General features: G+C 39.8%; 17 protein-coding genes, 5 long non-coding RNA genes and 11 pseudogenes across 36 annotated transcripts; 20 read left to right on the forward strand and 13 right to left on the reverse strand.

The window, feature by feature from the left end:
- Positions 1-1,064: 1,064 nt before the first annotated feature.
- On the reverse strand, positions 1,065-11,767 carry LOC111335204 (uncharacterized). Of its 3 annotated transcripts, none has more exons than XM_022941058.2 (5): positions 11,599-11,767; positions 4,455-4,641; positions 3,197-3,361; positions 2,191-2,947; positions 1,065-1,612 (listed from the first exon to the last, which is right to left on the reverse strand). In XM_022941058.2, the coding sequence occupies exons 2-5, from the start codon at positions 4,618-4,620 to the stop codon at positions 1,345-1,347; spliced, it is 1,356 nt and encodes a 451-aa protein (XP_022796793.2). In that variant the 5' UTR covers positions 4,621-4,641; positions 11,599-11,767; the 3' UTR covers positions 1,065-1,344. The 3 variants fall into 3 exon arrangements, with proteins under 3 accessions (XP_022796793.2, XP_088612815.1, XP_022796792.2); XM_088756689.1 differs by lacking the exon at positions 11,599-11,767 and adding an exon at positions 9,700-9,841; XM_022941057.2 differs by lacking the exon at positions 11,599-11,767 and adding an exon at positions 7,486-7,644.
- Positions 10,672-11,823, forward strand: LOC148732946 (uncharacterized). Its single transcript, XR_015999896.1, has 2 exons — positions 10,672-10,938; positions 11,239-11,823. It is a non-coding gene; the product is annotated as an uncharacterized LOC148732946 (long non-coding RNA).
- A 2,941-nt stretch (positions 11,824-14,764) lies between these two features.
- On the reverse strand, positions 14,765-22,815 carry LOC111335203 (caspase-8). 2 transcript variants are annotated; one of them, XM_022941056.2, is made up of 4 exons: positions 22,318-22,815; positions 19,305-19,463; positions 17,514-18,338; positions 14,765-17,115 (listed from the first exon to the last, which is right to left on the reverse strand). In XM_022941056.2, the coding sequence occupies exons 1-4, from the start codon at positions 22,712-22,714 to the stop codon at positions 16,904-16,906; spliced, it is 1,593 nt and encodes a 530-aa protein (XP_022796791.2). In that variant the 5' UTR covers positions 22,715-22,815; the 3' UTR covers positions 14,765-16,903. The 2 variants fall into 2 exon arrangements, with proteins under 2 accessions (XP_022796791.2, XP_022796790.2); XM_022941055.2 differs by having other exon boundaries at positions 17,514-18,341; positions 22,318-22,814.
- Positions 22,816-23,095: 280 nt separating this feature from the next.
- LOC111335180 (large ribosomal subunit protein uL18) lies at positions 23,096-27,732 on the forward strand. The gene is made up of 8 exons (XM_088756693.1): positions 23,096-23,171; positions 23,335-23,404; positions 23,527-23,642; positions 24,246-24,380; positions 25,277-25,479; positions 26,256-26,433; positions 27,035-27,123; positions 27,584-27,732. The coding sequence occupies exons 1-8, from the start codon at positions 23,169-23,171 to the stop codon at positions 27,693-27,695; spliced, it is 906 nt and encodes a 301-aa protein (XP_088612819.1). The 5' UTR covers positions 23,096-23,168; the 3' UTR covers positions 27,696-27,732.
- A 1,557-nt stretch (positions 27,733-29,289) lies between these two features.
- LOC148732947 (uncharacterized) lies at positions 29,290-38,159 on the forward strand. 3 transcript variants are annotated; one of them, XM_088756691.1, is made up of 5 exons: positions 29,290-29,393; positions 33,155-34,500; positions 34,925-35,056; positions 35,363-36,590; positions 36,877-38,159. In XM_088756691.1, the coding sequence occupies exons 4-5, from the start codon at positions 36,480-36,482 to the stop codon at positions 37,969-37,971; spliced, it is 1,206 nt and encodes a 401-aa protein (XP_088612817.1). In that variant the 5' UTR covers positions 29,290-29,393; positions 33,155-34,500; positions 34,925-35,056; positions 35,363-36,479; the 3' UTR covers positions 37,972-38,159. The 3 variants fall into 3 exon arrangements, with proteins under 3 accessions (XP_088612817.1, XP_088612816.1, XP_088612818.1); XM_088756690.1 differs by lacking the exon at positions 29,290-29,393 and having other exon boundaries at positions 33,035-34,500; XM_088756692.1 differs by lacking the exons at positions 29,290-29,393; positions 33,155-34,500; positions 34,925-35,056 and having other exon boundaries at positions 36,512-36,590; positions 36,881-38,159.
- LOC148732948 (uncharacterized) lies at positions 38,024-41,467 on the reverse strand (annotated as a pseudogene). The gene is made up of 3 exons (XR_016000359.1): positions 41,236-41,467; positions 40,638-41,090; positions 38,024-40,164 (listed from the first exon to the last, which is right to left on the reverse strand). The product of XR_016000359.1 is annotated as an uncharacterized LOC148732948 (transcript).
- A 4,181-nt stretch (positions 41,468-45,648) lies between these two features.
- LOC148732949 (uncharacterized) lies at positions 45,649-48,053 on the forward strand. The gene is made up of 3 exons (XR_016000766.1): positions 45,649-45,869; positions 46,295-46,490; positions 46,620-48,053. It is a non-coding gene; the product is annotated as an uncharacterized LOC148732949 (long non-coding RNA).
- A 2,758-nt stretch (positions 48,054-50,811) lies between these two features.
- Positions 50,812-52,631, reverse strand: LOC148732950 (beta-1,3-galactosyltransferase 5-like; annotated as a pseudogene).
- Positions 52,632-61,170: 8,539 nt separating this feature from the next.
- On the forward strand, positions 61,171-62,428 carry LOC148732951 (uncharacterized). Its single transcript, XM_088756762.1, has one exon. It carries the CDS (start codon positions 61,721-61,723, stop codon positions 62,426-62,428), a length of 708 nt encoding a protein of 235 aa, XP_088612888.1. The 5' UTR covers positions 61,171-61,720.
- A 194-nt stretch (positions 62,429-62,622) lies between these two features.
- On the reverse strand, positions 62,623-64,699 carry LOC148732952 (uncharacterized; annotated as a pseudogene). Its single transcript, XR_015999936.1, has 4 exons — positions 64,445-64,699; positions 64,226-64,381; positions 64,010-64,139; positions 62,623-63,918 (listed from the first exon to the last, which is right to left on the reverse strand). The product of XR_015999936.1 is annotated as an uncharacterized LOC148732952 (transcript).
- Positions 64,700-66,161: 1,462 nt separating this feature from the next.
- LOC148732953 (uncharacterized) lies at positions 66,162-68,179 on the forward strand. Its single transcript, XM_088756203.1, has 5 exons — positions 66,162-66,257; positions 66,839-67,059; positions 67,150-67,199; positions 67,725-67,806; positions 67,997-68,179. The coding sequence occupies exons 2-5, from the start codon at positions 66,961-66,963 to the stop codon at positions 68,177-68,179; spliced, it is 414 nt and encodes a 137-aa protein (XP_088612329.1). The 5' UTR covers positions 66,162-66,257; positions 66,839-66,960.
- A 5,355-nt stretch (positions 68,180-73,534) lies between these two features.
- On the reverse strand, positions 73,535-76,028 carry LOC148732954 (beta-1,3-galactosyltransferase 5-like; annotated as a pseudogene).
- A 2,984-nt stretch (positions 76,029-79,012) lies between these two features.
- On the forward strand, positions 79,013-81,634 carry LOC148732955 (ATP-dependent DNA helicase Q1-like). The gene is made up of 2 exons (XM_088758122.1): positions 79,013-79,602; positions 80,278-81,634. The coding sequence occupies exons 1-2, from the start codon at positions 79,043-79,045 to the stop codon at positions 81,407-81,409; spliced, it is 1,692 nt and encodes a 563-aa protein (XP_088614248.1). The 5' UTR covers positions 79,013-79,042; the 3' UTR covers positions 81,410-81,634.
- LOC111331545 (uncharacterized) lies at positions 81,451-86,673 on the reverse strand. Its single transcript, XM_022936672.2, has 2 exons — positions 85,429-86,673; positions 81,451-84,717 (listed from the first exon to the last, which is right to left on the reverse strand). Exons 1-2 carry the CDS (start codon positions 86,638-86,640, stop codon positions 82,894-82,896), a joined length of 3,036 nt encoding a protein of 1,011 aa, XP_022792407.2. The 5' UTR covers positions 86,641-86,673; the 3' UTR covers positions 81,451-82,893.
- Positions 86,674-99,258: 12,585 nt separating this feature from the next.
- On the forward strand, positions 99,259-100,012 carry LOC148732956 (uncharacterized). The gene has a single exon (XM_088758688.1). It carries the CDS (start codon positions 99,305-99,307, stop codon positions 100,010-100,012), a length of 708 nt encoding a protein of 235 aa, XP_088614814.1. The 5' UTR covers positions 99,259-99,304.
- A 109-nt stretch (positions 100,013-100,121) lies between these two features.
- Positions 100,122-102,278, reverse strand: LOC148732957 (uncharacterized; annotated as a pseudogene). The gene is made up of 4 exons (XR_015999935.1): positions 102,029-102,278; positions 101,810-101,965; positions 101,594-101,723; positions 100,122-101,502 (listed from the first exon to the last, which is right to left on the reverse strand). The product of XR_015999935.1 is annotated as an uncharacterized LOC148732957 (transcript).
- Positions 102,279-103,156: 878 nt separating this feature from the next.
- Positions 103,157-113,309, forward strand: LOC148732958 (uncharacterized; annotated as a pseudogene). The gene is made up of 17 exons (XR_015999932.1): positions 103,157-103,631; positions 103,737-103,841; positions 104,423-104,643; positions 104,734-104,783; positions 105,297-105,378; positions 105,569-105,739; positions 105,850-105,995; positions 106,313-106,424; positions 107,990-108,061; positions 108,717-108,897; positions 109,130-109,219; positions 109,333-109,400; positions 109,491-109,552; positions 110,129-110,197; positions 110,330-110,517; positions 110,786-112,698; positions 113,161-113,309. The product of XR_015999932.1 is annotated as an uncharacterized LOC148732958 (transcript).
- A 311-nt stretch (positions 113,310-113,620) lies between these two features.
- On the forward strand, positions 113,621-120,616 carry LOC148732959 (uncharacterized). Its single transcript, XM_088756739.1, has 5 exons — positions 113,621-114,975; positions 117,320-117,440; positions 117,865-117,996; positions 118,303-118,540; positions 119,442-120,616. The coding sequence occupies exons 1-5, from the start codon at positions 114,547-114,549 to the stop codon at positions 119,821-119,823; spliced, it is 1,302 nt and encodes a 433-aa protein (XP_088612865.1). The 5' UTR covers positions 113,621-114,546; the 3' UTR covers positions 119,824-120,616.
- Positions 120,617-135,290: 14,674 nt separating this feature from the next.
- LOC111327679 (uncharacterized) lies at positions 135,291-145,924 on the reverse strand. 4 transcript variants are annotated; one of them, XR_015999931.1, is made up of 6 exons: positions 145,693-145,924; positions 145,515-145,601; positions 137,708-139,905; positions 137,061-137,110; positions 136,745-136,860; positions 135,291-135,513 (listed from the first exon to the last, which is right to left on the reverse strand). It is a non-coding gene; the product is annotated as an uncharacterized LOC111327679 (long non-coding RNA). The 4 variants fall into 4 exon arrangements; XR_015999928.1 differs by lacking the exon at positions 137,061-137,110; XR_015999929.1 differs by having other exon boundaries at positions 136,745-137,110.
- Positions 140,289-144,587, forward strand: LOC148732960 (uncharacterized). Its single transcript, XM_088757939.1, has 3 exons — positions 140,289-141,119; positions 141,236-141,391; positions 143,077-144,587. Exons 1-3 carry the CDS (start codon positions 140,289-140,291, stop codon positions 144,271-144,273), a joined length of 2,184 nt encoding a protein of 727 aa, XP_088614065.1. The 3' UTR covers positions 144,274-144,587.
- Positions 145,925-150,199: 4,275 nt separating the features above from the next.
- Positions 150,200-153,373, reverse strand: LOC148732961 (beta-1,3-galactosyltransferase 5-like). Its single transcript, XM_088756767.1, has one exon. The coding sequence runs from the start codon at positions 152,291-152,293 to the stop codon at positions 151,280-151,282; it is 1,014 nt and encodes a 337-aa protein (XP_088612893.1). The 5' UTR covers positions 152,294-153,373; the 3' UTR covers positions 150,200-151,279.
- A 497-nt stretch (positions 153,374-153,870) lies between these two features.
- On the forward strand, positions 153,871-155,101 carry LOC148732962 (uncharacterized). The gene is made up of 2 exons (XM_088757940.1): positions 153,871-153,992; positions 154,624-155,101. The coding sequence occupies exons 1-2, from the start codon at positions 153,871-153,873 to the stop codon at positions 155,099-155,101; spliced, it is 600 nt and encodes a 199-aa protein (XP_088614066.1).
- A 282-nt stretch (positions 155,102-155,383) lies between these two features.
- On the forward strand, positions 155,384-156,142 carry LOC148732963 (uncharacterized). The gene has a single exon (XM_088757941.1). It carries the CDS (start codon positions 155,384-155,386, stop codon positions 156,140-156,142), a length of 759 nt encoding a protein of 252 aa, XP_088614067.1.
- A 601-nt stretch (positions 156,143-156,743) lies between these two features.
- On the forward strand, positions 156,744-157,457 carry LOC148732964 (uncharacterized). Its single transcript, XM_088757942.1, has one exon. The coding sequence runs from the start codon at positions 156,744-156,746 to the stop codon at positions 157,455-157,457; it is 714 nt and encodes a 237-aa protein (XP_088614068.1).
- Positions 157,458-186,712: 29,255 nt separating this feature from the next.
- On the forward strand, positions 186,713-187,992 carry LOC148732965 (uncharacterized; annotated as a pseudogene).
- Positions 187,993-191,077: 3,085 nt separating this feature from the next.
- LOC148732966 (uncharacterized) lies at positions 191,078-192,587 on the forward strand. Its single transcript, XM_088756804.1, has 2 exons — positions 191,078-191,748; positions 191,936-192,587. The coding sequence occupies exons 1-2, from the start codon at positions 191,442-191,444 to the stop codon at positions 191,962-191,964; spliced, it is 336 nt and encodes a 111-aa protein (XP_088612930.1). The 5' UTR covers positions 191,078-191,441; the 3' UTR covers positions 191,965-192,587.
- Positions 192,588-213,059: 20,472 nt separating this feature from the next.
- LOC111346477 (neuronal pentraxin-1-like) lies at positions 213,060-215,222 on the forward strand (annotated as a pseudogene). The gene is made up of 3 exons (XR_016000361.1): positions 213,060-213,252; positions 213,969-214,209; positions 214,607-215,222. The product of XR_016000361.1 is annotated as a neuronal pentraxin-1-like (transcript).
- Positions 215,223-219,881: 4,659 nt separating this feature from the next.
- On the forward strand, positions 219,882-221,137 carry LOC148732967 (uncharacterized; annotated as a pseudogene).
- A 226-nt stretch (positions 221,138-221,363) lies between these two features.
- LOC148732968 (uncharacterized) lies at positions 221,364-228,534 on the reverse strand. Its single transcript, XR_015999940.1, has 2 exons — positions 222,781-228,534; positions 221,364-221,828 (listed from the first exon to the last, which is right to left on the reverse strand). It is a non-coding gene; the product is annotated as an uncharacterized LOC148732968 (long non-coding RNA).
- A 2,393-nt stretch (positions 228,535-230,927) lies between these two features.
- LOC148732969 (uncharacterized) lies at positions 230,928-236,979 on the reverse strand. Its single transcript, XR_015999939.1, has 4 exons — positions 236,407-236,979; positions 236,170-236,325; positions 235,953-236,083; positions 230,928-233,211 (listed from the first exon to the last, which is right to left on the reverse strand). It is a non-coding gene; the product is annotated as an uncharacterized LOC148732969 (long non-coding RNA).
- A 556-nt stretch (positions 236,980-237,535) lies between these two features.
- On the forward strand, positions 237,536-259,873 carry LOC148732970 (uncharacterized; annotated as a pseudogene). Its single transcript, XR_015999933.1, has 19 exons — positions 237,536-237,767; positions 239,170-239,403; positions 239,511-239,615; positions 240,196-240,416; positions 240,507-240,556; positions 241,079-241,160; positions 241,351-241,521; positions 241,632-241,777; positions 242,095-242,206; positions 242,728-242,799; positions 243,457-243,640; positions 243,873-243,959; positions 244,073-244,145; positions 244,231-244,291; positions 244,868-244,936; positions 245,069-245,258; positions 245,527-246,777; positions 257,194-257,321; positions 257,481-259,873. The product of XR_015999933.1 is annotated as an uncharacterized LOC148732970 (transcript).
- On the forward strand, positions 250,083-251,747 carry LOC111335890 (uncharacterized; annotated as a pseudogene).
- Positions 253,824-255,781, reverse strand: LOC148732971 (uncharacterized). Its single transcript, XM_088756795.1, has 2 exons — positions 254,919-255,781; positions 253,824-254,215 (listed from the first exon to the last, which is right to left on the reverse strand). Exons 1-2 carry the CDS (start codon positions 255,055-255,057, stop codon positions 253,824-253,826), a joined length of 531 nt encoding a protein of 176 aa, XP_088612921.1. The 5' UTR covers positions 255,058-255,781.
- Positions 259,874-265,000: the final 5,127 nt, after the last annotated feature.

Raw genomic sequence — 265,000 nt, forward strand, 5'->3', positions numbered from 1 at the left:
GATTGGACGGTGTAACAACGGGCTGAGATGTTACGAGCTTTGATTGCTACTACTGAACTACTGAACCACTAGGGCCGTCAGACCCTCAGCGGAGAAATATAGAAGAGGCATCAGCCACGAACTTGCGAGTTACTTCTCAAATTTTTCTCTGTGTTCTCTCGACATCATGACTCGTAGGTTAATACGCCGGTTAACCAAAAGAAAGCGTGGTCTAATTCCGGAATTATGTCGTCATGGACAGAGGCCCTTTTTCCATACATCACATTTATCCTAGTTGCCTATGACTAAACTTTTTTACATTCCTAAACGGTTAACCAATATAAGGCGTGGTCTATTCCCGGAATTTTGTCGTCGTGGATGCAAGCCCTTTTGTCTTTTATCGTATTTATCCTACTTGCTTTGGACTTAGACTTCTTGATATTCCTAAACTTGATTAATTAAAATGACTACACTTGACTTGAACCTTTTCAAAGGAAAATTTTGATCGATAAGTAAATACCCGTCCATGAAAGTATCTCTGCATCCCAGTCCTTCTTAATGTACTTTTTCATTCCGTTTCGTCACCGGCAAACGGACACCAAATTAATTCCCGATAAAGAAACTTTTTCCGTCGGATTGGCTTTTTGAGGGTTTATTGTCAGAACGTGCAAAATGGATACTAAACGTGTCTATCGTCAGTTTTGAACTGTGTGCCACTTCAAGTGATAACCGAGGAGTTTGAATTTATCACCATACAGTCAAAAAAATGTTCACTATCTTTTTATAGATAGTAAAACAGGACGACCCTACCTAGGCTGGCTTGAAAGTGAAGATCTAACGCATCAATTCGTCCGTAACTGTCTGACCCTCTATCAAAATTCTTGACAATGATAGAAAGATGGCTAAGCATCTCTCTACAGGAAAACAGAGATAACTTTCGGGAAACAATGAAGTTGGTCATAACCGGTTTGGTCATTACGGTTTTTTCTTCGTACTCTCTCCTTTTTTGTTGGGAGTTGTCGAGTCTAAGCCCCTTACCTTGCAGGAAGTGAACAAGGACATATAATTGACATTCTTCTCAACAATGATTTTCACTTCACTTTATTGTATCATTTAACTATTCAACGATTGAAGATATCTATCAAATCCTACCGCTTTAAGCTTGAAATTGAAATATTCAATAACGTAGAATCTTTAAGATTTGTTTTAATCAGAAAAAGTAATTCCCTACTGACAACACCTGTTTCAAGAATGGAATTTGTTTTCATCACGACATAATCTTTTCCTCACAGTTCTACAACCCTTGGCGCTTTTAAAACTCGCCTCAGTCACCTATAACTTTATTTGCTCCTAGCAAGTGCTATTTCAGGCTTTGGTGTTCAGAAAGGTAGCCATGGAGTCATCAAGCGCCTTCATAAATGTAGAGTGGTGAATTGGGGACTGCGTTCCGGTAAACTTGCTTGCGTGGCTTCGATCTCTGTAAGTGAGGATGTCCTCATGTTTGTGATGTTCCCAGTCATGGAACTGTTGGGCGGTGTCCAGGTCATATCCGTAGTTTGCATTCTTGGCGATGTCGACCAAGTATTCGGTCTGGAAATTTATATCATCGTGACAGTCCTTCAGTTCATTCATTCTGAAATGATGAAGAAAAACAAATGGTGAACTTCCACCTTAGTATACTGCGTGACATGTTTTGTGACTGATCCGTTATGAGGTCACTTTTCGTCCAATGAATTGTTTTGCTGCGCTCATTTGACGTTTACAGCTCGTAACGAAAGGAAAGAAATACTTTCAATAGCGTGAACAAGGATTATCAAATATCTTCACTTTTTGGTTTCCCATTCGACAGCAACGAAGCTGTTTTTAACAAATGGAGATAGGGTCCCGGTGAGTGCATTTTGATCGAGTGTGTTTGTCGTAAGGTTAGAATAGGAGTATCAAAGGAACGATTAGGGAATGAAAACTCCGATTAAAAAAAAAAAAAACCAACTGGGCCAAAGACAACAAAACACGAGTGACCGATGAACGATTGTGGTTAAATAGTTCAATCTGATTGGTCGAGTCGCGCTTTATTGAAGTCTCTCTCTGATCGGTTGAGAGGGAGACGCCTTTTTCCAATAACAGTCACGGAGCGCAGGGGAGCAAAACTAGCAAGGAAATCTAGAGATGCCATTCGATACCATAGGAAAAATATTCTCTATGACTTATTACTTTGCGATCCATTTCTCTATGTCCTTCCTCATGGCTTCCTTTTCAGGGAGTTTCAGCTCCCCTGTGATGCAATTCACAGTCCACTTGGCTTGTGCGTCAAACATGGTGTAGGTGTAGTACTGGTCCTGCATTCCGATGTAAAAAAACTTGTTGTTGCCAGCCTCGGTCCAAAGTACATTCTTGTACATGCCAGCAGGATACAAGATATTCTTGGCCTTCAGTCGAAGACGCTCCTCAAGGAATGGAAAGTGGAAGTAGTAGCCGGTGCACAAAATGATGGCGTCCACATCGGCAGTCGTACCATCCTTGAAGTGGACGGTTTTGCCCTCGATCCTGGTTAGCAGGGGTCTCTCAGTGATCTCAGGGGGCCACTTGAATCCCATCGGCCTGGTCTTGTAGGAACAAATTATCTTCTTTGCGCCATATTTGAGGTTTTGTAAGGCGATATCCTCAGCGGAATAGCTGGAGCCGACTACAAGTAGCGTCTGACCTTGGAACTGATAAGCATTTCGGAAGTCGTGCGAGTGCATCACGCGACCAGGAAACTCCTCTATTCCTGGAAAAGAGGGAACGCTCGGCACAGAAAAGTGTCCACTCGCTACAATAAGGTAGTCAAACTTCTGAACAGGAAGGTCTTTGTCCTCGGCAAGGCTTTTGACAACCACTGAAAAGTCGTCAGTATCGTCGTTGTAGGTCACCTGACGGACGACATGGTTGAAACGGACCCAATGTCGAAGATCGCCTTTGGTCCAACGACCTGATTAGGGATTTAAGAGGAACATTGCCCAGTTACGTGCCAATAGTTGTTTGTCAATTTGTTATGCTATACGTAGTACGTCCACAGCTACTTTTGCCCCTAGGAACCTTAAGAAATAGGCCTGTTTCGTTTTCTTTTCATCACGATTTGAGAAAACCAGTCACAATAGTAGAAGCACGTGATTCATGAAAGCAGGAGGAACGCTAACTAGCAGGTTATAGTTGTTGAGATGTGAATATTTTTTTTTACCTTTCAGATAGTCAAAGAGAACCTCTCTAGGTGGGAAGGATGGAATTGCCTTTTTGAAATGATCTTCAAAGGTGTAGTCCGGATACTCTAAAGCTTCCTTCGGACCATTAGACCAGAGGCCTCGGTACATACTTCCATGGACGGGTTCGCCGAACTGATCGATGCCTTTAAAAAGAATCAAATAATTACATCGTGTGTGTAATTTTTTCTAGTTCAAATCATTGTTTTCTTGAACATTTTTTTTCCTAAAATGCAGACGTAAAAATCATGGAAAAAATGATGGTTTCTTGTACTCTGTGTTCCCCTTTGCTTAGATGCATCGCTCTTTCCCACGGTTATTTTTCTCGCTCCCTTCTAGGTGCGATCTCCAAACGCCAAGAGCAGAGTACACAGTTGGCTCCTTCTCCAAGCAGCTACGCGTTATTGACACCATTAATAAAATTCAACTCCTCATGTGACCACAGGTGGACTAAGCGTACTCTGTGTGATCTTGGGGTCTAGAGGCCATTAACGGGAATACGTATATCAATTAAGATCGAGTTTTAAGCGTAAGTGTGGGCCGTTAAAAAAAGGAAAAATTATAAAAAAAAAAATTAAGAAAAAATTAAAAAGTATGATGAAAGCGAGAAATATAACATATAAAGTCTCCTTACTTTTTTCCGAAGCCGCTTTGTCGTTTATGGTCCTTCAGTAACGCTGTTTTGGCGACTTTTTTTGTGACGCATGTGGTGCTGCCAGTCAATCGTATATAGAAAAACACGCGGGTGGAAATTTGAGGGAAATCGGTCGACTTTCGTAGAATTTATCAGCTTTCGAGTGGCGATGGTTGGTGTTTAAAACCGGTTGAAGTTTCCAGCCTTCTGTTTTTCTATATACAGTTAACTGGTAGCACCACAGGCGTTACAAAGAAAGTCGCCAAAACAGCTTTGAAAGGACCATTGGCGACGAAGCGGCTTAGGAGAAAAGGTAAGGAGACTTCATACGTTATACTCCTCACTTTTATTATCCTTTTAAAATTTTTTCTTAGTTTTTTCATAATGTTTCCTTTTTTAACGGCCCACACTTACGTTTAAAATCCGATCTTAATCTGTTAAAGTATTACCGTTAATGACCTTTAGACCCCAAAATCACACAAGCACGCTTGGGCCGCCTGTGGTGTGACAGACAACACGAGGTCGGATGACTCGAAGAGTGTGACAACGCATCACCAGAGAAAATAACAATAGCTATTCACTTGGTGGCCCTGAAAACTACTTACCAGTTTCCCAAGAGTATTTCCAGAGCCCTCCCCAGTCCGACTGCTTGTCGAAGCACGTAATTTCAGGAATTTCTTTACCTTGTTCTTTCAGTTTATTGAAGTGATACAGCACTGACATACCACTGGGACCTGCACCAATCACACAGACACGCTTTGCTTTGGACATCTTTACGTTTGTTGGTTTCAACTGTCGGATAAAATATAGCATAAGTGGTATTTTCAATTTGATCACAATGACTGTATTGATCTTATTTGATTTAATTATGAGCAGATCCCTTCCTGCTAAAAGAATTTCTCATCCAATTTTGCGTCACTTTCAACATCTGGCGTCGTAAATCAGTTGGTCGTGACGCCCAACCTGGGAAGGCAGCTAGTATCTGGGTAAGAATTCTGTGGAAGTTTGAATTTTCTCAGGCGGGCCGTCTTTCCCGAAGTTTCTTAAATCATAGCTAATCTGCGAGGATCATTCCTTTACTTGCATTTCAACTCAAGTTTCTTTTTTTAATGAAAAAAGGATAAACAGGATGACCTTTTAAGAAAAGCCCAATCACTTGGCATTTTGAAGGTACAGAATACGAATAAAGCAAAAATTACAAGTTTTAAACATAAAAAAGATTTACTCAAACCACTGAAAGACCGAGTCTTGGCGGACGAGGGGTCTCATAGAAAGGGCGGGTTAATAAATTTTCAGTGTTCAAGTGAGGAGGTGTTCCGAGAAGGTGCATTCTAACGCGAAGAGAGGTTTAATCTCGCCATTACGATGTTATTTCATAATTGTAACGTCTACGCGTTCATTCACAGGTCATTCCTAACCCTCTGAACACAGGTAGCCCAAGCTCACTCAGTAGAAAAGCGGACGTGACTCTTACCGTGTTGCGCAACGTTTTATATTTATAAAGGTTTGTATGGGATGTTATCGGTTTGCCTGAAAAGAGGGAAAATAATGTCTTGTTTTGAAATGAAATGGACTTAACTTATTGCCTTGTTGTTTTCTTTGTTGATTCCTCGCGTCTCAGGCCATTTAGAAGCGTGTTCGGCGAGTTAGCGCTATGTTGGTGTTAGCAGTTGAACACCAACATAGCGCTAACTCGCCCAAAACGCTTCAAAATGGCCTGAGACGCTAGGAATCAACAAAGAAAACAACAAGGCAATAAGGTAAGTCCATTTTATTTCAAAACAAGAGTCACTTCCGCTTTTCTAGTAGTGAGCTTGGGCTACTTGTGCTCTGAATTGTTCAGTGTAACTTAAACTTGAATGACAGAAACGAGAAATTTCATATCTTGATCCTTCGTTGAGCGACACTGGCTCTGTTTGTAAAGCGGATTGTTTTTATTTCAACATAACTTGTATTTGCACAACATTGTTTTCATTTCAATTTGACTCATAATGACGCAAACTCTTGAGTTGACCTAAGCAGCACTGACGATTTGGCCACACAACGTTGAAAAAAATCACCTCAATTTTCAAGGGTAAATTGTAAACTCGATGCTTCCCTTCAAACGCAACCCTATTGTATTTACAGTAAAGGAAATCCTTGTTATCAAAGTATCTGACGGAGACTCTGGAAGAGCTTGGCATTTCAGAGTCAACACAGGATGTGTCGCTGCGGAGATTTAGTTACGCTCGGGCTGATAACCCCTGAAATATTAAATTTCACCATGAAAAATTGAATGGATAAAAATACATCAAAAGAAAACGACAACAATCGAGTAGAATTATTAACTCAAAGTCGGAATTCGTCAATCTACCACAAACATCCGTGTGATTTAATCCATGTTTGGTTTTAACAGAAATACGGAGCCCAGTTACAGTAGTGTATTTCTGAGGAACTTAAGTTAGGCACATCTAGTATCTTATTGCTGGGGAAACGACTCGCTATTTTAAGATCTTAAGAACACGTGAGTGTCCTTGCCTTCAGTGTTGTGAGCTTCGCTTTCATTCCATACAGGATGTAAGGTATCTTGGTGTCAATCATATTCACTGAGACAAAAATAATAAGTAAACCTGAAAAGATCGCCAGGGTGTGCTCAAGTCTGGCAATAGTCTCGTGTCTTCGGCACAACAAATCTCGATCGCTTCGTACCCCTTACTGATCGACAATTTCCATTCCAGTAAAACTGACCTCGAACGTAATATTCCACTTTAAAAAATCATTAATATTCTGAATAATACTTCCTGTTGCAATGTGATGTTACCTTAGTGCTTCTTATCGTTTTTCCAATCTTTTGCCTTCATTCCTAACATAACTTGTGGAACTAAATTGTTTTGTCATTCTCTGGTTGCTATGAGGAACTTAAAGAAAACCACGGCGGCGAAGGTAACGAAAAGGCGGCGAAACAAATTTGCAAAGAACTAAACAATAGCTCAACGAGTACGTCCTATGGAATGAAAAGCGTGAAATCGGCTAAATTTGCACAATCTCTGAACAAGAAGCGCAACAGTATATTATTCGATTTTTCTCGAACTCTACGCCGCATTCCCTTGTTGGGCCGGAAGAGAAATCCGGCGCCATTACAGACAGTAAACAAATTGAGCATTTTGTAAAATATTCAGGAGAAACAAATTTTCAAATTTTAAGCGATGTTTTCACAGGCGTCGCCGCCTTGACAACTCTTACCCTCTATCAAGCTAACGAGCGACATCCTTCATTAAAAAGTCGCGTGACTTTCACAGTTCGAATTAAATGGTTCCTGTTGGAGGCCGTAGACTTTTCATTACACATGATAAACATAGCTTTAGGGTTCCAGACAGATTTAGATATTCGATTGCGTACAAGAAAGAAAAATTCCTTTACTTCGCATTCTAAGAGGGAGGAAAACTCAAACGACACCTCTTAGATGTAATAGAAATAAATCGAATCCGCATGAAATGAAATCTTTCTCAAAGCTCGCGTGATACATACATGGTGGGCAGGTGGAAAGTGCAGGTGGAAAGTGTAGGTCTTTAACCTGTATTTATTACTCTCACTGTTCGAGATCGAAACGAGCTGGTCAAAAATGAGATTCCTAAGAACGCTCAGGCGAAAACTTACCTAAAAAAGTCTCTTATAATTCCAATTCAGAACTGCTCGAGGACAACACCCGCTCCGCACTTGAGACTGTCGCCGAAAAGAGGGATATTTCAGAATGGGTTCTCTTATTAATAGCCACTTCGCTGGCAGTTTGGGGGGAGGGGTGGGGAAATTGGCAGCTTGTGCCTTGAGGGTCAACTTCCCGGCTAGACTTCTAGGGAGTCGGACAAGAGTTTTTTAAAAAAAGTTTCTTTGGATCATATCTGTGAGAATCCAGATGACATTCAGATATGACATCTGCAAACTCTGTATCTCTTTTCCTTTTTGTTTTTGTGTTTGTTTTTGTTTTTTCCGGTTGCGTGTAGCCGCACCCTCCTCCCCCCCCAGGAGAAACGGAAGGGAGGAGTGGGGAGGGTACGGCTACATGTATGCTATTTTTTTTTTCGTGTCTATCACCTACTACAGTGCTGAGACCCTTTCGTCCCCCGCACTAGCAACTCACCCTCTTGGGATAATCTTTTAAAGTTTTTGACAAGTGTCAGCTTAAGATAATGTTAATCTAAGAAGGTTATGTTTCGTTATTTCAGTTTCTTAATTTCGCAATTTTTCTTGGATGAAGCGTCGTCCTATTCAAAACAATAGTGACCTTTGTTGACCTTTGTACACTTTTCGACCCGAATTTTTAAGCTCTGAACAATAGGTGGATGATGTTTCTGTAAATAAGAGCATGTTGAATAAATACATACTCTCTCGGCGGCGGCTTTTGCATGTTAGATCGCTGGATTGTGACGCTACTCTAGGTTATCAAGTTTGATAATTGTGTCTCCCTTTTTTCTTTCTTCTTGGCTTTCTCTGCTAAATTCAGTCTTAAATATTCAGGGTTACAGGACAAGTAATTTCCTACAGGGAATTGTTTTGTCTCGGTTCGTTTTCAACAGTAGACGACTCAGAGAAAGCTCTCTATAAAGGGGTGGAGCTGTGACGATTGAGGTAAATTTTGATTTTGACTGTTGACAGGTCAATTGTAAGGTCTTTGACGGCTTACGGTTGTTGTGAATTTAAGTCAACAATAAGATATTTTTATCTTTTAATTATGAATTGTGAATTATATTCAGACCGAACGAAATGAAGTGAAGTTAGAATGATCGATCATTGGCAGGCCCGTAGAAATAGTGGTAGCCCTCAAACAGGCCTTATTTTTTATTAATTTTTTTTTTTTTTCATTTTTCAGTCACAAGGGGGCTAGCACGGAGTGAGCATTAAGTGCTAGTCACGCGCTCGCCTAGTGCTTGTCTCCGTTCTCTAGTGACACGCAAAAAATCACGTTGGTTCTGCAGGCTAAACTCAGCCCGCACCCTTCTACTTCTTGGGCAAAAAGTAAGAAAAGATGACAAATGCCTTGGCAATTATCTTACAATTAGTTTATAAGACAAGTAAATCTAAAAACAATTGGCTTCCAGATTTCTTGAAGGCGCCGTATGACAATAGAGTGAGTTTAAATTTCAAAATTTTTCCGGGAAAGGATGCCCCGGACCTTCCCACAGCTTACTAGAACACACCACAATCACTGTTGTCATTACAGGCCCCTTCCCTTCAAACTATTTTCCTACGGGCCTTATTAGCTTCAACAAACATAGAGGTGCTAATAACATCAACAGAACTTTGCAGACCTGACTTTTCCACGGGGAACCCAAGCTCTCTATGAGTGGATATTATTATAAAACTTTGTATAGGAGGTTAGGCTCCGCTCTGTAACTCCGCTCTCAAACTAAGAAAACTCTCAAACTAACAGCAGTAGTGGGATGAGGGCCCAGCTAAATCTGAACGAAATGGCCTGAAATCGCTACCAGAGAACAGAAATAACACAAGCAACGCTATCCGCAGGTAAGAGTTTATTTGCTTTATTACTTAAGGAGTTACAGAGCGGAGCCTAAACTCGCAAACAAAGCTTTATAATATCCTCTCATAGAGAGCCTGGGCTCCCTGTGGATTTGTGAGCGAACGAAATTAGTTCCGCGGGGGACTACTGAAAGTGAACAAGCGCTTGCTTTGCACTTCCTCTTTAAAAAAGAAAAAAAAAATTTGAAACTAAAACAGCTTGAGTATTACACGACATTCACTATATTCATTATATTACACTATTTTCAACTCATGCTGCGAGCTCTATCTTCAACAAATAAATACTTATTCTTGACATTCATTAGCATATTTCCAATATTTTAGAACACGTCTCACCGTTTTGCCTGCTCTCTTCGTCTCCGAACAACAGCTGTAGTACTGCTCCAAATCGAGTTATTGTTGGGTTGTTCCAATGACATTTTTGTTTTAATTAACTTTCAGTAATTTCACCAGCCGGTACAGCTGGAACTCAAATGCACTTAGCTAAAAACTAAAATCGAGTCGTTGATACCAAGGAAATCAATGTCTCTTGGCCAAAACTTCCAATGTGCATTTGATTTTCCCCGAGAGAAGCTCGTTTCTTGTATTGCTCAGTTGCTTTTTCGTCCGTTTTTGATATAGATAACGGGTTTCAGGAAATGATCCCACTTTGCCGTTACTTTTGAATTTGTCGGATGGCGAACATCAACGTGGCATGAGTTGAAAATAGTGTAATATAATGAATATGGTGAATGTCGTGTAATACTCAAGCTGTTTTAGTTTCAAATTTTTTTTTTCTTTTTTAAAGAGGAAGTGCAAAGCAAGCGCTTGTTCACTTTCAGTAGTCCCCCGCGGAACTAATTTCGTTCGCTCACAAATCCACAGGGAGCCCAGGCTCTCTATGAGAGGATATTATAAAGCTTTGTTTGCGAGTTTAGGCTCCGCTCTGTAACTCCTTAAGTAATAAAGCAAATAAACTCTTACCTGCGGATAGCGTTGCTTGTGTTATTTCTGTTCTATTTTTGATATTTGATTATTCCGATGAATATTGATATTTTCAAACTGTAACCTTCAAGGAAAAAATTTCTAAAAATGAATGAAAGAGAATATATTTGTAAACCTGGAGACTGTCTGATGGCGTACGATTTAAAAAACTCATTGAGACCCTTTCAAAGGCACCGAAATGCCCCCTAAAATATTTATCAGTCTTCTGAGGTGAAAAATTCCGTTCGTTAGAGTTCCGTTTATCGCGGCGAAAGAACTTTAGAACCGTATTAGCAGCGCTCCAGGCTCATTACGTTAGCGCCTGTTAAGAAAGCCGCACAAATATTGACTGACTGTTATTGCGGATATTGTAACAAATATCACGCTTCCTTTTTCGACATATTTTTGTTTTTTTTTGGCATTTTTGAAATAGTTGACCATATGAACGAAGCAGATTAATCTCCTGAGAGTGCTAAAGCAAGTCTCAAACATTTTGCTAATTTTCGTCAGTATGCTGTGTATGTTCAGTTAGCGACCAGGTAAACTCAGCTGTGGTATGTTGCCTTATACTTATCTCTCTGGAAAAGATGCTCGAACCAGGCGTAACGACTTGTAAGCGGAAAATTTGCCACCACACAGACCACTTTCATAAATGGCTGCTGGATTAATATTCTTTTGTTTAAATTTGAATTAGTCCTACTGGCCTCCTTCTCCAGTACAAAATTCAAAAGAATACATTATCTCAAGCGAGGCCAGAACGGCTAATTTAAATTTAAACAAAAGAATATTTATACGGCAGCCATTTATGAAAGTGGTCTATATCAGGAGGAAAGAAGTCTCAATTTCGGTCCGTAAACAATGATGGAATGGTCGCATTCATTGGTTCTTTTTCGTTATATTTCTTTTATTCAGCGCATGTTGCCTTGTTCCAAACAATTTCCAGCTACTATGAACTATGTGAAGATTTCTACGTGACAGATTGGTAAGACTGCAAACGCGTCTTGCGAGTAACAGTTATGACAAGCTTGGTCACCTTATATTAACTCTTAAAAGTTTGACTCATTCCTTGAAGCTGATGATCTTTCGGTCGGTGGCATCATCGCATCGTCAAAAGAATAATAAAATAACACACTTAAGGAGCGTGACTAATGCCCAAAGCCAAAATGTTACGTTGCAATTGTAGCCTCAGGGCTTTAGGCACACTCTGCATTTATAGTTGTAAGTTTCATGGCCGACTTGAGAGTCATTGTAATCAAAAATAACATTGCATACCTCGCTACAGTTGACTGCAATCAAGGAAACGTCGTTCTGGTTTAATAGAGACCAATTCAATGATCTGTGATAAGAACCACTGTAACTGACCGACAAAGCACCAGTTTTCAGTAAGATGATCGCTGTCTTATTTTTAGACCTTCTGAGCCATGCGCGCTATGCCTATAAATCAGATGGCTTTCTTTTCCGCAATAAAAAACAAATGCAAATAAACCATCAAAGTGATTTGCATCAAGTTGTCACGACATCCTCAATAAATCTCACGCAATCGTTTCATAAACGACTTTTTCTTCCTATTTTTTATCGATTGAACAATCAAGTAAAAGTTTTCATTTCAAACGTGATTTGAAAATAAAATTCTTCAGACAGGTCTTTTTGTAATTGGGGTCAGTATTCGAGAAACGATTGACAATCTCACAAAACTCTCACAATGACGTAGGTTAAGATCTTCACAAACGATCAAAACACGTGACGTCATAAATCTAAGATTGAAACCAGGTAAGATAAGATTAGGATTAGTTTGTACCCGCACTTTGATACTCTAGAACACCATAGGAGAAAGCTAAGTAAAACCTAAATCCCTTTTGGGGATTTTTTATTTCGACGGACCCCGGAGCGAATGTAAGAAACAAGGAGTGGCACCAGGACGGGGATGGGCGAGGATAGTTTGTTATTGGACTGGCCCCGGTTGTTCGAAGGATGGATAACGCTATGCACTGGATAAATCTCTATTCGGTGGATAGCACAGTACGTTTTGGTAACACTTATCCGCTGGATAGCGATTTATCCGTTGGATAGCGTTATCCGCCCTTTGAACAACTGGGGCCAGTTCAATAAGCCAGTTTTATTCAAAGTCGTAGTGTAAATCAACTGAACACATTCAAATTTTGATTGTTGTCAATTTCAAGGCGAAATTTACGCCTCCTTTGTCAGTCTTTTTGAGTAAATTTTGCCTTTCTATTCTTCTTACTTGACTATTCGTCTTCTTCTCTCGGAAATTGTAAGTTTTTGATTAATTGGTAATAAGACTTCGTGTCGGTTTGTAATCATACTCGTGTCATTTTACCATTCACAATCCTCTCCTCGTGTTTACGTACCTCGTTGAATTTCCTCGGATCAGTAAAAGTACTTATTTCTGATGTACACTCCAAATCAAATAGAAGTTGCTCAAGTGACAAACATATCAAGGTAATCCAGTTATCAGAGACTGACTGGAAGCAGTCCTATGACCATCATTACATGATTATTGAGGATATTAAGAAAAGGAAATTGCATTAACGCGAACGTATCTCGTGATAAAGAAGTTGACCCGGATGCGCTTTTAAACCAAAACATCACGAGTGAACATACATCAAAAATTGTGTACTAATTTACCACTCTAACAAATAAATTTCTAACCCTTGCAAGCTCTGAGGTTCATAAATCTCCAAAGTGTAGAGATTTTGAGAGATCGAGTGCAACGTGGAAATCTTTCCACGTTCCTTAATGTAAAGCAGATATGCCAAACCTTCATTCACCTTCTTAGACTTTGTTCGCGGCTTACGACATAATAACATCCGGGGCTTTACAACCTTCAGTTAATGCAAAGTTCAGGCCTGCTAAAACTCCATCTCACTGATTTACTTGAATGTTGAAAGTGGAGTTGTGTGTTGAATGATAGGACCATTAGTTTCTCTTGATGTTGTCGTAAATGTTAAAAAGTCTTCTTAAAAATCAAACGTTACCCGGGGTTTTGAATGCCGGGATACGAATCATCAGTGACGATTTTCAAAATGAGGTAAAACAAATTGATGCCAAAATGATGCTTCAAGCAAAGAATATTTCGAATGAAAATTTTCCAGAATTGCGCACCGTACTTGAAAATCTACCACACCCTTAAGTTTCGGTCCACAAATGATAAAAGAATGATAACATTTATTTGTTCTCTTTCGTCATACTTTTTTTTGTTGTTGTTAAACTCAGCGCATGTTGCCTAGTGCCAAATGGTATCCTTTTAGCTTTGTAAGGAGTTCCACATGACTAATAGCTAAAATTGTTAACGCGTTTTCCAATGCGTTTGAAAGTTTGTCCAGCGAGGGGAACAAACTGAAACCTAAACTTCACCGAACTTAAAAAACTAGTGATCTTTGTCGGTAAGAGATCATCGCATCGTCAGAAAATGAGTAATCATGACGGTCTGGGGAACGAATTACTCCAAAAGTAAGTTCATGACGTTGGCATTGGAGCCTCAAATCTGTTCGCTTATATAGTTATTAGTTTCACACCCGCCTTGAGAACGCAAGATTGAAAATAAAATTACAGCCTGACACCTGGCTACAATTGACCGCAATCAAGAAGACGTTCTAGAAAGTAGAGTTTATCAGTGACCAGTTAAACGACCTGCGAGAGTACCACTTTGACACGGACTCCCTAATGACGAAGCACCAGTTTACTGTAAGATGATCGTTGAATCATTTTATGGACCTTTGGGGTCCTTTGTGCTACCAAAGTGACTCCTCTTTCAGAAGAGACAAATACAAATATGGTGGTTGATTAGGCGTCAATGAGCTTTGCGTCAACTTGTCACGAAATCCTAAATAGATTGTCACAATCATCCTTCAAATTATTTTTCTCTCTTCTCTCCATCTCTTGAACACTCTCCTGGAAATTATCATTTGAAACGTGATTTAAAAATAAAAACGTTCCACGGTCTTTATTCGATTAGGATGTTGGTAAAACCATTGACGATCTCACACCAAAAAGTTAGAAACACGATGTCATTTAACCAAACTTAACTTTTATTTTGTTGGTCTTTAGCCACACATTCAGGACCTGGAGCGAATGTAAAAAACGTGAGATAATTCTTAGCATTATTTGGAACATTGTTGACGAATTCCTGTAGTTTTCGCACTTCACTGAAGTTTCACATAGTCTTGTTTTAATGGCACTGTGCACCCGGAGAAACTTATGAAACTGAAACTCTTTATTCGCACTATTTCAAGAGGTTACTATAGATTATAAAAGTCAGAATATATAAGAAACAGTAAATTACATCAATAATCAAAAGTAAAATGTGCACAGTGACCAAAGTAGCATAGCTTTCGAGTTGGCCAATGATTATCACCCAATGCCTTCATCGCACAAATTTTGCTGAGAACATGACTATCAAAATGTCAAGAGAAACCACTTCTTGTTTTACTAACATTTTATTCGACTACTAATTGCATCGAAGCATGAGTCAGAACTACATGATTCTTACTGATAATCAGAGAGGGAAATTGCATGAACGCGCAAGTATCTTGTGATTTTTATGGGCCTAAGCCGCTGGCGAATGTGCTTTGGAAAACCCTTTTAAAACATCAAGCATGAACATACATCACAAAATAACAAGCAGTTTATGCAATTTTCCTTAACTCTATTCACTACGAAATAACTTTCTAACGCTCCGTTGCAAGTGTTGGGTTTTATAAGTCTTAAAAACTCGACGGAAACCTTCCCAAGCTTCCTCATGTAAAGCACATATACTGTACAAGGAAAAGCTAAACCTCCATTCATATCCTTAAACTTTGTCTATTCTCGGCTTGAGTAATAACACCCAGGGGTTTAAAACCCTCATTTATAATGGTATTAGGACCGAGTAGAGTCCAATTTGGTCGGTCTATAATCAAACGAGCGATTAACAAAATCCAACGACCACGAAGCGGAAGGCCGATTTTTTTATCACGAGTATGATTACAGACAGAATTGGACGACACGAGGTCCTGTTACCAGTTAATCAAAACTATGACAAAACTCGAGAAAGAAACTAGACATCGGTTCTACGTTTCCTTAAAAAAAAAACAAAAAAAACAAAAGCAGTCAACTCGGCAAAATGCGCGACTGCAGCGGGCGCGCATGACGCGTTCTGTCCACTTACACAAGCATGACGTGTTACCTGTCCCTTTAACTGTCCTATTTCACTGTCAATTTACAAGCATGACGTTTACACTGTCCTAATTAAGTATTTAATCAAAACTCTGTTAGAGTTTTGATTAAGTATTTAATCAAAACTCTGTTAGAGTTTTGATTAAATACAAAATTCAGGCCTACGCTGAAACGTAACCTCACCGATAAATACTTGCCAAAAATGAAATCTTTAAGTTTTATAAATTTAAACAACTGAGGGTCAATTGAAGGTAGTCTTAAGCTGGGTTAAAACTTGTGTTTTCGCGTTTTCGTGATTTACATAAAAAAAAAAAAGTGCCATCTTTTTAACCACACGGAAACAAAAACGACTTACAGCAATCACCGCTGAGAAGTGATATCGCACTTCCACTTTTCACTAGGTTGCTGCATTCTTTTCCACAAATTACTGCGTGGTAAACCAAGCAAAATAAAAATACGGTTCATTACACGCATTTAAACATTACAAAACTCAGATCAAAGAGTACAGTTGTTCATTTACGTTCCATGCCACCACCTAGTGTAGAGGATCTAGTCAACCCTTAAACGCACTGAAGTGGCGTTTTATGCTGTGGCACGGGTCTACTGTCTTCACAATGTTAGTGAAATTGGAGGAATTTTAAGGAAGAAAAACAATGCAAACACTCCACATGAAACCCTTCAACCTCTAAGAGTGATGGGCGTCTAATTTCTTGCAACATTATCACCCCTGAATCACACATTAAGGTGATAAGAAAACAGGAAAATGATTGTGAACTCCAGAGGCTTGAGATCGTTAGACAAAGTACCCAATTATGTAGGTACCTTAGGAAAAGTCTAGAGAACAGTGCAGAGAGTTTCATACTGACGTTAGGGTGTGAAGAGTTAATGACATTTTCAGAGTCAACTTTTAAATGCAGGTTCTTGCGTTTTAAACAGTGTACACGTATAAAAAGAAGCAAAGTGAAACCTTTCAAGGTCGACCTGCAGGCTCAATCACGTTTGTACCCCCCCCCCCCCCCCCCAAACTGGAGTTAACATGCAGTACCACCGATAATCCTTTAGTTCTCTTGAATGAAAATGGAAATGAAACTTTACTTATTGCCTGAAGGCACAGAAAAAACTGCACCGGATAGGCAGTTGCTACCTACTTTCACAGCTCAATTAAACCTTTCACTCTTTCAATCTCATTAGTAATTCTGCTTTCTCCTCCCATACAATTCTTATGACGTTTAAATCGTTAGTTTGGAGAATTTGCTATTGGATTAAGTACTAGTTCCTTAATTGCTATTTTTCTTTACTCTCATCACCTGTCTGATCTAAATTGTTAAGGACAAATACTCTCTTCATCACACATGGCAGTTTTTTTTTTGAAGGAGTAATTTTTGTGGAAAGACTGTACCAATCAGTTGTTGTTGAGGTAGATTCTCTTCCTGAGTGTAACAACAGGAGCTGGGCACTGTTTGTATCCCCTCTTGGTGAACGCATCTGAAACTTCATCATTGACCTTTACCATCATCGTTGTCACATCATAATTCTCGCAATACTTTCGGAACACTTCACAGAGCTTGGAAATATACCAGGAGCCATGGACTTGACTTCTCCAGCTGACATAACCTGTCAGAATGAATTCGAAATCAAAAGAAATATCACACATACATTTAATTAATCAAAGTAAAAATTCGACATCCAAACTGACAGTATTGTACAGTATTAGGTCAATAGATAATCAAATTATTTATCAAATTGTCTTTCATCCCATTGTCTTTTTCCCTTGTGGCAAATAAGATTTGACACTTCAAAAAATATTCCTTTAAAAAACATTGCTAAAAAGTGGTCAATGTTATGTTTGTGATAAGAGGAGAAACCTTTCAAAACACCAAACTTGTAACACAGTGAGTGAATTCTCTGACAAAATATTTATGACATAAAACATTCAGATGTAGAATAGCTTAAATAACGGGGTACTTGACTGTAAATCACCTTTCAGCATAATGATTTCACTGAGAATTTACCTGGAGGAGTGGCATAACCTAGGAGAAAATGGCTTTCATTTGGCTCTGCATTATTCCTCATGGCATCTTCAGGATTGCTTTCTACTGCATCAGCTTCAATCCGAGCTCCTCGATCAAAGTCTTGTCCTCTGCAAGCTTGGATGAAGAACAATTTAGGTTTGTTGGCAAGTGATGGACAGGCCACACCTTTGAACATGGCTGTTATATACTTGATCTCCACCAATACACTATCTGTGCCATAGATCCCTCCATTGGCTCCATGGCTTAGCAAGCAACAAACAAAACAGTCAAAGTTTGAGTGATCCATGGTTGAGATCCGTCTTATAACATTATACATTTCATGTGACTCTAGCTGTGATTCCACAATTACATCAAAATTCAAGAATTGCCATAGTTCACGGAGCTGATTCACATCTTTTTGATTTCCCTGGCGGTCTCTCAAATCAGGGTTTCCTTCAAAGCGTTCATTACTTATAATCAGTGCAATACCACGTGGCCGGTTTCTCATGGGATAGGAAGGCATTGCTTCTTCCTCATCAACCCCTAATTGTTGCATGGGAGCAACAATTTCTGCTGGACTAGCTCCTGCCTGGACAGGGAATCGAGGTTCCACGTTATCTGAACTTCCACCCTGCCCTCTCAAGAAATATGCAGGAGAAAGTAAAGGTGCACTTGGTGGTCTTGGTTCACCCATCTGATGCATTGTTGGCTGCTTCCCAGTAACTAAAGGTCTGAGTGGTGGAGCTTGTGTTGGTGCAAATGGGCGTTGGCCATTGATTGGTGATTGAGCAGGCCACTCAGTTTTGGCAGCACTAGGACTTACAGCTTCTAGAGTAAAAAAAAAAAAAAAAATGAAACACACAAGCTATCAAAAAAACATAAAATCAACCAGAAAATTAGCAAAATAACTTTCCGTCAGCTCTAGTGTTATTATTATTAAACCAAAAGTCCCTATCACCCATCATAAGTCTAACATGTTTTTCTTAAATGAAGAAAACAATCAGACAAGAAAAAGCCAAAAAAAAGGATGTGATATATTTTTTTTCAATTTTTAAAATGCCAGAGAAATTGCAGCAGGCTCAGTAAGAACCAAGCATCAGGTATGACACCGGCAAGGGTCGTGACATCAAATCAGAATCTTCACCTGCACATTCATGACTCTGCAACCTGGCCCTACATTTGTGAAGTCCAAATATTCAACTCACTGGCAAAGAGCTACTGTTCTAGTTACTTGCAGAGAGGATTGCCAGAAGTTGGAAGAAAAAAAATGGTACGAGTTTTCAGTCTCAGCAAGATTCAAAATGGTGCTATCCATATCAGATTCCTAGTTCATTTGAAGACAGATTTCTGAAGGTTTGCCTTTTGGAATCCCAAATGTGACCAGTGACATGATTACAGATATGCCATTTAATTTTTGTCATACATATAGTAAAAATTCCTTACTTGTAATTTCTAAAAGTAGTTTAGGAGGTGATAACCAATTGTATTTAAGTACTTTAAGTAGTCACATTGTATTGACCAAATATTCTTCTTTGAAAGGGCATTTATCTCACAATTTTTCCATTAAAAACTAAAAAAAAAATAAAACACTTAACATAATAAGATAGAGCTAACAACTGCAGAGTCTCTTATAGTGCACTAAGAGGAAACTTCCATTATATATTACATGTGAAGAGGACACTTCCATTTAGCCAATATTAGTGATGGTAATACAATGTCTAGATCAGTGTTTGCCTGCACCTGGTTTCACTCAAAGACAAAAACAGGAACTCAAAAACAAAAGGAACATACCATCTGACTGAAATTTTCTGACTCTCTCTGCCAAGTCTCTACGATGTATTTCTTGGAGCATGTCAGCGAGGTGGTCCAAATTACAAGGTCCAATTCTGCCACATTGAATCATATATTTAAAAAGGTCTTTTCCACTCCGCACATTTTCATCAATGCCATCTGAAAAAGACAACATTTAAAATTATGTCCAGTACCCCTTAAACCTATTCATGGTTTGACACTAACTTTTCAACTTACTAGCAAAGTCCGTAGTGACAGCTTAATGTTACAACAATTTCAGTTTGTTTACTAGCCAAACTGGCCAGTGGAAATTGAAAACTAATGGCCAAAACTGAATTTCTATTAGTCTGTGGCTACTGGGCTACCGTTGGTGTCGAGCCCTGCTTGTAGTGTAACTACCCAGAAATCTTTATTCACTTGCAAAGATTAAACTCTATGGTCATTAACATTTCACAAATTTGCTGCTTTTTGTAACTAATTAGCACCTGTATGGAGCTCAGATCAAATAAATGGCAATTAAAACATGACAAAATTTAACCCCACTTTTCTTAACCCATTGACACTTACGTGTAACACGTGCCGACGAAAAGTCAAAATTTTGGAGAAACCAAGAAGGAAAACACAATGCGCAGTATATTTTTAAAAATCAGCTTTTCCAGAAAACAAGCTCCAGTGAAAGAGGACTAATTAAAGAACTTATTACCGGCGAAAAAAGTGATAGGTGCATATTACGTTTTAACTCAAAAATCAAGATGAAAGATAAAAATTGCTAAATATTTTCGCATGTGTGAAAATGGGCATGTGGATCATGTTTCAAAAGGGAATGTGCAAATTTGTCTGTGAGTGAAGAGATCTCAAGTTCCATGGAATCTATCAATAGGCCATTTTACAGTTGTGTACTTAGTTGCCAAGCCTTTGATTCAGAGTGAGGCTAAAGATGACCTTGTTGTGATAGAGACCTGTATCTAGTTAGCATGATAACAAAGAGATTTATATTTGAAAGGCAGCAAGGTTTGTATCATAACAAGGTCATCTCTAGCCTCACTCCCATTCAAAGGCTTGGCAACCAAGCACACAACTGTAAAATGGACTATAGGAAGCAAGACTAAAATGACCAAGAAATATTTTGGGACGTCAGATTTATTCAAAACAGTTTTTGATTTGCTGTTATAAGTGAAAAACGTACGAATTTCTTACGTGTACAAAGCCCACGCGGTAAAATTCATCGTGCTTAGATCGTTGTTTACTTGCCTTCATGGCCAGAAATTGCGCAGCGTTATGTTGAAAATTCTGAAAAAACTTCGATTTGAGGCAAAATCTTCTATTAAACTATACTTTTTGAACACATTGTTACTTGAGCATAATATTTACCGGGCCATCGAATCGTCAAATTGTCGCCAGGCCCTGCTTGAAGTCCGAAAGTTCGGTTTTCACTTTACGTCCATAATTCGCATCGCCTTAGAGAATCGTAGTGTCGTTGACTTGAGAGCTTATTCTGTCACTTTTAAGACCTGGATATCCATTCTTTTCCAAGCAGAGTATTCTTACATTGATACTTTACATTCTGAATTCCACAAGGTCTAACTCGATCGCAAATGAACGAAAAATCCAACCTGAAAGTTTCGAGGGTCGGCCGCGTGGATGCCATATTTTCAAATTTGATCATTTAGTGAAGACGCAAAGAGTTATACCCCTCTAGTACCCCTGAAAATCGAAAAAATATATGCGCAAACAACCGATTCTGATTGGCTTATTGATCTGCAAACTAAAGAGGAAGTTTGGGGACAAAACTCCACTTAGTATGGGAGGTAGGATGGAAAGCGTTCTCGCGCGAGGCGATCGCGAGGTTCGGGCGGTTACGGGCAGTTTAGGTGTCAATGTTGTTTCACAAAAAAAGAGCCTTTGACAACAATTGTTTCTTGACAAAAAAATAAGGCATTTTGAAAAAGTGACCTCTTAAGCAAATAGTCCTTATGAAAGATGGCTGTACAGGAAGGATCATACTGTCAAGAGGTGGGTGTGACCTTATTTAACATAAGGGTTCTTTTCTTCCACAGGAGGCTTTCCCTATTCACTTACAACTAAAACCTCAAGTGGTCAGCGTGTCAGACCTGCGATCCGCCGCTCCCGGGTTCAAGTCCCACCCTGGCCACTACCTGGATTTGTTTCACGGTAGCCCCGAGTTTCAAATCCTCGGCCATGCTTGTAATATAGCCAGCTGGTTTGCCTTCGGCCAGTTGGGATTCTTAATAATTTTCTTTTCAATTTGAATTATTTGTTTCAGTTGTTTGGTGGAAAACCTGTAAACTAGCTTCTAGTTAAGTGGTTTTCCACATTAAAAACTGTTTATTATTATTATTTTTTTATTAATTTTTATAACATCAAGAAATGGTTGGATATTCTAGTCTTCTCGGATAGGGACGAATAAATGGATGTCCCGTCTCCTGCAGGGTTAGGGGCAGGAGATGTTAATTTCCCACGCACGAGATTACTGTGTGATGGATGTCCTCCCCTGGGGTAGGATGGGTGGGTATTTCTTGCTATGAATCATCGCATAGATGGAGAGCAAGTATTAGGAAAATAAATAAATAAATAAAAATGACTAGGGGCAATTGGTTGGGAGAGGAAAATTGGTTGCTCATAGCAGAATGTTACTATTGTGTGAGCATGGGTCTTAATTTCAGATACAGTATCATTCCCTCACCGTACAGATACATAAAAAATAAATTCAAGTTCAGTTTCACTTTGAACATTGAAGGGTATGATAAATGAGGTTCTACAAGGTAAAGAGATGAGAACAATTGTTAAAAAAAGAAACTTCATGGCTCATAGAAGTATGTTGTTCTGTGAGTATGTTGTTCTACTGAGTAAACTGTACGACTGCGTTAGCATATACCTATAGTTCCCGACCTCCGGGCATTCTTATGTGGTAGTCCCCCCGGATTCTCGCCTATCTGTTTGCTTTCTTTTTTGGACGGTTTGATGGAGCAGAATATAAAAGCAAGTTAATTACCTGGTAAATCAGCAACAAACTTCAACGAGTCGACGTTATCTCTCGTTAATTCATCACTGAGTTTCATGAGGAAAGCTCGATAACTCTTGTCGGCTGGATTGCTAGACACAGCGCTCTCTGTTTCCATCGTGGTGTCGTTTCCGCTAGTTTGAATCTTGCGTGCTAAATCTGCTCTACCAATCTGATCCAATAAGCGATCTAAATAACTCAAATTACCAGGACTTATCAATCTCCTCTGAAGCATGATCTGGAACAAGGCACTTGGACTAGTCGATTTTTCGAGATCACCCAATGGTATCTGTCCGTGACACAAATGTTTCATATTTTGAAGATCCTGACCTCTCATCTCGTTAGAAATCCTGTACAGGATACTGTTAGTCTCAGAGGAACTATTCATTTTGTTCAGGAGCAAATAGTTTCGAAATTACCCTTAACACTCAAACGTCGTCTCTTCCAAAACTGAGGCCATATTGATTTTATTCAGAAGCATGAGAGGGACTGGGTTACGGGACTTTCCCTACCATGACGTCATCGTCAAAGCACATCAAATTCAGCTACTGCATACTGTATTTCACCTTAGGCAAAAGCAGTTTCGGATAAATTTTCACGAATTTCAAATTTATTGGAAGTCTCATTTTGATATGTACTGTAACTAAGTAAACAATCCTTTAGCCATATTATTTTAAGACTCGTTTTATAATGCTACTCCATCAACTTCCGGTATGACATCATGAAGCTTTCAATCCCTACAAACACCGCGCGCTACCATTGGTGATTCCTCTTTTTTTTTTGTCAACCTCCAGCCGAAGCTACCTGAGGTGTCCTAAATTTTCCCTCATTTAATCCTAGAAATGGTAAGATTTAAATGAAAAGAACGCTATAATTAATTGAATTGATGATATTTTGTTCCTTTGATGACTTTTCTTACATTTGGGATGGTGTGATGGTAGAGATATCTCCAGATGGATTTTATGAAAGTGGGACTTCCATCTTAAAACGTTTTAATTTTCCAAATAGGGATTTGTCAAAGTAATCAAGAACAAAGCGTACTTCAAGCGTTTCCAGGTCAAATTCAAGAGACGACGAGGTCAGTTTTACCTGAAGTACATAACTACAGACTGCCCTTAAGTTCGCAGTTGCATTTTAAGTCGAATCTTCCTATGCTACAGGAACTCACTGTCACATGGTTGTGTTTCGTTCTTATAATAGAGGGTAAAACCGATTATTATGCCCGCAAACGTCTGGTGACCCAGGATAAGAACAAGTATAACACGCCTAAGTATCGATTTGTCGTTCGGTTTACTAACAAGGACATCACATGCCAGGTTGGTACTAAGCTTGTAACTTACCTTAGTACTAAGCTTGTGAAGTATCGTGTGTAGGTTATTTCTTAAAAAAAAATCGTGCAACCCCACATTTCTAATGTATGTGTTAACCAGATCGAGAATTCGGTTGATTTCAAAGAATCGTCTCCCAGCTGATCTTTTTATGACTCTCGTAGCCCGTTAACTTGATATTGCTATGAAATTGTTAGGAGAGAAGATAGATTTCGAGGAAAACTGAGGTTCTGGATCACATTAATGCAGTATGAACAGGGTTTAAGTGGTAGATCCGCTGGCCTTATTGTTAGTGTGCTGAGCTCTGGGTGTTTAGACTTGTCCAGCTCATCCTGTGGTGTGTTCTTGGTCAAATACTTATTCAATACAAATTTTCTTTTCTCTCTACTCAGCCATGGGATGGTTGATTTGAGCTATGCAGTTTTTGTCTTTGGTGTAAACCAACTTTTTCCAGTGTTGTGTAGATCTATTTTGTTTTTTTGTCGTCTGTATTCTGTAAAACATTGCTTTGTCAGAGGTTTTAACTCAGAAAAAATACAAATGTTATTTGAACTATGCAAAGTTTTACTTCACTCACTTATTGTGTTGCAGATAGCGTATGCCAAACTGGAAGGGGATGTAATTGTCAGTGCTGCTTATGCACATGAGCTTCCCCGTTATGGCATCAAGGTCGGGTTGACCAATTATGCTGCAGCTTATTGCACTGGTCTTTTACTAGCACGTCGTGTAAGTACTATTGCTCTGAACAATTGTTTTCTATCTTGTTTTTAGCTTTCTTCTTTCGGGATTAGTTTGTGTATTTCAATTAGGAAAGGTGTGATGGTATGTTTGGGCTACATTTTCATAACTAAGAGGAACAAGTAACTCAATCAGTCTCTACAAAGTTGAGGTTCCCAACTTATAGCAGGAGTTCCCCCCCTCCCCTCCCCCTTATATCTATATAAATGTCATCCCTTCTTATCTTCATGTACTACCAAAGTCATGCTACAGTACGAAATTTCTGTTCTCTGATATTTCATGTAGTCAACTGCAACTTCTTTTAAGGCCTGTTTCTGCCTTCTGTTAAGAGTTTTTGTCTGGGTTTGGTTGGGTCCCTTTTGAGGTGTCTCTTTCCCATTCAACCAGTAGCAACCACTGATCAATATAATTATGTAAACCCCAGACATATGAATAAATGAATGACTAGAATGAATGACTAGTTTATTAAACTCTTGCAGTAAAGGACCTGAATTATCAAGTGTATTTTACAATCTCAAGACAACTATGATCTAAAAACTAAAATTTGCGACTAAAGCAATGATAATAACAATTGATCCTTTTAAAATATTTGTAAAAAAGTCCTCCGTTCTCTTTGTCCTACATATCTGAATGTTTCTGAATGACCAGGGTATGCAACTGCCATTGTACTTGTAACTTACCCTTTTCCACTTTGGTAAGAGTAAAAACCCCAGTGTGACTTTTGAGTTTCTTTCTTCAGCTAATAGGAGCAAGGAAGTTGTTGTCATTTACAATTTTCAGCTGCTGCAAATTGTTGTCAAGCCTAGGAGAAAATTGTATGTTCAAGTTGGCAGTTTTGAGTAGCAGTTGTTTACCTACCTTATTTTCTGTACTTTTTGTGACAGCTGCTCACCAAGCTGAACCTGCATGAGATCTACACGGGAACAGATGAGGTCAATGGAGAAGAGTACAATGTGGAGAGTGTTGATGGATCTCCAGGAGCATTCAGGGCTTTCTTGGATGTAGGACTGGCAAGAACCACCACTGGAGCAAGGGTGTTTGGTGCTCTGAAAGGAGCTGTAGATGGGGGCCTTGACATCCCTCATAGGTAATGCAGAATACAGTTTAGACGCGAAACCTGCTGTGAAATGAAAAATATCCAATGATCCCAGAACCTGGCATATTGATTTGAAATTATGAGATTGACTTGTATCTTTTCATGCCAAGGATTGATCTCACTTCCAAGAATGACCAAGGAATAATATCTGTTTATCATATACAAATATTAATAAGGGTTATTGTTTTATTTAACATGGAATTTTCCAAGATAAAATTGTAAGAAATGTATCACAGACAATGCACAGAATTGTCTCTTTGTGCTGGGAGTGAAGGGGTTAAATTCCCCTTGCCTCTTTCACATACTGTCAAGCACAAATGTAGTGAGGAAGGAAATTGTCAAGCAGTATGTTTTTATTTGGGTTTGCTTGTATTTGCTTTTTTTCCTTTATTTTTCATTTACATGTGGTAAAATTTACAACAGGAATGAGACAGAAAAAGAATCAGTTCCTGGATACTCATGACCTGGTGCTGTCTCATAATTCATTCCCAAGTTTTGCAGTTAATAGTCTTTGTGATTCAATTTGTTGCTCAGTAATGTTGTCTTCTATTTAAAGTGCTTTCACCTTAAAGATTGATTTATTTAGCTTCGCCAACTGGAAGGGACACCGCAACAGCTTGCACCAATTACTGCGGGCTCAATAAACCCACCCCTCCCACCCCAGGGGAGGACATCCATCACACTGTAATCTCGTGTGTGGGAAATTAACATCCCCTACCAAGTATTGATGAAAAATGCAGTTACATCTGTGTTGTCATTTTCCGCAGCATGAAGCGTTTCCCAGGTTATGATAGCGAGTCCAAAGATTTCAATGCTGAAATACATCGTAATCACATCTTTGGTCAGCACGTGGCAAATTACATGACAGAGTTGAGAGACCAAGATGAAGAGGCCTACAAGAAACAGTTCTCTCAGTACATTAAGAACGGCATTGCACCAGATCAGGTAAGGACTTCATCTTCTGTTGGATGAATGTTATTTTTTTGTGGACCAAAATGATACTATGTACATGCTTTAATAATGATCTTAGTATTCCTGGGTGCAAAATTCAGTTTTGGTTATGGCTGGTTAACAGGTCAATCTACTGATTAGGTGGGCAGACCAACCTATTCCTATCCATCAATCTGATTCAATGGAAGAGTATCATTATGACAAGTCAGTGAATTCAAACCAAAAATATAGTTTGATACACTCTGAATAAATTTATGTGCCACGATCTCATGGATTTTGTACTAAAGTGCTCCAAGCACAACTTTTTATTGTCAAAATCTGGCAAGCTAAATCCTTAAAATGGTTGCCAGAAATAAAGCTTTGGTTACTAGAAAAAGAAGGGGCCTTAGTTTTAAATTTCAAGACCTACTAAACTGGTGATCATACCTTTTTTTTATAAAGCCATGGTAACCAATTTGGTTGCAATGTAGCAACAAAAAACAGTCTTAAATACTGACCATCAAGTCCTTCAATTTGAATAGACTTGTCATGAAACCTTTCAGTTCTTGAAATTCTTGGTGAACTTTAATGACTCTTGATTCCATGGTGTTGACAGATGGAGGAGCTCTACAAGAAAGCCCACGCAGCCATTCGCCAGGATCCTGAGGCCAAGCCTGCACAGAAGAAGGAAGTCACACCAAAGAGGTTAGCTTTGTTAAACTGATTGTTTTTATGTATTAGTTGGTTGGTCGCTATGGCAGCATTACAATGTGGAGCTCTCTGATTCAGGTCCTCTTCTGTGCTTATCAAGCGCAGCTCGTGGTAAGGAGTTTATCAAGAAGTAGAGTGCTGTTGATTATTTCTTTGGGGTTTATTTTTGAGTTGACTGCTTATAAACTGGGTAATTTAGCCAGATGCCCTTGACCTTAAACATATACTAGATTACTTTATAGAAGACACATATTCTTTCAAGTTTTTATTTCTGTTTTGATTTGTTTATCTTTTTTGTGTGTGTGCCTTTTAAAGTCTTTGAAACAACTGTCAATCAGTTTAATACACAAAGTTAAACTCGTTTGGTTCTCCGACTGTGGACTTGGGTTACAATTGTTGCCCTGGCAAGGAAATTTTGAACATACAAAAAAAGTCATATTTTTTGCTTGTCTAGGCATAACCGTAAGAAGATGTCACTCCAACAGCGCAAGGCTCGTGTTGCACAAAAGAAAGCTTACTTCCTGAAGCAGCAGGGTGCAGATGAAGAAGAGGAGGACGATGAATGAGCCAGTTGATTGAAATAAACTCCCTTTAAAGAGCTGATTTTTTTTTGTCATGGTCACTGTACTATGTGTTAATTTTAATTTCCCTTTCCTTTATGTATTTGCTAGTGTGTGTTCCATTACCACTGTTGTTGTGTTTTATGGTACCTCTTATGCATATTATCCTTTTGGCCTTGTTGTATGACTATCATAATTCCAATGCTTGCTGATACCAAACACAAGGTATCAGACCCGCGAAAATCTTTTGAACATGAGTTATTATCATGGCTCAACAAGTTACTGTGGGAATTCAATTTTTAGATTCCCGTCTCTAGCCTGGAACAAAAAAAAAAAAAAAAAAAAAATAATCAAAAGAATACTCCACGAGGATTCACACCTTACATTTGTGATTATATACCAATTTCCCTTCCGTGTTATAGACTCCCAGCTGCCGAGCAACAGGGAATTTTTTCGAGCAGGAGTGGGCTTTGATTAAAGAAAAGAGAAAAAAACAGCCCTAATACCATCGAACAAAACGAAAATGAATTGATAAAGCAGTGCATTTATTAAAAGTTTTCCTTGACATGTCAAACGCTCTTAGTAGAAATGGTGAAACAAGAGAAGTTACACCCGATAATTTAAACCAGAACATCCAAAAATATCTACTTCCCCGCAAGAAACGAGTCATGAATTTATGTAGTATGGAACTGCATGGTGGGAATGAACATCGCTCGGTGATAATTTCACCTGTGTAATTTCCGGCTAAAAGATAGCATATTGACAGAAATAATGGTGTCTTTTTTGTTTGCATTTCACGAAGTTTGTAGTGTAGGTGTGCTTGAAAAGAGGTGTGGCCTGTGGAATACGAGCTCACTTGTTAAAAGCTTTTTCTCTAATTTCGTTCATAGCAAGGATATTCGTGCTTTTTGGCGTAAACGTTTGACCCCCGGTTGATAATTTGGATACGTGGATTATCTTAATCAAGTTAACACGAAGCCGATTTGTATCGTCCGTCGTTAATTTGCAAATAGCTCTAACAAAAAAAGTTATGTTTGGACTTTTTAGTGTTCTTGTTTGTTTAGACGTCTTAACTTTCCTTTACCATTCTACTGGTTTATGCGTATATATGAATCATTTCATTTGGAATTTGAAATGCGTATGATAACTTCAAACCACACCGGCCCGAGTTGCGTTAATATTATTCAACAGTTGTGTACAGTGTCTTTCGTTAGGCATAAGAGTACAATTGCTTACATAAATTACGCTGAAGTCGACCAATCGAAATTCGTATGCTATGGGTCCATCTCTGAAGACAGTTGGAAGGACACTAAACGGGCTCATTCTGAAACGACTGTTTTTCGCTATGGGACTTGGAAACACGCATATTTTTTTCCTCTTTGGAGGAATTATGGTACTCTGCGCAGTTTTCCTCACCGAAGTAGAGTCGTCCGCTCTTTCTCGATCAGCGTACTTCCCCACTTTAACAAATAAGAAGCTTAAAGGTTTCGTTGTAAAACGGTTTGGGTCTCCTGGTCTAATCTGGTGTAGTCAGTCGTGTCTACAAAACGCCTGGTGTACCTCGACAAACTTCAAAAGTGCTCCTCAAACTTAAAGTCTGATGGCGGAGGAATTTGTGAGCTAAACAAGCACGATAGCTCTGTTATCAAAGAAAACGAACATTTACAGTTCGAACAAGGAGCCATTTTCTCAACTATTCTTCAGGTAATTAATTGCAAGGTTTGGATCAATATTAATGTTTTAAGCGATACCAAGACGAATCACCTGCAGGTAATCAATTCGTAATTTTAAGTGCAAATTTTCATTAATTTTTACAGTTTTTAAAACTCTTTCCTTTCTTCAGGAGAAAAATCCTGGTAATTGGGCTGATGTCTTCAGTGCAATCTTTCGTTTTTTTCGGAGAGCTCCAGGATTGATGAAGGGAATGTCGTAAATCATGGTTATTAAAAAAACAAATTTAATATTAAAAACTGAATTTTTGCGTAGATAGTTATAGTGCCAGACACGCAACCTTTATAACGACTAAAGAGTACGCGTTAGAAGGGGTAGCCGGTTTTATTCAATAGCCCTTTTTACAGTTCCCGGCGCCATATTGGATGTGTAACCGCGCAAACATGATAGCGAGGTTAGTGTTGAGTCGCGTTGCGAGTTCTAGTGAGAGTTTAGTGAAATGTGGTGGTGCTCTGTCCTTTTCATCGAGATATTTCGACAATGAACGATACTTTCCCTACGCAGGATATTCCTCCTTCTTCTTCGAAAGGAAGAGGAAGACACTGTGCCGCTTTTTGGTTGTGCTAATAGCTATTATGACACAACAGGCAATCCAACAGGTCTGCATTTCTTCTCGTTTGCGAATGACGTCCAGCAGCGAATCAGATGGTGCAATCTCCTTAAGCGCCAGCATGGAAAGGACGGATTCTTCATCACAAAATCAACTTCTTTGTGCTCAGAACATTTCAAAACAGAAGACATGCGAAAAAACGTGGGCAGGTCGCTGGAAATTGGTGAAAGGTTTATAATGTTTGTACGGTTGTTTTGTTGCTTGGATACCAAAAGAAAATGGAGCTTTGATTTTCGGTATTGTAGTGTTTATGCTGGGATTTTTTTCTTCTTATTAAAAAGTGACATTTATATCTCTTTGTGCACTGTGGTCTTATACGATATCTGTGAACTGAATGTAAAATTATAAAATTATAATGTAAAATTAAAATGTAAAATTAAAAATTTAATAAAATCATGAGTTTATTATTATATATATGGGCAAAACCATCTCGATTAAACTAGTCAGTACCGAAAAAACCACGGAAAATGCTTGCTTAAAGGGTCCCAGTAGTAACTGTGACAACTCAAGAAGAGTCATTTGAAGTTGAACAGGAATCATTTCACCAAGAAGTTGAAGCAGCTGTGTCAACTGTCAATGCTGCTTCATCTTCACCAGCCCTGCAACAATCAGGTGTTCTTAAGCTGCAACGAGAAATAGAGCTACTGCAAGTACAATTAGCTGACTTGAAAGAAAAACTAAGTGAAGTTGAAAACGAGGGGGATATTTATTGGCGTGCCAATTTTCAATTGACAAAATTAAAGATGATGAGTCTGCGGTTCTATTTTATACTGGATTCCCAAACTATGGAGCACTCATAAGCTTCTATAATTTTATTGAACCAATGCTGGCAAAGATGCAGTACTGAAGAGGAGAGAAATTGTCGAAAGAGAGTCAGCATACCAAACAGATGATAACAGAGGTAAGCCGGGGCCTTCAAGAAACTGTCATTCTTGGATGAATTTTTACTCATACTTATGAGACTAAAGGCTAGGTTATTTGTACAAGATCTTGCTGATAGATTTGGGATCAGCAAGAGCCTGGTGTCCAGAATCTGCATTACATGGATTAATCTTAACTATGTGGAACCGAAAGAACCTTTCCCATCTCCAGCACAAAAACTTGTTTACAAGAATATGCTGCAAGAGTTTGCTCAATATGCAACAACTAGGATTATTTTAGACAGTACAGAACTGTTTATTTTTTCTTCTGTGAATAATAATGTTAATTATTGTCAATAGGCTCTTCGAAATGTTATGTTTGAAGAATAGAATTTTGAAGCTCCTTCCCATAAAATATAGTTTAACTCGTGTTTTATTGTCATGCCAATCACTTCTCTTATTTACACAATGTACAATGGTACCTTATCTTGATTTTACAAGCCCAACATCATCTTTTTTCCCTGAGTACTATCAACATTAATATTAATATTTCTTAATGTAAGGAAAGATTACACCGAAATCAATTTGAGCATTAAATTTGAGCTGGTGAAGGTGAAGCAGCATTGACAGTTGACACAGGTGCTTCAACTTCTTGTTGAAATAATTCCTGTTCAACTTCAAATGACTCTCCTTCAGTTTTCACAGTTGCTACTGGGACCCTTTTAGCAGGCATTTTCCATAGATTTTTCGTTACTGACCAGTTAAATCGAGATGGTTCTGCCCATATATATAATAATTAAACTCATCATTTTATAAGTTTAAAATTTTACATTTTAATTCTACATTACAATTTTATAATTTTACATTCAGTTTACAGATATCGTATAAGACCACAGTACACAAAGAAATATAAATATCACCTTTTTAATGAGGAGAAAAAAAATCCCTCCCCAAAACAAAAATCCCAGCATAAACACTTCAATACCGAAAATCAAAGCAGGCATTTTCTTTCGGTATCCAAGCAACAAAACAACCGTACAAACATTATAAACCTTTCACCAATTTCCAGCGACCTGCCCACGTTTTTTCGCATGTCTTCTGTTTTGAAATGTTCTGAGCACAAAAAAAATTGATTTTGTGATGAAGAATCCGTCCTTTCCATGCTGGCGCTTAAGGAGATTGCACCATCTGACTCCTGCTGGAAGTCATTCGGAAACTAGAAGAAATGCAGACCTGTTGAATTGCCTGCTGTGTCATAATAGCTATTAGCACAACCAAAAAGCGGCACAGTGTCTTCCTCTTCCTTTCGAAGAAGAAGGAGGAATATCCTGCGTAGGGAAAGTATCGTTCATTGTCGAAATATCTCGATGAAAAGGACAGTGCAAAACCACATTTCACTAAACTCTCACTAGAACTCGCAACGCGACTCAACACTAACCTCGCTATCATGTTTGCGCGGTTACACATTCAATATGGCGCCGGGAACTGTAAAAAGGACTATTTTGAACCTTCTTTTTTTCCTAGTCCATTAACTCCCCTTTCCGTGAAAAGATCTCCACTCTGGTGCAATAAGTGAGCCCTAAAAACAAGCTGGAGGCACCGAACAAATATTTGTAACCTCGCCAGCCTTTAAGACCTTTTCGTGATAGCATCTGATAACATTTGTAAATTGCCAGTTTAGTATGAACGTTTCAAATTATTTTTCGCGAAAACGGAATGAATACTTTTCCCTCTAGCTAGCCCAGGATAATAACAAAAAGTAGAAGGAAAAATATCTCCTCGGATTTTGGTGATTGGTAAAATCGATTATCCAATTATGCAAATTTTTGTGAAGAATGTATAGTAAGAACCTGAGAACTGATGTTTGCCAGGAGAAGAACTGCTTTTTGAAAAAAGTTAAAAAGGTAAAATTTATCGAGATATTAGTTACATGTTGTCCCTAACGAAGGATACGAGATGGAGATTTTTTCGGAGCCATTAATGACTAATGGGTTTTTGCTTTTCTTTCATTTACATCAAAACAAAAAACAAAAACCAAGGCTGCAAATAACTAACGGGCAGGCGCCGGTCACGTTGTCCGGCCAAACATGTTTTAATTGCTCAGACACTACCCGTTTGTGGCCGGTCAAATTTTAACAGTCCGAACTCTTGCGAGAGTAGACCCAGATTGCACAGTAATCCTTTTACAACTAAAAAACAACTGAATCCAAGTCGGTCTGGCAATAAAAATTACAAGTCAATAATTTTACTACTCTTTACTGCAGAAGCAGCCTCACATTGAGTACGTGGAACGGTTACGCAAGATACAACCGCAATTGTCCGTTTTACTTTACATCTGGCAAAATCACTTATAATTAAATATTACACTCAGAGCCCTTTTTTTTTAAAGTTACAGTTGTGAATTTTTGTTTGAGTAAAAGAGTGGTCGGATTCTCCCGGATTTGGGCCTTTTGCTCGCTTTTTGCAATTTGCAACGAATGCCACTTGGAGTATTCTCGATGCAACAAGATTATTCTTCGTGAGGGTGCTTTCCGATCATTCAATCGATCAAACAATGAGTCATTTTATTTAAGAGTAAATGATGGTATCTAGCCAAAGGTAAAATCCTCTACTAACTGGGAACACTTAAATAAAGTAAATAAAATAACGGAAGACACGATGATTTGCGGTCGCGACAGGACTTGATGACATCGCGGAAATTTGCGACTGCCGGGAATTTCTCGACCACTACTTTGTCTACGTTTATATTGTTTTTTTATTCTTTTGGAAACATGACTGTGTTTCTTGTGATTAGCAAACAGTTAAAAATTAAGATTTCTTTGAACGAGTCGGTAAAGGACTGGACAAGATGTGCGGCAAACCAAGGATTTGTCCGGTCAGTACCCAATTTTGACCGGACATTGTCCGTTGACCGGCCGTTATTTGCAGCCCTGCAAACAAAAACAAACAAAAAAAAAACGCAGCACTGAACAGCTTGAGGTTTTATTGAATTGCATGTTATTGCATATGAGTAGGACAGGTTTGGACTCAGTGAAGTTTATAGAAGCCAGACCATTAATAAAATAACATACCTTATGATACCTTAATTTCGTTTGAAATTCCGCCACTACATGACATGTAGATGTTGACTATGTGCGTTCGCATCGAAACAAATTTTCATGCAGCCAGTGTTTGTTTTCGTCGCTGTTGCCAGTAAACGTGTAATCGAATGATCTTGTCTGAGCGTTATCACTTGGAGCTTCTAGAAGTTTTCTTTCAATAATTGGCAGGGACGAATGTAATGTTCAATTAAATTTGGCAATGGGGTAGGCTTGATATCCGCTGGTTGTTAGAGCTAGAGCTGGAGCGCAAACTCAAAAACACCGTAGTTGAGTAATGAAATTCCAGCGAATTATTTTTATCCACAGCGACAACAGAGACAAAATTTTGAAGCATGTTCATGTTCATCATATTCTTCTCATTTTTCAACCGCCTACTCCTTCTATTTAGGACTGCCGTCTAGCAGCCAGCACCTGTTTAAATGGTGGTGTGTGTTTTTATGACGAAAAAAGGGAAACCTATTCGTGCCAGTGCAAGGCCCCTTGGACTGGAGAAACATGTGCTGATCTGTGTAAGAAACAACTTAGAACAGTAGAATGAGGTCGTAATGTACTACCGTAACGGTAGAGCCGAAACTCGAGAGGTTTTCGGATTCTGTTGGATGTATACGCAAAAAGTGTAATGAACTTCGTTGGATGCTTAAAGAGATTTATTTCGATTCAAAACTGTCATTAGTTAGGCCATCTTAATTATATGTGATTAAAGGGGTGAGTTTCTAAAGAAACTGTGGTGACGCGTAGCTGGGAGTAACGAGGTAAATTTGGTTTTATCAACTGAGTTGATAAAGTAAATTGACCACCGTATAGAGTTCAAAGCTGACTTTTCGAGCGTTAGCCCTTCGTTAGAGGGGTTTGAGGATCGGTGGGTCATCGCTCTATGATGTACTGACTCCTTTTAACTTACGACCACTTGTGTTATCTTATACTCCCAAAAAGTTACTTGTGACAGCCATCCCTGCAAAAACAATGGAACTTGCACTGACGGAGTCAACGAATATAACTGTAGCTGTACGCCAGGATTTTACGGTACACAGTGTGAAAAGATCGAAGGCCTGTCTTGTTCAACAGGTTTGTAGAGACGTGTATCGTAGTTTTGATGATACATATGTCAGTATCAAACTGTGGAATTCAGAGTGCAAGCTTCCTTCTCCCAAAGAGAACTCCTCCTGGAAATGGAGGCTTCCGCATCAAAATTTTAGAGAGTTTTAGAAGAGACATTCTAGAACCGACTTATTAGCGAAAGGACGCTCTAAATTTGTTGTTTCAATGTCAATAATCCGGAAATTTCGCCGTAAGATCCATCCAATTTAAGGGTAGCTTTGCTATTTCAGTCAAACCGGAGTTGAGAAAAATCTGTTTTTTTGTTTCCTACAGCTTACCGAATGGTCTTTGGACAGCCTACCATTAGCAGTTACGCCAGCATGGCAAACGCCATCTTGTCTAATCTCTCGGAATTTACCTTGTGCCTTTTTGTCAAAATGAAGGATACAAATTTGGATGGTTACCAGTGCCTCTACAGTTACGCAACTAATGATGCACCTTATGGGAACGCCTTCTATGTTTTTCTGCATTCCCCAGGAATTACAATCGGTATAGATACCCCGGGAGACGAGTAAGTGATATAACAAACACGACAAAAACAAAAGAGTCTGTATTCGAGCTAAGTGGCCCATCCTGCCGGACTGTATCCGGGTTTTCTTAAAATAAAGCGACAAAGAATATTACTACTCCTCCCTGGATGGAATGCTAATCCCTGGAAAGGTTGTTCCCCCCCGCATTTAATTTGGTTTCCCTGACAACGCGCCAGTACCTGTTTATACGGTGGGTGGGGAGGGACAGTGTGAGACCAGACAAAGTGTTTCGCCCAAGGGGGCTACCTGCTGGAATAGACTCCCCAAAGACCTTAAAGAAATAGTGAATTATGGTAATTTTAAGAAGAGACTTGTAAATATGCTTTTAACGTAAAATTGATTTATCTTTATTTCCCTTGTAGTTAATTTCATTAGTTATTACATTTCATTCCTTTGTCTTATCTTGTAATTTTAGTATATCGTGGCTGAAAAGCCCTGTAAAGGGAGCTTCACTAAATGTATGTATGTATGTATGTATGTATGTATGTATGTAACACAGCACAATGACCCTATAGAACTTCACAGATAGAAGAGAACCGAAAATAACCGAAATGAATGGCGAATTACAAAAGAAGAAAACATGCAATTTACGTTAAGTGATCTTAAAGTGCTACTGAAACGAAATTTTCGTATCTGAAATATTTGTTCTAACCTGTAGTTTTGAATATGCTGATCATCATGCGATAATTTGCTTTGGCCAAAATGGAGCGAAAGATATCTTTTTTAACCGTTCAAATCATAGTTAGTAGAGGGGACTGGTTAGGAAACCCGGAAAACTTCAAAGGATAGGCCTATTGTTTGAGTTTTGATGTTGAACCATACCATCACGTGACCCTGACCGTACACACATTTCAAACAAAATGGCGGACGACCATAACAATTTTGTATTTGGAGGAGATTTAGAAGCAATCCTTGATGCTTTAGAGGCCGACGAAGACATAGAAGAGGAATTTATGGAAGCTGTAGATGATGTGAGTATAGAACATGTATTCTATCGTTCCTATGAACTTGTTTGAGTCAATTCAAGACGCTTAAACTTCGGGTCTAGCTGCTTTCGAGTGTAATCGAATATCTTTAGTATATCATGTAGCAGATGAGGTATTTATTCTCCCTTCTAGATTCACTGCCTTTTTTAATAGTAAATTTCATTATTTAATTGTTAGATAGTGGCAAGTTTCATAGAATGATCACAATATTTCAGAACTTGGGTGAACGCACTGACTTGACTCTAACCATGATGTTGTTGTTTTTGTTCAGGTAGAAAAGATCGAAGTTGTTTGCGAACTTTGTGGTAAAAAGTGCAAAAGCAAGCGTGGTCTGAAACGACATAAGACAATGAAACACAAGGAATTAATCGAGGAACCAGTTGTCCAAAACTCAGTGGAAACTTCCGTCGGAGAAACAATCAGAGCTGCAGACAAATCGCTAACAACAGATGACCTGGTAGTTATGGTTGAACAAGTGAAGTTAAAACTCTCTAATACCATGGTCTATCAAGAAAATATTAGAGAAGAGTTAAGGGCATATACTTTCGTAAGGCCTAGAGAAGATTCGAAAGAACTTGGAGTTTTAAAAGAAGCCTACGATGGATTGCTGAAAAATGGGAATCATGAAAAGTTTTACAGCAAGTACTACTCACAAATTCCCTTACATGCTGTCAAGTATTTTCCAGGGCTGTCAAGAAATGCAGCAACATTGCTGTGCACTAAGCTTGCTGATAGAATGGTGTCATTCAGTAGAGAAAAGTTATTGTCTACTGTAAAGGGAAATCAGGTTAAGTTATCTTTACCTGAGAAAGAATTGGCTGGTCTGCAATGTCTAGGAGGCTATGTTTTACATAATCTGCACAACAAAATAGCAAAATCAAAGAAAAGTGAACTTTCTGAGAGCCAGCAAGCCATGTCCTTTTTAAAAGCAGGAAAAGCAGTCAACCAAACTGAAAAAATCTCTCTAACTTTGACAGCATCTTTGGATCGTGGAGGTTTATGGACTATTTCAGGTGATGCTCAGAAAATTTTCTTGAGAACAGAGCATTATTTTAGAGTTAATACTTCGAATACTGGATTACAAAGCATCAACATAGCTGAAATAGTGGATAAATGTTTTCATGATGAGGAAATCCTATCTAGTTGTGACTCATTATTATACAACTCTCGACTGAAAGTAGATAAGAAGGTTGTAAAGGATGTTCTCCATAGCATTTTAGGCTTATATTTAAGGGTTCGATCATTCTCTTTTGCTAAAGACATAATTCAAAAACATGAGATAAAGACAAAGCAGAACAAGGCAAAAGGCCTCAGAAAGGAAATTAAGAGGAGTACCCAAGAACAGGACATGCCAAGAGGTCCTTGAGAATATACAAAATACTCCCCACCCTTGTTTAGATTAGAAAGATTAGAAATGGTTTTTCATTTAAGAAAACTATTTAATGTTATTTTCAAATACTTCTGATACTTACATTTTCACATTGCCAATGACAAGTAATTCATAGCACAATTTCAATTCTAAATTGATATTAAATATTTCATTCTTGAACAAAACTATACCTGTTTTGTAATGTCTCTTAAGAATCTTGTCTATGTTATATTTCTGAATTATTATTCCTAAGATAAGACAGTTTTCAATTTAACCTATGAAAGAAAAAGAACTTTTCTTGCCCTGATGCAACATAACCGAATGAATTTTCACAGGATTACTAGAATCCAGGTGATCTTTCTAGTGCTGGTATTTTTGTTTAGTTTTCACAATTTGCAAAATAATTTTTTTCAGGCTCAAGAGCACAGAACATGGCAACTGAGAATAAAAGTCATTCAAGGAAATGACATAATTTTTCCCTTATTTCATTTTAAATAGACACTGGACAGGAATAGTGCTAGAAGATTCTGTGTTCTATACTTTTGAACTTGAAATTTTTTTGAAATTGATTGTATCTGGCATTGGTGAATGATAGTGAACCAATGGAAATCAGTCATGTGATTTAAAGTACTCTATTATGTTACTGTTTCTGCGATCATAGTTAGTAGAGGGGGTTCCCTCTACTAACTATGCTGCAATAAACAACAACAAAACAATCCAGTGATATAATCCTGACGTTTATACCTTATATAAAATATTGATTGAATACTGTAGAGTTCATTCTTCCTTTTTATCTTTCTGCTGGGTAATGGGTCATGTGTCACTTGCTCCCATGCTCTTTTCTTTTCCTTTCTTCCTCTGGTATTGCCACTCTGAACTGCAACTGCCCTTTGGATTCTAATTGTGTTGGCATTGTAACCAAAGGTCTTGATATCAGGGTTGTCATTTCTTCTGCCAAGTTTTCTCTGGTTGCCAAAGTACTCCTCTATTGGATCTTGGCAAAACCTTTCATATATCTGCTACAACTTCCAGAACCAGAGTAGTGCAAACAGTTTCTGGTTGTCTTTATTAGATGAGGTGCATCTGAAAAGAAGTAGACAAACCGATGGGGAGCAAATAAATTAATAGTGCGATAACACACATCTTTACCTGCATCCCCATCCAATGGTTCATGCAGGCGATAAAATCTTCTGTTAGGAGATGCCCCATCAGATGTTGCTGCAATCACCCACAAATTGCAGGTAGTCTCTAATATGAAAACAGCATCCCAGAAGAGAGGCATCAACTGCACAGCTGTCACACCAGAGGTTGAAAAATGTGCAAGGCAGAACTTTAGCTCTGTACAGACACCTCATACCAAGAAGGCCAAAGCATGAGTTACAATCTGGTCAACCTTTTGCAGGGTGGCAAAGTTAACATCTGGATCACCAAGATCTGTGTATCCAATAAGGTCTCCAGAAACTTTGTCGAAAACCAGGTTGGCCATCACCTTCATCTCATCAAACATGAGTACTACGTATCTTTGAACATCAAAATATGATGAAGTCATACTTATTAGTTCCTTTACCACTTCTTCCTGGAAGCCCCTTTCTGGCTTAATACAGTTTCTGTAGTCTCTTAGTCTGCGTTGGCTTGGAAGAACAAGTACTTTGCTGTTGCACAATTCCTCATAGCAAGATGGAGACTTGGCAGCAAGTGATAGGCAAAACCGAATCAACACGGGGTGATATCTCACACCAGATGGGCTACTAGAAAACAGTTTTTGCTGCTGTTGCCAAAATAATCTCATGAATGGTGTCATTTTATCACTGGATTGTCCAAGAATTGTGGTGAAGTCATTACTTAAAGCATGATCTATTTCAATGCTGCACTTAGAGATTTCTTTCCTCATACTGTTCAGTTCTTGCTCCAGCTCTGCACATTTCAATCGCTGCTGTTGAAGAGATAATTTTAATCTCTCTGGTGCTGTTTTACTTACAGGGGCATTGAGCTTTGCAGGTACAGATAGTCTTCTTGTCTTGATTTCTTTTTGCTTCTGGTATGAAGAAAGATAACTTTCACATTGGTTGCATCTTTCTGTTTCTTTACACATCAATAAACACTCATTAGATCTCCAATATTCTTCGTGTGGAAACATCTGATGATTGTCCATTGCTAAAGGGTCTACTTGTATAGGTATCACATGGTGAACTGGAATACTTGACATCTGACTTCCACTACAAGGTAATTTGGATATATCAACAAAGTTGAAATGGTAAATTGGCCACCGTAATGATTACAAAAGCTGACGTTTCGAGCGTTAGCCCTTCGTCGGAGCGAATAGAGGAATTGTGGGTTGTGTGTGCTTTTAAAGGCAGAAAATGGAGCTATGTTATTGGTGGGTGCATGGCAACGAGAAAAATTCCACTAATTTATTCATGTTTTTCTCGTTGCCATGCACCCACCAATAACGTAGCTCCATTTTCTGCCTTTAAAAGCACACACAACCCACAATTCCTCTATTCGCTCCGACGAAGGGCTAACGCTCGAAACGTCAGCTTTTGTAATCATTACGGTGGCCAATTTACCATTTCAACTTTGTTGATATATCCAAATTATTTCGTTACTCCCACCGACGCAGCCCCAAACAGTTTCTTTCGAAACTAGCAGCCTTTTTCCACTACAAGGGCTTCCTATTCCAGCACAAAGAGAGTAGCTGTCCATTTCCTTCACAATGTTACTGACTGGGACATTCAGCGATCTTAGATGCTTGATGTAAATATCGTGAGTTTCTGGAAGAAAGCACCCAAATACCTTGATTGTGAACCCCAGGCTGTCGTCAACAATAAGTTCCTATTCTGGGAGAAGAAGGTTGTCTTTCATCTTTGTAATGACCAGTCTATCCTTGGATGTCTGAATATTCCACTCGTTGAGGCTCTTTAAACTTGGTACTCTCTTGCACAAATCGGCAAAGGTTTTATAAAAAGCTGATTTCACAGGTTTCGCGCTTTCTGTAGTTACCACGCTTCGAGCAGGTCGAGGTACAGGTTTATTCGTTTCGTGGCTTCGCTTCGGCATGTTTAATAATGGCAGCGCTCCAAATCGTGGTTTTTTCTTGATCATCTTTTCGGATTGAACTATAGAGAAAGACAGAAGGTCATTTTAGTTATTCCACGTTGGAAAAATATAACATAAATGAGGGTACAAGTGAATATGCCCACTTCAAAGTGACATAGTTCGACACTCAAGGAACGTAAAAAAAAAAAAATCAACTTTACTTACATATTTCAACATCTTGAGGGTGAAAGTGCTTTTCGCAGGTGTATATAGTATCGTTTTGGATCTTTTTTCGGAATACTGCATCAACTGTTCATGTCTTGGTAATCTCGCTGAGCCAAGCATCTCTCCATTTACGATGGCCCTCGTCTTTCGGTGCAGGCAGTTTCCAGATACCAACACCTTTCGTCCTTCTTGAGGTTCCACAACCAAAAACCGAACAGTTATCTCCCGGTATGATGATTTATAAATAGTCAAACTACATATCTCTTGGAAATTCTTGATTAAACTACGTTTGAAGCATAAAATACTTTAAAATTTGTCCTTGATAAAGTCACGCTTCTCGAGAGACAGCCGCCATCTTGAAAGCGTGTGCACGGTCATAACCACGTGATCACACTAAAACCATAACAATAAGTTACCCCTTTGAAGTTTTCCGGTTTTCCTAACCTTTCCCCTCTACTAACTATGTTCAAATCAAAAATTTTACACAAAACCATGTCCGGGCCCTGGTACCGAGCGAAATGGGTTGATGACGTCCCTGGTTGTGTTCACTCCGATAGCGTGGTTTATTTCACTCACTGTTTGTTTCTATGCGTGGGCGAAGGAGATGGCAGATATTGAAGTTTTGTCAAGTGAATCTTCTTCTGAACGAAGCGAAGTTGTCTCCAGTAGCGAAGACGAAGATGGTGGCGTAAAATGGGGTTGACAGGCTTACACGACTCCCAAGCGTGTGTTTAGAGTAGCCTATTCAAAGTTTAGCCCTCACGAGTATGTCTTTGAGCGACCGCCCTCTTTTGTAAGATACGAGCGGCGGATTTTTGTATAGTTCGCTCAGTAGTGGTTGTGTTTCTATTAAATGCCAGTTTTTTATGAGAATTTGCGTTATGTGTGGCACTGAGTACGCACATCAGGGATTGCGTCTTTTTCGAATCGTTCGCCTTAGTAGATGTACAGCTATTTTTTTGACTGTTTCGATCGTTAAGTTGTCTTGATTGCTTTCAGCTTGCGTCACGCGCGCTGATTCGATCGTACTACAGTTCTTAGTGTTCAGTGTTCCAGCCGTTTTGGTTCGTTTTCTTTTCTTTATTTCGGTATTAAAACAACCGATTTCACGTTCATAGAAGCACATGATCGCCTTTAGTGTTTCTTGCTCCGCGTTGTTAAGGATTTGCTTTATCTCATTTTTGAAATCCTCGTCTGCTCTTATTTTAGCCCTCGCCCTATATTGTAGGGATTCTGGGCATGTTCTGCGAGGCATTTGGTACAGAGGGATTTGGGTTCTGTCCTGGTGTACCGGTTCACAGGGGAATTACCATTGTTCTTTCTTTGTTTAGGAGTCATTGGTTAGCTGTTGTGTATTATTAGGTCTTTTGTATCGGCTCTTGTGAACCGGTACACGAGGACAGAACCGGGATTTGTTCGTTATCCTCAGACTTGCCGAGTAGATCATCTTCAGTGGCGGTGTCGTATGAGGCTTCCATGTTTTCTTTATTCTCTGAATGCCATTGCTTTGGCTCGGGGCGTTTAGTAGCCCATCTACCGTTACAATGTCTTTCCACATTTTCTGTAGATGGTCAAGCAAGACCACGGTTTCGATCCTAATCTTGTGGATCTCGTCAGTTTCCGATTAACTAAATAGACTGGTAGAGATTCGTTCTCGGTATCAGTCGGGAATTTTGCTCCCTATCCGGGCGAACCTCTCGCAGATAGCCAAGATGCTGATGTGGCCGCCGATGAATAAGACGAGGATGGCATTTTTCCCGAAATCCTCTTTATCGGCCTCCCAACATGCAAGCCACACTCCATGCTTTTTACCCTTCTTTCACAGAAGTACACAACCAGTGACGTCACAGGGCTGTTTTGGCCGCGCCAAGATGGCTGCCAATTTTGATCTCAGCCGGTCAACTTCGAATGGTTAAAAATGTACTTTCCGCTATGCGTTGGCCCAAAAAAAGTACACAGCGTTTGCAAATAACGTTCAAACTCTATTATATTGCAAAAATCTCGGATATGAAAATTACGTTTCAGTAGCACTTTAACATTCACCATCTCCCATTCCAGCATCTCACACGACGTTAGCAACATGTACATGTATTGTCGATACCGGTTCTATATCTGGCACTATATGAAACTAATTGTATACCCACGGCCGGCCATCAGTTACCTATGGCTAGGTGGAGTCAACCAGTATATTGAATATAGCTGAACCCCCAATCTTGATACCACATTAAATTCGACAGCAATCGGTCAAGAAACGAGTTTCTAACTAAAGATGTTTTTTAACATTGTTTTGTTTATGTTCATTCCATGTCTAAGTGAGATAGACACCGGATTCAGGATTAATGACACTAGGTGGCATCACATTTGTGTAACCTGGAAAAACACAAAAGGCTACTGGCAGTTTTATTTGGATGGACAACTCCGAAGCAATGGAACAGGCTTGAAGGAAAATCATCACATTCCAGCCGGTGGAACAGTTGTCATTGGACAAGACCAAGATAACGTCGGAGGAGGCTTTAGTTCAAAGGATAGCTTTGGGCCGGGTGAGGTAACAGAAGTCAATCTTTGGAGCAGGGTCCTTTCAGGGGGTGAGATTGCAGCCCAGAAGGCAAACTGTCACATAACACAAGCGGGCCTTAATCTCTGGTGAGAACAGTTTAAAGACAAGGTTTATGGTGTGAAAATAGTCGAGTCTTGAGAGTGATAGGATTTTCGACACCGTCAACTTGTTGTCAAAGAATTATCTATCACAGAAAAAGACCCATCATCTAAGAAGGAACACCTAACCACTAAGCAACATGCACAATACAAGTACAACAGCTTTGAATATATGTAAGACGGAGTACAAGAATTGTTATTATACAGATAACAGCCCTTTTTTAACCAGTTCCGTAGAATGTTCGATAGATTTCGCTGTTCTATTTTCACTTGCTACAGAGTATTACTGACTGGTATTTCAGCCCCACCCTTATGAATGATTTGAATTTATTTAAGTTTAATCTCACCAGAGAAACCTGAAAGATAAAGAAGCACCAAATTCATAAGTTGTGCTATGTCACAAATAAAAGTAATAACAATAATAATAATAATGACTTTATTACTGTGTCAATTACATCTAGCAGTAGGGAATCCCTAATGCTAATCGGGGACTCCTAATAAGAACTATCTAAAATGAATATAAAATCGAAATAGAAACAAAAGATAAATAAGTAAACATTGTTCTGAGTGAAATTTACAAATGATATACTGAAAAATCCGGTAGGAAAAATTGTAATTATGAATTGCAAAGATTGCAGCCACTACATCCATCTAAGATGTTACTCAAAGCAAGCCTGCTCATTTGGAGTCTTGACCTGCTTGAGACTGCAGGGGCGGATCCAGTAATTTTTGATTGGGGGGGGGGGGGGCAAACGTTGGTTTAGAAATTAAGGACTGTTTGACTCTTTTGAGGCAAATTACTTCTCCCCACATCCCCCACACCCCCTCCCACCAGTCGCGGTTGCACGTTATAATTCCTTGGCCGCTTACCGTTTACTTGGATTCATTAAAAAGATCAGCCAGTTAAAAAGTGATACACGATCCTGTCGATGTAAGAATTTCAGTTTCAAAGTTGTAAGTGTCAGGTCTGTTAGGGGGGGATCCGGATCACCGGACCCTCCCCCTGGATCTGCCACTGGACTGACGGCCGATCGATCTTTCTATATTTGATAACTTGCTCCAGAGTCTTGGGCTCAGATATTGAATTGGATGTTTTCCATACCTAACAATGTTAAATCTGGGTAGATAAAAATCTCTCTGTCTTAAACTGTAAGTGTGGCTGTTAGTCAAAAACTTGTTACAAATAGTCCGCGAGCCCAAATAATGTTTAACCTTAGCTTGTACGCTCTCCCTAAACGGTTGCACGGGTAACTGCGCAGAAAATCCAGTGCTCTGTCCTGGAAACCGTAAGCTTTTAATTTGCGCAGCATAAGCGGTGGATGTAGGCTATCGAAAGTCTTGGACATATCTGTTGATATTATTCCCACTAAGCAGACGATTGTCCCTAGCCAATTTCCAATCTTCCACTAGGCCAATCAATGTTGTTTCATAGCTATTGTGCTTTCGATAAGCCGTAAGGCCGTCACCAAGACGATTACACCTGGTTCTCCCCGGCATTCTTTTTCCTCTTTTTTATAGACTGTAAAATTTAAAACCCTGTTCGGTTTCAAGAAACAATAATATTTACCCTAACGCTTGTCCGGTCTTAATCTGTCCAAGTTCAGATCATCGATTATCACGACAGAAGTTGCTTTGGAGGCTTGCCCGGTTGCAAACCTGACTGAGCTCATTCTCAAGTAATTACTGGTAGTCACCACATAGATTTCTCGGCGAGCGATAAATTCCAATAATTTACATATTCCTAGCAGTTCGTCGTAATTTCCAATGCAATTAATTCCAGCGTCTTGTAGTTCTTGATGGGTTTACGGTCGTTTGTTAGTAAGGGAGGATGATACTAAAGCCATAATGCCTCCACCACCTTTTTTCCTGTCATTCCAATAAAGTGAGTGGCCAGAAATTGAGAATTGAGCTTTCGGACAACTGGAGTCAAACTTGGTTTCACTAACATTGCATGAGCGCCAATGGTCTTGATAGTTGCGGTAAGTTCCTCGAATTTATTTTGGATAACATTAATGTTTATGCGACCCATTCGTAAATCCTTGTTGAAGTGTTTCCTTAAGGATTCCAGCTTAGCATTTTCAGAAATACTGTGCTCGTACTCCATCGAGAACTTTTCCTCGGTGTTTTGTAATTCCCTTCTTCCTTGCAAAACCTTGCAGCATGAAACTTCACCCCCCCCCCCCCTCCAAACTCCTTGATAATTATGCCTACCTTGTACTCTATATTTGAGGGTTGTCCAATACCATTAAATGCGTAAATCAGTCCCAGGACAAAATTCAGAAAACCTTTAGCAACTATTTGTGAGACAAATTTGACCTTTAATCCATATTCTTATCGATCTTCTATACGTGGCCGCTTTTTGCCTCTGAACTGCTACGTGAAGTGTATCCTACTTATGAAACAGGAATTCCCCAGCGAACCGACTCAGACTGACTACGAACCTGGTAAAAGATCACCTGTTATAGTTATCTACATTTCGTAGCTGAAGTTGATCAATAGAAAGCAACTACCAAATTGACATTCATCAAAAACTTCCGAGCATTTTGAAGGGTAACCCGCGAAGACAAGGCAAAAACTGATAGCCAACATTCGTTAAAGAGGCATGTATACTTTTCTTTTATGTTTAATTCATTGCTGATGAATTGAGTTCGGTTTTATTTTCAAGAGTACTTCATTTTATAAGTGAAGTGTTATAAGTGAACTGCACAAGCCGCATGGTTCTTTTTCAGGCGAGAAAACTAAAGCCTCAAGATGATCCAGTAAAACAATGTTCGACTACTGACAGCCCAATGTGTTCAGGAGGGACACTGCTGAAACTTTTCTAAGGATTTGCTTGCGACCAGAGGTTCGCTCCAGGTAAACATGTTCTCCTGACTCGAGACGAAGAAAGAGAAGAGGCTGGGGAACATCTTAACTAACACAAGACTCTCAGATGAAAAAAAAAACCTAGCCCAGATAGCTAAAGGATATAAACACCATTTTTACCTACCCAAATATTAGTTGTAGTATTTTCTGGTTCGGACAATTCTCAAATCGTTTTCACAAAGTTGTTTTATTTGTGTCATTGTGTTTACCACCTATCTCGTGGATAACTAAAACTGCTAAAAATTACTAAGACCTATCCTTTGAATTACACACCTGTGTCACTAAAACCCAATGCCAATCTGATTGCAAAGAAAATATTTAGGATAAATGGGCAAGTTGTAGTCCCAATCTTGCTTAAAGCTAAAGAAATTATACTTTCGAAAATACGTGGCGGCTTAGTTTAAACAATGTGTAAAACACAACAGCTCTCAGTGCAGTTGTTATTTATCAATTTTCCATTTACTTAATACCAAAACAGGTGCAATAAAATTGTTTTGAGAAATAATACAAATTACAGCATACTATGGTAATCTTTATGGTTAAATTAAGATCAGAGTCGGCACGCACATGACTTGTTAACATTAACTAACTTGCGCGCATTTATTTTTCTTCAGAATGAAACTTTCCTGTGCCATCAATACCCAATTCCCATCTGATTCCAGACACAATACTAAGGATAACAGGGAAAGTTTAGAATCCAAAATTGAGAGAAGTTGAAGAACTCACTCTTGTGGAAATATTTGGCGGCACAAAATACCACAACCCTGAGCATAGTTAATATTTATTTATTTTATCTTTAAATAAGAGGAGTTATCGGTAACATTAAAACAGGTGTACTAAAATTGTTTTGAGAAGGAATGCAAATTACAGCATATTATGATAACCTTCATAGAACAGATAGGCGCTATCCAGTGTCCCGATACTTGGCTTATGTACATTGTGTTGTGATGGAAATGTTTTTTTTTTTCCCTCAAGTTGATTTAAAATACAATTTCAATGTTATGCGTGCACCAAGTTTCCTTTAGATTTCAGGGGGCTGAATCAATAAGGACACTGGCGTAATCAACTCGCGATCTTCGCACTTTGTCGTGTGATATATTTTGTTTTCCTAACCCCTATTAAATTATTTATCAAAGGAGGTTTTCCTGAAGTGAATTCAAATTATCGTGTTTACTCATAGGAGTAAGCGCCTCTGCATGAGCGCATCAATAATCAGTTTAAGGTGACTCTATATAGTATTTTACAAGGCTTTGGATATTGCATATGCATAAATGATTTCTCCTTTCGCAAATGTTTATCACAGAGCATTCGGTAGAAGGTCAATAATAAAAACCTACAGCCTTAGACTATTTATGGAAGACTCCTTCAGAACCTTAATGTTGTTGCTATGGCAACTACTGATAGAAATGCTTGGCTTTTTTTTTTGACCTACCTGACTTCCAGATGGTGTTTCTAGATTTCTACGCGGTGAATTTTCTTTTTTTGGGGGGAAACAGAGTTAACATCCAAGGAGTTTCAACTGATAAAGCTACAAGAAAATCTGTACATAATTCTCGGGGTAATTCGCAATTTTCGTTTTTGACGCGCATATATTAATGCATATTAATGCAAAATTTGATGATTTTGTTCTGAGAGCGAGAAAATGAAAAATCCTACCCATGTGCCAATTTTAAAAAAATACACCGTCTGGAACGCGCCCAATATGCGCTTTTGGATCACTCTAAAACCCTTGTTTCTCGTGACGTCATCAAAATAGGAATTCTTCAAGTCACGGGAATGCGCATGCTCATGTTTCGCTTTCTTCGCACTTGCTAGTTGAAAATTAGCCGAGAGGTAGAAGCTTACTTTTCTCCACTGCGGCGAAAGATATACCTACTTGTTGAAAACGATATGGAAATGGGTATTTTTAAGCACATTTCTAGGCGTTTTTTGGTGAACAATACTCCATGAATCAATCTATGAAAAAGAGAGGCAGCTAAGTGACCAGTTACAACAAAACTCAAGAATGCCGAGAGAGCGAATTTCATACTAAAATTTCCATCAGAAAACGAAAAGGTACTTACCTAAAATTTACATAGTACTTTGGAGGAGATCCTCCCATGATAGAGGACGAGAGCCACCTGGATGAAACTCCAAAGACACGCGAAACTGTTACGGACACAACATGACTTTGTCGATTGAAGATTAGTGAATCGCAATCGAGGAGTTTTCCACAATAACAGCATGCTGTGGAGAGAGTGTTTCAAAAATAAAAAACAAAGAATACAGAGTTCGCAGAGCTCCCTCGCTGCAGAGATATTTTGGGTCGTTCTCTGCTGAAGGCGCAGTAATCTACATTCTTTGTGGCGTATGTTCTGCATGTGGAGGAGAAATTGGAGAAACAGGATCAGAGAAAGGCAAAGAAATATACGAAGATGGAGTGGAAGACGCTGAAGGAAATAAAACCGTGTAGTAGATGGTGAGGAAACAAGAAAGGGGTCCGGACTAGCTGTACTTCTATTTGATGATAAACTCCGTTGGATCGACGTCAGTCCTTTCCTCTCCATTTTCTCCTCAAAAGCTGACAGAAGAGCCTCCATCAGATCCGCAATCTGTGTAGTTGAGGTCGCTTTTGTTGGATTCAGTTTAACGCGCCTTTTGCCATCTTGATGCGGTCTTTGATGCCAAGAGGTCTGCTCTATTGAGTTCGAGGAAGCTCTATGTTGAAAGAGAAATGAAGACCTCGATCTATTGGACGCTTTTTCTTTGGCATAGATGGGTTATTTCCGTCAGCTATAACGCACAAATTCCACAATAAATATCTTTCGAGCAGCGACAGCTAAGAATGTTGCCGAACAACCACTAGAGTTGTGAGATTCTGGCTGCTAATCGTACTTACTTGCGAAATTATTCATTCTTTAGATGTATTGTTACAGATAAAATTGTGCATAGCGCATGCGGTATATTATGACGCCGCTAGTTTCAATGGGAATAATCTGAACGCTCAGCCAACCGATGTGTATAAGGGGCTTGGCGATATACGGCGCGAATTTTGAAAAGACAACTGTACGACTGATTAGTCGACCGCAGATCGCACTTTGAACGGCCGAACAATGCGTTAGTGCCAAATAAAATCAAAGTAAGCTAAATCATGGGAATGAGAGTCAACAAGATTCAATATCTTCTAATTTTTGACCCAAAATAATACTTTTACTGCGTCCTCTATACACACCGTTTCACTTATGGTCGGACCGTTGGTCGCCACATTGGATGATTCCTTCATTTGAGCTGAAATCAAGAGGCGGAGCCAACCAATTAGGTTCGCGTTTGACCTAGTCTGTAAACAAAAAGAAGGTTCACCATATGCAGATCATCTATTGAATTTATTTCTGCAAGGAAAACTTTTGAATTAAGTTACGCGTCGGTAGACGCCAGTGTGAAGTTTTTAGATCAAATGTGAATCGAGCACGATTGTCAAACTAAATTAAAAAGATGCTCCGAAAAAAAAAAAATTAAAAAATAAGCACCGGGTGACATCGGGTCCAATTTTGGTCAAGGCCTTCTTTAGGAAGCAGTAGCCACAAAAACTCGATGGTAATGTCGAGTATGCGGCAAATGCTCCGGGCACGAGTTTTGTCTTCACTGGATTCATGAGCAGCATCAATGAGCGACACGCTTCAGCCTGCTGCTACCTGCGACAGACCGTTCTCGATGTCTTTTGCTTATTTTGACAGATAAAATTTCCAGAAACGTGAAAAAAATATAGTTTACTTTCGCTTGTGTTCCGCTTTAAAAGCTCAATGTTGCTCCTCTGGCGTCGCTTAAATTCAAACGAGCTAACTGCCAGTTTAACGTTTACGCGGAAAGGTAAACAACTATGAAACTCTCAGTTTATCCTGATATTTTTTTTGATACTTAGCCTGATTATTAAACAATAGTGACTGGGTATGATAACTTATACCGGTAAATATTGTAGCATCAAATACCCTAATACCCTAACATCTCGAGTTGGACAGAGATTCGTGGGGAGAGAGCGCGAGTGGCAACAATGGGCGACACGCTTGAGATACTCTCTCACAAACTGCGGCAGATGCTTCTCGATATCTCCGCTGCTATTATCGGTAAATGTTGTAGCATCCAATACGTGGAAAAGTACTTGTCCTAACACTCAGCTTTATTATCGGTAAATGTTGTTGCATCCAATACGCGGTAAGATGAGTTTACCTGGATATATTTTTTAAAGTAATTTTTTTTAAGTGTTAAAATGCTTGACCTGATTATTAAACATAGGAGAGGGCGTTGAGGTCTATTAGGAACCCCAAAACCGTAGAAAAAAATCGATCAAAACCCAAATCGCATGCAAAACCGTCAAAACTGATAAATATTTGCAGGAGTAGCATTAATGAGCAACACGCTTGAGATAATCTGCGGCAAACGTTTCTCGATGTCTCTGCTTCGGACATTGACAGATGTACGACTTGTTGTAACAGTCAGCCCTATCATTGGTAAATGTTGTAGAATCCAATAACCTAAATTTGACTCAGTATTGGAGCAACGCACATTCATAATAAGAAAGCTTTAAAGAGCTGTACTCAAATGAATAATGGATATTAAACAAGTAAACATCATTGCTCTGACACTCAACCTGATATCGGTAAATGTACGTCAGGTTGTAACATCCAATACCCTAATTTTGATTTTCGAGCAACTCACTGTTCGGAATGAGAAGGCTTTAGATGGCTCAAATGAATGACGAGTTTTTAATAAGGAAACATTAATGAAGTAGTTATTTAAATATACGCATGTGCTAACTACGCCATTGAACTACTCAGGGAAATTGGCTAAATTAAACATTTTCATTTGGCACTCTTCTCCTACATCATGCCTGACTAAAGTATCAGTTGTTGGAACACAAACGTATTGAGGTGGATGCCATACTTCAAAACCTCTGTTGTGCGTGATACTGAATCCGTTCTTACTCGCTTGCCTGCCAACGTAAACATCGTCTAATCTAAAGTACGGAAAGGAAGATAACGTGCCGACAAATGCAGTTACAACGTCGTGAGATAAAATATATCCAAACCTTAGGCAAAAAATCCGGATAAGTTGTTCCATTATATTCTTCGTAAGACACCTTCCATTTTCCTTCTCGAGCGACGTGATTGTTCCTATAATGGTTGCCAGCGTAAAGCTTTTTCTTCGGCGTGGTGGGTGCGCTTAAGAAGGAGAGAATTCTTGGAATATGCACGAAAACGTCGTCATCCAATTTCAAAAGAAACTAGAAATTGCAATACCTTATCGCCCATTCGAAGCCAATTTTGATCTTGTGCGTTTGATTGTAGTAGTAGTCATAATAGATAGCTCGCACAAGGTCTTTAAGAGCTTCGTCTTCCTCCAACAGCAAGTTCGACACTCCTTCATTCCGTGTTTGAGCGACCAGAAAAGCTGACGTCCATCTTGGTTTTGCGGATCTTTCGAATGCCCATGTCTTACGAATGTTGTTCCTTCTTTCGAAATTACCTGGAGCGGATGAGATAATCAACAGAAGATCGTAATGTTACGTACAAGATCTCCTGGTCATAAGAAATGTTTTGTGCTTAATTTGCGGGGTAGAAGTCGTTGTGAAGCTTAATGAGGATTCCGTGGTTGAGTTTAGTTGATTTATTTTCGGTTCTTGCAGTTGTATCCACTGCATATGTTTTGCGACATCTAGTTCTTCGTGAGCGATGTAAGAAAAGGAGGAACGAATACTCCACTTAAGTCCTAGCTGAAAAGATATACAAAGTGCCACCACAAAAGCTAAAACAATTAAAATCTTTATCCTCTGTTTTCTGATCATTGTTGATAACCAGTGCAATAGCGCGGAAGGCACAAAAGCGGAGCTCTACAGCACATTAAGCAGGAGCACCAGGTGTGCGCAAATTAATATTTATTCATACAACAGTGGTTTCTCTACTACGCCCTAGAAGGCCACAATAGTACTAGTGACAACAATATACATGCAAAAATTTCACGAAAGCGCAACAAAATGACAAAGGACAGATGAAGAGAAGTTTAGAAGGTTACAGCGTGGTGTATTGCAATGTTTATCATCCAAATGTGCTTCGTAGAGTAGAAATAACGCCCGAGACGAGTACAAATATCACGCGATCTTTGTACTCTAAAAATACCTGCGAAATTCGCCACCAAATCTTTAAATAGCGCTGCACGCCAGGTCTAAAAATAGATATGTCATCTTTGGATCCCCCGCTGGTTTAGGACAAACACTCGGAGTCTTTACAAGGACTTGTATGCGAAACGTGTCAGAAGCAAGACTATTTTCGCTCAAAAAATGCTCTAACTTTCTAAAATGGTTGCAACTAGGCATTGCTGTTGGGTACATGTAAAAATGACTCAAGATATCCAGAAAGATTGCCAGATTCACTTAATCCGCCTAAAGAAATGCTTAAAAACGGTCGCAAAGCCTTCATACCGTTCCCAAAGCCGAAGGATGCATGACTTGGAACTTTGTCAACGCCGGGTAAATGCGTGTTCTAGAAAGAATTTCTCAGTTGATAGTGTTAACTACAATACTTATCTTTGTGCTGTACACTGAAATCCTTGAAAAAAGCCTTTTCTGAAACCGCTTGTTTGGAAACGTTACATAGACGATGATCTTCTCGCTCTGGAGTACAAACAAAGCGACTATAGAACGTTTCATTGAAAAAGCAAACAATCGTCATCCAACAATGAAATTTACGGCTGAAATTTCCGATAAGGAAACAACATTCCTGGACACCTACATCTATAATTATAAAGGCGAACGATTCAAAAAAGACGCAATCCTTGATGTGCGTACTCATTTTAAACAGACTGAGACATTTCAGTATACACACTATAGTTCCTGTCACCCACAAGGAGTTAAGAAAGGCTTAATAAAAGGAGAAGCCCTTAGACTTCTCAGAACAAACTCCTCTCAAACAATATTCAAGGAGAAAATTGCAAATTTCAAAGCGCATTTGCGAAAGAGAGGCTACCCAGAGGCCCTCATTAACACAACCCTTTCAGAGGTGAATTTCAAAAACAGGAAACTAGCTCTTCAACGGAAACCGAAGACGAACCAATGAATCTTGCCTTTTATTACACAATTTCAACCATCAGTGCCAAACCTAAAGCAAATTCTCATGAGACACTGGCATTTTATAGAAACAACCAGTACTAAGCGAACTATACAAAAATCCGCCACTCGTGTCTTAAAAATGAGGGCGATCGCTCAAAGACATACTCGTGAGGGCCAAAATTTGAATAGGCTATTCTAAACACGCGATGGGGAGTCGTGTAGGCCTGTCAACCCCCTTTTTACATTGAACTGTTAGATCCTTAAGTTTCACGCGATCGAATTTACTTTCCTTTAGTATCTTCGCCTGAAGCTATTTCCCATCATCTATACATGAATCAACTACATAATATTTTCTCGACTTGAGGCAGTCACGAACACGTGCGATGAGGTCTGCTCAATTTCAGCTCAATTTGAAGCCTCTAAACTTTAACCAACGCTTCAATTGTGTGTTTGTAGAGTTCTCTTGGTCTTGCTCGAACTTTGAGCCAAATACACCGTCGTTCCGATTTAAAATACGAGCTTTAGAGGCGTTTGAACTAGAGATGGGCGCATCATCGCCCATATTCATTTACTCGAGAAGCCTGTTTGTTTGTCCTAATCGCTCTAGGGGGTCAAAATTTCGTGACGTCACAAACGCCCCACGCCATTACGCACGCACGTGCGAAAATAAGATGACGTGAGCTTCTTTTTTTACCGGGCAGCAGAGTTACCGTCCTGTTAAGCTGCAGTGCAATTTTCCTTCTCTTTAAAATATGGAAGAAACCAGCAAAGAATTGCCCAATTTTTCTATCGGCATTGACCTTTTAGGTCCTGATCCAACAATCAGCAAAAACAAAGCCGAACAAAACTCGCAAGTTGCGCGTTTGGCTTTGAAAACATTTTATAGCCGGTTACACTTGAGTTCATGTAGCTTTGATTTTCTCCACTTTCCCCGTTAATTTTGAGCTTTTCATTCACAGTTCTCAGTTAACTGGATCAAATGTTTTCGCTCAAACTAAAGTATAAAATGTGGCTTGTTTTTGACCCGCTGATAGGGACGTTTGTTTACTTTGTTGTGCGTTGCGAGAATTTTGCACACTATCACAATAAAAGTGTCTTCTTCCTCGTCGTTGCTCTATTATGAAAGAACTTGTTCATGCTTTTAGCTGTACGTAAATCGAGTTATCAAGTTAGATCGAAAAGCTATCGGCTACGCCTCGAGCTACTCTTACGCATTTTTCGTGCTCTCCACACTTCCCGCGTACATCCATAACTCGATGTACGCATGCTCAGCATGGACGCATTCTTAGTTCAAGTTATGCGTCGGTGGATGTTACTGTGGAATCATTTTAAGATGTTTACGGTCTTTTGTGATGTCATGGCAAAAACTGGGAAGAACATGGCAAGAAACTATTACATCTTCGGATTTGCATAATTTGTTGATATAAACGGTAAAACTCTCTCTCTTTATAGCAAAAAAATTCCTCTATGTCAATGAATAAATAGATAAATATCTTTTGCCAGGAGGCAACCTCACCCTTTGGTGGTTTTCAGGCTGGTCCTGAGCAGAAATTATAAACATACAGTAGCTCAAAATTTGTTAAAAGTTAAAAGAGCATACAGTAACAGTGAAGTCCTTAAATAGAGTTGACAAAATATTAAATAGATAAAATAGTTTATATAAGCTTCTTAAACAAATCAAGGATATTTGAGTTCCTTGTATATATTGGAAGAGCATTACATTCCTGTATCGCTTGTTAAGTTAGTCTTTGTTGCCCCCACTGGCACCGAAATTTGGGCATTTTAAAGTTGTCGTTGTGCCTAGTGTTATAAGGGCCGGGGTATCTCTTAAGTGCATTAAATTAAGTTCCCAGTCAATCAGCCCATGCATGCATTTAACTACAAAAGAAAGATGGTGTTGCCGTCACCTTTCTGATAAAACTAGCCAGTCGAGTTCTTTAATTGCCTTTGCTGCGGAGGAATGTTTAGCTTTGTCAAGGATTGATTTCGAAGCTTTGTTTTGCAATAACTGGACTTTAGCTATTGGAGTTTTGTTGTGTTTGTCTCCCCACACAATTTTACTATAATCCAAGAGATGTAAGGTCATTGATTTGAAATAAAGTTCTCTGGCGTGTATTGGCAATAAATTTTTGATCCTTCTGAGAATGCCAAGTCGTTGATTACTTTGGTTGAAATGTAATCAACATGATCACTCCAAGTAAGGGTTTCATTTATAAGAGCCCCTAAGTATTTGTAAAAATTTGCCTTGTGAAGGAACTCGTCACAGATTTGTAGGCTAATTTTCCCGTGGGAACTCAGCCTTTGTGAGCTCCCAATTATCATAAAAATAGACTTAGCTACATTGAGTGTACGTCAATAGTCATTAAGCCATTGTGCTACACTAGTAAGGTCCTCAATCAGCATTTGTTGTAAATTTGTAGAGGATTTCGCGAAACAGCATAATTAAGGCAGTATCATCTGCAAATAGCGTAACAGACGTGTGCTTTAGGCATTTAGGCAAATCATTGATATAAATAGAGAAAAGGAGTGGACCAAGAATGGATCCTTGTGGTACTCCAACAGAGATACGTCTGTTGCAGGACATTGCTTGACCAATAACTGTCATTTGAAAACGAGATGTCAAAAAGGATTGAAACCAGGCAAGGCTAACCCCAGAAACTCCCAGAGCTTTAAGTTTATAAATTAAAATTGTATGGTCTACCATGTCAAAGGCCTTTTATAGGTCTAAAAAGATGACTCCATTTACGAGACCATTGTCCTTATTTGTAAGCATTTCATCAGTTAATTGTGTCAAGGCAAGGGGTGTTGATCAACCTCGGCGGAAACCAAATTGATTCTTTTACAAGTAATTGATGAGACTCCAGGAAGGTGTATAGCTGCATATACGTTGCTCTTTCAGTCACTTTACTTACAGTTGGAAGTACGAATATTGGTCTATAGTTACCCATATTCGTTCTGTCACCTTGTTTGAAGAGGGAAGTTACCTTCGCACACCGTTCCAAGGAGAGGAAAATTTTCCAATCTCAAAGGAATCATTAATGATATAAGTTAATGAAGGGGCAATGAAACAGGCTGTACCACGTAAAATTCGAGCACTGATCTTGTCTAGACCAATAGCTTTGCTTGTTTTCATCTTGATTAATTCTTTATGGTCAAACATTTCTGATACTGGATTCAGTTTGAAGTTATAAGCTCTGATAGCATCTTTCGATAGCGTGGGCGATGTATTGTGGAACGTCTTAGCAAGATATCTTCCAATGTTCGTGAAATGCTGATTAAGATGCTCTGCAATACCAATAGGACTAGTGTGGAGTTTTCCATTGCATTATGCGGCGATCATGATAACATCAATTAAAATATTTCTGCAGGGAAAACTGATGTTGTTAATGGCGCGTAATTCTAAAATGACTGTGGGATGTTTATCGTCTTCTGCTGTCTTCCGTAGTGTCGCGGTAAGAACTGAAAACGCAGTGAGCTTGTAGCTATAAGCCAGAAATCACAAAAGGAGAAAGCTCAACTGTGTATCGAGTGCGAATGTCGATCTATCAAAATACTTGAAAACAAACAACAAGCAGCACCGGGAAACATCGGGTCAAAGTCAAGATCGAAATTCTACAGTTTTACTCACTCACTCGTCGCGACGATATTCAGTTGATGATTTTCACGTGGCGTTTTCAAATTCCAAAATAAAAAAATAAAGAGCCACGAAAATCTTTATCCTCATCAGGCATGAGAGGGTCTAAATTCGTATCTGTTTTCAAATTTTCAGCTCAATGGCGTGCTTGGCTTGGAAACCAGCAGAGATTTTGAAATTCAGAGTTATGGCGGCTGCGCCTCACAGTTCCAATCGCGTTTGTCGAAAAATATAGACTTGTCTAGTAATATTTAGCCTTTTTAGGAAATAGAGTGTTTTAAGAAGTGGGTTTTTTTTGGACACGTTTGTTGGTTTTATTTTAGACAATCATAGGGCTAGATAGCCAAAGTAAGTCCAAGATCTTTTACACCATTTTTTGGTCCCTAAAGATGCCCACCAACATGGCATAAATCTGCGCAAATATTTCGATGGATACTTATGTTTGGAAAAACAAAGAGACCTGAAACTTGAAAAAGCTTTCCCTTAACCTATATTTTAGAACTGGTTAAAACGGTCAAACTAGCTCAAATGCCTTAACATGGAAAAAATGCAGAAACTATTTGAAGTACTTCAACTGGTTAAAATGGTCAAACTAGCTCAAACGCTTCAACTGGAAAAAAGGAAAGACTACCTGAAATGGCCCAACTGAATAAGATGGTTAAGCTAGCTCCAGTGCTTCAATTAGACAAAATGCACAAACTAACTGAAGTGATTCAATGGTTTAAAATGGTGAAATGGTTAAAATTTCCTCAACTGGACAAAATGCACAAATAAGCTAAAATGTTTCAACTGGTTGAAATGGTCAAACTATCTGAATTGATTCAACTGGGAAAAATGCAAAAACTAGCTGGAACGGTTCAGCGTAAACTGGTTAAAGTGGTCAAACTATCTCAAATGCTTCAACTGGATTAAACGCACAAAGTAGCTGAAATGGTTCAATTGCTTAAAATGGTAAATCTAGCGTAACTAGTTCCTCTGGAAAAAATGCAAAAACTAGTTGAAATAGTTCAATTGGTTAAAAGTTTCTTATGTGTTTATTAACGGACTGACTAGGATCCAAAACTATCTCCTGGTCAGCGCATGTCGGGGAAAAATGTCTGGCTGGTAATGTTGGGTACGATGCGAAAGCTTCGGGGCACTCCAAACAGCACGATTTTGTCTTCACTGGATTCATGAGCAGCATCATGGATCGACACCCTAGGTCGCCTAATCATAAAGTCACGTTAAGTCGCCTTAAGTTACCTAAAGCCGCTATTGGTTACATAATATTATAAGGGTTCCACCCCTCCCAACTGACCCCATTCACCCCACCCAAATCCGGCATATTGTGTTTATTGTAAGGGATTCTGTAATTATTTTTAAGGTTTATGGAGAGACTGTTTCTAAATTTGATTTTATCACTTCAGTCAAATAAAATCGCTTTAAGTCGCCTTAAGTCGCCTTAAATCGCCTAAAAGTCGCAATGTTTTTTCTGCCAATTTTGCTTAAGTCGCCTTAAATCGCCCAAAGTCGCCCAAAGTTACGGCGACCTAAGGCCCCAGAGTAGGCCTTGAATAACGAATATTAAACAGGGAAACATCATTGCTCTGACACTCCACCTGATATCAGTAAATGTTGTAACATCCAATACCCTAATTCTGATATTCGAGCAACGCACTGTTCAGAATGAGAAAGCTTTAGATAGCTACCCCTAATGAATAACGAATTTTTGACAAGGAAACATCAATGAAATAGTTATCTAAATATACGCATGTACCAGCCACGCCATACATACATACATACACACACACACACACACACACACACACACACACGCACACACACACACACACACACACACACACATACACATACATACATACATACATACATACATACATACATACATGCATACATACATATATATATATATATATATATATATATATATATACACATGTTTATTGTAACTCCCAACTTGGGCTTTTCGGTTACAATGTCTAACTAAAATATTTAAGATACATATAAGTTAAAAGGAGAAGGATAACAGCAAGCAAATAATACATTTTATAGCTAGAATCAATTACAAAAGACCTAAAAATATACTTTAAAAATTAAGTTTCAAGTTACTCAACGCAAATGTTCTCCGCTTAATAGCTTCTGTGCTAAACGACGCCTGAAGTTATTTTCATTGTGCGCAACTTTCAACTCATTAAAAATGCAGCTCCAAAGTTTGCGCCCACGACATGTGAATGAACTTTGTCCACATGACAGACGGTAACAAGAGATGAGATGTGTAAAAGTTTGCATGAACGCGTAGTCCTGGTGTGAATATGAGAACGAGGTACAAATATACTGGCCAGATATATTTTGGGACTAAATCATTAAGACATTTAAATACCATTACAGCATGGTTAAGAAGGAGTCTATCTTTAACAGTAAGCCAGTTAAGGGATCTTGTGCCTTCTGAGATGTGGTCATATTTCCTAAGACCCAACACGATACGCACAGCACAATTCTGTACGAGTTAGAGTTTCTTTACATTGCCTTGAGAAGTGTTAGCCCATACAGTTGAGCAATAAAATAGTTTGCTAAAAACGAAAGCGTTTATCAACAATATATGAGACTTTCTGTCCAGAGGGTGCTTTATCCTGCTAATCTGTATTGATATAAATAGACAATTAGAGGTATCTATGCAGCACACCAGGGGTGTGCAAATCAAGTCAACATTTAGATTTACTTGTTGGCGTCATATAACTGAGAGAACTTTTCACCCGTTACACACTCACATTAGTATGTGTATTGTCTATACTGTTCTCCGTATATATCCTAGGGTGCTGACAGGAAGAAGTTAGGAATCAAAGGATTGAACTAGTTTATTAGCTTCGCCGACAGGCAGGGACAACTTCCGTAAAAATTATTTTAAGACCTTGAGTGTTGGTCCGGCCGGGACTCGAACCCTCGACCTCCCGCACAACAGTCCAGTGCTCTATCGATTAAGCTAACCGGGAGGCGGTCAATCATTTCACTAGAGGCCTAAGGGTCCCTCAGTTTGACGGCTAATAGTAGTTGGTGGAAGTGACATAAGCAGCCATTTCTTTTCCATACCGAACCCTAAAAAACAACGCCTATATTAATAATATAGCTGTACATGTAAACAATTGAGCATGCTCATTGGCTGAGAACTCGTCAATACGTCAATGAATCGCAAACAGTAAGGAAAGTTGAAATTAAATTGATTAACAGGTAAGTCGAGAGAGCACATGGAAACAAAATGGCTGAGTTTGAGGAAGAATTCTTCAAACCAAAACACCTAACGAAGGAAAAGGAACTGGCAAAAAGTCTAGAGGTCTTCGGCTTCCAAAAGCAATTGACAGTATGAACCTGAATAGAATTGTCGAGGAGTTTTAAGCATCAATCCATGTAAAGGACGGGGAAGGTTACGAGAGCGTTACCTTTAGTGTAATAGTTACTACCGTCTACGTATACCTAACAGAGAATGAGTACAAATGCTGAATCTGTCAACAAAGTGGCTTTTAACCGATGGTGGTTAAAGGGTCGATCTTGGGGCCGGCCCTATTTAATATCTATATTAACGATCTCCCAGCTGTCCCTAACCTGTGCTCGCTAAAGAGTTGGTCTTTCAAAATGGTCTTTTAACCGATGTTAAAACCGGTGTCAGGTCCGCGCCATGTAGCTTATGGTGTACCTCAAGGGTCGATCTTGGGGCCGGCCCAAGGAGACACCGGCGAAGGAGACTTGAACTACATGTAAGTGAAGTTACAACTAGATCCTTGATTTGACACAAGCTTATTTGTTGTCTATAACTCAAGTGTAAGCATATGACTAAAATGCAAAATAGCTAATACTTTGTATTCTTGTTGTTATAATTTTAGGTAACTGAACCAAGAGGGAGACCACAACAAGACCAGTTTACTATGGAAGGCCACAAAATCTGGGGAAGCTGCTTACCTTCAAGCCACAACTTGAAGGAACACGACTACTGCAAGCTTCAAGTTGATCCTGAATCTCTCAAAGTGGATCTATCTTCGCAGCAAATGTCTTATCCTTGAGAATATCAAGCTGGATGATAAGAGGTTTCAGTTTTGGACTGGCTTTCCAAATTATGCCACCTTCAAAGCCCTCTTTGATTACTTAGATCATGTGGCCCTTCAGAAAAAGAAAAATTGGAGAGGATCTGAGATGAAATCCAAAATTCTGACATCAGAAAAAAATGCCCAAGATCCAAACTTACTTTAGAAGAGGAGTTTTTTATGGTGCTGGTCCTGGGTATTACATTAACAGACCTGGCCCTTAGATTTAGCTTAAGTGAATCAAGTGTGAGTAAAATACTCACCACTTGGGTAAATTTACTAAATTTTTATTTGAAGGACCTGTGCCAGATGCCCAGTTACTGTGAAGATCATGGCAAGGCAAAGCAGTTCTCAAAATTCCCTCATTTGAATGTTATTATTGACTGTACAGAAAGTTTTGCACAAAAGCTATCTTCGCTACAGGCTAACAAGGAAATGTATTCAAATTATAAGAGCCACAGCACTTTTAAGTTTTTAGTATCCATTAATACTTGCGTTGCTATTGTTTATTTTTCCAGGGCCTGGGGTGGGAGAACATCTGACAAGCACATTACAGAAAATAGTGCTGACTTTTTAGCAACATTGGAGCAGGGAGATGAGGTTATGGCTGATAGGGGGGTTGATATTAGTGATACAATGCGTGAAAGTGGGGTTAAGGTTACTATTCCGGATTTTAAAGGGCAAGGGAGGTCACAAATGAAAAAAGAAGAGGGGGAAAGGTCTGAAAAAATAGCAGAAGCCAGGATTCATGTAGAAAGGGCAATTCAAAGGATCAAAACTTATCACATTCTTGATAATGAAGTCCGACTGAGTATGGCTCACTTGGCAGAACAGATTTTTACTGTATGTGCATATTTATTGAATTTTCATACACCAATTTTAAAGTGAGCACAAACAGTTTTGAAACAGGAACTGGCTATTTTTATTGATTTCTTATAAATATATTTTCATGTTTATAATATATTACCAAGTAAAAATGTTAGCAACACCTAGAGTCTTGGCTGTGAAGCAAGTAAATTATTATTAAAGTTTGTAAATAGAATTATTTGCATATTATTCCATTGAAATCTATTTAAGCAAAAAAGCTATACATGTCACCTGTATTAGAGTGATTTTCATTATGGTTAATCTTAATCTTCATTTCAATTTTGATTATCCCTTGATAAAGTAGGAAAAAACAATGCATAGTTCACCCATACTTCCAAAGCAGATTGAAATATCATTACTCTTGCCTTAAGGTAGATAAAGTGGAGAAATCAATGCCTAATTTACCTATCCTTTCCAAACCATCCTTCACTCTCGGGTACGCGAGCTCCAGTAGCAGTACATTATAATAAAATTGCTCAATTCTTGACAACTTAGTGTTCCAAAACTCAGGGTTGTATACTACTCGTTTAATAAATAACTTGATGCCATCTGAAGCAATAAAATCTGTCCACTTTCTTCCAGTGCAAAACAACCGCTGTTGAATTTGATAATAGTATTGATGGTTTTCATTTATGCTATCAGTAGCTTTCACAATGTTCAGCCTCAAGAGAGCAGTTTCTAGTGTTTCACTGTCCTGGGGATGAATTTTCTTGACTTCAATGGAACAGTTATCACCAACAAGTCCATCTGGGGACGCACCCAAGAATGGATGGGACTTGGATACAAAAAATCCACATGGCTGTACTTCATTCCCTGTGCATTTAGAATATTGATTAATAATTTCCAGTCCTGATTTGATTCCATCCTTCATGTATTGTGATTGATAAGCTTTGTTGTAACAGAGAATTTCTTGCATGGCTTTGGTGGGGCTTGTTGTTTTTTTATAAGAGCACGCTTACACTTGGACGCAGTGATTCTAGGGGAGCGCTACGCATGCCACTGGGAGCTCCTGGACTGTTCTCTTGTGGTATTTTCTGTTTCATTAATTCTGTCATCATCCACGCTAATCTTCTCAATGATTGACTCTGCTTTCCTAAGAATATCGGATAAGGATGCTGGATGATCCTTTATAGGGCTTATAATGTTCTCTTGTTTGGTTCTTTCATTATCTTCAAAATTAACTTGTATTTCATGACAAAAAACAAGATTTATGTCATCAGCCGTCATAACATCAGGAAGATCATGAACTACAGTTTCAGAAATAATGTAATTTTCTTTACTACCAAGAATGTGGTAGATTGGTGGCAATGGACTACCTTGATTTGCATCATAAATATTTCTTTTCAAGTTAATTTTGTGTTCCTCCATTTTTTGTTTTTCCAGATCATCAATACCATAATATTTTCCTGTTATGGTTGGAGTAGGCTTCAATTTCTTTACAGGGGGCTCCTTTCCAAACTTGGCTTTATAAAAATTTATATCTTCCACAAGGACTGGTTCAACCTTGACACCTGCCAAATGAAAAAATATATATATATTACAAAAATGTTTCCACTAAAAGGAAAATTAAAAATGTTTGAACAATAAGTGAAATGCTATTACCTTTAGGATCAGACCGTGAACATGGCAAATCGGTGCAAGTGAGATCTGGTGGAAGCTGCTGTTTCCCCTCTGCCACAACATCATAGAGCATAAAAGAAGTGTTCCAATATGGCTGCAGTCACCTCTCAATCTATAAATAAATAATTAATACTACATCAGAAAAATCATTCACAGCTACGTGTATTAGCTGTTTTATAAATGGCAGAACAAACATACCCAACAGTATATGTGCAGTGGGAAAACACTGGCTAGCTTGTAGACCTTTGTAATACCAAGTACATCAGTTTACTTTCTTCACGGTCAGTACAAAACTAGGGATTACAACTGCTTCTTAGAGCCCAAAAGTTCTTGTATTCAGGAAGCAAATGAACTCTGAAGAAACAAGGCAAATAAAATATCAATTTAACAACTTTTAAAACAGGTCAATATTGCTACTTTCAATTGTAAACTTATTAGACTGAATGAATTCCTTGCTTGTGCTCCCAAGCACGTAGTGTTTTGTATTTTCTCACTGCTTTCTTGTCGTATCCAGCTCCGATCAAGTACTCTTTTACTATGGATTCTTCCATCAGTAATGGTACTCCATTTAAATTTATCTGCCAGTCTTTTAGTTTTTGAAGGTACATAATTGTTGGAGTGTTGGTGCACGAAGTAGAAGATTGTTTGGTAGCATTGCTTCCAGGACCCAAAGTAGATTTTTAAAGCGTTACATACGACGTTGACAAGCGCCTTTCTACCGATTGATTTTTCAAAATCAGTAAATAATAAAGGCTGATAGTTTCGAGAGAAACTGTTTGGGGCTGCGTCGGTGGGAGTAACGAAATAATTTGGATATATCAACAAAGTTGAAATGGTAAATTGGCCACCGTAACGATTACAAAAGCTGACGTTTCGAGCGTTAGCCCCTCGTCGGAGCCAACATGGCGCTAACTCGCCGAAAACGCTTCAAAATGGTCTGAGACGCTAGGAATCAACAAAGAAAACAACAAGGCAATAAGGTAAGCCCATTTTATTTCAAAACAAGACATTTTTTTCTCTCTTTTAAGGAAAATCGATAACATCCCATACAAACCTTTATAAATATAAAACGTTGCGCAACAAGGTAAGAGTCACGTCCGCTTTTCTAGTAATGAGCTTGGGCTGCCTGTGCTTTTGTAATCGTTACGGTACCATTTCAACTTTGTTGATATATCCAAATTATATCAATAAATAATACTTTGCAGATTTCTTTCAGCCTCGGTTTAGTTAAACTGGACACTTCTTGGAAGGTTTTTGGAGTTTCAAATTCACCTTGCGTTGAGCATCAAGATCCACCATTTTGTTTAGTGTGCTTTCCCCCCAAGGACAAGGCATTATGGGTCATGCGAAAGTAGAGAATGTAGCTAACGGTGTACTCATAGTTAATGGAGAGCAACTCTAGCTTCTTGAGCACCCTACTTACACAATCTAAATGGCTAACACCCACCTAATCTAACTTTAGATCATTGGGTTCAAGCCGTTCTAAGTGATCATCTAAGTCTTCCCAGTAGCTCATTAAATATGCATAAACATTTCGACCTATCAAATCCCTCACTCATCTGTGAACAAGCCAAGGTGATCGCTGCGAAATGCGTCGGTTAAAGCCCGTCTTCCCTGATGTGAAGAATATTGGGTGCGATGGAAAGAAAACCACTGTATCGATTCCGCTGAGAGTGGATCTTGGGAAGCAGCCTCATAAGAGTACGGAAGAAAATAGTCAGGACACCAACAGTCCAGTAGAACAAGATCTCTTGACGATCTCGACAAGGAGGAACTCTCAACTCAACAGCAAAATCGTGTTTTTAGTCTCTCTGCTAAGTGGGAAAAGGTACGGGAAAAGTTGCTGAATTCGTACATTGAAGAACAGCATCTTCCAGACAATACTAATTGTGTGAACTGTCAAAAGAGTATCGTTACAACACGATGTGAATACTGTGGCCCTCGCCAGTACTTCTGTGTTGAATGTGCACGAGCTCTACATGTCAATCGAAACAAGTTTCATGTACTTGAGCAATGGAAGGTGTGTATGAATATTTTGGGGCCGGTTGTATTCTAGGTACTTTTAGTGTAACATATCTGGTTAAACTGTACTTTCATCTACCTCTTACTTTCTTTATTTTAATAGGATGGGGTATTTTCTCCTTTGTATGCAGATGAGGCAACTGTTAGCTATATGGCCATACGTGCAGAACCGCAACAGTAAAGCTGTTCAGACTTCTGGATGCCTCAGGTCATTTCATTTCATTTCATTTATAGTGGTTAGAGAAGACTAGAATGGTTTGAAAACGAAGCGTTCTTTTACAATTTTATCTGCTCCTTTGTCACATTTTCCTGCCGCTTGCCTAAAATCAAGAACGCTGATGATAATGATACGATTAAATTCTCTCAATATGTCAGGGCCAATAATTAAAATCAAACAATCAGATTGCTCCATTAGCTGTCCAATAATTTCTAAGTATTGGACCGGGTAATGTCCTGAATGATCCCACATGCAATTAAGTTTTGTAATGATATGGCTTACCATTAAGTCCAAAGAGAAACAATAAACTTGGCTTGCATCTATCTGTAAGAGCCTTTTCTGTTGTGCTGGGAGAATATTGGCCCTTGGACTTTTCTGTGCAGACCTCGCTGCACTTGGTTTGTACTTTCAAGACCTCGGAGCAATATTCTTCTAGTATGGCCCTCGCGGTTGGTTAAGGTGTCTACATGGCCCTCAACAAAGTAAGAGGTATGTAAAGCTGCATGTAATGTTTTTTTTATTTTGTTTACTTAACTTCATAAGTTGTTCATTTCTTTTTTTATGAATGTCAGGAAATCATCACCTCAAATATGTACAAGTGTGTGATTGTGAGCCGCATGCTGTCACACTCTTGAAATGTCAGTTCTGGCCAGGATCACCAGCAAATCCAACCACAGGATTCAGCTTCAAACTGATGGAGTTTGTGGAGAAGGTCTTTCTTCATTGTCAAGTGTCCCTGCTAAACATCACAGAAGTGATCACAGAACTCAATCCTCAGCTACAACCAACACATGTAGGTTTGCTTGCAAGGAGTCTTTTTCAGACATATGACCAGACTTTTTTTAATTGATTGATTTTGGTTGGATGGTATGTTTTTTTTTAGGTGAGCTCAATTTACAGTATCCTTAATTCAGAATGCTTTGAAGAATTCAGGTATGTGTGGTTATAGGTTGAGAGTATCAAAGCTGCTAATTTGTGGACGTACAAGGTCTACTAAGGTATTATTGATATTAGAATGAATGTAATTATTACTACTATTATTATTGTTGTTGTTCTTGTTATAATATTATTATTATTATTAATTAGTATTATTATTATTATTATTATTATTATTAGTAGTAGTAGTAGTAGTAATAGTAGTAGTAGTAGTAGTAGTAGTAGCAATAGTAATAGTAGAGGCAGTCACAATATGATTTACAAGTGCTTCTTTATATAATTATTATATTTCTTTATTTATTATCTAGTTGCCCAGCTTAAATATATAGATGTCAAACTCATGCTTTGCTTTTGTCGCTTTTGTGTTCATATGATTCAAAGATACATTGACTGTTTGTTTTAAGGTGAAGATTCCATTTACATTAATTTACAAGACATATTTCTTGTTGTACATGTACATCTACTGACTTGCTGTAAGAAAATAATTAGTCCTAATTGAGATTTTGTTGTTTTCATGTGAAGGTATTTCATGCATCAGTACAAGCATTGTACAAACTACAATGGAAATTTGTACAGTGGAGCTTGGTGTCTTATATGTCCAAGGGTAACTATACATTGTAATTTGTTCTGAATAGTAGCTTGCACTTGAGGAATATTATTATGGCATTCATTTTGGGGCACACAAAATGCACTCATCTTTACACTCGTGCTGTAGTTCTGCAGTATTCATTTTAAGTTGTTGTTGCTGTTCTGTTTTGTATCTATTTTTCTCTTTTCCCCTCTCTTTTGAATAGGATGATGGTGTACTCATTGAAAGCATGGATGGGTGCTTTGGATTGTGTAGAAAAAAGGACAAAGGGCACGATTTAGGAACACCCAAACATGGAACACTCCTATTTGCAGACCAGGATGATGTTTACAACTTTGTCAAAAGTTATGGCAAAGCTGGAGCAGACATGGAACAGGTCTGTATATAGGGTAATGCAATGCTCAGATGTTAATTTGAGAACTGTATGATTTTCCTTTTGGCCCTTTGAATTCAAGATTTCCTGTTTTTGTCCCTTTTTTATCACAGAACCGCAGTAAGTTCCATGCTAGAGAGGTTCTTTCAGCTTTAAGATCAAAAGGCAAAAACAAACTCTTTGACGAGAAAGGTGTCTTTGGGCGGGTATGCAGACATGACTTTCCTTAAGGATTCCTTAACATAAAGCATGATGAAAGGTATGGAGTATATACTAAATACATTTTACCTAATGTTGTGCTCTTGCAATCCTACAATTGTATTGTCTGTTAGAGAATTACAGGATAGAGCCATGATTATTATGAATTTGTCAAGCTGACAATTAGCACACTTGTATATACAATGCAGGAGCATCCTATGATTCTTTACACTAATAGCATCACCATTGTATAACTTTGTTATAAATTTGAATGTCATATAGGAAATATATTCAATTTGTCTTAGATTTTGTGTAAAAAGATATAAAAGAAAAAATTGGTTATTGATTCACTTTTTCAATAATCTTTTCTTTCTACAGAATATCATACTCTGTTTATGAGCTTAAGAGGCTGAGAAGTCTTAATGAGAGCACCAGAAGCAGAGTAATCATCATGTATGACATCGCTTGTCTATTAGCACACCATTTGAAGGTAAGTAAATTTTTTGAACATGTATGTGCAGGAGGCTAAATGGTAATTCTAAAGTGGTATTTAATTTTGTAGAACTGTCCAAAGTATTTTCTATTAAATTTGGGATGAAATAAAATAATTTATTGGAACAGTCTGGAATTATGTGAATTGTGGAAATGAAATGGAGATCAAACAACAACAAACATATGAAACATATGTGTGAACTGCGGTTATGAGACGTATATGAGAACGATCCTTCGCAGTAAAGCACTATTTGAGCAATATTGAAAATCAGACCTGAAAAAAATTTCAGGCCTGTACGGGACTCGAACCACTGACCTCTGCGATACTAGTGCAGCGCTCTACCAATTGAGCTAACAAGCCAACTGGGAGCAGGCCATCAAATTAATTCGATATAAACCCGTAGATGATAAATCAAACAACAACAAACATATGAAACATATGAAACATATGTGTGAACTGCGGTTATGAGACGTATATGAGAACGATCCTTCGCAGTAAAGCACTATTTGGATCGTTCTCATATACGTCTCATAACCGCAGTTCACACATATGTTTCATATGTTTGTTGTTGTTTGATTTATCATCTACGGGTTTATATCGAATTAATTTGATGGCCTGCTCCCAGTTGGCTTGTTAGCTCAATTGGTAGAGCGCTGCACTAGTATCGCAGAGGTCAGTGGTTCGAATCCCGTACAGGCCTGAAAAATTTTTTTCAGGTCTGATTTTCACTATTGCTCAAATAGTGCTTTACTGCGAAGGATCGTTCTCATATACGTCTCATAACCGCAGTTCACACATATGTTTCATATGTTTGTTGTTGTTTGATTTATCATCTACGGGTTTATATCGAATTAATTTGATGGCCTGCTCCCAGTTGGCTTGTTAGCTCAATTGGTAGAGCGCTGCACTAGTATCGCAGAGGTCAGTGGTTCGAATCCCGTACAGGCCTGAAATTTTTTTCAGGTCTGATTTTCACTATTGCTCAAATAGTGCTTTACTGCGAAGGATCGTTCTCATATACGTCTCATAACCGCAGTTCACACATATGTTTCATATGTTTGTTGTTAGTCAAAAACTTGTTACAAATAGTCCGCGAGCTCAAATTACGTTTAACCTTGTACACTCTCCCTAAGCGGTTGCAAAGGTAACTGCGCGGCAAATCCAGTGCTAGCTCTGTCCTGGAAACCGTAAGCTTTTAATTTGCGCAGCATAAGCGGTAGATGTAAGCTATCGAAAGTCTTGAACATATCTGTTGATACTATTCCCACTAGCAGACGATTGTCCCTGGCCACCGTTTCCAATCTTCCACTAGGCCAATCAATGTTGTTTCACAACTGTTGTGCTTTCGATAAGCCGTAAGGCCTTCACCAAGACGATTATCCCTGATTCTCCCTGGCATTCTTTTTCTCTTTTTTATAGACTGAAAAATTTAAAACCCTGTTCGGTTTCAAGAACTAGTAATATTTACCCTCACGCTTGTCCGGTCCCGAGTTCAGATCACCGATTATCACGACAGAAGTTGCTTTGGAGGCTTGCCCGGTTGCAAACCTGACTGAGCTCATTCTCAAGTAATAGCTGGTAGTCACCACATAGATTTCTCGGCGGGGGATAAATTCCAATAATTGACACATTCCTAGCATTCTTCGTAATTTCCAATGCAATTAATTCCAGCGTCTTGTAGTTCTTGATGGGCTTACGGTCTTTTCTTAGTAAGTGAGGATGATACTAAAGCCATAATGCCTCCACCACCTTTTTTCCTGTCATTCCAATAAAGTGAGTGGCCAGAAATTGAGAATTGAGTTTTCGGACAACTGGAGTCAATCTTGGTTTCACTAACATTACATGAGCGCCAGTGGTCTTGATAGTTGCGGTAAGTTCCTCGCATTTATTTTGGATACCATTAATGTTTATACGACCCATTCGTAAATCCTTGTTGAAGTGTTTCCTCAAGGATTCCAGCTTAGCATTTTCAGAAATACTGTGCTCGTACTCTGTCGAGAACTTTTCCTCGGTGTTTTGTAATTCCGTTCTTCCTTGCAAAAGCTTGCAGCATGAAACTTCACCCCCCCAAACTCCTTGATAATCATGCCTACCTTGTACTCTATATTTGAGGGTTGTCCAATACCATTAAATGCGTAAATCAGTCCCAGGCCAAAATTCAGAAAACCTTTAGCAACTATTTGTGAGACAAATTTGACCTTTAATCCATATTCTTATCGATCTTCTGTACGTGGCCGCTTTTTGCCTCTGAACTGCTACGTGAAGTGTATCCTACTTATGAAACAGGAATTCCCCAGCGAACCGACTCAGACTGACTACGAACCTGGTAAAAGATCACCTGTTATAGTTATCTACATTTCGTAGCTGAAGTCGATCAATAGAAAGCAACTACCAAATTGCCATTCATCAAAAACTTCCGAGCATTTTGAAGGGTAACCCGTCAAGACAAGGCAAAAACTGATAGCCAACATTCGTTAAAGAGGCATGTATACTTTTCTTTTATGTTTAATTCATTGCTGATGAATTGAGTTCGGTTTTATTTTCAAGGGTACTTCATTTTATAAGTGAAGTGTTATAAGTGAACTGCACATGCCGCATGGTTCTTTTTCGGGCGAGAAAACTAAAGCCTCGAGATGATTCAGTAAAACAGTGTTCGACTACTGAAAGCCCAATGTGTTCAGGAGGGGCACTGCTGAAACTTTTCTCAGGATTTGCTTACGACCAGAGGTTCGCTCCAGGTAAACATGTTCTCCTGAATCGAGACAAAGAAAGAGAAGAGGCTGGGGAACATCTTAACTGACACAAGACTCTCAGATGAAAAAAAACCTAGCCCAGATAGCTAAAGGATATAAACACCATTTTTACCTACCCAAATATTAGTTGTAGTATATTCTGGTTCGGACAATTCTCAAATCCTTTTCACAAAGTTGTTTTATTTGTGTCATTGTGAATACCACAGAATAAAACCGTCTAGTAGATGGTGAGGAAACAAGAAAGGGGTCCGGACTAGCTGTACTTCTATTTGATGATAAACTCCGTTGGCTCGATGTCAGTCCTTTCCTCTCCATTTTCTCCTCAAAAGCTAACAGAAGAGCCTCCATCAGATCCGCAATCTGTGTACTTGAGGTCGCTTTTGTTAGATTCAGTTTAACGCGCCTTTTGCCATCTTGATGCGGTCTTTGATGCCAAGAGGTCTGCTCTATTGAGTTCGAGGAAGCTCTATGTTGAAAGAGAAATGAAGACCTCGTTCTATTGGACGCTTTTTCTTTGGCATAGATGCGTTATTTCCGTCAGCTATAACGCACAAATTCCACAATAAATATCTTTCGAGCAGCGACAGCTAAGAATGTTACCGAACAACCACTAGAGTTGTGAAATTCTGGCTGCTAATCGCACTTACTTGCGAAATTATTCATTCTTTAGATGTAATGTTACAGATAAAATTGTGCATAGCGCATGCGGTATATTATGACGCCGCTAGTTTCAATGAGAATAATCTGAAGGCTCAGCCAACCGATGTGTATAAGGGGCTTGGGGATATACGGCGCAAATTTTGAAAAGACAACTGTACGACTGATTAGTCGACCGCAGATCGCACTTTGAACGGCCGAACAATGCGTTAGTGCCAAATAAAATCAAAATAAGCTAAATCATGGGAATGAGAGTCAACAAGATTCAATATCTTCTAATTTTTGACCCAAAATAATACTTTTACTGCGTCTTCTAAACACCGTTTCACTTATGGTCGGACCGTTGGTCGCCACATTGGATGATTCCTTCATTTGAGCTGAAATCAAGAGGCGAAGCCAACCAATTTACAGCGCGCCTTCGTGTTTAAGGTTCGCGTTTGACCCAGTCTGTAAACAAAAAAAAGGTTCACCATATGCAGATCATCTATTGAATTTATTTCTGCAAGGGAAACTTTTGAATTAAGTTATGCGTCGGTAGACGCCAGTGTGAAGTTTTTAGATCAAATGTGCATCGAGCGCGATTGTCGAACTAAATTAAAAAGATGCTCCGAAAAAAAAAAAAAATTAAAAAATAAGCACCGGGTGACATCGGGTGGAATTTTGGTCAAGGCCTTCTTTAGGAGGCAGTAGCCACAAAAACTCGATGGTAATGTCGAGTATGCGGTAAATGCTCCGGGCACGAGTTTTGTCTTCACCGGATTCATGAGCAGCATCAATGAGCGACACGCTTCAGCCTGCTGCTACCTGCGACAGACCGTTCTCGATGTCCTTTGCTTATTTTGACGGATACAATTTCCAGAAACGTTAATAAAATATAGTTTGCTTTCGCTTGTGTTCCGCTTTAAAGGCTCAATGTTGCTCCTCTGGCGTCGCTTAAATTCAAACGGGCTAACTGCCAGTTTAACGTTTACGCGGAAAGGTAAACAACCATGAAACTCTCAGTTTACCCTGATATTTTTTTTGGATACTTAGCCTGATTATTAAACAATAGTGACTGGGTATGATAACTTATACCGGTAAACATTGTAGCATCAAATACCCTAATACCCTAACATCACGAGTTGAACAGAGATTCGTGGGCAGAGAGCGCGAGTGGCAACAATGGGCGACACGCTTGAGATACTCTCTCACAAACTGCGACAGATGCTTCTCGATATCTCCGCTGCTATTATCGGTAAATGTTGTAACATCCAATACGTGGAAAAGTACTTGTCCTAACACTCAGCTTTATTATCGGTAAATGTTGTTGCATCCAATACGCGGTAAGATGAGTTTACCTAGATATATTTTTTAAAGTAATTTAAAATACTTGACCTGATTATTAAACATAGGAGAGGGCGTTGAGGTCTATTAGGAACCCCAAAACCGCAGAAAAAAATCAATCAAAACCCAAATCGCATACAAAACCGTCAAAACTGACAAATGTTTGCAGGAGTAGCATTAATGAGCAACACGCTTGAGATAATCTGCGGCAAACGTTTCTGGATGTCTCTTCTTCGGACATTGACAGATGTACGACTTGTTCTAACAGTCAGCCCTATCATTGGTAAATGTTGTAGAATCCAATAAACTAAATTTGACTCAGTATTGGAGCAACGCACATTTATAATAAGAAAGCTTTAAAGAGCTGTACTCAAATGAATAATGGATATTAAACAAGTAAACATCATTGCTCTGACACTCAACCTGATATCGGTAAATGTACGTCAGGTTGTAACATCCAATATCCTAATTTTGATATTCGAGCAACTCACTGTTCGGAATGAGAAGGCTTTAGATGGCTCAAATGAATGAGTTTTTAATAAGGAAACATTAATGAAGTAAAGGTGTAGTCTGATCGTCCGGGTGAGTGTAGTCCTGAGAAGGACTGTTGTCGGTGGCAGTGACTGACGTTTCGACAACCTGTGCGGAAGTCATCATCAGAGTCAAGTGAGTGATTGTTGTCAGTAGAATGTTCTTATTCCAGTTCGTGTGAAATGATCGGTTGGTTTTGCCGTGATGTTATTGGCTGTAAGACTCAAGTGACGTAAGTCGTTCGTGATTGGTCTGTTTCGGTCTGTCGGTAAAGCTAGGTTGTTCTTTTTCGGTCGTTTGTGATGTTTATGTCGTGAATGAGTTATGAGTTTATGTCGTCAATGAGTCTGTCGTCATGAGTTTATGTCGTCAATGAGTTTATGTCGTGAATGATATATTTTTTTTTTTTTTTTTTTTTTTTTTCAACGACTGACTCTGGAAAGCTGGTTTACTAACTTAGAACAGACTCCCCTAAACAGATGTCAACAACTACCCGCCCCATACAAACGACTCATTCACGACATAAACATCACAAACGACCGAAAAAGAACAACCTAGCTTTACCGACAGACCGAAACAGACCAATCACGAACGACTTACGTCACTTGAGTCTTACAGCCAATAACATCACGGCAAAACCAACCGATCATTTCACACGAACTGGAATAAGAACATTCTACTGACAACAATCACTCACTTGACTCTGATGATGACTTCCGCACAGGTTGTCGAAACGTCAGTCACTGCCACCGACAACAGTCCTTCTCAGGACTACACTCACCCGGACGATCAGACTACACCTTCACATGTTACCCCCGGGTTCAAACCATTTACTGCATTAATGAAGTAGTTATTTAAATATACGCATGTGCTAACTACGCCAATGAACTACTCAGGGAAATTGGCTAAATTAAACATTTTCATTTGGCACTCTTCTCCTACATCATGCCTGACTAAAGTATCAGTTGTTGGAACACAAACGTATTGAGGTGGATGCCATACTTCAAAACCTCTGTTGTGCGTGATACTGAATCCGTTGTTACTCGCTTGCCTGCCAACGTAAACATCGTCTAATCTAAAGTATGGAAAGGAAGATAACGTGCCGACAAATGCAGTTACAACGTCGTGAGATAAAATATATCCAAACCTTAGGCAAAAAATCCGGATAAGTTGTTCCATTATATTCTTCGTAAGACACCTTCCATTTTCCTACTCTAGCGAAGTGATTGTTCCTATAATGGCTGCCAGCGTAAAGCTTTTTCTTCGGCGTGGTGGGTGCGCTTAAGAAGGAGAGAATTCTTGGAACATGCACGAAAACGTCGTCATCCAATTTCAAAAGAAACGAGAAATTGCAATACCTTATCGCCCATTCGAAGCCAATTTTGATCTTGTGCGTTTGATTGTAGTAGTAGTCATAATGGATAGCTCGCACAAGGTCTTTAAGAGCTTCGTCTTCCTCCAACAGCAAGTTCGACACTCCTTCATTCCGTGTTTGAGCGACCAGAAAAGCTGACGTCCATCTTGGTTTTTCGGATCTTTCGAATGCCCATGTCTTACGAATGTTGTTCTTTCTTTCGAAATTACCTGGAGCGGATGAGATAATCAACAGAAGATCGTAATGTTGCGTACAAGATCTCCTGGTCATAAGAAATGTTTTGTGCTTAATTTGCGGGGTAGAAGTCGTTGTGAAGCTTTATGAGGATTCCGTGGTTGAGTTTAGTTGATTTATTTTCGGTTCTTGCAGTTGTATCCACTGCATATGTTTTGCGACATCTAGTTCTTCGTGAGCGATGTAAGAAAAGGAGGAACGAATACTCCACTTAAGTCCTAGCTGAAAAGATATACAAAGTGCCACCACAAAAGCTAAAACAATTAAAATCTTTCTCCTCTGTTTTCTGATCATTGTTGATAACCAGTGCAATAGCGCGGAAGGCAAAAAAGCGGAGCTCTACAGCGCATTAAGCAGAAGCACCAGGTGTGCGCAAATTAATATTTATTCATACAGCAGTGGTTTCCCTACTACGCCCAAGAAGGCCACAATAGTACTAGTGACAACAATATACATGCAAAAATTTCACGAAAGCGCAACAAAATGACAAAGGACAGATGAAGAGAAGTTTAGAAGGTTACAGCGTGGTGTATTGCAATGTTTATCCTCCAAATGTGCTTCGTAGAGTAGAAATAACGCCCGAGACGAGTACAAATATCACGCGATCTTTGTACTCTAAAAATACCTGCAAAATTCGCCACCAAATCTTTAAATAGCGCTACGCGCCAGGTCTAACAATAGATATGTCATCTTTGGATCCCCCGCTGGTTTAGGACAAACACTCAGAGTATTTACAAGGACTTGTATGCGAAACGTGTCAGAAGCAAGACTATTTTCGCTCAAAAAATGCTTTAACTTTCTAAAATGGTTGCAACTAGGCATTGCTGTTGGGTACATGTAAAAATGACTCAAGATATCCAGAAAGATTGCCAGATTCGCTTAATCCGCCTAAAGAAATGCTTAAAAACGGTCGGAAAGCCTTCATACCGTTCCCAAAGCCGAGGCATGCATGACTTGGAACTTTGTCAACGCCGGGTAAATGCGTGTTCTAGAAAGAATTTCTCAGTTGATAGTGTTAACTACAATACTTATATTTGTGCTGTACACTGAAATCCTTGAAAAAAGCCTTTTCTGAATCCGCTTGTTTGGAAACGTTACATGGACGATGATCTTCTCGCTCCGGAGTACAAACAAAGCGACAATAGAACGTTTCATTGAAAAAGCAAACAATCGTCATCCAACAATGAAATTTACGGCTGAAATTTCCGATAAGGAAATAACATTCCTTGACACCTACATCTTTAATTATAAAGGCGAACGATTCGAAAAAGACGCAATCCTTGATGTGCGTACTCATTTTAAACAAACTGAGACATTTCAGTATACACACTATAGTTCCTGTCACCCACAAGGAGTTAAGAAAGGCTTAATAAAAGGAGAAGCCCATAGACTTCTCAGAACAAACTCCTCTCAAACAATATTCAAGGAGAAACTTGCAAATTTCAAAGCGCATTTGCGAAAGAGAGGCTACCCAGAGGCCCTCATTAACACAACCCTTTCAGAGGTGAATTTCAAAAACAGGAAACTAGCTCTTCAACAGAAACCGAAGACGAACCAATGAATCTTGCATTTTTTTACACAATTTCAACCATCAGTGCCAAACCTAAAGCAAATTCTCAGGAGACACTGGTATTTAATAGAAACAACCAGTACTGAGCGAACTATACAAAAATCCGCCACTCGTGTCTTAAAAATGAGGGCGATCGCTCAAAGACATACTCGTGAGGGCCAAAATTTGAATAGGCTATTCTAAACACGCGATGGGGAGTCGTGTAGGCCTGTCAACCCCCTTTTTACATTGAGCTGTTAGATCCTTAAGTTTCACGCGATCGAATTTACTTTCCTTTAGTATCTTCGCCTGAAGCCATTTCCCATCATCTATACTTGAATCAACTACATAATATTTTCTCGACTTGAGGCAGTCACGATCACGTGCGATGAGGTCTGCTCAATTTCAGCTCAGTTTGAAGCCTCTACACTTTAACCAACGCTTCAATTGTGTGTTTGTAGAGTTCTCTTGGTCTTGTTCGAACTTTGAGCCAAATACACCGTCGTTCCGATTTAAAATACGAGCTTTAGAGGCGTTTGAACTAGAGATGGGCGCATCATCGCCCATATTCATTTACTTGAGAAGCCTGTTTGTTTGTCCTAATCGCTCTAGGGGGTCAAAATTTCGTGACGTCACAAACGCGCAGCGCCATTACGCACGCACGTGCGAAAATAAGATGACGTGAGCTTCTTTTTTTATCTGGCAGCAGAGTTACCGTCCTGTTAAGCTGCACTGAAATTTTCCTTCTCTTTAAAATATGGAAGAAACCAGCAAAGAATTGCCCAATTTTTCTATCGGCATTGACCTTTTAGGTCCTGATCCAACAATCAGCAAAAACAAAGCCGAACAAAACTCGCAAGTTGCGCGTTTGGCTTTGAAAACATTTTATAGCCGGTGACACTTGAGTTCATGTAGCTTTGATTTTCTCCACTTTCCCCGTTAATTTTGAGTTTTTCATTCACAGTTCTCAGTTAACTGGATCAAATGTTTTCGCTCAAACTAAAGTATAAAATGTGGCTTGTTTTTGACCAACTGATAGGGACGTTTGTTTACTTTTTTGTGCGTTGTGAGAATTTTGCACTCTATCACAATAAAAAATGTCTTCTTCCTCGTCGTTGCTCTGTTATGAAAGAACTTGTTCATGCTTTTAGCTGTACGTATATCGAGTTATCAAGTTAGATCGAAAAGCTATCGGCTACGCCTCGAGCTACCCTTAGGCATTTTTCGTGCTCTCCACACTTCCCTCGTACATCCATAACTCGATGTACGCATGCTCAGCATGGACGCATTCTTAATTCAAGTTATGCGTCGGTGGATGTTACTGTGGAATCATTTTAAGATGTTTACGGTCTTTTGTGATGTCATGGCAAAAACTGGGAAGAACATGGCAAGAAACTATTACATCTTCGGATTTGCATAATTTGTTGATATAAACGGTAAAACTCTCTCTCTTTATAGCAAAAAAATTCCTCTATGTCAATGAATAAATAGATAAATATCTTTTGCCAGGAGGCAACCTCACCCTTTGGTGGTTTTCAGGCTGGTCCTGAGCAGAAATTATAAACATACAGTAGCTTAAAATTTGTTAAAAGTTAAAAGAGCATACGGTAACAGTGCAACCTCGTTCCCAGGGTCATTTCCCTTTGTTGGTGGGTGGAGCTGGGGGTGGGGCGGGAAAAGGCCCTGGGATCGGCCGGTCACATGATCTCAAAACACCCAAAAATCTTGGGCGTACTGAATTCATATATTAACAGAAATATTCAAGATGGTGGTCCCGCCGAGTGCAGAAGAGTTTTTGTCAGTCCTTCGCCGAGTCGGATTTTCTTTGAATATAGGTAATTTTCCATCATTGAATTTAAAACCTCTTCAAATGAAGTGTTTTGAATATGTGCTGAAAGGCCAGGATGTTATCGGAGTCCTACCTACTGGATTTGGCAAGTCGATTCTTTTTCACCTTCTACCGAATTTCTTTCCTGTCAAGACAACCAAGAACATAGTTATTGTAGTATGCCCTTTGAATTCCATCATTGAAGACCAGTTGAAAGTTTTAAAAGCTCGGAGGATAACCGCTGATGTGTTACAGGTACCTGTAAACGCGAAAGAAACGGCCGAGAACTTGTTCGGAAATGAACAAGAAACAAGCGAGCATGTGGCCGTGATCACAACAAAGTTTCCTCAGGATGTAGTGAACGGCAACACTTCGATCGTATTCGCCCATCCAGAGACTCTATTAAGTAAGGAAGGGCGAGAATTGATGGGAAGCAAAGTCTTTCAAGACAATGTTGTGGCCTGTGTTGTTGATGAAGCACACTGCGTTGAATTATGGTAAGTGCCTAAATTTATTAATTTCTTGTTTGTTCATTTCATATTTGTTTCAGAGAGTAAATTATCTATATAAGCTTATGTCTCGGAAAACTAATTAAAGCACGGTTGCAGCACTGACTTGTATTTACGGTGAAATTCTGCTGTATTCTCTATTTATAGAGTATGATAGATTTTTCTCTAGGAACTAATTCATCTATGATTCCTGTGACGTTTACACCGCTCACTGATCTATATTTATTTGCCAGTACAAGGAAACAAGATTAATTGTCTATGGTTTTATTCTGGCATGCAGTTTTCCAAATTCTTGATGCATTGCTTTGTGATTTAGAAGTGGAATGTTCACCTTTGTCTCCATGCCCCTACAACTGAACTATTCTTAGTTGAACAATTACAAAGAAGGTGCCAACAGGGAAGAACCTAAGCTCTATATTAAGTTGACCCCCAAACCTAAAATAACCTGTAAATAAGGAGATAAAGCCATTTGCTAAAAGATAAATTCAAGATAAAATAAATATACCAGTATACACAGTATACTTTTTAGTTATTAATAGACATCCATCCATATGAGGGAGCTATTATGAAATACAAAAGATACTTCTACAGAAACATGTTAACTCAAAAGAAAACGTTATAGATATAGATATATATATTACAGGGTTTACTTTTCTTTTTCAGGGGTGAAGAATTTAGAAAGGACTTCAAAGATCTTTCGGTGTTGAAGGCCTTTTTTCCTAATGTACCCACAATGGCTCTAACAGCAACAGCACCACCTCATTTATTGAGGGGCTTGAAGCGAAGTCTGTGTTTAAAAGATGAGTGCAAAATTGTTGCACAAAACCCCAACCGGGTAAACATATATCTGAATAAGAAATTGCGATGGAGTAACCACCATGGGGATGAAAGTTATGATCAAATCCTTGGGCCAATTGCCAATCAACTAGCAATTCAAAGAGAAAACTATCCCATGACAATTGTCTACTTAAAATTGAAATATTGTGGATATGCTTATGGATTATTTGAAAGAATATTGGGAGACAAGCAGTATGTTGGAGAAACTTCAGAACCCACTGCAAGACTGTTTGCTCAATTTCATGCCCCCCAAACAAGTCGCATGAAGAAAGATATTTTGTCAGAAATAAAGAAAGAAAATTCGAGGGTGAGGGTGCTCTTTGCAACATCAGCACTTGGCATGGGGGTTCATGCTCCTTATGTGCTGAACATTATTCACATAACACCACCAAGTAGCCTTGAAGCATACATGCAAGAAATTGGTCGGGCCGGTCGCACAGGACTTTCATCGTGTGCTACACTCTACTACAATAATTCTGATATTGGAAATAATATGAAACATGTAGAAGAATCAATGAAAACTTACTGCAAATCACAAGACACCTGTCAGAGGAAACTTCTTCTAGATTACTTTGGATTCTCTTGTGTTCAGCAAGATAACTGTTGCTGTATATGTGATGGAAAGTTCAAAATAACTGAGGAGGATGTACCTCATGTTGTTAAAAGCAAGGTGAGATTACTGCCCAACAATAACAGTGTTATCCTTGAAAGATTAATCAGGGGTGCAATTTCTGCCCAAGAGTCCCAAGCAGCATCAGAGAGTTCCATGCTATTTGACATTTCTGTAGATAACAATCTGGTTACAAAAGTTATGGAGGGAGTGGAGTATATTGAATCAGAAACAGACCTATTGAAGACCTTTGGTATCTGGGATGAAATCTGTTCCTCTCAGATCTTTTCGCTAATATGCAAGCACACTACTCTGTGTAGAACTGTAATGAACTCTGATGATGATTAGAACATCAGTACTTATTATAAAGACTGCAAACTACTACAAGGTATCTTGATTCAAACCAAAATCAATATTGATATTGATTATATCTGTTGTTTCTACAATACCGATCAGTTTGTTTACCTTTGTTTCCTTTTTGCTATGTCTGAGCACAATAATGTGGTGAGAAAGTCAACTTAAATTGTAAATACTGTGGGCAACTCTAAATAGATCTTGATTCACACACCAAAAGTCACTTTTGATATTAATTATCTCTGTTGCTACCATGGTACTGATCAGATTGTTTACCTTTTAAAGTTTGTTAGTACACAAACTTCACAAGGATCTGTGAACCCCATATTACATGTACTAATGTTGGAAATCTGCTGAGATTTTGTAGTAGGTCATTGGAAATAAGCACACACACTGTCCTTACCAACCAGCCATCAATGACAATTGGATGAGTCTGCTGATAAGTACCCCACATATTTTCCTTATAAACAGGACCTTGTCACATTGTAAAAGCGAAAATAATTTCTTATTTACCAAGATAAATTTCTTATTTACTAAGATAAGATTTCTTATTTACCACGATACTTGCAGATTTTGCTAAATGTTTACCATATTGAACTCATAAGCTACAAGTAAACAAGGTACAATTCACACAATTAATAGGACATATTAATGGATTAAATCTGCTGTTATGTTGGTCCTAGAGAAAGGAAACACCCTAGTTTTATTTGTTCTAAGTTGACTGCAATAAATTTTTCAGTTTCCCAAAATAATTGATTATATATCAAGCATGATCAACTGCCACATCACTTTAAGTCTTATCAGTTTTTGATTATGATCCATGAATAGCACAACACTACACAGTACTAGTAGTGTTATTGCTATTGTTTCAGGTTATTGGCTATCCTCATAAAAGCCATAACATCTCAGCTGAAATTTAATGGCTCACTTGTCTTTAATAAAAATTCAGGATCCCAGAGATGTTAAGTAAGGCATTACTACTTGTATTTTGCTAAATTCAGAGATTCAGCTGTTTTAACTAAAAGTCAGTGTCTTACGGTATATATATTTCATTCAACGATATAATTATAGAACTAGCTTGGTGAGCAGGCAAGATGGCACTTTCTAACCCACTTGTGATTAACTGCTGTGTCCTGCACGAAACTTCCTTAAAAGCCATGTAATAAATCCAAAATTGACCTAGCCTGTTCTTTCAAGATGGCTGGATACTGGAAATCTGTTTATGGAGCTTTACTCCATCTCAGTCCATAAACATGCAAAAAAAAGACAAAAAAAGAAAGTGGCTAATACCCAGCCATCACGACCTTGCACTTGGTCAGTAACCCATAAATATCGATCTCAGCAGAAATTCAGTGGCTCACTAGTCTTAACTGAAAGATAAGGGTCTAAGAGAGGTCAGTTACGTCATTACTACTTGTATTGTGCAGAATTTGGCGATTCAATAGTCAGTGAATAACTACAATCATCCTCAGTAGTATCTAGGTTGATAATTCTCCCATGTGTTTGGCCAGCCACTGATGATAGTCAACAATGTTCAAATACCTTAAGGGAGACCTTTTAATGTCAGGGAAGCTGTCATGACTTCTTCCAGGCACATGATTAAAAGGATTCAAATGCAATAGGTCATTCACCATTTCTTTCTCATCATTAAGTGAGTTGCACATTGTATGTTGCACAGATGTCTTATGGATGCCCACAGATGAGTCAAACTGCTCTACAATCTGATGGATGCCAGTAGTTGCTTTACAGACCTTGCTAATTGAGTTTAGACTCTTGTTTGGTCCCTGCCTTTGGACAATGTGTTTACTGCATCTATTTGAAATTTCTTGGGCCAAATCATCTTCAATATTCTTTCCGGCACCACCCCTCCAGTTAACAAAAAATCCCCATTTGAACTGTTCAGATAAGCGTGGGGTTAGCAGGCACTCAATCTGAGCTATACTCACAAACATTTCAATAGCATATTTGCTGTAAGCCCCCATAGACTTGAAAACTGACAGCAAAAGTTTTTGGTTGATGAGATTTCTGTTGCCATCTCCCTCCCCTGCAGTGTCCTTCATCTGCATGACAAGAGTAGCCAGGAAAATACAACAAAGGGCATAATTTCTTATATAATCATCTTCATCGTCACAGTCATTGACATCTACTTTCTGTAATAGGAACTTGTCAGTGAACTTTCCAAAAGCATCATCAAAGTACTTCTTCTTGTTTTCTGAGCTCTTATGTGCAATGTTTTCTGGGAATTTATGTGCTGAGGGAGTGTCCTCTAGGTCTGACATCCCAAAAAAGTTCAGGGCAGCTGTTATGATGTAAGCTTTCCCCACGCTGAGGAACAACTCTTCACTTCCTTCATAGGAGTCAAGAACTTTGGATGGGGTAGCATTCCTCCTATTGTACTTCTCTCTGAAGTACTTTAAGGTGCCAACTTGATTCACAGACTCAGCTTTGTGAAGAAACGAGTAAGAATACTGCAGAAGGGATGCTTTTGTATGCCACATTACTGGTTTAAAAGGTGAGCAATGTTCAAAACGATCAGCTGCTGTGTGAGAACCAGATAGCAGATCTTTGGCACCTGCAAATCTGACCCGAGTGAGCTGATCACCTGCAAATGTAATCTTCATCTCCCTCATTGCATCATCATGGGTGTCTGGTTGGTGCGCATTTGTCTGTCCAGATGCTGCAGGCCCGTCGGGAATCAGTGGATTGTCAGTGTGTGGCAGTTCATCTAGCAACCCTGCTTGAACATAGATTTCAGCAATCCACTTTTCATAAGTTCTTAATATGTGAACACAATCATCATACTTTGCTTCATTTGCATTGATGATTGGCAAACTTACTATGGTAGACTTCTGTGACATTTGCTGGCTGTACTCATGAGGAATGTGATCTGGTATAACAGATTTCAAAAACTTAAATTTGGGAAAAAACTCAAGAACAATTCTACCAAAAATAATTGTGGCACATTCTGCATAACGTTTCCATTCAGGAACATTCAAGGAAAAATTATATCGAGGGAAATCTTTGATGTTTCCTTTAGGGTTGTCATTAGGCAAGTGATTGAAGTTAATTCGGTTCTCAATCAAGTTACTGGAAAATAAGTGTAGATCCTCATTCTGAATTTCCTTTCTCATGTGCCCTTTCAAAATTTTCAGGTCCCAGTTGTCACCAGTGCCTCGGAACACACTACCTCTCTTTACTTGCTGAACCACTTTGTCTGAAAAATGACCCCCTAAGAGCTTCAGCAGGGTGTCCCTTCTCCCAGATGATAGGCACACACCAAGTTTGTTCAGTCGTTCTTGAAGCTAGGGATTACAAGGGAATCAGAAATTAACAGCAAATTAACTACACATGCACATGCAGTAACCTCCTGTTTCACAACTTTATAATATAAGCCAAGAAATTTCGGAGTTTTGATTGGTTGATAATGGCCCTATTTTCGCGTAATAGTGGTAAAACAGAATAAAAATGGATGGTATAACAAGGTTACCATGACAACCTTTTACTTTGCCTTTTCCTTTTGGCCTGTGTTTGTTTTTTCAACCGTAACGAAATAAAGGACTCGTGTGCGTTTCCGAAAATTTCTCGGCTTCTGTTATAAAGAAATAATAGCATGACTTGTAGTGGTATTTGGCAATAATACCGGCTCGTAATATTTCAAAATTATCCAAATACCACTCACCGCTTCGCGGCTCGTGGTATTTCGGTCAATTTTGAAATATTAATCGCGGTATTATTGCCAAATACCACTACAAGTCATGCAATTACCTATACTTATCCTATCACTCACAATATATTTCTGAATGGATCTTTCAATTAGAATCACAATCACAACCTAACACAAAACTACCTCAAAAGGATCAAATTTCTGCAGAGCTTTATATAATTAAGAGGATAAAATGCAGATTGTATTCAATGCATGATTGCACTGGTGAATAATAAATACTACAGTGCGACTAAAGCAGTTGATTAAGGATAACAATCCAATGTTATATATATCTTTAGCTAAGAATTACCTTTTTGGTACATCCACCTTCATTGATGAGAACTGTATTCACACGTTTCACCAGGTTGAGTTCGTGCCATCTCTCGTTCATGAGGATCGAGTACAGAAAACTGTACTTTACTTGAAGCTCACGCTTTGTGTCTGAGACGGACTTCTCTTTGCCAGACACTGCGTTCATAATCTCGACAAGATAAGGGTGGTTCGTCTTCAATTCGACCCAAATTTTATTGAAATCGAAACTGTTCATGCTCTCAAATTCATTTCCATATAAAACGGAACCTTGCGAACGTTTGCACAGCTTTGCACACGACGTTTTCAACTCCTCACTGCTGGTCTTTTTTAACTCGTCCACAACACTTGGACAGTAATCTTTCAAGATAGCCGTCAACACAGTTGCATCCCTGTTACTGACAGCTTGTAGAATCATTTTCTGCTGTCTTTCAGTCAATAACGATTGAGCTTCTAATGAGGTGCAATCATTATCTCCTATTGATTTAGGCCTTAGAACAGATTGCCGAGTTAAAAAAAATGGCTGCCCTTCAGACCTTGGTGTTGTTAGCCTCGACGACTGATCCACCGAAGTGGCTGCACAATCATGTCCTGTAGACGTGGCAATAACACTAGCATCTTGGGGAGTTGAGAAAGACGGCTGTTTTGCAAAAATTGATGTTGTTCGCTTCGCCTGATCAATAGAAGTTATTTTGAAGCTATCTCCTGATGATATAGGCGTTAAAACAGTCGCAACTTGGGGAGTTGAGAAGGAAAGCTGCTTTGCAGATTTTTTTGGTGTGATTCGCTTCGACAGCTCATCTGCTGAGGTGACGCATGAGCTTTCGCATGGCAAATTCTTTGATACACGTTTCGACGGCTGAAGCGAAGAAGGTGAAAGTTGTACACATCTCTTTACAGCATATTCAGAACTTTGATCGGACGACATATTGTCCATGGATTGAGCTCTCTGAATAAACTGTTCCATCTTGTTTACGAATGTAACGCAACTCCGACATGCGATCTTTGATCTCGTATCGTCCTCAAAAATAGTTATACCACAGGTTTTATGGACTTTTGCACACAGATCTTTTGATGAACCAGCTTTGCTAAATATTCGAAGCATATGACGACTCTCGCGAGAATCACCGCAGAGTCTGCAAACCGGATTTCTAGAAGAAATCTTTGTTGGTGTAGGCATACTTTCCGCCATTATGACTTCGGAATAATGCATAAATTATATTTTATGACCAAGGTTCACATAAACTATTTAAATCAATCAACCAATCAAAATGTTGATCTGACCGGCCGATGCCAGGGCCTTTTCCCGCCCCACCCCCAACTAAGGGAAAAGGCCCTGGGAACGAGGTTGAGTAACAGTGAAGTCCTTAGATAGAGTTGACAAAATATTAAATAGAGAAAATAGTTTATATAAGCTTCTTAAACAAATCAAGGATATTTGAGTTCCTTGTATATATTGGAAGAGCATTACATTCCTGTATCGCTTGTTAAGTTAGTCTTTGTTGCCCCCACTGGCACCGAAATTTGGGCATTTTAAAGTTGTCGTTGTGCCTAGTGTTATAAGGGCCGGGGTATCTCTTAAGTGCATTAAATTAAGTTCCCAGTCAATCAGCCCATGCATGCATTTAACTACAAAAGAAAGATGGTGTTGCCGTCACCTTTCTGATAAAACTAGCCAGTCGAGTTCTTTAATTGCCTTTGCTGCGGAGGAATGTTTAGCTTTGTCAAGGATTGATTTCGAAGCTTTGTTTTGCAATAACTGGACTTTAGCTATTGGAGTTTTGTTGTGTTTGTCTCCCCACACAATTTTACTATAATCCAAGAGATGTAAGGTCATTGATTTGAAATAAAGTTCGCTGGCGTGTATTGGCAATAAATTTTTGATCCTTCTGAGAATGCCAAGTCGTTGATTACTTTGGTTGAAATGTAATCAACATGATCACTCCAAGTAAGGGTTTCATTTATGAGAGCCCCTAAGTATTTGTAAAAATTTGCCTTGTGAAGGAACTCGTCACAGATTTGTAGGCTAATTTTCCCGAGGGAACTCAGCCTTTGTGAGCTCCCAATTATCATAAAAATAGACTTAGCTACATTCAGTGTACTTCAATAGTCATTAAGCCATTGTGCTACACTAGTAAGGTCCTCAATCAGCATTTGTTGTAAATTTGTAGAGGATTTCGCGAAACAGCATAATTAAGGCAGTATCATCTGCAAATAGCGTAACAGACGTGTGCTTTAGGCATTTAGGCAAATCATTGATATAAATAGAGAAAAGGAGTGGACCAAGAATGGATCCTTGTGGTACTCCAACAGAGATACGTCTGTTGCAGGACATTGCTTGACCAATAACTGTCATTTGAAAAAGAGATGTCAAAAAGGATTGAAACCAGGCAAGGCTAACCCCAGAAACTCCCAGAGCTTTAAGTTTATAAATTAAAATTGTATGGTCTACCATGTCAAAGGCCTTTTGTAGGTCTAAAAAGATGACTCCATTTACGAGACCATTGTCCTTATTTGTAAGCATTTCATCAGTTAATTGTGTCAACGCAAGGGGTGTTGATCAACCTCAGCGGAAACCAAATTGATTCTTTTACAAGTAATTGATGAAACTCCAGGAAGGTGTATAGGTGCATATACGTTGCTCTTTCAGTCACTTTACTTACAGTTGGAAGTACGAATATTGGTCTATAGTTACCCATATTCGTTCTGTCACCTTGTTTGAAGAGGGAAGTTACCTTCGCACACCGTTCCAAGGAGAAGAAAATTTTCCAATCTCAAAGGAATGATTAATGATATAAGTTAATGAAGGGGCAATGAAACAGGCTGTACCACGTAAAATTCGAGCACTGATCTTGTCTAGACCAATAGCTTTGCTTGTTTTCATCTTGATTAATTCTTTATGGTCAAACATTTCTGATACTGGATTCAGTTTGAAGTTATAAGCTCTGATAGCATCTTTCGATAGCGTGGGCGATCTATTGTGGAACGTCTTAGCAAGATATCTTCCAATGTTCGTGAAATGCTGATTAAGATGCTCTGCAATACCAATAGGACTAGTGTGGAGTTTTCCACTGCATTATGCGGCGATCATGATAACATCAATTAAAATATTTCTGCAGGGAAAACTGATGTTGTTAATGGCGCGTAATTCTAAAATGACTGTGGGATGTTTATCGTCTTCTGCTGTCTTCCGTAGTGTCGCGGTAAGAACTGAAAACGCAGTGAGCTTGTAGCTATAAGCCAGAAATCACAAAAGGAGAAAGCTCAACTGTGTATCGAGTGCGAATGTCGATCTATCAAAATACTTGAAAACAAACAACAAGCAGCACCGGGAAACATCGGGTCAAAGTCAAGATCGAAACTCTACTGTTTTACTCACTCACTCGTCGCGACGATATTCAGTTGATGATTTTCACGTGGCGTTTTCAAATTCCAAAATAAAAAAATAAAGAGCCACGAAAATCTTTATCCTCATCAGGCATGAGAGGATCTAAATTCGTATCTGTTTTCAAATTTTCAGCTCAATGGCGTGCTTGGCTTGGAAACCAGCAGAGATTTTGAAATTCAGAGTTATGGCGGCTGCGCCTTACAGTTCCAATCGCGTTTGTCGAAAAATATAGACTTGTCTAGTAATTTATAGCCTTTTTAGGAAATAAAGTGTTTTAAGAAGTGGGTGTTTTTTTGGACACGTTTGTTGGTTTTATTTTAGACAATCATAGGGCTAGATAGCCAAAGTAAGTCCAAGATCTTTTACACCATTTTTTGGTCCCTAAAGATGCCCACCAACATGGCATAAATCTGCGCAAATATTTCGATGGATACTTATGTTTGGAAAAACAAAGAGACCTGAAACTTGAAAAAGCTTTCCCTTAACCTATATTTTATAACTGGTTAAAACGGTCAAACTAGCTCAAATGCCTTAACATGGAAAAAATGCAGAAACTATTTGAAGTACTTCAACTGGTTAAAATGGTCAAACTAGCTCAAACGCTTGAACTGGAAAAAAGGAAAGACTACCTGAAATGGCCCAACTGAATAAGATGGTTAAGCTAGCTCCAGTGCTTCAATTAGACAAAATGCACAAACTAACTGAAGTGATTCAATGGTTTAAAATGGTGAAATGGTTAAAATTTCCTCAACTGGACAAAATGCACAAATAAGCTAAAATGTTTCAACTGGTTGAAATGGTCAAACTATCTGAATTGATTCAACTGGGAAAAATGCAAAAACTAGCTGGAACGGTTCAGCGTAAACTGGTTAAAGTGGTCAAACTATCTCAAATGCTTCAACTGGATTAAACGCACAAAGTAGCTGAAATGGTTCAATTGCTTAAAGTGGTAAATCTAGCGTAACTAGTTCCTCTGGAAAAAATGCAAAAACTAGTTGCAATAGTTCAATTGGTTAAAAGTTTCTTATGTGTTTATTAACGGACTGACTAGGATCCAAAACTATCTCCTGGTCAGCGCATGTCGTGGAAAAATGTCTGGCTGGTAATGTTGGGTACGATGCGAAAGCTTCGGGGCACTCCAAACAGCACGATTTTGTCTTCACTGGATTCATGAGCAGCATCATGGATCGACGCCCTAGGTCGCCTAATCATAAAGTCACGTTAAGTCGCCTTAAGTTACCTAAAGGCGCTATTGGTTACATAATATTATAAGGGTTCCACCCCTCCCAACTGACCCCATTCACCCCATTCTGTAATTATTTTTAAGGTTTATGGAGAGACTGTTTCTAAATTTGATTTTATCACTTCAGTCAAATAAAATCGCTTTAAGTCGCCTTAAGTCGCCTTAAATCGCCTAAAAGTCGCAATGTTTTTTCTGCCAATTTTGCTTAAGTCGCCTTAAATCGCCCAAAGTCGCCCAAAGTTACGGCGACCTAAGGCCCCAGAGTAGGCCTTGAATAACGAATATTAAACAGGGAAACATCATTGCTCTGACACTCCACCTGATATCAGTAAATGTTGTAACATCCAATACCCTAATTCTGATATTCGAGCAACGCACTGTTCAGAATGAGAAAGCTTTAGATAGCTACCCCTAATGAATAACGAATTTTTGACAAGGAAACATCAATGAAATAGTTATCTAAATATACGCATGTACCAGCCACGCCATACATACATACATACATACACACACACACACACACACACACACACACACACACACACACACACACACACACACATACATACATACATACATACATACATACATACATGCATACATACATGTATGTATGCATGTATGTATACGTCCTTTTTTCCTCTCATAATATTTATTCTGCTCTGCTTCAACGTACTGAGCACTGTCCCACGCGAAAATCGACTTGCAGACTTCCTATATATATTCTAGTTTGAGCACTCTGGCATGACTTAGACGATACCACAAAGGTTGGATCGTTTGGGGTGACCATATTGGTTCTCCTCCATCCTAGCATTAGCACTGCACTGATGAGGCCCACATAGGTCGAAACAGTGTGCGCCCTAATTACCTGACGCGGGATTTCATCTTTGCAAGGTAAAGTGTTGGTCCGAAACCTCATCGTGGGCAAAGGATTTGTAAGTATTCTTTCATTTTTCAAATTTATTCGACTGTGCTAAGTACCTGCCGGGAGTGGAACGCCAGTCTTTTTTGTCTTGTTGTTTTCGGTCACCCATCTCGTTTTTGGTTTTTTTTGGTGGGTCCGAACTTTGTTGGGAACCCATCCAGGTTTCAGCTTTGCTGAACTTGGTGGGTTTTTTGCCTTTTTTGCCTTTTTTGGCAATTGTTGTAGTCCTTTTTCTCTCCTTTCTTTCCTCTTTGTTTTTTTTCTCTCTTCCTATTCCTTTTCAAAATGTTAATATGTGCTAGAACTTGTGTTGTCCATGCTACGGCGGCAGTTACGGTCCACCCTAGACCAGCTGTTCTTAAAATGTTGGAAAAGGAAATCGACCTTAATAGACTATCTGCGGTTCAGTTCGTTCCGGGAGGCCTTATTCGCCTCACTTTCAAAGATCCTGACGATATGGCGAGTCTTGTTGAGTCCGGTTTTATAAATCTCGATGGTGTGGAATGTAGTGTCACCAATTCCGATCGTCCACACACGCTCGTCTATATCCATCACTACCCCGCTGAAGGGGATGACGCGATCCTGTGCGAGGACTTCAAGACCTTTGGCAAAGTTTTCTCCTGCAAACGTCAGGCTTTCATGGGGCGTCCACATCTTCTTACTGGATCACGAATTCTGACCATGTCCATGGAGAAACCTATCCCCGCACAAATCACCATTGACGGTTACCCTGTGCGCATTTGGTATCGTGGTATCAAGCCATTCTGCTCTATCTGCAAAACCATGGGTCATAAAGCTGCTGACTGTCCCTTCAATGGAAAATGCAGGGAATGTGGGGAAGCTGGTCATCTCGCCCGTAACTGCCCTTCCCGCCGTACCGGAAATGTCTGGGGCTCTACGCCCTATGTTGTTCCCCCGGCCGCTGATTTCCCGCCCATTTCTTCTGGAGATGTGGCAAATCTGCCGGGTAACGTTCCTTGTCCACCCAACGAATCTGTTGATCTTCCGTCTGAAGAAATGGTTATCTCTGCTCCTGGCGAAGCCAGTAATAATGAAATCAGTAATCTAAATAACGTTCCTAAACAATCTGAGGCCTCAGAAATAAATAGTGTTCCTAATAATAGTATCGCTGGTCAAAACACCAGTTTAGTTAATAATAGTGAGTCCGGTCAAAGTACCGGTCCTTTAGTTAATGATAGTGTTATGTCTGGTCAAAGTACCAGTCCTATAGTTATTGATAATGTTAGGTCTGGTCAAAGTACCAGTACTTTAGTTAATTCCAGTGAATTATTTATTGATAATGTTAAGTCTGGTCAAAGTACCAGTTCTTTAGTTAAGTCTGGTCAAAGTACCGGTGAAATAGTTAAGTCTGGTCAAAGTACCAGTAAATTAGTTAAGTTTGGTCAAAGTACCAGTAAAATAGTTAAGTCTGGTCAAAGTACCACTAATACTAGTGTTGGCCAAAGTGTCACTAATGTCGATGATGATATCACCGAATTCTCCTCTCAGGACTCTACCCCTGTTCAGGGCTCAGAGTCTCCTGATATTTCTGAATTCTCCTCTCCTCTCACGAGGAGCATGTCATCGGACGGTTTTGAAGTTGTCTCCAGGAAACGCTCTAAGAAACGTGTCATGGTTCCTTCTCATACTCAGTTGGCGAGTACGGTCTCTAAGCGTACGAGGGCTGTCCCCAATCTTCCCAGTAGGAAGGGGAAACCCCAGCCCCAGCCCTGGCTTTCATGAGGGTCATCCATCTCTTCCTCATGGCTTTGTCTCTCCTTACTTTGAATGTCAATGGCATCAGGGACCGGTCGAAGCGTGATGGTCTCGTGCAGTGGTTGCGCTCTCTCCCGGTGAAGGTGGATGTTATCTGCCTTCAGGAGACTCATTGTGTTTCCTTAACTGAATGTTCATCGTGGTTTTCCTCGTCTGGTTTCTTGTCTGTGCTAGCCCCGGGTTCTATTCACTCTTGTGGGTGTGTTGTTCTCTATCGTCCCTCTATCTCCCTTCTAAAGTCTTGGTCTGCTGATGGTCGTTTCTTACAATGTGAGTTCTCGTTTCATGATCAAATTTTCCGAGTTGTCTGTGTCTATGCTCCTAATTGCAACCCTGCACGAGACCTGTTTTTCGATGGCCTTCATTCAAGGATCGACCCTTCCATCCCTACGGTCCTTGCTGGAGATTTCAATGCTGTATTTGATAGGGCTCGAGATAGGCGTGGCCCAGACCCCGCCTCCTTGTCTGGAGATAGTTCTCCCACACTAAACCATCTTTTTGAGGCGTCCTGCGTCATTGACATCTGGCGTTATCTCCACCCCACTACTCCTGGGTTCACCTGGACCAGGTGGAATGGCAGTTTAGCGTCGCGTATTGACCTTTTTGGGGTCCCTTTTGCGTGGGTCCCATCAGTGTCGTCTTGTTCCGTGTATGTGTGTCCGTTCTCGGACCATCGCGGTTTGTGTTTATCTCTGTCTGTTCCCGATGCCGTTCCACCTGGCCCAGGCTACTGGAAGCTGAATACTTCCATCCTCGACGATCCGGACTATCGGCAACTAGTCCGTGATGAATGGTCTGCTTGGCGCCTTGCCATCCCCCGCTTTCCTTCTCTAGCTAAGTGGTGGGATCGTGGGAAAAGTAAAATCAAGGGGCTTACTATCCGCTTTTGTGCAAATAAAGCCCGCACAACATCTTCATCCAGAGATGCCCTGGTACGTCTTGTCCAGCATCTTCAGGCCAAAGTTGATTCTGGAATTACTTCCTGCATTGACCCTTGGCGGTCTGCTTGTTCTGAGCTTGCCCGGCTTGATTCCCATGCTGCGAGGGGGGCTCAGGTGCGTGCGAGAGTCCGATGGGTTGAGGAGGGTGAGTCTTCCTCGCAGTATTTTCTTCGTCTCGAGAAAAAACGTTCCGCTGACCGTCATATCTCTGCGCTGAGAGAGCCTGATGGCTCTATCGTCTCGTCTTCTGCCGATCTCTGTGCGTCTCTTGGTTCCTTCTATTCTAGTCTTTATACAGCCTCACCTACTGACCCTCATGTTCAATCTTCTCTTCTTGAAAATTTGTCTTCTGTTCTCTCTCAAGATCAGGCCAACAGTTGTGAGGGCCCTCTTACATCATCAGAGGTCCTCGTCGCTCTCAAGGGCATGGCTCGTAACAAGGCACCTGGTTTAGACGGCCTGCCTATGGAATTCTATCTCCGTTTCTGGGACGTGGTTGGCTCTGATCTTGTTTCTGTTCTTAATGAATGCTCTTCCTCTGGTTTTCTCTCCCTCTCTCAGCGCAGAGGTATCATCACTCTGTCTTTCAAGAAGGGGGACCGCCTTGACCCCAAAAATTGGCGGCCCATATCTCTTCTAAACGTGGATTATAAACTTGCTTCTCGTGCCATAGCTGGGCGTCTCCTCCGGGTAATACACCTCGTTGTCAGCCGAGATCAAACATGCGGAGTCCCTGGCCGTTTTATCGGAGAAAATGTTGCTCTGCTTAGAGACGTTGTCAGCTATACTGAGTCTTCTGGCACCCCTGTCGCCATCCTGTCCCTCGATCAAGAGAAGGCTTTTGACCGTGTGGATTGGGGCTTCATGCGGTCCACTCTTGTCACCATGGGCTTTGGCCCTTCCTTTGTTGCGTGGGTCGACTTGTTCTATACTCATGTTCAAAGCGCGGTCAATGTGAATGGGTTCCTGACTCCTTTCTTTAGCCTTTCTCGTGGTGTCCGGCAGGGGTGCCCTCTTTCTCCCCTCCTATATGTTCTTGTGTCTGAGGTTCTTGCGTGTAGTATCTCCCTGGGTGTCCCGTACTGTCTCCCATCTCGCAGTACGCGGACGATACATCTTTAATCCTTACCACTGATTCTGGCATTCTGGCTGCCCTTGAGACTTACAAGCTTTTTGAACTAGCTTCTGGATCTAAGATCAACCTTTCTAAGTCCAAGGGTCTCTGGTTGGGTGGTTGGCGGGGTCGTACGGACCCCCCGGTTCCTTTTGACTGGTCTCCTGCTAAGCTCAAGGTGCTGGGGGTGTTTGTCGGCCCCGGTAACCTTGATGAAGACAACTGGCGTCCTCGCATTAATGCGGTGGACCGTGTTCTCAAGTCTTGGCGTTCTCGTGTTCTCTCTTTTCATGGCAAGGCCCTAGTCATTAACGCTCTCGCCCTCTCCCGGGTTTGGTATGTGGCCTCTCTTATCCACATGCCGGCCTGGGTGGAGGCGAAGCTTTCCCGTCTTGTTTTCTCGTTTTTCTGGTCTGGCAAGGTTGAGCTTGTCTCCCGTTCGGCCGTGGTTCAATCTCCCCTTTTTGGTGGTTTTTCTGTGGTTAATATTCAGTCCAAGGTGAGAGCCCTCCTTGGTCAATGGGTGAGGAGATTCGTCTCCTCCCCATCCAGTTGGGTCGCTCTCATGTCCTTTTGGTTTAACTCTTTGTTTGGTGTCTCTCCTCTTGTTGTGTTTTCTCGTCCTTTTAGTTTCGACTTCAGGGTCTTGCCGCCCTTCTATCAAGCTCTGGTTTTGGCTTGGCGTAAGCTCGACGGGGCCTTCGCCACGTCAAAAAACTCTTTAGTCTACGGCTCTTCATGCCCTCTTGTTTGTTCTCCCGTTCTTACTATGTCTACCAAGTCTTGCTACCTATATCTTCTCTCTGAGAACATGGTCCAGCCTTATTGTGTCCTTAAGTTTCTATTCATCTATCCCAACCTTGACTGGCCTGCCACGTGGCGTGCCCTATCCTTCTTTTATCTTGACCGTCGTGTCATCGACCTAAATTGGAAGATTGCGCACGGCGTCCTGTACACCGCCCGGCGTCTCTCCTCTTTTGGTTTATCTGTTCCTCTCTCGTGTTTTTGTGGACCCACGGTCGAGTCACTCAAGCATTTGTTCTTCTACTGTCCACTTGCTCAGAGTGTTCTCGCCTGGGTCCAGTCCTTGCTGTTTTCCTTCTCTCCTATGTGTCCTGCCATCTCTTTACGTCATGTCCTCTTTGGTTTCAACTCTAGTGAACTGGTTTCTGTCCCGCGTGTCTTTGTCTATCTGCTCAATGTTTCTAAGTTTTGTATTTGGCGGAGTAGGAACGATTTCCGTTTCCGTAACGTTCGTCCTGGCGCTGTGGCGGTGATTGCTTCTATCAAGGCCCGCCTGAAGTTTTATTTACCAATTTCCTTCAGGCGGTGCAAGTCTGACAGGCGTCGTCGCGTCTTCCATCGTCAGTGGGGCGCCCGTGGCATCATAGCTTCAGTGGTAAACGACTCCCTTGTCTTTTCCATTTAGTCCTGCTCCCCGTAGTTATTTAGTTTCCTTTTTTGCTCGAATGAGTGTGTCTCGGTTAGGCTCGTGCTGGGTCTCCTTTATTGGTGTACTGCAAAGTAGCCTCGTTCTTCTTTTGCTTGAGTGACGTGTGATCTTTTGCTTGAGTGAGCGTGTCTTTGTGCTGCTTGTGCTGGGTCTCCTTCATTGGTGTACTGCACAGTAGCCTAATTGTTAGTATCTGTTTCGTAACCCATGTGCTGGGTCTCCTTCGTTGGTGCACTGCACTGGGCTAGTATCGTTTCGTTCTGTCTACTTTGTAAGTGTGTCTGTCCGCTGCTTGTGCTGGGTCTCCTTTGTTGGTGCACTGCACAGTAGCCTTTCGTGAGTATTTGTTTTGTTGTCCATGTGCTGGTCTCCTTTGTTGGTGTACTGCACTGGTCTGTTTGTCCTTGTTCGTTTTAGTTCTGTGTACCCAATTTTTGTTTCTGTGAGGTGGGGTTCGATTCCCCAGCGAGTTTGGCGTCTGGTGACCCTCGTTTCTGGTGGACCCTAACCCTAAGGCATTGCACGCAAGCCATGGGTGGGATTAGTCCTGTTGGTCGGCGGGCATTGCACACGCCCTTCATCGGGGGCCCGGCCGTCCACCTTAAACATAAAAAAAAAACTGCACTGATGAGGCCCAGAAGGCCGAAACAGTACTGTCTGCAGTTATATATATATATATATATATATATATATATATATATATATATATATATATATACACATGTTTATTGTAACTCCCAACTTGGGCTTTTCGGTTACAATGTCTAACTAAAATATTTAAGATACATATAAGTTAAAAGGAGAAGGATAACAGCAAGCAAATAATACATTTTATAGCTAGAATCAATTACAAAAGACCTAAAAATATACTTTAAAAATTAAGTTTCAAGTTACTCAACGCAAATGTTCTCCGCTTAATAGCTTCTGTGCTAAACGACGCCTGAAGTTATTTTCATTGTGCGCAACTTTCAACTCATTAAAAATGCAGCTCCAAAGTTTGCGCCCACGACATGTGAATGAACTTTGTCCACATGACAGACGGTAACAAGAGATGAGATGTGTAAAAGTTTGAATGATCGCGTAGTCCTGGTGTGAATATGAGAACGAGGTACAAATATACTGGCCAGATATATTTTGGGACTAAATCATTAAGACATTTAAATACCATTACAGCATGGTTAAGAAGGAGTCTATCTTTAACAGTAAGCCAGTTAAGGGATCTTGTGCCTTCTGAGATGTGGTCATATTTCCTAAGACCCAACACGATACGCACAGCACAATTCTGTACGAGTTAGAGTTTCTTTACATTGCCTTGAGAAGTGTTAGCCCATACAGTTGAGCAATAAAATAGTTTGCTAAAAACGAAAGCGTTTATCAACAATATATGAGACTTTCTGTCCAGAGGGTGCTTTATCCTGCTAATCTGTATTGATATAAATAGACAATTAGAGGTATCTATGCAGCACACCAGGGGTGTGCAAATCAAGTCAACATTTAGATTTACTTGTTGGCGTCATATAACTGAGAGAACTTTTCACCCGTTACACACTCACATTAGTATGTGTATTGTCTATACTGTTCTCCGTATATATCCTAGGGTGCTGACAGGAAGAAGTTAGGAATCAAAGGATTGAACTAGTTTATTAGCTTCGCCGACAGGCAGGAACAACTTCCGTAAAAATTATTTTAAGACCTTGAGTGTTGGTCCGGCCGGGGCTCGAACCCTCGACCTCCCGCACAACAGTCCAGTGCTCTATCGATTAAGCTAACCGGGAGGCGGTCAATCATTTCACTAGAGGCCTAAGGGTCCCTCAGTTTGACGGTTAATAGTAGTTGGTGGAAGTGACATAAGCAGCCATTTCTTTTCCATACCGAACCCTAAAAAACAACGCCTATATTAATAATATAGCTGTACATGTAAACAATTGAGCATGCTCATTGGCTGAGAACTCGTCAATACGTCAATGAATCGCAAACAGTAAGGAAAGTTGAAATTAAATTGATTAACAGGTAAGTCGAGAGAGCACATGGAAACAAAATGGCTGAGTCTGAGGAAGAATTCTTCAAACCAAACACCTAACGAAGGAAAAGGAACTGGCAAAAAGTCTAGAGGTCTTCGGCTTCCAAAAGCAATTGACAGTATGAACCTGAATAGAATTGTCGAGGAGTTTTAAGCATCAATCCATGTAAAGGACGGGGAAGGTTACGAGAGCGTTACCTTTAGTGTAATAGTTACTACCGTCTACGTATACCTAACAGAGAATGAGTACAGATGCTGAATCTGTCAACAAAGTGGCTTTTAACCGATGGTGGTTAAAGGGTCGATCTTGGGGCCGGCCCTTTTTAATATCTATATTAACGATCTCCCAGCTGTCCCTAACCTGTGCTCGCTAAAGAGTTGGTCTTTCAAAATGGTCTTTTAACCGATGTTAAAACCGGTGTCAGGTCCGCGCCATGTAGCTTATGGTGTACCTCAAGGGTCGATCTTGGGGCCGGCCCAAGGAGACACCGGCGAAGGAGACTTGAACTACATGTAAGTGAAGTTACAACTAGATCCTTGATTTGACACAAGCTTATTTGTTGTCTATAACTCAAGTGTAAGCATATGACTAAAATGCAAAATAGCTAATACTTTGTATTCTTGTTGTTATAATTTTAGGTAACTGAACCAAGAGGGAGACCACAACAAGACCAGTTTACTATGGAAGGCCACAAAATCTGGGGAAGCTGCTTACCTTCAAGCCACAACTTGAAGGAACACGACTACTGCAAGCTTCAAGTTGATCCTGAATCTCTCAAAGTGGATCTATCTTCGCAGCAAATGTCTTATCCTTGAGAATATCAAGCTGGATGATAAGAGGTTTCAGTTTTGGACTGGCTTTCCAAATTATGCCACCTTCAAAGCCCTCTTTGATTACTTAGATCATGTGGCCCTTTAGAAAAAGAAAAATTGGAGAGGATCTGAGATGAAATCCAAAATTCTGACGTCAGAAAAAAATGCCCAAGATCCAAACTTACTTTAGAAGAGGAGTTTTTTATGGTGCTGGTCCTGGGTATTACATTAACAGACCTGGCCCTTAGATTTAGCTTAAGTGAATCAAGTGTGAGTAAAATATTCACCACTTGGGTAAATTTACTAAATTTTTATTTGAAGGACCTGTGCCAGATGCCCAGTTACTGTGAAGATCATGGCAAGGCAAAGCAGTTCTCAAAATTCCCTCATTTGAATGTTATTATTGACTGTACAGAAAGTTTTGCACAAAAGCTATCTTCGCTACAGGCTAACAAGGAAATGTATTCAAATTATAAGAGCCACAGCACTTTTAAGTTTTTAGTAGCCATTAATACTTGCGTTGCTATTGTTTATTTTTCCAGGGCCTGGGGTGGGAGAACATCTGACAAGCACATTACAGAAAATAGTGCTGACTTTTTAGCAACATTGGAGCAGGGAGATGAGGTTATGGCTGATAGGGGGGTTGATATTAGTGATACAATGCGTGAAAGTGGGGTTAAGGTTACTATTCCGGATTTTAAAGGGCAAGGGAGGTCACAAATGAAAAAAGAAGAGGGGGAAAGGTCTGAAAAAATAGCAGAAGCCAGGATTCATGTCGAAAGGGCAATTCAAAGGATCAAAACTTATCACATTCTTGATAATGAAGTCCGACTGAGTATGGCTCACTTGGCAGAACAGATTTTTACTGTATGTGCATATTTATTGAATTTTCATACACCAATTTTAAAGTGAGCACAAACAGTTTTGAAACAGGAACTGGCTATTTTTATTGATTTCTTATAAATATATTTTCATGTTTATAATATATTACCAAGTAAAAATGTTAGCAACACCTTGAGTCTTGGCTGTGAAGCAAGTAAATTATTATTAAAGTTTGTAAATAGAATTATTTGCATATTATTCCATTGAAATCTATTTAAGCAAAAAAGCTATACATGTCACCTGTATTAGAGTGATTTTCATTATGGTTAATCTTAATCTTCATTTCAATTTTGATTATCCCTTGATAAAGTAGGAAAAAACAATGCATAGTTCACCCATACTTCCAAAGCAGATTGAAATATCATTACTCTTGCCTTAAGGTAGATAAAGTGGAGAAATCAATGCCTAATTTACCTATCCTTTCCAAACCATCCTTCACTCTCGGGTACGCGAGCTCCAGTAGCAGTACATTATAATAAAATTGCTCAATTCTTGACAACTTAGTGTTCCAAAACTCAGGGTTGTATACTACTCGTTTAATAAATAACTTGATGCCATCTGAAGCAATAAAATCTGTCCACTTTCTTCCAGTGCAAAACAACCGCTGTTGAATTTGATAATAGTATTTATGGTTTTCATTTATGCTATCAGTAGCTTTCACAATGTTCAGCCTCAAGAGAGCAGTTTCTAGTGTTTCACTGTCCTGGGGATGAATTTTCTTGACTTCAATGGAACAGTTATCACCAACAAGTCCATCTGGGGACGCACCCAAGAATGGATGGGACTTGGATACAAAAAATCCACATGGCTGTACTTCATTCCCTGTGCATTTAGAATATTGATTAATAATTTCCAGTCCTGATTTGATTCCATTCTTCATGTATTGTGATTGATAAGCTTTGTTGTAACAGAGAATTTCTTGCATGGCTTTGGTGGGGCTTGTTGTTTTTTTATAAGAGCACGCTTACACTTGGACGCAGTGATTCTAGGGGAGCGCTACGCATGCCACTGGGAGCTCCTGGACTGTTCTCTTGTGGTATTTTCAGTTTCATTAATTCTGTCATCATCCACGCTAATCTTCTCAATGATTGACTCTGCTTTCCTAAGAATATCGGATAAGGATGCTGGATGATCCTTTATAGGGCTTATAATGTTCTCTTGTTTGGTTCTTTCATTATCTTCAAAATTAACTTGTATTTCATGACAAAAAACAAGATTTATGTCATCAGCCGTCATAACATCAGGAAGATCATGAACTACAGTTTCAGAAATAATGTAATTTTCTTTACTACCAAGAATGTGGTAGATTGGTGGCAATGGACTACCTTGATTTGCATCATAAATATTTCTTTTCAAGTTAATTTTGTGTTCCTCCATTTTTTGTTTTTCCAGATCATCAATACCATAATATTTTCCTGTTATGGTTGGAGTAGGCTTCAATTTCTTTACAGGGGGCTCCTTTCCAAACTTGGCTTTATAAAAATTTATATCTTCCACAAGGACTGGTTCAACCTTGACACCTGCCAAATGAAAAAATATATATATATTACAAAAATGTTTCCACTAAAAGGAAAATTAAAAATGTTTGAACAATAAGTGAAATGCTATTACCTTTAGGATCAGACCGTGAACATGGCAAATCGGTGCAAGTGAGATCTGGTGGAAGCTGCTGTTTCCCCTCTGCCACAACATCATAGAGCATAAAAGAAGTGTTCCAATATGGCTGCAGTCACCTCTCAATCTATAAATAAATAATTAATACTACATCAGAAAAATCATTGACAGCTACGTGTATTAGCTGCTTTATAAATGGCAGAACAAACATACCCAACAGTATATGTGCAGTGGGAAAACACTGGCTAGCTTGTAGACCTTTGTAGTACCAAGTACATCAGTTTACTTTCTTCACGGTCAGTACAAAACGAGGGATTACAACTGCTTCTTAGAGCCCAAAAGTTCTTGTATTCAGGAAGCAAATGAACTCTGAAGAAACAAGGCAAATAAAATATCAATTTAACAACTTTTAAAACAGGTCAATATTGCTACTTTCAATTGTAAACTTATTAGACTGAATGAATTCCTTGCTTGTGCTCCCAAGCACGTAGTGTTTTGTATTTTCTCACCGCTTTCTTGTCGTATCCAGCTCCGATCAAGTACTCTTTTACTATGGATTCTTCCATCAGTAATGGTACTCCATTTAAGTTTTTCTGCCAGTCTTTTAGTTTTTGAAGGTACATAATTGTTGGAGTGTTGGTGCACGAAGTAGAAGATTGTTTGGTAGCATTGCTTCCAGGACCCAAAGTAGATTCTTAAAGCGTTACATACGACGTTGACAAGCGCCTTTCTACCGATTGATTTTTCAAAATCAGTAAATAATAAAGGCTGATAGTTTCGAGAGAAACTGTTTGGGGCTGCGTCGGTGGGAGTAACGAAATAATTTGGATATATCAGCAAAGTTGAAATGGTAAATTGGCCACCGTAACGATTACAAAAGCTGACGTTTCGAGCGTTAGCCCCTCGTCGGAGCCAACATGGCGCTAACTCGCCGAAAACGCTTCAAAATGGTCTGAGACGCTAGGAATCAACAAAGAAAACAACAAGGCAATAAGGTAAGCCCATTTTATTTCAAAACAAGACATTTTTTTCTCTCTTTTAAGGAAAATCGATAACATCCCATACAAACCTTTATAAATATAAAACGTTGCGCAACAAGGTAAGAGTCACGTCCGCTTTTCTAGTAATGAGCTTGGGCTGCCTGTGCTTTTGTAATCGTTACGGTACCATTTCAACTTTGTTGATATATCCAAATTATATCAATAAATAATACTTTGCAGATTTCTTTCAGCCTCGGTTTAGTTAAACTGGACACTTCTTCGAAGGTTTTTGGAGTTTCAAATTCACCTTGCGTTGAGCATCAAGATCCACCATTTTGTTTAGTGTGGTTTCCCCCCAAGGACAAGGCATTATGGGTCATGCGAAAGTAGAGAATGTAGCTAACGGTGTACTCATAGTTAATGGAGAGCAACTCTAGCTTCTTGAGCACCCTACTTACACAATCTAAATGGCTAACACCCACCTAATCTAACTTTAGATCATTGGTTTCAAGCCGTTCTAAGTGATCATCTAAGTCTTCCCAGTAGCTCATTAAATATGCATAAACATTTCGACCTATCAAATCCCTCACTCATCTGTGAACAAGCCAAGGTGATCGCTGCGAAATGCGTCGGTTAAAGCCCGTCTTCCCTGATGTGAAGAATATTGGGTGCGATGGAAAGAAAACCACTGTATCGATTCCGCTGAGAGTGGATCTTGGGAAGCAGCCTCATAAGAGTACGGAAGAAAATAGTCAGGACACCAACAGTCCAGTAGAACAAGATCTCTTGACGATCTCGACAAGGAGGAACTCTCAACTCAACAGCAAAATCGTGTTTTTAGTCTCTCTGCTAAGTGGGAAAAGGTACGGGAAAAGTTGCTGAATTCGTACATTGAAGAACAGCATCTTCCAGACAATACTAATTGTGTGAACTGTCAAAAGAGTATCGTTACAACACGATGTGAATACTGTGGCCCTCGCCAGTACTTCTGTGTTGAATGTGCACGAGCTCTACATGTCAATCGAAACAAGTTTCATGTACTTGTGCAGTGGAAGGTGTGTATGAATATTTTGGGGCCGGTTGTATTCTAGGTACTTTTAGTGTAACATATCTGGTTAAACTGCACTTTCATCTACCTCTTACTTTCTTTATTTTAATAGGATGGGGTATTTTCTCCTTTGTATGCAGATGAGGCAACTGTTAGCTATATGGCCATACGTGCAGAACCGCAACAGTAAAGCTGTTCAGACTTCTGGATGCCTCAGGTCATTTCATTTCATTTCATTTATAGTGGTTAGAGAAGACTAGAATGGTTTGAAAACGAAGCGTTCTTTTACAATTTTATCTGCTCCTTTGTCACATTTTCCTGCCGCTTGCCTAAAATCAAGAACGCTGATGATAATGATACGATTAAATTCTCTCAATATGTCAGGGCCAATAATTAAAATCAAACAATCAGATTGCTCCATTAGCTGTCCAATAATTTCTAAGTATTGGACCGGGTAATGTCCTGAATGATCCCACATGCAATTAAGTTTTGTAATGATATGGCTTACCATTAAGTCCAAAGAGAAACAATAAACTTGGCTTGCATCTATCTGTAAGAGCCTTTTCTGTTGTGCTGGGAGAATATTGGCCCTTGGACTTTTCTGTGCAGACCTCGCTGCACTTGGTTTGTACTTTCAAGACCTCGGAGCAATATTCTTCTAGTATGGCCCTCGCGGTTGGTTAAGGTGTCTACATGGCCCTCAACAAAGTAAGAGGTATGTAAAGCTGCATGTAATGTTTTTTTTATTTTGTTTACTTAACTTCATAAGTTGTTCATTTCTTTTTTTATGAATGTCAGGAAATCATCACCTCAAATATGTACAAGTGTGTGATTGTGAGCCGCATGCTGTCACACTCTTGAAATGTCAGTTCTGGCCAGGATCACCAGCAAATCCAACCACAGGATTCAGCTTCAAACTGATGGAGTTTGTGGAGAAGGTCTTTCTTCATTGTCAAGTGTCCCTGCTAAACATCACAGAAGTGATCACAGAACTCAATCCTCAGCTACAACCAACACATGTAGGTTTGCTTGCAAGGAGTCTTTTTCAGACATATGACCAGACTTTTTTTAATTGATTGATTTTGGTTGGATGGTATGTTTTTTTTTAGGTGAGCTCAATTTACAGTATCCTTAATTCAGAATGCTTTGAAGAATTCAGGTATGTGTGGTTATAGGTTGAGAGTATCAAAGCTGCTAATTTGTGGACGTACAAGGTCTACTAAGGTATTATTGATATTAGAATGAATGTAATTATTACTACTATTATTATTGTTGTTGTTCTTGTTATAATATTATTATTATTATTAATTATTATTATTATTATTATTATTAGTAGTAGTAGTAGTAGTAATAGTAGTAGTAGTAGTAGTAGTAGCAATAGTAATAGTAGAGGCAGTCACAATATGATTTACAAGTGCTTCTTTATATAATTATTATATTTCTTTATTTATTATCTAGTTGCCCAGCTTAAATATATAGATGTCAAACTCATGCTTTGCTTTTGTCGCTTTTGTGTTCATATGATTCAAAGATACATTGACTGTTTGTTTTAAGGTGAAGATTCCATTTACATTAATTTACAAGACATATTTCTTGTTGTACATGTACATCTACTGACTTGCTGTAAGAAAATAATTAGTCCTAATTGAGATTTTGTTGTTTTCAGGTCAAGGTATTTCATGCATCAGTACAAGCACTGTACAAACTACAATGGAAATTTGTACAGTGGAGCTTGGTGTCTTATATGTCCAAGGGTAACTATACATTGTAATTTGTTCTGAATAGTAGCTTGCACTTGAGGAATATTATTATGGCATTCATTTTGGGGCACACAAAATGCACTCATCTTTACACTAGTGCTGTAGTTCTGCAGTATTCATTTTAAGTTGTTGTTGCTGTTCTGTTTTGTATCTATTTTTCTCTTTTCCCCTCTCTTTTGAATAGGATGATGGTGTACTCATTGAAAGCATGGATGGGTGCTTTGGATTGTGTAGAAAAAAGGACAAAGGGCACGATTTAGGAACACCCAAACATGGAACACTCCTATTTGCAGACCAGGATGATGTTTACAACTTTGTCAAAAGTTATGGCAAAGCTGGAGCAGACATGGAACAGGTCTGTATATAAGGTAATGCAATGCTCAGATGTTAATTTGAGAACTGTATGATTTTCCTTTTGGCCCTTTGAATTCAAGATTTCCTGTTTTTGTCCCTTTTTTATCACAGAACTGCAGTAAGTTCCATGCTAGAGAGGTTCTTTCAGCTTTAAGATCAAAAGGCAAAAACAAACTCTTTGACGAGAAAGGTGTCTTTGGGCGGGTATGCAGACATGACTTTCCTTAAGGATTCCTTAACATAAAGCATGATGAAAGGTATGGAGTATATACTAAATACATTTTACCTAATGTTGTGCTCTTGCAATCCTACAATTGTATTGTCTGTTAGAGAATTACAGGATAGAGCCATGATTATTATGAATTTGTCAAGCTGACAATTAGCACACTTGTATATACAATGCAGGAGCATCCTATGATTCTTTACACTAATAGCATCACCATTGTATAACTTTGTTATAAATTTGAATGTCATATAGGAAATATATTCAATTTGTCTTAGATTTTGTGTAAAAAGATATAAAAGAAAAAATTGGTTATTGATTCACTTTTTCAATAATCTTTTCTTTCTACAGAATATCATACTCTGTTTATGAGCTTAAGAGGCTGAGAAGTCTTAATGAGAGCACCAGAAGCAGAGTAATCATCATGTATGACATCGCTTGTCTATTAGCACACCATTTGAAGGTAAGTAAATTTTTTGAACATGTATGTGCAGGAGGCTAAATGGTAATTCTAAAGTGGTATTTAATTTTGTAGAACTGTCCAAAGTATTTTCTATTAAATTTGGGATGAAATAAAATAATTTATTGGGACAGTCTGGAATTATGTGAATTGTGGAAATGAAATGGAGATCAAACAACAACAAACATATGAAACATATGTGTGAACTGCGGTTATGAGACGTATATGAGAACGATCCTTCGCAGTAAAGCACTATTTGAGCAATAGTGAAAATCAGACCTGAAAAAAATTTCAGGCCTGTACGGGACTCGAACCACTGACCTCTGCGATACTAGTGCAGCGCTCTACCAATTGAGCTAACAAGCCAACTGGGAGCAGGCCATCAAATTAATTCGATATAAACCAGGTCTGATTTTCACTATTGCTCAAATAGTGCTTTACTGCGAAGGATCGTTCTCATATACGTCTCATAACCGCAGTTCACACATATGTTTCATATGTTTGTTGTTGTTTGATTTATCATCTACGGGTTTATATCGAATTAATTTGATGGCCTGCTCCCAGTTGGCTTGTTAGCTCAATTGGTAGAGCGCTGCACTAGTATCGCAGAGGTCAGTGGTTCGAGTCCCGTACAGGCCTGAAATTTTTTTCAGGTCTGATTTTCACTATTGCTCAAATAGTGCTTTACTGCGAAGGATCGTTCTCATATACGTCTCATAACCGCAGTTCACACATATGTTTCATATGTTTGTTGTTGTTTGATTTATCATCTACGGGTTTATATCGAATTAATTTGATGGCCTGCTCCCAGTTGGCTTGTTAGCTCAATTGGTAGAGCGCTGCACTAGTATCGCAGAGGTCAGTGGTTCGAGTCCCGTACAGGCCTGAAATTTTTTTCAGGTCTGATTTTCACTATTGCTCAAATAGTGCTTTACTGCGAAGGATCGTTCTCATATACGTCTCATAACCGCAGTTCACACATATGTTTCATATGTTTGTTGTTGTTTGATTTATCATCTACGGGTTTATATCGAATTAATTTGATGGCCTGCTCCCAGTTGGCTTGTTAGCTCAATTGGTAGAGCGCTGCACTAGTATCGCAGAGGTCAGTGGTTCGAGTCCCGTACAGGCCTGAAATTTTTTTCAGGTCTGATTTTCACTATTGCTCAAATAGTGCTTTACTGCGAAGGATCGTTCTCATATATGAAATGGAGATGTAATCGTCATAGTTATTAACTGCATTTTGAGCAGTTGGCTCAATGAAATAAAACTTCATTTTGCTGCTCACGTAAACTTGTCCATTGCCTGTTTTATCACTTCCTCTCATGGGTACTGGCTTGCCCCCAACATATGGAGGTTCATAGCTCAGTGGGTAGCTAGAGCATTGTGATGACAATGTCATGGGCTGAAATCCCAATGGGGCCAGATTAATTTCTTCTTTGTGTTTGGTTAAATTCCCATTATTGCTTACATTTCAATTGCATGAATATCTGTGAGGATCACATCTTAACTTCAGAATAGTTTGTTACTACTGACACAATTTTCATTTACATGATTATATTTGTTAGTGTTCATCTCAGGAAGGTGTTGATGTTGCCATACCCATATTCCATTGCTATGGGCACAAGGCATCATGCCAGGTTAGTATATATCAGTTTAACGGTAAATGGCCTGGTGACAATGTGAAGAAATGTGTGGCAATACCACGACATTGGTTAAATACAGTTGTAATTATAATAAACATCCCACGCTTACCAATGGGTGAGCAGTGTGGGATCAGAAATCTGACAGCAGTTTCAAAAATCAAAAGCAAATGATCTCCAAGGGTCAGCTTAGCAAGCGAGGTAAAATATTTAAGCACATGTACATGTTCCTTATAAAAGAGTGGCCACCCTACATAAACCTATCAGCTTCGGAAAAGACCACCGGCCAGTGAGCCTTTACTCAAGGTTAATTTTACCTAAATTGAAAATTAATATTTTTGAGTATATAGCATGCAGTGTAGGTGGTTTTAGTGGTTGTTATCTTTTGAGTGTTTGTTTTACTGGAAAGTTGGGACGAGAATACAATGTGGGAGGAGGTCTCATGCCTACTGGCTTGGTAAACATATTTTTGCTCTAACTCTCCACTGTTTTCCTAATTCAAGATGGTGCTTTGAACACTCGATTTGGAAATATTCATTCACACTGCTAAATCTGCCTGCACTGCAGGCTAGTACATGTCTTGGCTAACTATTTCATGCAAGGTCCATGCTATATTGATACTTAGGTTTATCTTCAATGTGATTGTCTGTAGATCCAATACATTCCAAGAAGGATCAAGGGAACTCGATTGACAGATGGGGAAGGGGTGGAAAAGCTATGGTCCTTTCTGCGTAGGTTTTCCTCTGTCACTAAAGATATGAGTGCTCACAAGAGGACAGATGTTTTGACTGATGGGCTTCTTCACTATGCCCAACATTTGTATCACAAATTTGGTATGGTTAATTTTATTGAACACATAACTTTCACGTTTCTGTAGGTTTTGCTGAAAAGTAAAAGATATATCAACTATTGACCAGAACTTTAGCTGGACAGCTTTATCTACCCTGTGTTTTCTGTCGTAGTTGCAATTCTTCATTTTTTCAGTAAGGACGTGTGTTAAGATGTAAGTCGAGGTTGATTACTCTTATTAGCACACATTAAACTGATTCCTTTCAATGTTCACAGGTTTTACTCTAAAAGCAAAGTTTGCTAGGGCAGAAACTCTTCTACATGATGTAAGTGCAAAGCTCGAGGAACTCACTGAAAAACTTCCAGGTATACATTTTAAACTTTTTTTTTTACTCATTGCATTGAAAAACAGCACAATGACTTACATGTATGCGTTTCTGCCCGATTATTGCAATACAATTTGTATTTACCTGAACTAGGTTGTGATGATGATGTGATACAAGAGTGGCAAAAGGAAGAAGTTGAAGCACTGAAACCAAAAGAACACGGACCGGTAGTTTTATTCCTCAGCATTTATTGAAAATCAGTAGGGAAAACAGTTTTTTTGTATTCACTAATATATTATTAATCTGTCACAGGATTAACACTGCAGTGGGACGAATCATATGTCAGCTTGCTCCTTATGTCTAAAAAACTCAGGTATATAGTGTGGAAGTACCACCTACCAAATTCATGATTTACATTATAGCGAGTACCTGAGCTTTTCGAAAGTAATTAATGTTGTAAAAGGCGAAATTCCTACCTGACCAATCGTTGTGGTGGACTACGTGAAACTAATCTTTTAGTTGATTCGTGGCATTAACTAATCCTTTGTGACTTCGACTTAAATAGAGCTGTTTTGTAGAGCTTTCTTCAGTCAAACTCAGTCTGGTCAAGTCAGGTAAAAAACTAGTCAGCTCAGTGGTACTTAATAAACCTACTTTGGAGCCAACTTTGTTGTTGTTAGTCATTGCCGCGAGGATAGTCAACAGCCGTAAGTAGATCCCGGCCCTCCTGCAGCCAGCGAGTGCCCCCAGGAAAACCTTTTCCCAGAAGAGGTTTATCGGGTTGTCCCCCGTCCGTCCGTTTATTTGTGAAGGCAAAAACCCGTTTTCACAATAATATAACAAAAGTATTCCTACTTCCCTTTCTTTCCATCTTAGCTGATATAATTACTAAGTATTAAACTGAACATATCGTGTACGTATCTCTACACATTGAAATTTTTTTTTTCAGAAATGAATTGAGCTATGTACAAGGTGAAGATCAAGGGAAGGTAAAAGATGTTGAAAAGAAAATCAAACGGTAAGTCATAAAGATGTAAATTTCTTCCTTGCAGCAACGACTGGAATAATCAGGTTCTGCAGAGAGAGAATTAGGGGTGCCAAAATTAAAGACAAATAATAATTCTCTCTAACTTGCATTTATTGTACATAGGAACGAGAAGGCCATAGTAGCCATGGAAAAGAAGCATCGCATCAAAGAAAGATGGTCCGATTTGTCCCGTGTGTTTGTAACCGTTAAGTCACGCCTCTACGAGAAGAGAAAGAGCGAACTCCTGTTGAAGTTACATTGTGTGGCATCCGAAAGATGTTTCTTGGTGGAATTGAAGCGAAAATATGCTGGTAATAAACTGAAGAAATTGCTATGTAAAATATTTAGTAGCATGTGTATTTTGGTGATCATGGTCTGCAGTAATTCCGTCGTTATGTTACTGCGTATGCCAGTTGTTTTTAACTGCGAGGCTAGGCATTGTACTGGGATTATTTGAGAAGGGGTATGAGGGCTAAATTTTCCCAGTTCCCAAGTCTAACACATTTACATTTTTCCGTCTTATCCATAAAACTGCCACTGCATTGCGTCTTTAGTTGTTGTGAACTTTTTAATTTTCAGATGGCCAAGCAATTGCCATAAAGCTCGCAAAGCAGATCGACAAAGTCGTGAAATCCATCCACAAAACTTTGTCTGAAGTAAATGGGTATCTTCCTAATGATGTACCCCAAATTCTTTATGACGATGCTAAGGATCCAAGGAGCAGCATTTACTCTCAAGTCCAAGAGGAAGGGGACACCGTTCCTGCTCTTGTTAGGAGGCAGATAATTGACCTTTTCTGCTTACACAACAGGTGTCAGGAAGAGCTTGAGCTGTTGAAAGAGGAAATGAATCGCCTTGTCTCTTTTCTCCAAAACGAAATCAGGCTTATAGACGAATCAGTGGAAGCGCTTCTGCCTCTCACTGGTAACCCTCTTAATGCAGGAAGGATAGCTTGTCTTAAAAAGAAACGGATGATTCACTGTAATTACATTTCCTCGCTGCTGCTTTTGTGGGGTGGTATCTTGGATTCCCCTAAACCCATTGATCATGCTGAGGTAGCAAATACCTATGCTAATTTGAGTGGTATCGACTATCTTCCAGATGACGAAAAATCAGACGAATCGATGATGGAGGAAGATGTGGACGATGAGGCCTTTGTGTTGGAACTGTCATCAGACAGCGAATTATCTGATGATGAATAAAGCTCATTTTGTCTCAAAACCATACAGAAACAGCCGCTGTTTTATTTATGTGCGCGCGCTAATAGCGGGTAAACTTCTCGGAAAACCCAATAAATATCAATTTATTTTATTACCTTCGCCAACCAGCAGGGAGACCGCAACAGCTTGCGCCAATTACTGCGGGCCCGGTAAACCCACCCCTCCCACCCCAGGGGAGGACATCCATCACACAGTAATCTCGTGCGTGGGAAATTAACGTCTCCTACCCCCAACCCTGCAGGAGACGGGACCTCCATTTATTCGTCCCTATCCGAGAAGACTAGAATATCTAACCATTTCTTGATGTTATAGAAAGGTAGCAAATTCTTCTCAATTATTTTAAGACCTTGAGTGTTGGTCCGGCCGGGGCTCGAACCCTCGACCTCGCGCACAACAGTCAAGCGCACTATCCATTGGACCAACTGGGCGGCTATACATTGTGAAGGATTATACTGACTGGCTAATCATCACAATATGTTTTAATAAATTCTCACCGTTGGCAAATTTCATCTTGGTGATGATTCGTTGCAGTCTTACGTTATTAGGATTATACATAACATGTGTAGAGGGCATATTTTATACACTAATCGGTGCCGAAGCTCCCTTAATTAACGGACACTCGTAAGTGGACAGCTCTACTTACCCACCTAGTCAAAACCCCGTTTTATTAGACTCCCATACAGACTCTGTCAGGTTCTGATATGATTGAAAATCATGTTTGTATGGATTAGAGTTCACTGGAGGTACAATTGTAGGCGTGGAAAAGATGTCGGACCATGAGTCACCGCTGTCATGCAGTTTTGTGAGGTCCACCATTGTCGAACAAAAACAGTCATCTTTGTCGATCTGTACCAAAGGGAATGATAGATAAACAGAGATTAGCAAGTGTGGGATGAGTGCCTCGAATATCTACATAAACTCTGTATTTTAATTATCGCTTTTATAAGGCACTATATAACTTAGGTTTGAATACTCTAGTTGATGAGCCAAATACTGAACTCGGTCGTCGTCCTTTAGTAGCCATTTAAGCCATGGTCACCAATTTGATTGCAATGTAGCAGCAAAAAACAGTCTTAAATACTGACCATCAAGTCCTTCAATTTGAATAGACTTGTCATGAAACCTTTCAGTTCTTGAAATTCTTGGTGAACTTTAATGACTCTTGATTCCATGGTGTTGACAGATGGAGGAGCTCTACAAGAAAGCCCACGCAGCCATTCGCGAGGATCCTGAGGCCAAGCCTGCACAGAAGAAGGAAGTCACAACCAAGAGGTTAGCTTTCTTAAACTGATTGCTTTTATGTATTGGTTGGTTGGTCGCTATGGCAGCATTACAATGTGGAGCTCTCTGATTCAGGTCCTCTTCTATGCTTATCAAGCGCAGCTCGTAGTAAGGAGTTTTTCAAAAAGTAGAGCGCTGTTGATTATTTTTTTTGGGGGTTTATTTTTGAGTTGACTGCTTATACACTGGGCAATTTAGCCAGATGTCCTTGACCTTAAACATATACTAGATTACTTTATAGAAGACACACATTCTTTCAAGTTTTTATTTCTGTTTTGATTTGTTTATCTTTTTTGTGTGTGTGCCTTTTAAAGTCTTTGAAACAACTGTCAATCAGTTTTATACACCAAGTTAAACTCGTTTGGTTCTCCGACTGTGGACTTGGGTTACAATTGTTGCCGTGGCAAGGAAATTTTGAACATACAAAAAAAGTCATATTTTTTGCTTGTCTAGGCATAACCGTAAGAAGATGTCACTCCAACAGCGCAAGGCTCGTGTTGCACAATAGAAAGCTTACTTCCTGAAGCAGCAGGGTGCAGATGAAGAAGAGGAGGACGATGAATGAGCCAGTTGATTGAAATAAACTCCCTTTAAAGAGCTGATTTTTTTTTTTTGTCATGGTCACTGTACTATGTGTTAATTTTAATTTCCCTTTCCTTTATGTATTTGCTAGTGTGTGTTCCATTACCACTGTTGTTGTGTTTTATGGTACCTCTTATGCATATTATCCTTTTGGCCTTGTTGTATGACTATCATAATTCCAATGCTTGCTGATACCAAACACAAGGTATCAGACCCGCGAAAATCTTTTGAACATGAGTTATTATCATGGCTTAACAAGTTACTGTGCGAATTCATTTTTTAGATTCCCGTCTCTAGCCTGGAATAAAATATATATATATATATATATATAACCAAAAGAATACTCCACGAGGATTCAAACCTTACATTTGTGATTATATACCAATTTCCCTTTCGTGTTATAGACTCCCAGCTGCCGAGCAACAGGGAATTTTTTCGAGCAGGAGTGGGCTTTGATTAAAGAAAAGAGAAAAAAACAGCCCTAATACCATCGAACAAAACGAAAATGAATTGATAAAGCAGTGCATTTAATAAAAGTTTTCCTTGACATGTCAAACGCTCTTAGTAGAAATGGTGAAACAAGAGAAGTTACACCCGATAATTTAAACCAGAACATCCAAAAATATCTACTTCCCTGCAAGAAACGAGTCATGAATTTATGTAGTATGGAACTGCATGGTGGGAATGAACATCGCTCGGTGATAATTTCACCTGTGTAATTTCCGGCTAAAAGATAGCATATTGACAGAAATAATGGTGTCTTTTTTGTTTGCATTTCACGAAGTTTGTAGTGTAGGTGTACTTGAAAAGAGGTGTGGCCTGTGGAATACGAGCTCACTTGTTAAAAGCTTTTTCTCTAATTTCGTTCATAGCAAGGATATTCGTGCTTTTTGGCGTAAATGTTTGACGCCCGGTTGATAATTTGGATACGTGAATTATCTTAATCAAGTTAACACGAAGCCGATTTGTATCGTCCGTCGTTAATTTGCAAATAGCTCTAACAAAAAAATTATGTTTGGACTTTTAGTGTTCTTGTTTGTTTAGACGTCTTAACTTTCCTTTACCATTCTACTGGTTTATGCGTATATATGAATCATTTCATTTGGAATTTGAAATGCGTATGATAACTTCAAACCACACCGGCCCGAGTTGCGTTAATATTATTCAACAGTTGTGTACAGTCTCTTTTGTTAGGCATAAGAGTACAATTGCTTACATAAATTACGCTGAAGTCGACCAATCGAAATTCGGTATGCTATGGGTCCATCTCTGAAGACAGTTGGAAGGACACTAAACGGGCTCATTCTGAAACGACTGTTTTTCGCTATGGGACTTGGAAACACGCATATTTTTTTCCTCTTTGGAGGAATTATGGTACTCTGCGCAGTTTTCCTCACCGAAGTAGAGTCGTCCGCTCTTTCTCGATCAGCGTACTTCACCACTTTAACAAATAAGCAGCTTAAAGGTTTCGTAGTAAAACGGTTTGGGTCTCCTAGTCTAATCTGGTGTAGTCAGTCGTGTCTACAAAACGCCTGGTGTACCTCGACAAACTTCAAAAGTGCTCCTCAAACTTCAAAGTCTGATGGCGGAGGAATTTGTGAGCTAAACAAGCACGATAGCTCTGTTATCAAAGAAAACGAACATTTACAGTTCGAACAAGGAGCCATTTTCTCAACTATTCTTCAGGTAATTAATTGCAAGGTTTGGATCAATATTAATGTTTTAAGCGATACCAAGACGAATCACCTGCAGGTAATCAATTCGTAATTTTGAGTGCAAATTTTCATTAATTTTTACAGTTTTTAAAACTCTTTCCTTTCTTCAGGAGAAAAATCCTGGTAATTGGGCTGATGTCTTCAGTGCAATCTTTCGTTTTTTTCGGAGAGCTCCAGGATTGATGAAGGGAATGTCGTAAATCATGGTTATTAAAAAAACAAATTTAATATTAAAAACTGAATTTTTGCGTAGATAGTTATAGTGCCAGACACGCAACCTTTATAACGACTAAAGAGTACGCGTTAGAAGGGGTAGCCGGTTTTATTCAATTTTGAACCTTCTTGTTTTCCTAGTCCATTAACTCCCCTTTCCGTGAAAAGATCTCCACTCTGGTGCAATAAGTGAGCCCTAAAAACAAGCTGGAGGCACCGAACAAATATTTGTAACCTCGCCAGCCTTTAAGACCTTTTCGTGATAGCATCTGATAACATTTATAAATTGCCAGTTTAGTATGAACGTTTCAAATTATTTTTCGCGAAAACGGAATGAATACTTTTCCCTCTAGCTAGCCCAGGATAATAACAAAAAGTAGAAGGAAAAATATCTCCTCGGATTTTGGTGATTGGTAAAATCGATTATCCAATTATGCAAATTTTTGTGAAGAATGTATAGTAAGAACCTGAGAACTGATGTTTACCAGGAGAAGAACTCCTTTTTGAAAAAAGTTAAAAAGGTAAAATTTATCGAGATATTAGTTACATGTTGTCCCTAACGAAGGATACGAGATGGAAATTTTTTCGGAGCCATTAATGACTAATGGGTTTTTGCTTTTCTTTCATTTACATCAAAACAAAAAACAAACACCAAGGCTGCAAATAACTAACGGACAGGCGCCGGTCACGTTGTCCGGCCAAACATGTTTTTGCTCAGACACTACCCGTTTTTGGCCGGTCAAATTTTAACAGTCCGAACTCTTGCGAGAGTAAACCCAGATTGCACAGTAATCCTTTTACAACTAAAAAACAACTGAATCCAAGTCGGTCTGGCAATAAAAATTACAAGTCAATAATTTTACTACTCTTTACTGCAGAAGCAGCCTCACATTGAGTACGTGGAACGGTTACGCAAGATACAACCGCAATTGTCCGTTTTACTTTACATCTGGCAAAATCACTTATAATTAAATATTGCACTCAGAGCCCTTTTTTTTAAAGTTACAGTTGTGAATTTTTGTTTGAGTAAAAGAGTGGTCGGATTCTCCCGGATTTGGGCCTTTTGCTCGCTTTTTGCAATTTGCAACGAATGCCACTTGGAGTATTCTCGATGCAACAAGATTATTCTTCGTGAGGGTGCTTTCCGATCATTCAATCGATCAAACAATGAGTCATTTTATTTAAGAGTAAATGATGGTATCTAGCCAAAGGTAAAATCCTCTACTAACTGGGAACACTTAAATAAAGTAAATAAAATAACGGAAGACACGATGATTTGCGGTCGCGACAGGACTTGATGACATCGCGGAAATTTGCGACTGCCGGGAATTTCTCGACCACTACTTTGTCTACTTTTATATTGTTTTTTTATTCTTTTGGAAACATGACTGTGTCCCTTGTGATTAGCAAACAGTTAAAAATTAAGATTTCTTTGAACGAGTCGGTAAAGGACCGGACAAGATGTCCGCCAAACCAAGGATTTGTCCGGTCAGTACCCAATTTTGACCGGACATTGTCCGTTGACCGGCCGTTATTTGCAGCCCTGCAAACAAAAACAAACAAAAAAAAAACGCAGCACTGAACAGCTTGAGGTTTTATTGAATTGCATGTTATTGCATATGAGTAGGACAGGTTTGGACTCAGTGAAGTTTATAGAAGCCAGACCATTAATAAAATAACATACCTTATGATACCTCAATTTCGTTTGAAATTCCGCCACTACATGACATGTAGATGTTGACTATGTGCGTTCGCATCGAAACAAATTTTCATGCAGCCAGTGTTTGTTTTCGTCGCTGTTGCCAGTAAACGTGTAACCGAATGATCTTGTCTGAGCGTTATCACTTGGAACTTCTAGAAGTTTTCTTCCAATAATTGGCAGGGACGAATGTAATGTTCAATTAAATTTGGCAATGGGGTAGGCTTGATATCCGCTGGTTGTTAGAGCTAGAGCTGGAGCGCAAACTCAAAAACACCGCAGTTGAGTAATGAAATTCCAGCGAATTATTTTTATCCACAGCGACAACAGAGACAAAATTTTGAAACATGTTCATGTTCATCATATTCTTCTCATATTTCAACCGCCTACTCCTTCTATTTAGGACTGCCGTCTAGCAGCCAGCACCTGTTTAAATGGTGGTGTGTGTTTTTATGACGAAAAAAGGGAAACCTATTCGTGCCAGTGCAAGCCCCCTTGGACTGGAGAAACATGTGCTGATCTGTGTAAGAAACAACTTAGAACAGTAGAATGAGGTCGTAATGTAGTACCGTAACGGTAGAGCCGAAACTCGAGAGGTTTTCGGATTCTGTTGGATGTATACGCAAAAAGTGTAATGAACTTCGTTGGATGCTTAAAGAGATTTATTTCGATTCAAAAGTGTCATTAGTTAGGCCATCTTAATTATATGTGATTAAAGGGGTGAGTTTCTAAAGAAACTGTGGTGACGCGTAGCTGGGAGTAACGAGGTAATTTTGGTTTTATCAACTGAGTTGATAAAGTAAATTGACCAACGTATAGAGTTCAAAGCTGACTTTTCGAGCGTTAGCCCTTCGTTAGAGGGGTTTGAGGATCGGTGGGTCATCGCTCTATGATGTACTGACTCCTTTTAACTTACAACTACTTGTGTTATCTTATACTCCCAAAAAGTTACTCTTGACAGCCATCCCTGCAAAAACAATGGAACTTGCGCTGACGGAGTCAACGAATATAACTGTAGCTGTACGCCAGGATTTTACGGTACACAGTGTGAAAAGATCGAAGGCCTGTCTTGTTCAACAGGTTTGTAGAGACGTGTATCGTAGTTTTGATGATACATATGTCAGTATCAAACTGTGGAATTCAGAGTGCAAGCTTCCTTCTCCCAAAGAGAACTCCTCCTGGAAATGGAGGCTTCCACATCAAAAGTTTAGAGAGTTTTAGAAGAGACATTCTATAACCGACTTATTAGCGAAAGGACGCTCTAAATCTGTTGTTTCAATGTCAGTAATCCGGAAATTTCGCCGTAAGATCCATTCAATTTAAGGGTAGCTTTGCTATTTCAGTCAAACCGGAGTTGAGAAAAATCTGTTTTGTTGTTTCCTACAGCTTACCGAATGGTCTTTGGACAGCCTACCAATAGCAGTTACGCCAGCATGGCAAACGCCATCTTGTCTAATCTCGCGGAATTTACCTTGTGCCTTTTTGTCAAAATGAAGGATACAAATTTGGATGGTTACCAGTGCCTCTACAGTTACGCAATTGATGATGCACCTTATGGGAACGCCTTCTATGTTTGTCTGCATTCCCCAGGAATTACAATCGCTATAGATGCCCCGGGAGACATGTAGGTGATATAACAAACACCACAAAAAAAAAGAGTCTGTATTCGAGCTAAGTGGCCCATCCTGCCGGACTGTATCCGGGTTTTCTTAAAATAAAGAGACAAAGAATGTTACTACTCCTCCCTGGATGGAGTGCTAATCTCTGGAAAGGTTATTCCCCCCCCCGCATTTAATTTGGTTTCCCTGACAACGCGCCAGTACCTGTTTATACGGTGGGTGGGGAGGGACAGTGTGAGATCAGGCAAAGTGTTTCGCACAAGGGGGCTACCTGCTGGAATAGACTCCCCAAAGACCTTAAAGAAATAGTGAATTATGGTACTTTTAAGAAGAGACTTGTAAATATGCTTTTAACGTAAAATTGATTTATCTTTATTTCCCTTGTAGTTAATTTCATTAGTTATTACATTTCATTCCTTTGTCTTATATTGTAATTTTAGTATATCGTGGCTGAAAAGCCCTGTAAAGGGAGCTTCACTAAATGTATGTATGTATGTATGTATGTATGTATGTAACACAGCACAAAGACCCTATAGAACTTCACAGATAGAAGAGAACTGAAAATAACCGAAATGAATGGCGAATTACAAAAGAAGAAAACATCAAATTTACGTTAAGTGATCTTAACATTTACCATCTCCCATTCCAGCATCTCACACGACGTTAGCAACATGTGCATGTATTGTCGATACCGGTTCTATATCTGGCACTATATGAAACTAGTTGTATACCCACGGCCCGCCATCAGTTACCTATGGCTAGGTGGAGTCAACCAGTATTTTGAATATAGCTGAACCCCCAATCCTGATACCACATTAAATTCGACAGCAATCGGTCAAGAAACGAGAGTTTCTAACTAAAGATGTTTTTTAACATTTTTTTGTTTATGTTCATTCCATGTCTAAGTGAGACAGACACCGGAGTCAGGATTAATGACACTAGGTGGCATCACATTTGTGTAACCTGGAAAAACACAAAAGGTTACTGGAAGTTTTATTTGGATGGACAACTCCGAAGCAATGGAACAGGCTTGAAGGAAAATCATCACATTCCAGCCGGTGGAACAGTTGTTATTGGACAAGACCAAGATAATGTCGGAGGAGGCTTTAGTTCAGAGGATAGCTTTGGGCCGGGTGAGGTGACAGAAGTCAATCTTTGGAGCAGGGTCCTTTCAGGGAGTGAGATTGCAGCCCAGAAGGCAAACTGTCACATAGCACAAGCGGGCCTTAATCTCAGGTGGGAACAGTTTAAGGACAAGGTTTATGGTGTGAAAATAGTCGAGTCTTGAGAGTGATAGGATTTTCAACACCGTCAACTTGTTGTCAAAGAATTATCCATCAGAGAAAAAGACCCATCCTCTAAGAAGGAACACCTAACTACTAATCAACATGCACATTACAAGTAAGACATGTAAGACGGAGTACAAGAATTGTTATTATACAGATAACAGCCCTTTTTTAACCAGTTCAGTAGAATGTTCGATAGATTGCGCTGTTCTCTTTACACTTGCTACAGAGTATTACTGACTGGTATTTCAACCACACCCTTATGAATGATTTGAATTTGTTTAAGTTTAACCTCACCAGAGAAACCTGAAAGATAAAGAAGCTCCAAAATTCATAAGTTGAGCAATGTCACAAATAATAATAGTAATAATAATAATAATAATAATAATAATAATGACTTTATTACTATGTCAATTACATCTAGCGGTAGGGAATCCCTAATGCTAATCGGGGACTCCTAACAAGAACTGTCTAAAATGAATATAAAATAAAAATAGAAACAAATGATAAATAAGTAAACATTGTTCTGAGTGAAATTTACAAATGATATACTAAAAAATCTGGTTAGAAAAATTAAAATTATGCATTGCAAAGATTGCAGCCAGTACATCCATCCAAGATGTTACTTAAAGCAAGCCTGCTCATTTGGAGTCTTGACCTGCTTGAGACCGACGGCCGATCGATCTTTCTATATTTGATAACTTGCTCCAGAGTCTTGGGCCCAGATATTGAATTGGATGTTTTCCATACCTAACAATGTTAAATCTGGGTAGATAAAAATCTCTCTGCCGTAAACTGTAAGTGTGGTTGTTCGTCAAAAACTTGTTACAAATAGTCCGCGAGCCCAAATTATGTTTAACCTTGTACACTCTCCCTAAGCGGTTGCACAGGTAACTGCGCAGCAAATCCAGTGCTAGCTCTGTCCTGGAAACCGTAAGCTTTTAATTTGCGCAGCATAAGCGGTAGATGTAAGCTATCGAAAGTCTTGGACATATCTGTTGATACTATTCCCACTAGCAGACGATTGTCCCTGGCCAATTTCCAATCTTCCACTAGGCCAAACAATGTTGTTTCACAACTGTTGTGCGTTCGATAAGCCGTAAGGCCGTCACCAAGACGATTATTCCTGATTCTCCCTGGCATTCTTTTCCTCTTTTTTATAGAATGCAAAATTCAAAACCCTGTTCGGTTTCAAGAACCATTGATATTTACCCTCACGCTTGTCCGGTATCGAGTTCAGATCACCGATTATCACGACACAAGTTGCTTTGGAGGCTTGCCCGGTTGCATCCCTGACTGAGCTTATTCTCAAGTGATAGCTGGTAGTCACCACATAGATTTCTCGGCAGGTGATAAATTCCAATAAATTACATATTCCTAGCATTCGTCGTAATTTCCAATGCAACTAATTCCAGCGTCTTGTAGTTCTTGATGGGCTTACGGTATTTTCTTAGTAATTGAGGATGATACTAAAGCCATAATGCCTCCACCACCTTTTTTCCTGTCATTCCAATAAAGTGAGTGGCCAGAAATTGAGAATTGAGCTTTCGGACAACTAGAGTCAATCTTGGTTTCACTAACATTACATGAGCGCCAATGGTCTTGATAGTTGCGGTAAGTTCCTTGAATTTATTTTGGATACCATTAATGTTTATGCGACCCATTCGTAAATCCTTGTTGAAGTGTTTCTTTAAGGATTCTAGCTTAGCATTTTCAGAAATACAGTGGTCGTGCTCCATCGAGAACTTTTCCTCGGTGTTTTGTAATTCCGTTCTTCCTTGCAAACCTTGTAGCATAAAATTTCACCCACCCGAACTCCTTGATAATTATGCCTACCTTTTACTCTATATTTGATGATTGTCCAATACCATTAAATGCGTAAATCAGTCCCAGGCCAAAATTCAGAAAACCTTTAGCAACTATTTGTGAGACAAATTTGACCTTTAATCCATATTCTTATCGATCTTCTGTACGTGGCCGCTTTTTGCCTCTGAACTGCTACGTGAAGTGTATCCTACTGACTTATGAAACAGGAATTCCCCAGCGAACCGACTCAGACTGACCACGAACCTGGTAAAAGATCATCTGTTATAGTTATCTACATTTCGTAGCTGAAGTCGATGAATAGAAAGCAACTACTAAATTGACATTCATCACAAACTTCCGAGAATTTTGAAGGGTAACCCGTCAAGACAAGGCAAAAACTGATTGCAAACATTCGTTAAAGAGGCATGTATACTTTTGTTTTTTGTTTAAATCATTGCAGATGAATTGAGTTCGGTTTCATTTTCAAGGGTACTTCATTTTAAATTCGAATCGGAAAATACATGTACAGTCTACTTTAGATGAACCTAAATTTAAGCAAAATGGTATGGCGACAGATCATTTGACAAAACATCTGAGATAAACCAAAGAAAAACCTCTTAGAATGGCTCTGGTTCACAATTGCAGCTGGTTTGAAATATAATGAATCATTCAATCGATGGATTGCTTACATTTCAGTTTAGGAAAAAGAATGATATTTGAGTCTTTTTTTTGTGATAAGTTTTTATCAACAAATTAATTAGGAGTTCTCATGAGGATTCAAAATGTTTTCTTTTCTTTTGAGAGGTTCGGTGCACAGCCTGAGAAATTCTTAGCGTCATAAGTGAGCTGCACATGCCGCATGGTTTTTTTCAGGCGAGAAAACTAAAGCCTCAAGATGATCCAGTAAAACAATGTTCGACTACTGAAAGCCCAATGTGTTCAGGAGGGGAACTGCTGAAACTTTTCTCAGGATTTGCTTGCGACCAGAGGTTCGCTCCAGGGAAACATGTTCTCCTGAATCGAGACAAAGAAAGAGAAGAGGCTGGGGAACATCATAACTCACACAAGACTCTCAGATGAAAAAAAAACCTAGCCCAGATAGCTAACACCATTTTTACCTGCCCAAATATTAGTTGTAGTATTTTCTGGTTCGGACAATTCTCAAATCCTTTTCGCAAAGTTGTTTTATTTGTGTCATTGTGTTTACCCCCTATCTCATGGATAACTAAAACTGCTAAAAATTACTAAGACCTATCCTTTGAATTACACTAAGCTGTGTCACTAAAACCCAATGCCAATCTGATTCCAAAGAAAATATTTAGGATAAAAGGGCAAGTTGTAGCCCCTATCTTGCTTAAAGCTAAAGAACTTATACTTGCAGAAATACGTGGCGGCGTAGTTTAAACAATGTGTAAAACACAAGAGCTCTCAGTGCAGTTGTTATTTATCAATTTTCCATTTACTTAATACCAAAACAGGTGCAATAAAATTGTTTTAGAAATAATACAAATTACAACATACTATGGTAATCTTTATGGTTAAATTAAGATCAGAGTCGGCACGCACATGACTTGTTAACATTAACTAACTTGCGCGCATTTATTTTTCTTCAGAATGAAACTTTCCTGTGCCATCAATACCCAATTCCCATCTGATTCCAGACACAATACTAAGGATAAGAGGGAAAGTTTAGAATCCAAAATTGAGAGAAGTTGAAGAACTCACTCTTGTGGAAATATTTGGCGGCAAAAAATACCACAACCCTGAGAATAGTTAATATTTATTTATATTATCTTTAAACAGGAGGACTTATCGGTAACATTAAAACAGGTGTACTAAAATTGTTTTGAGAAGGAACGCAGATTACAGCATATTATGATAACCTTCATAGAACATTTAAGCGCCACCCAGCATCCCGAAACTTGGCTTATGTACATTGTGTTGTAATGGAAATGTTCTTTTTTTCCCTCAAGTTGATTCAAAATGCGATTTCAATGTTATGCGTGAACTAAATTTCCTTTATAATTCAGGTTGTCGTAGTGAATTAAAAAAATGCGGGCTAAATCAATAAGGACACTGGCGCAATCAACTCGCGATCTTCGCCCCTTGTCGTGTGATAAATTTTTTTTCCTAACGCCTATTAAATTATTTAACAAAGGAGGTTTTCCTGAAGTGAATTTAAATTATAGTGCTTACTCAAAAGAGTAAGCGCCTCTCCCTCTGCGCATCAATAATCAGTTTAAGGTGGCTCCATATAGTATTTTACAAGACTTTGGATATTACATATGCATAAATAATTTCTCCTTTCGCAAATGTTTATCACAGAGCACTCGGTAGAAGGTCAATAATAAAAACCTACAGCCTTAGACTATGTATGGAAGACTCCTTCAGAACCTTAATGTTATTACTATAGCAACTACTGATAAAAATGCGCGACTTGTTTTTTTGACCTACCTGACTTCTAGATGGCGTTTCTAGGTTTCTACAAGGTAAACTTTCTTTGTTTTGGGGCTAACAGAGTTAACATCTAAGAAGTTTCAACTGATAAAGCTACAAGAAAATCTGTACATAATTGTCGTGGTAATGTTGTGAAACGTGTTATTGCATAATCAATAATAGCAAAAAAGAAATAGATAAAATAAATAAACGGTAGAATGTTAGCTTATACACGCAAGTGCATTATCTAGAGGTATTTAAGGCGTACGTTTGGGCTGGAACATCCTGTAACACATAGAAATATGTGACACATGCTCCGCAAATAGTGGGTGTGGGTTTAATTGCTAGGGGCTAATTGGATTAGTCTGGGTAAGGACGCAAGTCAAACTGTGCGACAGGAAAATGGCTCAGTAAAGCGCAAATAAGCATTGTGAATCTCGGATTTACGTAACTAGGTGTGTATTTCCGTTGTGATAAATAGAGATAACATGTTGTAATTGAAGGCATTCGGAATAGACATTGAGATCGACTGAACGTAGATTGTACGGAGATTGTAGAGGCGTACGCGGATCGTAAATAAACTTGATAAACCAGAAAGACACAGTCCTATTGATTGCTGTACGAGCGGAACGCAGGGATTTTCCTTAACGCAGTGGAGAATTCTGCAACAGGTAATTCGCAATTTTCGTTTTTGACGCGTATTATGTCAATGCACGTTTAAAATTTGATGATTTTGTTCTAAGAGCGAGAAAAAGAAAAATCCTATCCTTGTGCCAATTTTCCAAAAAATTCACAGTCTGGAAAGCGCCCAATATGCGCTTTTGGAACACTCCAAAACCCTTGGTTTTCGGGAAGTCATCAAAATAGAAATTCTTCAAGTTACGGTAATGCGCATGCTCACGTTCCGCTTTCTTCGCACTTGCTAGTTGAAAATTAGCCGAACGATATACCTAAGCGTTGAAAAACATATGAAATGGGGATATTTAAACACATTTATAGGCGTTTTTTGTTGAACACCTGTTCGGGACAAAAAGGATAGCGGTAACTGGAACGCGACTCGCGACCAAAGTCTCGCCGCCACGGTTATTTTTGTTTTTTCTTTTCTTTTAAATACCCGCGCGCTCGCGCCATTCGTACCCATGCTTCGCGCGCCGAAGAAAAAATATAGAGCCACCTTAACCGAGAAGACCCCAAGCAAGTGTTGACTATTTACAGCATTCAGAAAAGAGTAGTGTGCTTCAGAAAACAAACGATTTGTGGCTTGAATGTGCTTTTATTTGCAATAGCTTTTTAACAGCACATTGATACCTCCCCTGCTACCTTAGATCGTATCAGGAAGTTTCGCGGCGAGACAATTGGCTCACCTCTCGAACACCTTTGGGAGTTCGTCCCCTGCAGTAAAATAAGCTCGCCTCCACCTTTACCAGTTCGCTCCTCAATCTTTAAACTGGTTTTTTTTATGGCACAACGCGTTCTTTTTCTGTTAAAATCACGATATATTTCTATCGAATGCAAATGATTTCATAGCGAGACCAGAACAATTTGGATCAACATGCAAATTACTGGCTGTATTAAGCGACAAACGACTCCTGCAAGAATGATTTAAAGCCGCCACATAACTCTGTTTTTAAAAACTAAAACGGTCTCTTTATGAGCTTACGTATACTCAGAGGCAATGACCAGCGTACGAATTTCCTAGTTTGATATTTGCATCCGTGTCACGTGGAGCCAAGCGGTTGAAAGAGACAACGTGCTTTCGTAATCAAGCGTTTGCTTCAGAAAAAAAAAATGTTGCGTGTTTATCGAAATACATTATGATTTCGACAACACTGAAAAATATGTTCTGCCTCAAGGAAACTAGTCCAGAGGTTGGTGGGCGGGCTGATACAGGTGGGTACGAACTTGCTTCGGTTCAAGCAGTAAAATACACTCCCTTCTAAGTTAAAAAGCCTCCACAATGTGTAGATCACACCTATTGAGATTTGTTTGCGATAAAAATTTTTGACTTAAATTGCACGTTGGCGAAGCCATTGTGAAATCAGTTTGAGATGTTTGTCTTCTTTTTAGTCTCACGGCAAGAACTGGAAAGAATATATCTTTCAATCTACATAAATTACTGATTTAAAAGGTAAAATTGTCTTTCTTTAAAGACAAAAAAATCCCTTCAAGTTTCACGATGCGCCGATCACACTTGTTGAGAAATTTCTGCAAGGCAAAGCTTACTTTTTCATCTCGTGCAATCCTGAAATGATTGTGAAATTCGTATCTGTGTTCTGTTGTGTCTTGGCAAAAACTGAAAACATAGTGGACTTATGGATCGCCAGAGAAGAGAACTGAAACGTGCATCAAGCCGGTAAATGTCGAACTAATAAGATACTCCGAAAAACAACAACAACAACAAGAAGCGCGGGGAAACGCCGGGTCAAATTTGGGTCGAGATTAGAATTCCATTGTTTCTTACCGTCCCTCACTCACTCATTTCCGTAACTCACTCGCCTCCCAAACAAACAATAAGTGGCACTGGTAATTGGGTGAAGATGGGAATTCCGATTGTTACCATCACTCCCTCACCCACCGTTATATAAGGATTATAATTTCCGTTTATAAACACAGTGCTCTGAATGACAATAAACACGGTTTTGCCACAACCCTTCAATAAACCTCGAACTGTAAGAATTAAGTTCTTTCTATTGCCAGTAAATAAAACCGCTAGTGTCAGCCACTGTTGTTGAGTGTAAAAAACCAACTCTGTTAGAGCTCTTGAAATTTTATAAAGCACCGGAAGTTGAGGAACTAAAAGTGCCCGAAAAGGTTCAAGGAAAGGCACAGATGAAAATGTAATTATTAGGAAACAGACTTTCTAAAAAAAACAAACAAAAAAGAAAAACAAAAAAAAAGTCTTTTATTAGGATTACAAAATTACTGGTGAACCAGTAGTTTCCATTGTGGTCCTTGCAAACAAATGAAACAAATGGTCTAAATTGAACATAACATCATTAAGAACCCCCACTGGCCGGAGGCAAACCAGTTGGCTATTTACAAGCGTGGCCAAGGAACTGAACTCGGGGCTACCGTGAAACAAATCCAGTGATCAGAGTGGGGACTCGAACCCGGGAGCGGCGGATTACGAGTCCGACACTCTAACCACTTGGCCACACTGTATACACCGCCGCTACTGCCTCCACTGCCTCCACTTTCTACGGAGACAAGTGATGTTTGTGAACCAGCAAGGGTGTTATGTTCGTAAACCGACAATAGATTTCGAAGTAGGGGTTGGATTCTTAATATCTGAACTGCTTTTACGAGACTCATACTTGGATCTGATAGACATGTTCGAAGAATTACAGGGTTGCTTCCACCGAGCACAATGCATGCACGAATTAGAATCTCGAATTGAGATAGCCTGCTTGCAGACGGTAGTTTGTGTTTTCAGGCGCGAGATTCAACGCGGCGAATCCGATTTGGTCGCCATATTAGACGGGTGGAAGATTTGAGAAGAATGACAAAGCGAGTGGGAGGGGGGAAGGGAGTAAAGTAGGCTGCCCGAAAACCTATGATTTCTCCCTATCTGCTCCCTCCACACTATATGACATTCCGACATGTCATGAATTCTTGACGGACCAATCGAATAGAATGAAATGAAACCTTTTATCTAAAACTGACGAGCGTATCATGTACCAAAACAAATTATTCATGTGTAGCGATAACGGATGGAACGTCCCAGTGATACACCAAATAAAGTGGCAAAAAGGTTCAAATCAAGAGAAGATTTGGAAAACGAGAAATGTAGAATTTGCAAAACCAGGGTAATGGGAAAACATGTTTGCTGAAAATCAAACGCAGCTCAGATATCAATCGATTTCGGGCAAAAAGAAATGGAGGCCTCGACTTCAGCCCATTTGAACTAAGAAGTACTCGTCAACAAGCCGGCCGCCACTGAGGTAAAAGTTCTGGTTGCTTACCCCAGTGGAAATGTGGAAAACCGCAGCATTTTTCTTCAAAGAATCAAATACACTAAATATCTGCAAAAAGAACCAGAATACTGTAGCAAATACAGCATTCAAACATAAGCAGACTCGGCCAGAACTTCCAGAAACCATACAAAAAAGCGTGGACGAAGATTTCAAGGAATACTGTAGAGATAGCCGAAAATCGATGTTACTTGCAAAAACGCCTGATGGCCCGAAGAAAATTAAACGTCCCTCAAGAGTATTTCCATGGATGCACAAATAAATGTTGGCAGGTTCTCCAGTATTTCATCATGCTTTCTGATGTAAGCTCTGCTGCTGTAAAAACACCTTCTAGTTGTGCAAGTTTGTCGGCAATAGTACTCTTCAGTGGTGAAATCCCAGATCTTCCACCCGTCTAATATGGCGACCGAATACTCGCCGCGCTGAATCTCCTGCTCGAAAACACAAACTACCGTCTGCAAGCAGGCTGGAATTGAGAGTCATTGCAGTTTACAGGAAATTTTAAATCTTCATCGTTTTTGCTTGTCAAAACTTAGTCCTTCCGTTATGATCAAAGTTATACAGATTTTAACCTGGCATGATATTGAGATATGTTGGTTAGAGTTTTTAGTCTGTTCCACAAATTAGAGAGCAATTGATACATTTTGCCTGATGAAAATTCACAAATCACTTACAGTGTTCTGCACTGTGAGAAAATTCCGCGTTAACTTACACTTGAAACCGATACAGGTTTTTCGCGCGCAATTTAACGCGGAACCCACGAGTCAAGTTACGGCTTTTCCTTGAATCGCATAATTGAATCGAGCAACATTACCAAGAGAACATAAGGGTAAGAGAACATAAGCCCGTCTGATATGATAAGGAGACAGAATCTATTTTTAGCGCGGAATCTATTCATATCTCGTTCCATGCCTGCGCGGTTTCCCAATCGAAGGCCAAACAAAAACAAAACTTCTCGATGAGCTTGCGGAAGAAACTAAAAGCATTCGTGAAACGAAGGCTATCAAGTGTAGAGGAAGCAAAGGAGGAGGCGACAACAGCGAAGAGAAAAAAAGAAGAGCAAGAGATATGCATAACCCGTAGGTTTGCACTCTGTACGTGTAAAATGAATTCGTTTTCAAGTGAACTTGACGTAAACTTCACTGCCTAAGTTTTCCTCAGCGTAAATGAGTGTTTTAACAATCTATAAAAGTATCGCTAACATCAAAACTCAATCATTTGAATTTCAAGACCATCCCCATGGAATTGAAGCGGGTAGTGTGAGCTCCAACAGTAATGGCATAATATTACAATTGCTACGATTTGAGAATTAAGTGTGTTGAAAAAAATGTTCTCTCTGTCAGAAATAATGCTTATTACAACTTTGTGTTGAAGCCAGAACACTACCGTAATGAATTATTGTTGTGGTCGTGAAGAAGTACATGTGTAATCTGGAGATTTTGACTTCCTTCTTAAACAGAACGGGAACAAGTTTTGGAGAAATCAAAACAGCATTTATTGTTCAAGCGTGCTGGCCTACAGTTACATGAAGATGATCAAGAAACTCTTTAAAGTTTCGAAGAAACGGTCAACGCTTTCAATCAAGATGTGATTGTAAACACTGAACACCTGAATGATGGTAAAACCATTCTTTCCATTACCGGCGGCAAGTTTAAAGACTACAGCGACTTCTTAGGGGTTTACCATAAAGTTAACCTTTTTATTTGGCCTGGTAGCAGATAAGAAGTTCGTATCAACTTTGTCGATAAAGTAGAAAGTGGAACTATAGAGCGGGGAAACAACGACAAGCTTCGTGAATTGATTCGTAAAATATCCACAGACAGTCCCTATGTTGTTTGCAAGGGTCTTACATCAGAGATGTATCAAAATCTGTTTAGCAAGCAAGGTTACCAGCCAAAAAAAATATTAACACTGACGCACAGGTCCCGCTCAGTGAATAGGTATGTGAACTGCGCGATTTGGTACATCCCTGATATTCGTAAAACGCCCCTCACGCATCCATCCATAGATCTGCAAAAAGTCGTCACAGAATAGATTTTCTAAGTCCAACCAGCAAAAAAGCTCGAGTGAAAAATGTAAGAAGAGAGAGATAGTATTTTCAAACTATTGCTAGACAATACTGGAAAAAGTCAGAAGTCCAACTTAATGATGAAGAGAGCAAGGAACTTTCGCACCTTGTTGAAGCTGTAAAATGTCATGGCGAAGATGAACTAGAGAACATTTGTAAAGAGACCGAAAAATCTGCTTCTGGAGGAGGAAAAGTACCGAGGGAGGTGTGGAAAATGGACCGCTTAAAGGCCCATTTTCAACCGAGATGCCTTGCGCGCCCAGATCACTTTTTATATATGAAAAATACGCTATTTTCCTCGAAGTTGCGGAATCGCTTTGATATCTTCTTCCATCTTACTAATTAGGGCTTTCAAAGTTCCATCTTGAATCATGTGCGAACAACAAACTATCGTAGTATCCATATCAGTAAATAGTTTTTAATTCTTACATGTATGACGGTGAAAAACGTCATTTAAAAAGTTGATGCCGCCGAAGAAGCGGTCTAGAGGAAGGCCGGGTCTGCCCGGCTCGGCAAAGGTTATTCGACTTCGAGAGTCTGTGTATGATTTATGGAGGGCAAGGAAAACAACAATGGGTTTCGGTAACACTACAGACAGTGCTTTTGCAGAAATTTTATTGCAATGTTCCTACGATGGAACTAGAGACTCCGGGGAGATTTTTTCGAGGTGAGAATAATTATTTGACTGATTTTTACTTGAGATCCTGAGATATGTATGTAAGCGATCGCATTTGTACAAGTCATTATTCTATAATTGAAATGCGTAAAGTAAATAAGTTTTGGCCAATATTGGTTATTTTTTTATATTTTATTTAGTGTTAAAGCCGAACAATTTCCTTCAACATCAAGTAAGCTTTGTACAAGTTTTATACACAGACTCGATTTATGATTTTTCAGTCTCAAATATTTAGCTGCAAATTTGTTTACTGTGTTCTTCACCAAATCTTTGTTTTTCTTTTTAATAGTGTTTCTGAATGACTATCAGAGTTCGCCATTTAACAATAGCGCGATTCTAAAACAAAAACAAACGACTGCAAAGGATCTCGAATGAAAATGGACCTTTAAATTTCTTGAAAGACCAAAGGAAAAATGGTAATTTTGTAAAATGATATTTTTCTTTATTGGTTGGAAAATAGATTAAGAATATTTTAAGACAGCCTACCGTAAGTAAAAATTTGTCTGATTGTAATATAGCTTAATATGGAAAAACAAAAATAATTCATCATAACCTGAGATAAAATCATAGGAGACTTAGACTCTTCAATATTTATTTACTATTGAGTGAAAAAGAGTTAAAATAATTTAATGAATTTCAGTCAGAACTTCAGAATCTCCTAAGGTCTACAATATTGTAATATTTAGAAGTGCCTTAGGCTTATGAAATGCTCTAATATATTGTATTGCTGGTGTCCCATGATTTAATGATGAGGCAGCTGGATTTAACTGCATGATCCTTGGTGAAATATAACAAAATCCAATTTCTGATTGGTAGTGAAATCACAGGCTAGCGTATGACCCATGAATACTGTTATGAACTGTGAATTTTGAAGACATCTGATTCTCCATCGGTCCCTTTGCTTCACCACCCTGTTATATTAAGCTGTTTGTGTAGGGGTACCTAATTATCATTTGACCAGGACGTCAGTTAATCAAATTCAAGGAGAATATAGAATGTATAGAAGGGTTAAACTTGATATCCGTAAAACAGTGCTCGATACATATAGTAGAGCGAGTATAACGTGTGATAAGCAGAAAAAAGAAATCATTCAACTACATTTCATCCCTACAGACCTGTTTCGTGGTTGCCCACTCATCAGGGGATTTTAATATGGCGGTAAAAGCGGCTGAAATCGGCAGATTTTGACTGAACATTCCGTAAAAGTTAGGCCGCTTCTTTTTCCTTTTACTATAGGTAAATATACTGTGGTATATTCTAAATGTGTAGGATTATTTTTCGTACGTATTTGTCGCGCATTATATCGTTCTCAAGCACTGTTTTTTAGCATGTTATTTTATAGAGCGAAAAGGCTCGTTGATGCGTTTAGTGTGTGGCGTTACATAGCTTTACTACTGTAAGGACATTTGGTTACAATGAATATATGAAGTTCATATATTTTGAACTGCGGTATTAGGTACGTATGATGCACGATCCTCGCAGTAGAGAGCGCTGTTTATGCAACAGCGAAAATCAGACCTGAAAAAAATCAGGCCTGTACGGGATTCGAACCACTAACCTCTGCGATACTAGTGTTGTGGGGGTTTTACCACTCGCTTGGCGAATTAACAAGAGGTACTGAGACTCTGTAATTTTCTTCTTTATTCTCCTATACTGCTGCTTCTATTACAACTAATTTTCTCTCTCTTTCTCCACTGCTTATTTCTTCTACTTTTAGCAAGGAGTACCCCAGTATTAAATACAAAAATCACAGACATGTTTGGGTTAGCTAACCGTGGGAATTTCCAAAACAGGATATTCAGTGTGCGTAAAACTCAAGGTTAGTTTTACCAACCCAAACATGACCACCTAGCGAACTAGTTATCCTCAACCATAACAAGCGATTAAAATGTCTAGCACGGTAAGTACTGAGCCAAGTTCAAGCACACACTAAACATAAATGATGAAAACTATAGATCTACCAAAATAGCATGTAGGGGCGAAAAGGTGAGACTTAATAAAACAAAGGGTAACCCTAAAAACACTGGAAATATCAATCCTTGAAAATGCTCTACAACACTAGTGCAGCGCTCTACCAATTGAGCTAACAAGCCAACGGGGAGCAGGCCGTTAAGTTGATTCGTAATAAACCCGTGATGATAAATCAGATACAATGAATATATGAAGTTCATATATTTTGAACTGCGGTATTAGATACGTGTGATGCACGATCCTCGCAGTAGAGAGCGCTATTTATGCAATAGTGAAAATCAGACCTCTCTTTGCCCCTTGTGCTGTGTCTCCTTAAGTGGTGTACTGCACGGGGGCTCCTGTATTGCGTCCCGTACTATGTACGTTTTGTTTTTTTCGTGTGCCACCCCTTGACTGGCTAGGGGCTATTATTATTGTTTTGTTTTTTCTGGCGCCACCCCGTGGCTGGCTCGGGGCTGTAATTATCAGTGAGTGTGTCCAATTTTTGGTGTGTGTGTGTGTGTGTGTGTTAATTTTTGTTTGAGGTTGGGTTCGATTCCCCAGCGAAGTTGGTGTCTGGTGACCCTCAGTTTGTGGTGGACCCAGCCAGTAGCCATCGCGCCCCCTCCTCGGGTTGGATCAGACGTGTGGTGGGCAGGCATTGCACCGCCCTCACGGGAGCCTGGCCGTCCGCCTCAAACACAAAAAATGTATCTAATACCGCAGTTCAAAATATATGAACTTCATATATTCATTGTATCTGATTTATCATCACGGTGTTTATTACGAATCAACTTAACGGCCTGCTCGCAGTTGGCTTGTTAGCTCAACTGGTAGAGCGCTGCTCTAGTATCGCAGAGGTCAGTGGTTCGAATCCCGTACAGGCCTGAATTTTTTCAGCTCTGATTTTCGCTATTGCATAAATAGCGCTCTCTACTGCGAGGATCCTGCATCATACGTATGTAAGGACATTTATTACATGTACTCAGTCGTGTTGTAAATCTACTTTCCTAAGTGAAGGAAAATTAACTAATCGCGACTGTTGTGTGGTAAATCTTCTATCTTGATCATTGAATGAATGACAGTTTAATTAGTGCAATGAAAAGAGTCACTTAATCCATGAAAACCTCTACCTTGCGTGAGACGACACGCCGGAAAGCGGGAAAGTAAAAGGCAGTCGACCGTTGAAAGGTGTTGATAGGCATGTCCGTCTCCTACCACTCCCACATCTGAGCTGTATGTTCTTGAGGTTTGGGGCAAAGCCGGATGAGATTGTGTTACAAAAGACAATATTTTCTTCTGTATGCGCGCTATTTTCTTTGTTTTAAAGTATACTTCTCTCCTGCAGTAATAACTCCAGAAATACGTTTCTCAAAACCCTCATCTAGGTTTCCTTTATTCTCGAAGGGTATTTCGAAACTCTGTACGTTTTTACTAAACGTGGGGCGAGAAAAACTCGTACTTAGGAGGCGCGGGGCTTCTCATTTTACAAATTCCGTGTTTACGCTTGGTGGAAAAAGTTCGTGTCTTACAAGATCTCTCTATCTTGAACATGCGTTTGCATTCATAAGGGTCAATTCCCTGTTAAATAACTCGCGCCTAGGAGTATAACTTCTGACTTTGAAATTATTCATCCTACCATCGGTTGTGAGTGTAAGTGTTGCCATTTGTGTCGAGATTCTTAGGAAGATTGCAGTATCGAATCTTTCTTAATAACGTCAGTTGTCTCCTAAGAACGAATTCGTCACGGTAGAATGACGGGAGTCGCGCAGGCCCGTCAAGCTTTTTAACTTTCGAAGGAACGACAACAGACGGTGAATCCTCATTAGAATCCACGTATATTCACGCTATCTCGGTGCCACCAAGGAAGTTCACTCCAATGCGTCAAGATACAAATGACTCAAGTTTGTTTTACGAGCATGATGCAACGCAATCAGAGTGCGCACACTGCCTGGTTGTTACGTAGACGAAGATGCGGAACAATATCACTTAGCGAGGGAAGTTCTTATATTTTGAACTGCGATATTAGATACGTATGATGCACGATCCTCGCAGTAGATAGCGCTATTTATGCAATAGCGAAAATCAGACCTAAAAAAAAAAAAAAAAAAAAATCAGGCCTGTACGGGACTCGAACCACTGACCTCTGCGATACTAGTGCAGCGCTCTAACCGTACAGGCCTGATTTTTTTCAGGTCTAAATTTCGCTATTGCTTAAATAGCGCTATCTACTGCGAGGATCGTGCATCATACGTATCAAATACCGCAGTTCAAAATATATGATTTTCATATATTTATTCTATCTCATTTATCACTTTCACGGGTTCATTACGAATCAACTTAACGGCCTGCTCTCAGTTGGCTAGTTAGCTCAATTGGTTAGAGCGCTGCACTAGTATCGCAGAGGTCAGTGGTTCGAGTCCCGTACAGGCCTGATTTTTTTCAGGTCTAAATTTCGCTATTGCTTAAATAGCGCTATCTACTGCGAGGATCGTGCATCATACGTATCAAATACCGCAGTTCAAAATATATGATTTTCATATATTTATTCTATCTCAGTTCACTCTTTATCACAAACAGTCAAAACATTACCTTCCAACATTTTCATCTCTTCAGTGTGCTGCTTCCAGAGGTCATGTATTACTTGATCTTTCTCTTTTACACTTACACAGTAGAGGAGGTACTGGAAGTCCCTACTTCATACCTGATCTCCAAAGTTTCAGCACACCATATTTCCAATTGACATTGTCAGCTCATTTGTTTCAGAAGCTCCATCATCTGAGAACTGAAAAATAAAATAATTTTCATTTTCATTGAACCAGACAAGTTTATGAGAAAGATGGGGAACTCTCAAGTGCAAATCAATAATCATAAACACCAGGCCAGTGACTGTGTAGGAAACACCCGATACCCCTGGGATCTGTGTGACATGACCAATGTCTAAACTTTTCACAAACTTGTCAACATTGTCATTGGAGAAGTTGAGCTCGGGCAACCTCAAGTCACCTCCAAGACATTTAAGGTGGCTGAACACAGTTTTTGATACTTGTGTTTCTTTCACCATTTTCTCTAAAACTCTAGATCTCTCGGTCGCCAAAACTGGCAGCAAGTAAGTTAACTATACAAACTTTGTTTTTTTGATAGTTAAGGTGACGTATGTGCCATTGCCATGGCGACATGAATAAATATAAAGAGGCCCTTAAAATCGGTTTTGTTCATTTGTACAAAATCTAGTCATTAGATTTTCTTTATAATTTGCATGCTACGAACTTGTAACGATACTCACAAGTTAACGATACTCACAAGTTAACGATATTCACAAGTTAACGATACTCACAAGTTAACACCATTTTGCTAACAATTTAACAGAGAGATCTTTAATTATCCCTCGTTGAAGATTCACTCGATTATCTAGAATTTCCTTTGTTGAATATCAATTTTTTTCAATAATCCAGTTATTTATTTCCTAAAGTACCTTTGTGCCAAATTTTGTGAAATTGTAATGAGTGGTTCTCAAGAAATAGGCGTATTCCCGAGAAGGCAATTTTCTAGTCAATCGCAGTATTTTTACTTACAACGCATGCGCTGCATTTAACTGGGTTTTTTTCGGTAACGACGAAAAAGCTGAGAATTACCGGGTTAAGTTCGCACCGTCAACGTTTCTAATATATCTATTTAATAAAAGATTAAAGTCCTAAATACACTGCGCCAGCCATAGAGAAAAATAGCACAGATAGTGCGGGTGCGAGTTGAGTTCACTTACAACTTTTGACTTATGGCATGCTGGGTAACTAGATGGTCAAAATTATACTTTTCAGGGAGGAGGACAGGTATTTTGGGTATATCTTCCTCTTTTTGTATTGGGTTTAACTTAACAGTAAAGCTAAAGTAAAAAATTGTTCTCTCAGTCCCAGGACTCTAGAAATACCGAAATCACAATGGTACGTTACATTGACATGTTTTTGTAAATTACTAAGGAAATTCTGTGTTCGGGTAAGTCTCTTAGTGGTACTTACTCATTTTCATCATTGTCACCAAGGTCAACAAGCGAACTCTGCTTCTCAGTTGGGTGACCAATCGATTTTCCAACGTTATGCTTTCGGACATCAAGGAGGCAGCTCCTTATTCGAGGCTTGCAAAGAAATACGGTGCATTATTTCGGGTGTAAAAGGAGTAATTTTCGATCATGGCGAAAAGTGAAAAAATCAAACCCCGCCATCAAGAGATTCAAATTTTCTTGTTTGTGTTCTGCTTCAATTTTACCCTTGGTTCATATTTCCTTTCCTTTGTTGTTATGATATTTTCACTTTTAAAGTATGGTTTAAAAATAACCTGCATCATAATGAAAGTCCTCTACTGTGCTATCGGTTTCTGTAAAGAGACTAATGAACAGAGAATCAAAACGTTTTTATCTGAACAACATGCAACAAACAGAAACAAGAATTCAAATGATTAAATGGTAAACGAATTCAAGCTCACTGTCATCCATTTTGCACGCCCAAACCCGATGCAGATCTGTGCATGCTTGTGGATTTACTGCTGGACAAAAAATCTGTTGAAAATCAGGACTTGGCCACCGGGCCTCCGGGCCTTCAGGCTGTCAGGCCACTGGGCCGTGGGCCGTGGGCCGCAGGCCTGCTTTGAGCAAAACCCGAAATAAATGACTGAAAAAAAGCCCTTTAGCCCAATGCTTAAATCTGCTCAAGCTGTGGATTTATTCCTCCCTGGTTACCTCACATCTTTTACAAGACATTTGGACTCCCATTTAAAATCATCACAGAAAGTCAGAATCACTGGAAAGCAGAATGGACATCAGTTATTTAGATTATATAAAAAGGGTAGACCAGATAGTTTTGCTGAATTTGAATGTCTTTGCAGTAAGCACCTTGGTCTCTGCCGGGCGATTTGGATTCCTGGCATGTTGGTACATCTGCAGAAATGATGCTTTATCTATTCACATAATATACAAACATACATACCTTTTTACTCATTACATAACCATTCTGCTTGTACCGTGACCCTGCATGGCAATTGATATGATTTCTCCGAGTAATAAATAAAAAAGTTAAAGAAAAACAAATTAATAAATCAGTATTAATAATAGTAAGTATAATGCTTCTGGTTTTCCATTTTTACAGAAAATTGTGCAATCTTTGAGTTCATGAACTATGCTATATCTTGCCATTTGCTTGCAAGAAGAAGTACAATATGATTTTAGGAGCATTAGAGAAAGTGCATTACTAACCTGTGTCAAAGGTTTTTCCTACCTCTGACCCAATGTTGGCTGCTTGACGGAAACTTGTGTACTGTGTCTCTGTCAAGCCACAGGACAGCACTCCATGAATCAATCTATGAAAAAGAGGGGGAGATAAGTGACCAATTACAACAAAACTCAAGAATACCGAGTGAGTGAATTTCAGAAAATTTCCAGCAGAAAACGAAAAGGTACTTACCTCAAATTTACATAGTACTTTGGAGGAGATCCTCCCATGATAGAGGAGGAGAGCCACCTGGGCAAAACTACAGAATTCAGGGCCACTTATTTACATCTCATTGATACTCCACGTACACATGAAACTGTTACGCACACAACATGACTTTTTCGATTGAAGATCAGTGAATTGAAATCAAGGGGTTTTCCACAATAACAACATGCTGTGGAGAGAGTGTTACACAAAAAGAAAAAAAAGAATACAGAGTTCGAAGAGCTCCCTCGCTGCAGAGATATTTGGGGTCGTTCTCTGCTGAAGGCGCAGTGATCTGCATTCTTTGTGGTGTATGTTCTACATGTGGAGGGGAAATTGGAGAAACAGGATCAGAGAAAGGCAAAGAAATACATGAAGATGGAGTAGAAGACTCTGAAGGAAATGAAAACCGTGTAGTAGATGGTGTAGAAACAAGAGAGGGGTCCGGACTAGCTGTACTTCTAGTTGATGATAAGCTCTGTTGGCTTGATGTCAGTCCTTTCCTCTCCATTTATCTATTTATTAATTTTTATATTGTGATTGTAAATTGTTTTGATAACAGCAGGTCCACATCAGCTATTTTTAGCCGCCTTAATTTTAACATGCTATGCCAAATAAAGTGTATATATGTATGTCTGTATTTTCTCCTCAAAAGCTAACAGAGGAGCCTCCATCAGATCCGCATTCTGTGTACTTGAGGTCGCTTTTGTTAGATTTAACGCGCCTTTTACCATTTTGATGCGGTTTCTGATGCCAAGAGGTCTGCTCTATTGAGTTCGAGTAAGCTCTATGTTGAACGAGAACTGAAGACCTCGATCTGTTGGATGCTTTTTCTTGGGCATAGATGGGTTATTTCCGTCAGCCAGAAAGCACAAATTCCCCAATAAATATCTTTCGAGCAGCGACACCTAAAATTGTTGCCGAACAACCACTAGAGTTGTGAAATTCTAGCTGCTAATCTTACTTGCGAAATTATTCATTCTTTAGAGGAATTGCATGGCGCATGCAGTATATTATGACGCCGCTAGATTCAATGGGAATAATCTGAAGGCTCAGCCAACCGATGCCTATAAGGAACGTGCAGTCACGGTGCCTCACCTTTGTTTTGCATTCACGTCCTTTGTACATTGTTTTCCGTCTTCAGTTATTTCGTGTATATTTGTTATTTTATCAGGTTTGCCAGTCATTTAGGTTACGTCACATTTCATATTTTCGTGTTTGCATTTTTATGCATTGTTTCTATTGTTTGGTATAGCTTTTTCTGCCGTAGTTTTCTTGTCGCCGTTGTCATTATGTTTTAGCAATCATAGTCGCCACATAATCTTGTAATTTTCGTTATTTTGTCCGTCATTTTGCCTGCTTTATTTGTATTTCGTTTCACCTTCCTGTTCTGTATATTTAACTTGTTTATGTATATTGGCTTTTAGCGAATCGCTAGTAAAAGTGCAAATTTCGTATTTGTGGATTTGGACTACAGAATGATTGATGTGTTAGTGCCAAATAAAATCAAAATAAGCTAACTTATGGGAATGAGTGTCAACAAGATTCAACATCTTCTAATTTTTGACCCAAAATAATACTTTTACTGCGTCTTCCATGCACACCGTTTCACTTATGGTCGGACCATTGGTTGCCACATTGGATGATTCCAGTCCTTCATTTGAGCTGAAATCAAGGGGCGGAGCCAACCAAAGGTTCGTGTTTGACCCAGTCTGTAAACAAAAAATAAGGTTCATCATATGCAGATCACATCTATTGAATTTATTTCTGCAAGGAAAACTTTTGAATTAAGTTACACGTTGGTAGACACCAGTGTGAAGTTTTTAGATTAAATGTGCATTAAGAGCGATTGTCGAACTAAATTAAAAAGCTTTTGTTCTTGGGCCATCGTAATTTGATCAAAAATAAGACGCAAACAGCAGTGATAAACATATTGAACTTGCACATTTTGATTCTGTTTCGTCATTGGTCATTGGTCGCTACGGAGTCACGTGAGAAGGCGCACGAGCCTGGGAAGATCAGTTGTGTACGATCCTTTTGGGAAGGTCGGACGGTGTTTGCACGACACTGAGAAAACTAGATGACTGCCGAAAATATGAGTGGAAGGGACCCCCTTTCACCGGTAGAAGAAGAAAATTTACTTTCTGAAGAAAACGAGACAGCGAATTCTTCGCATCGGGGTACAGACAAAGTGCTTGCTGATGTATTGTCGGCCATGACCCAAATGAGTTCTACCATGTCGTCCATGGAAAACACAATGAAACGGTTAGCTGGCGCACCAGAAGACCATGCTACACCCTCAAAAAAGAGGAGAACATCTCCTACAACTAATACCATAAGTGATAGTGGAGATTCAGACCCTGAGAAGTCAGATTCTGAGGAACTTAATTTCCCGCCCAATGGCGACCCGCCAAAACTGGGCAGCTCTGACGCATTGCTCAATGAAATTGCTCAAGACTTTGAGTCGGATGAGCAAACTGACCCAAAAGTCGCTCAGAAATTGGCGGATATTGTCAATAAGCGATGGGGTTCTAAGTTAGAGGAAGCCAAATTGAAAGAAAAATTGGCGAAATACAATCGACCCGATAATTGCGAGAAATTAACTGTGCCAAAGGTCAACCCCGAGATCTGGAATAAGCTGAAGCACGTGACCAGGAGCGCAGATTTACGCCTTGTCAACATGCAGAAAGTACTTGTCAAAGTCGGTAGTGCAATCGCTAAGTCGACTGACACACTGTTGGCTATCCGTGCAGATCCTGAGAAGACTTCAGCGTCGGCTCTCACTGAGAAATTGGGGAAATTAATCACGCATAATGCTGACGCTCTGGCATTGTTAGGCCATGTAAACATTGACCTATCATACCGTCGACGCGACGCCATCAAACCAAACTTAAATAACGAATATTCCTCGTTGTGTGGCTCTCAAGTACCCATCACGAGTTTATTGTTTGGAGATAAGCTGCAATCTCAGCTCAACAATATCAAAGCAACTAACAAAATTGGTCATGCGACTACTGCAAAGCCATATTATCGCATCCATAGCGATGGCTGGAAGGGCAAATCTTCTCACTCAAGTGGAAAGCCTTTTTTAGGGAAGAGGGGCCGGTCTTACCGGCCACACAACCACAATTCCTACAAACCACAGGCAACCGAGAAGAAATCCAGCCAGTGAAATGCTCTGATATCCCAACAAACAAGGTAAATATGTTACAGTTCCTTGAGCACAAGGCGCACTGCTTTAAAGAAGGGGGGCTGGGAGAATATTTTTATCAGTGGCAGGCCTTAACCTCAGACCCTGAGATATTGCAAATGATACTAGGCCAGCCAATCGAGTTTACCAGAACTCCATATCAAAGAGTAGTCCCCAAAGAGAAGAAAATCCTTGATTTAGACAAACAACATGTCATTGATACTGAAATAGCTGAACTCCTTGCTAAGGGTGTTATTACCCCAAGTAGCCATGAAAAAGGGGAATATATCTCTCCTATTTTCACTAGGGCCAAAAAGGATGGTTCTTTCAGAGTAATTTTAAATATCAAGCGTTTAAACATTCATGTACAATACCACCATTTTAAAATGGACTCACTTAATACTGTTTTACAAATGGTAAACCCTGGGTGCTTTATGGCATCCATAGATTTAAAGGATGCATATTATTCTGTGCCTATTGCCACTGCAGACCAAAAATACCTGAAGTTTCAGTGGCGTGGAAAACTGTACAAATATGTTTACTTTCCAAATGGATTGGCATTTTGCCCCAGGAAGTTTACTAAATTATTAAAACCAGTATATTCACATTTGAGACAGCTGGGACACCTTTCAGCAAGTTATATCGATGACTCGTATCTCCAGGGTGATGACTATGATGACTGTGAAAGAAATGTTTGGGATACTGTCAGATTATTTGATTCTCTTGGGTTTACTGTACACCCTGAAAAATCGTCCTTTGTTCCACAACATCGAATCACCTTCATGGGGTTTATCATTGACTCAATCACAATGAAAGTTTATCCAACCTCTGAGAAGACCGAAAAGATAATTCATACCTGTCAAGGGCTGTTAAAGTGTCTGCACCCTACAGTAAGAGAGGTGGCATCAACCCTTGGGTTCCTCATATCAAATTTTCCAGCAGCAAGGCTAGGGCCTTTACATTTTAGGTCACTGGACATGGACAAAACTGAGGCCTTGGGCCTAAACAAGGGCAACTTTGATGCATTTATGCAACTGTCTGAGTTGTCTCGCAGTGATTTGCAGTGGTGGATAAACTCAGCAAGGTCATTATACAACCCTATAAACCCTCCTCAGCCAGAGGCCACTTTATACACAGATGCAAGTAAAGAGGGCTGGGGAGGAGTACTCAATAATGCAAAGATTGGGGGACCTTGGACTCCAGAAGAGGCTTCTAATCACATAAATTATCTTGAAATGCTTGCAGTGCTATTTTCTCTAAAGGCATTTCATAAAGAGTTATCAGGAAAGCATGTACTTGTGCGAATCGATAATATGACTGCTGTGTCAGATTTAGGTAAAATGGGCACAAGCCATTCCAGAAAGCGAAATGATCTAACCCGTACGCTCTGGGAGTGGTGCCTTGACAATAACATGTGGTTAACCACAAGTCATATCCCAGGGAAAGAGAATACACTAGCTGATGCAGAGTCCAGGAAATCTAGGAAAGAAACTGAATGGACTCTAGACAGAAAAATTTTTCACGCAGCCATTAAGAAACTTCATGTTGAGCCTCAGATTGACCTATTTGCATCTAGGCTTAATTACCAGCTAAGACCATTTGTTGCCTACCAACCAGACCCTGAAGCAATGGCTATTAATGCCTTTTCAATTTCTTGGAAACCTTATGTTTTTTATGCCTTTCCTCCTTTTAGTATCATCCCAAAAGTGTTACAGAAAATTCAAGCAGAGGAGACCACAGGACTGTTAGTTGTGCCGTGCTGGCCAACTCAGCCATGGTGGCCATTGGTTATGAGACTGTTGGTTCAGGAACCCCTTGTGCTTCCCAAGAAGAAACACACCTTATTTCTACCTCAACAGCCAGACTTGGTGCATCCACTATATCAGAAGCTCACACTTCTGATATGCCACTTGTCAGGAAATCACTTGAAGGCAGAGGGCTTTCGGAATCAGCTACCTCACTCATCCTACAGTCTTGGAGAAAGGGCACCAAACAACAATATAAACCATTCATCACTAAATGGGAACAATACTGTTGTCAAAGGAAGATTAATCCCTTTTCAGCAACTATAGAACATGGGATTAATTTCTTAGCAGAACTTTACCACACAGGGATTGGATACAGTGCCCTCAACACTGCACGGTGTGCTTTGTCTACTGTTTGTTTTACATCAGAGCATTACACTTTTGGACAGCATCCCCTAGTCTGTCGTTTCCTCAAAGGAATTTTTGAGTGCAGACCCTCTCTCCCAAGGTACCAAGAAACTTGGGATGTCACGGTGGTATTAGACTATCTAGCTAAACTTGGGCCACCTGTGAAACTTAGTTTTAAGAACTTGACTTTGAAAGTGGTTATGTTGATGGCGTTGCTTTCGGGACAGCGTCACCAGACTCTGCACACATTATCAATTGATTATATGCAAATAAGTTCTGAAAAGGCTGTGTTTTCCATTAACTCATTGTTAAAAACTTCCAGACCAGGTAAACATCTAGCTTGTATTGAGTTTCAGGCCTATGTACCAGATGTAAGTCTTTGTATTGTAAAGCATCTTCAGCAATATCTGAAGCACACAGATACTCTTCGAGGTAATGTAAAGGAGCTTCTTATTAGTTACTCTAAGCCTCATAAAGCTGTTTCCCCTGATACAATAAGCAGATGGATTAAGGCTACACTGGTTGATGCTGGAATTGACACTTCGAAGTACAGTGCACACAGCACTCGATTAGCATCTACATCTGCAGCAAAAGCAAACAGCATATCTATCGCCACAATTATGAAAAGTGCCGGGTGGTCCCAGGAGTCCACATTTACTAAGTTTTACAACAAACCAGTGGAACCTCAAGAGAATTTCGGAACTGAGCTCCTTAAAGCTGTATGTAGGGACACCTAAGATTGTGTCCTATATTTGTATGTTTTGATGGCTAAGAGAGAATGTTATTAAAGCAGGTTCATATTGATATAAGTCATTGTTATGTTTGAGTTCGCACTCACACTGCTTTAAAATCTCACGTGACTCCGTAGCGACCAATGACCAATGACGAAACAGAATACCTAAATTAAACGAGGCTTACCTGTAAGGTGAAGTTTGATTGGGATTCTGTGAGTCATTGGTCGGGAGCGAAGGAGTCATGTGCCCACCCATGTGTTATTAACCCGCCCATGACTGGGTGTAAGTGCTCACATCTGTTAAAGACTGATCTTCCCAGGCTCGTGCGCCTTCTCACATGACTCCTTCGCTCCCGACCAATGACTCACAGAATCCCAATCAAACTTCACCTTACAGGTAAGCCTCGTTTAATTTAGGTATTATGACTCGTCGCGTTTTGTATGTACTCCAGTGTTACTGTCTATTGTTTAGTTTTTTGCTTAATCTTGGTTCCAGTCCCCTCACCTTAGTTATATATATCTATATATACATACATAGCTGTTTTAAATGTCAACGGTTACTTTTGAAAATGTATGTGGAGTACATACCAAACGTCAAGTCATAATGAAAATGTGCAAGTTCAATATGTTTATCACTGCTGTTTGTGTCTTATTTTTTATTAAATTAAAAAGATGCTCCTAAAAAAAGAAAAACAAAAGAGTGTGTTAAGAGTGTGTCTCTGTAAGAGCAGTCCGGTCAATTTTGCTTGAGACACAGATTTCCCTCATTTCTTGTGGGTTGTAAGACATTCATGTGCCTATACTAAAACCACAATCCGTTTGATCGGATCTCTTTATTTTTCAAAGTTTCATGGAAATGAAATTTTACTCGAGCGAAGGCCTGTCGTGACACTTTTCAAGACTTTAATTTGAGACAACTTTGGAGGACAATTAAAAAAAAACCACGAACCTCAGCAAAAAACAAATACCACAGCCATGTATATTAATTTTATCGTATCTATCGAGGCGACTTTCGTGAACATCACATTTCAATCGAGGAAACAGGAAGACTTGAATGACACCTTATCGGTTCGCTTAAGTCACAAGCGAAAACCGATCAAATTCAAGGTAAATTTTTGAAAAAGTGAGGCGTTCTTAACTGATCCAACTAACATAGTTAGGAAGTAGATGCCATAGAAAAGGTAACTACAGAAAAAAACTTTGCGGCCCGACCTTTACGAAAACTTTATAACTCCACGAACTTACCTAATTTTCGGCAATCTCCAAGTTTGGACGCCATTTTGAGGGACTTATCAACATGAAGCGTTGCAGACACAAATCGAGAAGGTAGATCTAAAACCGTCAGAAATACATGCGAAAGCAATTCAAATAAACTTTACTTTCTATTCAAGCAGCAAAATGTGAAATTATTCGTAATACTTACCATTCCTACATTCCCATGCGACCATTTCTTCCAACAATTCAAACACAACTAGTGTTCAAATTCCCCTCGTCAGTCCACCATAAGAAATAACCTGTGTCACCCAAGCTTGGACTCAAATGTGAAGTACGAATCAAATAACACAACTGCTTCTTCTTCGAGGCAATTTCATGCTAGTATTTTGATTTTCTGATCGACAAGAACGGTGTAAGGGATCGCCATGTTTACCTCATACACGGACCGCTGGCCAGCCGCTGAGTGAAAACAGAACGGTGTGGGGTGGGGTGGGTGGGGGCTTATCGTCATAGGATATTAGAGTACATGCTTAAGAAACTTTGGGACTCCCAGTCTAAACCGTGAAGGTATGCTTTGTGGTACAGACTACTTTTATTTTGTTCTCATAACTTTTTCCTTTAAATCAGAACTGGTATTAATTAATAGAGTTATTGATGTATTTTTAACCGGGGTACCCATATTACTTTTTGCTTGTCTTCTGTGCTATAAAATAAGGTGTCTATTTTACGAGAACCTTTTATTTATGCCCCACTGCACGGAATGAACACTGTACTTAGAATATTTTTTCTAACATTTCTGCTGTTCCCAAGAATGCATGCAAAATCATTGCTTTATATACAAAGCTGACTCTAAAATATGATTTTCCGCAACTGTAACCAATGTCATTTACGTATGGCGTTAATAAAACTAGCAGTGTACAATTTTTAGTGTTTCCCACTTATAAGCTCGACATAAAATTGTTAAGTAAATCATGTTAGTCTCAGCTCATACCCGTAATCGATCTGACCTTTTATCAATAAACCCTACTCTTTTTGAAATGTTCAGCAAGCAACCGCGAGCGATAATCCTACTCTTGTACGTTGGATCAGCCATGATCTAATCGGCCCAAAATAACGAATATAAATATAGAGGCAAGACCGATACAACGTCTTAAGGCACCAGAAGAACTTCAGCCCTCTTCAGGCACCTGAAGAAGGCTGGTTTGGCCAGCTCCGTCTTAAAACTTATCTACGTTGTATCGGTCTTGCCTCTATATTCCTATTCCGTTTTCATTTTCAAATTTATTGTCCATTTTTTTTTCATACGTCAACGACAAAGAGTTTTATAAGTAAACCGAATGTTTGGTGTACCACGCTTGTATATACAAAAACATGGAAAAGGCCGGCTAAATAAGCTCCTCCCCTCGGCCTGCTCCTGATTTTTGGTTGCTTTCGCCCCACGCCTCTGCACGACTCCCTGTTGGCTAAAAAGAAATTTGAAAGACTACTATGCATGACGCCTTTTCTTTTTCATTTCAGTTACCCCCTACAATTCTTTATAAGTATGTTTCGTGTTGAGATTTGGAGCAAACTTTCTCCGCTAAACTCTGACCTGGGGTCCACGAGGGATCACGAAGTTTACAGTGAGGTGTGGCCTGAAGGAAAGACTGCACGAATCCTCTTACAAAGAACGCTTAATTAAGTTGAATATGTTGCCTCTTTGTTATGACCGAGAGATCAAAGACTTAATATTTTTTTATAACTGTCTGTACGGAATATCGCCTATTGACGTTAACAACTTTGTTAATTTTGTTCCCCACAACCGCACAAGAAACTGTTTTAATCCGGAATTACTGCTGAAAACTCAGTCCTGTAAAACATCTTTATTTAAGGCCTCATATTTTAATAGAATTACAAAACTGTGGAATATTATGTGTAAAGTAGCTCCTCCGTCTTCCTTAGGTACTCTTTCATCCTTTAAGAACTTTGTCACTAATCACTATTTTAATTTATTAGCAAATGTTTTCGATATTGACCAACCGTGTACCTGGTCAGTGTTTATAGACTGTTCCTGCCATAGAACTCATTCGCACTGACTTAAAACTTTGTAATATTTATTTATTTTTTATTCTGTAGGGAGTTTCCTTGCATGGGTACTCACGTCCCGTTCGTTACTCCCTTTTGGCAATTTTTTTGTAAAAATAAAAAAAAAAATGAATGTCATCAAAACAACCACTGGGCAAATACATGGGACGCAAGTATTCTCTGTTAAAAACAATACAGGTGTGGTTGGACAAAAACGGTGTTTAAGGAGGCTCGTAAAGGTTTTCCGCTGCCGTGGTGTTTGTGAAATGATGACAGGTTACAAGAAAAGAGCTTAATCGTGTGGGAAAACAATAAACATCTTTGCAACTATATTGTTGGGCAAGACGTAAGGTCCACAAACAGACACTCAAATTTTCAGTTATTGTAAATTATCTGAAAAACTAAGTTAGTTACCTACCATTTTAGTTTCTTTGTAGGAAAGCTCTCGAATTTCTTTAACTTCACAGAAAGTATGAGACAAATTTATCTAGCAGATTTTAAGACTTCTTCCTGTACTTATAAATGTTGCCAACGCGATACGAGTTCGGTAGGTCTAAAGGAACTCGCTCTAACTTTGTATACTCGACACGATTTCACTGATTTCCGCGCCAAGGGAGCAATTCATGAGTGGTCTGTGGTTACGCTTGCTAGGCAAAGAATGGGTTCGTGACTTTCTCACTCAATTGAAGAGACTCGCGTCACTCCTATGAAATAGTTAAACAGAATACAGTCTGCGAGCAGTTTCTTATTTTTCTTAAATATAGTGAGGTCACGCGTATCCTGTGAGCATGGAGAAGCCGCGAGATTGGTGACTCGTGTGTCGCGTCTTTGCCGCTCCACGCTCTCGGAGTTGAGCAAAGACAAGAAACTTTACAACTGATGCGATACCAGAGGTTAAATGGTTATCTCAATTATCTGAACACATTTATTTACAGTACATGGTAAAGATCTGTTTATAAATATATGAACTGATGCCGATCCTTTTGGAACGAAATGTATTTAAAGACAAAAAGAATACCCGGAGCAAAACAAAAGTTGTCTAGATCTGCAACACAAAGTATGCTTTTACACAAAGACTGAGAATCGTAATGTATATTATGATGCTTTAATGAATATATTCGAATGTTCCCAAAAATCTTCTGGTAATCTGCCCGCACCCACCCCACACCCTCCCCATCACCACTGAGCCGTACTGTTTTCACTTAGCGGTTCGTTTATTGGGTAAAAATTGCAATCGTTTCGTGGTCGCCGTTCTTGTCGATCAGAAAATAAAAAAACCAGGCTGATATTGCCTCGAAGATGAAGCAGTTGTGTTATGCGATTCGTACTTCACATTTGAGTCGAAGCTTGGGTGACACAGGTTATTTCTTATGGTGGAATCGACGAGGGGAATTCGAACATTAGTTGTAGTGTTTGAATTGTTGGAAGAAATGGTCGCTTGGAAATGTAGGAATGGTAAGTTTAACAAACAATTGCAAATTTTACCCCTTGAATTGAAAGAAAAGTTCATTTGAGTTGCTTCCGTATGTATTTCAGACGGTTTTAGATCTACCTGCTCGGTTTATACCTGTTACGCTTCATGTTGACAAGTCCTTCAAAATGGCGGCCAAACTCGGAGATTGCCAAAAATCAGGTAAGTTCGTGGAGTTATAAAGTTTTCCCAAAGGTCCTGCCGCAAAGTTTTTTTCTGTAGTTACCTTTTCTATGGCGAGTTCTTCCAAGCTATGTTAGTTGGATCAGTTAAGAACGCCTCACTTTTTCAAAAATTTACCTTAAATTTTATTGGTTTTCGCGTGTGTGACTTAAGCGAACCGATAAGGTGTCATTCAAGTCTTCCTGTTTCTTTGATTGAAATGTGATGTTCACGAAAGTCGCCTCGATGGATAAGATAGAGTGAATATGCACGGCTGGGGTATTTGTTTTTGCTGAGGTCCGCAGTTTTTTTTACATTGTCCTCCAAAGTTGTCTCAAATTAAAGTCTTGAAAAGTGTCACAACAGGCCTTCGCTCGAGTGAAATTTCATTTCCGTAAAACTTTGAAAAATAAAGAGATCCGATCAAACGGATTGTGGTTTTATTATAGGCACATGAATGTCTTACAACACATAAGAAATGAGGGAAATCTGTGTCGCAAGCAAAATCGACCGGACCGCTTTTACAGAGACACTCTCTTAAAGAAATAAGCACCGGGTGAGATCGGGTCCAATTTTGGTCAAGACCTTATTTGGGAGGCTGTAGCCACAAAAACTCGATGGTAATGTCGAGTATGCGGCAAATGCTACGGGCACGAGTTTTGTCTTCACCGGATTCATGAGCAGCATCAATGAGCGACACGCTTCAGCCTGCTGCTACATGCGTAACCTCGTTCCCAGGGTCTCTCATCTTTCTGCCCCTTGGAGCGAGCTCGCACCAGGGGATGGGAAGACGAGAGACCCTGGGAACGAGGTTGCTACATGCGACAGACTATTCTCGATGTCTTTTGCTGATTTTGACAGATAAAATTTCCAGAAACGTTAAAAAAAATATAGTTTGCTTTCGCTTGCGTTCGGCTTTAAAGGCTCAATGTTGCTCCTCTGGCGTCGCTTAAATTCAAACGAGTTGACTGCCAGTTTAACGTTTACGCGGAAAGGTAATTAAGCAACCATGAAACTCTGAGTTTACCCTGATATTTATTTTGATACTTAACCTGAATATTAGACAATAGTGACTGGGAAGAACTTATACCGGTAAATATTGTAGCATGAAATACCCTAATACCCTAATACCCTAATATCATGAGTTGGACAGAGATTCGTGAGGAGAGAGAGTGAGTGCCAACAATTAATGGGCGACACGCTTGAGATACTCTGTCGCAAACTGCGGCAGATGCTTCTCGATATCTCTGCTACTATTATCGGTAAATGTTGTAGCATCCAATACGTGGAAAAGTACTTGTCCTAACACTCCGCTTTATTATCAGTAAATGTTGTGGCATCCAATACGCGGTAAGATGAGTTTAATTTTTTTAAGTGTTAAAATACTTAACCTGATTAGTAAACATAGGAGAGTGCGTTGAGGTCTATTGGGACCCACAAAACCGTAGGAAAAAATCGATCAAAACCCAAATCGCATGCAAAACCGTCAAAACTGATAAACTTTTGCAGGAGTAGCATTAACGAGCAACACGCTTGAGATAATCTGCGGCAAACGCTTCTCGATGTCTCTGATTCGGACATTGTCAGATGAATGACTTGTTCTAAGAGTCAGCCTTATTATTGGTAAATTTTGTAGCATCCAATAACCTAAATTTGACTATTCGAGCAACGTACATTCACAATAAGGAAGCTGTAAAAGAGCTGTACTCAAATTAATAATGGATATTAAACAAAAATGCAAGTAAACATCATTGCTCTGACACTAAACCTGATATCAGTAACTGTACGTTGTAACATCCAATACCCTAATTTTGATATTCGAGCAACTCACTGTTCGGAATGAGAAGGCTTTAGATAGCTACTCTCAAATGAATGACGAATTTTTAATAAGGAAACACTAATGAGATAGTCACTTAAATATACGCATGGGAAAGAGTTTAACCCCATACATTAATTATGCATTCCACTTCTTTGTCTTTCACGACAAAACTTTAGAAATAAAGTCTACTAGCCTAAAGGCATAAATAATGTATGGGGTTATATCTTGCCTTCGCATGTCCTAACCACTGCCTACGCATGTGTTAACTACACCATTGAACTACTCAGGGAAAATGGCTAAATTAAACATTTTCATTTGGCACTCTTCTTCTACATCATGCCTGACTAAAGTATCAGTTGTTGGAATACAAACATATTGAGGTGGATGCCATACTTCAAAACCTCTGTTGTGCGTGATATTGAATCCGTTCTTACTCGCTAGCATGCCAACGTAAACATCGTCTAATCTAAAGTACGGAAAGGAAGAGAACGTGTCGACAAATGCAGTTACAACGTCGTGAGATAAAATATATCCAAACCCTGGGCAAAAATCGGGATAAGTTGTTCCGTTATATTCTTCGTAAGACACCTTCCATTTTCCTACTCGAGCGACGTAATCGTTCCTATAATTTTTGCCAGCGTAAAGCTTTTTCTTCGGCGTGGTGGGTGCGCTTAAGAAGGAGAGAACCCTTGGAATATGCACGAAAACGTCGTCATCCAATTTCAAAAGAAACGAGAAATTGCAATACGTTATTGCCCATTCGAAGCCCATTTTTATCTTGTGGGTTTGATTGTAATAGTAGTCATAATAGCTAGCTCGCACAAGGTCTTTAAGAGCTTCGTCTTCCTCCAACAGCAAGTTCGACACTCCTTCATCCCGTGTTTGAGCGACCAGAAAAACTGACGTCCATCTTGGTTTTGCGGATCTTTCGAATGCCCATGTCTTACGAATGTTGTTCCTTCTTTCGAAATTACCTGGAGCGGATGAGATAATCATCAGAAGATCGTAATGTTGCATACAAGATCTCCTGGTTATGAGAAATGTTTTGTGCTTCATTTGCGGGATAGAAGTCGTTGTGAAGCTTGATGAAGATTCCGTGGTTGAGTTTAGTTGATTTATTTTCGGTTCTTGCAGTTGTGTCCACTGCATATATTCTGCGACATCCACTTCTTCGTTAGCGATGTCAGAAAAGGAGGAACGAGTACTCCATTTAAGTCTTAGCTGAAAAGATACATAAACGGCCACTAAAAAGGCTAAAGCCTTCAAAATATTTTTTCCCCGTTTTAGGATCATTTTTTTCCAGACGCCATATCAGCGTGGAAGACACAAAGGCGGGAGCTTTGGAGCACACCAAGCAGATGCACCAGGTGACGCTTAACCAGGATGCATTGCGGGATTATTGGCCGTTTTCGGTCCTTTCTGTATTTCAGAAAATGACGGCTTACCGTGAGTGAAATATTATTTGAGTAAATCATTGCAATCTTGATCGAGAACTAACTTTTTATACCTGTTAAGAAGACGTTAAAGAACTTTATAACATAGCTTGTAAATTAAAAATGAAAATGAAAAAATGAAAATGAAAAGGAAAATGAAAACCATGCGTATGATGCACGATCCTCGCAGTAGATAGCGCTATTTATGCAATAGCGAAAATCATACCTGAAAAAAATCAGGCCTGTACGGGACTCGAACCACTGACCTCTGCGATACTAGTGCAGCGCTCTACCACCTGGGAGCAGGCCGTTAAGTTGATTCGTAATAAACCCGTGATTTTCGTGGTCTGATTTTCGCTATTGCATAAATAGCGCTATCTACTGCGAGGATCGTGCATCATACGTATCTAATACCGCAGTTTAAGATATAAGAACTTCTTATATTCATTGTATCTCATTTATCACTTTCACGGGTTTATTACGAATCAACTTAACGGCCTGCTCTAGTTGGCTTGTAAGCTCAATTGGTAGAGCGCTACACTAGTATCGCAGAGGTCAGTGGTTCGAATCCCGTACAGGCCTGATTTTTTTCAGGTCTGATTTTCGCTATTGCTTAAATAGCGCTATCTACTGCGAGGATCGTGCATCATACATATCTGATACCGCAGTTCAAAATACATGAACTTCATATATTTCATTGTATCTGGTTTCATCTCGTTTCGGAACGCTAACTTCATTTCCATGCATGAATTCACCTGTCAGTTTTTGACCAATCTGAGACAAAATCTTATTTATTCCTGCTATTCCAGATCATTAAAGCATGGCGAAATAATTTTCCGAAGCAAAATAAACAACGCATTGAAGCGAACGAGAGGAAATTTCTGCCCTTTATACGTAAACTAAAGCGTTGAAAATGTTATAAAACAATTGGTTCATACGTCAGCTGTGCGTTCATCGAGATATGAAGCACTTGAGAAGTTTTGAGAGCACGAAAGGAGCTAGAGTTGCTCTTGGCTACGCCTTCAGCAACTCTTACGCATCTTTCGTGCTCTCCAAACTTCTCGCGTGCTTCATATCTCGATGAACGCACGCTGACGTATGAACCAATTGTTAATTTGCGCGCGCGACTCACGTGCGCGTGCTTTGCGATTTCGTAGTTTAATAATACCGTAAGCAAATCACGCGGACCTTTTTAGTTTTGACTTGTGCAATTTTTATAGAGAAGAGTTGAAAGTTTTTTAGTTTATCGATTGGCGGTTTGTTTAGCGGTCGTTGTTGTATACCGTGAGTCTACAGTTTACCGCGTTGGAATTAAAGTGTCTGTTTGAATTTTCCGTTTCGCTTCGGAACATTTTTGGCGACCACGGTCGGAGCAAGGTATGAGCTGTAATTGTGTATGAGGTTTCGTTTGGGAGTTGAGTTTCGGAGTTGAGTGCTATGGCTTCCGCTGAATCCGAGAATTTCGAAGTTGTTGAAGTTACCGAGAAAAATGACAAAACTGGACCGAGTGGAGTCGTCAAACAGAAGCAAAAGGACGTTCTGTTGACAGAAAAGAAAACGTAACGCAAAGACGAAATTGACAAAACTCAGACATGAGTAGGAAAACTAAGCTTAAGAGATTCAGAAATAACGGACATAGAAAGTGTGATTGAACAGCTGTGGGCAGCTCTAGAGGACGTACAAGAGATTTAGAGGAACTGACTGCGTTCTATGTGGAATTCGAAGAAGAAGCTGGAAAAAAAAGAAGCATTTGAAGAGTCCGAAACGTACAAAGAACGATTGAAGCGGGTCAAAATGCGATTAAAGTCCGCGCGTCCAAAACCGAAAATATGAACTGGCCATTAAGCGAGAACACGGCGGATCGCTACGAGCAATCGGCCCGAGAAGATCAGCTTAACGAAAGTCACGGCAGCCACGACGACTGGGACTGATATATTCGAAGCCGTTAACAGTTCCGACGTTTAATGGTGACAAGAGAAAGTTTGAAGATTTTCGGGCCCTCTTTACAAGTCTCGTATAGACGAGTCAACGGAGCCAGCTCATTTGAAAGTAGCAAGATTACGCTTTGGAAGCCATCCGTTGTCTTGTAGTCACCGCCCCCGAATACGAGGAGGCAAAAGAAATCTTAATTAAGCCTTGGTCAAACGGCGCATAATAGAGAAAAGAGTCCTGTTGTGATGTCGACAATAGCTTAAAGAGATTCTGGGAAATTGAGAAGTCTGGCACAGACCGCGATGACGGACTCGTACTCACCGAAGAAGAAAGACTAGCTTTAATAAGCAAAGTGAAAGATTCCCTAAAGTACAAAAATGGAAGGTATCGTGTAGCCGTTCCTTGGAAAGAAAACAAACCCGATCTCTCTGACCCTAAACCTATGGCACTGTCTCGCCTACGAAGCACCGAAAGAAATTTGAAGAAGAACAGCCGCGTCGCCGAAGAATATCAAGTAACCGTCCAAGCCTATGTTGATAAAGGATATTTACGAAAGGTTCCCTCAAACGAACAGCTGCCAGCTAACGTATGGTATTTACCGCATTTTCCGGTCGTGAGAATGGATAAATCGACAACAAAAGTAAGAATCGTATTTGAATGTGCCGCTAAATCTAATGGTTCTTCTTTAAATGACATCCTAACCGAGAGCCAGATGTGTTCGAGTTTAACCGTGTAGTTTTTGGGAAGAATTCAGTCCCTATGGAGTCGCAGTTCGTCGCCCAGGAAAACGCTGGAAGAAACCAAGACCGTTATTCCCTTGCCGCTGATACCGTCCTCAAGTCAACCTATATTGACGAATCTATTGACAGGGTTGAAAACCATGATAAAGGAGTGGAGATCGATATACCGTTAGTTGAAGACATTACGGTGAGTCGCCAGCATGCAAGCTAGGAAATGAGTCTCTAATTCACCGAAAGTTATTAAAGCGATTCAATCGGAAGAACGCGCCGCATAGATTATGATTAACAGCGGTCAAGACCCGATAACGAAGACACTGGGAATTTCGTGGAAAAGTACTGAAGACGTGTTCACTGCTACCGCTTCTCCAGTTTCTCCAGAATTTCAGACAACAAAGCGAAACGTCCTGCGTAAAGTAGCAGCGATTTTTGACCCGCTGAGATTAGTTTGCCCGTACGTTATTGTGGCAAAGATTCTACTTCAGGAACTGTGGATGCGAGGTTACCACTGGGACGACAAAGTTCAGGATGAAATAGCCAAAAAAATCGGGGCTTGGTTCGAGCAATTGAAAAGTCTGCACGAGGTGATGATTCCTCGGTGTCTGCGAAGTCCAGAGCCTGTGAAGTCGAAGCACATTGTGACTTGCGTCGATGCCTCTCAACAAGCTTTTCGTGCAGCAGTCTATATCCGCTGCGGATACGATACCGATACTGTAACCAGTCTCCAGATAGCAGCAAAGAGCAAAGTGGCGCCACAGAACCCGATGACAGAACCCAGGCTGAAACTAATGGGTGTGATTTTGGGCCTGCGCTTAACACAGTCGTTGCTGATGGCCTTAGAAGAACCATTCCAGAGCGTGACGTTTTACTCTGACAGTACAGATGTTCTATGGTGGATCCGAGGATGCGGCAAGGACTTCCGACCGTTCGTAGCCAACCGAATTGGGGAATTGCAGATGTTCACTGAGCTGTCGCAGTGGCAGCATGTCTCTACCAAAGAGAATCCAGCCGATTTATGTACAAGAGGGGTCACGCCTTAAGAATTAGCCAAATGTTCCTTGTGGTGGAATGGTCCAGACTGGCTGACAGATGATTTCATTAAGTGGTCAAAGATAAAAGTCCCGGACGAACCTAGTGAAATGTCAGAGACGAGAAATTCGAGGAGGAAAGGAGACATGAATGCCTATGCAACCCTTATGACATGTAATCTTCAGAAAGGAACCGCACCGAAACAGAGCAACACGCTAAAAGAGTGGAGACTAGATCAGAAACGGTTTTCCAGCTGGACTCGTTTCGTTCGAGTACACGCGAGAGTGAGAAGAGTACTGCAAAACATGTGCAACAGAGACAACAGGAATGAAAGTATGGAACTGTTTCCCGAATAAATAAAGGATGCTGAAGGAGAAATAGTGCGCTTGGCACAACGCAAGGCTTTTTGTGACGAGTACACAGCTTTGAGCTGAGGGAAGCCGATACCAAAGAAAAGCCAATTGATAAAGGTTAACCCGTGCATCGACGACGATAGCGTTATCCGCAGTGATGGTCGATTAAAGTTCGCAGGTTTTCTTCCATATGATACCAGATTTCCAATAATTCTGTCTCGTGGACACTGGGTGACGAAAGTTATTGCGAAGCACTATCATGAGAGGAAATCATGCTGCTGGAGTAAACTTCACTCTTTGCCAGTTGAGTGAGAGATTTTGCATTATCGCCGCACGCGAGGAGATTCGTGAGTGGGATCATGAATGTAACGAATGTAACGAATGTAAGAGAAGACGAAACAAGCCAGTTTGTCAGATTATGGCCCCACTCCCGCAAATGAGGCTCCGTTTCAGCTTCAGACCCTTCGCCCAAACAGCCGTGGATTTTGCAGGTCCTTTCTATACTGTTCAAGGACGCGGAAAACCACGACAGAAAAGGTGGCTGTGCCTATTTACTTGCTTAGAAACACGAGTAGTGCATTTAGAGATGGCCTGGGGACTGGATACCGACACGTTATTAAACGCCTTCGCCCGTTTTACCAGTCGCCGTGGAGTTCCTAAAGAAGTGACAAGCGACAAAGGCACAAATTTCGTGGGCGCAGTGAGCGAGTTAAAGAAACTAGTCCGTCAGTTAGACCGAAAACATCTTCAGACCAAGACATTCGAACTTGGAGTGATAGGGAGATTCAATCCATCAGCTGCCCCACATTTTGGAGGAGCCCATGAAGTAACGGTGAAAGCTGCTAAGAAGGCCACTTACGCCGTTGTGGGAGAACGGGACGTGAACGACGAGAAGCTGATCACCGTGTTCGCAGGGGTGGAGTCCCTTCTTAATTCCCGTCTGTTGACTTATCACGAGACGATGTCCCATTGACACCTAACCATTTCTTGCACGGCCAAATGGGAGGACAGTTCGCTCCTGAGGCCGTTGAAACCACTACTTTGCATCCGTGTCAACGATGGCGAAAGGTTTAAGACATTATTTCACGAGTGTGGAGGAGATGGCTCAAGGAATTTGTTCCAGCCCTTAACTGTCGACCAAAGTGGACTTCAGAATGCCGAGACCTAAAAGTTGAGGATGTGGTTCTTGTAATTCAGCCCGATACCCCAAGAGGACGGCGGCCATTAGGACGGATTGTTGAAGTGTATCCTGGACGAGATGGCCACACCCGAGTAGCTAAAGTTGCGTGTGGTGTCAAGACTGTCATGAGAACGATTAACAAACTGGTTCCGCTTGGAATTAACTGTTAACTACTTAATGGGAAACACACTAGGACTACCTCCCAGTGTGGGAGGGGAAAATATTAAGAAGACGTTAAAGAAGTTTTCGCCTTGTGTTTCTGTTGTGTTTTTTGGCGATTTCCGTCGTTTTGGGCTTGCTTTACCATCACTGTTTTTGTGCGCCCGCGACTCACGTGTGCGTGCTTTGGGATTACGGAGTTTAATAATATCGTAAGCAAATCACGCGGACCTTTTTAATTTTGACGTGTGCAATTTTTATAGAGAAGAGTTGAAAGTTTCCTAGTTTATCGATTGGTGGTTTGTTTAACGGTCGTTGTCGTTTACCGTGAGTCTACAGTTTACCGTGTTGGAATTAAAGTGTCTGTTTGGATTTTCCGTTTCGCTTCCGAACAATAGCCTCATCTGGTTTCTGTAAGTGTCTATCGTCTAGGTACAACGTATTTTTTTTCGTTTCATTTCGCCTTCGCGATAATAAAGCCGCCGAAAAAGAGGTGGTTTTAGACGATGAAAAGCCGCCCTAACACATGGCTGACCACAGGTGTCTCAAGCTCACGTCATGAGGAAAGGCGAAGGATTATTTCAAGAAATGTGACGCGATGTTAAGTTATGCGAGTTATCGTTGAGAATTTGAATGCGTTTTAAAGAATAGTATGGGGAACAAAATATGGTCCATTTAAAACACTAAATATTCCGAAATACGAACATTTTACACGTTACATTAATAAAACTTACTAATTCCTTGTGTTTCTGTTGTGTTTTTTGGCGATTTCCGTCGTTTTGGGCTTGCTTTACCATCACTGTTTTTCCTGTTATCAGACGAATAACAGCATGGGTATTCCGATTGACAGTTTGAGCGGGGCAAGATATGTTACTTTTAGACGCTGGATTTTAATTTACCTCTGAGTTGCGACGCCCGGTTGACGGTTAAAAGAGAAAGAATTATTATGTTGTGTTCATCGGGTGTAAACAGAAACAAAAAGTTAATACTTTTGGCGATCTCCGTTTATTACAGTAAACTAAGCCTCACAAATTACAACGTCCGCCTTTGAACGACTAAGGGCTTGTTCCCATATACTTTTCGCTGCATTGAGTCGAAATGATGCTGCCCAAGGGACGCAGTCACCTCGTACAATCTATCTTCATGCTCCTGTAAAACTCGGCAGTCGTTGATCTGTCGTACATTTACAAATCACGGCGCCATGAGCAGTGTGTCAGCTGAGTGCCATGGTAAAAAATCGATCAGGTTTTAATGAGCCACCATTCAGTCGAATTTTTCTAAACATTTAAGTTTCAGATCTTGCTATTAGTCTGAATGAAAGGCTCCTTGTAGCTACCTCATGGTAAATCTTACGTATTCACTTTAAGCATTAGCCGAAGAAAGAAGCCATTGAATTGCTTTGTCATTCTTGCCAAAATATGTTTCAAGCCAGAGTTAATAGAGAGGAATTAACTCTATTAACTCTGTTCAAGTAGTCTTGTAACGCTACCATATGACAAATATGACAAAATCCATGATCTTATCGCCTGATATTCAGTCATCAAAGTAGCATCTTTTCCGTATGACAAGATATCCTTTGAACGAAAGGCAACACATGGTGTAGGACTCGAAGACCTTTTTTATTTTCAAGGGAATCTGCTTTTAAAACTGAATCATAATTTGCGGCGACAGGTGAAGCTCTACTTTGGAATGATTTCAAGGTACTTTCATATTCGTGTTCTGATCAAGTTTTCACGACACACTGTCTGTTATTACTTCTTTTTAGGGCTGTCCAACAACCAACAGTCGTAAAAATGGAGGTGTGTGAGTATATGACGAGAAACAACAATGTTATTCATGTGAGTGCAAGGCTCCTTGCACCGGAGAAACTTGTACTGATCTGGTTAAGAGGCAACTAAGAACAGCGGAATAGAGATGGTGATGTAATGTCAGTCAAGGAAAATGGCAAAATATTTATTCTCTGAGACTTGGAACCAAAAAAAAAACCAACACTTTAATGGGACAAACACAAACGGTGAAACAAAATGAAACAGAGCGTGTTGAGAAAAAAATGTAATGGAAAACTGACAGGAATGGAAAAAGTTCAAGACTATAAATATTATGTAGTTATTGACTGATTGGGAGGGTTGGACGGGAAAGGATTTGGCTCGAGGTCATGATGTACGGACCGAGCGCAGCAAAGTCGATTTGTCCGTGCCGCATGACCGAGAGCCAAATATTTCCCCATCCGGCACGACCAAACTCAGTCATTAAGCAATTTATCATATGATTACCAAGTGTTAAAAATTTGGGCATAAGTAGGACGCAATAGACCGGCACATGCACCACACGAACACACACAAAAAAACTTCAAATAAAACTTTTCTTTTAATTTTTCAAGTCAGAGCAAGAAACTCCCAATTCCTTGAAGAATGCGACTTTTTTCTCATTTCTGTTGTCCTTTAAGGTTTTGTAAGAAAGCAACACGAGGGCAGCAGGGCCGAACGGCCTTTTCCAGACCGGCTCAAGTCAACCCGCTCGGCCCTGCACGCTTCAACTTTCACTAAGTTAACCTGTGAGATTGCGCGAGCGGGGCCGAAAGGATCATGATAAATAATTGTGTATACGTGTCTGGCTAACTTTTAATTTGAAAAATATCTCAAGAACATTACATCTTTTTTTTAAGTTAACAAATTAAAAAATTCAGATTGTATATGCATATTTGGAGAAACGACCGTTGTATACGTGGCTGGTACAGCGGCAAAACTGCCCATCGTCATATCAGTCAAATCAGTCCCACGTCTTTAATGTAAGTGTCCAATGATTTCTGAAGTCTCTTCATGTTAACCGCCGTTAATTGCGTAGAACGTATAACAGAACATTTCTGACAATTCTTAACGCTATCTTAAACTCCCAAAAAGTTGCTTGTGACAGCCATCACTGCAAAAACAGTGGAACTTGCACAGAAGGAGTCAACGGATATAACGGTAGCTGTGTACCAGGATTTCACGGGACACTGTGTGAAGTGATTGATGGCCTGCCTTGTTCAACAGGTTTGTAGAGACGTGAAACAGATTTATACTTCGATGTATGAATGCCTAAGTTTTAGCAACAGGTTTTGGTGTTTTTTGCGATAGATACGCTTTTCGCAATCAGACTTAGCAGGTTCTTCTTAAAAACAACTCATTCTATTTTTAAAATTATATGCAAAAAGAAAAAAATTTTGTCCCGCGACAAGTTGCAAGGTGAAAAACGCGAAACATCGACCCAAAACTTAAACTTTATTAATTTGCTTAAAGATACATTTGGTACCTATTTAACTCACGTACCCATTCTACTGATTTCCTGCCCTATCACCGGCCTGTCAATTGACCTGTGTACAAATTATGTTCTAACCAAGTCCTTTTGTCGCAATTTTGGCACCGACAGGAGCTGTTCATAAACCCAACTGTATTTTATACCTCATTGCTTTTTTAGTGCAACACTCTACAACTATGTAACATTTGGCACATGCAGAGGCTGCCTCCCAGAATCGAAGGCTTTCAACTTGTGGACAGTTATACACGCGTGTGTGCGTGTCTATGCGCGTGTGCATGACGCAATTTGCGTAACAAACGAACAACAACTGGCATCTAGAATGTAAGCACAAAATGGCGGCCATCTTAAGGTGAATACGGAATGAACTGCCTATTCTGATACCACAGCAGCAGCAAAAATGGCAGTTTAGAGATCTCTCTCCTTCCCGTGTATGTTATCTGCTGTTCGATGGTGCTTACATGGAGAATGTGACATAAAAGCGGCTGGAAAACTCTAAAATAAAGACAAGGTGAGACAGTGGTATCATAATTTTTATTGAATACTAAGGTGAGCACTGCTCTACGGGCATAATGAATCATTTTATCTCTGCTTCCTATTACCTTTCGTTGTGAAGCAAGCAAGCCTGCAGTATTTCCGGTATATTCTGTTATTCTATGGGCACAGTTTTTAATGCTTCAAGCGATGTCTGAATACTTCTCTCCACCAAAGGAGCTGAGCTCGCAGCACCGTGACAGTCGCTACCTCAGTCTTTGCCTCGTGGTAAAAAAAAAAAAAAAAAAAAAAGAATTAATGAAGCTTACATTTAAGGCAGAGCGTTTCTTTAATTTCCAGGACTTTCTAAGTACATCCAGGAAAGGTTTCCGTATAACCTCATACCAATCAAAAACAAAGCCGTAGTCTCAAAGGAAATCTGTTGTTTTACAGTTGCCAAGCCTTTTATTCTGAGTGAGGCTGAAGGTGACCTTTTTTTGTGTCTATAATTTGATGATTGGATACTCTAAAAAGAGTGGGGAAAATTATCTCAGAAAGGTTCTTGAAAAGAGAAATAAGGAAATCTGAGTCAAAATTTAACCCTGGGTTAGTGCCAATTGGCCTTCGAACAACAGTGGACCCAGAACCCAAATAGGAAAAAACTAAAACACATGGGATACCAAATTTGATAGCCATTTAGCTTTTTCGATGAGTACTGACAAAATGGCAAACTGCAATGACAAAAACCAATCTAAAAAATAGGCAAACTGCAAAACCAAGAACCCAATGCCCTTTTCCTTTGCAAAAACTTAAAAGGTGCATAAGCAGCATGCACAATAAAAAAGGAACAAGGTTTCCCATACTTTAGTCAAATACTGTCAATGATCAACCAAAAACCGCATGGGATTGTTCAATTCTGAAAAACTAATTTCTTTAAGTATAAGTTCAAATATTGTTAGGTCTGCAAGCTGTACAAGGCATTAAAAAATGCATTTGTTTTCTTAGACTCCTTTGTACTTGAAGTGAATGTATTTCTGGTACCGGCACTTAAAATGCATTCCATGAACAGTGAATTTGTCAGATGTGAAGCATCAGTCTCAAAGTCAGTGTGGATTTACTTTTTAAGGGTGCCTTCATTCCAGTAAGTGCCCCCTCTTTAGAAAGCAACTATACAAATTTGTTTTCAATTGGTAAATAAGTGCCCCTCCTTACATACAATAAGCCCCTCTATTCTGTTTCAGTGATAGGAAGACTAGAGTACATATTCCCTACCTTTATTATTCAAATATAATATCTGTACGTTTGTTACTTTAATTATTTTATAGTTTCTGATATTGTTCCTTTTTAAATACACATCTAAGCTTTGTTTAAAGCATGTTCTGTTCTGCTGTTTATCAAAAAAAAAAAGAAATAAGTTCCCTGTCAGTAATAGGTGCCCTGTCTGGAGTAAGCGTCATCCCTTGAGGTACCTGAAGCAAATAAGGACCCCACTGCTAAATCAGATCATTACAGTACTTGGTTTCTAGGTGACTGAAGAATTTTGTTGACAAACAAACCTTGTCCCAAAAATTTTTTAGGTAGCAATGAAACACTGCTTATGGCTGATGAAAAGAAACCTGTCAGTGAATGTGAGTTACTGGTGACATCACATGAAAACGAATATTGTCCACAGTCTTTGCCTTGTTCACTTCCTCTGTCTGGTCCCCGTTTTGTGATGAATGACAGAAACTGAGAACAACTTATTGAATTCAACATGGTGGTGAAAGATTGGAGGAATGCAAAAGACATTGTGTCTACGATGGGTGTACAATGTAGAAGAAGAGGAAATGACTCTTAAAGTTCACTCACACAGTCCATGAGCTGCACACACTGCATCGAGGTAAGCTGTAATTTAGTTTCTCCAAATCAATTAATAGTGCCTTGTTGCAACCGCTAGTTACTGTCTTCTTTTAATATAGTACCAAGTTAATAAGTTTGACACCTGGGTGGTGCTGTTTTGATAAAATTTTCATCCCTTGTCTCATAGAGACTTTCATGGAAACTTGAAATCAATGTTTCCCATTTCAAAATCCCAAGGTCTTAGTTCCAAAGATATTTATGTGTATGTAAGTTTTAAACTATATCACTAAAATATGCAAATTGGACAACTGATGGTGTCATTTACTCTACCTGATTTTAAATCAGGAATGAAAAGAGAACTAATTCTCCATCAATATGCAACAGTTACTACTGAAATTGGTCATAATATTAGTCCAGAATGCCACACACTCACTGTTGTTACAATATACTGTTCCCTAGACAACACACTCTTTTCTTGTCTTATCTAACCTAAATGAATTGTTTCAGTTATTTTAATAATTGAAGCTCTGTAAATTTTAATTTAAGTTGCTCAAAAGCTTTGAAATGCATGTCAGATCTTGCAATGAAGGTAATGATCATCAAATATAAAAATGCAAGGTTGGCTAGAAAATCCATATACCATTATGTCAGGTCTGGAACTTAGTAAGTTGCTATGAAAACAAAATTATGAAGCTCAGATCACACGTCTAGAAGGGTCAGACATTTCTAAATTCCGATCTGTTGAGATTTCTTTTTCTTTAAACTTGTTCCAAAATGTGGCTGAGTCTTAATAACATCTCCAACACCTCTTGAATGGCAAAATGTGTATAAATTATGTTTTATGCCGGTACATATTTTCAAACTGCATTTTTTTGAAAACCTGTGGGTATATAATTATATACACCTGTTTTTAGAAAACTTTGAGATTTGAAAACCAATGTATGAAATATATATACCTATTATTATTAAGAAACATGTGAACCATAGTTTACCCTCTGTAATTGGCAATTCTATACGCAAGTCAGCATTTTTAGTGAATTTAAAGTTGAAAAACCAGTCTTAACATCATGAAATGAAAAACCATCCGTTTACTGACAAAAACATGTTTATCAGAACCATCTTTACTCAGCCCAGTTTGAATAGAACCTCCTCTCCAAATGGCAAAAAGAATTTAAAATTTATTTTCCAAAAATATTCTGTACAGCAGCAAGGTACAATTAACCCAAGTTTATTCAGTACATACTGCAAATTTATTTCAGTGGAATTCTTTTTATCGAAGAAAGACAGTTTTCCTCACTGAAGAGGCATGACATATACTGCTGTTGCCACAGAAATGTTATTATTTTTTTTCAAAAGGAACGATTATGCTTTTTACAAACTTTAGATAGGGATAGAATAAGATAGCAAGAGGAAAACGGAGATATGCAACTAACCAATTAAAATGTGGAGAGGCTGATTGCGTCAATTCCAAAGGTTAAATAATGAAACTTGATTCCAAACAATCACAGCATGAATAATAAAAACTTCAAAATGAATAAAACTGTAAACGAGTAATAGTTGTGTAAACAAACAAAAAGTAGAACGTGTTACAAAAGTAACACTGATTGGATCACTTTCTTACAGCATGATTGACTTACTGGTTGAATAATTGGCATATATGTACTGGCTGACTGACTCACTGACTATGGGACTGACTGGCATGGTGGCCGACTGGCTGACTTAATTATTGAATGGATGCACTGACTCTGTGGCTCAATTACTGGCTGATCGGCTGACTGACTGATTGGCTGACTGACTGACTGGCTGACTGACTGACTGGCTGACTGACTGACTGGCTGACTAACTGACTGGCTGACTGACTGACTGGCTGACTGACTGACTGGCTGACTGACTGACTGGCTGACTGACTGACTGACTGGCTGACTGACTGACTAAATTTGTGGATGACTCTGATTATTAAAGGGACTACTGATATTTGAAGGTAAGTTTAAATGACAGACCAGCTTCTGCCTGGGATGTATGACTAGCTGACTTTATACTGATGCTATAAAGCTGCTCATTTTCAGTGTTGGACTAAGCTAGCTAGCTGGAACTAATACACAAATTTTTATGTTCAACTGATTCCAACTTTTTTTAAATGGTGATAATTACTCCTTGAATAAGGACAGGCATTTTGTTTCACAAAAAAAAAAGAGTATGAAAAAGAGCATTGGACAATATAGGTAGAGATTCTTGGAGGTTCTGTATGCAGTGTGGGTACTTCTGAAATTTTCAAAAAAGTAAACAAAATAGAACAATAACAACTGGAAGAAAGATATTTATTTCCTGTAAATTGTGTTTTTGTTTTTTTATTTATCTGTTACGATTTTATGGCCACCAAAGAAAAGTAAAAAAAAAATAAAGATAAAAATAAATGATAAAAATAGCATATGGAAGATATATAAAGGAGTCCTTGACTCAAAGTAGAAACAGACTGCCAAAAAGTTAATTAAAAAATTAAATCACCCCCTCATTCCACCCTTTAATAAGACTATAACAATAATAAATTTCTGGCTTTCAACCAAAATGTTATTTTTTTAGATTCAAGGCAAGTGTCCATAGGCATTAAACTCCATCTACTATAATTTACAATTCTATGAAAAAATGAGTATTTTAGCATATTTATTTTTCAGAGTTAAATCATTGCTATGTCTAAGGGAGTACTGGTCATGTTCTGAATATAAATCAGCAGAAGGTTGAATATCAACATTAATCATGCCATTCAGTGCTTTGTAAAGGAAAGTAACATCGGCTAAAACTCTCTTTGTTCAAGTGATAGTAAGTTCAGTTTCTTTAATTAACCACTTGGCTAGTAAGTTGAAAAGTTTGGGTCAAGCCCTGGAGGTGTTTGTAGTCAAACTTCCCTATTTGATTTCTCTGAAAAAAAAAAAAAAAAAAAAAAAAAATTATTTGAGTCAATAGATTGGCGTGAAGCTTCAGTCCAGGTAATCAGTGTGTATTTTAGTGTTCAACTTTAACTATTTTAACTGAGGTACGCTTACTTACATTTTTTAGGCAAAACTCTATGACTATTTGCTGAGTAAGGTCGAGAGTCTGTCTACTGTTTTGATATTAAACAGGCTTTTAACAAGGAAAAAAATAATTTAACGATGTAAAGTAACTGCTGATGGCTATTCAGCATGTATTGATCTTCGGAATGCTTGTACATGTAGGGTTAAAATTGTAGGGTAGTTTTCGAAAATACGGACATGGGTAATTTGCACGCATTTAGTGCAATAATACAAACTTTAAGTAAGTCTCAGAATGAAAGGACAAAAAACAAAGAAAAAAAGGAAAAGGGAAAGCAAGCAGTGGGCATTTGAGCCATTTTATTGTGTTTCATATTTGAGAAAGATGAGTAGTTGTAAGTGAATGCCACTCTCAAAGAAGCTCTGAGCCCGCAGAATAACTGCACATGAGTCGCAAAAAAAGATTCAAATGCCACTGCATAATTGGGTAAATGGGATGTCACCTTTTCCTCTTGGGCCTGAGGTAAAACTGATCCTAGTGGAAGGACAGAAGAAGAGAATGTAAAATAAGATACATTTGGAAACATCACAATCCATGCTCATCTGACAGAAAAACTGACTGATAGTATTGGTGGAAAGGCTGCATTTCCGTCACATAATTTATGATTGTCAGATAGAACGTTAAACTGACAGACACTTACAATATGTCCAGGCTTTAGATTGAAAGGTGGTTTTGATTTTACATGCTATTTAACTAGGATATACTCTGCATGACTGACTTGCTGACAACTAACTGGCCAAATGTTCGACTATCAACTTCTTGGATTAAGACACGGACTGACTGAACAACTGGCTGATCAAATGACTGACTTAGTGTCTAGTATTTCCTTAGATGTTCAAACTGGTAGTTACACTGACTGACTGTGATTTCGTGACTTGGCGTCTGACTTTCTGCTAAGCCAACTGACCAGCACACTGGTTTTCTAAGGTATGCCAAAAAAAACTATCTGGCTGAGTGGCAGACACACTTCAAAACTAACTGGCTGACTGTGTGACTGGCTGACTGACAGATTTCAAGACAGGTTGGCTGACTGACTGGCTTGTTATCTCACTGTCTGGGTGTTCTCACCATGGATTCATAAAGACACCCGCTAGGTAAAGCTAGGAGGTATGACTAGGTCGATGCCACTAAAGCCATGGAAAAAATCTGTGATGTACAAACGTGCTTGGCTCGGAGCAGTGATCTGGAAATCAGTGCTGCTATTTCAGTTCAATTTCCGAGTGCAGCAAATTGAAATCATGAGACTTACAATACTTCCTCGCCCTGCTATCTGAACATGTGTTGAAATTAATCTCTTTGTTGTGATGTCTTTCAGGTAAACAGGGAATTGCTTAAGGAGACTAATTGTGCCTGATTATAATCGATATGAGATTGAAAGTCGCTAGCTGATGTCCTTATCATTCAGCAACAGGTAAGTACTGCTTGCAAAAGAACTCCAAGAGTACTTTAACATGCATGATGAATTCGACGCCGTCCGCTTGTTTAATTGTAGTCATGTTGTATAGTTACTCAGAGAGAATAATTGATAATCATCCTTTGAAATTGAATTGTTGTTTTTTTAATAGACATCATCCAGGCTGAATAACTAGATGACCAAAATTTTACTTTTTCTTTGTCCAAAGCTCGGAAATGTTAAAAGCTCACTCTCCGCGAAATACATATAAATGGGATATAAATTTTTTGATGAAAGTTAAGGTGAAAGCTAAAGAGGCACTGACTTTGTTGTTATTTTGTCATTCCTTCGATTGATGAGTGGAATTCGTCTTGTTGTTGAATCCATGTTATTGAAAAGTGGGTGTTTCATTCCTATACTATAGTGGTCTCCAGTTTTCATAAACAACACATAGTATTTCGATATTTCTCCCATACATTTGAGATTGGAAAGATTAAAAAACTTATTGCTAAATGACATTCTTCTGTTCTCCGCTATATTTCAGATTTTGAAAAGAAGCGTAGGAGAAGGAAATGGGCTCAAGATCACTCTTACGTCTAAAGAACCTAACCCTAAAGCTAACCCTAAGCAAGGAAGGAAGGCCAAGTATGGCTTTATTTACTGCTATTGAGATTTAAGTGAAATTCTATTTAAATGTAGACTAAGAGGAGTCATCTTTACGTTCTTATTTCCAAGATAAATTTTTGTGGTTGCAACTTACTTTAAACTTCCTTTAACCATTTACTTTAAACAGATTTCCGTTTTCCTAGTTTGCCAGATTGCCGTGATTACAAGTTAAGAATTTGGCGAGTGGCTCGCAGTTTTTATCGTCTTGAATGACTTTCGATTTCCTCTTCAGCTTTTATGCGAAGGTGTCGTCGGCTTCCAAGATGTGTTACTAATTGCCGTCGGGGTTCTTGGATTTATCGTCGTTGTTTTGCAGAGGACAACTAGGAAATGTACAAAGTTGCTCATCTCACCTGCTTAGCTATTATTCTGCAAAAAAGATCTTTTGTTTCACCACGTTATCGTTGCTATCGCTGTCGTGGTTTGCGCAGATCCGTATTTCATGGTGCAAGCAAAGGGGGTATAGTTGTAGTAAATGTTATTTTTTTTACTCCGGTTGCCGCTGTTGTAAAATTATTAACTGTTGTCGTTATCGTTGCTTACTTTTCTTCTTTCAGGTAAAGCAAAGACCTCAAGTTGAAAATTACGATCAGAGAGAAGAAAATGGTGAGAACAATTGATGTTATTGTTAAATGTTCAAAGCAGAAATCGTCGCTATTTCTTTAGAAGAAATATTAAATGCTCTAAAGTCTCGTTTTCATTTCTTTCTTTATTTACCGTGTTGTTAATTAATCGTAAATAGTACACTTGACTGGGTGTCAGTGACAGATATGTTACTGATTTATTGCCAGTTACATACGACGGAAAAATTGATAAATTATTTTTGTGTTGTACAATTTCCTTCAGATTGAAAGAGAAAGAAGAAATAAAACGTCCAAGAAAGTATCAGCGTGGAAAGGAAGGATAAACTGACGAACAACCGGGGGTCGCTAGACGCATGTGTGTTGTTATAAATGTTAGTACCACAAGGTAGATAACGATAATAAAGTTTTAAGAAAGTTGTTTGAAGGGTGGGTGGGGGAATAAAACTGTCTAAAATGATTGTAATATTACTGTATTCTACGATTGTAAGAGGAAGATAGTAATATTACTATTGTTATATAAATGTATAATAAAAGATTGTATTGTAATACTGTACTGTAATATAAGTTGACTGTTTTCAAAGATGTATACTACAGCGTACTGACTAAAATTGACGGATGTCTGAAGGGAACCTCTTTCGGTTAATTTTCCAGAGTAGTTAGATATCTGTTGGAAATTGTCTAATGGAGGCAGGTTTGTTGGGGGATTGTGGAAGGATCAAACCCCAATTTTTCACTTTATTCTCTGAATTAGGGGTCGATCCAATTTAGCTTCTTTCGAAGATGGATAATTGTCTCTGGTCTCGTGCTGATTGGGTGGTCCAAGAAACCTGTGAAAGAAGGAAATAAAAATTAAGACCAAGAATTGAGCCATTAAAAACGTCACCCGCCTTCATACTTTATCAGACTTTCGGAAAAAAAACTCAAATAGACAAACGGAAACAAAATTCAACCCCCGATTATTTGTTCCTTCCTTTGTTGACATTCTTGGTTGACATGGCCTTACTTGAGATGGCCATTTCTTGCGACATCTAAAAGGTATGATAAAGAGAGTTTCAAATGAGCCATACAAACCATCCCCGCCGAAAGACTTCGAAAAATTCTTCCTTAAATGCAACGTGGATGCTCATCTGTACTGTAGGTTATCTAGGTGCGCCACAAGGACGAAGCTGGTAGAAGGTTTTAGCTTCCCAATAAAGACTTCTTTTCGAGGTTAAAATTTTTGGCAGCCTTTTTCGTGAAGAGGGCAGAGGTACCTGTGAAATAAAGAGACGTACGTGCAATGAGCAAAATGTCTGGTCGTGTTATATGTATAACCACTGAGTAAGAGATTTTTATTTTTCTATAATTTCATTTCCTAATATATTGACTTCCAGTTAACGAAATACTCCCCACGGCCTTATTTGAGCAGTACATCGATTGCTTACGGCGTTGGCGAAAGACGAAAACAATACAAACGAAACCTTTACGACCAACAAAAAAAATGTGAGGCGCTTAAATGTTCTATGCTCAAAAAGAAAGGCGTAGGTTGGACCGTTCACGGAAGCCAATTAGTTGCTCCGCTTTCCTTTCCGTATTTTTGGCCTGTTCCTGTTCCACTGCGTAAGAACGTGGGGTATCTTGTGCGTTCGATACTATGGTAAAATTGTGAAATAGTGGAGTAATACTGATAACCCGGTGCGACTTAAAATAACATTCCTCGTCAGAGTTGAACATAAATGGTCAGACAAACTTTACTACTCAGCTAAGAGGCTAGTCTTAAAGCTAGTCCACGGTTTGGTGCAGCGCCGAGTTTGGAATCCAGTCTAGCCTTTCCTACTGGCCAAAACATTTTTCAGAGAAGCAGACTACTAAAGCCTAAGTGCCCAATTGACTTTGTGGCGGTGTGACAATTAAAAAGGGAATTACGAAGGACATGAAAAGCTACCTCTTAACTTCCTCTGCCATTTCCTTTCCATTAAAAGCAAGCCAGTTGTTAAGCAAACTGCCTCTAGATTAAATGTCACGATGATATGGGGCTTTCAAAGATTTTCAAGATATGGAGTACATAAGAAGGGACTGACCACTCGCAGGCAGCGTTTCCATGATCAGACAGGGATGCGATTGGCTCTTGCTTTGAGACGTGTTTGCCACTTTGAGCTGAAATTTGAAAAGTATCACACGAGTGAGTTATGTTAATTTAAAAAAAGTATTATATGTGACCCTATGTTCTCTGATAAGCACGCTTTAAAAAAAAGAGCACTGAATTTGCTGACTATAAAATTTGAGAAGAATCAGTCTCCAATTTATCTACTAAAATTGATGTAATATCACTGTATTATAAGAGTGTCAGAAAACGATTGTTATATTACTCTTGTAATATACATGTATATCAAAATATTGTTTTGTAATTTTAAATATGTTTATACCACAGGGTAGATGACGTCTATCAAGAGTTTCGAAAACTGACTAAAATGGACGACTAAGGGAAGTCAACCTTGGAAGGAACGAAAAATTGGGGGTCGATCGTGCGTATTATAAGACGCATGCCCATTACGATATGTAATAAGGTTTACAATTCGCCTTAGTCAATTGCTTGAAAAGGTCATTCCTCGTGACATCTACAAAGTAACGTAGATGGAGCTTCAAAAGGCTCATAAAAATGTTTTCTTCGAATATATCGAGGAAGCCTGTCCGTACTTTGCGTCCTAAAAGTGTACCACAAGGAAGAAGTTTCCGGAAGTTTTTAAATTTCAAATTTAGACTACTTTCCAAGGTTGAAACTTTTTATTGTTCCCAGGTACAGTGCACCTGCGAAATAAAGAGAATAATATTGTATAAGAGGGCTTCATATGAAATTTCAAGTTTCCAATCTACTCTACCGCAACAGTTATACACACCAGAATATGGAGTAACCAAGTTTCCCTGAATATTTCAACTTGTAATCTTCGCTTCACTGGAAGAAATAAAAAAAAAGCAAGATGTTAGAAAATTGTTTTCTGCTGGATCTAGTTAAAAATATTTGGCTGTTTGATGACAATGGAAATATAGCGACAAAATTGAAAATCTCCTTTAACTACCCACAAAATCTAGGACAAAGATAAAATACATTCTAAAACAACCTGGTTGAATTGCGAGTTACGTAGTATTTTGGGGCGAAGGAAAATACCTATGGTGGGAAAAATCACTCCTCTTGTTATAAGTCAAACAATCGCAAATTGGAGTTGCTATTTCAAGCATTTTGGTTTTTACCTTTAGAAATACACCCTATGGCCTCACTTGGGCATGGTGTCGATCGCATAAGGTAAGAGTGAAGGACGAAAACAACATAAAGGAGACAATTGTTCCTAACGACCAAAAAGAAGTCGGATGAGCTTAGTCGTTCTTTGCACAAAAATGCCTAACAGTTTGAAAAAAAATTCAAAATGTGGATCGTTCAGTGCCAGTAATTAGTTACTTCGCTTTCCTGTAGAGGGTCAAAGGCTCAAATAGGAATTACAAAATGACAAGTCTATGGAAATACGAAGACATTAAAAACAAACTCTTACCTTCCTCTAAAATCTCCTCCTTTTTGAGAGTAAGCCAAGCCTTTGGGTCCAACCCTCTCTTGCTTGAACCTCATGATGAGATGAGCTATCCACAATTTTCTGCTTGGAGTACTTCAAATTGCATTAACGAACTTGCCATAGGTAAAGCTTCTTCAATCCAACTAGGCTAGATTTTCATTTGACCACATGACTTACTTTTAAGTGTGAGTGCTTCTTCAACCTGGAAATCGAAAACATCACCATAGTGCCAAGCCGATTTCAAAAAAGGAATATATTGCTACAAGTTATATCATCTCCTTAGATAATCATGTGTCTTAACAAAGAGGACCGAATTTGCTATTTCCCGAAAGTGTCAGAAGATTAATCTGTACTCCATCAAGTGACGGTTCAGTGTTCATAAAAGAAGCACAAGGTAGGAATTCAATATGGGGGATTCCTCTATTAGATGCTTTCTACCTGCACCCTTCCTTTCTGACAAACAGGTCAGTAACACGTAAGCAGTATCCTATTGTATATGCATTAACGCTTATACAGTCTATGCTATAGTCTCCGAGGAAGGGGCACTTTCTAGTACAAGGCCAAAACAAATGTGCCGCTGGATGGGGTCCCATCTTCACTACTGGATTGTCTTTAATGGAGTTGTATTTTCAATAAAGTTACTTGAATTGGGCCGCACATTTTCAGGACTTTGGTCGTAAGAAAATTCTGGTTTGTACGATTTTAAAAGTGTGACCAACTTAACAGGCTTTATAAAGTAGATGTATAAACAGAGAGCTAGGATCGCAAAAATTTCATTAGCCCAAAAGTAAGAAAAATAGGGTCTATAAATAGCCACAGAATAAATCATATTAGGGAAGGGGTTCTAAGAGGACAGAAGAACAAACCAAGAAAAAATTTAAGCGAAAGTACCCCTCCCCCTTGTATAATCTACTGTACAATAAATGGAATTTATTTTCACCAGTTTACATCATTGGTCCAACCCCCCCCCCCCAACAAAAAAATAAATAAATAAGTGAAATAAAATAAAACACACATATTTATCCTCATTAATAATAAATGAATATGCTTTTTTAATGGTTTACGTAAACGAAAACAAAATTGCCTGATTCGTACTTAATTTCGCGAGTACTTAAGTACGCGCTTTTTTACGATTGTAAAAAAATTCAAATCACAGAAAAAAACTGATTAACATGTAATAGTAACAACACAAAAGATGTGTATCGACAAATGCATAAATTTTAACTAGTGTTATTAGTAAGTTCTATCTTGTTTCCTCTGTCGTGAAGTGAAGTATATTTACAAATATTTCGCATAGTTGTGGTAAATAACCTGGCCATCATCCTCATCTGAATCGTTACCATATCGTACAAACTCCTTAGAGTATCCTTAGTGCAGTGTCAAAAGATAACAGTTTGAAAAATAAAACGAAGTTGAGAACGCTTGTGTCGAAAAATGAAATGCCCTACTTTCATACTTTCCGGTTTAAATCACGCAAAATAAAACCCCGCGAAATACTTTCTCGCCAAAATCGCGAAATTAAGTACCCGCGAAATTAGGTAAGAACAAGTTAGTATCCCGTAAGAACTCGGATTAAATTGATGTAACTGTTCTCGGGTGAAACAATAATGTGAATATTCGGTTCCCATCTTAATGGTGCAGGACTAGTTCAAAGGTTTTAAAAAACCACTCACAAAATATGGAGAAATAAATTACGCCTGCACAAGCCTAGACTACCGGGAAATGAAAACTGCTCTACCCTAGATATTAATACAAATTTTACTTCTATTAATTTTAATTAGATAAGTCATTCGTGTACTTCACTGTCCAGCGCGCACCCTAACATGATATTTGAATCCAGGAATAGAAACAAGGGAATAATAACTCAATATTCGATCTTTATGGTACCTTTCAAATTGAATTGCATGATACTTTGTTGAATGCAAAGAAACTCCTATTGTTCATATGCCTTTTTTTTTTCTTTTAGCAGAGTGGAACTTTACTGTACTGTATCAATCAAAGAGAATTCCTCACTGAGACAACGTAAGCTAATTAGTCTCCGAGGGGTGAGAAAAATATTCATGCGACTAGCCCACAATTAAAGACCAGACCAAAATAACTTTTTACCTTTTATTGTGGACCAAATCTTTGCATCTCAGGATGAGATTTGTTGGGTAAAGCTGACTTCGTTGCTGGTGAGCTTTAACTACCCATCTATTGTGCACAGTTCAAGATCCCATCAGCACAGCAAGTCAGTCCAGTTCCCAAAACAGCTTTCTCTCTCTTTTCTTTGTGTTTTGGTGGACGAAGTTTTAGTGTGTGAAGCCGACTCCTTTACAAGTCAGCTATAAGTCACCCATGTCTTGTACACAGTTCGATATCCCTTTAACGCAGAAAGACAGTCCAGTTTCCAAAACAGTTTTCACACACTTCTCTTTGTTTTTCGGTGGACCAGGTCTTAGCATCCCAGATCAAGACTGAGGAAGAGATTATGTGAGTACAACTGACTTCAATACAGGTCTGCTATTAGTCATCCATCTCTTGTACACAGTTGACGATCCGTTCAGCACAGAGAAGACAGTCCACTTTCCAAAATGGTTTTCACACACTTCTCTTTGTTTTTTTGTGGACCGAGTCTTAGTATCCCACATCAAGACTGAGGATGAGATTACGTGGGTGAAGCTGACTCCACTACAGGTCAGCTATTAGTCACCCATCTCTTGTGCACAGTTCGAGATCTCTTCAGCGCAGAAAGACAGTCCAGTTTCCAAAACGGTTTTCACACACTTCTCTTTGTTTTTGGTGGACCAAGTCTTAGCATCCCAGATCAAGATTGAGGAAGAGACTATGTGGGTAAAAGTAACTCCATTACAGGTCTGCTATTAATCACCCATTTCTTGTACACAGTTCACGATCCGTTCAGCACAGAAAGACAGTCCAGTCCCCAAAATAGTTTTCACACACTTCTCTTTGTTTTTTGGTTGACCAAGTCTTAGCATCCCAGATAAAGACTGAGGAAGAGACTAGCTGGGTGAAGCTAACTCCATTAAAGGTCAACTAATTTTCACCTATCTCTTGTACACAGTTGACAATCCCTTCAGCACAGAAAGACAGTCTATTCCCCAAAATAGTTTTCACACGCTTCTCTTTGTCTTTTGGTGGACCAAGTCTTAGCATCCCAGATCGACTGAGGAAGAGACTTTGTGGGTGAATCCGAATCCAGTACAGGTCAGCTATCAGTCATTCATCTCTTGTACACAGTTCGAGATCCCTTCAGCACAGAAAGACATCCCAGTTTCCAGAACAGTTTTCACTCTCTTCCCTTTGTGTTTTTTTGTGGACCAAGTCTTAGCATCCCAGATCAAAATTAACGAAAAGACTATGTGGGTGAAGCTGACTCCATTACAGGTCAGCTATTAGTCACCCATCTCTTGTACACAGTTAAAGATCCATTCAGTTCAGCAAGACAGCCCAGTTTCCAAAACAGATTACATGTACTTCTCTTTGCTTTTTAGTAGACATGTCCTAGCTTCCCAGATCAAGACTGAGGAAGAGACTTTGTGAGTTGAGCTGACTCCATTGCAGGTCAGTTGTTGGTCATTAATCTCTTTACAGAGTTCAACATCTGTTTAACAAGCAAGACAGTTCTAGTTCTGGAAAACGTTTTACACACTTCTCTTTGTTTTCAGGGGGCACAGAGTCTTAGCATCACAGCTCAGGACTGTGGATGAGACTTCATTGGTAAAGCTGACTCCATTGCAGTTCACCATTTAGTCACAAATCTCTTGTGCACAGTTCAGGATCTGTTCAGCGCATCAAGACGGTCCAGTTTCCAAAACAGTTTTTCCTCTCTTCTCTTTGTTTGCTTGTGGTCTAAGTCTTGGCATCCCAGATCAAGACCAAGAAAGGTGATTTAACAGCCAACACCATTGAGGGGTAGCCATTGGTCCCCCATCTCTTGTACGCAATTCAAGATCCTTCAAAGAGGTGGGTTTGGTCAGGAATGGTGGACAGATCGGTGGACAGACTGACCTCCTTTTTCTGCCTTCCAAGGCTAATATTTATCTATCGCCTCTCTCTCAAAAGGGTAAGAGATACCTGCAAAATGAAGATAAATAGAAAGAAAGTGAAGTTCTGGCTAGATGGATGCGAAAATTTATTGATCTCAACTATGTCATCACAAACAGAGATAAACATCTATTGCAATTATAATGAAGAGAGGAAACATAATGCTTTGGCAGATATCACACACCTGGAATAACGAGAGGAACAAAATATTGTATTATTTCTGAGAATACATTGTACATGAACAAAATGAAAAACTCAAACATGTACAATTGTTGATGTGATTAATTGGAGTTGCAGTGGCGCAACTGTTAACAAGCTCGACTCTGGGTTGAGAGGTCCAGGTTCAAGACTTAGCTGGTTTAATGTGTTCCTGATGAATAAAGGCTGATAGTTTCTAAAGAAACTGTTTGGGTCTGTTTGTTGATATATTCAAATACTAATGTGTTCCTAGTCAGGGAACTTTAATCTCTCCTCCCAGGGTTATAAATGGGTACAAAGGCAAACTGTCAGGGTAAGCTGACAAAATGCTTGGGGGGGGGGGTGACCTGCAATGGACTAGCATCCCATCCTGGTGAGTACAAATACTTCTAGTTGCTTCATGCTAAGGGAACTGGAATAGGTTGCAACTGGATGAGCCATCTTGTGGACATGACTTTCCAAAGACACCTTTACTGCCACCTAATGTATATACAATGTACTATAGCTATGTATGGGTTAGGGTTTCAAGATTGAGATTCAGAGATTTTCCTTTGTATACATTGAACTGAAAACCTAGAGAGGTAATATTTGAACTTTAATGTGAGAACACTCAAGAATATCAAGAAAACACTATGAAGTAACCTTACATGACAGAAAGCTACAAAATCTAAAGCAAATCTACGGATACTTCACATCTGACAAATGCACTGTTCATGGAATGTATTTTAAGTACCAGAAATATGTTACTTAGAATTACAAAGGAGTCTATGAAAACGACTGCCTTTTTCAGCCTTATTCAGTGTGCAGACCTCATAATATTCTGACTTATAATAGTCTTAAAGAAATTAAATTTTGGAGATTTTGGTACAACATTAACGCTGGTTTGACAGTATTTGGCTAAAGTATAGGAAACCTTGTTCCTTTCTTATAGTACATGTTGCTCATGCATCTTTTTTCAAAGAAGGGGGAGGTATGGAATTTTGGGCTTTCCGGCTTTGTCTGTTTCTCAGATGGCTAAGACTGAGGTGGAGACTGAGATTGAAAATATCTCTTCCCACTCCAGGATAGTCTCTTTCAGCCTTATGTCCACTTCTAAGCTGCAATTTTTTTCTCAAATAATGCCTTGACAAATGATTTTAACTTGTAACCCATCAATAAATGTGTTCAGCTCCATTAAAAAATTGTACAAAGTACTCAAATGCATGATTGATCGTAAATCAGATGTCTACAAAGCATCACTTTCTCCAATTGAAAAGCTTGTGCACAAACTCAGCTCCTCTAGTGAAGAAAAGAACTTGAACATCCTGTAAACACTTTAATCTGATCAGAAGCGCCCAGTAGCGAGAAGTGACCATTTATGCATTACTGCGGACTGACAGAGCTCGAGAATCTTATGAGAAATTCTTGCTCTTATTTGGCTGATTGGTAGACTGAATGACATTGGATTAACTTTAAACGTTGGAGAAGTATCTACAGATGATTTTACTTGCTTCAAGACTAAAATTTGGCCACATTTTTGTTGCTTGTATTAGTCAAGGCTCATGGTTAATAAGCCAAAGGGTTACTTTGGTCCAAGATTCGTCAGATAGCCTAATTCAACATCTACATTCGAGCTAAAACAGTTTACAGAAAGCAGAGACATTCACCCAAACCCTGGAGCTGAAAAATGTGTGTTGTGTAACCACACAGTCACTAGAAATCACCGTTGTCTGCTTTGTTCACTTTGTACATGTTTAATGCATATCAAATGTGACAGTGTTTGGCCAAACCATTATCTACAAATAAGGAGGAAAATGGCATCGTGGATTCCGGAAGTGTCACCATTGGGTGCTGTTTTCTAAACTTCCATTTTGCCTTTTGGATAACATAGAACTTTGAGCGAGTTCACAAATGATAGCAATAATTTATTGGAATTGGATCAAAATATTGCATTTGGAGCTTATGCAGATCAGTACATATGAATCCTCTTGGGTATTACGAGGTTTTATCCGACAATTATTTGATTACAGAGAGAAAAAATACAATAAGGAGCTCTTGATGTGCCACCTAAACATAAACAGTATTCAAAATAAATTTGAAGAACTTGCTATAAAGAAATCAAAAACTCAGATTATGATTATCAGTGAATCCAAAATTGATTCCTCCTATCCTAACGGTCAATTTACCATCCCTGGTTACGGGCTCTACCGAAACGATAGGAAGGGAGGAGGAGAGATCCTAGCTTATGTATCTCCTGAATTAATTTGTAAAAGAACCATGCTGGTAAGGAGTTATAAAACCATCGAACCCATCGTATTAGACATCAAATTAAAAGCAAAAGAAATTTGTGATGAGCCTGTATAGACCCCCGAAAAGGTTTACATTATCATCGATTATTATCAACAACAGCTCAAAGAAGAGTCAAACCACATTTGCAATTGGGCAAATCTATGAAGGAAATCTATTGCTTGCTGGTCAAAGAGAATCAAGATTCAAGCCACCAAGCAATACAATGATTGTATTGATTAGTGGCTTGAATCTTGATTGTCTTTAACCGGCAAGCAATGAAGGCAAACTATTTTATGATCTACAAGAAATGCATGAACTTAGCTGCCTCACTTCTAAACCAACTAGAATTCATAAAATTGGAGAGCGAGTCAGCGAGACACTAATAGATGTTAATCTTACCAACCTGCCTAATGGCATGTTTGATGCAGGGTTATTAAGTGACAATGCCCTTGTCTATGCTTTTACGAAGGAAAGGGTGGCCAAATCAAAAACAAAAGTGGTGAATTTTCTGTCAAGTGAAAACTTAGATGAAAAGGAATTCAAGGAACACTTGGCTGAGGCCCCGTGGCAGGTTACTGAAGTTATTGATGGTGTTGGCGATCAGTCTGATTTCTTCAGTGTACTGTTAAAGGACATCATCGATGAATATATACCAAGTAAAGGAATGTGTGTTAGAGACAATGATGTGCCATATATGACAACTGAGTGGAAGGAGGCAATTAGACGAAGAAGAAAAGCACTCAGAAGATTTTATAAGACCAAAGCCACTGAAGACTGGGAACTTCAAAAAAGGTTATGGAATGAAGCCACACGTCTCAGGCTAAGTCTGACAACCTCAGAAATAAGCCATACAAGTTCTATAAAACATTTATGCCTTTTCTTGGCTCGAAAAACCAGAAGAATCCTCAGAAATGAAATTGAAGATTAATGACTCCATAATCACCTATCAGTTCATTAGATATTGCAGAACCTATGGCTGATTATTTCTCAACCATTGGAGATGACATTGGCCCTGCCAACAATGTGACAGTTTCCACACTGCAGGATCATGAAAGTATACAGCTAAATGTGAATCAAAAAATTTCCATTGGTGATGAACAATCCTTTAATCTCAAGGAAATAACAGTGGCTGATGTTGCTAAGATGTTAAAAGACATTGATCCCAAGAAAGCACCAGGGTGGGATGCTGTTCTGCTTTTAAAATAGGCTCAGCTGAGCACTCTGCACCCTTATGTGACGTATACATACAAACGTTGTATCGTGAGCTGCCGTTGGCCTAAGAATTGGAAGAGATGTGAGTGGGAACCCATTCATAAAAAGAACGACTGACTAAACATGGAAAATTATCATCCACTAAGTGTACAGATCATGGTAAATAAAGTTTTCGAAATGCACCTTGCTAATCAAATCACAGCGGAATTTAATGAGTGATCACCTTACAGGATAAAGGAAAAAGCACAGTTATGAAACTGGCCTTCTAATGTCAACAGAGAAATGGAAGAATGCACTTGATAATGGGGAAAATGTTGGCTTACTGACCACTGACATGCATTACAATGATCTCAGTTCTGTTCAATGTTTGGTTCAAGACTCGACTACTTTCACACCTGGGACGCCATCTTTGAATTGTTCCCACTAGTGCATCAAGCCGACTTTGGTAATGTAGCAGTTTGCATACTGTTCTGCAATATCACTCGCTGACAAGACCCTGCTCCAAAGATTAACTTCTGTCACTTCACCCGGTCCAAAACTATCTTTAATGTCGAAGCCCCCTCCTACTGTATCTTGATCTTGTCCTATGACAACTGTCCCGCCGGCTAGAATCTGGTGATTTTCCTTCAAGCCTGTTCCATTGCTTCGGAGTTTTCCCTCTAGATAAAGCTGCCAGGTGCCGTTTGTGTTTTCCCAGGTAACACAGATGTGATGCCACATGGTGTCTGTACCACTAAGAAAATGATCATAGAAAAATGTACGTTGATAATTCTCATATCCCTCAAAGACTTCATTTTTCTGTACTAACTGCAGTTAATTCATGAGTTAATCGATTATAAGCTTAAGGGCTAATGTCAACAAGCATCAGAAAAACAGCTGCAAGTCACCCAAAATTTTCTTTCACTCCAACTTTCATATTTTACAGCCCAATATGTCCTAATAGTTGTGGTGTAGTTTTTTTGTGAAAATATATTTTAGTTTTCGAGAAATTATTTTCTTAGTTCGACCGCTCAAATATGCAAATTTTTACCATAAATGTTTTACTCGAGTTGTGTGACCTCGCGTAACGAATATACTTGACTTCCGGTATTTCTGACAACATAATCCTTTGTTTTATCATCTAAACTAACCCCCTGTCATTATTGAAGCTGGCAAAGAAATATTTATTTTTTGGTGAATATTTTTGTCCGACATATTTTTTTCTATGTCGAAAAGTAGCATCAAGACAAAGACAGTTTTAACAATGACCGATATGATAGAATCTACTGAGCTTCTAGCTTTTAAAATACAAAAGGATGATTATAAAGTTGCTGTATAAGTTTTCTTGTACATTTGCGTTGTTCAAACGTGATGGTATTACAATGTAAAGAATATTAACAGATGGTGCAAGATCTTCAGAACTACGTGACGGATTCCCTATCCATCTGTTATCCAATCATGCACGGCAATTACAACCTCTGTGATTATGCCTCCAACAAGAAATTGGACTAGCTCTCCATCCTTCTCCTTCAAGATATCTGTTCATCCCTTCAGCTTGACGTCTCCAATATTAAAGTAAAGCGCAAGAGACCATATATTATGCTAATTGAATCTTTGGGGGAGAAGTGTTCCCGTAAATCCCGAGTATTGTTTTATTTTGTACATAATTGTTGCGATGGTATTACAATGTAAAGAATACTAACAGATAATGCAAAGTAGTTAAGGAACCGCGTTTACATGCGAGATAATTTAGCCTGTAAAAACAAGTATTTATGTCCTTTTCTATCCTTTTCTCTGCAGCTAGGAGTGTCGTATAGCGTTTACATTATTCAGGTACAAAAGGTCGTCCAGAATGAATGTTTCGTTCAGGAATGAAAAGCCCCAATAAACGTATTAAAAAATTACTCGTTTCGAATAATTTTTACCCTGGTATCATGTTGCAACCGGGATGAACTCGTTCTGGAACAAAACTCATTCGGATGTCATGTAATATTTTATTCCCAGAGCATCACGCTTTGCTCTCCTGTCTGTATACTACAAATTTCGATAGCGTTGAAGCAACAACCCGCTCTTAACTGCTTCGCTGCCTCTGAAACAATGATAAGTGACCACAAAAAGCACACATTCTAATATTTTCAATTCAACATAGCAAAAATATTTATACAGGGTAAATATTCATTTGTGTCGGTAGCAATTATTCCGTGACAAGCTGATAAAAGACTGAAATGGGGGAGGGGAGAACACAACGAAAAACCTGGGCTTCTGCCGGAAAAAGGTGATACCCAGACGTAATATAATAATCGAAAGAGCTAATAAAATCATAATTAAACAAGATAAGAATGTTATGTTAGATTTTTTTAAACAAATTTTAGTGACGGTAGTGCCAGTAGACGGTGGCGACAAGTAGGCACACCATGTATATTTCATGGTCGCTAGCAAGTGAACTTTGCCCGACTTTAAGTTCGTATAAAGATAGAACAGCACAAATACACAAGGAAATTTTTACAGTAACTTCATAACCATCCTTTTGTCTTTTAAGAGCTCGAAGCTCAGTAGATTCTGTCATATCGGTCATTGTTAAAACTGTCTCTGTTTTGATGCTACTTTTCGACATAGAAAAAGTACGTCGAAAAAAAATATTCACCAAAAAATAAATATTTCTTTGCCAACTGCAATAATGACAGGAGATTAAGTTTAGATGATAAAACAAAGGATTATGTTGACGGGAATACGGGTGGTCGAGTGTATACGTTACACGAGGTCACACACCTCGGGTAATATTCACGGTGAAAATCTGCACATTCGAGCGGTCGAACGAAAAAGTCATTTCTCGAAAACTAAAATATATTTTGACCAAAAAATTACACCACAATTATTCGGACATATTGGGCTACAAAATACGAAAGTAGGAGAGAAAACCAATTTTAGGCGACTAGCCACCATATTTTAAATTTGTTCGATGGATGCTGACATCCTCTCTTAAATTGTAAGACAGTTCATTCTATGGCTGAAACACCACCAAGCAAGGCAAATTTCATTTACCCAGGATCTCTCTCCGTATAATCGCCATCATTGTGACTATCATCGCCATAGTTTTTGTCATTACTATCGTTGCTATTTTTACCACTTATATATCATCATGATAGTTGCGATTATCACTGCTTTACATTGTGAAGAAAAGGGTTTTAAATTAATTTCTGTTGATGGTCGAGTCCTTTTATCAATGAAGCTGATTGAGAGGGCATACTGACTATTAGTATAATTTCAGAGCTGAGCAAAGAGTTTCCAGCAATCAGATTGGTCGAGCGGTTCCTTATATGACGCTATATAAACCGCTCCACGCGGTTTATATAAAATGTTAATAAATGTTACTAAAATGTTATGATTCTAGAAATTTTTCTGTTGTTCAGCTCTGAAATTATACTAAAACGCTTATTCGCCTCAGGTTCGGTGAATATTGTCGAATAATCCCCTCGACTTCGTCTCGGGGATTATTCGACGATATTCACCGAACCTGAGGCGAATAATTGTTAATTATAACAGAGTTTGGATATAACGCGCGCTGTCATTGGTTGAAAGGACGTACTCTATTTAAACAATAGAGTGTTTCTGTCGAGGAACTATTGGCTGATAGTTGCCCCGCGGAAATTTGATGTTCTTAAAACAAATATTCTCCCGAGAAGCGAAGCTTTGAGGGCAAATATGCTAGTTTTAAGAACATCAAATTTCCAAGGGGCAACTATCAGATCGATAGTTCCGAGACATGAACACTCTCTTGTTTTTATTGTTCATCACTAAATTTTCTCCCGCGCCTACAGCTTTTCACAAATGTCAATAATTCGCAACTGTACATTGGATAAATAATACGTTATACCTGTCAGAATTGAAAAGTCACTGTTTTTCCGATCTGCCTAACCTCGCGGCCGTCAAACTATTCAAAACTTTTCACGGATGAGCACTATCAATCCAAGTATTTTCCGCGGACGCGCACTATCCATCCGGGTATTTTCCGCGGGCGAGCACTATGGGCTGATATTGTCTCTCCACAGATGAACACTATCGCGTCACGTGATCGATTTAAACCAATAAGAACCGGAGAAAATTTAGTAGTGAACTTTAACAGTGTATAGAACACGGACCTGAGCTAAAACTGTCACGCCATCTACCAATTTGTACTACGTCTAGCTTTTTTTCGTTAATTGAAAGTGACACTTCGGAATAAGCGAGCCGGCAAGTTACAACAGAAAAACCAAAGAAAGGTTTGTAAACATGCCGAGCGCCGTAATTTGCATCATTATCACGTGTGCAGAGAGGAAAATCCTCTTAAAGAAAACGAAATGATTGTCCGAGTTTTGAAGGTTTTCACGCTCAGTTAGATTGTAAACTTACGAACTGTAATAAAAATAAAAAACAGCTAACAATTGTATAGCACAAATAGTTTCGTGTTAAAAAACAAAAACCAAAAAAAAAAAAGGTCTGATGAAACTTGAAAATATATCTAAACTGGCATAACTGTTAAAATTCATACAAATCATGACAATGTCAGAGCGACTGCGATCGTGCTGATGTCTATCGCGGCTAGCTTATCATGGCGATCTCCGGTCATCGCAGTGAAGCAAGCCTCAAAAGTTACATCGGCCGCCCTTCAAGTGAACTTAACTAAGACAACAGCGCATCCTTTCCGATGCGTTGAGTTGAAGGCTACGTCGGTCACAGCAGCCGAGTTTACGGCGCCATCATCCAGAGTAATCTACTTGTTCCTGTGAATTCACTCATGATCACGAAGTGGGGAGAAACATTCGACTACATCTCGTGTTTTTCCCTACACTTCTTTCGTGCTCTAGCCGCTTCCTGCGTTCTTTACCAACGAATAAGGCACAGTCAAGGCTTCTCTATTTGTTTACTAGAAGGGCTCCATATCCTTGAGAATCTTACTATTTTTGTCTTAATTACTCCTATTAGCAAAGCATCCACTGTTTTCTTCAACGCAAAATTACATTGATTCTTTTGTAATTTCTCTAATAGGTAAGGTAAAGTATGTTTACGAGCCTAGTGGCCCATTAGGCCGGTGCTTAACTCCGGTTTCTGTAGCCTGAAGTGACTAGGAGTATTTCTACTCCCCCCTGGATGGGATGCCATTAAATTTGCCGGTACCCATTAATACACCTGGGTGAAGAGAGGCACTGTGAGAGTAAAGTGTCTTGCCTAAAAAACACAACACAATGTCCCGGCCGGGGCTCGAACCCGGACCACTCGATCCAGAGTCGAGCGCACCAACCATGAGGCCAATGCGCCTCCAAAATTTCTATAATAGCAATTACTGTAATTTTGTCACAATTTTCTGGCATTTTCTAAGCATGTGCGATCACTGTGATCGCTATTTCCTAACGAGGGACTCTACCATATGGCAAGTTGGTCCTGATTGCTTCTTACTTGGTCGGTATTTTGCCAAAGGGACTTTTTCGACGGAAATGGTCATACGCCATGTGTTTTTGCTAATGAAAGCCGACAAAATTAAAACTTTTGGTCCGAGTGGCATGTAAAAAACTACTTACTGCTAACCTCACTTGCTCGAGCCACACTGAGGAATATTGGCCCTCGGTCATTTTTGCACGGACCTCGCCACACTAGGTCCGTATCGTGACGAGCTCGGGCCGATATTCTCCAGTACGGCCCTTTCGTCCGGTTTATAAAACAATCAGTACTTTCCCTTCCCTTAATTCCACATAAATTCCCTCAATACAATGCCAATCGCCTCAAAAAACGTTCCAATTCTTGGAACATTCAAAAAAACAGAAATACCATTTCCATATTTATGCGAAGCTTCTGCGTCGCTGTAGAGGCACTGGTTATTCGTTGAATTTGCATCCATCCCTTTAACAAAAAAACACACCGTAAATTCTGAGAGATTTGATGAAATGGCGTTTTCTTTCTTAGCGTAACTTTCGGTGATGAGCTGTTCAAAAGTTATTCCATAAGCTGTGGGAAAAAAAAAAGCAGAATTGAAATCTTGAGGTGACTAAAAATCCTGTAACACACGTTTTCTTAGGAATATTTCACGACTGGGGTCTAGGACTGAGTACCCTTTGTTGATTGTCAACTATTGACATAACTGAAAATACAAGAAAGTAGATTTCAAACAATTCAAAAGCAAATATTAGGAGATAGACTGAGTTGTTTTTAAGAACCTATTAAGTCTAATTCCGAAAAACATATCTATTGCAAAAACCATCAAAGCTTGTTTCCAAAATTTAAGGATTCATACATCAGATTATAAATCTGTTTCACGCCTCTATAAACCTGTTGAACAAGACAGGCCTTCAATCTTTTCACACAGTGTCCCGTGAAATCCCGGCGCACAACTACAGTTATAACCGCTGACTCCGTCTGTGCAAGTTCCACCGTTTTTCCAGGGATGGCTGTCGCAAGTAACTTTTTGGGAGCTCTTTCCGCAAGTTCAGATGCTGATATACCCCACGGAAGGGGTCTGGGCATATGACATGAAACAGGCGCGTGTGGAATCGTCCTATGCAGAACGCAGATCTAGAGAAAAGGATGAGATGACAACTCTAAACTGGTTCGCTCATACAGAAGGGAAGTGACTTTGTGCGAATGCAAGAATTGTCTCGGGAGCCCCTCATTTTGTTGGCAACTGATAATCAACTCGTTGACCTATCGCAATTCTATACACAAGACCTGGACTTCAGCCACTTGTCAGTCGATCCAACGTTTAACTTTGGAAATTTTAGTGTAAAAACGACCTCTTATAGAAACGTCCTTTTAAAATCTGTAAAAGACTGATAAGTGTCCTGTTTTCATAGGAATTATTTTCATTCACCACACATAATTTAAGCAAACTTACTTACAGTGCTTTAGCAAATTGAAGAGCATTGTAACGGGACTGGAAGATCTAGTAGCTTTTGGAACGGATGGCGAGGACAGCCTTAGTGAGGCACTGTCCACCTGCCTTACAAAGGCAATACATCTCTGCTGCTTCCGTCACTTCGAAGGTAACGTTAAGTCAAAATTAAACCAGCTACATGTAACAAACTTCATACAATACCTGTCGGAGGTATTTGGGAAGCAAGAAAGACGAACCTACCAACCAAGTCTCCTAGATGCGACTACTCGAGATGAATTTGACGCAATTCTTCTCCAATTGAAACAGCCTTAGGAGGAAAGGGAAGGCAGGAGAGACGGTAATTTTAAGTTCCACGACTGGATGATGGAAAGGGCCTCCATGATGAAGAATTGTATGACTGCAGACGTGTGAACAAAGGCGGGTCCTGGTTCTCCGCCCGATAAATTTTATATAAATGACAGCGAAAACACGAATGCCAGACCTCGACATAAAACACAGGGCAAAGAAATGGGTGAAACAGCATTCGACAAAGCAGTCAAAGAAATGATCGAGGACGACCAAGGGGCAGAGGTCATAGTAGCCCTATTTGGAGCCTCTGAAAGAAACGAACTCCGAGGGAAGTTTTAAAGATTTAAATTATCTGCGGATGAGTGGTGGGCTATAAACGAGCGCCAAAGAAAGGATTACGTCAGGAAGATATATGACTTATCCATTGACGATATCTACGCTGGAACTTCTTATCATGCCAACCTCTTGTCAACAAAAACGCAACTATTGTGTGGAGCAGATACATCCTTACAATTATTGCTTCCACATAATTGCATAACAGGAAGTCTAGATCTCCACATTGCTGAATGGAACTGGAAGAAAGCTGGTAAATTACTATCCCAGTCAAACACCATCTTCCCAGCACCCTCGAGGGACTCCAAAATAAGGACATTCTCCATTATGTCTGAAATAGGGGCATTCCACACTTTGTTCAATTGCAACTGTACGCACGCTTTAAAGTGACCTGTACATGCAGAAATTTCAAGCCGTTACAGAAATAGAAGGTGCCCTTGACAAGTTCATCACGTGATACAAGGGACAGAAGATCAAGGGTGGACTCACGCGTACGTCAGTGGCGACTATTAACATCGACACGAGATCATGTGGTCGAAAGCAAGGTCCAAAGAGGCAAAGAAAAGCGAGAGGGAATCTCAGTTGACTTCGTCCTACCAATGCCCTCCTCGTTTCTGGACAAGGAAGCATACACGTGCGACTTCAACTTCGACTGCAAGTGCTACTTTAGGTGCGACGTCAAGTGCAACTGTACCCATTTCGCCAACAGCTGTCCAGCATTCGTTTGATTCAACATCATTTCCCTCAATTCTGGCTCAATTCAACGCAAACAGCGCTTGGAACGCTTCATTCTCGTCACGGCAGCCGCAAACACAATCACCGTTAAATGATCTTACTTCCCACTCATCAACCAATCAATTACTGAATCAGGGCAAAGATCTACAGCGACAGGACCAGACTTTTCCCCTGACCAGCGAGGTGTCTCACGTCGTCACAGTAATGGGAGGGGCTGACCAAAATCATCCTTTTTGATACCAAGGGCCGTTACCACAATCATTTAAATTTATATCTAGCCAAAGGCTGACGCCACTCCACCCATCCGTGTCCCAAGGTTTTCCTTTACCGCCGAAACCCATCACTCCTGAATCTTCTAATCCTTTCTTTTTATGAAGCTAAAAGGAAATATCTCAAAATTTAACGGAAGTGAAGGAAGCTTGAAGCTTTCAAAACGACTCTCAATCTGTTGATAACATGGCAGTCATTGGACGTTTAGAGGTGGACTGGTATCCAAATCTGTACTTAGATGGCACAACATGTTGGAAGTTAGGAGGAGCACAAAGAAGATACTACCATATTAGCATAGCATGTGCACACGTCGTCCCTGGTTCCATATATACAGGCCACTTGCAAGCTAAGGTCTGTTGACGAGAACTGAGGGAGGCCTGTCTCAAACGGAAGAGCTTATCGCTTTCGTTAAGCAGTGTGTTATGGTTTCTGTTTTTTCTTTGTTCAGTTTGACCTTCATTTCGAATTTTCTATTGGTTGCCTTTGTTTCATTCTTTTCGTTGCGCAGAGGCTCTCGGGCTGATTCACGTTTGTAAAATGAGGAGCTTTGCGCCTGAAAAAAAATTCATGCAAATGAGTTGGCTGCACACTCACTGTACAGCCAGCTCATTTGCATAAGTAATTCAAACCAAGGTTTGACACCCCTCAGTAGCATGAGGTGTTCGCTGAACACTTTAGGACGTTCGATATTTGCCACAAAAATGTAATTAAAGCTCTCCTCGACTAAAATGAAAAAAACCGCAGCTTCCGTTAATTACATTTTAAATCATTTTCCAAACGCAACACTATTTTAGTTGCACATTCTCCAGATAAAATAGTCAAGGGAAATTTCGTAAGAAACCTTTACGGACCAAATTCGAAATAGCCTGAAGAGTGGTTCACTAAGCTTATTCTCTTTGTAGAAACAATGTCTTAAGCGAAACAAGCAGTAATTCGTTAACACAATGTCCAGAAATATGATCCAGGCTAAATGTCACTGCAAAATATAACAGGGACAATCACTTCCATGATTAACGGCCTATTTAAGGCTAACTCCGAAAAGTCCTTCTTTGCACATTGCATATTTTGAACTTTAAAGGTCCATAAACTGCATTGACTAGATAAGCCAAAAAATACACATCGCTTTGAACGGACGGTTTCCGTTCCGTCTACCCCCTCTATTCTTATTATGACCTTTTAAATGCGGCGATTCTGGAACGGCAGTACCATCATATATACCGAAACACAATTTAAATTTCGCAAACACTCACATCTACGGATTTGCGCTCACAAACCACGCGATAAAGCGTTCAGGAAGCAGGAAGAAAAATTTGCAAAGCCAGAAATATTTCACGCGTGACATAACTATTTTAAAATGGGATTACGTCACGCATAAATGTGTTTAGGTTACGCATAGAGTAACATTTAGGTTTCGACTATTTTCTTTCTAAATCGATAAGCTGTGCCTCAACCCATTTATGATCCCTAATCAATGCACCATGCCGTTTGGCTTTTTCTCCGTCTACTATGGAAGGAAAAGTAACTCACCGTTGTACACTTCTCAAGAGGGTAAAGAAAATATTAAAAGTAACCCTAAGGTATACACTACCCAAGTGGGTATAGAAAATATTAAAAGTAACCCTCAGGTATACACTACCCAAGAGGGTATAGAAGAGATTAAAAGTAACCCTCAGGTATACACTACTCAAGAGGGTAGAGAAAAGATTAAAAGTAACACCCAGGTATACACTACGCAAGAGGGTATAGAAACGCTTAAAAGTAACCCTCAGGTATACGCTACCCAAGAGGGTATAGAAAAGATTAAAAGTAACGCTCAGGTATACACTACCCAAGAGGGAATAGAAGAGATTAAAAGTAACCCTCAGTTATACACTACTCAAGAGGGTAGAGAAAAGATTAAAAGTAACCCTCAGGTATTTACTACTCAAGAGGGTAGAGAAAAGATTTAAAGTAACCCCGAGGTATACACTACCCAAGAGGGTATACTAACTCTTAAAAGTAACCCTTAGGTATACACTACCTAAGAGGGTATAGAAAAGATTAAAAGTAACCCTCAGGTATACAATACCCAAGAGGGTATAGAAAATATTAAAAGTAACCCTCAGGTATACACTACCCAAGAGGGTATAGAAGAGATTAAAAGTAACCATCAGGTATACACTACCCAAGAGGGTATAGAGAAGATTAAAAGGAGGGTCTTAATGGGGTTAACCGATAGGCGTAAAATGGCCAAAAATTTAGTCGATAGCCGTAAAAATTGAAAAATTCTAACCGTTAGCCGTAAATGGGGTCAAAAGAGGTAACCGTAAAAAAGAATTGTTCCCTAAATTTCTTAATTTTAAGGAAGGTCCTAAACTTTCTTATGACCTGTTTCATTTCTTATTTTGCTGAATTTGACTCCGTACATGTCGTACATGTGGTTCATACGTTTATAGGCCAAGCTCGTTTCAAGGACCCCCGGTAGTCTCCCTTGACCTCACTTGGCCTGCGTTTTGTAGGACAAGTTGACAGCTTTTTGTTGTAAGATCTCCAATTTCTTCACCCAGTGTGCATGTGAGTTGAACGATGTCGGTATTGAAAGCTCTTGTTAGTTTTTATCGAACGGGTGAGGGAAGCCCAAGCAAAAGAAACAAGGCAAGACTCAAAGTTCAAGAAGAGCATCGGACACTTTCAGCGTTCAAGAAAAACGTTATTGACTTTCATGGTCTTAACGAGCAAGCCAGGAAGTTCGGTCTTGGGCAATTTGACCTTAAACTTTACCGCCTCGCCAAAATCAACGGCAAGATAGAAAATTATTCTTTATCGATCCAGCAGCAGCTAGATCTGGAACTACCCCTGTTGCTTGACTCAGATAGTGAAAGCGAGCTGAACAGTAAGTACTCTTAAAGTTATGAATTTTGTACGTGACTACTAGGATGCCGCGTGGCAAGAAATTTTTTCGGGTCTTTTATCTTGCGGATTGCAGAAACTGAATTAGCTCCCCACATGTTTGGGGAGCTAATTGTTTCGATAGCGAAAGACTAGCTTTCTTACTGAGGATTAATATTTGTTATTTTCAGGAGATCGCGAGCTTGAAATACCTGAGTAAAGCAACTAGCAGAGATGTCACTGTTTGCAAAACGCTTACTGTTGATCACTAAGGCATGGGCCGCACTTGGCAAAGTTTGGTGTGAATGTGGTCACTTTGGTGTAAATATCTGTCATCGGGGCACATTGCCTAATGCGACCCTAACTTTTCCAGTTCGCAAATACTTTGAAAACCGGCCAAAACATCAAAGACGCCGTAGTGCTTGGGGCAGGGAGATTGTGTATGGCCTTGTATTGAATCCTTTTTCGTAGTTCACAATTCTATGCGTAAAATAATATTAGAAGTGGTATGATTTATCAAATATGAAATTTTTTTCAAAAGAATAACTCATTTAAGCCTGAGATGACCATAACACCTTTATTTTGCCTTAAAGATTAAAATAAACACAGGTTTATTAATATTTAATCTTTTGGAACCAAAGAAATCAATTTTTAACTTTTTTGTTAAACGTAACTGTAAAAAATTAACCGATAGCCGTAAAAGAGCCAAAATTTTAGCCGATAACCGTAAAAGCCGGCACCCCATTGAGACCCTCTAAAAGTAACCCTCAGGCACATCACCAAAGAGGGTATAGAAGAGATTAAAAGTAACCCTCAGATAAAAACACTACCCAAGAGGGTACAGTAAAGATTAAAAGTAACCCCCAGGTATACATTACTCAAGAGGGTATAGAAAAGATTAAAAGTAACCCTCAAGTATACACTACCCAAGAGGGTATGAAAAAGATTAGAAGTAACCCTCAGGTACATTACCCAAGAGGGTATAGAAGAGATTAAAAGTAACCCTCAGATAAAACCACTACTGGATTCCTGATTTTCCAGCTTACCCCTCGAAACAGGGATGAGTTCGGGTTAAAAAAAATATATATATAGAAATTTTGCTAGAAAAAGACTCATTTACACGGGATACGGCGTCGTGAAATGCAGTTTTATATTCGCAAAACCGAACCGAGTTCGAGATAAAAAATGACAAAGTTTTGCACAAAAATGGACTGATGTACGGACTGCAATGCAATAGCTATGCACCACTTGTACTTCAAAATAGAAAACGTAAATTGAATTCGCATCTGCTGAGATCTCTCATCATTTGCATACAAGATGGTGTCGTGAAATGAACCTTTAAAACTGCACAAAACTGAACCGAAATTAAACTTTTTTCGTACTGGACAAAGCTTCGAGATAATTTTCGGAAAGGTGCGATCATTACTAGATACGGGGCAGCTTGTGAAATCGAAAAATTATTGTTTGAAGAGAAAATTAAGAATCCTTTGCCCGCACACCCGCGACAAGACGGAAAATCGCTTATATAACTCGTTCTCATCACCGAGATAAAGATTCACCATCTGTCTTATTATATGTACATGGTGCTTTCGAAATTGTTAATCCTTGCAGTAGGCAAGACGCGTGTTATATATGAGCCACTTCAGATGTCTTTGCTCACCACCTTTGTAGCACACTCCTGACACGAAGAAAAACAACTTTTGATGCTGCCCGATATGGCTTTGTCATGAGAACCGGGTCAATATTCAGCCGGAGAAATTCTAAGTGTCACAAGTCAACTGCATATGCCGATTTGTCTTTTCCGGCGATGTAACAAAAGTCACAAGATGAACCAGTGAAGCAATGATTGACAGCTGAAAGCCTAAAAAAATCAGGAGTGACACAACTGAAACTTTTCTAATAATCTGCTTAGTAATCGAAATAACTTGAAAAGGGAGGGAATAGCATACTATGATAGCGTTTATAGAACAGTAAAGGGCCATCCAGTGTCCTTGGTAAAGTAAAGATTGCTGACGGCACGAAACTTAGCTTGAGTCAAGTCAAGTACTTTGTGTTGTATAGGGAATGTTTCATTTGGCCCAAAGTTTCTTTAAATGCAATGACAACTTTATGCGTGAATCAAGTTTATTTTTAGAATTCAGGTTGTCGTAATATAATATTCAGGCTGAATAAATAAAAACACACAGCAACACATTATTAACTCGCCATCTTTGCACCTTGTCGCGCGATGAATTGGTTTCCCTTAAGGTCTATCGAATTTGTTTATAAAGGAAGTTTTCCAGAGGTGGATGTAAATTATCGTGTTTACTCGAAAGAGTAAGCACTCCTTCCCCCGATGATCAGCTCATCAATCATCAGTGTAATTGCTCCCATCCCCTGCAGTAAAATAAGTTCGCTCCTCCATCTTTCAACGCGTTCCTTTTCTGTCGAAGTCACGATATATTTCGATCAAAATGCACTTTCATTGCGATAACATAACAAATTTCAACTTCAATTTCAAATTCAATTTTCTGCACTGTTTGGAATTAACGTTCTCTCGACCAATCAACACTTTTTTCACAAATCGTAAAAAACTTCGTTAATGTTTTTCAACACTGTACTATCCATAATCAAATCGACCAATGAAAGATTTGTATATGGTAGTGACGTGTATAAACTTGTAGCTGAAGACTTCAACAAACCCAGTAAACCAACGCGTATTATATTGAAGGTCTTGGTCATGGAACCTCAAAACGTTCCTCCATTTGTCCTTTTTCGGGGATTGTTGCTCTGTGCAGTCTTTATCGCTGCAATAGAGTCATTCACTGTCTCTCGATCAGCATACTTGACAATGTTGACAAATAAGCAGCTTAAAGGCTTCGTTGTAACTCGGTTGAAGTCTCCCAGCCAAATTTGGTGTAGTCAATCTTGTTTGAAACACGCCTGGTGTACCTCAACAAATTTCAAACTTGCTCCTCAAACTTGTGATGGCAAAGGAACTTGTGAGCTAAACAAGCACGATAACTCTGCTATCAAAGAAAACACACATTTGCAGTTCGAGAAAGGTTGCACTTTCTCGATGCTTCTCAAGGTAACTAATAGCCTAAAATGCCTGATTTTTATATCAGGCTCCGCTAGACCTAGTTGATGTGGCTGCAGTTCAATTAGCAGATAAATTGTTAGTTTCAATTTTGATATGAACCAGTTTTGTGTTTTCATGCTGCTAAGGTTTCATTTTCCGGTTTAAAAGAATCGACTCGTTTGGGTTGAAGTCTTTAGCGGCCACATTGGTTTTTAGCAATTTTCAGATTTTCCAGGGGGGCAATGGGAAAGTGATGATCATTGCAGAATAATTGAGGTCAGGTGAAAATATAATTAATCAATGCGGAAAATTGTTATCATGGAATAAATGAGATGATAGGCGCGGTATGAGTGATAAATGACCAGTAGAACTATAGAAAGTTCGATTCATTGCTTAACTAGTTGACAGGTGATCACTAGAGCAAGGTGTGTAGGAGGCCATTAGGATACATCTTCAGGGCGATACCCTTTTCAAACTTTTTTTTCCGTTTTTCGATTTCAATTTACCTCCAGTTTATAGAGAAAAGGTTTAGGCGAGATTCCTGCATTATACTTACGCATCCTGAGTAACATGCGGGCGGCATCAAACAAATAGTCATCATCGATTATTTATTTTAAAATGCTGATCACTCCAAAATATTTCGTTTTGAAGTTTTACTTAGAGCTGCTTTTATGAAAGAGAAATGAATTTTCCTTGAACAATAACGAACATAAATCGACAAAAGATGGGGAAATACAAGAGAGCACAAAATAGTCTTCGTTTCTTCGACGAAGGGTAAACTCGATCCTGAAATAAATTATTCTGTACATGGCAAAAATTTCTGAGACCTGTTACATGTGTCGCTTAGTAATTTAAGCATTAGCCGTAGAAAAAAACATTGACTTGCTTTTGTCATTCTTGCCAAGATGTGTTTCTAGCAGTCTTCTAACGTTAGCGTGTGAAATGCATTTGACGAAATCCATGATCTTATCGCCTGATGTTCAGTCTACAAAGTAGCATTTTTTTTCGTATTGCAAGATATCCTTTGACGAAAGGGAACACACGGCGTAGGACACAGAAGCCATTTTTTTTCTCCAAGGAATCTGCTTTTAATCATAATTTGCGGCAACAGGTGAAGCTCTACCTTGGAATAACCATGTTCGTGTTCTGATCAGGTTTTCACGACGCACTGTCTGTCACTGCTTCTTCCTAGGGCTGTCCAACAACCACCAGTTGTGAAAATGGAGGTGTATGAAGTGTCGCTTTGAAACTACAACACCGATAAAGTAAAGCTATCAGAAGCAAAGATTACTTTAAGCATTAGCCGAAGAAAGAAGACATTGATATTCTTTTGTCATTCTTGCCAAATTGTGTTTCTAGCGCTAGCGTGTGAAATGCATTTAACAAAATCCATAATCTTATCATCTGATATTCTGGCTATCAAGTAGCGTTTTTTTTTTTTTTTTTGTGTAAGAAGACATCCTTTGAACGAAAGGTAACATACGGTGCAGGACTCAGAAGTTATTCTTTTTTCTAAGGAATCTGCTTTTAAAAATCATGAATTGAACCGACATGTGAAACTGTACTTCGGAATGATTTCAAGGTACATTCATATTCCTGTTCTGATCAGGTTTTCACTACGCACTGTCTGTTTATGCTTCTTCTTAGGGATGTCCAACAACCAATAGTTGTGAAAATGGAGGTGTGTGTGTGTGTGTGTATGACGAGGAAAAACAATCTTATTCATGCGAGTGCAAGCGCATTTGGACCGGAGAAACTTGTACTGATCTGGGTAAGAGGCAACTCTGAACAGCAGAATAGAGCGGATAGTGAAGTAATGTTGGTCAAGGAAGATGACAAAATATTTTTCCCTGAGACTCGGAAACAAACAAACCAACACCTTAACGGAAAAGACAAAAACAAAACAAATTAAAACCGAGCATTTTAAGAAAGAAAATGAAATAGAAATTAAAACTGACAAGAGTGAGAAAATGTTGAAGACATTAAATATATCTACAACTGCAGACAGTACCGTTTCGGCCTTCTGGGCCTCATCAGTGCAGTTTTTTTTATGTTTAAGGTGGACGGCCGGGCCCCCGATGAAGGGAGGTGCAGTGCCTGCCGACCTACATGTCTAAACCCAACCCATGGCAGGCGTGCAATGCCTTAGGGATGGGGTCCACCATAAACGAGGGTCACCAGACGCCAAACTCGCTGGGGAATCGAACCCCACCTCACCTAAAAATTACACACTCACTCCAAGGAAGAACGCACTCGCAATAATAATAGCAGACCAAAACGATAAGAATAGCCCCTAGCCAGCCAAGGGGTGGCACTGTAAAAAACCAAAACGATAATCATAGCCCCTATCCAGACAAGGGGAGGCACCAGAAAAAACCAAAACAATAATCATAGCCCCTAGCCAGCCAAGGGGAGGCACAACAAAAACCAAAACAGCTAGAAAGCAAACCGGAGGGAGTCACCATGCACGGATGCAATGACACCACGGGCACACCACTGCCGATAAAACACGCGACGACGCCTGTTAGAGTTGCACCGCCTGAAGGAGACTGGTAGGTAGGACTTTAGGCGGGCCTTGATGGATGCAATCACCGCCACGGCGCTAGGACGAATATCTCGAAACCGGAAATCATTTCTACACAGCCAGATACAAAACTTAGAGACATTGAGAAGATAGACAAAAACACGCGGAACAGAAACAAGGTCAGTAGAGTTAAAGCCAAAAAGGACATGACGAAGAGTGATGACAGGACACATAGGAGAGAAACAAAATAGCAAAGACTGAACCCAGGCGAGAACACTCTGAGCAAGTGGACAATAAAAGAACAGATGCTCGAGCGACTCGACCCGGGGCCCACAAAAACAAGAGAGGGGAATAGACAAACCAAACGAGGAAAGACGCCGGGCGGTGTACAGGACGCCGTGCGCTATCTTTCAATTCAGATCGATAACACGGCGATTAAGATGGAAAAAAGATAAGGCGCGCCACGTGGCAGGCCAGTCGATATTGGGGTAGATGAACATAAACTTTAGAACACAATGAGCCTGGACCATGTTCTCAGAGAGAAGGTACAGGTAACAAGACTTAGCAGACATGGTTAAGACAGGAGAACAGACAAGAGGACACGAAGAACCATAAACCAGAGAGTTTTTGGACGTAGCGAAAGCCCCGTCGAGCTTACGCCACGTCAGTACCAGAGCTTGATAGAAGGGTGGCAAGATCCTAGGGTCAAAACTAAAAGGACGAGAAAACACAACAAAAGGAGAGACACCAAACAAGGAATTAAACCAAAAAGACATGAGAGTGACCCAACTGGAAGGAGAAGAGACAAATCTCCTCACCCATTGGCCCAGGAGGACCCTCACCTTAGACTGAACGTCCACCACAGAGAAACCCCCAAAAAGGGGGGATTGAACAACGGCAGTACGAGAGACGAGCTCCCGCTTGCCAGACCAAAAGAAAGAAAAAACCAGACGAGAGAGCGCCACCTCCACCCAGGCCGGCATGTGGATAAGAGAGGCCACATACCAAACCCGGGAGAGGGCGAGAGCGTTAATAACGAGGGCCTTGCCACGAAAAGACAGAACACGAGCACGCCAAGACTTGAGAACATGGTCCACCGCATTGATGCGAGGGCGCCAGTTGTCTTCCTCAAGGTTACCGGGGCCAATGAAAACCCCCAGCACCTTGAGCTTGACAGGAGACCAGTCAAAAGGAACTGGGGGGTCCGTGCGACCCCGCCATCCACCCAACCAGAGACTCTTAGATTTGGAAAGGTTAATCCTCGATCCAGACGCTAATTCATAACACTTATATATGTCAAGAGCAGCCGAGATGCCTTCATCCCAGGTAAGTATGAGAGATGTGTCATCCGCGTACTGAGAGATGGGAGACAGCGGAGGACAACCTGGGAGAGACAGACCCTTAATACGGGGGTCTGCACGAATGCTACACGCAAGGACCTCCGAAACAAGAACATACAAGAGTGAAGATAATGGACACCCCTGCCGGACACCACGAGAAAGACTAAAGAAGGGAGTCAAGTAACCATTAACATTTACAGCACTTTGCACACGAGTATAGAATAGGTCAATCCACGCGACAAAGGACGGACCAAAACCCATGGCGACCAGAGTGGACCGCATAAAACCCCAATCCACCCGGTCGAAGGCCTTTTCTTGGTCAAGAGATAGGATCGCAACAGGGGTGCCAGAGGACTCGGCATAGCTCACAACATCTCTCAGTAACGCGACATTCTCGCCAATGAAGCGGCCAGGGACCCCGCACGTCTGATCGCGATTGACGACAAGGTGTATCACGCGGAGAAGACGCCCGTCCATGGCCCGCGACGCCAACTTATAGTCCACATTTAAAAGAGATATGGGCCGCCAGTTCTTAGGATCGAGACGATCCCCCTTCTTGAATGACAGAGTAATGACACCTCTACGCTGAGAGAGAGAAAGAGAGCCAGAAGAAAAACACTCATTAAGGACAGCCACAAGATCAGCACCAACCACATCCCAGAAACGGAGATAGAACTCCTTAGGGAGCCCATCTAGACCTGGGGTCTTGTTGCGTGCCATACCCTTGAGAGCGTCAAGGACCTCAGATGGTGTGAGTAGGCCCTCGCAACTATTGGACTGATCCTGAGGAAGAAACGAGGACAGATTACCGAGAAGGGAAGATTGGACATGAGAGTCTGTAGGCGAAGCAGTATATAGACCAGAATAGAAGGAACCAAGAGACGCACAGAGAGCAGCAGAAGAAGAAACAATTGAGCCATCAGGCTCTCTCAGCGCAGAGATGCGACGGTCGGCAGAACGGTTTTTCTCTAAACGAAAAAAATAACGCGAGGAAGTCTCACCTTCCTCAACCCATTTGACTCGCGCCCGGACCTGGGCCCCCTTCGCCACATCAGAATCTAGGCGAGCAAGCTCAGAGAGAGCCGAACGCAGTGGATCCACACAAGAAGTAACCCCCGAATCGACTTTCTCCTGGAGATGTTGAACAAGGCGTCTCTACATGCAGATGTCTTACGGGCCCTACTGGCACAAAAACGTATGGTGAGCCCCTTAATCCGGCTTATCCCCCTATCCCACCATTTAGCGAGAGAGGGGAAGCGAGGGACAGCAAGACGCCAGGCGGACCATTCCTCTCGGACAAGTTCACAATAATCGTGATCTTCTAAAATTGAGGTGTTGAGCTTCCAGAAGCCAGGGCCAGGTGGGACGACGTCAGGAACAGACACAGACAAACACAAGCCACGATGATCCGAGAATGGACAGACATACACAGAAACAGAGGACACCGATGGGACCCATGCAAAAGGAATCCCAAACATGTCAATACGCGACGCCAAACTCCCGTCCCACCTGGTCCAGGTGAACCCCGGAGAAGAGGGGTGGAGGTAACGCCAGATGTCAGTGACGCAACACGCATCAAAAAGATGACTAAGTGAGGAGGAATTATCCCTAGATACAGTGGCAGGAACTGGACCACGTCGGTATCGAGCCCGGTCAAAGACGGAGTTAAAATCGCCAGCCAGGACCGTAGGTATTGAAGGGTCAATCTTCGAATGCAAGCCATCAAAGAACTGATCCCGTGCAGGGTTGCAATTGGGGGCATAGAGACAAACCACCCTAAAGACCTTTTCATGAAAAGAGAATTCACATTGCAAATAGCGACCATCAGCAGACCAAGAATTAAGAAGAGAGATACAAGGACGATAGAGCACGACGCAACCACAGGAATGGACAGAACCCGGAGCTAACACAGAAGAGAAACCAGACAAAGAAAACCACAAAGAACATTCAGCCTGAGTAACACAGTGCGTTTCTTGAAGGCAGACAACATCAACCTTCACAGGGAGAGATCGCAACCACTGCACGAGACCAATCCTTTTAGACTGGTCCCGGATACCATTACAATTTAACGTAAGGATGGAAAGAGCCATCACAAAGCATGAAAGAAACATCATGACTTTTTCTTAGCCGCACGACTTGCATTAACCCTAGTAGCAGCCGAAGGGTCCACAGGCAATTGAGGAGTGCCCGGGGTCCTCTTAGCTGGACGGCGCCTAGGAGTCGAGGAGGTAGAGGGCCTTTTGCGTTGGCCAGAGACCGGTGACATATTCACATCCTGAGAGTCAACAATGGAACCCCAGTCCTGAGGCTCATCTACATTAGGTAAGGTACTATTTTCACTATTTACATTAGGTTCATTTGCAATTTCATTAACTAAGATAACTTCCCCATTGCCAGCGCTGGCCTTATCGTTAATTATATCACTACTTGTATTGTTAATTATTTCACTACTTGTATCATTAATTATTTCATTATTTGTACTACATAGGATATCACCATTGCTCAAAATACCACGAACAACCGACGAGGTGACACTAGCAACTTCATCCAACTGACTGAAGTGCTCGTCATACAATTTAACACCAGACTCCGAGGAGTCTATATCGCTAGAGGGAACACTAGCCCCTTGACCAGACACAACTACAATTGGGTCAACAACATCCTCATTTAAATAACCTTGAGAATCAAGTGGGCCCTGCGAGGCAGGAGGAAAGACATCACCACACTCCATCGCAGTGTCCACAGGCTCGGGAGGGGTGGGGTCAGCAACGTTAACATCCGAAGCAGAGAGGGCAGAAACTTCATCAACTGAACCAGCTGGAGGAGGGGTAACAACAACATCCGAGTCCAAAGGCTGTACCGCCTCATCACCAGGAGCTGCCACACTTGGGACAGTAGGAGCTGAGGCCTTGTTCCAGGCGTCGGGGCAAGTCCGAGCGAAATGACCTTCTTTGTGACACCTTAAACACCTTCCTCTATCAGGGCATCCTGCAGACTTGTGTCCAATCGCTCTACAAATATCGCAGCGGAGGGGCTGGCCACGGTACCAAACTTTACATCTAACCCCCTTGATTGACACAAACCGGGGGATTTCCTTAGTTCGCACCATCGATACGATTCTAGAACCAGTGGAGACATCGGGCAAGCCCGGCCAAACCTGGTGCCTAACGCTTTTAACTACCCCATAACCTGACAGAGCGGTAGCCACCGCATCATTTGGCCACTCATAAGGGTACCAAGAAACCACAATATTAGTGAACTGGGGGGGAGGGGGGAGGCTCTATGACTGAGCACTTAACCCCATTGAGGACAACAGAACCCTGTTCCTCAAAAAACAATTTAGCCACGCCCTCCGTAAAAGTGATCCTGGCTATACGGCCAGGACATTCTTGAATGGAAACTACTTTATGTTGTGATTCCACTGCAAAATAGTCATTGATGTATTTAACCACCTCAGATTGTAAAGTTCCAGCGGGGAAACCAGTACACCGAATGTCTATGGTCTTCTCCAAAGGCGGAGCCATGGAGAAAAAAAGAAAAAAGGGAGCAAAAGGGCAAAGCCCAAAAAGCCCCAAACGGCTGACCCACCAAGTTCGGACCCACCAAAAAAGCAAAAAATTGGATGGGTGACGAACAGCGAAAAAAGAAAAAGACAGCTGCAAAGCTTTCCCTCCCGGCAGGTACTCACAAGTGCAGAAAAGGCAAAAACGACAAGATACTTACAATTTTCCAGACCAAAGTGACCTCCTGCCAGAAAAGCAAAACCACCAACAAGGAAAATCCCGCGTGATGTGGGTCTCGTCAGTGCAGTTTTTTTATGTTTAAGGTGGACGGCCGGGCCCCCGATGAAGGGCGTGTGCAATGCCCGCCGACCAACAGGACTAATCCCACCCATGGCTTGCGTGCAATGCCTTAGGGTTAGGGTCCACCAGAAACGAGGGTCACCAGACGCCAAACTCGCTGGGGAATCGAACCCCACCTGACAGAAACCAAAAAGTGTGTACACAGAACTAAAACGAACAAGGACAAACAGACCAGTGCAGTACACCAACAAAGGAGACCAGCACATGGACAACAAAACAATACTCACGAAAGGCTACTGTGCAGTGCACCAACAAAGGAGACCCAGCACAAGCAGCGGACAGACACACTTACAAAGTAGACAGAACGAACGATACTAGCCCAGTGCAGTGCACCAACGAAGGAGACCCAGCACATGGGTTACGAAACAGATACTAACAATTAGGCTACTGTGCAGTACACCAATCAAGGAGACCCAGCACAAGCAGCACAAAGACACGCTCACTCAAGCAAAAGATCACACGTCACTCAAGCAAAAGAAGAACGAGGCTACTGTGCAGTACACCAATAAAGGAGACCCAGCACGAGCAGCACCGAGACACACTCATTCGAGCAAAAAAGGAAACTAAATAACTACGGGGAGCAGGACTAAATGGAAAAGACAAGGGAGTCGTTTACCACTGAAGCTATGATGCCACGGGCGCCCCACTGACGATGGAAGACGCGACGACGCCTGTCAGACTTGCACCGCCTGAAGGAAATTGGTAAATAAAACCTCAGGCGGGCCTTGATAGAAGCAATCACCGCCACAGCGCCAGGACGAACGTTACAGAAACGGAAATCGTTCCTACTCCGCCAAATACAAAACTTAGAAACATTGAGCAGATAGACAAAGACACGCGGGACAGAAACCAGTTCACTAGAGTTGAAACCAAAGAGGACATGACGTAAAGAGATGGCAGGACACATAGGAGAGAAGGAAAACAGCAAGGACTGGACCCAGGCGAGAACACTCTGAGCAAGTGGACAGTAGAAGAACAAATGCTTGAGTGACTCGACCGTGGGTCCACAAAAACACGAGAGAGGAACAGATAAACCAAAAGAGGAGAGACGCCGGGCGGTGTACAGGACGCCGTGCGCAATCTTCCAATTTAGGTCGATGACACGACGGTCAAGATAAAAGAAGGATAGGGCACGCCACGTGGCAGGCCAGTCAAGGTTGGGATAGATGAATAGAAACTTAAGGACACAATAAGGCTGGACCATGTTCTCAGAGAGAAGATATAGGTAGCAAGACTTGGTAGACATAGTAAGAACGGGAGAACAAACAAGAGGGCATGAAGAGCCGTAGACTAACGAGTTTTTTGACGTGGCGAAAGCCCCGTCGAGCTTACGCCAGGCCAAAACCAGAGCTTGATAGAAGGGCGGCAAGACCCTGAGGTCGAAACTAAAAGGACGAGAAAACACAACAAGAGGAGAGACACCAAACAAAGAGTTAAACCAAAAGGACATGAGAGCGACCCAAGTGGATGGGGAGGAGACGAATCTCCTCTCCCATTGACCAAGGAGGGCCCTCACCTTGGACTGAATATTAACCACAGAAAAACCACCAAAAAGGGGAGATTGAACCACGGCCGAACGGGAGACGAGCTCACACTTGCCAGACCAGAAAAACGAGAAAACAAGACGGGAAAGCTTCGCCTCCACCCAGGCCGGAATGTGGATAAGAGAGGCCACATACCAAACCCGGGAGAGGGCGAGAGCGTTAATGACTAGGGCCTTGCCATGAAAAGAGAGAACAGGAGAACGCCAAGACTTGAGAACACGGTCCACCGCATTAATGCGAGGACGCCAGTTGTCTTCATCAAGGTTACCGGGGCCGACAAACACCCCCAGCACCTTGAGCTTAGCAGGAGACCAGTCAAAAGGAACTGGGGGGTCCGTACGACCCCGCCAACCACCCAACCAGAGACCCTTGGACTTAGAAAGGTTGATCTTAGATCCAGAAGCTAGTTCAAAAAGCTTGTAAGTCTCAAGGGCAGCCAGAATGCCAGAATCAGTGGTAAGGATTAAAGATGTATCGTCCGCGTACTGCGAGATGGGAGACAGTACGGGACACCCAGGGAGAGACAGACCCTTGATACGGGGGTCTGCACGGATACTACACGCAAGAACCTCAGACACAAGAACATATAGGAGGGGAGAAAGAGGGTACCCCTGCCGGACACCACGAGAAAGGCTAAAGAAAGGAGTCAGGATCCCATTCACATTGACCGCGCTTTGAACATGAGTATAGAACAAGTCGACCCACGCGACAAAGGAAGGGCCAAAGCCCATGGTGACGAGAGTGGACCGCTTGAAGCCCCAATCCACACGGTCAAAAGCGTTCTCTTGATCGAGGGACAGGATGGCGACAGGGGTACCAGAAGACTCAGTATAGCTGACAACGTCTCTAAGCAGAGCAACATTTTCTCCGATGAAACGGCCGGGGACTCCGCATGTTTGATCACGGCTGACAACGAGGTGTATTACCCGGAGGAGACGCCCAGCTATGGCACGAGAAGCAAGTTTATAATCAACGTTTAGAAGAGATATGGGCCGCCAATTTTTGGGGTCAAGGCGGTCCCCCTTCTTGAAAGACAGAGTGATGATACCTCTGCGCTGAGAGAGGGAGAGAAAACCAGAGGAAGAGCATTCGTTAAGAACAGAAACAAGATCAGAGCCAACCACGTCCCAGAAACGGAGATAGAATTCCATAGGCAGGCCGTCTAAACCAGGTGCCTTGTTACGACCCATGCCCTTGAGAGCGACGAGGACCTCTGATGATGAAAGAGGGCCCTCACAACTGTTGGCCTGATCTTGAGAGAGAACAGAAGACAAATTTTCAAGAAGAGAAGATTGAACATGAGGGTCAGTAGGAGAGGCTGTATAAAGACTAGAATAGAAGGAACCAAGAGACGCACAGAATCGGCAGAAGACGAGACGATAGAGCCATCAGGCTCTCTCAGCGCAGAGATATGACGGTCAGCGGAACGTTTTTTCTCGAGACGAAGAAAATACTGCGAGGAAGACTCACCCTCTTCAACCCATCGGACTCTCGCACGCACCTGAGCCCCCCTCGCAGCATGGGAATAAAGCCGGGCAAGCTCGGAACAAGCAGACCGTCAAGGGTCAATGCAGGAAGTAATTCCAGCATCAACTTTGGCCTGAAGATGTTGGACAAGACGTACCAGGGCATCTCTGGATGAAGATGTTGTGCGGGCTTTATTTCCACAAAAGCGGATAGTAAGCCCCTTGATTTTACTTTTCCCATGATCCCACCACTTAGCTAGAGAAGGAAAGCGGGGGATGGCAAGGCGCCAAGCAGACCATTCATCCCGGACTAGTTGACGATAGTCCGGATCGTCGAGGATGGAAGTATTCAGCTTCCAGTAGCCTGGGCCAGGTGGAGCGGCATCGGGAACAGACAGAGACAAACACAAACCGCGATGGTCCGAGAACGGACACACATACACGGAACAAGACGACACTGATGGGACCCACGCAAATGGGACCCCAAAAAGGTCACTACGCGACGCTAAACTGCCATTCCACCTGGTCCAGGTGAACCCAGGAGTAGTGGGGTGGAGATAACGCCAGATGTCAATGACACAGGACGCCTCAAAAAGATGGTTTAGTGTGGGAGAACTATCTCCAGACAAGGAGGCAGGGTCTGGGCCATGCCTATCTCGAGCCCTATCAAATACAGCATTGAAATCTCCAGCAAGGACCGTAGGGATGGAAGGGTCGATCCTTGAATGAAGGCCATCGAAAAACAGGTCTCGTGCAGGGTTGCAATTAGGAGCATAGACACAGACAACTCGGAAAATTTTATCATGAAACGAGAATTCACATTGTAAGAAACGGCCATCAGCAGACCAAGAGTTTAGAAGAGAGATAGAGGGACGATAGAGAACAACACACCCACAAGAGTGAATAGAGCCCGGGGCTAGCACAGACAAGAAACCAGACGAGGAAAACCACGATGAACATTCAGTTAAGGAAACACAATGAGTCTCCTGAAGGCAGATAACATCCACCTTCACCGGGAGAGAGCGCAACCATTGCACGAGACCATCACGCTTCGACCGGTCCCTGATGCCATTGACATTCAAAGTAAGCAGAGACAAAGCCACGAGGAAGAGATGGATGACCCTTATGAAAGCCAGGGCTGGGGCTGGGGTTTCCCCTTCCTACTGGGAAGATTGGGGACAGCCTTCGTACGCTTAGAGACCGCACTCGCCAACTGAGTATGAGAAGGAACCATGACACGTTTCTTAGAGCGTTTCCTGGAGACAACTTCGAAACCGTCCGATGACATGCTCCTCGTGAGAGGAGAGGAGAATTCAGAAATATCAGGAGACTCTGAGCCCTGAACAGGGGTAGAGTCCTGAGAGGAGAATTCGGTGATATCATCATCGACATCACCCACATTGACTACTTTAGTGGTACTTTGACCAACACTAGTATTACTGGTACTGGTACTTTGACCAGACTTAACTATTTTACTGGTATTTTGACCAGACTTAACTATTTCACTGGTACTTTGACCAGACTTAACTAAAGAACTGGTACTTTGACCAGACTTAACATTATCATTAATTATTTTACTGGTACTTTGACCAGACTTAACTATTTCACTGGTACTTTGACCAGACTTAACATTATCAATAACTATTGGACTGGTACTTTGACCAGACTTAACACTATTATTAACTAAAGAACCGGTACTTTGACCGGTCTCACTATTATTGACTAAACTGGTGCTTTGACCAGCGATACTATTATTAGGAGTACAATTTATTCCTGAGGCCTCAGATGAATTAGATACGTTAATTGAAACATTGATTTCATTATTACTGGCTTCGCCAGGAGTAGAGATGACCATTTCTTCAGACGGAAGATCAACAGAATCGTTGGGTGGACAAGGAACGTTGCCCGGCAGATTGGCCACATCTCCAGAAGAAATGGGCGGGAAATCAGCGGCCGGGGGAACAACATGGGGCGTAGAGCCCCAGACATTTCCGGTACGGCGGGAAGGGCAGTTACGGGCAAGATGACCAGCTTCCCCACATTGCCTGCATTTTCCATTGTAGGGACAGTCAGCAGCTTTATGGCCCATGATTTTACAGATAAAGCAGAATGGCTTGATACCACGATACCAAATACGCACAGGGTAGCCGTCGATGGTAATTTGTGCGGGGATTGGTTTTTCCATGGACATAGTAAGAATTCGCGATCCAGTAAGAAGATCTGGTCGCCCCATGAATGCCTGACGTTTACATAAGAAGACTTTCCCGAAAATCTTGAAGTCCTCGCAAAGGATCTCATCATCCCCTTCAGCGGGGTAATGATGGATGTAGACGAGCGTGTGCGGACGATCAGAATTAGTGACGCTACATTCTACGCCATCGAGATTGATGAAACCGGACTCAACAAGACTCGCCATATCATCAGGATCTTTAAAAGTGAGGCGAATAAGGCCTCCCGGAACGAACTGAACCGCAGATAGTTTATTAAAGTCGATTACTTTTTCTAACATTTTGAGAACAGCTGGTCTAGGGTGGACCGTAACTGCCGCCGTAGCATGGACAACACAAGTTCTAGCACAAATTAACATTTTGAAAAGGAATAGGAAGAGAGAAAAAAAACAAAAAGGAAAGAAAGGAGAGTGCAGATCTTTTTTATGTTTAAGGTGGACGGCCGGGCCCCGATGAAGGGAGGTGCAATCCCGCCGACCTACATGTCTAATCCCAACCCATTGGCTTACGTGCAATGCCTTAGGGAAGGGGACCACCAAAAACGAGGGTCACCAGACGCCAAACTCGCTGGGGAATCGAACCCCACCTCACTTAAAAATTAACACACACACGCCCAGAAATTAAACACACCCACTCAAAACTTAACTAATTTTTTCTTTTAGTTTTTCTTTTTAAGCCTAAGTTAATTATATATTTTATTTTGGTTCTTTAGATTTTTTAAGTGACCGGTAAAGCCTAAAGGCAGTAGAAATTTCACGATGTTCAAAAACATATCTCGGATCAGAGTACCAAACGGAAATATCTTTACCAGCAGGAGCAGGCAGGTGATGTAACACAGCAATCTCGGCCAAAAAAACGCGGTCCTCGGATGAAATAGTGCTAAGCCACGGGTGCTTTAAAAAAACAGCGGAAAGTTCAGAGGGAGTAACAGCAATAGGCTTGGCTGCAGCAGCAGAATCAGTGGGTGGGGCCTGTTGGGTCCTCTTGACAGTGTTATTAGCAGAAGTGGGAGCCGAGGAGGCTGAACGCTTCCGAGAAGCAGAGGTCGTCTCTCCGACATCCATATCGGAGACAGGGTTAGCAAAACCCTGTGTTGCCGGTACACAATCATTTGGTAATTCCTCACCCTCGTTTAAAGAGGTGAAGCGATCTTCACTCGCCTCAGATGAGAGCGAGCAGGCTTCATCAGCACTGTCAGCGGGCGGCTCTTCAGGCATAGAGGATGGCTCGACATCGTCTGTGACTGTAGGTACATCAACGGTGGCCTTACAATCTCTAGCAAAATGGCCTTGCTGTGAACACCTAAAACACTTGCCCTTGGAAGGGCAACTCGCAGCCTTATGGCCTATTTTACGGCACACAGTGCACTGCAGGGGTTGCCCCCTGTACCAAACCCTACAACGTATACCTCTAATACCAATGAAGGGTGGAATAACTTTCTGAACCACCATCTGAATAATTCTAGACCCAGTAAATACCGAGGGTCTACCCGACCAAGACTGATGACGGACAGACTTGACGATGCCAAAAGCAGACAACGCAGTACGTGTCGCTTCATTGGAGCCCTCAAAAGGGAACCAAGACAGAACCACAGTGGTAAGTTGAGGTGGGGGAGGAGGAGGTGTAACCACCCTACACTCCACCTCACCTAACTTAACCACGCCCAACTCTTCAAAAAAAAGCTTGGCCACATCAGCTGCAAAAGTAACCCTGGCAACGCGACCAGGGCACGCCTGCACTGCCTCCACAACATGATCAGACTCACGATCAAAATACTCGAGGAGTAACTTTACTGCCTCAGGAAAAAGCATCCCCTCGGGGAGCCCCTTGCAGTCCACATCGATTGTCCTACTAAAGGAAACAATCATCCTGAAGTTCGGCCCCAACCCAAAGACAAAGCAAAGGGATGGGTAACCAAACACCGCCCAGAAGCGAAAAAGGAGAAACCATTTGTGGTATCGTCTAAGCCATGCCAGAGTGCTCAAACTAGGAAAGCCTAGTGAGCAGTGCGCAATGCTATATATATATAATTATACTTCAAGATCTAGGTTACTTGAACTTTTACTGCAACTCTGAGTTTCATGCCTCTTGCGAAGCAATCGTCAGGCAACTGCCAGAAATAACGGTTACAATCCATCGAATTTTAAAAGACAGAACAATGTGTACATGCGCGCGCAATATACCACACGCGCTATCGTAACCTTACGTTCTTTAACAGGAATTTCCTGACATGTCTGCAACATGATGTCAGCTCATTTCTTTTGTTTAAACTTGCCATTTGCGGTTTACAAATGATAAAATATTTTTGCCACAAACACAAATTGCATCTTTTAGCAACATTGGAATAAGAACTAGCTTGTTTCACCTTGCGCCACTTAATATTAAACTTAGCGTTCTTATCTTTAAGACTCCATATATATTTACTACGTTCAGTAGCATGCCTGTAACGTTCGTTTCGGAATGAACACAAGTGGTTCCTGTAACGCATTTTAAACGTGGTGTCCCAGAGATCAATGTATGTTTCCTTTGCGTTTTCTGTGGTGACCTCTGCCTGGTAAATTACGCTTTCCATGTTACAGCTTCCATCCATGGGGCATATGTCTGGTTTCCTACAGTTGCAGCTTTTCCTAGCTTGATCATTAGTGCGTGCGAGTTTCCGGATTTCTGCTTTGTTATGCTTAGATATGACAGTTTTAATGCAGCCCATGCAGATGTAGCTCAATTTAAGGGTGTTTCGGTTAAAAATTTTGCGAAGAGGATCAGTTTTGGTGTAATGCTTATCAATAAGTGCAAGGAAGCATTTCCCGACGTTAGTTTCTACGTTCTCGCTATATGGTTAAACCATGTAATGTTCCGCTGCCTGTTTCTTCATGGACGTGGTGCCTGGTTTGATGCGGCTTTGAATGACAGGGTGTAGCTATACCCACTTTTTTTTAGAGCTTCTTGATAAATAGGTTTAGCGCTATCGAAGCATTCCCTGTCGGAAGATATCTCGGAGTCTCCTCTTGATTGATTCAGGGATGTTATGCAGAATGGATGGTGGATGGTTGGATTTTTTATGCACGTACAGGGGGATGTTTCCTTCCTTTGTGAAAGGGTAATACTTCCCACTGGAGAGGTCAAGCGTGACGTCTAGAAAATTGGTATTGTTGATGTTAGCCTCGACTGTGATTTTTAAGTCATTGTTGCGGAAGACTTTGCAAAAACCTATCTTGATATTCTCTATTTATTGCGGTGTTCCATTGAGGGCAGCCAAACCATTATCCCGGTATAAACCAATATTTTGACCATACTTCTCAGTAAGAATTGATAGGAGAAAGCATCCAACCAGCTCACACGTTTCCGCTGCATCGAAGGACCCCACGGTAACATCAAAGAGGTTGCTGGCAAACTTTTTCTCCCATGGGCAATCATCGTTGAATAGCAGAGATCGTTTTGCGTGCAAGATAATTTCACGCTCATGGCTGACATATGCCCCATGGATAGAAGCTGCAACATGGAAAGCGTAATTTACCAGACAGAGGTCACCACAGAAAACGCAAAGGAAACATACATTGGTCTCTGCGACACCGCGTTTAAAATGCGTTACAGGAACCACTTGTGTTCAATCCGAACCGAACGTTACAGGCATGCTACTGAACTTAGGAAATATATATGGAGTCTTAAAGATATGTCAGAAAAGTTATGTCAGGAAATTACTGTTAAAGACCGTAACGTTACGATAGCTCGTGTAGCATATTGCGCGTGCATGTACATATTGTTCGGTGGATTGTAACCGTTATTTCTGGCAGTTGCCTAACGATTGCTTCGGAAGAGGCATGAAACTCAGAGTTGCAGTAAAAGTTCAAGTAACCTAGATCTTGAAGTATAATTATCCACAGCTCTAGCCCTGCTATCGAGCACTTTTTAGTAGATGATAAGCTCATTCCGGTATTTTGGTTATATATATATATATCTATGTATAATATATTTAACAATTATTCCACGAGCGCGCGTTGGATATGAGATGATAGATAGCCAACGAGGCGGGTAGCGCCGAGTTGGCTATAATCATCTCATATCCAACAAGCGCGAGTGGAATAATTGTTTTATTAAAAACGTTAAATTAAATTATTAAATTTTATTAAATTTTTAGCTCTCTTTTAATTTTAAGCTGACACGTACGCTTGCCATATTTGTAGATCATGGTATATTGGCTGATATACCATAATGGTTAAGCCAATAAAAAGTCTTGAATTGCATTATCCAATGATCTAGTTTTTAATATATATATATATATATATATATATATAATATATAATATTATTGCCGTGTTATATATATAATATATATATATATAATATAATATATATATATATATATATATATATATAAATAGACTAATTGTTTGAAAAGAAAATATGCCCTGAGCGGGATTTGATCCCACGTCACCCCTGTTACTAGTAAGGTGTGATGACCACTATACTATCAGGACAACCATGCTGGCAACATGGCAATCGCAGATGTGATTTATGTGATCGGAGACGTGGTTTCCCGGGAAACTTAATTTTCAAGGTGACAGAGTAGGGAAATTAGGCTATAACCCCATATGAAACCCAACTAAGGATCTATTAAAGATACACGACCGAAGTCAACTTAGCGGATGACAAAGAAGGATCCAATTACGGATACAGGCTAATTTCAATTAAATATATTGTGTATACGAGGGAAACCCTGACCCTGTACATCCCAAATAATCATACTTAATTAGAATAAATGTTTGAAAAGAAAATGTTTGAAAAGAAAATTTACCCTGAAAATTAAGTTTCCCGGGAGACCACGTCTCCGATCACATAAATCACATCTTCGATTGCTGTGTTGCCAGCATGGTTGTCCTGATAGTGTAGTGGTCATCACACCTGACTAGTAACAGGGGGACGTGGGTTCAAATCCCGCTCAGGGCAGATTTTCTTTTCAAACATTTATTCTATTTATATATATGTATTTATATATATATTTATATATATGTACATGCGTATATGATATTGAAAACAAAACCTCATGCGTATATGGTTAACTTTTTATTCGAAACATATCACAAAATGTCGAATATCGCATCCAAAAAATCAACTAAAAATAATTAATGTTAATATTATGAGCTTTGGTTGTATGCATGTTAGGAGAAACAACTGACCTAAAGCGTTTTATACCTGGCTAATTCAACGGCAAAATGACTGTCCATTGTCAGGGTCAAATCAGTTTTACGTCTTTAATGCAAGGGTCCAATGCAGTCTTAATATATTAACGTAACTTAGAACGTTTTGCGTTATATTACTGACAATTCTTAACGTTGTCTTGTACTCCCAAAAAGTTACTTGTAACAGCCATCCCTGCAAAAATAGTGGAACTTGTACAGACAGTGTCAACGGATATAACTTTAGCTGTGTACCAGGATTTCACGGGACACATTGTGAAAAGATTGAAGGCTTGTCTTGTTCAACAGGTTTGTAGAAACTGTAACAGATTTGCAACCCTAGTATGAATCCCTAAATTTTGGCAACAGGCTTTGAGGGCTTTTGTAAAAGATAGCTAACCCTAACCCTAAGCAAAAAAAACTCTTTTCATTTAAAAAAAAATATATGCATCTGCTAAACATTTGTAAAAAACGTGAAATTTCAACCTTAAAAGAGCTGATATCCTCTTGAAAATGTATACTACACACCAAGGAGCAATAATTGTCCCTTTTCAGTCCTAGGTGGATTACTTTCGTAATTTACTTAGCTACATGCTTAAAAGGTTTTCATATTTTTCTTTCTATATCAAAAACCTATGCCTATGTTGACAAGTTAAGGGTTTTTGTATATCTTGCATTTCGTCGCATTTAGCGCGGTCCGTGTACTCTTATCGACAACGATATTCGTCATTACAATGGTCAATGTTAAATTTGCTGCGGACGCACGAGGCGCATCGCACACTACATTTTGACCTCTGTGATGACGAATATCGTTGTCGATAAGATTACAGATAACGCTAAATTGTCAAGATGTCTTGATATTTGCTTGTGAATTGCTTGAAATCTAGTTTCTTGCATTGTCATTTATGTCAATGGCTGAAAAATAATATAGGGTACTCAATCCTAGACCTAGTCGTAGAATATTCCCTGGAAAACGTATGAAACAGGATTTCTGGTCACCCCAAGATTTCATTTATTCCCCACAGCTTACCGGATAATTTTTGAATACCTTTCCACCAAAAGTTACGCCAAGAAGGAAAACGTCATTTCTTCAAATCTCTCAGAATTTACAGTGAGCTTTTTTGTTAAAAGGAAAGATATAAACACAGAGAGTAACCAGTGCCTCTTCAGCTACGCAAAAGCTTCTGGTAATTATGGAAATGATATTTCTGTTTGGTTGAATAAACCAAGATCGAGCCAGAGAATTGAGATCGCTGTGGATGCGAGGTAAGTGATGTGTGAAACAAAATAAGAAGGTGTTGAAAAAATACCGGCGCTCCGCCGAACATTATTAGAGGCTTTTTTGGGGGGCGATTGACATTGTATTGAAGCAACTTATGTGGATTTATAAAGGGAAGAGAAAATACTAAATTTTTACTTACGGAGCGAGAGGGCCGTGCTGGAGAATGTCGACCTTGGGTCGTGGCAGTACGGACCGAGTGCAGCGAGGGCCAGTATTCCTCAGTAAGGCTCGAGCAAGTGAGGTCAATAAGCTGTTTAACTTGCCGCCTTTCATGAACAAAAACGTAACGTATGGCATATGACCTTCACCGTGGGAACAGCTTCAAGTCTTTAGAAGATATGAGAGTTTTTAACGTACATTTGTCTATGATCATTTTCCAAGGGATAGAAACACCGGAGCTAAGATAAATGATACAATGTGGCATCACATCTGTGTTACCTGGAAGAGCACAAAAGGCGCCTGGCAGCTTTATCTGGATGGACGACTCCAAAGCAATGGGACAAGCATTAAGGAAAATCACCTGATTCCAGCTGGCGGAACAATTGTTATTGGACAAGATCAAGATATAGTTGGAGGGGGCTTCCAAAGAAAAAATAGTTTTGGACCGGGTGAGGTGACAGAAGTTAATCTTTGGAGCAGGGTCTTGTCAGCGAGTGATATTGCAGAACAGTATGAAACTGGCACATTACCAAAGTCGGCCTGATGCACTGGTGGGAACAATTCAAAGGTGGCGTTTCAAACGTGATAGTAGTCGAGCCTTGAACAGAACATTGAACAGAACTGTAATCATTGACTATTAACTTTTTTTGCACGAATCAAAGTCTTTGTGTCATGTGAGAATTTATGTTCTTTCTGAGACAACGAAATCAACACTTGTACACTCCCCTATTGTTATCAAGATAACTTTTTATTTAATCATAATGCAAACACTTAAATCTATAAGGTACTGTGGTAAACTCATCGTAAGTAAATTCGGAGTAAACTAGCGTTTTAATCACGTTCTTTGTTATCCTTGACCTCGTTAAGAAGACTATTGTAGCAGATCTCGATGTCAGGCTAGCTAAGTGATGCCTTAGGAACCTATTATTTCCAAAGTTGACGTCCTACTGAGCGTACTTCTGGGAATGTCGAGAATCGATGAACCGCTCGCAAATAGATGAAACTGCTTTGCATTTTGCCACAACACTCCTATGAATGGAGGTTCTAAGGACAAATGTTTAAAGGTTACATGGACGCGAACTAGTATTAAGCGGCACCGTATTCAGCGGCAACCTTGTCAGGCCATAAAGTTTTCGAAGTCCTGAAATTCTTTCCCCTGATTACTGTAATTTAAAGAGGTTTAAGTCACACTTACTCACTGAGTGCCAGCGGTCCCAACAGCGTGTTTGTATTGTCCTCCAGCTGTAATGAATGGTCACTTACAGCGGACCCATTCTAAATAAAACTAAGAGTAGTCCTATGGTGTCGTTAAGTCCGTTAAGGCTGGTTTTCATTAGCGACGGAGTCGGAGTCGGAGTCGTAGTCGGAGTCGTAAGAGCGCATATGACCAAGTGAAAATCGAAAAACGGAGTCGTAAGCGGAGTCATATGCTCGACGGAATCGGAGTCGGAAGAATCAGAAGGTTTCCATTTTCTTCAGATTCCGCTTATGACTCCATCGCTTACGATCTAGTGAAAACCGCATTGTCGGAGTCGGAAGCGGAAGAATAAACCAATCACAATGTTTAATTCCAGGCCCGCGAAAGTACAAATTTTGGCACCAAAGACAACGTGGCGGACGAAGAGCAACTTTGGCTCTTATCAATCATTCTTTTGCGCAGGCACAGACAATACAGGAATTATATCGTTCGAAAAAGAAAGAGATGTTGGGTTCGTGATGTCTATCGACGTCGAGCAGTTTAAGAAGAGTATGCTAACCTCGTCAGCGAACTACGACTTGGTGATCGTGAATTGTACTTTCGGTAGGTTTGGAGTATTTTAACTTTTAATTTCGAAATTTTACAGTCAAACTCACACGTTTAAGTTTGTTAGGGCTATTTGTGCATTTTGGAAAGATGGAATCGAGCATTGTTATTGGTTTATTCTTCCGCTTCCGCTTCCGACTCCGACAATGCAGTTTTCACTAGATCGTAAGCGACGGAGTCATAGGCAGAATCGGTGTTCTGCTTCCGACTCCGTCGGTTTGATTTTCACTTGATCGTATCCTTCCACGCTTCTGATTACGACTCCGACTACGACTCCGTCGCAAGTGAAAACCAGCCTTTAACCCGCTCCCCTATTGTCGGGTTTAATTCGATGTTTGTTCAGGGTCTCGCCTCTACATTTCGACTTGTTATCGATTTGAACGTAAAAGCTTCGTCGCCAAATGTTCTCATATGTGTGTTTTACCATGAACATATCTAATATATCCTTTGAAAAAGAATGTGAATTGAAAGGAAAAATGAAAGGAAAAATGAAAGGAAATAAAAAGAAGAAGAAAGGCAAAAGAAAAGTTTGACGTGGTCAGGGTCCGAACTTTTTCGTTTGTAGACCTTCAGTCTCAATCCTTTGCGCCAGGTAAGTAGAGCGGACGAACCAGCGAAATTTGCTTTAAAATATTGATGCTCATTTAATGCGTGTTCCTATTCTACTCATTTCCTGCCCTGTCACCGGCCTGTCAGTTGACCAGTGTAGAAATTCTGTCCTAACCAAGACCTTTGGTCACAATTTTGGCATGGACAGGAGCTGTTCATTGACCCTTCTGCATTTTATACCATATTGCTTTTTTCAGTGCAATACTCTACAACTATAGAAGTTATATAAGAGTTAGCACATGCAGTCACAGACTGCCTCTCAGTACCCAAGGACAGGTGTACACGCGTGTGTGCGTGCCTTTACGCGTGCGGCATGACGTAATTTGCGTCACAAACGAAAAATATTAGCATCTAGAGAAAAGTATACGGAATGGACTGCTTATTCTGATGCCACAGCATGAGCAAAAATGGCAGTTTAGAGATCTTGTGCCTTCCAGTGTATGTTATCTGCTGTTTCTTGGTGTTTATATGGAGAATGTGACTTAAAAGCGGCTGGAAAACTCTAAAACGAAGACAACGTGAGACAGTCGTATCACGTCCAATACTAAGGTGAGCACTGCTCTACGGGCATATTGAATCATTTTATCTCTGCTTCCTGTGATTACCTTTCGTTGTGGAGCAAGCCTGCAATATTTCCGGTTTATTCTGATATTCTATACGCACAGTTTTTAAAGTTTCACGGGATGTTCAAATATTTCCGGTTTATTCTGATATTCTATACGCACAGTTTTTAAAGTTTCACAGGATGTTCAAATATTTTCCCCTTTTGAAGGAGCTGAATTTGCAACACAGACTTCTCAATCGTAAGAGGTGATGATTTTTTGAACATTTGAGTTATTATCAATCGTGCGTGGGAGTACCTTGCACAATCTTTTAGATGGGTCTGAACACATTTTTTAATTCGTTTTGAGCGAAATCATTTGTTAAGGCATTATTTGAAGAAAACACTTCAGCTTAGAAGCGGACATAAAGCTGAGAGAGACTATCCTGGAGAAAGAGGGGAGAGATATTTCAATCTCAGTCTCTAGCACGGTGTTTGCCTTGTGGTGAAAAAAGTTGTTCTTGTAACTTGGATTTAAGGCATAAGGTTTCTTTAATTTCCTGCACTTTCTAAATACATTGACTACACACTACTTCAGATCAGGGTTTTGCTAAAAGCAGACCCGCGGCCCAGCGGCCCACGGCCCACGGCCCACGGCCCACGGCCCACGGCCCACGGCCCACGGCCCACGACCCACGGCCCGCGACAGCCCAGCGGCCTGGCAGCCCAAAGGGTAGGTACTTGGTAAAATCCTTCATACATGCATCAATACAGAAGGACTTATGGTCATTCAACATGCAACAAATAAAAACAAGGATTCAAATGATTAAATGGTAAAACGAATTCAAACTCACTGTCGTCCATTTTGTACGCCCAAACCCGATGCAGATCTGTGCATGCGCGTAGATTTACCGCTGGACAAAAAAACTGTGGAAAATCAGGACTGGGCCACCGGGCCACCAACCCGTCGGTCCGCCGGGCAGCGGGCCGCTGGGCCGCGGGCCTGCTTTTAGCAAAACCCCTTCAGATCATGCTTGGAGTAAGTTAAACATTGTTCATACTGAGTGAAAACTTTGATAAATAATCATATTCTTGACTTACTGTGTCTCCAAGTGCAAGTGGCTGAAAAAGTCCAAAGAAAATTTTAGTTTCAGCTTTATACTCAGCTGTAAATTATAGCATAGAAAAAGTCGTTCAAAACAACAAAAGTGCACAAAAATTCTATTAAAACTGAGGAACTGCATGCAAAATGGTCAGATTGGAACCTAGGAAAAACCATTAAAACTACACTGGATATCAAATTCGAAAATCTGTTAGTAGTTTTGAGGAAAACCAAAAAATAAATGCTAAAACCATAATGCCAAAAACAGAAAAACCAGTTTAACAAGTAGGCAAACCCACATAACCCAAAATCCCAATGCCTCCCTTCTTCAAAAAAGATGTATAAACAAAATGGACAATTAAAAGGGAACAAGGTTTCCTATACTTTAGTCAAACACTCTCAAAACTAGTGTTAGTGAGCAACCAAAAATTCCATCGGATAATATATATTGTTCAATTCTAAAATTTAATCTCTTTGATTAGAATTAAGTCAGAATTTTATTAGGTCTGCACTCTCTACATTACGCAGAAGTGGGCATTTGTTTTTTTAGACTCCTTTGTATTTCTTTTGAACAGTTATTCATGATACTTAAAATACATTCCATGAACAGTGGATTTGTCAGATGTGAAACATCAGCCTTAAAGTCAGTGTAGATTTTCTTTAAATTTTTAGCTTTCTGGGCTGAACTATGGTTAAGCCATGTATTATTACTCGATTGTGTTTTCTTGATATTCTTTGATGTTGTAACATAAAGTTTAGATATTGCATCTCTAGGTTTTCAGTTCAATCCATACAAAGAAAAAATCTCTAAATCTCAATCTTGAAAACCCCAACCTCAAGGATAAATCTTTTTAAAAGTTATATATAACTAGAGTACAATAATGTATAAGCATTAGGTGGCAGTATGTGTATCTTTTGAAAGTCATGTCTGCAAGATTGGTAAGTGGGTTAAGTCTGCACTTAAGGCAGGTGGCTACGGTGGCTTCAAAGGGACATACACTTTCCTCTCTCTTTTTTTTCACTTGCGACTTAGCTGTTACTTTCTTGCGACGTAGCTGCGACTTTCTTGCTGCTTTCGTGCGACTTAGCTGCGACTTTCTTGCGACTTAGCTGCGACTTTCTTGCTACTTTCTTGCGACTTAGCTGCGACTTTCTTGCTACTTTCTTGCGACTTAGCTGCGACTTTCTTGCTACTTTCTTGCGACTTAGCTGCGACTTTCTTGCTACTTTCTTGCGACTTAGCTGCGACTTTCTTGCTACTTTCTTGCGACTTAGCTGCGACTTTCTTGCTACTTTCTTGCGACTTAGCTGCGACTTTCTTGCTACTTTCTTGCGACTTAGCTGCCTGGTGCATCAGCCGGCCAGGTTGTTTTATTTGAAAACAACGTAGGCTCCTGTAAACAATAGGTAGTCTGTTTTGCCTTGGCTTTATAGTATAGCTATGAAGTTTTTCGCCGTTTTCTTTTTCATTTCGGTGTGCTCTACATCGCTGGCAGTGCTTCCATCTTACTCTCCGGCAATAAGGAACAATGCAGTAATACGCGACGAGATAATCAAGGACTACTTCAATCTTGGGCTTACTGCACCTGAAATTGCATTATTTCTCGTAAGTGTACATGGTATCGGGATCTCGTTAAGACAATTGAAAAGAATACTGAGACGGTTGGGATGTACAAGACGTCGGCGTCGAAGTAATTTGAATGAGGTGGTAGAAGCAGTCGAGGAGGAACTGAAGGGGAGTGGAAGCCTTCTCGGATATCGAACAATGCATCAGAGACTCATCAATCAGCACAGTCTTGTTACTACGAGGGAAGTCGTTCGACATGTTTTGAGGGTTTTTGATCCTGAAGGGGTGGAGCATAGGTCACAGCATAGACTACGACGACGAATTTACTGGTGTGAAGGACCAAATTACTTAGGCACATTGACGGCTACGACAAACTAAAACCGTTTGGATTCTGCATTCATGGTGCAATTGATGGCTTTAGTCGAAGGATCCTATGGCTGGAGGTTGCATCTTCGAACAACGACCCTCGTATAGTAGCTCAATATTTCTTAGACTATGGAAGACAGTTAGGAGGTACGGCAAGGATTGTACGTGGAGATAGGGGATCTGAGAACAGGAACTTGGCAGCTATTCAGCGTTTTTTTCGGCGGTCCATGAATGACGACTTTGCAGGTGATAAAAGTTTCATGTATGGGAAATCTACAGCAAACCAAAGAATTGAAGCATGGTGGGGACGTTTGAGGCAAGGATGTGCAGAATGGTGGATTACATTTTTTAAGGACTTGAGAGATTCTGGTTTGTATCACGATGATGATATAATACACCGCGAATGCCTGAAGTTCTGTTTCATGGATGTCATACAAAGTGAACTACACAGAGCTGCACTGGAATGGAATGTTCACCGACTTCGACCGTCTAGCAAGGTGGAATCTCCGTCGGGAAAGCCAGATGTACTCTACTTCGTTCCAGCATCAGCTGAGAGTCAAGATTACATGACCCCTGTTGACATCGACGAAATCGAAATCGCACAGGATACGTGTGCCGAGCAACCACAAGCGAAAGGATGTCCCTACTTTAAAGAGCTCTGCGATCTAATCATGGAAGTTGAAGGTCTAGAACCAGCTACAACAGCAGAGGAAGCTCTCCAACTCTACTTAGATCTACTGGACCATATTAATGCCATACCATAGAAGAATGGTTGAATTTCATTCCTGTTCACAGGCTACCCAGCATGAGCAGTGTTTTTGGTACACTCAAAAACAAAGCTTTGTATGCGGTTAGTTAAGGGGCAATGTTAGGTTCGCAAATATTCAGTGTGGCCAAATGTACATCGTAAGGTATTTATTGTTGGTCAGATCTAATGTCGCTATCATTTTGTAGCTGGATACCGAGCCACACAAGTAAATCAATTAAAAATGCTAATTAAAATCAACTTTATTTCTTCTCTGTTTCCAACATGTTTTCTAAATGTGGAAAGGAACTTAAACTCTTGACACTAAGAACGGATTATTTTCATTCATAAACTACACACCTGCGGGGGAGAGAAATTGCCTGACCCACCATTCACACTCTTTACAGTACAGTGTATTGTAAAGATATCATCTGGCCTGGTAATTCGAAATCTATGAACTCAACAAGGTAGAACAGCAAAGTAAATAGCAGGTAACGAACTACTTTCCATTCCATTTTAACAGTGTTATGTTAACACAACCTATTAGAGTACACATAAATGACATGTATAAAAAGAAAAGAATAATTAATCCCCTATTGCAATGAGCAGCATTATCCTTATTATCTCAGTGCAAGTATGTCGCCCCCGCAAACTGAACCAAGAGCTTGCAAATCTCCATCTGTTGCCATCCTCACAGCTGTAAAGTCCATCTGTAGTAAGGAAAAATGAGTTTATCTTAGAGAATAGTATGGAGTCAAACTAGTCAAGTAAAATAAGCCACTTGAGGTGTAATACGAATACGTAAACTGTGAAAAAAAAATACATAAAATACTTGCAGGTCCTATGGGTATATTTCCCAAGATAAGAAACACAAAAAGGAAAAAATGGCAACAGATACTATAGAATAATACATGGATGTACACAGATATGGAAGTGCTCAACTCAATATATCATGTACAACAAACAAATAAGATCTTGAGTTTATATGGAATTTCTCTGCAAGTGTCCAACTTAATATATCAAGCAGTAAATAAGATCTTGAGTTTAATACAAGAAGAGAAATTCCATATGTATACAACCAACATTTGCCGTATATCATGTTCAACATGTACATGCCATATATCAGGCCCAACGTTTGCCCTACATCAAGTTCATCTACTTTGGAATGTTACATAAATTTGTGGGTAAAGGACTACATGCTTGTCCAATTTGGAAGCAATTAAATTTAAAAAAAAAACTTTTTTTCTCTCATCCAATTATTTCAAAATCACTTTCATAATAAAATGTTACCTTGGATTCAAGGAATGATAAATAGCTATCAATATAAAAATTATTTTGTATGCAATGAAATTAACTTCACTAAACTCATTTGAGAGTAAAATTTCTTTCAAATTATAAACTCAAAACCGAGGTTAGTCTGGCTAGTTTTAATACTTACAAAAAAAATTTAATCGGCAGCCATTTATGAAAAGGGTCAAAACTATTCTCAGTGAAGCACAAATAACCGTCCCATCTTGGAGTTAAATGATTAAAGGTTTCTCGAATGTAAACCAGACGTAACAAGAACGTAAGGAAAGTGTAAAAAGACAATCTGAGATATCAAATTTAAGTGCGCCACAATCTCGAGTCCAGTACAGGAAACGGTTCGTAATGAATTCTTACCCTTTCGTCTTTAAACTGTTGGAAAACGCCATCTTTAATCCCACGTTTTTCTCTTAAAAAAATGAAAATCTAAAGAGAATGAAGCCAAATATAAGTTTTTGTACCTTCAGCATTTCTAATTTGAACGAATGACAGGAGAAAGTGTCAAAATACCTGGTTCGGACCTCCGGAACTAGCTGTTGTTCTAGAGAATCCATGTTGTTTATCGCCAATGCAACCTAGCCTGCGTCCCACTCGGCCCAGCTGGGTAGCCAGGCAGCTAAGTCGCAAGAAAGTAGCAAGAAAGTCGCAGCTAAGTCGCAAGAAAGTAGCAAGAAAGTCGCAGCTAAGTCGCAAGAAAGTAGCAAGAAAGTCGCAGCTAAGTCGCAAGAAAGTAGCAAGAAAGTCGCAGCTAAGTCGCAAGAAAGTAGCAAGAAAGTCGCAGCTAAGTCGCAAGAAAGTAGCAAGAAAGTCGCAGCTAAGTCGCAAGAAAGTAGCAAGAAAGTCGCAGCTAAGTCGCAAGAAAGTAGCAAGAAAGTCGCAGCTAAGTCGCAAGAAAGTAGCAAGAAATTCGCAGCTAAGTCGCAAGAAAGTAGCAAGAAAGTCGCAGCTAAGTCGCAAGAAAGTAGCAAGAAAGTCGCAGCTAAGTCGCAAGAAAGTAGCAAGAAAGTCGCAGCTAAGTCGCAAGAAAGTAGCAAGAAATTCGCAGCTAAGTCCCAAGAAAGTAGCAAGAAAGTCGCAGCTAAGTCGCAAGAAAGTAGCAAGAAAGTCGCAGCTAAGTCGCAAGAAAGTAGCAAGAAAGTCGCAGCTAAGTCGCAAGAAAGTCGCAGCTAAGTCGCAAGAAAGTAGCAAGAAAGTCGCAGCTAAGTCGCAAGAAAGTCGCAGCTAAGTCGCAAGAAAGTAGCAAGAAATTCGCAGCTAAGTCGCAAGAAAGTCGCAGCTAAGTCGCAAGAAAGTAGCAAGAAAGTCGCAGCTAAGTCGCAAGAAAGTAGCAAGAAAGTCGCAGCTAAGTCGCAAGAAAGTAGCAAGAAAGTCGCAGCTAAGTCGCAAGAAAGTCGCAGCTAAGTCGCAAGAAAGTAGCAAGAAAGTCGCAGCTAAGTCGCAAGAAAGTAGCAGCTAAGTCGCAAGTGAAAAAAAAGAGAGAGGAAAGTGTATGTCCCTTTGAAGCCACCGTAGGTGGCCCATCCAGTGGCGGCTTATCCCAATTTCTGTAGCATGAAGCAACTAGAAGCATTGTTACTCTCCTGGATCGGATGCTTGTCAATTGCAGGTTACTCCCCCAGCATTTTGTCAGCTTCCCCTGACAGGTTGTCTCTGTAGACGTATACTCCTAGGTCTAGAAAGGCACTGTAAGATTAAAGTGCCTTGACCAGGAACACGACACGTTAACTAAGCTAGGTCTTGAACCTGAACCTCTCAACCCAGAGTCGAGAGTGTTAACAGTTGGGCCATTATATCTCCACATAACTGTAGGCATCATTTATCAAGAATTTTATTTCTAAACGTTAACATATGAGTTTTGCTTTTTGTTGATGTGCAAGCTTAAGGTATTGTCAGAAATATTGCGATATTTTGGTCCGACCTATAGTTATTCCATGTGTGTGATATCTGCGAAAACATGATTCTGCACCTCATTATCATTACAATTAATGCTTATCTTTACTTGTGATGATTTATGTCAATCACTTTTCATAACCACTTTGGCTCATAACAATTTCTTCAAATTTAATGAAAGCGCGATACAAGCTTTTTTTATCAAAGCTACATCTTTTAATGACACAAGTGACCCTAAGTGACCACATGGAAGTTCAGTTCTTGGGTTTTTTAGAGGAGCATGCACTTATGTGATGTAGGTGACTGTCAAGAATCCAAAGCACCTTAACGCGTTTTATTTATTTATTTAAAAAATTAATGGCAACATTGTAAACAAAAGAAAGAAAAAAAGAAATGCCATAGGGATAGTCCATAAAAGAGTCAAAGACCCCATGCTCAGACAGACCACCCAGCTAATGGAAAGATATACATAATAAATATACAAAGACAAACATTACTTTCAATTACTTTCTATTCATTTATCTTTATTTTGCAGGTATATCTGACCTCTTTGAGAAAGAGGCAGTAGAAAAATATCAACCTTGGAAGGCAAAAAAAATGGGGTCTGTCTGTCCACTGTTCCCCACCAAGAGATGGGTGACCGATAACTGCCCCTCAATCTCAATAAAGTTGGCTGATCAAGTCTCCTTATTAGTCTTGATCCGGGATAGGAAGACTTGGTCCACTTAAAATCAAAGAGAAAACCTTAAGAGTTAAAGCTGTTTTGGAAACTGGACTGTCTTGCTGGGCTAAGTGGATCATGAACTGTGTATAGGAGAAATTGAGTTAGCTTTATACCCACATATTTTGTTCCTTAGTCTTGATCTGGGGTACTAAGAATTGGCCCACTGAAATCAAAAGAGAAGTGTTTAAAATTTGTTTTGGAGACTAGACTGTCTCAGTGCTGGGCTAAGTTGATATTGAACTATATACTTAATAACTGGGTGACTAAAGCCGATCTGCAATGAGGTCAGTTTCATCCCTAAAGTCCCTTACTCAGTCTTGATCGGGATGCTAAGACTTGGTCCATCAAAAACATAGAGATGAGAGTGAATTCTGTTTAATCTCCACCTACCCAAACATTTAATAGCGGTATTTTCTGGTTTGGACAATTGTTAAAGTCTTTTCACCAAGGCGGGGTTAGTAGATCTGTATGGAGACCAGTTACCTCGTGTATCGCTAAAAGTTCCGAAACTAGACCTAAGCTTTGAATTCCACTCACCCGTGTCACCAAACCCCAATGCAAATCTGATTCCAAACAAAATACTAAGGATAAAAGGGAAAGTAGAAGCTCCAATCTTGGAAAGAGCCGAAGAACCTCTTCTTGTGGAAATCTCTGGCGCAGCAGTTTAAACAATAGGGAATTTTAGCAAACCACGACGGCGACGGCAACGAGAACGTGGAAAATTAATAGATCTAATTGGCAGACCAACAGCCCAGCACGTGCGTTTTAAAACTTTATACATTTCTTTGCCGTCCTTTGCAAAACAACAACGTGAAATCACCAAAAATTTTCGTCGTCTGGGAACCGAAACCGCAGCGGCAAATTATTTTAATTTACATTTGGAACTCAACGCTACTTCTACGCGTTATGTTGAGTCTGTGGTCTGGCGCCCTATGAGACGGTAAACACATGCAGCCATTTTCGAAATTCTAACTAAAAGTAGAAACTCATTTTTTAATCGACGTCTTCCGTAGCGTTGCCGTCGTGACTGCTTAAGTTCCCTAATATGTAAAACACCGCAGCTCTCAGTGCAGTTAATATTTATCAATTCTCCCCTTTACTTAATACTAAAACAGGTACAATAAAATTGTTTTGAGAAAGAATGCTAAATACAGCATACTATGATAGCACTTACAGAACAGATAAGGGCCATCTAGTGTCCTTGGTTAAGTTACGATCAGAGTCGGTGCGTACATGACTTGACAATGATTAACTTGCATTAATTTTGATGAAGAATACAAATTACAGCATATTATGACAGCCTTTATAGACAGAATAGTTAAGGGTCATCACAGACCTTAGTAATAATAATAAAAAAGGTGCTTTAAAACTGTTTTTAGAAAGAATAGTAATTACACCATACTAGGATAGCAGTTTATAGAACATTTAAGGGTCACCCAGGGGCCACTGTAAAGTATACATAAAAATTGCCGACGGCACGAAACTTAGCTTAAGTCCAGTGAAGTACATTGTGTTGGATAGCCAATATTTCCTTTGACCTAAAATTGCGTTAAAATGCAATTACAATCTTACGTGTGCATCAATCTCTCTTTAGAATTTAGGTTGTCGTAATAAAATATGCAGGCTGAGTAATTAAACACATGGCATTATGAACTAGCGATCTTTGCACCTTGTCGCGTGATATAATTGTTTTTCCTAAGGGCTACTGAACTTGTTTCCAAAGGAGGTTTTCCAGATGTGAATGTAAATTATCGTGTTTACTTTGATATTATCGACAGCGATATTCGTCATCACAGTGGTCAAAATTAAATTTGTTGTAGACTCACGAGGTGCATACAACATTTTGACCACTGATGACGAATATCGTCGTCGATAAGAGTATTTTAGTGTAATAGAAAAATCCGAGCCCCAGATGGGACTTGAACCCACGACCCTCCGTGATCTAGTCGGATGCTCTAACCACTGAGCTACTGGAGACTCTATGGTGAGCAAGGGTCAATTTGTGGACCTGGACTGGAACCGCATTGCGCGGCTACACAGCCAAGTATTGGTCAGCGCCTGTGAAACTCACTAACAGCATCGCGCTGTCACATTAAAGCATATCAAGATGTGGCCAACCAACCTCCAGAGTGAGCATGTAAAGATGAAACAATTTTAGTGCAATAGAAAAATCCGGGCCCCAGATGGGACTTGAACCCACGACCCTCCGTGATCTAGTCGGATGCTCTAACCACTGAGCTACTGGAGACTCTATGGTGAGCAAGGGTCAATTTGTGGACCTGGACTGGAACCGCATTGCGCGGCTACACAGCCAAGTATTGGTCAGCGCCTGTGAAACTCACTAACAGCATCGCGCTGTCACATTAAAGCATATCAAGATGTGGCCAACCAACCTCCAGAGTGAGCATGTAAAGATGAAACAATTTTAGTGCAATAGAAAAATCCGGGCCCCAGATGGGACTTGAACCCACGACCCTCCGTGATCTAGTCGGATGCTCTAACCACTGAGCTACTGGAGACTCTATGGTGAGCAAGGGTCAATTTGTGGACCTGGACTGGAACCGCATTGCGCGGCTATACAGCCAAGTATTGGTCAGCGCCTGTGAAACTCACTAACAGCATCGCGCTGTCACATTAAAGCATATCAAGATGTGGCCAACCAACCTCCAGAGTGAGCATGTAAAGATGAAACAATTTTAGTGCAATAGAAAAATCCGGGCCCCAGATGGGACTTGAACCCACGACCCTCCGTGATCTAGTCGGATGCTCTAACCACTGAGCTACTGGAGACTCTATGGTGAGCAAGGGTCAATTTGTGGACCTGGACTGGAACCGCATTGCGCGGCTACACAGCCAAGTATTGGTCAGCGCCTATGAAACTCACTAACAGCATCATGCTGTCACATTAGAGCATATCAAGATGCGGCCAACCAACCTCCAAAGTGAGCATGTAAAGATGAAATAATTTTAGTGTGATAGAAAAATCCGGGCCCCAGATGGGACTTGAACCCACGACCCTCCGTGATCTAGTCGGATGCTCTAACCACTGAGCTACTGGAGACTCTATGATGACCAGGGGTAAGAGTATTGACCACGCCAAGTACTAAAGATGTCTTGATATTTGCTTGTTAATTATTTATAATCTAGTTTCTTGTATTATCAATTAGATCAATGGTTGGAAAACAATATAGGGTGCTCAATCCTAGACCTTAGTCGTAAAACGTTCCTTAGAAAACGCATAAAACAGGATTTCTGGTCACCTCGATATTTTGTTTTTTGTTTGTTTTTTTCACAGCTTACCGAATAATTTTTGAACAGCTTTCCACCGAAAGTTAAGCCAAGAAAGAAAACGCCATTTCTTTTATTCTCTCGGAATTTACCTTGTGCCTTTTTGTTAAAAGGAAGGATACAAATACAAATGATTACCCGTGCCTCTACAGCTACGCAGAAGCTTCTAGTCCTTATGGAAATGGTATTGTTGTTTCTTTGAGTCCAAGTTCGATAATTAGGATCATTGTGAATGGGATAAAAAGGTAAGTGATGTGTGAAACAAAACAAGAAGGTATTGAAAAAATACCGGCGCTCCGCCGTATATTGTTAGACGTTTTTGGGGGCGATTGGCATTGTATTGAAGCAATTTATGTGGAAATATAAAAGGAAGGGAAAATACTAACTTTCTACTAACCGAGTGAGAGGGCATTGCTAGAGCATATCGACCTGAGGTCGTGGCAGTACGTAACAAGTACAGCGAGGTCCGTACAACTGAAAATGACGGAGGGCCATCAGTGCGGCTCGAGGAAATACGTTTAGCAGTAAGTTGCTGTTGTTTTTTTTTTATACGGCACTCGGACCAAACTTGTCTATCTGGCCGCCTTTCACGGACAAAAAAACATGGCTTGTGACCATGCCATTTCCTTAGAAACAGTCCCTTTGGCAAAATATCGACCAATTAAGGAGTTATTATAGCGTTCGGATTTGCCTTAGGGCTACCTTGGCATATAGTAGTCCCTCATCATGGTGAAATGAAATAGCAACCGCGGATGAAGAAAATGCTCAGGAAATGCCAGAGAATTGTGGCAAAATTACTATTATAGATTTTAAACACAACGAATATATGAAATTCATGTATCTGAACTGCGGTTATAGAAACGTGTTTGTGCACGATGCTCGCAGTAAAGAGCAATATTTAAGCAATAGTGAAAATCAGACCTGAAAAAAATTCAGCCTATACGGGATTCGAACCACTGACCTCTGCGATACTAGTGCAGCGCTCTACCAATTGAGCTAACAAGCTAACTGGGGTTATTTAGGGGTTTATGTCGAATTAACTTGATGACCTGCTCCCGGTACGGTGCGAATCTCCTACAGGCCTGAACTTTTTCAGGTCTGATTTTCACTATGGCTAAAATAGTGCTCTTTACTGCCAGGATCGTGCACAAATACGTTTCTATAACCACAGTTCAAATATAGGAATTTTATATATTCGTTGTGTTTGATTTATCATCTTACGGGTTTATGTCGAATTATATAACTTGATGACCTGCTCCCAGTTGGCTTATTAGCTCAATTGGTAGAGCTCTGCACTAGTATCGCAGAGGTCAGTGGTTCGAATCCCGTACAGGCCTGAATTTTTTCAGGTCTGATTTTCACTATTGCTTAAATAGTGCTCTTTACTGCGAGGATCATGCACAAATACGATTATAGATTTTATAAAAATTAGAAAAGAGTCAACGTCATTTTGCGTTGCGTATGTAGGAGACAGGGATGCTCTGCTAACAGGAATAATTAAGAAAGAAAAAAACAAGTATAATTTTCAAGGATATCAAGCACTTCTAGTTAATGAAGAGAGAAGCCTGTGCTCTAGATCTGTTCTGTTGTAAAGCATGCAGAAAGCGGCCAGAGCACGAAAGAAGTTTAGGGAGAAAGATCATACATAGTCGAGTGTCTCTTCTCACTTTTTGAGTGAATTCACAGGAACAAGTAGATTTCTTGGAATGACAGCGCAGTAAACTCGGCTGTCATTGATGTGGCCTTCCACTCAACGCATCGGGAAGGATATCAGAGCAAGTTATTAGTTAAGTTCAATCGAAGGGCGGCCGATGTAATTTCTGAGGCTTTGCTTCACTGCGCGCGATGACCAGATACCGCCACGATCAGCTAACCGCGATGGACCTCAGCATGGTTGTAGTCGCGGTCTGACATCGTCGTGATTTGTATGGAATTTCAACAGTTATGCCAGTTTGGATATATTTTCAAGTTTCATCATTCCTGTCTTGTTCTATTTTTTTTTTTTTTTAACACTAAACTGTATATGCTATACGAGTGTTAGCTGTGTTTAATTTTTCTTACCGTACGTAAGTTTACAATCCAACTGAGCGTGAAAACCTTCAAAACTCGGACAGTCCTTTTCGTTTTCTTTCTGAGGATTTTCGTCTCTGTGCACGTTACAATAATGCAAATTACGGCGCTTGGCACGTTGAAAAACCTTTATTTGGTTCTTCTGTTGTCACTTGTCGGCTAGCTTATTCCGAAGTGTCGCTTTCAATGAACGTGAAAAAGCTAGCCATAGAACAAATTGGCAGATGGCGTGACAGCTTTCGCTCAGCTCTATGCTCTAGACTCTGATCAAGCACGCCCTTTCAACCAATGAAAAAGTGCGTTATATCCGAACTTTATTACAATAGTTATTATGCTCTCTCAATTAAGTCAATGGGATTGGATAAAAGGACTCGACCATCATTGGAGAATAATTTGAAACCTTTTTCTTCGCACTACGAAGCAATGATAATCGCAATTATAATGATGAGTAGTAAAAACAACAACGATAGTAATGACAAAAACTATGGCGATGATGTCGCTATGATGATAACATTTGGAGAGGGACCCTGGGTATATTAAATTTGCCTTGCTTGTTTAGTTTAGTTTATTGAGATTTGTCACTGAAAAATACAATTTACAAGTAAATACATGAACAGAGACACGCAATAAATAAACAAAAATATAATGGCAGGGGAAAAATACAGGGCGAGCCCCAATTGACATTTGTCCCCTTACAAAATACAAAGAATAGAAAAATATAGGTTACATATGCACTTATGTACTTTGTCTATAGAATAAAATAATTTGCCGACCGACTGCGACACTTAGGGCGGAGTATAAAGCGTGAGCTTTTCTGTATAAAACCGCTTAACTAAGGCTTTAAAGTTATATAAGGAGCTCGCTTGCTTAATGTTGCTCGGTAAATCGTTCCATAATTTAATTGTGCGAGGAAAGAAAGAGTTTGTAAAATACCGCTGAGTATGAGTAAATAAAGGGCGGATATTTGCAGGATGATGACGTCGGGTTGCGTATGTATGGTTAGCAGGAAGCAGAAGATGGTCAAAGCTAGCGTTGATAAGACCTGACCTAATTTTGTATAACATGACAAGATCATGGACTTCTCTTCTGAATTCAAGCGGCAGTAGGCTAAGACTAGGTTTACACTAGAGGAAATTGTTTCGGATTCGTGATGAATCCGAAACGTTTTAGTACCGGATTCATTCTACCGTTTACACGAAAGTGGACGAATCCGAAATAAAAACGTCCCGGTTTGGTCGTGTCTCCGGAGATTTTGAATCCGGAATTTAAAGTGGGAACTTTGAATCCGATAACTTTTGTATCCGGAAAGTTTTGTCGTGTAACCGGTTTTTTTCTCGAATCCGGATATTATTTCCACCTGCAATCTTTTGAGTTTGCGGTGAAACCAAAATAGATCTGGTGCTAACATTGCTGGCGGTCTCCGGCTGCCTAATCTTGTTGCAGGTTCAGGCGATAAATTATATCATGTGTACCGCAGTATTTCTGAAGAAACGCAAATTATTATTGCAAGAAAGTTTAACGTCAGCCACACTTAATCGCCTACGATGACGTAGACTGCTTGGCATCTGTCCAACTCAAATTTGCCTCGGTGACATCTGGATCTACTCTAGCTTTTTTTGGGGGAGGCATTTTCACTTTGTCGATCGAACGACGAAACAACACTGGGCTTGGTAACCATTCCATTTCGAATGTTCTCGGAGTTGTCGTTGTGTGTAAACGGTCAGGAATCCGAATATCCTTTCAGTGTAAACGCCTAGGAATCCGAATACTCCAAAATTGATGAATCCGGAAACATTTATGAATCCAGAAAACTCTCCTCTAGTGTAAACCTAGTCTGAGAGTTTTCAGTATCGCAGTGTAGCTGGTTTTCCTATCTGGGTGGTTTAGCATAAATTTAGTAGCCCGTCGTTGTATATTTTTGATTAGCCTACGATGCTTTGCTGTGTAAGGAGACCATACAGAGGATACGTACTCGACGATTGGGCGAACTAACGCAGTGTACATCATTTCTTAGTTGATACGTTAACAATGTCTCTACCGCATACACGCTTTACAAGACCAAGAACTTTTTTACACTTGGCACATATCTCTTCGACGTGCGTCGTCCATGATAGTGGAGTAGTGACAGTCACGCCTAAAGCCTTGGTGTCAGGAGGTGAGTCCAAGGTCTGGCCGTCTAAATGGTATGTATGCTTCTCGCTTTGGCGCGAGGTTCTCTTTGACATGTGTAGGACTTTACATTTCTTTGTGCTGAAAGACATACCGTTGTCGTCACACCAAGTTATGGAGTTGTCCAAGTCAGCTTGAAGCAGGGCGGCACATCTACTGGAAATTCTCTTGGTAGTGTCTCAGTCTCTTGGTAGTATTTCAGCCATAGAATGAACTGTCTTATCACTTAAGCTTTTAATCAATTATCTGCAGTTAGTATAGGAAAACTGAGTCTTTGGAGATTATAAGAATTTTTAACGTACCTTTTTCTATGATCATTTTCCAAGTGTTACCGGAGCTGGAATAAGTGACGCCATGTGGCATCACATCTGTGTTACCTGGAAAAGCACAAAAGGCGCCTGGCAGCTTTATCTGGATGGACGACTTCGAAGCAATGGAACAGACTTGAACGAAAACCACCAGGTTCCAGCTGGCGGAACAGTTGTTATTGGACAAGATCAAGATACAGTTGGAGGGAGCTTCCAAAGCAAAAATAGTTTTGGACCGGGTGAGGTGACAGAAGTTAATCTTTGGAGCAGGGTCTTATCAGCGAGTGATATTGCAGAACAGTATGCAAACTGCCACATTACCAAAGTCGGCCTGGTGCACTGGTAGGAACAATTCAAAGGTGGCATTTCAAATGTGTCAGTAGTCGAGCCTTGAACCGAACATTGAACAGAACTGAAATCATTGACTTGTACTAGCTTTTTTTGCACGAAGGAAAGTCTTTGTGTCATGTGAGAATTCTTTCTGAGACAACAACATTAATACCTGTACACTCCCTTATTACTATCAAGATAATTTCTTATTTAATCATAATACAAACACTTAACTGCAGTAAGGTAACTGCAGTAAATTCACCATAAGTAAATCCGGAGTAAACTAACGTTTTAATCTCCAGGCGCGTAGCGTCCTCTACGCATATACGCACGTGCGTACTTGAAGTGACCAGAAAAATTTCAAAACAATGTTGTGTTTGCGCCAAGTTTGCTCAAAATAAGGGCAAGACGCTTTGTTCTTTGCTTGTATTCTCACAACTATTTCAAACAAGAAATAAAGAACGCGGTATTTTTCGCTCAGTTTACTTAGGTTTCTAGATCATATGTACTTGTGCGTACTTGAAAAAATGACCACGCTACGCACCTGACCTTGCTCTATTTTATCCTTGAGCCTATATGAAGCGGTACCATATTAAGCGGTATCGTATTAAGCGGTAACCTTGTCAGGCTAAACGATCAGTTTTTAAAGTTCCGAAACTCTGCACTATTTACTGTAATTTAAAGCGGCCACTCGTATTAAGTGGCCGCTCTCGCACGAAGTCCTTGCGGTCCTAACGGCTTGTCTGTATTGTCTTCCATCTGTATTGAACGGTCTCTTAAGACGGACCCATTCAAGATGAAACTAAGAATAATCGTATGGTGTCGTGTAACCGTCCGTTAACCTTCCCCTCTTGTTGGGTTTAATTCGATGTTTGTTCAGGATCTCGCTTCTACATTTCGTCTTGTTGTTCGATTTGAACGTAAAAGCTACGTCGTAAAACTTTCTCACATGTGCGTTTTACCCTGAACATATCTAACATATCTTTTGAAGAAGAATGCTTAATGTCGGGTTTAATTCGATGTTTGTTCAGGCTCTCCCACATACCAACTACCCAAGTACCTGACGACAATACTACAACCGCTAACCGACAAATCCAGACATAAACTACAATCCACTGAAGACTTCACTAACGCTACCAAGACTGTTCAGATACCTGACGACTACAAACTAGTGTCATTTGATGTGAAATCACTGTTCACAAGTATTCCACTTCAATTAGCATTACAATGCACTGAGACTGCAATCCGACAATCTACCGACCCACTACCGCTACCGACAGACGACATCATGGACTTGCTAAACATTTGCCTAACGTCTACTTACTTTCAGTACAACGGTAAACACTACAAACAGTTACACGGCACTGCCATGGGGTCTCCAGCTTCTGTTGTTATAGCAGAAATTGTGATGCAGAACATCGAGGAACGCGCCCTTTCGACTTGCCGACAAACGATACCACTTGGGTTACGTTACGTTGACGACACATTCACCGCCGTTCGACACGACCAAATTGACGCATTCCACAACCGCCTTAACGAACAAAACACTAACATACTGTTTACCAGAGAAGTCGAAGAAAATGGCAAACTTCCTTTTCTAGACTGCCTGGTAAGCCACAACGACAACTCATTACGAACGACAGTTTACAGGAAACCGACACACACCGACAGATTACAAGACGAGTCATCCTACAACCCTACATCACACAAAGCCACAACTATCAGAACTCTAACACGACGCGCACAACTAGTATGTGACTCGACAGACAGCTTATCCGACGAGAACAAATACCATCACCGTGTTTTTACGAAGAACAACTACAACAACGGCTTCATGCGACAAAACACTCACCGACCCACTACCACTACCGAAACAAACGACACCGCAACCCCTTCGACTACAGCAACCATACCGTACATAAAAGGCATCTCTGAAAACATCTCGCGCATCTTACTACCCTTCAATATCCGCGTCGCCCACAAACCCATTACCACACTACGTCAGTTACTAACCAACGTTAAAGACAAAGACGAACCGAGGAACAGACAGGGAACGATTTATAAGATCAGTTGTTCCGACTGCCAAGCCTCCTACATCGGTGAGACTGGCAGAAACCTCACAACAAGACTGGCTGAACACAGACGGGCGACCAAGAAAGGTGATGTCAGCAATCACATTGCTGAACACCATCGACTTACCAACCACAACATTGACTGGGACTCTGCGCAATGCCTAACCTACAGCACTGACTATTTTCAACGACTGACTCAGGAAAGCTGGTTTACTAACTTAGAACAGACTCCCCTAAACAGATGTCAACAACTACCCGCCCCATACAAACGACTCATTCACGACATAAACATCACAAACGACCAAAAAAGAACGACCTAACTTTACCGACAGATCGAAACAGACCAATCACGACCGACTTACGTCACTTGGGTCTTACAGCCAATAACATCACGGCAAAACCAACCGATCATTTCACACGAACTGGAATAAGAACATTCTACTAACAACAATCATTCACTTGACTCTGATGATGACTTCTGCACAGGTTGTCGAAACGTCAGTCACTACCACCGACAACAGTCCTTCTCAGGACTACACTCACCCGGACGATCAGACTACACCTTCACATGTTACCCCGGGTTCAAGCCATTTAATGAAAAAATATATATATATTACAAAAATGTTTCCACTAAAAGGAAAATTAAAAATGTTTGAACGATAAGTGAAATGCTATTACCTTTACGATCAGACCATGAACATGGCAAATCGGTGCAAGTGAGATCTGGTGGAAGCTGCTGTTTCCCCTCTGCCACAACATCACAGAGCATAAAAAGAAGTGCTCCAATATGGCTGCAGTCACCTCTCAATCTATAAATAAACAATTAATACTACATCAGAAAAATCATTCACAGCTACGTGTATTAGCTGTTTTATAAGTGGCAGAACAAACATACCCAACAGTATATGTGCAGTGGGAAAATACTGCCTAGCTTGTAGATCTTTGTAGTACCAAGCACATCAGTTTACTTTTTTCACGTTCAGTACAAAACGAGGGATTACAACTGCTCCTTAGAGCCCAAAAGTTCTTGTATTCAGGAAGTAAATGAATTCTGAAGAAACAAGGCAAATAAAAAATCAATTTAACAACTTTTAAAACAGATCAATATTACTACTTTCAATTGTCAACTTACTTGACTGAATGAATTCCTTGCTTGTGCCCCCAAACACGTAGCGTTTTGTATTATCTCACTGCTTTCTTGTCGTATCCGGCTCCGATCAAGTACTCTTTTACTATGGATTCTTCCATCAGTAATGGTACTTCATTTAAGTTTTTCTGCCAGTCTTTTAGTTTTTGAAGGTACATAGTTGTTGGAGTGTTGGTGCACGAAGTAGAAGATTGTTTGGTAGCATTGCTTCCAGGACCCGAAGTAGAGATTTTTAAAGCGTTACATACGACGTTGACAAGCGCCTTTCTACCGATTGATTTTTCAAAATCAATAAATAATAAAGGCTGATAGTTTCGAAAGAAACTGTTTGGGGCTGCGTCGGTGGGAGTAACGAAATAATTTGGATATATCAACAAAGTTGAAATGGTAAATTGGCCACCGTAACGATTACAAAAGCTGACGTTTCGAGCGTTAGCCCCTCGTCGGAGCCAACATGGCGCTAACTCGCCGAAAACGCTTCAAAATGGTCTGAGACGCTAGGAATCACGAAAGCAAACAACAAGGCAATAAGGTAAGCCCATTTTATTTCAAAACAAGACATTTATTTCTCTCTTTTAAGGAAAATCGATAACATCCCATACAAACCTTTATAAATATAAAACGTTGCGCAACAAGGTAAGAGTCACGTCCGCTTTTCTAGTAGTGAGCTTGGGCTGCCTGTGCTTTTGTAATCGTTACGGTGGCCAATTTATCATTTCAACTTTGTTGATATATCCAAATTATATCAATAAATAATACTTTGCAGATTTCCTTCAGCCTCCGTTTAGTTAAACTGGACACTTCTTTGAAGGTTTTTGGGAGTTTCAAATTCACCTTGCGTTGAGCACCAAGATCCGCCATTTTGTTTATTGTGGTTACTCCCCAAGGCACAAAGCATTATGGGTCATGCGAATGTAGAGAATGTAGCTAACGGTGTACTCATAGTTAATGGAGAGCAACTCTAGCTTCTTGAGCACCCTACTTACACAATCTAAATGGCTAACACCCACCTAATCTAACTTTAGATCATTGGGTTCAAGCCGTTTGAAGTGATGATCTAAGTCTTCCCAGTAGCTCATTAAATATGCATAAACATTTCGACCAATCAAATCCCACAATCATCGGTGAACAAGCCAAGGTGATCGCTGCGAAATGCGTCGGTTAAAGCCCGTCTTCCCTGATGTGAAGAATATTGAGCGCGATGGAAAGAAAACCACTGTATCGATTCCGCTGAGAGTGGATCTTGGAAAGCAGCCTCATAAGAGTACGGAGGAAAATAGTCAGGACACCAACAGTCCTGTAGAACAAGATGTCTCTTTTGACGATCTCGACAAGCAGGAACTCTCAACTCAACACAGGCAGCCCAAGCTCACTGCTAGAAAAGCGGACGTGACTCTTACCGTGTTCCGTAACTTTTTATATTTATAAAGGTTTGTATGGGATGTCATCGGTTTGCCTTAAAAGAGAGAAAAAAATGTCTTATTTTGAAATAAAATGGGCTTACCTTATTGCCTTGTTGTTTTCTTTGTTGATTCCGAGCGTCTCAGGCAATTTTGAAGCGTTTTCGGCGAGTTAGCGCTATGTTGGTGTTCAACTGCTAAAAGAAAGACAAGGCCGGAAACCTATTTAGAGGCGTCCGTCGCCCGAAGCGAATAATTCCGCCAAAAAATTACCACCAGTCTCGATTCCTCCAGAAAATCAAAGCAGAGATGTTGCAGTTCCATTTTCCACTCACTCGATTCACAATTCTTCCCACAGATCTTTCACTAGCGATACTTTTATCCTCAGATCGATCGGCTTTCCAATTCCGAACTTGGCTGCTTGAAACGTTCGCGGCCCGTTCGCCGATCGCACAGTATGTTGGGTAACAAAAATAAGCCCGGCGAGGGTAGCCAGCGGCCTGCAGTCCTAAAACAAACCCGTTAGTTCCCCTGGTCCCCTCGAGAGGTTTTGTCAAGATCGCATTGTTTTGATCGACCAATCAACATCGAATGGAAATGTGTTTACCAATTTAAATTTTACTTTGCTTTGCTGACATTGCTGTTTTGATCGCTGCTTTGATCTCGTGAATACAGGATGGATCGTCATTGTTGATCTCATCCTCGAATTCGAATTCGTCGAAGTCATTAATTGATTTGTTCCTGTTCTTTTTAATGTGATGACTTCATCGCCGGCATGGAAGGCATGGTAAGCTTTTAAAAATATAACTAACGAGGAAGACTAACTGCGATACCTTCGAATTCTATCACGGATACAATAAAATATGACGAATACATGTACAATATGAACATATTTTGTTGTAGGTTGCGGCGGAACTTTGAACACTGTGAAGGAGGTCTCTTTCGAGTCAACGACATAATTTCTGATGGAGAGCAAGTGAAAGAAAATTTTTCCTGCCCTCCTAACTCGACATTTTTCGGTCACTTAATAAAGAAAATATGGGGAAGCAGAGTAAAGCTAGTAAAACGAGGCTCGCACAAACAGAGGCGGGTGAAGTACTATGAAAATCTGCAGTGAAAATCGCCCTATAACACAAGTTTGGTTGACCTTGGCTACCCTCGCCGGGCTTATTTTTGTTACCCAACATATTGTGCGATCGGCAACCGAGCCGCGAACGTTTCAGGGCGACCCTAAAAGCCGGAACGGCGGAATGGCGGAATGGCGGAAAATGACCCCAAATCCTAAAACACGGAACGGCGGAAAATGACCCCAAATCCTAAAACACGGAGTGAGCTTGGGCTGCCTGTGAACTCAACAGCAAAATCGTGTTTTGAGTATCTCTGCTAAGTGGGAAAAGGTACGGGAAAAGTGGCTGAATTCGTACATTGAAGAACAGCATCTTCCAGACAATACTAACCGTGTGAACTGTCAAAAGAGTATCGTTTCAACACGATGGCCCTCGATCCCCAGTACTTCTGTGTTGAATGTGCACGAGCTCTACATGTCAATCGAAACAAGTTTCATGTACTTGAGCAATGGAAGGTGTGTTTGAATATTTTGGGGCTGGTTGTATTCTAGCTACTTTTAGTGTAACATATCTGGTTAAACTGTACTTGTATCTACTTCTTTAACTTTCTTTATTTTAATAGGATGGGGTATTTTCTCCTTTGTATGCAGATGAGGCAACTGTTAGCTATAGGGCCATACGTGCAGAACCGCAACAGTAAAGCTGTTCAGGCTTCTGGATGCCTCAGGTCAGTTCATTTCATTTATTGGTTAGAGGATACTAGAATGGTTTAAAAACGAAGCGTTCTCTTTCAATTTTATCTGCTCCTTTGTCACATTTTCCTGCCGCTTGCCTAAAATCAAGAACGCTGATGATAATGATACGATTAAATTCTCTCAATATGTCAGGGCCAATAATTAAAATCAAACAATCAGATTGCTCCATTGGCTGTCCAATAATTTCTAAGTATTGGACCGGGTAATGTCCTGAATGATCCCACATGCAATTAAGTTTTGTAATGATATGGCTTTCCATTAAGTCCAAAGAGAAACAATAAAATTGGCTTGCATCTATCTGTAAGAGCCTTTTCTGTTGTGCCGGGAGAATATTGGCCCTTGGACTTTTCTGTGCAGACCCTGCTGCACTTGGTTTGTACTTTCAAGACCTCGGGCCAATATTCTTCTAGTATGGCCCTCGCGGTTGATTAAGGTGTCTACATGGCCCTCAACAAAGTAAGAGGTATGTAAAGCTGCATGTAATGTTTTTTTTTTTTTTATTTTGTTTACTTAACTTCATAACTTGTTCATTTCTTTTTTTATGAATGTCAGGAAATCATCACCTCAAATATGTACAAGTGTGTGATTGTGAGCTGCATGCTGTCACACTATTGAAATGTCAGTTCTGGCCAGGGTCACCAGCAAATCCCACCACAGGATTCAGCTTCAAACTGATGGAGTTTGTGGAGAAGGTCTTTCTTCATTGTCAAGTGTCCCTGCTAAACATCACAGAAGTGATCACAGAACTCAATCCTCAGCTACAACCAACACATGTAGGTTTGCTTGCAAAGAGTCTTTTTCAGACATATGACCAGACTTTTTTTAATTGATTGATTTTGGTTGGACGGTATGTTTTTTTTTAGGTGAGCTCAATTTACAGTATCCTTAATTCAGAATGCTTTGAAGAATTCAGGTATGTGTGTTTATAGGTTGAGAGTATCAAAGCTGCTAATTTGTGGACGTACAAGGTCTACTAAGGTATTATTGATATTAGAATGAATATAATTATTACTACTATTATTATTGTTGTTGTTCTTGTTGTAATATTATTATTATTATTATTAATTAGTATTATTATTATTATTAGTAGTAGTGGTAGTAGTAGTAATAGTAGTAGTAGTAGTAGTAGTAGTAGTAGCAATAGTAATAGTAGAGGCAGTCACAATATGATTTACAAGTGCTTCTTTATATAATTATTATATTTCTTTATTTATTATCTAGTTGCCCAGCTTAAATATATAGATGTCAAACTCATGCTTTACTTTTGTCGCTTTTGTGTTCATATGATTCAAAGATACATTGACTGTTTGTTTTAAGGTGAAGATTCCATTTACATTAATTTACAAGACATATTTCTTGTTGTACATGTACATCTACTGACTTGCTGTAAGAAAATAATTAGTCCTAATTGACATTTTGTTGTTTTCACGTGAAGGTATTTCATACATCAGTACAAGCATTGTACAAACTACAATGGAAATTTGTACAATGGAGCTTGGTGTCCTATATGTCCAAGGGTAACTATACATTGTAGTTTGTTCTGAATAGTAGCTTGCACTTGAGGAATATTATTATGGCATTCATTTTGGGGCACACAAAATGCACTCATCTTTACACTAGTGCTGTAGTTCTGCACTATTCATTTTAAGTTGTTGTTGCTGTTCTGTTTTGTATCTATTTTTCTCTTTTCCCCTCTCTTTTGAATAGGATGATGGTGTACTCATTGAAAGCATGGATGGGTGCATTGGATTGTGTAGAAAAAAGGACGAAGGGCACGATTTAGGAACACCCAAACATGGAACACTCCTATTTGCAGACCAGGATGATGTTTACAATTTTGTCAAAAGTTATGGCAAAGCTGGAGCAGACATGGAACAGGTCTGTATATAAGGTAATGCAATGCTCAGATGTTAATTTGAGAACTGTATTATTTTCCTTTTGGCCCTTTGAATTCAAGATTTCCTGTTTTTGTCCCTTTTTTATCACAGAACTGCAGTAAGTTCCATGCTGGAGAGGTTCTTTCAGCTTTAAGGTCAAAAGGCAAAAACAAACTCTTTGACGAGGAAGGTGTCTTTGGGCGGGTATGCAGACATGACTTTCCTTAAGGATTCCTTAACATAAAGCATGATGAAAGGTATGGAATATATACTAAATACATTTTACCTAATGTTGGGCTCTTGCAATCCTACAATTGTATTGTCTGTTAGAGAATTACATGATAGAGCCATGATTATTATGAATTTGTCAAGCTGACAATTAGCACACTTGTATATACAATGCAGGAGCATCCTATGATTCTTTACACTAATAGCATCACCATTGTATAACTTTGTTATAAATTTGAATGTCATATAGGAAATATATTCAATTTGTCTTAGATTTTGTGTAAAAAGATATAAAAGAAAAAATTGGTTATTGATTCACTTTTTCAATAATCTTTTCTCTCTACAGAATATCATACTCTGTTTATGAGCTTAAGAGGCTTAGAAGTCTTAATGAGAGCACTGGAAGCAGAGTAATCATCATGTATGACATCGCTTGTCTATTAGCACACCATTTGAAGGTAAGTAAATTTTTTGAACATGTATGTGCAGGAGGCTAAATGGTAATTCTAAAGTGGTATTTAATTTTGTAGAACTGTCCAAAGTATTTTCTATTAAATTTGGGATGAAATAAAACAATTTATTGGAACAGTCTGGAATTATGTGAATTGTGGAAATGAAATGAAGATGTAAGCGTCAGAGTTATTAACTGCATTTTGAGCAGTTGGCTCAATGAAATAAAACTTCATTTTTGCTGCTCACGTAAACTTGTCCATTGCCTGTTTTATTACTTCCTCTCATGGGTACTGGCTTGCCCCCAACATATGGAGGTTCATAGCTCAGTGGGTAGCTAGAGCATTGTAATGACAATGTCATGGGCTGAAATCCCAATGGGGCCAGATTCATTTCTTCTTTGTGTTTGGTTAAATTCCCATTATTGCTTACATTTCAATTGCATGAATATCTGTGAGGATCACATCTTAACTTCAGAATAGTTTGTTATTACTGACACAATTTTCATTTACATGATTATATTTGTTAGTGTTCATCTCAGGAAGGTGTTGATGTTGCCATACCCATATTCCATTGCTATGGGCACAAGGCATCATGCCAGGTTAGTATATATCAGTTTAACGGTAAATGGCCTGGTGACAATGTGAAGAAATGTGTGTCAATGCTACGACATTGGTTAAATACAGTTGTAATTATAATAAACATCCCACGCTTACCAATGGGTGAGCAGTGTGGGATTAGAAATCTGACAGCAGTTTCCAAAATCAAAAGCAAATGATCTCCAAGGGTCAGCTTAGCAAGCGAGGTAAAATATTTAAGCACATGTACATGTTCCTTATAAAAGAGTGGCCACCCTACATAAACCTATCAGCTTCGGAAAAGACCACCGGCCAGTGAGCCTTTACTGGAGGTTAATTTTACCTAAATTGAAAATTAATATTTTTGAGTATATAGCATGCAGTGTAGGTGGTTTTAGTGGTTGTTATCTTTTGAGTGTTTGTTTTACTGGAAAGCTGGGGCGAGAATGCAATGTGGGAGGAGGTCTCATGCCTACTGGCTTGGTAAACATATTTTTTTGCTCTAACTCTCCACTGTTTTCCTAATTCAAGATGGTGCTTTGAACACTCGATTTGGAAATATTCATTCACACTGCTAAATCTGCCTGCACTGCAGGCTAGTACATGTATTGGCTAACTATCTCATGCAAGGTCCATGCTATATTGATACTTAGGTTTATCTTCAATGTGATTGTCTGTAGATCCAATACATTCCAAGAAGGATCAAGGGAACTGGATTGACAGATGGTGAAGGGGTGGAAAGGTTGTGGTCCTTTCTGCATAGGTTTTCCTCTGTCACTAAAGAAATGAGTGCTCACAAGAGGACGGATGTTTTGACTGATGAGCTTCTTCACTATGCCCAGCATTTGTATCACAAATTTGGTATGGTTAATTTTATTGAACACATAACTTTCACGTTTCTGTAGGTTTTGCTGAAAAGTAAAAGATATATCAACTATTGACCAGAACTTTAGCTGGACAGCTTTATCTACCCTGTGTTTTCTGTCGTAGTTGCAATTCTTCAATTTTTCAATAAGGACGTGTGTTAAGATGTAAGTCGAGGTTGATTACTTTTATTAGCACACATTAAACTGATTCCTTTCAATGTTCACAAGTGTTACTCTAAAAGCAAAGTTTTCTAGGGCAGAAACTCTTCTACATGATGTAAGTGCAAAGCTTGAGGAACTCACTGAAAAACTTCCGGGTATACATTTTAAACTTTCTTTTTTACTCATTGCATTGAAAAACAGCACAATGACTTACATGCATGCGTTTCTGCCCGATTATTGCAATACAATTTGTATTTACCTGTACTAGGTTGTGATGATGATGTGATACAAGAGTGGCAAAAGGAAGAAGTTGCATGAAGCGCTGAAACCAAAAGAACACGGTAGTTTTATTCCTCAGCATTTATTAAAAATCAGTAGGGAAAACAGTTTTTTTGTATTCACTAATATATTATTAATCTGTCACAGGATTAACACTGCAGTTGGACGAATCATATGTCAGCTTGCTCCTTATGTCTAAAAAACTCAGGTATATAGTGTGGAAGTACCACCTACCAAATTCATGATTTACATTACAGCGAGTACCTGAGCTTTTCGAAAGTAATTAATGTTGTAAAAGGCGAAATTCCTACCTAACCAATCGTTGTGGTGGACTACGTGAAACTAATCTTTGAGTTAATTCATGGCATTAGCTAATCCTTTGTGACTTCGGTTTAAATAGAGCTGTTTTGTAGAACTTTCTTTAGTCAAACCCAGTCTGGTCAAGTCAGGTAAAAAACTAGTCAGCTCAGTGGTACTTAATAAATCTACTTTAGAGCCAACTTTGTTGTTGTTATTCATTGCCCCGAGGATAGTCAACAGCCGTAAGTAGATCCCCGCCTTCATGCAGCCAGCGAGTGCTCCCAGGAAAACCTTTTCCCAGAAGAAGTTTATCGGGTTGTCCCCCGTTCGTCCATTTATTTGTGAAGGCAAAAACCCGTTTTCACAATATATATAGCAAACGTATTCGTACTTCCCTTTCTTTCCACCTTAGCTGATATAATTACTAAGTATTAAACTGAAGATATCGTGTACGTATCTCCACCCACTGACATTTTTTTTTCAGAAATGAATTGAGCCATGTACAAGATGAAGATCAAGGGAAGGTAAAAGATGTTGAAAAGAAAATCAAACGGTAAGTCATAAAGATGCAAATTTCTTCCTTGCAGCAACGACTGGAATAATCAGGTTCTGTAGAGAGAGAATTAGGGGTGCCAAAATTAAAGACAAATAATAATTCTCTCTAACTTGCATTTATTGTACATAGGAACGAGAAGGCCATAGTTAAGCCATGGAAAAGAAGTAACGCATCAAAGACAGATGGTCCGATTTGTCCCATGTGTTTGTAACCGTTAAGTCACGCCTCTACGAGAAGAGAAAGAGCGAAGTCTTGTTGAAGTTACATTGTGTGGCATCCGAAAGATGTTTCTTGGTGGAATTGAAGCGAAAATATGCTGGTAATAAACTGAAGAAATTACTATGTAAAATATTTAGTAGCATGTGTATTTTGGTGATCATGGTCTGCAGTAATTCCGTCGTTATGTTACTGCGTATGCCAGTTGTTTTTAACTGCGAGGCTAGGCATTACACTGGGATTATTTGAGAAGGGGTATGAGGGCTAAATTTTCCCAGTTCCCAAGTCTTACACATTTACATTTTTCCGTCTTATCCATAAAACTGCCACTGCATTGCGTCTTTAGTTATTGTGAACTTTTTAATTTTCAGATGGCCAAGCAATTGCCATAAAGCTCGCAAAGCAGATCGACAAAGTCGTGAAGTCCATCCACAAAACTTTGTCTGAAGTAAATGGGTATCTTCCTAATGATGTACCCCAAATTCTTTATGACGATGCTAAGGATCCAAGGAGCAGCATTTACTCTGAAGTCCAAGAGGAAGGGGACACCGTTCCTGCTCTTGTTAGGAGGCAGATACACATCAGGTGTCAGGAAGAGCTTGAGCTGTTGAAAGAGGAAATGAATCGCCTTATCTCTTTTCTCCAAAACGAAATCAGGCTTATAGACGAATCAGTGGAAGCGCTTCTGCCTCTCACTGATAACCCTCTTAATGCAGGAATGATAGCTTGTCTTAAAAGAAACAGATGATTCACTGTAATTACATTTCCTCGCTGCTGCTTTTGTGGGGTGGTATCTTGGATTCCCCTAAACCTCGATCATGCTGAGGTAGCAAAAACCTATGCTAATTTGAGTGGTATCGACTATCTTCCAGATGACGAGAAATCAGACGAATCGATGATGGAGGAAGATGTGGACGATGAGGCCTTTGTGTTGGAACTGTCATCAGACAGCGAATTATCTGATGATGAATAAAGCTCATTTTGTCTCTGGTGCTTGCCAAAACCATACAGAAACAGCCGCTGTTTTATTTATGTACGCGCACTAATAGCGGGTAAACTTCTCGGAAAACCCAATAAATATCAATTTATTTTATTAGCTTTGCTAACCGGCAGGGACACGTAACAGCTTGCGCCAATTACTGCGGGCCCAGTAAACCCACCCATCCCACCTTAGGAGAGGACATCCATCACACAGTAATCTCGTGCGTGGGAAATTAACGTCTCCTACCCCCAACCCTGCAGGAGACGGGACCTCCATTTATTCGTACCTATCCGAGAAGACTAGAATATCTAACCATTTCTTGATGTTACAGAAAGGTAGCACATTCTTTTCAATTATTTTAAGACCCTGAGTGTTGGTCCGGCCGAAGCTCAAACCCTCGACCTCCCGCACAACAGTCAAGCGCACAATCCATTGGGCCAACTGGGCGGCTATACATTGTGTAGGACTATACTGACGAGCTAATCATCACAATATGTTTTAATAAATTCTCACCGTTGGCAAATTTCATCTTGGTGGTGATTCGTTGCAGTTTTACGTTATTAGGATTATACATAACATGTGTAGAGGGCATATTTTATACGCTAATCGGTGCCGAAACTCCCTTAATTAACGGACACTCGTAAGTGGACAGCTTTACTTACCCACCTAGTCAAAACCCCGTTTTATTAGACTCCCATACAGACTCTGTCAGGTTCTGATATGATTGAAAATCATATTTGTATGGATTGGAGTTCACTGGAGGTACAATTGTAGGCGTGGAAAAGATGTCGGACCATGAGTCACCGTTGTCATGCAATTTTGAGAGGTTCATCATTGTCGAACAAAAACATTAGTCATCTTTGTCGATCTTCACCAAAAGGAATGATAGATAAACAGAGATTAGCAAGTGTGGGGTGGGTGCCTCGAATATCTACATAAACTCTGTATTTTAACTATCGCTTTTATAAGGCACTATATAACTTAGGTTTGAATACTCTAGTTGATGAGCCAAATACTGAACTCGGTCGTCGTCCTTTAGTACATTGTCAATTCGGACTATCCTTACTGAACTGAAATGACGCTTTTTGAGCGTTGCATACTTAACCATCACCCGTCCAACAAAATTTTTTAGCTTTTAATTTCAAACTTCATTTGTATCGTTGATCTTATCCATAGAATTCATGCGGTTTTATCTATTTATTAATTTTTATATTGTGAATGTAAATTGTTTCGATAACAGCAGGTCCACATCAGCTATTTTTAGAAGCCTTAATTCAACCTGCTATACCAAATAAAGTGTATGTATGTATGTAGATATACCCATGTACCTCCTATCATTCTTAGATGGCAATGGATCTCATTGTGTAACCTTGCTATACAGTGTTTAGGCAAAGCATATCTTGGTGACATCCATGAAATAGTGAATATGTGCCACATAATTTCCAATTTCTGTTATGTATGATATCAAGTAAAATATATCAGTATACATCCTTTGTGAGGCCATAACGAAATTGACACACCCGCAACGGAATTAGTACGTGCCGGAATTACTGAGAAAAAGTTATAAGTTGTAATTATTTCAGGCGACTTAACGGATTATATACAATGTATATATGTTCATATATTTTGAACTGCGGTATTAGATACGTATGATGTACGATCCTCGCAGTAGAGAGCGCTATTTATGCAATAGCGAAAATCAGACCTGAAAAAAATCAGGCGTGTACGGGATTCGAACCACTGACCTCTGAGATACTAGTGCAGCGCTCTACAAGCCAACTGGGAGCAGGCCGTTAAGTTGATTCGTAATAAACTCGTGATGATAAATCAGATACAATGTATATATGAAGTTCATATATTTTAAACTGCGGTATTAGATACGTATGATGCACGATCCTCGCTCAATTGGTAGAGCGCTGCACTAGTATCGCAGAGGTCAGTGGTTCGAATCCCGTACAGGCCTAATATTTTTCAGGTCTGATTTTCGCTATTGCATAAATAGCGTTCTCTACTGCGAGGATCGTGCATCATACTTAACGGATTATGTTGTTAAAATGGTGAACAGGCAGTCAGCGCTACTCTGTAAAAGTGTCCTGCAAATTGCGCAGAGGTTGAACGCGATCAATTGCTAACTCTGGATCTTCGCTTTATTCCTTAAGTTGTGTTGTCGTGTTATTGTACATCAAGTAGCAAATCAACCATAAGTCACACACGACGTCGATCGTCCTTCAACCTCCATTTCTTAAAATGATATTGTCCTGGCGAAAGTAATGTTCAGTAATAGTTTTTATCGACTGATTTCTTCATAAAATTGTTCTAAAGGTCTTCTTTTGTCCTTTTCTGGATAGTCCAGTAGTCAGGTTTAGCACATGATTTCGTTATAGCATATAACTACCGTATTTCTCTTCAGTGTTCACAATTGTGTGTACGGACGTATATTTTTAAAGATTATTTTTGACGGTGAATTCATGTTTCTGCAACAAGATATCATAACAGCTATTTCCTGCATGGGTTGGCTAACCATGTGAAGTTTTTCTAAATTCTTTTAACGAAATTAGCACAATGAGTGCTGGTGTCCTTGCGCCATGATGACCATGATAATGTGAAACTTCTCCCCTACATCGAGGGGAAGCCATATTTTTCCGGCAATCAAAGTACTAAACGTGGAAGAATCATTTCATCTAGGTAGAGTTAGGAAGGGGGGGGGGGAGTTAAGGTGGGAGGCATGGGAGGTGGGAGAAGGGGGAGTCGAGGAAAAAAGAGACGGAACGGTGACGCACTGCGACACCGCGATTCACTTTTCTTTTTTCAATCGATTGCAGCTAAAAAAAAAAGAAAGAAAAAAAAGAAAACGTGTTGTACGTGGCATATCTGCAAACTACATCTTTGAACTGAAAGACTCGGATCGAAGGCTGAGGAATGCTACAGCTGTTTACCTCTAACCTCAATGACTGGGAACCAGTCCCCCAGACAAGCCACAGGGAGGGAGGTCACGAACTTACGCTGCTCTTTGCACCCTTCAATTGAAATGTATTTCCATTTCGAAAATGGATACGACCCTATCGATCTTGTTGTTCAATTTCGCCAAGAAAAGAAAGTGGCAAAGGTTATTAGATTAACGCAAAGAAGCCACTTTCTCGGTTTAATGGAAAATCTTGTTTGCCATTTCGACGAGATCCGAAACGTGGACTCGACAACCTCCATTCGTACAGGAATGTCAATGGAATTGATAAAGATGAAGATTGTGCAACGAGGCCGAAAGCATTTTAAGTCACTTGAATGATCATAACCTGTCAAAGTTACCACAGCGGAAGAAACGACTGAGGAAAAAACTTTATACATACCCCTGCAGTGTGAGTATGTAGCTTTCAATGTAACGCACGAGACGGGGTCAGGAGGTACGGTGGCCCATAAGGGACATAACTTCAAATTAAAAAGATAAACTAACTTACGCTAAATAAGGCATTTCACTTCAAAGAAAGCGCTGTAAATAAAGTATTTTATTGCATACAAATTACGTTACACTAATAAGTAAAGAACCATCTTTCACACTACATTCAAAATAAACAACGTGCACTCTGCTAACCAAAAATATGTTCACTGCAAACAAAAGAAATGTGAACACTGCAAATAAAATATCTTGCTCACTGCAAATAAAAAATCCTGCTCACTGCAAACAGAAAAGTCCTGCTCACTGCAAATTAAAAATCCTGCTCACTGCAAACAAAATTTCCTGCTCACTGCAAATAAAAAATCCTGCATGTGCACTTCCTGCAGTCGCACTATAAAATTTATGTATGCGTGCGCAGGTAGCGGACATCGGACCTGGGACCAAGTTTTTTCCCGCTATATTTCAATTTCATCAATATATGGCGTCAAGCAAGGATAATTTGAGCGACGTAGAAGCTGAAACTGAACATGAAGACTTGCCGCGGGGATCAGAAAGAGAGCTTATTGAATATTATTTTAACAGAGGCCTTACGTACAGATGTATAACGCTGATGTTAGGAAAACATCATGGTATAGATATGAATGAACGTACATTGAAAAGAAGGCTCAAAGACTATGGTCTGAAAAGACGGGATGCCGTGAATGATGATCTTCTTCAACGCGTAAGGGATTTGATTTTGCTTGAAATTTGTACTGGTCCAGACAGTCTTAGTTGTTACAGAACAATATGGCATGTGCTACGCCTCAGACATAACATTCATGTTCCCCGTAGGTTGGTCGAATCACTTTTGAGAGAGGTTGATCCCCTTGGAGTGGAACTGAGAAAACGTCGGTGCCTTCACCGGAGAACTTATGTGTCACCAGGAGCCAATTTTTGTTGGCACATAGACGGATATGACAAACTTAAGCCATTTGGCTTCTCTATTCATGGCTGCGTAGATGGCTTTAGCCGGAGAGTTCTGTGGCTAGAGGTTCAAAGGTCGAACAAGAATCCGCGGCTGATGGCAAGATATTTGTTGGACTATGTGAAACAAGCACATGGATGTCCAGCACGTGTGTACACTGATCGGGGAACTGAAAACGGACTGATTGCCGCAATGCAGTGCTACTTACGCGCAGAGGGAGTTGACGAATATGCGGGTTCTAAAGCTCACATATACGTGAAAAGCGTGAGAAACCAAAGAATAGAAGGATACTGGCCACACTACAGAAGACAGCGGGCAAGTTGGTCGATTGATTTCTTCAACGACTCTCACGAATCTGACATTCTCGACCTCACTAGTGAGATACACAGAGAAGCGCTTTGGTTCTCCTTTGCAGATCTCTTGCAGAATGATCTTGATAAAGTAAAGGACTACTGAAATTCTCATCGTATCATCGTATCATTCTCATCGTATCTTAACCTTCGGGTTAAGATCATGGAGATATGTTGCATCGAAACTATGGAACGCTTTACCGGACGAGTCTCGAAAGACAAACATTTACTAGTTTTAAAAATTACTTAAAAACATTAGATCTCACGGGACTCTAGCGCGGCGAGGATCTATCTTAATTATATTCCCTGTTTTTAATGATTACATTTTACATTCAACTCGGTGACTACATTATTAAATTCTTATATTTTAATATTAGCTAGTTCTTAATTCTTAATTTATTCAAATTGATATACCTTCACAAGGCTTTATAATTTCCTTTTCTCTTTTTATTTCGTGGCGTACCTGTAAACTAGCTTTTAGCTAAGCGTACTGACCACGTCAAATAAATTGATTGATTGATTGATTGATCAGGAAGTCGAAGCATGCTACCGTGAGTGGTGTGCCTGATATGATGTACTTTCTTCCAGAAGAATTTGGGAAAATTGATTGCTTGTTTCCAGCTTCAGACAAGCTAAGGGAAATGAAGGACAAATTGCAAGAATTGGGTGCAGTGGATGACATTGACCCAATCTGGGAGTACTTTCAGTATGTGATGGAAAGAAATGGCTTGTCACACCCCACGTCTGTTCTGGAGGCAGGAAATCTATTTCAGAAACTTGTCCAGTTTGCAAAAGGTTGAGAAGTGTTTCGGGAAGCATGTACATTAATGATATAAGGATTTTAAGTTTCATAACAAACATAGATATTACAGTCGTTACAACCTTCAGCTCTTATGAGGACACCAAAAAACGTTTGCGCAAAATGTTAATAAGTACTTTGAGGACTCTTAATTTTACAGGGTTCGAAATTAACACTCGCAAAATGCCAGTGATTTTGATAAGCTGCGAGTGAGAAAAATATCCACTAGTAAAGAATCACCAGTTTGCTAGTGGAAGAAATCTTACCAGCCAAACTATGTGAGTAAACTGAAAAGTTAACCTTGAGCCCTGAATGACCACTTGTAATCCAAACTAAAGCCCTTCACCGTTTGGTATTTCTTCATTTTACAACAGCCTTTTGACACATAATTCCCATGACAATGTAGGGATTGACTCGCAGACAAGGCATGCCAGATATAGGGTATGTTGAACTTTCTAGGTGTTTCTTCCAAGTGCCTCAGAGTAATTGGCATACATATAAATCTTCTCCATAACATGTCAATACAAAGTTAAGTATGTGGCCCCTGAGATCAAGTGTTGATCTGTTACAAAGTATGGTTATAGGTAAGTGTGCGAAGATTGGAAAGGAAAGTTGATATTTTAAAGTTAGCGATGAAAGAGGTAATCGTTCCTGTTATAGTCAATCTAGTGTCAGTAATCAAACAACTGGAATTAAGAACATAAGGTATCAAATAAATGGCAAAAATGCCAATTAAAATTGGTATGGATATTGATTGTTGTGAGATGAAACCATGTTATATCTCTCAAGACTAAAAGTTTTTCAGTAAGTTTTCTGAGTTATAAACAACTTTATTTACATCCTGCGGTGGCAGCGGTGCCAATAAATTTTACGGCATGTAATTACAAGAACATAAACATTGACACTAAGTCTGAGATGAGGGTGTTAACACAAGACGTACCATGATTTTTCCACATTAACATTTCAATCTTACTGGAGAGGAAATTTGAATGATAGTACAACTGTTAATTAACCTAACATTTTATGATGAACATACACAGTAACTTTAGGAGATGAATCAAACTTATACAGTGTATAATAAATTACATTAATTTTAAATCTTGCAAAACAAGGTAGTCAAAACTAGGCCTACAGCTTGGAGCCCATCAAATCAGTAAAATGTCAACATTAAACAACAGTATCGTCATATGACTCCTAAATTACATGAAGACACATGTATCTGAAAATTATGAAATACTGTAAAAGGATTTGCTCCACTTCAGCAAAACTCAGCCTGCTTTTCATTATACCTATGGTAAGCCAAACCCATAAGTCTCAAAAATGTCTTCCATGAGCTTCTGGGCAAACTCATTACTATTACAAGTATACCTCTTGTTCACTGGAATAGTGATTGAAAGAGCACACGTATTTCCACTAATTTTTTTTTCAGTGGATACAATGTTATGATCGAACTCTAATTTCCCTGCAAAATTGGGGAAGCTAGACCCACTTCCAAATTGCAACACATCACTCAAGGTGAGAAACCTGAGTTCTAATTTGCCATGTTTAAAACCATCAGTATCATCAGTAGTAGGAATAGATGGCTAAGGAAAAGGGATAACATTGCATTTCAGTTTTCCCCTCATGACACTCCTCAGGAAACTGTGCCAGTTGTAGACAATTTCTGTTTTTCTCTCATGAAGTTCAAACCCTGGAGAGGAAAAACAAGGAACAAAGCAGCTTTTCACATCCTCTACCGAAACTTCCACATGCATTAAATGTTTAATGCCATCACTTGGATATTTAGACAAAAACTTCAAAACCCCAAATGAAGCTAGACCCTTTTTAAAGCTATAAATTTCCTCAGCTACACAACTTAATACAACATGTTTGACACACACATTCAAAAGGTAATTCTTGTCCTCAAACATTACAGTTGCTTTTGTGTAACCCATATCAAAGCATTCAGGAAAGGAATTGACAGAACTGATAAATGATGCTTCATCACTACAGTTAGAAATGTTGGTCAGTTGGGTCAGGAACTCACAATCATCTGGAACTTCAGTTAAATGTGGCTCTTGAGGAATGTCTAATATAAACCCTGCTACCATGGATGTAAAGAAATGAGACCCTGGGCAGCCATTTAGAAGTGCAATAGCAACAAGTTTTCCAAATGTCTCAAAAAGACCTTTAGCCATAGCTTCTACCTTGTGTCGAAAGGTGATATGAGGATATTAGTGCCCTTGACCAGCGTACTATAACCACCAAACCCACAAAAAAGTTCTGAAAAGAATTCCCTTGTTTCCCCTCCAGAATCAATTGCATCTTCCCCAATGAACTTCACTGAAACACTTGCTTTAAGATTTTCATCTTCAATGCATTCTAATGTCCTAGTTACTCTATCCTTTCTAGTTATTTCAATCAAAGTGAACTGTTCATTTGGAAAACCATTCACTGTTTGTTCAAATGCTTCCTCCATGGACTTGGGTTGGACTTCTTTAATGGGCTGTACAGCATCAAATTCAGGAGCCTCTTGAGTACTCAGGCTTTGGTCAATAGCACATTTCAGAAGATGATCATCAAGATTGTTGGTATCTAAAATGCATCAACAAGCACTAATTTAAAGATATATCTCAGTAAGGACAATTGAGACATGAGCACTTGACATTTTCTTGCACATCATTTTTTGGTGTCTACAGAATGAAGACACTTCAAATACTGTCAAGGCTTATATTTATATTCTGGTATATCTGGATTAGTGCTCTATCCCCCCTAGGGGGTACTTGCTATAATGGCCTATACAGGAAAGTTCTGCCTGAAAGGGAAACCTTTTACACACTTCAGGTATATAAAAGGGTAGGAATTCCACAAGTTCAGGTATACGAAACGGTAGGGAAATCTTTCGATTGGTTTTCTTTGAAGGGGCCTTTAATGAAAACAATTTGAACAGATGCACTTTATGGCTGTATCATTTAATTTTTAAGCACTAATGAAACTGACAAGACGATTTCCTTTTTTGTCGATTCATTTGTAAACATGGGACAGTTAAGAAAGCCAATGAAAAGGTGTACCTATTTTCTCACAATGCTATATAAAAAAGGTAAGCGCTTCAACCTTGGGGCAGAGCCTCCCCTAATCAAACTTTGCTGCCCCCCGCCCCCCAACCAGGAGGGGGGGATTGGAGTTGGGGGCATTAACTGGGCCTATCCCCAACAGATACATTCTAGAAAATTGTCATATATCTACTACATTTCGTTTAGAAATTCAGTAATATTTTAAACTGAAAGGTACTTCCTACCTGGATTTGTTGACCCAGCATGATCATGAAGGAGGCTTTCATCGTGATCATTTAAGATAATGGTTTCTTTACGATGAAGAGCGGAACTTTCTTGACGTCGAATTTTCCTCCTTTGCACATTCTTCTGTGGAGCTGTCATCGTACGTCTCCTGGAACTCTTCAAAAGGGATCAGGTAAAACGTTAACCGTTTGTAGTCTTTCCAAATTGCTTTCTTGTATGAAGATAGTAGAAATGCTTCCTTAGTTCCCGGAACAAAACTCACTTGACTGAGATCCGGAAAAAGCAAAACATGAGGGATGGTACCATGAAACTTTTGGTCAAAACTTGAGTGTTTTTCGACAGCTTTTCGAGTAATCTCTCCCTTATCAGCAGAAGATTTAACTGTGACAAAGTGTGTCTTTCTGCGTCGAGCCTTACAAACACCATCGGCCACAGAAGCAATACCGACTTTAACTTCCACTTCTACGATCTTTGCAGACATCGTAACTTTGTCGGATGGGTTTTTCTTCTTTCGCTTTTTGGGCGATCTGAATCCTTCCATAGTTCCTGGCGTTCTTCCTCTCGCCGGGCATAGAATTCGTCAAACGAAAGAGTACGTTCTGAATTCCACTCGGCAAAGCGTGAAGTCGAAACGGAACTACCACTAAGATCTGTCGATGTTGCTGGCGTAGGATTCGTCGAACTAGAGCTTGCTGTTGTTCCTGTTGAACTAAAGTTCTTCTCGAACCGCTGCTTGAATTTCTTTCTTTCCTGAGTAACGACGCCATATTGGCAGCAAACCCCGCGAAAACGAGACTAGGTTTCAGTCCTTCACGTTTACCTGCGCGCGCAAAACCTTTTATTTTGTTTGCAGCGTGCAAAGTTTTGTTTGCAGCGTGCAGAAGTTTTGTTTGCAGCGTGCAGAAGTTTTGTTTGCAGCGTGCAGAAGTTTTGTTTGCAGCGTGCAGAAGTTTTGTTTGCAGCGTGCAGAAGTTTTGTTTGCAGTGTGCAGAAGTTTTGTTTGCAGCGTGCAGAAGTTATGTTTGCTGTATGGAGAAAATTTTTTTTGTTTGCAGCGTGCAGAAAATTTGTTTTATTTGCAGTGTGCAGAAAATTTGTTTTATTTGCAGTGTGCAGAAAATTTGTTTTATTTGCAGTATGTGAATTTTGCTTGAAGTGCACAAATGTTTAGTTTGCAGCGTAGGAATTTGTTTTATCTACAGTCTACACATTTCTTTTCTTTGCAGTGCGTATGATTTTTTTTTGCAGTCAAAAACACTTTTTTGTATGTAGTGTGCGAGGTTTTTCTTTTCTTCTTAGTGCAAAGTAATTTGTATGCAATAAAATATTTTATTTACAGTAGTTTGTTTCAAATAAAATGCCTTATTTACCATAATTTTGATAATTTTTTTGATTTGAAGTTATGTCCCTTATGGGCCACCGTAAGGAGGAGGGGTCAGGCAAGGTTTGGGGATTTGGATATTTTCTGTCCAAAAATTGTCAAATTTTCCACCCCTGTCAGGACACCGAAATTGGTAAAAAGTGTCAAAATCCCTACCTTAGGGCAAGTGAGTGTGGTCATTTATAACGATTGCCAAAATTCCCCATGCACCCAAGGGACAATGACAGAAAATCAAAATACCTATCTTGGGGACTGCCCTCAGAGTCAAATTTCCATGGCTTAAGCCTGACAACCCCTTCTTCTTGGGCTTTATGTTAAAAGGTGCATTGAGAAAATGCCAATTAACTGAGAGAAGATAAGCTAAACCTGCCATTTCATGAAGCACAAAATATAAAATTTTAGGTTAACTCCACTGTCTGGTTCATAAAGTAATTGGCTCCTACATATAATCTACATCTATATAGAATATATGTAGCACTATGATGTATAACTGTAAACAAAAGACACCCATCTTGGTACTCAGAAGGATTCAAACCACAGAGGTGGTGGAGTCTGTACAGTGGTGTGAGAATGACATCTAGAACTACCTTTAAGATGTTGATATTGGCCCATTCCTTCATATCATAAGAAAATACTTTGGGAGACAATCTGCAACATTGCTGGATTATTTATGAGCACAGCCGTGTATGGGAATCTGGAATGTTATTTGCACAAACAATGTTACATACGAATAGATCACCCTTTGCAGAGAGATATTTGCAGGTCATATGTTGATGCTTGGCCTATCTAATGATGATCTCAACTACTTGTCATTTTGCAATGACAAGCTAAGCAGTCATGATGATCCAAAATGAAATATTCACCTATCTATTTTGCTATAATTTTATTTCCAGATTTGCCAGAAGGAATACAATAATCTTTCCAACCATTTGAAGCATGCACATGAGCTGAGTAAGAGTGAAGTTGAGGAGCTAAATAGGGAAAAGAATCAGGAAAAGGCCAAAGGAAATCAGGAAAATAGGTAATGTATTACATTTCTTATTGTTCTGAGTTCTGTTTTCAAGAGGACTGTGTTCCTTGTAGTTACATAGATGAGTGTTTACCTCTACTGTACACAGCATTCTTAACCTTTTTCAATTCACGCTCATTTTGACACATTGCATTTTCTCTATATTTTCAGCAAAACCAAGAGGCCCATGAGATGCTGTCCACTACAGGGATGTACCTGGGTTGGACGACGCTTTGATTACCACCTACCAAAAGTACACAATATCGGCAAAGATTCTGAAAAGTACTTGTCACTTAATTACACAAAAGTTGCTGAGTTTTAATTTTGTTAATTTCTGTTTTTTTTTTTACAATCAAGCTTCTACAAGGGGTCTTTGTTACAAAGTATGAAATGCATTTAACGTATTGTAATATATAACATGGGTAATAAATTAAAAGTACTTTATACTACATTTTCTATTCATTTGTAGAGTCACACACCACTTGGGTTGACCACTGAAAATGATCAACAAATGAACAAAAAATCTTCTGGGCTAATCATTATCTATAGTTTGATAATAGTAACAATTTAAGAACTACGATTAGGATTCTCTGTTTGTCAGCTGGCTATCATTGAAAATTGGCTTTCTGACAGGTTCTTAGAAAAAGTATATTAAATTAAAGTTTATGTTTGAAAAAGCAAAAAAAAATGATACCAGTTTGAGTTCCTGTTTTCTGTCTACATATACAGCAGTACTTACATATAATTTGGGTGAAGTCATTAGTATAGCATAGTCTATATATGATCATGGTGAATGATAATGATTTCATTGGTTTGAGTGGAAAATGAATTCAAGAGCTTTGAGTTTTGGTATTTTACACTGTTGGATGGACTGTTAATTTTTTGTTTCATGGATCTTTAAGCTTTGTCCAAATAGCAATTCAAAGATGTGTTCATATGTGGCACTAAAAACTTCTCAATGTTCTTTATGTGATTTATGATTTTATGCCTTTATAGTCTTGTGCCCACACTGAAAAGTACATAAATATTGTTAAATTTTAAATAATAGTGCTACTTCTTAAGGCGGTATATACTGCATTGTTAAATACTTCAGGTATATTAAAATACTGGTCGTCTGAAATTTCTATCCTCTGCAAAAAACATAATGGCCCATATAGGGTCCATTTTTGATCAAGTTGGCAATAGTAACATAATCCTGATGATTGTTAAGTAATATGTATTTGGATTGGCCTTGTAAGTCAAGCCAATACCCTTTTAGCTTGTAAGTAAAATAATGATGCTTTAACTAGTTTTGATGGATTCTGGATACTGTAGAAAAGCCAGAATTTCTTATCTTCTGACTCAGTAAACACTGGGACAATAAGCCCTTGTGCTTTTGTGGAGTGTTGAATATTAGCACCAACAGCAAGCCATGCATCATCTTCAAAATAAAAACTATATTCATTTTGTGACCAGGCTCACAATTGTGCATGACAAAATTTGCAATATCTTTTGTTATAATTTTAGAATTACATCTTCAGAAACTATTTCCTATATGATAACCAAATTATCATACACACAGGATTTGCATCATAAATTTCCTTTCGCACCATCACATCTAACTATTTCCTATGATAACCAAATTATCATACACACAGGATTTGCATCATAAATTTCCTTTAGAATGATCACACCTAACTTCCAAAATTTTAGAGAATGTCCTGCTATTTTTCGATTCCTTATAATAGAAGTACAGTTAGTTAGTTTAACTCAGTAGTTCAGAGTGTCAAGATCAGCACTTACAAGCTCAGAACCTTTTGGTCACAGAAAAAGTAACTCCAGTACATGTAACCTCAAGTTAATGACCTATTTTACTGAGGATTTGGTATGTCACATTTGACCTATTATTGTATGTCTTACAGTTTGAGTTCAAGAATAATATGGTTCATTTGTACTTATCTCAATCCAATTGTTTAGTCTTTGCTTGAATCCTTATATTAGTTGATTTATGTTCAAAATGTGTCAAGATTGCATTCAGCTTTCAGAACATTGCATATATCTGTATACTTGACTTAAAGTTCATTGGTGAAATCAGATATTTCACTATACAGTCTTCATTGTTTAGTTCATCAGTAATGACAGATGTTGTCCTGTCACTGAATGAGATTTTGCCAGTCTTCCTAGTTTTAAGTCGAAGGACAATATGAAATTGTGATTGAAATTAGTCTTATCTAACGTTATGTTGTTTTGAGCTTTTGTTTTATCAGTATTGACTTGTTTTCAGTCATTTCATATACAATTCTAAGAATAACCCACCATTCAATAGTTCTATGTTTGGTTAATAGGATTAAGTCTTTTTAAGTGTCACACAATGATTACTGTTCTGTCATGCAATGCTTTAAAATTGTCTTGTTAGTGCCTTGCTATTGTATGACAATCGATTGTATTGTTTTATTTCATTATTTTAAATTATTGATTTGTTATTTGTCATTTATTATTTCTTTTAGCTTGCAATCACCCTTTCTTTTTATCAGTATTATTTCTTTTGTACTTTCCTGTATAAATAAATTTTATTGTGGCTATAAGTCTGTCTTGTTATTCAAATAACAACATCAGAACCTGCCTCGGTCACAATTTAATCAGAGTCTCCCTTCATGGTCAAGTCTCAACTCCACAACCACCACATCTTGTTCTTTAATCTTGTCAGACAGTCCAACTACCCTTTCTGCACATTGTCTGTCCACTATCCTGGACAGAAGAGTGACTACTGTTTCAGGCTGAGTTAGAGAGGGAATAACATTCCTGTTGCTTTGCAAGTTTATATCTGCATTATCAGTAATCCCAAATTTAATTTCGCTTTTATCTCCATTATGGCCAGAACCATCCTCGGAGACCCAGGGGCTGTGAGTCGATTTCAAGTTAAGGGCAGAAGAGCCCCTGGAGACATTGTCTTACAAGACTAGTTCCAAACGGTCGCAGTCGTTCTGGCATCTGATTGGTGCGAGAAAATCTTTGTGTTTTTCTGCCCAATCAGAGTGAAGTGTCCTTTGGAGTCCTTTCGTGTGTTTTAACACGCACAACAAGTTCTGTTGCTCGCTATGCTTGTTTGGGCCGTACGACGAAGCTTTGCCCGAGGTGAAAAGTTTCATTCTCAGCACACAATGTCGATATGTCAGAGAAATCGATCAGATTATCCGCGAGATCTTACCGGAAATTATACTGAATACTTTCGCAGGTATCACAAGAGAACGTGTTTAAAAGTTTGCGAGGTTCGTGTAAAACATAATGGTTGCAGGCATTGATGAGATGTAAGACTAAATCTTTCAAGATTTTTTGTACAATTTGTTGTGACAGATACTTTTCCAATCATGTGAAGTTATTTCGTCGCACGGGCCACGCAGGTATGTCAAGCAACTGGCACTTACGCTTACGTAGCTTTCTTTGGGCGCCAAATTCTACTTGTTCCTTTGTAGTAAAGTCTTTCGCAATATGGCCATATACCATGCCAGATATATTTTTCGTGCAACCCAGCCTAAAAAAAGTTACGCGTTACTTGACGTAACACGTAACACAGAAAGCCGAACAATCAGACAAGGTACTAACATGAGAACATGACTCAAACAACTCTTTGCCAGTACATTAATACAGCTACAGATAATAAGAATTCGTAACACACCATCATATTCCGTAACAAGCCTTTATCCTAAATGCACAAGTTAACATAAACTGTAACAAGCGGCAACAGACCGTCACAAGCTACTACACACAGTAACAAGCCGTAACAGGTAGTAACTAGCCGTTACACACCGTAACAGATCGTCACAAGCCACTACACACAGTAACAAGGCGTAACAAGCCGTCACGAGTAGTAACTGGCCGTTTCACACCGCCACAGATCGTCACAAGCCACTACACACAGTAACAAGGTGTAACAAGCCGTCACGAGTAGTAACTGGCCGTTACACACCGTCACAGATCGTCACAAGCCACTACACAGAGTAACAAGGCGTAACAAGCCGTCACGAGTAGTAACTGGCCGTTACACACCGTCAGATCGTCACAAGCCACTACACACAGTAACAAGCTGTCACGAGTAGTAACTGGCCGTTAAACAACGTCACAGATCGTCACAGGCCACTACACACAGTAACAAGCCGTAACAAGCCGTCACAAGGAGTAACTGGCCGTTACACACCGTCACAGATCGCCACAAGCCACTACATACAGTTACAAGGCGTAACAAGCCGTCACAAGGAGTAACTGGCCGTTACACACCGTAACAGATCGTCACAAGCCACTACACACAGAAACAAGGCGTAACAAGCCGTCACAAGGAGTAACTGGCCGTTACACACCGTCAAAGATCGTCACAAGCCACTACACACAGTAACAAGCCGTCACAAGCAGTAACTGGCCGTTACACACCGTCACAGATCATCACAAGCCACTACACACAGTAACAAGGCGTAACAAGCCGTCACAAGTAGTCCCTAGCCGTTACACACCGTCACAGATCGTCACAAGCCACTACACAAAGTAACAAGCCGTAACAAGCCGTCACATGTAGTAACTGGGCGTTACACACCGTCACAGATCGTCAAAAGCCACTACACACAGTAACAAGCCTTAACAAGCCGTCACAAGTAGTAACTGGCCGTTACACACCGTAACAGATCGTCACAAGCTACTACCCACAGTAACAAGCCGTAACAACCCGTCCCAAGTAGTAACTGCCCGTTACACACCGTCGCAATCCGTTACACACTGCAGTAACAACTCAAGAGCGGCAAAGAGGTACCTGGGACCGTCGGGAAGTAACAAATAACAATTCTGGCAACGTACAGAAGAGACGGTTGTTTGCCTCTTTTCCAGACAAAGAGTGCAGTTGTGGTAGTACTTTGACTAAATTTAGACGGCGATGACTTCTCTCTGATTGCAGAACTCAGCCCGAGGACACTTTATTTATGTCGCAAGCAGGTTGTGTTCCCTACACCACTGTATGCACCAGTCGTGATCCGAAACGATCTGACATGTTTAAAGAAATTTCATCTTTCGATGTTGTTGTTCCCCTTTGCCTCTGGTTGTTGTGGATAAAAAAGATGAAGAACATTTGCTTTTTGAGTGGTATTTGACCAATCGTATGGAATAATAAACGCATTCTTTAGAGCAAAGGAGGACGCAAAGGGGACCGTCTGTGCATTATATCAATGTACATATTGTTATGAAGATGTTTTCAGTGAAAGGTAAAATAAAAACTAATCAGTTTTTATGGTAATTTTCAACTCAGTGTTTCGTGTACCAACCACAATGGTTAAGGCAATTGTCTGGTAATAAAGCGTTGACTAAAGAGCGATTATATACTTTGGTTTCACCGAAAGCATTTGATGCAGTTAACCAATATCTTTGAACGAAAAGCTAAAAATAAACTGGGATACCGGAGAAAATCGAAGCTGAATGAATTGTGTCAAAATGAAATGTTTTTGAGTTTCTTTCGGCCAAAATTTGCTGGAGCTGGTCTTCCGAAACATTTGCGAAATTTCCAACTTGCGAGTTTTTTTCCACTTTGTTTTTTCTTATGGTAGGATTAGGACCTAAAAGTTCAATGTACGTGTTGTACATATTTTTTTTTCTTTTTGATAAATTTATTCAAAGCATTTTATTATGTTTCCATAATAAAAAAAAAAAAAAACCAACTAGACACACGCACAAACACCCGTAGAGATAGAAAAATATTTAGCTGAAAGCCATACACAAATCTTTTACGGCAAATACAGTTACCCAGGAATTGTGCCTTTGAGACGTACGCAAAATAATAATACTTCGAGCTCCGCTTTTAGGCGTGGCTAAATCGATATATTAAGTCTTAAGGACTTTACACATCATGACAGGTTGTAACAGGTCGAAATTTATCCTTTATCAGTACACAGGCATCCTGATTCTTTACAGTTGGTTACTAACCAAGGTTAACACCCATTTGTACTTTCTTGTACCTTTAAATTACTCTTTGTACATTCCATGAATAATTTCCCTTTTCGGGTGTTCTTTAGCGAATATGTTTCTCCCTTGAGAGTGATACATCATGTCTCGATTGACCCTTTGCAAACGCTCATCTTCAAACCAACGTTTTCAGCAATTAAAAAAGGAGGCTTAAGGCTAGGCTTTTAAGGCTATCGAAACTTTTATAATAATAATAATAATAATGATGATAAAAATAATAATATATATATATATATATATATATATATATATATATATTTTATTATATCATTTTTATTTATTTATTTATTTATTTACGTTTTCAAAGTTTAGGAAGATTTTATTCCTACGCGCATCCTGGGTTATGTTTATCGCCCCAGTCTGTATATGATCTTATGGCAAACATAAGTTTTTAAAACTGTCGGATATTAATAATACTTTATTCAAATACATATCTGCTCAAACCTATGTTACACGCAACATATTTGAAAAAGTGAACACGGATAAAAATCATTAGTGCAGGAGAAAAATGATATAGTAGGAATAATATTTGAGATTAAATTTCTTACAATAACAACAACAACAACAACAACAACAACAACTTTATTAGGTACTTCTATAAGTAGTACATGGCATTACCTAAGTAAGAATAAGTAACAATAATTATTTAACATCAATTCGTCTTTCACAGAACTTCTTGTCTGATATTCATTATTTGGAATATAAAAGCAGAAATGAGTCTACATATAGACGGATCAGCGTTATTAAAAAGGAATAACAATTTAGAGTTATGATCAAAGTTTTCAAAGCAGGGATACTTTCTTGCGATTCTGTTGTTAAGTTCTAATCGAAAACTATTATACAAAGGACAACAAAAAAGCACATGTTTTTCATCTTCAATTTCATTTGAATGGCAGAAAGAACAGATTCTTTGATTGACCGGGGTATTTGGAGTCAGGTATCTTCCCGTTTCAATGTGTAATTTATGATTGCCTAGACGGAATTTATTAATAGCAATTTTGTGTTGTGGATTGTTTATTGGATCTACAAATTCTATTTTCTTAGTGTCTTTTTTGAATGAGGAGTAAAAGTCTAATTTTCTGTTTGTGTTAATTAGCATTAATTGGTGGTCCTCATAGATCTTCCTCTTTAACTTGAAATGAGTAGTTCTCATATTTGTATCGTTATTGTTCAAGTTTATAGAACTTGGATCACATCTTTTCAATAAGTTATTAATTGTCAGCGTCAAACTTAAGAGGTTCTGTTAGCCAATATTCTTCGGAGATGAATTAACATTGTTTTGCAATATCAGTGTCTAATAAGTTGCGTAGATGAATCCAGAACTTTATAATCGATGTCTCTATACTTAATTTCAGCGGTAGTCTACCCATTTTGTTTCTAGCGGCAACATTTGGGCATTGCTTGTTTACACCTAAGGTTTACTTAAAAAAATAAAGGTGAGTTTTTTCAATTTCATCTTTTTCCCAGGCGGAGAGGTCCTCTTTGTCATAGATACCCCAAACTTCCCAGCCATATAATAGGATTGGAGGAAAGAGGGAATCAAAGAGTTTACAATTAATTTCTAGAGGCAATTTGGTTAAATTAAGATATCGACGAGTTGCAAAGATTGACCTGCGTGTTTTTTCTTTTAAATTTCCTTTGCAACCTTTGAAATTGCCAGAGGAGGAAAAATCAACTCCAAGATATGTATAACTGTTAATGATTTCAATAGTATT

This window comes from Stylophora pistillata, chromosome 4 (assembly GCF_964205215.1).
Source record: "Stylophora pistillata chromosome 4, jaStyPist1.2, whole genome shotgun sequence".
NCBI lineage: Eukaryota > Metazoa > Cnidaria > Anthozoa > Scleractinia > Pocilloporidae > Stylophora > Stylophora pistillata.

Bases quoted from the DNA above. Each gene is read 5' to 3' on its own strand.
- LOC111335204 (XM_022941058.2), bottom strand. From the start codon at position 4,620: ATGTCCAAAGCAAAGCGTGTCTGTGTGATTGGTGCAGGTCCCAGTGGT. The intron at 3,362-4,454 runs GTAAGTAGTTTT...TTCTTTTTAAAG, and splicing joins GAAATACTCTTGGGAAACTG to GCATCGATCAGTTCGGCGAA. The intron at 2,948-3,196 runs GTAAAAAAAAAT...ATCCCTAATCAG, and splicing joins TCTCTTTGACTATCTGAAAG to GTCGTTGGACCAAAGGCGAT.
- LOC111335203 (XM_022941055.2), bottom strand. From the start codon at position 22,714: ATGAATAGTTCCTCTGAGACTAACAGTATCCTGTACAGGATTTCTAAC. The intron at 18,342-19,304 runs GTATGTTCCTTT...TTTTTACTCTAG, and splicing joins CAGAAAATTTCAGTCAGATG to AAGCTGTAAGTCCTAGTGCT. The intron at 17,116-17,513 runs GTAAATTCTCAG...TCATTCTGACAG, and splicing joins AGGTTATGCCACTCCTCCAG to GTTATGTCAGCTGGAGAAGT.
- LOC111335180 (XM_088756693.1), top strand. The intron at 26,434-27,034 runs GTAAGGACTTCA...TGGTGTTGACAG, and splicing joins ACGGCATTGCACCAGATCAG to ATGGAGGAGCTCTACAAGAA. The intron at 27,124-27,583 runs GTTAGCTTTGTT...TTGCTTGTCTAG, and splicing joins AAGGAAGTCACACCAAAGAG to GCATAACCGTAAGAAGATGT.
- LOC148732947 (XM_088756691.1), top strand. From the start codon at position 36,480: ATGGCGGACGACCATAACAATTTTGTATTTGGAGGAGATTTAGAAGCA. The intron at 36,591-36,876 runs GTGAGTATAGAA...GTTTTTGTTCAG, and splicing joins TTATGGAAGCTGTAGATGAT to GTAGAAAAGATCGAAGTTGT.
- LOC148732951 (XM_088756762.1), top strand. From the start codon at position 61,721: ATGGTGCTGGTCCTGGGTATTACATTAACAGACCTGGCCCTTAGATTT.
- LOC148732953 (XM_088756203.1), top strand. From the start codon at position 66,961: ATGGAGTTTGTGGAGAAGGTCTTTCTTCATTGTCAAGTGTCCCTGCTA. The intron at 67,060-67,149 runs GTAGGTTTGCTT...GTTTTTTTTTAG, and splicing joins CTCAGCTACAACCAACACAT to GTGAGCTCAATTTACAGTAT. The intron at 67,200-67,724 runs GTATGTGTGGTT...TTTCATGTGAAG, and splicing joins GAATGCTTTGAAGAATTCAG to GTATTTCATGCATCAGTACA.
- LOC148732955 (XM_088758122.1), top strand. From the start codon at position 79,043: ATGGTGGTCCCGCCGAGTGCAGAAGAGTTTTTGTCAGTCCTTCGCCGA. The intron at 79,603-80,277 runs GTAAGTGCCTAA...TTTCTTTTTCAG, and splicing joins GCACACTGCGTTGAATTATG to GGGTGAAGAATTTAGAAAGG.
- LOC111331545 (XM_022936672.2), bottom strand. From the start codon at position 86,640: ATGCATTATTCCGAAGTCATAATGGCGGAAAGTATGCCTACACCAACA. The intron at 84,718-85,428 runs GTAATTCTTAGC...TGTAATCCCTAG, and splicing joins AAGGTGGATGTACCAAAAAG to CTTCAAGAACGACTGAACAA.
- LOC148732956 (XM_088758688.1), top strand. From the start codon at position 99,305: ATGGTGCTGGTCCTGGGTATTACATTAACAGACCTGGCCCTTAGATTT.
- LOC148732959 (XM_088756739.1), top strand. From the start codon at position 114,547: ATGGGTCCATCTCTGAAGACAGTTGGAAGGACACTAAACGGGCTCATT. The intron at 114,976-117,319 runs GTAATTAATTGC...CCTTCTATTTAG, and splicing joins TTTTCTCAACTATTCTTCAG to GACTGCCGTCTAGCAGCCAG. The intron at 117,441-117,864 runs GTAAGAAACAAC...ACTCCCAAAAAG, and splicing joins AGAAACATGTGCTGATCTGT to TTACTCTTGACAGCCATCCC.
- LOC148732960 (XM_088757939.1), top strand. From the start codon at position 140,289: ATGAGTGGAAGGGACCCCCTTTCACCGGTAGAAGAAGAAAATTTACTT. The intron at 141,120-141,235 runs GTACCCATCACG...TCGCATCCATAG, and splicing joins CCTCGTTGTGTGGCTCTCAA to CGATGGCTGGAAGGGCAAAT. The intron at 141,392-143,076 runs GTAAATATGTTA...TCCTCCTTTTAG, and splicing joins CTGATATCCCAACAAACAAG to TATCATCCCAAAAGTGTTAC.
- LOC148732961 (XM_088756767.1), bottom strand. From the start codon at position 152,293: ATGATCCTAAAACGGGGAAAAAATATTTTGAAGGCTTTAGCCTTTTTA.
- LOC148732962 (XM_088757940.1), top strand. From the start codon at position 153,871: ATGGCTTCCGCTGAATCCGAGAATTTCGAAGTTGTTGAAGTTACCGAG. The intron at 153,993-154,623 runs GTAACGCAAAGA...TGTCGACAATAG, and splicing joins CTGTTGACAGAAAAGAAAAC to CTTAAAGAGATTCTGGGAAA.
- LOC148732963 (XM_088757941.1), top strand. From the start codon at position 155,384: ATGATTAACAGCGGTCAAGACCCGATAACGAAGACACTGGGAATTTCG.
- LOC148732964 (XM_088757942.1), top strand. From the start codon at position 156,744: ATGAGAGGAAATCATGCTGCTGGAGTAAACTTCACTCTTTGCCAGTTG.
- LOC148732966 (XM_088756804.1), top strand. From the start codon at position 191,442: ATGTCGGTATTGAAAGCTCTTGTTAGTTTTTATCGAACGGGTGAGGGA. The intron at 191,749-191,935 runs GTAAGTACTCTT...TGTTATTTTCAG, and splicing joins TAGTGAAAGCGAGCTGAACA to GAGATCGCGAGCTTGAAATA.
- LOC148732971 (XM_088756795.1), bottom strand. From the start codon at position 255,057: ATGACAGCTCCACAGAAGAATGTGCAAAGGAGGAAAATTCGACGTCAA. The intron at 254,216-254,918 runs GTAGGAAGTACC...GATGCATTTTAG, and splicing joins TGCTGGGTCAACAAATCCAG to ATACCAACAATCTTGATGAT.